General features: G+C 36.1%; 5 protein-coding genes and 1 non-coding gene across 12 annotated transcripts in view; 3 read left to right on the forward strand and 3 right to left on the reverse strand.

Annotated features, from left to right (window-relative positions):
• LOC149773612 (uncharacterized) overlaps positions 1–4,692 on the forward strand; it is a 7,498-nt gene extending 2,806 nt beyond the window's left edge. The window contains exons 3-6 of one of the 2 annotated variants that reach the window (XM_089946328.1): positions 1,158–1,272; positions 1,663–1,803; positions 3,023–3,108; positions 4,497–4,692. In XM_089946328.1, the coding sequence (XP_089802454.1) occupies positions 1,158–1,272; positions 1,663–1,803; positions 3,023–3,059 (293 nt within the window). In that variant the 3' untranslated portion in view covers positions 3,060–3,108; positions 4,497–4,692. The remainder of the gene's footprint in view (positions 1–1,157; positions 1,273–1,662; positions 1,804–3,022; positions 3,109–4,496) is intronic. The other variant, XM_089946327.1, reaches the window with a different exon arrangement.
• A 9,875-nt stretch (positions 4,693–14,567) lies between these two features.
• LOC149773613 (5S ribosomal RNA) lies at positions 14,568–14,686 on the forward strand. The gene has a single exon (XR_016417367.1). It is a non-coding gene; the product is annotated as a 5S ribosomal RNA (ribosomal RNA).
• A 14,273-nt stretch (positions 14,687–28,959) lies between these two features.
• Positions 28,960–51,242, reverse strand: LOC149773614 (uncharacterized). Of its 2 annotated transcripts, XM_089946329.1 has the most exons (10): positions 50,116–51,242; positions 44,334–44,581; positions 43,187–43,365; positions 39,771–39,871; positions 39,190–39,461; positions 37,107–37,271; positions 33,676–33,719; positions 32,228–33,346; positions 29,965–30,079; positions 28,960–29,369 (listed from the first exon to the last, which is right to left on the reverse strand). In XM_089946329.1, exons 2-10 carry the CDS (start codon positions 44,453–44,455, stop codon positions 29,195–29,197), a joined length of 2,292 nt encoding a protein of 763 aa, XP_089802455.1. In that variant the 5' UTR covers positions 44,456–44,581; positions 50,116–51,242; the 3' UTR covers positions 28,960–29,194. The 2 variants fall into 2 exon arrangements, with proteins under 2 accessions (XP_089802455.1, XP_089802456.1); XM_089946330.1 differs by lacking the exon at positions 50,116–51,242 and having other exon boundaries at positions 44,334–46,729.
• A 6,963-nt stretch (positions 51,243–58,205) lies between these two features.
• Positions 58,206–145,013, reverse strand: LOC149773615 (dual specificity protein phosphatase 14-like). Of its 5 annotated transcripts, XR_016417359.1 has the most exons (5): positions 117,783–117,981; positions 104,693–105,235; positions 68,483–68,547; positions 64,905–64,954; positions 58,206–61,349 (listed from the first exon to the last, which is right to left on the reverse strand). XR_016417359.1 is itself a non-coding variant. In XM_089946335.1 (4 exons), exons 2-4 carry the CDS (start codon positions 105,209–105,211, stop codon positions 61,334–61,336), a joined length of 585 nt encoding a protein of 194 aa, XP_089802461.1. In that variant the 5' UTR covers positions 105,212–105,235; positions 117,783–117,981; the 3' UTR covers positions 58,206–61,333. The 5 variants fall into 5 exon arrangements, 3 of the variants coding, with proteins under 3 accessions (XP_089802461.1, XP_089802459.1, XP_089802458.1); XM_089946335.1 differs by lacking the exon at positions 68,483–68,547; XR_016417358.1 differs by lacking the exons at positions 58,206–61,349; positions 64,905–64,954; positions 68,483–68,547 and adding an exon at positions 96,892–102,488 and having other exon boundaries at positions 102,540–105,235.
• LOC149773616 (dual specificity protein phosphatase 18-like) lies at positions 135,049–144,978 on the reverse strand. Its single transcript, XM_089946331.1, has 2 exons — positions 144,895–144,978; positions 135,049–136,127 (listed from the first exon to the last, which is right to left on the reverse strand). Exon 2 carries the CDS (start codon positions 135,821–135,823, stop codon positions 135,194–135,196), a length of 630 nt encoding a protein of 209 aa, XP_089802457.1. The 5' UTR covers positions 135,824–136,127; positions 144,895–144,978; the 3' UTR covers positions 135,049–135,193.
• A 54,698-nt stretch (positions 145,014–199,711) lies between the features above and the next one.
• Positions 199,712–233,261, forward strand: LOC149773617 (uncharacterized). Its single transcript, XM_089946288.1, has 8 exons — positions 199,712–199,874; positions 205,657–205,793; positions 212,848–212,957; positions 216,890–216,999; positions 219,896–220,197; positions 223,685–223,827; positions 227,722–227,843; positions 231,816–233,261. The coding sequence occupies exons 1-8, from the start codon at positions 199,742–199,744 to the stop codon at positions 232,328–232,330; spliced, it is 1,572 nt and encodes a 523-aa protein (XP_089802414.1). The 5' UTR covers positions 199,712–199,741; the 3' UTR covers positions 232,331–233,261.
• The last annotated feature ends 5,204 nt before the right edge of the window (positions 233,262–238,465 follow it).

The following is a 238,465-nucleotide window of genomic DNA, read 5'->3' on the forward strand; positions in this document are numbered from 1 at the left end:
ACTTGACTTTCCCGACTTTAAACTTTTTAAAGCATATTGCACTGCTTCAGTAATTTCACAGAGAATATTAGTTGTTATATTTAATATGGAATTTTGGATCCATATACTAAATAATACTAAACACTACTGGTACTATCTGATTTATTCTTCCAATAACCTTGGTAACTTGACACTATAAAATGACCCAAAAGCGTTTCAAACCCTTCTCTGAAAGTGCTTTCTAAACTTGCCTTTTCTCTTGTTCTTTATAGGTTGCGTTTGTGTCTGGTTATGTTTCTGTACAGATTTCTATGGTGCCTATATAAGCCAAGTTCTCTGTTATATTATTCTTTTCTAAGTTTCCAAGTGCATCACACATGTCATATTTTGTTGCTTTACAGTGTGCAACATATCAACGAAGTAGTAATAAAGCAGAATTCCTAGCTCAAATTATTAAAAGTGACCGATCATATTTTCCCACAACAAAGCTTTAACCTACATTTGACACTGAGATGTTGGGTTAATAAATTTAAGAATCTACTGTTTTCGAAAAGAATGAGAGAAAATTGGTGACGCGAATTTCATTTTCGTTATATTTAAGCAAAGATGAATGGATATTTTTCTACAGGAATAAATGGAGAGTTAAATTCAATGGACAGAATACGATTCTATAATGCTATCAGATTTAAGTTCACAGTTATTGATTGTTTAAACTCTGTGCATATTGTTCTTTTAAAATGGATGTTCAGAATCGGTACCTTTCCTGTAATTATAAATAAAAGTAGGTTTAAAAACCTCCCCTATATTGAAAGAACGTGCCCTTTATGTGCAGATTTAGAAAATGAATTGAACCTTACTGTTATGTCTCATTTGTCTTTTTTTTTTGTTGAGAGAAACGCCTAGCTACCTTCGTACGTTCACTCTAATGCAAACCACATCACGTTTAATAACTTTATGAAGAGAATCAATAATAATATTAATATCCTGCATAATTTTGCTGTTTATCCCTCAACAGTTTATGTAAATTTGAGTCACGATATCAATAACTGAATTATTATGTTTCGTGGTTGTACCGTGTGTTTTCCTACATGTGTGTAATCTGGGCAGGTGGTCTATGTTACAGGAAGAATAAAGATTGTTATTGTTATTATTATTATTATTATTATTATTATTTTCAGAACAAAAGGTCCCAAAAGACATCTATCAAAACGGATGTTATTGTCCTACAGTTTATGATCCCGTTTGCGGCTATGATGCACGAACATACAGTTCATTATGCCAGCTTAAGTGCACGTAAGCTCTGCAAAAAGACTGCTTTACTGTATCTGTTCATCAACAAAAATCGCGATTTCTTAGAACATCAACAATAAAACCGAATGACTACAACTTAGCCTAGATTAACACACACACACACACACACGTGTGTGTGTGTGTGTGTGTGTGTGTGTGTGTGTGTGTGTAAGGTGAGAAATATGTGTATTAAATTATTAAAATATGTTTCATTTCATTTGGTGTTAGTACGCGAAGTATAAACTACAGTGATTTTAGTGCTATGTTTTCTGGCATGCATGTAATTCTTATGGTAATCATTGTTTAATATATTTATGCTGTAGAGAGTCATGAAGGATATTATAATTCAAATCGTTTAAAGATATCAAATTATTTTCTTTACAATTGTTGCAGGCGCTACAAAATGCACTCTATGGGAAGTTGTCCCAGGCAAGTCGAAGAATGTAGTCTTCAGAACTGTCTATTTCTGCCGAAACAAAATGTTTGCGGTGTTGATGGAAGGACGTATGCAAACGAATGTGCGATTAAATGCTTGTAAGTGTAATATTCATATGCACATTACACGCGTTACTATTCGTACTGCTTAGTGTACCATCTGCATGTTGTCTATAAAAGGCATCGGGAAAGGTAATGCATACTTGAAATAAACTGAAAACCGATACAACTCTTTCAAAAGGTTTAGAATTTTTGTATAAGATAATGGGAATGATATGTGAATGAAGTATACAGGTTCAGTAATGGGAATGGTTATGTAAAGTATACATGTTTAGTAATGGGAATGATTATGTGAATGAAGTATACAGATTTAGTAATTAGAATGACTATGTGAATGAAGTATACAGGTTTAGTATATTTGTATAAGATAATGGGAATGATTATGTGAATGAATTATACAGGTTTAGTAATTGGAATGACTATGTGAATGAAGTATACAGGTTTAGTATAGTTGTTCAATCCCCCGAGAAATAAGAGTAGGCAAATACGGAGAATGTACCTAAATGGGGATAAACGGAAGCAAATGACCTGTCTCGACATCTTTCGAGACGAGCATTTGGATCACTTCGGATTTTTCTGCATTACCTTTATATCACAGTCGATATAACATTTGGTGGGACGACTGCTCCAGTGGACTAGTAGTTAGAGCGTCCGCCTCAAGTGCGAGAGGTAGCGGGTTCGAACCCAGGCTGAGTCATAACAAAACAGCTACCTCGCTAGGCAATCAGCATTAAGAGGTTAGTGTTGATCAGTCTGGTGTCAGGATAATGTGACTGGGTGGGACATCATACTACACGTCTGCGGCATGATGACCCAGTGCTAGACATCACTATGAACTGCCACACTGCAGTCCTCGTAGCGATATGACTGAAAAATTGTTTTAAAAAAATGTTAAAGCTACGTTAAAAATCAAAATTACACACACACAATCGGTGGCAATGTTAGTTACAATCAGAGGTGCACAGACAAAAATAAAATGTCACCTGCGATAAATAGCTGCGTTTAGACTCCTTGATGACCCAAATCTTTGTAAGAAAGACATAAGTTAAAGTAACATTATAATAGTAACGAACATTAAAATATTAAGGTCCTATTCGTCTTATTTGAAGGAAGTTTTGCTTGTAATTTTACTATTATCAGTGTTTGATATGATGATTTAGCGCATTCAAGACAATAAAGTTATGGCTATTTGTCTGAGCTGTTTGTTTTTTGCTGTTTTTTGTTTTTTTCTTCTTGTGAGGAACTTTGATTTCTTCAGACGCTTGGACCTATTCTGGCGATTAGCTGATACTTAAATTTGCAGCAAAACGCCCGAAGTATTCCACATACTCGTGACGCGATATGGTGAGATTGATGATGCCTTGTTGCATACTTTTAATTTCAAATCGACTAGGCATCTCAGACACTTCTGCTTATAAAGATTCTTAATAAAACTGTTATTTTCTAATCGATGTAATGATAGCAATGTCGTTCAGTTCTTAAGTAAATCAAATATCTGAAAAAATCTTATTAAGAATGAAGAATTATAGTATTCACAGCTCTTTATTTTATAAGAAGCATCACTGTATCAGTATACTCACTCCTGCTTTGCTGAATGTCATTAATACATCAGCATACCCACTCCTGCTTCACTGAATGTAATCATTATTGTATCAGAACACCCACTCCTACTTCGCTGAATGTAATAATTATTTTTTCAGGATACCCACTCCTGCCTCACTAAATGTCATCATTATTGTATCAGCATACCCACTCCTGCCTCACTAAATATCATCATTATTGTATCAGCGTACTCACTCCTGCTTCATTAAATGTCATCATTATTGCACCGACATACCCACTCCTGCTTCATTAAATGTCATCATTATTGTATCAGCATACCCACTCCTGCTTCATTAAATGTCATCCTTATTGTATCAGCATACTCACTCCTGCTTCATTAAATGTCATCCTTATTGTATTAGCATACTCACTCCTGCTTCATTAAATGTCATCATTATTGTATCAGCATACTCACTCCTGCTTCATTAAATGTCATCATTATTGTATCAGCATACCCACTCCTGCTTCATTAAATGTCATCATTATTGTATCGGCATACCCACTCCTGCTTCATTAAATGTCATCATTATTGTATCAGCATACCCACTCCTGCTTCATTAAATGTCATCATTATTGTATCAGCATACTCACTCCTGCTTCATTAAATGTCATCATTATTGTATCAGCATACCCACTCCTGATTCATTAAATGTCATCATTATTGTATCGGCATACCCACTCCTGCTTCATTAAATGTCATCATTATTGTATCAGCATACCCACTCCTGCTTCATTAAATGTCATCCTTATTGTATTAGCATACTCACTCCTGCTTCATTAAATGTCATCATTATTGTATCGGCATACCCACTCCTGCTTCATTAAATGTCATCATTATTGTATCAGCATACCCACTCCTGCTTCATTAAATGTCATCATTATTGTATCAACATACTCACTCCTGCTTCATTAAATGTCATCATTATTGTATCAGCATACCCACTCCAACCTCACTGAATATCATATAATTTTTAGTTGTAAAAAAATACAAAAATAAACAGTTTATATTTTGTAATGCCTGCTTCACATTGCATAACATTATGTTTTAATAAATTAAAGATCAAACATGCATTTCATTGCATTAAATAAGGAGGAAAGCTTGTTCTATAATTCGCTTATTCTTGTTTCAGCGGGATTGACATCAGCATGGCGAACAATTGTGATTAGTTTCAGATTCTACGATTCTACATTATAATCTGTCTTCATCCAATATGTTCCACAGAAACCAGTCTGTAAAATGATTAAAATTAGAAACAAGCTTAGCTGCTTTTTAATAAAATACATTGTTACCAAGAATAGAAAGTAAAATAAAGAATACAACGCATAGTTTCTCTTCTTTTGTTATATTAGTCCTGTTTGTTCTTTTTCTTCACAAAGACTCATAAATCATGTAACGCTCTATTTACACACATCTGTTATCTTATATAGACATTTGTGTACCTTTTACTACAAGGTAACGGATCTATGCATGATATTATTTTAGCATGTATTTCGTTGTTTTGAATTATGCGTTATTTTCTTGAAATATGACAGATAAATGAGTTTTGTTTATAAACGTAAAGCTGTGATTAATTTCATGTAAAAAGTTTAATAAGAAATTATTCGACTGCGAATTGAAATGCCAGCGAATAATTCTAGAATTGTGCTAAGTAAAAGAGTTTGGCGTTGAAGGCCTCTAAGATGACACGCAATTGGAGAGAACAAAATCAATTCCAAGGAGAACAGAAACAACTTTGTACATGTCCACATATATATATATATATATATATATATATATATATATATATATATATATATATATATATATATATATATATATATATATATATATATATATATATATATATATATGTATATATATATATGTATATATATATATACACACACACACACACACACATACATACATACATACATACATACATACATGCAAGAGAGAGAGAGAGACTGAAATAGCTCATACCAACGGAAACATCTCATGCAGAATTCTAACAACTCTACAAACCAAAACATGTGAATGAAGCGAAAAGTGTATTCCCTAAGAGTAAAAGAGATGACACTATTCAGCCTGGCGGAAGACAGCAACGTCGACAGTGTCTTGAACATAAAGTTGTTTTTTTTATAATGCAGCTTCTGTTCGGAGAAAAGCAATCAATAGAACTAAAAGTGAACAGTTGATGGTTCTTTTACATAAGATACAAAGGAACATTTACTAAAAGAGCTATATAGTTTCTATCGGTAGATCCTTCAGTGACGATGTTCCAGTCCCGGAAGCAGTTCAACAACAGGAAATCACATACCCTGACAGCATGAGATCAACACGTGAAAAGCCATATAACCTAAGAAGAAAATCGACATCTCGCGTAGGTTTGGGATGTTCGTTAAATACAACAGACTCTTGGAAGTGGAACGGTATTCCCAGACACTACGGGGACAATGATGGCATTCGCATGGCCCTGATTTCATTCATTTAATAAATGTCTTCTTTGATATGGCAATACTGACTTTGAAGAACAGGTCCCTGATATGAAATGTACCTTGCATGCTACTGCCATAATAGAGGTGTCGTCCTGAAGACGAGGTATATAAGCTATAGCTGACTGGCCCAGCTTTAAGACGCTTGATGAAGGAACTGACGAGCATAATTACTGCACTCTTGGATTTCCCAAAGCTACCTTATTCAGTCTGACAGAAGACAAACAAACACTATGAGATGTATCCTATCTCCAGATGTTTATTGGCTTATGTGACCAACCCTGGTTAGATCTCATAAGACAGTAAGAGAAGTACGTGTGATGGGGTAGGACGATGTAGTTCCTGATGGATAGGCTGATGATGTCCATGGAAACATCCCAACATGGTCTGCACAAAATTCATTCTTAAGTGATCAGCTACCTACCACATGAGGCGGCACATCATCACTCATTTCTACACCAGCTCATGAGTGGCAGGCAATACTGGTCGTGTTCAGTCCTAAGACATCAATGCAAAAGTAGTGGGCCCTATTCGAAAGACTGTAATCTCTCTTAACATGGGACTCGACAAGCCTGCAAAACAGCTGCAGATAGTTCACAAAATATTGATGATATGGTACTCCTCAGCGGGTGGTAGCAAGCCCGCTGAAGTGAAGGTGGCACTTGTGGATGCAACTGCAGAAGTCCAGCTATTTCCAAAGCCAATCTGCATAAAGAACTGCAGGCAACTAGATGATCACTTCACCAACCGATACAGCAACACGAATAAAGCAATATGTGACCAGTACAAAATCAGCCAGTAATATCCACCAAATAAAGATGGCACTATATAGTGTTGCGTTCTACATGGGTTAGATTTTTAAAGAAAATAATTTTCCATGTTGTCTTCACTGATTTTTACTGGCTATTTAATAAAGACCTTATATATCTTAGGTATTGTTAAGATAACGTTTTAATTCACTTTATTTTCGTGCATGATTGATGCGTGTAATTTGGGTTAAAGAGTATTCAGCTTGACCTTACTTCAGAGGTGTACTTACAAAAAGGGCTAGTTTCTCTTAGTCATTTTCGCTTCCTTGACTTCAGAGGTAAATTGTAAAACTAGGAGCCAATAATTTGTATTACTTTTTATGTATTTTATGACTCATTTGCTGCACTTTCAGAAACTGGTATTGTCTAGTCTGGCAAAACTCCTTTTCCTAATTTAATAACTGCGAAAGACAGTGTGATTTTGTTAATTCAAGCCAAATGCATCAACACAAAAGTTTTGGGGCCCGATCGCAAGACTGTCATATCTCTTAGGATGGGGTTCTAAAAGCCTGCAAAGTAGTTGCAGACAGTATGTAAGACATGGATGACGTGTTACTCCGCTTACTCCGGTAGTAGCAAGCCCGCTGACGTGAAGGTGGCACTTGTCGATGCAGTTGCAGAGGTCCAGTCATTTGCAAAGTCAGCAAGCTTAAAAGCTGCAAGCCCAATACAGCAATGTGGATGAAGTAAAATGTGACCTCATATGTGACCTCTACGATGTGCCTATGTAAGTCAGACGGTATTATCCTGTCACATAAAGGATAAAACAAATATAGCTATGGTACTCGTGAAGTGACTCATGTTATATGTAAAAACGAAGATGTCGCTCACCTGATACCTGACTAAAAGGTTGATGGAGAAGGCACACGCAGATGAAAAGCGTATGGTGGTGGCATAGAAAGTTCGGTGCAGAATTACTTACAGGGATATGAGCAACCTTCAAAGTGTTCAAGAAATAAACCAAAGCAGAGCTGTTGCTGCATGCCACTGACACAGCAACTGTTAAGCTTCCAGCACCAGCATTCACTCAACATTTAGCAACGTCCTTGCAGTGTCTATCAGATAATGTCCGAAATCATGCAAGGACACCAACTTTGTAATCAGAATAGGTCAGATATACCGTGCCATCACAATGAGACCCATCTATGAAGCCCTTGTCCAAGCAAGTCTGCCGCTTTGCCAGGACTTCATGGTGTCCATCGTTTCGACAATACATGTTTTGCCAGAAATAGCAACCTATCTTTCAGAAAGGTTTTCCAAGATGTCAGTGATGCATACCTGCACGTTCAAGCATGGATGCAATGGAAGTGACTACTGATTACACATGTCCTGGTATGGAACAGTAGATATGTAAGGTGTACCTACCTAAGACTCGGACCGCAAAGGTGGAGAAGCTGATATGGTGTCTGTTCACAAATATGCATATACAATCGGAAAAGCTATCACCTACACAAGATGCATTGCATCGACCAATTCTTCTGGCACACTTGCAATCCATCATCTGGAACAATGACACCATGGTAAACAGTGTGATCCCAACACCACAAGAGCATGGCTAGAAATTAGAAAGGGAAAGAGTGCGTTACGATCTGATCATACAAGGACCAAAGTCTGCACTACACTTGGTGAAGTGTAGACGTACCAAGACGAGATGCCAAACAGCAAGGTACACGTGTCGGAAACTAGAAGGCGTGTAACAACATGAAACATGCAAACACAGTGAATGAAGATGAAGATGAAAAGACGGCGACATGTTCTTGTGAGCTATCTGGTTTACTTGCAAATGTGGATATTGCTTGTGTGGTAGCAGTATACTCTTAAATATTCAGCCCGCAGAGTAACATGATGAAGCAGAGTTGGGGTTAGATATATCGAAGACACTGAACACATATTTGTGAATGAGGTATTTATTTATAATTTAACAATGAATAGATCGGACACTATATTCGTGCTAAAAAAAAGTCCAACATTGGATGTAACAAAATGATGCGCACAGAATTCAACAATGAATATATTAAAATTATATCGTTCCTACCACCGCTCCGGTGGCCTAAGTGGCTGAGCCTCCACCTCGGATGCGGGAGGTCGCGGGTTTGAACCTCGGCTGAGTCATACCAAAGACTTATAAAAATGGTACTAGCAGCTGCCTCGCTTGGCGCTTAGCATTAAGAGGTTAGTGTTAGGACTGATCGGTCTGGTGTGAGGATAATGTAGCTGGATGGGACATTTTGCTACGTGTCTGTGGCAAGATGCCCCAGCGCTAAACATTACTATAAACTGCCATACTGCAGAAATCGTAGCGATATCACTGATTTTTTAAAAGCTACATTAAAAATCAAATCCAAATCACACCCCCACACCCCCCATATATATATATATATATATATATATATATATATATATATATATATATATATATATATATATATATCGCTCCTAAATGAAGCTAATCATAGCATGAATGTTCAATGAGTAATCAAACGAAAATCAACGTATAAAACTCTCAAACAAATAGCTCGATCTATCACCATGAGTATTAATGTATAGAATGTAGAAACTATATGAATAATTCAAACTGTAACATAAGATATGTACATCTTGGTGTCCAGTCGATGATCATGATGTATTTCCGGTTCCACGTTTATCGTTAAATAGTCAAGGAGCAACCGCGCGTGGCACGCTCCTCCATTTTTCTCCCGAAGGAATCCTCGAGAAACATTTTCCCACGCAGGCCCGTTAGTCTCGAACATTTGGCCCCTAACTGCTGCGAGTACGTCAATAGAGTCTGAGCCTACATCACCATCGAATCCGGGTTAATCGAAACCCACATAGTTCTACCCCCAGTGAAACAGCTAAAAATACAACGACTGAGCCATAAAGTACATGAGACACTATTAACTAACTTCGTAATACATCGAATTATTTCCTTCTGACTACTGTATGAGATTCTTACTATAATAACCACGTTCTTACATTATCGGTATCCCAGAATAGAAGAATAATTTGAATGGATTATAATAATTCGAACAATACGGATTATTTATTGCATGCATCATATAATTGAATTCAGATTGTCTGTACAGTTATAAACGTGGCTAACTTTACAGCAATATGTGATATAGGTCTGACGCTCTATAACATTTAGAATAAATTATGAAACATCCAACATATAAAAATAATGTTATTACACAGAAATGATAGCAGGAAAAATACAGTCTTACATGCTTTCGTAGAGTGGACAGCTTTCTAAAAAAAGAATTTAGTGAAGAAGTACCAAGACTATGAATCGGGTTTCTCACTGCAGGCTTTTTGCTAGTGCTGCAATGGGTGAACCGAACACAATATTCTGAAACAAATATACTAAAAAATAACACCGTAGGGTAACACTGTATACGGCAAACAGACCCTTCTATATTTTCGTTCGTATATAATGCACAAGCATTTTACAACACAAGATTCTGTGACACAAGTAGTTCTACGTTTCCCTATAACACTGTGGCATTTATCAACAAAAAACGTTATGCGTAAATCTGTCTATAAATGTCAGAATTTAAAATAATAAACACGCGAAATTTATATGATGAGTCACAGCATTACTTGTAATCAGTTCTTGCCAGACTGTTTCATTTACCAGGCTCAGGTTAACATATTTGATAAGTGGTACTAACTCGATCTTTTTAAAAACAAATGAAAATGTCATAATCTCAGGCTATAAAGGCTCAGCCAATGCTTGTGGTCGCTTTGAATTCTGTCATTTTATTTTGCATACATACTGACGTATCTAAGCTATAAATGGTCCACATTATACACTTGCAAATGTGTTGACCATTTTGAGCGAAATGACTTCAGACCGATGTTTGGGATTTATTTTTCACAAAGTCACAACTGACACTGTAGCAATTTCCCAGGCTGCCAAAAGATTTATTTACATATTATTATATGCGGCCCCGTTAAGACATCTAGACTAGCGGCTTGCTTTCATCACACAGTTCCGACGGAACTTCACATGCTCAGGACTAGTTGTTTACTTGTTTAATTGATATTCTGTTACTTGATCAGTGTAAGACTTACAAAAATGGTACTAACAGCTGCCTCGCTTGGCGCTCAGCATTAAGAGGTTAGTGTTAGGACTGGTCGGCCTGTTGTCAGGTTAATGTGACTGGGTGGGACATCATGCCAAATGTCTGCCGCATGATGCCCCAGTTTCTTGACACTCGTCCTTTGTGTTCGAACCGGAAGTTACGTCCCAAGACGTGAGTGAGATCATCACACCTACAGCAACATTACGAGGAAATAGAGAATCTACTGCTTCGAGAAAACTGGAAAATTCGGGTCCGGTTTTTTCTCGACTCAGATTTCCAAAATGTTGGATGAAGTACATATTGTATTTTAGATAGGACTTTCCGGTTTCTTCTCAACTCAGATTTTCTAAATGTTGGATGAAGTACGTATTGTATTTTAGATAGGACCTTCCGGTTTTTTTAAAGTAACTTCAAGCAATGCTCATACAAGTCCATATTTTATTTAATTTATCCACTCCTAAACTTTTGAATACTTCGTTTGACATGATTCATTCTGTCATCGAATAATTTGACTCTTATTAAATAAAAGAGTTGTCAAAATGATGTCATATCTGCTGACCCTAAGCTTACGCAGAGACTTTTATTGAATGTACCCTATAATCCACCACTCTCAATTTTATAGAACTTATTCTGGTACCCTATGGCTTATTAATCTCAATTTATATACTATTGATACAATACTTGGTTTCCACTGTAACATTAAAACTACTGAATGCAAACAATTACAAGTTTTAAAACGTACCTCTGTGAAGCAGCATGTGTACCAAGCTTGGTTGAAATACCTTAGGCAGATTGAGAGTTATGCTCCGGAAATTAAAATGTTTACAAGCAGACAGACAAAAAGACATACAAGCAGCTTACACACCCTCTGTATTAAAAGCCAAGGGACTACAGAGAATACATGACAATTATTTCGCATTCTAAGCATTGGAAAGATTACCAAAATAAACTTACCAAAATAAACTTTATTGCATTTCTTTATTTTCTTCTTCTTCTTCTCCTGTTTGGAGTCAAACCATTTGTTCAAGAAGGACTTAGCAGAATATTTCATTTTGCTTTATTTAGCATAGTACTAATACCACCCAGCCTAAATTCAGATTCAGAAACTCCCACAGGTTTGATATCCAAATCATACAAATAAATTTATAAGGCTGACGAGTATTTACCTTTGTTTGCTTCCTTTAATTTTGTCATCAAGGATATCAAGCAAATCTATATAATCAAAAAGTTTCGGCAATATACTCTTAAGGCGACGAGATTAAGGTATTTTTGTTAACAAAGAAGGAACAACATATGTGCACACGTACTCTCTAACGATTAATGCATGTGGATTTTCGGTGGTAACATTGAAGTTTAATATCATCACGATGCTTCATTCTGTTCAGACTAATAACAACTGCACATGTCATCATTTAAATAGCATAATTGTATGGTCTTTGTCAATGTGTTAGGATTGTTTATAAAACGAGGACCCCATACTGTAAAATTAACAAATAACTGCCACCTGCAGAGTCCACCAACTCACCGGAGGTCGTCCAGTTGATTAAAGGTTTTACTATAATTTGAACAGTTGTCATCACAATATGATTATGGGACAGATTTAGATGGCGCTCGGAGATTCAGCTGAAACCTCAATTTCCTGTAAAGATAATCCAATTTTCAGTGTAAAAATAAGAATAGTTTGGGCATTTTATGTTAAACACACACACACACACACACACACACACCTGAGAGAGAAAGAGAGATAGAGAGAGAAAGAAAAAGAGTATGCAACGAAGCTCGCATAACTTTATCAGCTATGAACAATAATCGTACTTCTATGTAATTTTATTTTTAACGCGTTATCATATGACAATTGCAAACAAGGGAAAAAAATCTACTGATCGTACTCGATAATTATACCATACTGAATTTTACCAAGTTTATCTCGTAAAAGCGGATCACACATATCTTGGGTGGCTGAGGGTGTTTTAAGATATGTGTGTCTTTTGTGACATACATACATACATGCATGCATGCATCCATCCATCCATCCATCCATACATCCATCCATCCATCCATACATACATACATACATATATACATGTATTATTTACATATAGTCTTGGATAATTTTAATTATTTGGGTATGGTTTTTAGGTATCAACAGATGCAAAGGAAACAAACGTTTCAATACATATAATGACATTTTCTTAAATTCTTTATTATCTCATATTGACCTCCTACATGCTAGACAAGCTGACTTTTATAAAATTTGCAAATTCCTTATATATATATTTAAACTTACTTTCAGTATTCAACCAGAAAATCAGAACAAAGTTGAAAAATTGAAAATACTATTTCTGTCATATATATATATATATATATATATATATATATATATATATATATATATATATATATATATATATATATAGAGAGAGAGAGAGAGAGAGAGAGAGAGAGAGAGAGAGAGAGACAGACAGACAGACAGAGAGAGAGAGAGAGAGATGGGGGGTTCGGAATGGTTTAAAAATACTCTAAATTACACTGCTAAAATGTACATCAGTCTCATGGTTAACATGATAGATTTATATCAAGCTGGTTGCCCTATTGTACCATTGAGCAAGACTGCTCTCATTGCCTAAGAAAACCAAGCAGTCTTTTGCCAGAACACCATAATGTGAACTTTGCCCATCTAAATCAAATTCCATTGTGAAATTTGCCAATATAAGCCAACACACTTTAATGCAAACTTAGTCAATCTAAATCAAAACATCTTAATGGAAACTTAGCCAAAAGACCTTAATGTGAACTTAGCCCATCTAAACCAATAAAAGATATAATGTGATCTTGGCTCATATAAACAAAAACACCTTAATGCGAACTTAGCCAATCTAAACCAACCGACTTAATTTATTTTCCTAGAATACAAAGTGAAAATTTAAATACTTTTCAGCATTATGAATGAAATCACAAATAGTCCATAAAGGTTCTATGACAAGTCCAAAAGGGTAGTGTTCCAAATGAATGCCAGTGGTTTTCTGAATGAAGTCCAATTTTGAATGTGCTGATGTGCTAACAATCTTGACGTATGGCAATGATGTAATTAAGAATGTCCTTGAAAGAATTCATAATAGTCCTAAAATAGCCATTTTTGATATTTGGACGTTTGTATTGGGGTGTATGAACATATTTGTTTTGCTTATCAAAACGTTGGAAATCGCCGACACCATGCGGTATCGGCATAGGGTAACTGCTTACTAGCCACAGGGGGTTCGTATCATTGCTAACAATTAAACTATCAGTCGTACATATAGTGTAAAATGTATGACTGTCAGTTAAATTGTAAGCAACGATGCGAGCCCCTGTGCTTACTAGCCTGCCATGCAAACTTGACCGACCTTTCATCGAGATAAACCTGCATGAAATCGAGAGAAATATGATTTATTTTCTCAGAAATAATTGCGAGTATAACATTATTTTGTCGTTAATGAAGCCGACTGACGAAAGGAAACGATAACCTTGATGAAATTTGACACGGAACTCGCCACTGTATTGCTATACAAATGACTGCACAAATATCGCAACCTACATGTCAGTGACATCAGCGATCAAGTATTCACTTGCTTCTTTACAGATTGAACTGCAGGGATGTAATGTCTTAAGCAGAGCTCTCCCCTGTCTCTAATGTATATATATATATATATATATATATAGAGAGAGAGAGAGAGAGAGAGAGAGAGAGAGAGAGAGAGAGAGAGAGATCCATGTGTGTATCTAATATATGTATGTGTATAGTGTATGTAACGACGAAGAGACAACCTATATTAGTCTTAAATTTGTACGTACAACTGTCTACGGCCAAACCACGTTGAAAACACCGGTTCTCGTCCGATCACCGAAGTTAAGCAACGTCGGGCCCGCTTAGTACTTGGATGGGTGACCGTTTGGGAATACCAGATGCTGTGAACTCTAATTTTTTTTTTCTTTTTCTTATTTTATAACTAAAAACGGTTGAAGGTTTTCTTTCTTTCTTTTGTTGTAACTAAATTTACTTTCTTCAATATAAATAATAAATAGAGCAATTTCTCGACTTTCATTTTCTCTTTTTCCTTAACTTTCTTCAATAATTCTGATCCTAAAAAAAATCAAGTACAGGACCTGAATATCGCAAACGTTTCTTCGCACTTCTCTGCTCTTGGTTTCCATCCTTACTACTGTCCTATGCGATCATAGGTGACCAGTATTTCTTATTAACAAATTCGGTTCAATTTCTACAGTTTCCTCTACTTTTACAACCACAACAAGCTGCCTTCTTTGACGTCGAAATACTGCCTTCAAGTTTCTTATATATTCCTGGTGTAGCCTCTAGCGAAGAGTTGCAAAATATGCGATCGATGTCTTTCATTTTGGATACTTATTTGTGATATTTCTTATTCACTAATTGATTGATAAATATGGAATGTATGAAGATTATGAGAATATTTTTATATTAATTTATTGATTGATTGATTTCTTTTACAGCAGGGCCTCAGTCTGCCAGTGGGAAACTTGGCATCCCGTAGCGAATACTTCAAATATGGGCCATTGGCAAAATAAGTTGGGTTATAAAATTCTGTTTTGATTACAGTAAGTTTGGATAGATATTCCTTGCTTCCACTTTCTGTATTTCCACAACGTTAACTTATCCAAGCTGCAAGAAGATATCCTTTACAAATCTGATATTATCCTATTTTTAAAGTTAGCTTATAGGCCGGTGTCGCTAATTTTAACCAAATGATAGGAGAGAAAGAGGAATAATAATAATAATAATAACAACAACAACAATGTCCTGAATCTGGATTTTAAGTCAATTTCAACGTGGAAATCTCCCTTTAAGCAACATAGGTCTGGGTCAGAAAATGGGTGAGTGACAAATATGAGTATCTGAGGGCAGTTTCGCTTCTTTTGGATTGGAACTTTTAATCAGTATACACTTTAGTTACTAATGTCATACTGCACACAAACATATGTACATCGGAAATGTTGAAGAGATGTGTGACTAATCAGCCCAAGAGTCTTGAAAACGCATAAAGACAACAAATTATGTTTTACAGTTGAAATGTTGTTCTCACTGGAACTGAAATCATTTAATTTCTACATAAATGCCCCAAAAATTGAAAATTAAAAATACAATAAATGTTTTATACCTAGTCCCGCACAGTGACGAACAAGCTATCATACGTTCATCTGATTCCCTGTACTCACCGAGAGCATTCTGTGTCATATGGATGCATATCAAATGAAGTGAAAAGTAATGGAATACTAGTTTTTTTATTTACCCCTATGCATCGTGGTGGCCACACCTCGATGAGACGCTGTTTCAATTGACCTTTTGATATATGTTCTTTACTGTTCTTCCTTTTTCTTCTTGGTTTATCACACACACACACACACACACACTTTAGAGACGATTTTACGTCCGATCAGTCGGCGTGATTTCAGCTATCAGTATGTAACTGCAAAGTTGTCTAATGAATGCTATTGTAAGGAGAGATAACAGCATACTGAGACAACCCAGTGGTGGTGGAATCAGTACCATATTTTGCTCACGTTTCCTTAGATACTTTAAGGTGTGGTTTTACCTGTCAAAGTTAATATATTTGTAGGTATTTAACTTCTTTGATTAACTTCTACAAATACCCAAAATAAAACACAAAAGAAAAAACTATGCTGAAAACAAATATTTAAATAGCTAAACACTTGTTACCACCTGCATGAGTACAAATTAAACGGGGCCGACATTTCACCTACATATACATGGATTTGAGTCCCAGGTTCGGCCAGCGTGGTATGTGAGAAACCTTGCTAGCAGCTACTCGTGGGTCGGCGATTCTTCCCGGGATTTTTTCCGGGTTCTTACCCCATCATATATAATGGCCGCCATTGTATAAAGTATACGTAGGTTATATATAACCTATCATGTCCTGGAAAATGGCATTAAACCCAAAATAGCTTGTCACGGTAAATCACTTACACGCATCATAAATTGGTGCCGCCGTAGCCAATGATATTAATCGGTTATTAAAGTACATGTGTTTGATTTCTTTGTTAAAGGACTGTCCGTAAAGTTGCACCATCTAGTACTTTTTGACAAACATGGCGTTAACACAGTGGCTTAAGAGTGGTAAAATTTAAGTCTGATTCCTTCTGTTCGGAAAATGTCCTCATTTCACACGTGAACCATGCTCTTGGCCAGCTGCTCCTTGCCCAATGCATTTAGCAGCCAGTGTCAGCATTTGATGTGTTCAGAGTACAGCAAAATGCAACAATGCTAACTTAATTGAAAAACAATTATCACTCCTTTATTTGAGTCTTCCTCATCCACGAACCATCTTCAACCACTAGACACTGCATTAGACAAAAACAATACAGAACTATTCAAACCACAGATGTTGACCGGGCATTTTAAAGTGTTCATACTATAACACCAAATCTACAATTTTGACCACACTGTACCATCTCGAGAACAGAATTGGTATTAGTACACCACTGTGATCCCAACTGTCGATATTTGTTTAAATCTTAACATTAGTGTATACAAGGGTTTGTTAACACCACTGTGACACGGGTATCCGTCAGTAAGTCTCACAAACTCACCATCAATGTTAGCATTCGCTGTCAACCGTTCCAATGGCATCACCACATTTAGAATCCATCACTTATTTCTAATGATAAATTAAATCTTCAACACAAACACCAAGGACTTTTAAGGATCCGTATGGACAGATAAAGATTGCTTCAAACTGAATTTCATCTCTGACGACTATTGATTTTTGCAATTTTGTCATGATTATTACGTATTCCGGAACCAGGCTTGATTGTTCATTAAAAAAATTCTCACACCATTATAATAGCTGGATATGATAAAAGAAATATGATCCAGACTCGCGTTATGTTAAGACGCGAGATTTTGGCTTATCTAAAACCATTTATATTAGTAGACACAATCAACCATTTGTTAATATATTATCAGCTTTTGGCTTCCTTCGTTAGTCAGCAGTTTTGGGATGGTACAAATGAATTTACTAAGCGTGGGGGGGGGGAGGCACATCGGCGAACTTTACATTTACATATCGATTCGTTGCAGCATCATTAACATCGGTGGTCTCTTGAATCACTTGAATTTTATTTTCGTTATAATAAGGTCTCTACGCATTTAATCGCCAGACTTTTTTTTAAACTTTCGATACTTTATTTATGTCGACGTAGTCGTTGATGAACGCAACCGCAAACCAGCGTCTCTGATTTCCCCGATTTCATTGATTTTTGAAACAACGTTTCGGGGCTTATAATAACATCCTCAAAGACCAAGTTAGACCTTTTAAATTTCCACCTTGATCTTGGAAAATCACAAGCTCGCCTGGGTCGACGTTAGCAACAACTCGGCTAGTAATCTCGGTTGATAAACGCTCTAGTGCATTCAAAGCATTAAGTGCTTTAACAATATGGGGCCTTCTAGAGGAGTTTGCAACGACAACGTTGAATAAAACATCGGATATCATCCAATACCACCGCCCTGGGTTAAATAATCGACAATTTCAAATTACTTGTGTGTGCAAGTAGCAATCAAAGTACAAAAGATGGTTGGATGTCATCGTGTGCCGGTAGTAATCAAATTGCAAGAGATGTTTGGATATCATTGCGTATGTGACCCAACGAGTTCCATATTCTGTTTTCTTAATCCAGATTAAAAATGCTTGTTTCCTATGTGTGGAAAATCATCGCCAGACAGACTCTGATCATCCCGCATAAAGACACCTCTTACACTTTTTACAGAATTTGTCATCTTGGGTGAATCTAAATTTATTCAGTGGACTCAACTGCTTCCATCAACTGTGCGGCCACAACCGAATACCGTTTCCTTTCGGAAGTCTGGATAGGCGAGGACCTTTTCCTTTCTTTCCAAACGCTATGCGTGAACGAGAGGCTCCGCCTCCATCCCGGATGCAGTTCCGAGGGTCTCTATTGCAGCTGTTTTTGTATCTTCGGTTGCCGCAGCTTCCAACTGCACTGGAATGGCTGCGAGTAATGGAAATATTCAACGATCGTTTTTCCTCGCGTCAACACTAGCCGCTGAGAAGTTAGAGTTATTCCGCGATACTGGAGTTTTGCTCCTTCAAACTGTTACTCCTGCATTGGTGTTAACATCAGTGGTGATCCCGGATAATTTTTCCTGAGAAAGTTTCAAGCAAACCACGTCTTTTCTTTGAGCTGATCTTGACTGAACGTGACAAGTTTGTTTACTTAGATGTGACATTTATTTTGAAACGCTCCTGGTTCAATTTCAACAATTATAACACTCATTCGGCCATTAACTCAAGCCCTTCAGCAACAGAGCCCTGTCGGAGAGAATTAGGGCAATAACATTATAGTCAGTGTTACCGGGTTGTCCTTACACTTGCTTTGAAATACATATCCATCATAAACAGCTTAACCAGGTCCAGATGCTCGAGCGAAAAGTAATACATCGGGTACATCATAGTAAAGTATTGTTGAGAACTCTGCAAGACTGTGTTAATGCTTTAGTCTCTGTCGAGGTATTTCATCAATCGATGATACAAACGCGCAAACTGATTTGTGTTGACAGTCCAGCAAAATGTTTTGAATGAGTTATTTGTGACCGTTTAACATCAAGGAGACTTCACTCACTACCAGTGGTGAAAATAAGATAGAACTTACCGTTTGGGTGTTTATATATTCTAGGATGTGAAATCCTATAAAACAGGTACTGACGTGCGTTGACACCTTCTTGCGTACTTATTTGCCATGAGAATTCTCCTTTGCTTTGAATATGTGGTCATCTTGAAGAATGAGCTCTTAAAGGTTACGCCAGATCCTGTGATATCAAACGTCCGTCTACTTAGAGACTCAATGAATGCATCAAAAGCCTAAGTTTGGATAACTCATACTTACCGTCGGCGACACCAGCACCATGACAAATTGTATTAAACCACAAGAATTTCTATTTTTTTAAAGAGATTGTAATCATCGAGGTGCGCTCCGGGTTGCAAGAACATGCTGCAACGCAGGATTGATTGGTATTTTATACATCATGGATATTTTCAATGAGTTCGTGCATCAACACGCCAAACGTGTCCGTGTCCATGATGTTAACAATCAACCACTGAAATAGTATTACGGCTTCATTCAATCCAGTTTGCAGATGCTAAAGCATCGGTACGTTTCTTACATTGTGTAATCTTTCCTGTCGCTGGGGAAAGAAGCAGCAAAATTCACAATATCCTCTTCAATCGGTTACAAATACATTACAGTAAATCTGAAATTTCTGCATGTAATAATCGTCAATCACCTGAAAATCCAGCAAATGAAACGCTGAGTAGCAGAATTTATACATTTTTGGTGGAAACTTTGCAAACAGCTCGTCTAACCTACCTTGAGTGAACTATGCAACATCGCAAAGGAATTTCCATCAGAAAAAATAAATCATTACCGATCTGAGATCCTCTAAATTTGAATCATGGCCTCGCGTCATACAAATCGTATGAGACACTGTAGCAAAATACTTAGCAATACCCTTAGCAAAGTCACGGAGTAAAAAAAAACTTTAATGTTATATTTATAAAATGAATCATCGAATATTGCAACAGATCATACAGTGCCGGCAGCTCGTGACATTTCAGACTTTTCACATTGTTTCATTAATATTTACACCCAATAGAAATTCGTGTTAGACCTTACATTTACTATATATTTCTTACCCTTGACATACAGTGTTTGCTGTTTGACAAGGTTTTTTTCTCTCACTATTACTAACAAAAATATGAAGGTCGCCTTTTCATTTGGTAGCCCCATGGACATTTAGACATTAAATGGTTACATGGGTTGGAGTATGTCCAATTTACCCGTCGCAGATTTCTGTCAATGCCAAACTAAAATTTGGACATTAGTATTCTGGTAGTCCCAACTGAAAGAACGTACTTTAACCTCAGCATTCCTCCAAATCAAATAATGCAAATATCCGGTCACAAAATCATTAAATCTGGAATCACATGTCTCGGCAACATTTCCAATATTGATACAGTACAATTTGGCATCCAGTAATCATTCATTCACATGAATGTTCAACAACTGTAATGCTGTGGGAATGTCCATAGTGACATCACACGGGAATTTCCATTAGAGGTCCTTGTTGAAAAATGACGTTGTCGGTATGAGATGTTTTATTAAATTCGGATGACAGTTGTTCTTTAAATTATAATTTATCAATAAAAGTCTACCTTTAAATGTTGCTGGGTTTTGAATTTTGCATTATTGATTCAACTTGTGAATGGGTCTTTTATTTCAAGCGCAATAATTGAAAAGGACAACGTCTAAGCTAGAATTTTCAATCAAAATTTTTTTCCACCAAAATAAAAATGAAAACTTTGCGACAAACATGATTTAATATTAAATTTACAAAACTCGCTTAACGATTTCAGACTCATTGGAAATTATTCGACTTGTTTCATTAACTCAGCATTAAATCACTACCGTTTTAAGATCTTCTACTTACATGATGCTTAGGCCCTGTCCGATGTGAGATGCATTGTTTCTGATCTGAGGGACGCCAAGAGAACCACAAGGAAACCATTGACTTTGGAACACGAAATGAACATCGCTCGACCATTTCCGTCAGGTAGTGAAATAACATCAAAAGTAGTTATAGGAATACAGGTCATTTTGACGTGCTTGATGATTCGCTTCTGGCGAAGCTCGCCATCCATGTTACGACAGCAAAGGCAGATGATGTTCCGATTGTGACTTTGTCCCCTTCCGCCATCATATCGTTGCATGTGAACAAAAGTAATTCTCAATGACGATGAATTGCATAAAGGCTTTTTTCTCGATTTCACAGAAAAGGCAGAGAATGTTCGTATTGGTCGTAACAGTGACCACTTGTCCTTGCACAGTTCTGGCTTAGGCTTCGGGAAACAAATTATCAAGCCTCGGTCAACCACGACCTGTCGATCTTCGCCTTCACGACGATTAGGTATACAGACGATTGTAACGCTAAGAACGATGCTTACCAAAATATCTGGTAAAGTCGCTTGATTGTTTGACATGATATCAGCTGTTTTTTAAAACTTAGATCACAATAATGGACAATTTTCGAATTTTTGTTTATGTTTTAGAATCAGCAAATAAAATAAGTAAACAGTCACGTTTCTGCGCTCACATTTTGCAGATAGTTATGTTCTGACACTAACTCATCAAGTATGTGACAAAGAACGTTTCGCCCGCCTTTTGCCAACACTTCTGCCACCTCTGAAGTACATCATAAATATTCTTGCATTAATTTTTTATTCATAGATACTGCAGATTGTATTTGTGGTAATAGATGGTGTATTTGTATGACAGAGAAAAGAAGGGAAAGAAAAAGGACAGACACGGTAATATTCGGTTTTACACACATTAGTTGACATTTATCTTTCCCAGTCACGCATTGTTGAAAGAGACTAAACAAAAACAAGTGCAACACATTCTATTCAGCGACCGGTTTCGGCCATTGATTTTCTATAATGAGGGTGTAGGTGGTGAGGAAAATGCAGAATGATATAAACTTATTGACGATTATAGCGTATGCGTCTACCGTCATGCAACTATCTTTTTTAATTTAGTTTAAAACTGCATTTTCATGTAATAATAACTATATTCAATAGCTATATGCTAAATGCATACAATTCTAAAAAATGCAACGAATCTTAAATTTATAACTACGTTATCGTAAATTAAATCATGCCAGTGCGATCTATTTACCTATCCGCCTACCTACAAAAGTACCGATACAATCATCCGTACATGCATACGAACAGACAAAGGTACCGATACAATCATATGTACATGCATAAAGACAGACAAAAGTACCGATACAATCATCCATACATGCATACGAACAGACAAACGTACCGATACAATCATCCATACATGCATACAGACAGACAAACGTAAATAAATGCACACATGCACACAGAAGGATGAACGTACCACATACACAACAGCAGAGGAAGAGAAAATAAATTTAACAAAGTCATATTGAATAGGTTCAGAATTTGCTATTCACGAAAATGTAAACAAACAGGTTTTATAAAGGACAAAGACGACTACCGGTCAACATACAGAATTTGCATTTTATTTACCTTATATACAGTCTTTCAAAGCACGAATTAGGAATTTAGGTTAATTCCTTGCAGATTAAATCTTTAAGCTCATAAGCTATTTCATAAAAAAAGGATCAATGTAGGATGAAACATTCACACATACACACACACATAACCTGTATACTTTAAAATTCCAAAATGATGTATAAATTAATATTTGAAAAGATCGCATTTAGAATGTAGAATAATTCTTCTAAAGAAATTAAAGCAAAATTAAGCGAATGTATTAATTAAATCTCTATACACAAGAGCTGCATATATGATGAACTCGACATCTTCCCAAATATAATATGCACACCTGTTTTAAGTTTTACCCAAAATTAATAAACCATTTGATAAATCACTACCTTTAGGGTACCCAGGTAGACCCATACTTTCTACATGTAATTCATTTACTAATAATATAAATATATTGATCATATTAAACAACCACTGATAAACCACTACCTTCATATGTCAAAGGCACTTACGATTTCATTACCAAATTGAATCTTTACCGAAACTAACTGAAAATTCATTCCTAGTTACACTTGATGTAATTTCACTCAACACTAATATACCAAGCAATGATGGTATCGAAGCGTGTAAATATTATCTTTAAAAAAACAACAAAATGTATGTAAACTATCAAAAGAACATATTTGTGATTTGATAAAACTTGTGTTCGAAAATAGCTTTCTTCAATTTTGTAATACAAACTATCTTCAAAAGTTGGGAACAGCAATGGGAAGTCATGTGTCACCTTCTTATGCATTTTTATTTATGGGGAAAATAGAAAATGACTTTCTAAATAAACGCCTCTTAAAACCAAATGTTTGATTAAGATTTTTAGACGATATCTTTATGGTTTTTAGTTATTCATTAGAAGATTTTTATTATGCTATAGACTGTTTATACAAATTACATCCACAATAAAATGTATATTCACTGTGTCTAAAACTAAAGTATTATTTTTGGACGTAGAGGTCGTGAAAAATGAAAATAATGACAGCACTACCATGCTTCATGTTAAAAACACGAATATTCATCTATATGTTGAATATTCTTTATGTCATCCAAAATCATGTAAAAACGGAATACAATACAGTCCAGCAAAAAGATATTGAATAATTATTTCGGATGATACTGTTTTCAAATCATCTTTGACAGAGTTAGGTCAGCATTTTTTAAATAGAAATTACCTTATTGACATCATTAATACTGCTTACCAAAAAGTATCTTCTCTTATACAACTTGAATCGCTACAATATCAAATAAAATATTTTAAAAACTATAAAAAATGAAGATATAATTCCTTTTGTTATTTAATATATAATCCAAGTTTTCGTAATGTAGGTAAGATTATTAATAAATATTGGGATTTATTACAATTATCAATTAATGCAAGTATTAAATCGCTACGCGAAAGCAAACCCACACTTGCTTATAAAAGGACTAAAAATATTAAAGATTTCCTAATTAACTGTAAACTAAAAAAACATCATATAAAAAGGATTGCCAACTAAATGAAATAGACCTAGATATTCGCACTCTTCTTTTATTAATGAAAATACTTCTTTCGGTAGTAATAATACGAGAGAAACATTTAAAATGCAATGTGATACAAATTGTGAAACATCAAATATTATTTATTTGGTTATGTGCAGAATATATATATATATATATATATATATATATATATATATATATATATATATATATAGAGAGAGAGAGAGAGAGAGAGAGAGAGAGAGAGAGAGAGAGAGAGAGAGAGAGGGGGGGGGGGGCGGAAAGTGCTATCCCTGGATTCTATAGAAGATTGCTTGATAATAGCAGGCATAATTAATATTTTAATACAAATGATACTATCATTCAGGTTATGATTTAAACATGAAAGATGGTTCTAATGATGAAAGTAGAGCGCTACAAGCACATCGTTAGCCTCTTGTACACGATGATGAACATTGTGTAATACCAGCAACGTGCACGGTGTACATTTTTGTACTGGGCGATGGAAACATATTGTACTTTTACATAAAAAAAAGAGAGCAAAATAATTTAAAATGTACAACTTCTAATAAATTATTGAAACCTGAGACGCATATTTCTGATTTTAACAATAATTTAAGGCGACGTAAACTATATACACTAATAACTGATGTGCAATGTCGATCTCATTTCTCACAATAGTGTTGATTTATATAGACTTAATTTTATACCTGAACAGCTACAGTTTAGCATTGATCGTAAACTATTAGAATCACAAATACATCCATAATTGTATACAATGAAGGATATAGTAAGTGTATATTATAACGACCCTATGGTCTTAAAATAAGTAACAGAAATGAGAAGAAGAAGAAAAAAAAAACAAATTTTGTAACATTCAACAAATAATTTATTTCCCTAGAATACAAAATGAAAATGTAAAAATAACTTAGGGCATTGCCAATTAAATCCCAAATAATCCTAGAAGTTCTACCACAGGCCCTAATGAATAAAGTTCTGAATAAATTTTAGTGGTATTTCAAACGCTGAAGGTGCTGATGTGCCCGTATTGGCATGCAGTCTCTAATGTACTTATTTACCAATGGCCTTATGTTACAATTAGCATTTTCTAAAGAGGGCTATTACTTAATGGAAACTTCCATTCTAGAACATTCTGTTTCTAAAATTATAATAAAGAACATGGTAAACACATTTGCCTTGACTCAGACCAAGATAAATATGTTCACATCGATCGATAATAGTTCTACTGTTAAATTCGAACTCATATAGAAAATATGAGCTCTGTATTAATTGTTTACAGAATTTTGAAGAAAAAAATCAATAATTCTAGTCAGGGAGACAAATAACTTGATTTTGGACAAGTTCAGCTACAAAATACAATTTTACATAACACAAAATAAATAATGAATTAAAGAACCCAACTAACAACGCAGATTAAATGTACATAACAATATCCATCAACTTGTGGAGACCATCTCTTTGGTTTTCTTCGATTTACTGATATTTTAATGGGGTACTTGGTGTCTTGTTTTCGCAATTTGCCAATTTGGATTTCCGAGATGCAATTTTTATGTTTTATTGTCTTTTTTTTTTTTAACTGTATTGTGCACTACAGACGGTTATTGGCTCCTTGCTTTTGTATACAAGAGTCTATGAACTCGTAGGAGTTTACACTGTATAAAACTGACTAAATTGTGAATATACCTCTGCAAATTTAATCAGAAAAGCCATTCATCTGAGGTAGGTAATGATTATTTTTGAGTCGGGTATTAAGTTTTCTGGAAGTTGCTAGAAAGGTCGAATCATGATTGGGTGACCATTCATTTAGATACAGTATACTAATGCCACCCTAGGAATGTCTTTCAAATATTTTGAACTCATAACTCACCTAAATACATTATATTGTACAAATATACAAAATTAGTTCAGTCTAGAGGTGGTGCAAAGATACGTTAGATGCCCGTCTCTCACTTGGAAAAAAATACATCTGACCTAATAGATTTTGAATACTTCATGCCAACACACCTTCCTTTGCAGCATACGTTCTGATCAGCCAAATTCATAATATTCGGAAATTTGACATCAGTGGGACAACGTGAAACTGCCTTAAATAACGTGACACAGATGCATCACATTTGCCACCATCACGACATAAACGGTATCTGCCGAGTCCCTTCTTGTTTATTTCATTGTGTACTTTATCAGTCTCCCACCGTAAATACTGCACCTGCAGTCACACAACCAATGTACGCAAATAGATTTTAATAGGGACCATGGAACGACAGAGACACTCGTGCGGCTCCGACCTGAATTCACCAAACGTAACTATGGCATCATGGGAACTCACTAACACTTCACTTCGTGATGTTTGCTCCTAGTAATTGGCTAACTAAGGAATATTTCCACGGCACCAAGTTCCAATAATCATACAAATAATTAAAAAATCTAAGAGTTCCTTAACACGGGGCGCTATAACCAAATGCGCATACTCTAAATTTATTACAGTCTTATGTCACAAAATGAGTTATCTACCTCGCCGCATTCTCAGGATGTCCTAAGCATGACCCGCAATTGCAGAGTTTAATATTTTTTAAAGCAAATTTTTGTCGATTTGTTTCAATGGACTTTGTACATTTTGTCGGAAGTTTGTGTGATCAGCATGCATGTCTTTGAAATTTTTTTTCTTCTTGTTTTTTGTTTACATAAACTATATACGATTTATTCGGTTTTTCTTGTGCTCTTTCTAAGTTTATGTTCATTGGCGTAATTCAGTAGCCGGATATGGATAGACTCTGTACCCAGACCCTAAGTCACAAATCATTCTGATTACAAAAACTGAACTTGTGATCAATTGTCGAAGATTTCGATCTTCATTTTCTACGCTCATAGATAGGTTATATCCACCAAAATTTGGGATTTGATAATTGTGTTACTATTGTTTCTCTTACTCACTAAAATCAACAATAAAATTTGCTTCTTTTGAAAATTTGTTGAACCATTATATGACTGGACATTGAATTTTATATTGACAGTGTCAGCTGTTCTCGAATGTACAAGGAAACTATGAATATGTGGGAGCATGCAACAAAAGTTACGAAACGGATATTCATTTTTGGGTGCTGCGTCCCATAACTAAACTCAGCTATGCTAGACCTGTGCCTTCAAAGGAAATATTTGACCGCCGGTGCGATTCACACCAATTGTAAGGTGTTTTTCATGTACTATGCGGTTTTCTTACTATTATTATGCCTTACGAACTTCTCAGACGCGCTCCTGTGTATACTCCTTGTCAAGCCAAGATCTTGAGGAAGCACGCCAGAGTCTGTTTAAATAAGACTGTTACTTCATTGAACTCTAAGTACAAGTTACAAGCAGCTGTTTTAAAATGGGGATGCGGTTCTTCTATAATCCAAGTGTTATGTGCATTTAATTTGCATTGTGTGCCTGACTTTTGTCCGTGGCTGAGGGTAGATTTTATCTACACGATAATTGTCATTTTTATAAAGATATTTACTAATATCTGAGTTCGAGGCGTGTTCTTACGAGTTTAGTATGTTCTGGAAGAAAGCTAACTTGTTGACAATTTGGTTACATTTTCCATCTGAAATTCGGGAATTCCAGAACAATCTCTTGCGTCGGAAGTAAAAAGAAATATGTATATGCATATGTTTGATAAGCATCTTTTCATTCCTGTTTAATATCAATATTTAGAAAGCTATGATCAGAATTTATAGTTGTGTTCAAGAATAATTTGAGAGGAATTTTTTATTTAAAATATTCATTGGAATTACAAAGTGCTCATTGACATTTTGTACTAAACCCTACGTTGGGATTATTAAGGCTCAATCAAAGACATTCTAGATTATATAATTAATCCATACATCAAGAATTCATTCGGAACATTATATAGTTTTGGACTTGTGATATGAAACTACTTTAGGATTATTTGGGATTTAGTTCGCAATACTGTGTCTTATGAATGTTCACTTTGTATTCTACGGAAATATATTATTTGTTGAGTTTACTAAACTTGTTGGTTTTGCTTTTTTCTGTTACAATATTTAAGACCATAGAGTCGTAACATTAGTGTCGTGTAAGGAGCAGTGTGCGTGTGATATGGATTTTTAACGTAGCTTTAACAATTGTTTAGTCATATCGCTACTATGTCTGCAGTGTGGCAGTTAATAGTGATGTCTAGCACTGGGGCATAATGCCGCAGACATGTAGCATGATGTCCCACCCAGTCACATTATCCTGACACCATGCCGACCAGTCCTAACACTAACCTCTTAATGCTGAGCGAAAAGCGAAGCAGCTGTTAGTACCAATGTTGTAACTCTTTGGTATGACTCGGCCGGGGATCGAACCCACGACCTCCCGCATCCGAGGCGGACGCTCTAACTACTAGGCCACCGGAGCGGTCTGCGTGCAAAGAGCAAATGAAATACATAAGTAAAAATGAACTTACCCAAACAAACAAAAAACAAATACAGAAAATATACTGAAAATTTAATATGAAAATATAAAATTATTATCCAAATTAAAGAGTGATTAATCTGTAGACACACAGGAATATTGTACTGAATTGTTGCGATATACTATTATACGTAATACATAGGTTTCTAAAGAGAATTACTTGCGTTACATTATTGATTTTTTTATTAACTCAAATGGTATTGTGTATTATTAGCAAATAGAAACATAAAAGCATATTGAGATAACTTGATAGTCTTCTCTGACGGTGCTTTCGGAATAAATATGCCATTTTCTCTTCTTTTTTCCCCAATCTTCTTTACATCCACGCATTGAAATGCGGAGGTGATTTGTATGGCAAAGGAGTGGTCGGAATCAACGGTTGACAGATAGATGGCCGTTTTGTTGGAGGTGGAGGTCTGTAAAAGGAAGGGTTGATATTTCCATTATCTTCTCCAGTATCTCTACCACTGCGCAGGACCCGTATCTTGTTCCTATGGAACAAAGAAAATAATACATTTACCTGGGATTTTTAAAACGTAACCTGTCACCAGCAGGCAGTAATGTCATTACTATTTTATGTTCTGTTACAATTAGCCAAAACTAAAAATTAATCTTGCTAAACAAATACAATAAACTCATGCCAGGAATATTTGATAACTTAACTTACATGCACACACACACACACGCACGCACGCACGCACGCACATACATACATACATACATACATACAACATACATACATACGAACAGATATATATTGCTGACGAACATTCAAAAATTCTCTAACGGATAGTGATTGATATATAGTTGTCCAATCACGAGTTTTAGAGAGACATAAAAAGAGACATGAAAAGAAGTAGGGAGATGCATTGCAATGTGAAATAATCTTAACCACTAGAAATATTAAACTAAATTTTATAACTTATTCTTAATAGCAGATAAACGTTTGATTTATACTCTCTTTACATTGGATGCTATTATTGACTAAGGCTAGAGAACTTCTGAAGTCTTTGTGGCTGAGCAAAACAAGTTGTGCAAATATCATGAATCGAGCTGTAAAACAAACGACGAAATTACAAAACTTACTTTTCTTCCTCTTTTCGCTTATTTTTATACAAAAACAAAAAGAAGAATATACAGCAACCAGTCATGAAAATGGCAGCAACGCCGACAGCAATTGCTAGATACCACCACCGCATCTCTGTAACGAAAATGTAATCAGATTTATCGTTTTGCCAACTCAAATTAGCTGTAGATCGTGCAAAATTACCTTCACTACTGCATATAATTTCTGAAGAATCATATCGCTTCATGAGAATTTTCATTTTTAGCTCACCTAGGCAATCGAGACGTGGTTTCGGAGAATATGATTTAAGTCATGCATACGATAGCAATATTGAATATATTGGAAAGTTTAATTTTTAAATTGTTAAATACATAACATAGACAAAATTAAGTCCTCAAAGAAATCTTCTGATACTACTGTGTGTAACGTTTGAACTGACAATACACGGTTCATCATCTCACTAACGACGAGCACAGCTGCCATTTTGTATCAAACCATCTATCTTGACCTTTTTAGGAGCATATGTTCCAGTAACCTATTTGCATTTCTAATTCTCTGGGAATGTGCATACATTCACATGCTTTTTAAACGGAAAGGATGTTAAACGTAATTTGGAATTACCACCTCTTCCACATTACAGAACCTATTCATTCTATATTGGATTTTCAATCAGATCTCTTCACATTACAGAATTTATCGATTCTGTCGTAGATTTACAATTGGATTTATTCCATATTACATAGCTTATTGATTCTATCGTGGATTTACAATCATAAATCTTCACATTAAATCACTTACTGATTCTATCATTGGTTTCCAATCAGATGGATTGCATGTTTTGGAATGAGCATATCCATTATGAACATCCAAAAAAAACACAAACGGTTATTTTGAATATAGTGGTCCAGTAAAATATGGATTTCATACGATCTAATTAATTTTTCGGCATCAAATATGCTTATGTGAAGGCAGATAAAATCTGCCTTGGCCATAATTTAAAGGTCAATGTTAAATAGCTATAGTGTGTCTTCGCTCTCAAAATATTTCTTCTTGTCGAGTTATTTCATGTTAAGAACACATATGCCTATAGCACTCGATGTTTTAAAATGCACAAAAAAACTGCGACCTCGACTGCTACAGACTTGAAGGGTTAATTAAAAGGTTTAACTTAATGAGGTTCCCAAACGCAAGATCCTCAACTCACTGATTCGCATGGATATCACAAGGAACTTCCTAGGCCTTTCCTGTCTAAGGCTATAAAAAAAAAAATTAGATCATTTTAAACTGCTCTCATACCCGTGGCTGTTATTAGTTCACAATAACATTATTGACGTCATAATGACTGAAGACATATCTTCACAAGTAGCAAAAACGATGAAGTTTGATGCTATAGAAACTGTTTAAAATTCCAGGCAGTGCCGGCCTTAGACCGATCGGACCCATTTCGCACTTAGACAAGAAAAATGTACAATTTTCAATAACCGTACTAGAATTGCTGCCTTAAAGTTCAACATTTCTATATGTTTCCGCTACATTTTGCGATCCAATGAAAAGTATGAAATAAAAACAAACTTGTAGTGGAAGTCGCATTTCGAGAGAAGCAAGAGCACCATCTGGGATTCGCCTTGCTAAGGGTATGTTTTTTTGCCAGTCTACATTATTGTACTCGCACCAGAAAAATAAAAAAATCCGAGAATATATTGACAAGACTTTAAAATTTCCGTTTGTAATGTCAAACATGCGATGCTTAAATCCAAGAGCAACTAAAAGGTCTTTGAATTTCTTTTTCACTTATGTCTGTTAGTGTACGTTGAAAATAATTATTCGTTTATTTCAAATCCGTTTTACTATTATATTGAAAGGTGTACAATGATGTTTATGAGAGAAAAAGGAAGCTAATTGATTGGAGGTTTATGTTTCTTTCTTGGGGTTTGGTCACCTCTCTTTCGATTTTCTTACAAACTTGAGGGAACTTCTTCAAACCATAGATGTTGGAAATTCTGGATCATGGTACAGAGCTTTAAAATTTGTTCTTGTAGATAGGCGCTTGTACAGAAAGTACAACGAGGCCTATTATTCTGGTCGCCATGGAAGCCAAATAAAAGAAAGCACTTCCCAATAAAAACTATACTTGATTATTCCCATCAAATGACCAAAGCAGCATTTATAATCTAACATCCGATCACTACAAATTCAGATCAACTTTTCAGATTGTTTGACGTTCATCATCTGAGTGTTGGCAATCAACCACTCGCTCATTCAATCAATCAATATAGGCCTCACCTATTCCCGACGACGAGCCCTTGCTGGCTTCTGTGTTCAAGACTTGGCTGATATTATCTTGTGACGCTGTCAACATTTTTGTTGTAGTTGTTGTTGACCACGGCGGAGTTGCCGCAGCTGTAATTGTTGTTGATGAATTTATGGCTGTGCTTGTAAATATTTTCGATGAAGCCACAGTTGTTTTAAATACTGTTTTCGATGACAAAACATTTGTAGTCATAGTTGTTGCTAATGACGTCACAGTTGTCGTAGGAGCTGATAATGTTGATGACGGGTTTGTCGAAGAAGTTGTTGTTGATAATAATAAAGCTGCTGTCGTTTTTGCTGATGATAGAACAATTGCCGTGTTATATGCTGTCAAGGATACAGTTGCTGTAAGTGACGATGACTGCACATCGGCTGCATGTATTCCTGACGATGACACAACTGCGGCAAGAGTTGTTGCTGATGAGGGTACATTTGCCGTAGGAGTTCTCATTCTTGATATAGGCACAGTTATCTTATGAGTTGTTTGTAATAACCGCAGAGCAGGCGTATTATTTTCTATTGATAACCTCATAGTCTTTGAAATAGCTGTTGATGATGACGTTGCTGATGATGGAAATTCGGTTGTCGATGAAGCTCTTTGTCCTGCAGACTTCGTTGTTTTTGTTGGCATAATCACAGTTGGTTTTATCGGAGTTGCATTTGATGGCAGAATAGTTGTTGCCGTTGTGATTTTCCCTCTTAGCGATACAGCCGTTGAAATATGTTCTCTTGCTGTTGATATAGTTGTGGTCTTTGACTCTGACTTTGACGTTAACGACATATCTGTCTCTGAGACAGTTATTGTACTTGCGGGCGTTTTGGTTGTTGCATATTCTAATGTTCCAGTGATTAATTTTGTTGTCTTTTCTGTTAACGGCAAATTTATTTTGTTAGGACTTGACCTTCTTGCAGATGGTATTGTCGTAATAGTGCTTTTGATTTTGGTTACTTCCGTTGATGGCACTAGTTTGGCGGTTGTTATAGTAGATGATAGAACTGTGTTTCTTGCTAAATGATCTTGCCCAGCTGTGGTTGCCAATTTTGAGGGTAGTGTGGTTTTCATTCTTCCTGTTGTTGAAGTTATGGCCAGTCCTGTTGAAGAACATGTTACCAAGTTAAAATTGTAATATAGAAAAATATTTACTCTCAAAAGATGAAAGATCTGTTTAAATTTATTTTCCATGACACATTTTATGCAATCATTTCAAACAATGAAAATACACTGTCTAGAGTAAAGGTTTTGCACACAGTCATGCTTCTAAATGAGCCATAAAGTACATCTTTTATATATTTGGATCCAGATATATTTCAATCAAAGCTCTTTTAAAAAAGGTCAAAATCGTACCTTGTGTGGCTAAACTGATCACATCTAATTCTAATTTTCGGAGAAAATAAGTAATTGCTAAGACATCCTTGTTTACCTTGAATAACTGCAAAATGGATACATCGAATCGCACTTGTCAGTCTGAAAGAACAATGGATGAAATCAATTGTGCGTATTCTAATGAGAAAATGTGATGTGTGTATGTGTGTGTGATTATGATTTGTAAGGTAGCTTTAACAATTTTTCAGTCTAGCGAGACAGCTGTTAGTACCACTTTTGTAATTCTTTGGTATGACTCGGCCGGGGTTTGAACCCACGACCTCCCACTTCTGAGCCGAAAGCTCTAAACACTAGGCCACCGGGGCGGTCAGAAAATGTAATAATATCAAGCCATAAAACACATGTTATCATCCCTGCCTTATCGTTCTCACGCACATACTCACAATAATATAGACTGATCGATCGATTGATTTACTGGTTATATTATCCGTCTTTTGATTATTGATTTTCTTGCTTGCTTGATTAATATTAGTATACTTAAAGACTCTTACGCATGTATCAAGGCTACCTTTACACAAAACTATTGACTCGAACACATTTCAGTTTGATTGACTTTTCAAGTTCAACTTGGCATTACAATTTTCTTAGCTAGTTTTCATATGTTTTACGCCAACCATTGGCTGGAGTATCGTTAGTAACATATCAGTTTAAACATGTCAGAAGCTACAGCGTGGTTAACAAAATGGCAACAACATCATCTTTCTTCCTTACTTTATTGTTATGATGCGGAAATAAATAAAAATAATGCATTAACAGAACTTGCTAATGTGTTGTCTGCAATCAACGAAATGTACGGTTATGAGAGTATAAAGGAGCTATTTGAGAGACGACTCAATAAATTTCGGGAAGGATGCTTTGATCACAACTGACCATACAATTAGGGCTCTAAAATCTGAAAATGCCCTTAACCTTGCCCAGGAAACACAGGCGCATGGACAAATTAGCGAACTTAATTCAGTCGCTGGCAGAGAGAGAGTAAAATGCTTTGACGTGTTAAGGGTGGGCCTGCAGGATATATTGTGTACAAGGACAAGGTGGTACACGATCCTGATTTGCCAACAGTCGCGACCGATGTGTCTTCGACTCTCACAGGATAAGCATTTAGAGTACCAGTAATGTCTTATTCTCTGGGGGTGGGTGGGTGTGCAATTCAAGTATAAGTGTAAAAATAGAAATCCATAGGGTTATCAGTTGCTATAAAAGAAGGGTAGTTATGGAAACGCAGATTCAATGCTGGCACAAAAACTCACATAGTATGCCCTGAGGTGTATATTTCTCAGATTTTTCGTTGATTTAATTAATTGAGGAGTTTTATGTAGACATATTTAAGGTTGACGTGTCAGTGGTAGAAAGGTGAGATAAAAATCAATTATGCCAATCTATACATCTTGATTTCAACATTATTTCCAGATTCGGGCTCAGTGAAGGAAAAATGTGAACTTTCCCTTTCTTCCGTCAGAAGCAGAATGATGAGCTGGCAGGCAGAATAAAATGAAAATGGCAAATCAAAAGCTCCGATTACATAACTGTACAGGAGATCTGAGATATTATTTAAAGCTCCGAATTACATAACTGTTCACAAGATCTGAGATATTATTGAAAGTTTCGAATTATTCGGATTTCATGGTCTTCAGCTGAGTAAGAGAAAACAGCGAAAACCAACAAGTTTTGTAAATGTCAACAAATAATTTGATCTACAAGAATACAAAGTTAAGATTTAAACTTAATCATGCGAAGAGAATAGCACACACACACGCACACACACACACACACACACACACACACTTAGAAGAATACCTACATGGATGAATTTTATACTGACTTTTTTCTGCCTAAAACAATCCCGAATAGTTAACTATAGGTAAGTTGCAAAAATTTGATGCAAATTGGACGTAGACATAGAACTATACGGATTTAGAATTGTGAATGTTATATGGACACAAATGATTGTGTGACCCATTCAGTGGGACAGACATTTTTCAAAGTGTAATTAGACAAACATTTACAGCTGCTATTCATAGGCGTGTTTGTTATGACGATAGTTAATTGATATTTGCCGCTGTCTGTCGATACCTCAAGTTGATGACAAGGATGCAGAGATGCCAATAGCTGCTGTACTGGTACATGCAAGTGCAGATAATTGGAACAGTGGTATTTAAACTTCATGGGATAAAGGACGTCATACTAATAACATATACTAACGATGGGGTAACAATGCAGATCACTCTTGGATTCGGACTTTATTTTGTGTATGATTAGATAGAATTTACACTTAGATAAACCTCAACCATGGTCAAAATATTGATTTTTAATATACGTCCAAATCATCCATTGTTATACACATGCACATACATGTATTTATGCTTTGAATTAATTTAAATATAAATGATTACCTGTATGAGAGCGATTCTATTATTGTTATATATTTACCGGTCAAGAAACAAGTATATTTTTTAATGAAGATTGGTAGATATGTATGCTAGAATTCATAGTTATGTATGCATGTTAACATACTTAAACTTTTAGCAAATGTATTTACCATTTTATACTAAGCTGAACTCCGATACAAAGACTTCAGTATAAAATCTGTACTAACTATAGTACTCTAATCGTAAAAATTTCAGAATCTCGAGTGGATGCAGACAATGTGAAACTGAAAGATGTTCTGTGATCTTCGCGAAAAGACCGTTGTCCTATTGTTTCTGTGCAAACGTTTAACTATGCACACTTATTTTGAATGATACTCTAATGCGTACTTAATGGGAACTCTGTCCTGAGCCCGAGTCATTCGTGTGACGTCTGAGAATAGTTCCAGTTGTTCAGAATGTACGGAAATGAAAACGCTAGCAGTTGTACCAGACTGATTTAGATTTTTTGGGAAATGATTAGTTGGAGCTATGTGTCATTTATATGTATACGATAATTGTATATATCGATATATCAGTTGGAGCTATGTGTCATTTATAATTATGCGATAAATGCATATATCGGTATATCAGACTTTAATCATGTATAAACACATTCAAAATCTTGTTTGCATGCTCTCGGTAGTAGTAAGTCCCTATGCAAAGTAGATTCTGAATAAATTTTGTTTATGACTAGGTTATATATCAACTCCATTATGTATAACCATAGCTGAAAGACCGGTCTTCCAAGAAAAATTTAACTTAAGATGTAGTACCCACCTAATATCTGTACAAGTTGGTAGAGAATACTATTTTCAATGTGTATATTATATTATATTATATCAATCTTGTGTATTTGAAGTAACGTTTATACCTAAATAAGGTCGAATGTTGTTAATTATTGTATTCATTGTATGTATGAACACGTGTTACACTGACATAGACATATCGGTCCCATCGATCGATCGATAAGCATTGCTAGATCACACGAGTATTCTTAATTGTGTTTTCAACTTAGTTTTCATATTAAAGCAATATGTAATTGGCAGACAATGACGTTTACCTTTTCTCGTCAGACGCAGAGAAACAGAGAAAATGTGTCGAGTTGACGTCTGTTTTTGTCGGTGTCCATGTGACGTTTATATACCAAGCTCCTATATTGCGTGGGTCCATTAGTAACAACGATTTCTTCATGCCTTCTGGGGATGTGGTAGTTATTTCAGTGATCCTAAGAAAAAAAAAGCAAATTAATTTTTCATTATTTATTGTGCAGAAATACGGTTTAAGAAAACTGTTAATGATTGTGGCTAGTAATTAGTTATTTGTGTCAATTTTGGAAAGTCGTCCTTTCAATCCTTCCAGGGCTGGAATTCAACAAGAATTGAAATAAGTGATGTGATATGATGTGATTTTGATTTTTAACGTAGCTTTAACAATTTTTCAGTCATATCGCTACGATGTCTGCAATGTGGCAGTTTATAGTGATGTTTAGCACTGGGGCATCATGCCGCAGACATGTAGCATGATGTCCCACCCAGTCACATTATCCTGACACCAGGCCGACCAGTCCTAACACTAACCTCTTAATGCAGAACGCCAAGCGAGGCAGCTGTTAGTACCATTTTTTAAGTCTCTGGTATGACTCGGCCGGGGATCGAACCCACGACCTCCCGCATCCGAGGCGGACGCTCTAACCACTAGGCCACCGGAGCGGTAATTGAAATAAGAACCAAATATTTTTTTTTACGAACTTTATGTTATTCTTAAATATTAATATGATAAAAATTCCACACTATTTCCACGTAGGAACAAGTCATGGACTAATTTTTCATTCACGCTTAAGGCTATATTTAAATGAATTCAGAAAGCATCAATCTAGTAGAAATATTCTTGATTCTCCTCTGTGCTCTTACAAGGAAATAGAAAGTAGGGAACATTTTCAAGTATACTGTCAACATTATCATGAATTTAGGCCAAACACCTTATATACTATAAAAAGTTAGGTTTACGTAATCTTTCATCAGATAATCCATTTTAAAAAGAAAACAGACAAATCGATTACACTCAACAGAAATTCTGTGTGTTATCTTGCATACCTATATGTACTATTATAAAGCAATTTAAATGAAATGTTGCTTGCATATCTATATGTAGCAATCTTATATATATCAAGTTTCCAGGTTAATTATCCACTTGCAAGTTAAAAAAAAATTGAGTTGGAGTATGTTAGTGTTTCATATGTAATGTCACAATACATATTTCAATCTTGTAGTCAATGTCATCTGACTCGCATTAGCTGGCATAGTGACTCGCATTAGCTGGCATAGGCGTGATAATTTAAATATTTACTAGCTGAAGCTAGTTGTGACAAATTATGAATAAATATTCATAATTTAATTTGCTAGCTACATTTTAATTGTAATATTTATAAGAATCTGGGATTAGCTGACGTTCAGATACCAAATCTAGCCTCGGGCAGTTTGTTAGCTGGCCGAGTCTAAAGATTGTTTTGATGCATGTCACCGTCTTGGGATGAGTAATGCGTTATTTGTTAATAATATAACTTGTCACATTTCATTGCCATGTATGTTTGGAAATAAAAGCCATTGGTCACTAACGATTAACCATCATGATTTCAATCAAAGCATTATCGATTAACTAAAAATGTAATTCTTAGATACCTCTATTAACTAGTGATTAACGAGTAACCGATACCTAAATAATGCTCGGCAAACAACGATGTGTGTATATATATATATATATATATATATATATATATATATATATATATATATATATATATATATATATATAAAACAAATTAATCTCAAAGATCGGGTTGTCAAATATTTGTTATGCATATCGGTGATTTTTAGGCGAATAGATGATAACTGTGAAGTAGAACGATAAAGTCAGTGTTCACAAAGGGTATTTCCAACTTATTGTCTTACTACCCATTTTAGGGACAAGCTCGGTTTTCCGAAAGAAAGGTTAAAATTTCCAGTCATCTTGCCCATGGTAAACGTAAAATTTTAAACCTCTCAAAATTATCAATAAAAACATTTTGACCCAAGATCTAAAATGCTTTTAAAAACAGTAACACGAAATTAGTATGTCCTTCTCATCTCGCTTACTACATCCGTTACCTTGTGTTCTTTACACCGCTTTTAGCTACAATCTGTTCCGTAACTGTCGTATTAACTTGTACCGTAACGAAGGTCTTGTCCTGTTTAGTCGGGGGTAGGAATACCGGAACAAGGTTGCAAGGCTGACTTGAGTTATAAATATAAACTAGGAACTGGATCGGAACGCTGCTTAGTGGTGTCCTTGTACTAATGTGACGGAAGTCTTCCACTTGTATCGCGACTGCATAGTAACCAATCTGACCAATCGCTGAATACGTGATAGTACAGTCGTCCTGAAAATTAATTTGTGTCATCACTTTATGGCAAATGTTCATAAGGTACATATATGATATGCTAATATTTAAAAAAAATAATTTCAAAATTGTTCTGTAGATAAATATAACATTCTCACATTAGGCGACTAATGTTTTCAGTTACTCCAAATCTACTGGCTCTATTTACCGGTGAATTCTAGTTAAAAATGTTTTTCATTTAATAATTGTATTTGTATCATTCTGGTCCCCTTGGTAATCTATCCCGATAAGGACATATATTGCTAAAAGAGAACAACATGTATGAAAGCATAATTTGAATATAGTCACCTCATGTAATATTGATTTTGGAAACGCCCTACAAACATCGGCACATTCAGTACTCCCATTTGCCCACCGACATCGCACATGGTCTCCGTCGACATCATATACTGTGGATGAATGACATGGTGACTTTACTCTTTGTATCTTGAATGGAAGTTTGATAAACAGAGAATCTCATATGGGTAATGATTTAATACTGAATTTATTAAACGAGTTGAATAATGTCCAGTTTTTGCGAGCCTTGACCGTATGATGACACATAGTTGAGTAGTGTTAGGTTAGACGATCCGTACATTATATATCGATTTCGATGAGAATGTTTACAATATTTCCACCGGAAATGTGTCAATGCCACTACTAAGCATTCCAGTTCTTGGATATTCAGATGAAGGGATGATTACTGGGTGTAGAAATTGAAAATTAAATATATTTATGTCCGGATATTTTGCATTATTTTATTTGGAAGCGTATTGTAGCTATATTCAGAGACAACGATATTTTTTCGGAGACGGAATCCCATCACATAATAAGAAACACTAGCTCATTGGAGCTATTTAACAACGCAACAAATGATGTGGTTCGATAACTTTCTGTCAACTGCGAGACCGTCTTATGTCCACATTTTTCTCTAAACAGAAGTTAGTTTCTGTTATAGGTTCGAAACCAATCCACTGCCTTTTGACCGATACTCTTAAATTTGCAACGACCCCCTTTGTGGTAATTTTTCAGTATTGTAACCTTTTCTCCAATCGATTAAAGAAATGGCCGCCAAAACGTGCTAGTAATAGTATAAAAAACCCGAAGGCGTGGTAAGGAAATTTTCCACGGTCGAAATCAATCAGTAAAGAGAATTTATGGGCCTATTTAAACCAGTCAGATTCCCTAAATGATGGAAAACACCAGCAACTTCTAAGGCTCTCTTTGGATGATGCTCTAACTAGGAACACATTTTACTTCGTTAATTACTTGGCATAATTGTTTGCGGTCGCCTGACGTCATCGGTTTGACCAAAGTGCAAACGAGGTTTATACCCATTTAATCAGAAGCTGCTGGAAACAGGAAGTCGTCATATTTAGCCGTAGCTAGTGCGATGAAGCTAGATGACAGGAAGTCACCATCTTTGTTCGTTCTCTACATATTTCTGCACGTGAACAATATACTTTTACTGGCATATTAATTTAAGGCTGAAAAAACACGTTTTGTTAGAACGACAAAATAAATCGTTGATATTTTTTACCAGGATGAGGCTCGTTTTGATCACAAAAACAAAACCTCAAAATTATTATTATGAATAAAGCATACTCGAAGAGCCTCTGTTTTCGTCTTGTAATCCAGTTTTACAATATCGGAAACAGAGTACCTGATATACATTACTTCCAATTACTTTGATACATATGTGACTAAATTTTAAGAAAAATATTTCATTCTTCTATTATCAGTCGATAAAAAAAAGACAAAATATCATGCAAATAAAATGAAGGTCACACGTGGAGTTGAACGGAAATTATATAAAATAGCACTGGTCCGACCGTATGCATTTGATTTGGAACAAAACTCCGAATCCGGTTTGGTTTTTCCATTTTCTTTTTCACCTTTTTTGAACAGCCTAAATTCCTGAATACATTTTGTATGAAAGAAGGCTGAAGCAGCTAGGTTTGTAGATGAGGATGTGTGATCGCTTATCTCTCATCATGATTGCATAAGGTTGACTTTCAACTTTAGCGCGAAGGTGAATTACCTTATAAAATCTTACAGGATTCCTGGATAGCTCATATCTTGATGTTCTCCCTTTTCTATTTTTTTTCCCGAGAATGACATGGTTTTATTCTCAGAAACAATCAGTGGATTGCAACTTCTACTGGAAAGTCTTGGACATTACAGTATTGAATGGAGACTTAAAGTAAACACAGATGAACCAAATATTGGTGTTTTCACAAAGCAAGGCCTATTTTGATTTCCCAAAAATAGTATTATGCTGGAAAAGTAGGAAAAACTTTTGAAAGCTTTAAATAGCTTGGTCTTTAGTTTTCAAAAGTTTTGACAGACTCTGACAGGTAAAGGAATCAAGGAATATAACATCTTGAATCCACATTTGAAAAATCGTATATTGAAACCAAGAAACTGTATGAAGTTATTTGTTACATACATTTCTCCTATCCTGTCATGTGCTACCGAAGTCTGACTTTTTTATAGCGATAATGAGCTCCTACAAAATAAGTTTGTAAAATACGATTTTAATTTAATTCCACCATAAAATACTATTGATGGCGAACACTATTGTTATTGAGGCTAAAAAGACTTGTCAAATGTTTAAAATATATGACTTTTCGAATCTATGTAAAAATCCTAGTTCAGTGGATAATAAACCTTATGGTGAATGAAGAATAGCGCTTTATTCCGACAGAAACCTTGGGATACTTGTATTGTGTTATCAAATAAAGTACAGGACGAATATCGCATTTAATTGGTTAGTGGTTTAGAAAACACTTACTGAAAGATACTATTTGAAAACATCGCTCTATCTAGTCTAGTATGAAATGTTTAGAGCTGATGAATTGTTTTCGTAATAAAATGTTATGAAATTTAGTAAAATATGTACATTTAGCAAGTAAAATAAAAAACTATTTACTTGCTTATAAGTCTAGTCCAAATGCACAGACTTAGATCTGCCATCGCATAATGTGCTGGCATACACAGGTGCTTGGGTAAAAAAACACCACAAGGGCCTCTCCTAGTTCTTGTTCAAACAATTTTTTTCTTTTATAAAATTAAAAAGTGTTGTTCGGCCCAATCCCCTTTACATGCCAGGGCCCCGGGATAATTCCCCGGTCCCCCCCTCCCCCCGTCGGCCCTGTTGGCATAGCTGCGTCTCTGTAGTTTGTATGGAGTAATCATCGGAACAAAATAAAAAGTAGACCGTGATAATACCGGTGCATTATGCGACTGAATAATGTTGTATTTGTATCCTCACATATTTGAGAATCTGGTCAAGTAAATAAACTGGCCTCCTCCTTCTTCAACGAATGCTCTAAGAAATGGTTGGAGAACATGTTAGATTTTTTGGGTGTTATATTTTATATTAACAGCTCTGTTTAAATGGAAACTTCTAGCTCTAAACGACATGGGAATCCTGTAAAATTGTACAACGTGATGGAACTTAGCGGTAATAAAAGCCAATATTAAAGAATCCGTGAATGGTGTTTAGCGATAAGGCAACCGCTGCTAGCCAGGTGACAGAGTCTAATTCGTAACGGCATATGATGGAAGACAAGAAATCGCATTACATTACACGTAAATGTTTACGTTTAACTTCAATAAGTAAAGCACGTTATATCTTGAGCATACATATTACATGGTAGAAATTATTATGGAATATCGAATTCAGTTTTATTAAAAAATATTTGTTCATTTTTTTCCCTCACCTGGGATCACTATTGTATGGTTACATCCATAGGCTAGTCTTACAAGAGGAAACATGTCTGTTCTGGGAGAAGAGTTAGCCCTTCCTTTGTCCGATCTGTTTGTCAAATTGACACTTATACTAAATGACCAAAGTCGGTTCATTCCTGTCACCAGATTTATCCAGTTACCTCCTGAAAATCTATAAAATATATCAAAATGATCCAATTAATATGTTATTTTGTTGTGATAGGTTAAAAGCACAACAGAACATAAATCAATTTTAACTTCTCTTTTCGCTAATCTGCATTTAAAATTGAAATTAAACTTCAACGCAATAAATTCATTGTAAGGTAGTTTGTCGCGTGTGAGAAAATTCAACTCCTTAGAAGAAAACAGGTATATTATATTAATTGCTGTCTCCATGACTGGCTGCAGAATTAAGTTAAATTTATATTACATCACAGGCTAAATCGACCAAGTGAAAAAATATGTGTTCCTGCTGTAACTGCTAATGTGGCGCTTACCAGTTTCGTAATTGTGCATAAATTTTAAAGAAAAAGAATTTCCCCGGGTGTCCTCACTGGTTATACTGGCTATTTAAAAAAGACTTTGTATATATTAGGTATTATTCAAAGAACCTTTAATTCCATTTATATTGGTACATGACTGATGGTTGTAATATGGGTCATAGAGTATACAGCTTGTTCTTATTTCAAATGTGTACCTTTCAAAAAACTGCTAGCTCCTCTTGGTCATTTTCACTTTATGGACTTCAGATGTAAATTGTATTTTTTTAAAAAGAGCCGATAACATTTTTTTTTACATTTTATATATTTGGTAATTCATTCATTGCTGTTTTTGTCTAGTCTGGCCAAATTCATTTTCTCTGTTTTAATAACTGCTAAAGATATTGTACTTTCGACTAATTCCGGTTGATATTTTTAGCACAACGGATCAGTCATTTTAGTTAGCTTAGATCATTTACAATCACTTCAAGTACAATATCCAATGAAATTTCAGCCACATTACATGAAAGTAACATAGAGGTATGCCAACATTCTCTCAACTGTGCATGTTGCAAATGCAAACAATTTCACCTTACAACTACCACTTTATCAGAAGTTCATAATATCTGCTAAGCGCCACCTAACTGCCATTATTACTCACCCAAATTCAAAATTCATATGATTCGAGGGAAATGTGTGACGAAAACTACGTTTCCCACTTGTCCAGTCGTCTTCAGAACTGAAGTCGGTGCAATAAAAGGTGAGATTATCCATAATCCCCATGCAATTTTTATGACATTGCAAGTAACTGACACTGTGTGAATTCCGTAAGTGCGTCCTTGATGCAATAGTGGATTCGTTACAGAAAGTATCACTTCTTCGCCAGCTGATTCTAAAGTCAACTTCTATCTTTAATTAGAGAAAACACAATTAGAATTAATGTGCACATTATTTTTTTTATTTTCTCCTAATGTGCTAAAACAGGGTATAGCAGATTCAAAAAGCTCTCAATCAAAATATTATTTTCTTCATTGTTATAAAATACTAAATTGATAACAATTTCATTATTGGAGGATGAAGACCAGTCTTTGTTATATGAACAAGCTTGATTGATTTGGTGGGTGAGTGTGTCATGTTCGTTTTGGCGGCTGAGATTAGGAGTTGTGGGGTCTTTTGGTGGAATATCATTTTCCAGAGCTATTTCAATATTAGCCAATATGACATGGTAGGTGATATAAATATGTTGTTTTCTTAAGAAACTATAAGGATATTAGGAAAAGGGAGCAAGGAGGAAGGTTGACTAAGTCGAATTTTCAAAAAAAAATTCCGGTGATCTTAGATTTACATTGCTTGTAGCAAGCACGAAAGGTATTTTTCCCCAAACAACAGCTGCATTAAGTTGTATGGAAAGAAGAGCTCGGTCTTGAATTAGAGGAAAATAATACCCCTCCCCAAGTCTCTTGTCATGATGATGGAAACTAATATCTGTGTTACCGATTTCTTTTACAGTCGTTGTCTTATCACCATGAAGTGCCCTGCTGTTAGTTCCTGTCTAATTAAACGAGACAAAGTCAACATCTCGGCATTCATTTAGTATTATTTATTTTTCACCCTTCCGATCATCATAACCTGTGTTTTGGTTACCTAACTACTAAATTTGTTTTAATTGCTGCCTTTTTCAACGCCTTGTTTGCTTTAATTTCAAGTCATCTGCTTTGTGTTTTGTCCAATAGTATATACGTATGACGTTGCGGATGTATGTCAAACCATATTTAGTTTTGGTCTTTATTGTCGGTATTGTGAAACACGCCGGTCAGGGTCAAATGGCGATGACATGTTAGAAGGTCTCCTACTTCTGATCATAAGAGAAGAGACAACGAAAACAGAAACTGTCAACATCAATGTAAGTTTTTTTATGGCGGCTATCAGTTACTATAGATATTGTTCAGTTTTGTAAATAAATATATTTAAGCACAATTTAAAATAACATAGTGTAGGTATAAAGAATATTTGGAAGGAATAACTGAATAATTTGTTACGTGGAGATAGTCTAAGCCCAATATTCGAGGCCGACATAGATGAGGTTATATCCATTACATGACTTCTTCACATGGATGGTGTTTTCTCCAGAAACACCAGACATTTCGTTAATCGATGGATCTCGTTCCCAAATGGTATGCTTTACGTATAGTTCAATTTATTTTTGCAGTTCGGGTACAAAGGATATTAAAATCTGGTTTAATTTCGTAAAACTATTTCAAATTACACCAACACGTAATTTTCATATAGAAACTGGCAGCTGGAACAGACAATATCCTATCGAACACAGACTCCACTGTACTGGTAGACAATAATCCCGTCTTCGATGAATGTTAAAGCTATTCTGCTTCAGATCAAATACACAGACTGTGGATGCTGGGCTAAGCAAAGTATGAACAAATACATTGAATTATTAAACTGTCAGTATAACAGAAATCTGTAATTTTATATACAGTGCAAATTATCTTAAGGTTTGATTTAATTATTGCTAGGCAAATATAACGCTAATATGTTACAGATTTATATTATATTTTCATGGTTATATATACAGGGAGAGATACGGACAGAAACAGACAGACAGACAGAGAGGAAGAGACAGAGAGATCTGTCATAATGTAAATGTATCAGACCAAATTTAAAGACTTGCAGATTTCTGCCACCATCCAATTCTATCTGTATTATAATATTCAGTATGTATTTGCCATGACTAAATGGTTGTTGTTGTTTGTTTTTGTTTTTTGGGGGTGGGTGGGTTTGTATTTTTGTTTTTGTTTGTTAATTGCCAATTATCAGCGTATGTTAGGTTATGCACATCCACCAACATATCTGGTGGAGGAAGAAGAGGGGGAAAATCCCGGTAAGCACCTCTGACTCAATGGAAACCTTAGCACATACCCACAATGGCCGAGCTGGAGACTCGAACCAACGCGGAAAGAGGTGAGATGGCAGTGATTAGTAATGGTGAGCGCTTTAGAGCACTCGGCCACCCGGGGCCCCTATGGTTAATTGGCTTTAGGCAACAAATTTCATCATATTACTAGCCAAGAAAGACTCCAAGGAATCAAAAAGTTTGTTCTGTCCGATTTTGGATTGAATAACTATATCTTGATTTTGTAAACTTGGACATTTCTCACACTTTTAATCGACTGTGAAAGAAAATTATGATTTTCACACATGAAACTATTAAATCAGTCAGAATTTTACTACGGACTGTTTGATTAGATAATAGATAGATGTCACATCTATTAAACTTTCGTCTAATCCCATTTAGGTGTGTGTGTGTGTGTGTGTGTGTTAATGGAGCCTAAAACGTTTAGAACTCGTTGCAATTACATTTTTAAAAAATTTGAATAAGTGAAACAACACTGTAGACACTGATAGACAGTATTTCCTCTGTCCTGGAAATATATTTTTTTTTATTATTCCCAGTGGATGGTTACTGGAGAGTAAAAGACAAATAATTAAAAGCGAATTATATGACAGAGGGAATGTGGTCTATACACGGGATGCTTTTGTTGTTCCATTCATGCAGTTACCAATAATAAAATTTTCTCCTTCACGAAAAACATGGAATAATTGCATTCAAATATATTTTACTTCCTCAAACATTAGCGGGTAATTCTTAACACGTCGTTTATATATAATCTGAGAAAGAACAAAATTCCGAGTCTATTAAATGTCTTTGCCATGAATTCGTTCTCTTCCTCTTCTATACTAAAACACATCACTTTTGATAAGAAAAGACGACCAAAAAATTGGAAACATCAATGACTAACGTCAAATGTTAGAATTTTTTAAAAAAATGTTCATTCTTTCTCATTGTACATTTTACATTTTGTAAAATGTTCACAATTTTAAGAAATCATAACTTTCCAATGAAAACTCACTTAAAAATGAAGTAGCAATGATTGTACTTGCCTCCATGTGATTTCCAGTTGGTTTCCACATGAAAATTGCTCCTCGGAAATGAGTGCTTCGACAGGTAGGAAGCAATATGAGCCACAGCCGAATCAGAGCCAGTAGTTTCCACATTTTATATATCAGTGGTAATTCTCATTACTTAAACATTTTCAAATTGAACAAAATTTTCTTGACCATGAAATCTATTGAATCTTCAAAATATTATACTTTCCCTGTGATTTTTAAAATCTTACTGACAATGATAAAACCCCTTTGAAGTGAAACGTCACTTTGTCAACAAAATTCGTTTGCAACTCCGTTTTAACTGAGATTCACGTAATACAGTTTACTGTTCGATTGATCAAACTTAAATATGGGAGGAGAACTGTCAACAGTAGTAATCATTATTCAAACGGACCAATCGTCATCGTTGTTTTTAAACATTTTCTTTTGAGATAGAGATTTCACGGTGATAATCATCTGTAGACGCTTTCTATTTAGCAACGTTTGTGTCCAGAATGAGTCACTTAAATATTTGGCAGGTCAGTGAAATCAATCGTCACTTATTAATAAATAGATGTCGTACATTCCGATATGTAATCCACAGTCTCTAAGGAAAATTCGATATTGTATTTTCTAAAAGCTCTTTCACAATGGATACTTTGTGAACAATGGCACGTGAGTCTTTGTATTAAAAACAAATTTCTAAAATACACCAAGGATTGAATTGAAAATTTAAAAATCCAATAATTAAAAACATTTGTGTACCCAAAACGTATTACGATAATTATGCATTTTATGTGTTGAAAAATGTAACTGTTGTGGTTAAAAGATTCCTGAAAACTCGTGCTTGATCTTTTGAATGAATAAAACATGAACATACATACATACATACATAGATATATACATAGATACATACATACATACATACATACATACATACATACATACATACATACATACATACGAGTCAACAAGTCCAACATACTACAGATTTATTTAGAGTATAAAATACAAGATTAAATATCAGTAGTTAATGCAGACTTTGCAAACACGCATAAGGGACTGTCTACAATCTTTTTTAATAGGTACAATTTTATAAATTCGGTTTTGCTCTGGACAAGATGCAATATATTGGATTATAATCCGCCTCTGGAAGCACGAATCTCAAAATAAATAATATTATTTAAGATAACTAAATATGGCATACAGAGATTAGAATTTACGAGAGACAAGGAAAGTGGTCCCCAAGAGTGATGAATACCTGAACTGACCTAATCTCGGCAAAATATTCCTTAGTCACCCCAAATATGAAAGCTGCTATTAAGCTCTTATCGATTTGTGATACATACATACTTTGAGGGCGTAGCGTCGGGTGTGCTCGTTGGTGCGAAATTTACAACGTTGGACAATGCTTGAAGTGCAGGATGTGACTTCAGCGCGTTTCGTACATTTAAAATCGAGACGAAAATAATATCAACAATCATGTCTATAGAATAGAATAAAATAGACTTTTACATCCATCACTACTAGACACTATACGTAGACAAACAGGGAAGATATGTCTATCCGTGGCGGCATCTAATGAAATGTCAGACCAGACATTAATGAGATCTCCCAGAGAAGGTCAAGATTTTGTCCCTTTTGAATAAAGAACCAGAACTACCTTAACTAGATATTCCAAATCACGTGACTTGGCCACCTATATCCATGGACACATATATCATAGAGTATCTCACTGATGTAAAACAAAAGTAAATATAGAAAGAACAAATAGACAAATAAATATTGAGTACATTGCAGTGGTATCCATACTCGTGGATTCTTCAATTCAATATATGCTTTACGAAGACATTATTTTTGCCGTGATACATGGATTCACAAATATTGACTTGTTTATTGAACCACAACCAAACCAGCCTTTCTCATTTTAACCCATACACAGCTTTCACATTGACGTTTTTTTTTATTTATTATTTTATAAAAGCTGCTGAAATGACTAGACTTGCACTAAGTTCTTGAACAAGAACCTTAACGTCCAGGTCATTTATGACGAAATAAATAAAAATAATAGGAATAATTATAATGATAAATTCGAAGAAAAAAAGTGTTTATATTCTCTGCCTCTCTGACCTATAGTTTATTATATTGATTGTTTTAAGTGTAAATAACATGTAGGAAGAAGTAATCAAAAGTTCTAAGTGCTGCCTACTCTGGGATGGAGATCATTCTTGGTGTACCGATATAATGCACTCTGTATATTTGTATATCTGTGTGCTGATTACTGTGGGATGGGGATCATTATTGGTGTACCGATATAATGCATTCTGTATAGTTGTATATCTGTGTGCTGCTTATTGTAGGATGGGGATCATTCTTGGTGTACCGATATAATGCATTCTGTATATCTGTATAATTTTGTGTTGCTTACTCTGGGTAGGGGATCATTCTTGGTGTACCGATATAATGCCTTCTGTATATCTGTATAATTTTGTGTTGCTTACTCTGGGATGGGGAATCCTCTGTGGAGTACCTCAGTAATGTACTCAGTAAGTGTATGTTGTATGCAACAGTTTTCTCTTTCCGTACCTCTGCACAGTAGTGACTATACGGTGGCAACTAAAGGTAAATTTCGAAAACTTTAAAAACGAAGAATTTGACAAAATATACGTAGGAAGATAAGCCTTTACAAATAAACAAATACAAATACGATAAAACCATAAAACCTAAAGATGTAATATAAAATGACAGATAAGGACAACATAAAATCCTCAAAATATATGGTCAATATTTTTTATGCAAACCGAATTTCCACAAAATCTTAACGCCTCAATGCCGCCGTTTTTATAAATGTTACTATTATTAAAATCTAAGTGAAGTTTGGAAGGAAGGAAATTATTTGTTTAATAAATTTTATCTGATATTAAAACCGTTATTTGAAATAATCGATATATTAGGATTAAACGATGGTGAAAAATATTCAGTTTAGAATTATGAGGTGCCATCGCTTAACTCTAGTTCTTGAAGTTTCTCGTAATTCCTTTATTTTTCGGGAGTGCTTTCAAAGTAGTGATGTGATACAGTCAACAAATTCCGTTTGTAACTATATCAATAACAACAACATTTGCACTTGCCGGACAAAATGGTTCGAGAGGGAATGAAGAGAGACAGGCCTGCTGAGAAGAAAAAGTGTATCTTTGATAAAACAAGTCTCGAGTGAATATTGGTGATCAGCTAGGCGCTAGAATACTTTGAAAGACGAATTTCAGCTAAAATAAACCAAGCTGATGCCGATTTCCATATTACTGGTAAACATAGGACACAAACTTGCAAAACATAATGTACGTCAGTTACGTCTTTGAAGACAAAATACTCGTAAATGCTAATCCAGTTACTGCATCATATCAAATGCAAAATGATAATAGCATGTCACAGAGAGATCACCTATCATATCCGACATAGCGTGATATTGGCGTCTTATTTTTACAACGGTGACGTCATCAAATATTGTGCTCCAGCTTTCGACTGAACTCGGTTGATCCATGGATGTCGCCGATCAACATCGGATTAATTAATACGCGTATGAATGGCTCATAATATGATGAAATGTCGAGAATATCATGGTTTTTTTGGGGGGGGGGCACCCAGAGATGTTTAGGACCAATATCTTTCAATATTTAGTATCATTCATATAATTTAGCATACACGACCTTTTACACTTTACGGCGGCATTGGAGTTTTGACAACTGAATCAACTGCTACATCATCATACGGTTTCTTCATGCAGTTCACATCAAAAGACTTCCGTCTCAAGTAGTGGAATAAATCCATAGGTTCTTCTTTCTCCGCTTTTCCACAATATTCATACTATGTAGTTGCTCGCATATATCAGTCAATAATTTGCTGCAGTTCATTTAATACAGAACATTTTGTTACTCCGATATAAAATAGTATAGTAATGCAGTTAACTTTGCTCTTTACCAACACGTTTAATGCTAACGAACTTTGCTGGAATTCTGCAATTTACATTCTAAACACGTGTTTATTATGGTCAGCCAATTACTGTCAGCACAAGAAGCAGCTTAGTTCTATGGGGTTTTCTAAAGAATATATATAAAAAAAGAACTAACATAAGCAAATTTATTTTAGATTTTGAAAAATGAGATTGAATTTCAATAGATAAAAACTTTAAGTTAAAGCGTTTCACATGCAAAATGATGAAAATAAGAAAACATCAGCTAAGTGTCAAGTGCAGACACACTGCAGACATCCTAGTGATATGACTGAAAAAATGTTAAAGCTATATTAAAAATCCAAAACACACACAAACACACAAACACGCACATTTTGCTCATGCATGTTACATGTTTGAGTGTGTGTGTGTGTGATTTATGCAATTCTTTGTTTGAAAGTTTTCGAAATTTATCTTTAGTTGCCACCGTAGAGTCACTACTGTGCTGAGGTACGGAAAGAGAAAGCTGTTGCATACAACATACACATACAAAACACACACACACACACACATTTTGCTCATACATGTTAGATGTGTGAGTGTGTGATTTAGATTTTGAACTGAGCTGTTACCATTTTTCAGTCATATCGTTACGATGTCTGCTGTGTTGCAGTTTATAGTGATGTCTAGCACTGGGGCATCATGTCGCAGACATGTAGCAAACTTTTCATGAAACTGGCAAAAGTTTGCCCACGGCAAACTGTGTATTATTTATATAAAACAGTGCCGTCATAAGTAATACAACTTTTGGTAGGGCTTATGATGAGAAAAGACAAGTCATTAGGTCCAAAAAGTGGGGTATCCGAAAAGCAATGCCTGGAAACTGATTACGTTTGAGTGAAACAGAAAGTATTCTTCCAATTTTGTTATTCCTGGTAAGGGTTATAGATCTGGGTATGTGAATTTTGCAGCTGGACTCGATTTTTAAGCGAGTACATACGGTAACAAGTATATCTCGTACACTGTTGAAAGGGTACGAGATTCAACGAGAACATAATATAGTATATAGTATATAACATCTAAAAGCTCAGAGCATTACTGATGCTACAACCAGGTTACAAATTTTGACCACCTATGAACAGATACAGATACGGGAACTTAGATTTCAACAATACGTTCCAATATATGGATGTAATTTAGTTTTATGGTTTTTATTGATATGGTTCATTAAAGGTAAATTATGGAGAAGAGCTTCAAAATACAAATTCATGTCTTTTATAAAACAGTATGTAAACTTTAACAAATCCGTTTCTCCGGTCAACTTTACTCCAACCATGTTAAAATTACTGAAAAGGCTGTCCGAAATTGGCAAGAGCATTTACCTCCCTTTACTAAGGCTTCGTCTGCTGTTATGTGCGATACTATTTTAGGACTAGCTGAGTAGCCACTATGTTACAAGTATTAACTGCATAGTAATTTTAAGTGAAAACTGTCTGATTTAGTGCAGTATAGGTTCACAAATTGTTGTCAATAAAAAAGGGGTATTATTTAAATTTTAAAATAAAATTAATGTAAAAAGACGCATTAGAGAGGGTTTGATTATTCTACTGTGTCTTACGGGAATTATAACGAAGACTTAAACAGGCCATACTGCTCATTCTGTTTTTACAAGCATATTACATATGATCATATCATCACATAACCTAGTACTAATGTTAGTACCCTTACTCGTACCTCGTGGACAGGGTACTAACATGAGCATATATGTGTTAATGGAGCAAGCCGGGTGTGATTCACACCGGGCGCTCTTTTAGCCTAATAATAACACTTTAAACATAGTCCTTACATATAATCCAATAAATTGAGTAGTCCTCTTATTTAATACCGGAAGTATCGAAATCATTGTAGAAATAGTTGTAAAATCTCGTTTACTTTTTTCGGCCGATATTTTCGTTTAGATCGTCCGCCATGTTATTTCAAATAATGATTACTTCCGTTCTCAGCCTCGTTTGTTTGTGTGCCATATAAGGACATTGACGCCTTATTTGGAAATGTAAACAAATCGTAGTAAAAATTTGGCGCCGTTTGGGTCAGAAATTCTGCGCATTAAAAGTAAATACGGTTTTTCGGCAACTTTGAAATTCCACCAAGAAGCGATTATTCGCACTTGATTGATAATAATATAGCGTAGAATATCCAAACTATGGTATGGCAAGCCTTACGTAGAAAAGGGGTCACGGCGAGAGTCTCGCGTTATCTGTCATGGCGGACAGGATAAAGTTAGAGTAACCATGCCAATTTATTTTATCGTGTAAGGGCTTAATAAATTAAAAATAAGCCAAACTTCTTTCACAACATGATTATACTTATGCAGTTGATTTCTACACTGTTTGTTTTTCTGACTTTAGTGATGAATTTTTTTGCTCCATTACATGATATGGGATCAGTCCGTAGCCTCAACCACAACAAATCAAGTTGAGGCTACGACATCGTAGCTACACATAACCTTGCAAACGTTGGGAAAACATGATTTAGACATATCCTTTAGAAACGTTTAGACAAGCATTTAGACATATCATTTAGAAACGTAAAGACAAGCATTTAGATATGTCATTTAGAACATATATATAAGAATTTAGACATATCATTTAGAAACGTTTAGACAAGCATTTAGACATATCATTTAAAAACGTTTAGACAAGCATTTAGACATATCATTTAGGAACGTTTAGACAAGCATTTAGACATATTTAGAAATGCTTAGACAAGCATTTAGACATATCATTTAGAAAGGTTTAGTCAAACATCGAGGCAAAATGAGAATATATAGAACAAGTAATTAATAGGCATACAGTTCCTTATTTTGTCTCTACTTTATTCTTTTATAGGACGCGTCCGTAAAAAAATAGTTTTATTTCAATTTGTCTTCTGAATGACCACTAACGTGAATTCATTAGAGGTCCGGGCAGACAAATTTACAAAACAATAATTGAATTGAATGATGTCGATCACCTTAGATCTTCATTATCATACGCATCGTTAATCTTCGGATAGAGACTTGTTACTTTTGAAGAATCGGCTACTGCATATATGAAGAAAATTTCGCAACAATTTGCGTAGGTTTACTGTTGTTCACTGGGATCTACTAACGCGCGATGGGATCGGTGAATGTCGCCCTGAGGGACAAACCAGCTTTAGAGACTTAGTTATGTCGGGGATGATATCTTCTGTATTTTCATCCTAGGTCCCCAAAATCCCACTAATCCTCAACGATCATCTCCACCCGTGTTGCTCAGAATCATTCACCTTTGTTGGACTAGATGATCCTGCTACCTTTCAAAGATTTGGACTTGTTCCTTCAAATAGACGATTTGGACCTGGCGATGACCCCTTATGGCCTTCACAACTCTTACTATTGATTATGACAGCTGATACGACTCCATGGTCTTAAACTAAGTAACAAAGAAAAATGAAAAAAAAGAAAACAAGAAAACCAACAGTTTTCGTAAAATGCAACACATAATGTATTTCCTTTGCATACAGTGTCAACAAATAATGTATTTCCTTTACATACAATGTGAAAATTTAAAAGGAGCGTACAATATTATGATTTGAATCCCAAATAATCCTAAAAGTTCTATCGCAATCCAAAATTATAGAACGTTCCAACCTTGACTGTGCTGATGTGTCAGTTGCATTGAATGTGCTAATGTGTCAAAAGTCTTGATGTATCACAATTATATAGTCCAGAATGTCCTTAGATTAATTCACAATAATCCTAAAATAACGATTTAGTCTAAAAACAATGAGTACCTACTTCAAACGAAGAACTAAATAAATTCTCTCACATTATAACTGAACACAATTAAAAGACTGATTCCACTAGTTTTTGGTACAATACGATAACATATATCTGGTATTGACGTAGGAAAAGAAAATTTTCTTTCTATTATAAAACTTGTTTCAGAATCGAAATTTAGAAGATTTAACTCACTCTTCGGTACGAAAGCTCACCGACACCCCTTTTCTTAACTTCACCTCAATTCACCACAGCCTGTTCATATGAATATACGTGACTTAAGAAAGTGGTAGGATTAGGTTGACCTAATCTGTCTCAGTAAATTATATTTTTGCCATTTTGTAAACTATCTGACCATATCTAAACTATTTCACCCTATCTAAAAACAATGCAAGTCCATTTCAGCAATGCGTCACAGCGGTATTGCCGTTGTTGTCAAGGATGTAAGGGGAAATAACTTCAGAGATACAAGGACTGCGTCTTGTCAATTTCTTTATCAAAGCTTAATTTCCATGTCAGAAATGTTAGTCAGTTTCTATTTATTTGTTTTGCCTCACAAAGTACTCCTTTTGTTGTTACAGGTACAACTTTTGCAGGCACACACAAACAAGCGTCGCATGACAGGATGGGAAATTTTATATGTTCACACGTGAACGTATAAGGATATATTTTTCACAGGTGAAAATAAAAGGATATATTTTTCAGAGGAATCAATACAGGAATAGAAAAAATACGATTTTTTTCGCCAATCAGTCCCTATATTTCACACTCAAGTATATCATTTAAAAAAAATTATTCACATCGGCACTACATTGAATAGGCTGGCGTCGTGTCACTTTGCAACTCATCAACATGATCAATGAAACACGAAATTAGGATTTAAAAAAACCAATCCATACGTAACAAAAAGAAAGAAACATGGGTTTCATTGGTCATATGCCGCTATAAAATCATATACATGTTTAAGTTAGTTACGTGGTTCACATTTGTTAACAGCATGTACTGAGAAAAGTGCTAGGTATCATTTCCAAGTCTAAAACGTCCAACTCAAGACCAGTCCAGTATTACATTCATGCATGCTATCGATCTGTTGTATATGGCACAGCATCAGCGGGAACATGTCGAAAGTGAAATGTACAACACAGGGAGGCATTCATAATGTGTTTAAGTTATTTTACATTATTCTTAAGCCATTTCAATGATTATGTTTACAAACAGCACAGCTTTTTAAAAACTGATCACTACTCGATACGCTATATGAGAACGAGTCCAGACTGTTGGTATAGAACATGATACTAAACTATCAAGATATTTTACAGATTCTTATGAAGGTCTATTCGAACGAGACTTTTCTTGCGGCTCTGAAGATATAAGAAGCCGTCGATCTGGATTAAAAGTCGTGCAAGTAGCTACGTGACTATGTTTTGAGTAGGTTTTCTGTATTCCTGTCAATGACAGTCCACCATCTCGTCTGATTCATACAGTGGCGTCGCTAGGGGAGTGCAGACCGCACCGGGTGACACCATCTCAGAGGGGTGACACCAAAAATGAAAAATTGCAAATTTTACAGAGCACACACTGCTCGGTCTAGTCGGATTTCATAAGCGGATAACCGATCATAGTTAAATACATGACTAGCAGGCACAGCAGTGGCGTCGCTAGGGGGATGCGGGGGGTGCGGACTGCACCGGGTGACACCATCAGAGGGGGTGACACCAAAATGACATTACTAAGGATTCTGTATGGTCTGTTACGGAAGGAGGACCATGGGGGTGACACCATGAGCTACCGTACTGGGTGACACCAACCCGAGTGACGCCACTAGATTCATGCACTTTAACTTAAATGATACAAAGAACTAATGGGGATATAAAGAGACATGAATGTTCACTGAGTACCATATATACTTGCTTATAAGTTGAGTCAAGCTGCAAACTGCACAGACACAGATCTGCTGTGATATAATGCGCCGGCCGATCTGAGTTAATGCAGTGTTTTAGGGGCAATCAATAAATTAAAAAAACAAAAACAATACATACCCTCATCTGCCAGCGCATTTTGTGGCATCTGATCATGGTCTTTGCTGCTTGAATTTGGACTATACTTATAAATGAATATTGACAGTATATCACACTCGTGTATTCCTCAGTCCCAGTACGTTACAGCAGTTCTTCTCCTCGTGTATTACCCAATCCCAGTAGAAGCACAGCAGTGCACCATCTTGTGTGTTCCCCAATCCCATCGTATCACATCAGTTGCCCTGCTCGTGTTTCCCAATCCCAGTGTACCACATCAGTGGCCCTACTCGTGCGTTCTCCAATCCTTGTGATTCACATCAGTGGCCCTACTCGTGTGTTCCCCAATCCTAATGTATCGCATCAGTGGCCCTACTCGTGCATTCGCCAATCAGAGTTTATCACAGCAGTACCCAGACTTGCGTATTCCACTATCCCCAAACCTAGGATCTCTGTTCGTGTACCCCGCCCCCATGCCAGTATGTCAAAGCGGTGCCCCCCACTCGTGTATTTTCCAGTCCCAGTATATCATAGCAATATCCCTACTCGAGTATCCCCAAAAGCCATTTTAAGCAAGATAAAGAAATTCCCATTTTTGCTCAGATGTAATGAGTCACATATTGTTTTTTCAACTTCATCACAACCCAATCTTTTAGTCTAAACTAGGCACAGCTCCCATGTAATTCTTCTGCTGACCGTTTGGATTGCAGTCTCTGATGGTATACACTAAAACACTACTGTATTAGATTATTTGTCTAGTATCAGTTCCCTTAAATGTTTCAATTGCACTTATTACATTTCAATAATATAATAAGAAACGAAAGAAAATTTGTATTTCACACTAATTCCCCTCTTTGAAAAAATTTATTACAAGAACTTATATATAAAATGTGACAGAATTTCAACAGTTAAACTTATCACCTAAAGCTTTGTTTCACATGCTAAATGATTGAACTCTGTAAACTTCATACAAAAATTATAAAACAAGCTTTTTAAAATCGTACAAAATCGAACAGTATTTACATTTATAGGCAACCAGTGACATATTTTCCACTTTACAAAATTGCATTTCATACACTATACATGTTCATGTCACTTTGAGTGAATTTGACACGTGGTGATTTTAAGACGTGATTCATACTCAAAACATTTAAATGGCACATGCTGCTTAGACAGATTGATTTTCTTTCTTAAACATTGCTGCTCCTCTGGATATTTCTGATTCGAGTGGTTGAAAAGTTGAAATAAATAAACGTAACTAACATTTTTCGTACACCAATGAAAGACTTGGGGAAATATAATAAAGTAGGAAATATTTAAATATCGATTATTTCAGAGACCAACTGATGCTATAGCCAATTTTAGTCTTTTGAGAACCTATATAAATAGCCTTCGTTGAACGTATATTTTGACAATCCATTAAGCTAAGGGATCTAATATGTTGGCCCTTTATATGTGTAGCCACTATTAATATTAGTTAAACGATAATACATTGTTAAATATAATGTGTTACAGCAGGATAATAAATCAATCAATCATTTAACATTAAATCCTTGATTGGTTCATCAATACTTTATGTTCATGTTCCCTCACCATGGTTGTAGGGACCCCGAGTGGCCGAGTGGTCTAAAGTGCTCTCCGTTACGGATCACTGCCAACTCACCTCTGTCTGCGGGGTTCGAGTCTCGGGCTCAGCCAATGTGGATATGTGAGAAAGCTCGTGGGTCGGTGGTTCTTTCTGGGATTTCACCGGGTTCTTCCTCCACTATTAATACTGGCCGCCATGTATAGCCTATCTTGTGCTGAAAAATGATGTTAAACCCTATAACAACAAACAACAACAACAACAACAACCATGGCTGTAAAAAGGTATGGCTAGAGCTGTTTTCTAAATACAAATATGATGCTGAGACCAACATAATGCAGACATTCGTCAATGCTGAAAACAACCTATAAGCTTTACACCAAATAGAAAACGTCGCACTTCTACGATTTTATTTAAACTCTTCCGGTTTGCAATTACCTCTTTCGGATTTTATTTGAAATAATAATAATAATAATAATAATAATAACAATAACAACAACAACAGTGATATTAATTGTGGTTTCCAACAGATACGAGGTATGAACTACTGTATTTAACCAATTAGTTTGACCTGTATTTATCAATTATGGATCACAAAAATCGAGTTTCGATTTGCACGCAATGTCTATTTTATACTTGGAAACATCGGGTTAAAATTGGTCCCTTTCCATTCCTTTTATTGACTGACCATGACGAATGGAAAAAGATAAATGAAACTCTTTATAGCTGGATGCAGGATGGCGTGGTTCGATCCCAGGCCGAGACATACCAAAGACTTACAATAATATAACAATAATATAACAATTAACTTAAACAATCGGACACACGTACAAACATACATAAAAATTGTACCTCGTTTAAAAAAATAATCATGTTTCTTTGTTAAAATACATACCCTGACTCCCATCCACCTCATTTTAGTTTCCATTTTTTAAAAAAATTAAATGCGGATAAATCAGCTTACATGAATAGAATCTGCTCTACTATTGGATGCAGTGTAAAAATATAAAGGAGTAATCGCTGCCCAATACACGCTTATGATACTCGCCCACTTCCAACCTCTATTTATAAATTCTATTTAAATATTAAATACAGAGAAATCAATTTACACAAGTAGGTTCTTTTTAAATGTACATGCAGGGTTAAAATATACATGAGTAATGGCTGGTCAGTACATATTTATGATATCATTTTACATCCATTCGTATTACGAATATACAAAGAGCTGGACAAAACTAAGACAAATGTTAAGAAACTATGTAAACACAAGCGTTTAAAAAAATACGCACTGAAGCAAAATACCTCAGAAAATTCAACATAAATAGAGTGTAATGCAGTTATTGTCTTGCAGTTTTCTCCACGTGGCATTTTACCAACAAATGTACAGGCTTCAACCTCTCTAAGGGAGGTAAGGAACTCTAAGGTGTATGGTCACTGATCATACCGACAAAAAAAACATGAAATTAATAATGGTTACATTCTCTCTTAACTAAAATATCTGAGGCAAATGATCACATACAATTTTGATAATTGATGGATTACAACCAATTTACCCTTTATATATTTTTTTTTTATGTTCACAAAACCATCAACAGCCTTCATAATCAAGCGTACACTGGCATTTTCCTATATAGTAATTTATTGAGGACCATGGTATCAGGCTACGGTAAGTAAGGAGCCATCGGATGCATTCTGTAACAATTATTTATCCCACAATATTGACATTAACACTTAATTTGATTGCTTAATGATGGAAAAAAAGGCATAGGAAAAATAAAAGATAAATTGTATCCTAAACTTCTTATTTAATACTATCTTTTATTCATTGGTATTACAAACAACCTCAGCGCTAATTGACTAAGAAATAAATTCTCATGACAAATTAAAGCACTGAACTAAAATCTCTACAAAGTACGTGCCATGTGTAATCTAGCACAATCTGATGCAAATACATAGTGAAATGAATGGCATAATATTATCTTCAAAATCAGTTGGGATGGAGGGGGACATAAAGCCCGAATAGTACCAAATTTTGCATAACGAAAATATAGTGTCGAATAACGTATCTCAAAGACACAAAATAGCACACTCTATCTATATCTATCTATCTTACTATCTATCTACAGTGTGTGTGTGTGTGTGTGTGTGTGTGTGTGTGTGTGTGCAGAATTTGCTAACGAGGACGTGGTGTTGTCTGCTCTTCCATGATCTGTTGTGGGTAACGTTTTTAATGTGAAACTGCAGTTTCCGGTGGTCGGGAAAAAGTGTGAAACCAAAGGCAGACTTTCGTTGATTGGCTGCTGTCAGTGTCCTCATAGAGGCTTTATATCGATGCCTTGCCATTGGAAGTGCTCGTACATTTGTTTACCACTCAAGGACAATAACTTCTGAAATAAAAATTAAAAAGGAGAGATGAAAGCAAACATGCAAATACAATCAACCCTTCTTGAAACAAACCATACATATTATGGAACCATATGCGTAGGAAAAAGTCGGTGCGGTTTCTGCATTCGTTCCTCTTGATTTATTCCAGTCATATGCATAAATGAAAGGAAATTTAAAGTCTCACGCTGTGAGACAAGTAACGAATATTAAACTTGGTCCAATTCAGAGCATTCACTATAAAATTGTCAACCCCTTTCTTTATACCTATCTATGAAGCTATATGTAAAATTTTAAATTTCCACTCATTTTGGTCCAAATATGAAGTAAAACACGAGAAACGATCACACATCCCTTGCCTTTGGGAAGCCACATGGTCCCATAATATCCAGATCGTAATATCCTGGTATAGCAACACAAAAAATGTATAAATATGTACATGATGGATCCACATCAGAAATCTACAAAAGTGAGTTAAATAATGGGATAAAAATCAGCATAAAATGTGCTATCGACATGTTTATTTTGAGTTTCGATCATAATGGCAAGCGATAATCAAAACTGATCAAATGTTGGTTGATCAGCGTAAACCCGTACGAAGCGTAAACCCGTACGAAGAACCGAATACTAGTATAGAGAATTGTATTAAGACTCTCATATGTAATTATGTTTTATTTCAAAGAAATGTATGTAAAAATATTGGTGTGTGTTGTTTAGCAACTTATCACTTACACAGGTTTATTTAATAGCAATATATAGATCGTAAAATGTTTTTATTACCTTTTCGTTCATTTTGAGAAACACAAAGTCTTTTCCAAAACAACCTTATATTTTGACAGATATCAGTTGTATAACACGAGACATCTCCTTGGCCGTGTTATACGTTAACTTAAAAATATTTGACACCACCTCGAATAAGTTTATTTCAAACAAGATTGTATATTAATAACAAGTAAAAAATATGCAACAAAATGAAGCATGTGTATGCTGGTTGTGTTGCGTAAATTTAAAAAATGGGTACTCGACGGTGATATACGTGAATAAAATTATTCTCTGTAAGCGCTTATTTGCCGAGGGGGTGTGTGTATTAGAAAACATCTGTGCATGTGTGTTTAATAGAGAGCAAATTTTTAAAGCTATTTGTTCTTGTTTTTTTTTATATTTAATTAAAACAATGAACAGAATAACGTACTTTCCTTTCCAAAATTACATCTGTCCATATGAATAAACCCGTTGTTTCAGATATAAATACAGTCAACATTTCAAGAAGCATTACAGGAATGAGATACTTTTATAACTTGGCCATAATTTCATTTAGATTATGAAGGATAATCCATACTGTTTATGAAAACCGTATAATTCATAATGTCCCCAATGCAGGACTTTTTTTCCTTGCTTTCTTTAATGTATGTTTCGTCACAGATTCATACTCCTTGATCAGGCTAATGTTATCATGTTCAACCCTAGGACACCTAGCTAGTCGTTTTGGCATAAAAAAAACAAACAACATTCTATGGATATTTTACACAAAAAGAATAACACAATCATCATTATTAGACAATATGCAGATAAACATAATCTTTATTAAACGTTTATCTACTGATCTACTGGCGCTAGCTTTTAATAATTAGCCCAAAAGGCTGACTTGTTTTATGCTGCAAAGACTTCACTATATATATATATATATATATATATATATATATATATATATATATATATATATATATATATATATATATATATATATATATATATATATATATATATATATATATATATAGGTAAAATCATCGGGAAACACTGGTCCATCGTTGAATCGTCGGACGTACTAAAGTTAATCCTCCCGAACAAATCTGAAAGAAGCCTACTGGAGACCAAAAATAACTCAATGCCATCTTTGTCAGGGCGAAGCTAACGCCAATCACTAATCAAGACCACCCTAGTCAATCTTACAGGGCATTTTCTAGCACAGTGACTAGAGAAAAACTAAACATACATGGTCCAAGCAAAATGTGCAAAACAGAGAATGTCATTTATCTCATCACATGTAAGATCTATAGCCTTCAGTATGTCGGAGAAACTGAAAAGCTACACAAAAGGATCAACCTTCATAGATCTGATTGGATCAGAAAGAAGCTGTACAGAAGTCCGGTCTCAGAACACTTCACCTCCCCATGCCACACATTCAGTGATATAACACTTATTGTAATTGCTCACAACCCCAACTAGAGTTCCGAAACCAGGAAAGAAAAAGAATCTTACTGGATATACCGCCTTAGAGCATTGAAACGAAGTGGTTTAAACCAAAAAGACGAGAAAAAGACAGCCATGTACAAATAAAATTATATTTTGCACCCGACACATTTTCTTTTAAATAATTCTCTAAATTTGCTTAATAGCCTATAATCATTAATATAACAATGAAATATCCAGGATATAATTTGCGCCTACATAAATTTACATAAAACAACAATATGTCGTTATGGCTCGTCGATTTCTAGGTCAATACAAATATTTTTCATCATCCGCAACATGTTGAAATAAACTAGTTGAAACATCACACATTTAAAGGTTTAATTCCTGTAGAAACAGCCAATAAGTTTTGCAAGCACAAAGGTTTTTGTGTTTTATTTGTTTGTCTTGTCTATGTTTTGTATTTGCCTTTGAAAAAGACTCATTAAGAGTCGAAAGCGCTCAGGCTGGCTAGATACTAGTTTTGCACTGCTCGTTGTCAGTTTATTGCATTTATTTTAATCAACCCCTGACACACGTAATCACATGCTGGATCCAGTGCATTAGAAAGGACTATTATTTGCCATATGATTTGTATTATATATATATATATATATATATATATATATATATATATATATATATATATATATATATATATATATATATATATATATATATATATATATATATATATATATATATATATATATATATATGAGAGTATATTATCACAATTATCATACAAGGTAGAGACCCTTTTAATTATTCTTCTACTGCTATTCTATTGCAACACCCATCTCTTTGCAACTGCACCCGGAGGCCCTGGGTGACCATGTAGTCTAAGGCAGTCGCTTATACAGATCACTCAGGCATCTAATATTTATCCATGTGAGTGGGAGTTCGAGTCTTGGCTCGACCAACGTGGGTATGCGAGAAAGCTTGCCAGTAGCTTCCTGTTAGTCGGGTGATACTCTTTTTATCTGCAGACGCATCCACAAGGATTTAAAATGACAGTATCGTTAAATATGTAAGATTTTGGGTAAAATATACTCCATTTTGAGATTGTCAATAAAGGTTGAATGCTGTATAAGAAAGAATTTGTCCACAATGCTCAGTTTGTCCGGTAAAGTTTACTACGAGTCATATTTTCTGTAGATTTGGACTTAACGTATCACTGCATATAAATGCATGCGAGTAAGACTGTAATTCTTTACACAAGTATTCCGAGTTTAAAATACAGTACAGTGATGACTTTGTACTTACACATCATATTTACACAAGTATTCCGAGTTTAAAATACAGTACAGTGATGACTTTGTACTTACACATCGTCTTTACACACATCTTCTACATCTTCCTTGGAATCTAAATAGTCCTGCAAAATACAAAGGTACAATGCTTACTTAAATTTCAACAGACGAGTTTCACAATATATTGCTCCTACATGGTTGAAAAGGACGGGGATATCGATAGACGAACCTCTCTACCCATTTATCTGGCTGCATACATGCAAACCTTCTATGCTATGCTATGCTATACATACATACATACATACATACATACATACATACATACATACATACATACATACATACTAAGTACACGGCGGTATGTTTGCTTACGTGTCAATCGATAGGACTGATTTCCTTTTCCTACAGAACAGGTTTAACAAATGGACGATGGACCATCCAAGCCACGACGAAGTGGCAGAAATGGCAATGGCGAACCTGGAAGCATTTTGAATTTTTACAGTATATCATCATTTAAATACCGATTCAGATGCATAAGTCATAGGAAATTAAGGGAAGACGTGCCTCATAGAAATGCAATGCTCGTTTTTCGATCGGATGATAGTCTGATAGAGTTTTACATGAAATTCTATAAGGGCAGAAATTATAGTCACAACATGAACGAAGTACAGTAGCAATGTCGACCATTTCATATCATTATAAAAATGGCGGTATTTACTATAGTGCAAAAAAATATGATAACAATTATTATGGTGGTATCATCATGACCTTCTAGTCATCAAAATACAATTAAAGTACGATCAATGATAATGACAATGACAAACATGACGGCGTTGGAAAGGATACTGATGATACCGGTGACGGACATACGTTTCATTAAATTATGGAAAGGGTGGTGTATCAGTGGTACGGTCGTGCAATATAATGATCAAGACACGGCGTCAGTATGGTTTGCAATGGTCATGACTTGTATCATCCTACATATAAACACAGATTTTAGGTTCCCTGACTAAAGATAAAATAATATTCCATTTGTAAACATTTACACTTATCAGAACATATGACACTTGCCATTTAAAAGCCTATTGCTTTTAATAGATTTCTCAGCACAGATATTCCACCGGTTGTCCTACACTGTGTGCAAATGGGAAAGGGTCCCGTTTCCTTGGTATGATATAGCCAACAATGTGTTAAGCGTGCCGTTAAGACCAAAAACCGAACGAAGCAACAAAACTTCCATAGTCTTACATGCAGCACAAACGTGAATTACTTCAGAAACTCAAAGAACGCATATTTCATTTATCTTTGGTTTAAGTTGCATAACTAATTTCTCCTAAAGTTGCCTCGCTCAGTATAAACTTTGAAAATTTACTTATCAGCTTACGATCGTTTCGTGAAACGATGTTAACTTAGTTCGGCTTAAAGTCCAGAACATGTTCTTGCAAAGTACAACGTACTGCACTGTGCGATGATACCTCGATAAAACTGCGAAAGAAAATTCCCGCTATGCAGAAGATGGACCAAGAATCCAGATGGCACATATGTCATAAGGTGATGAACGCAATAGCTCATTTGCAAATTCTCTGAATCGTGACTTTGTAAGTGTGATCATGTGTCAATACATAATGAATATTCAACAAGTAGCATTAAGTCCTTTAAGAAAACAGTATATAGGGCCGTGCATTGTTCTACTTACTCAGTGATAAGAAACAAATACAAAGAAGCAGAAACTGTCACATTGTCTTCCAGGAAATGATTCTTAATTTGTTATATTTCAGATATAAAGTACCATAATTTCTTCAGCAAAGAGATTTCAGAATAAAGTTGATAATGTTAAGCCGTCAGTTATGTAAAGTGTTGAATTTTGAATTGTATTGAACCTTAAAGTTGAATGCATTGAGCATTAAAATTTTATCACATTTAAGCCAGAAAAGTCTTTGTGATGGGTCACTTCGACTTTTCTTTTTTTCTCCCCCATGTCAGTGTGAAAACTTGAAAGGCTAGCATGTATGACTCAGTGAGATTTGTCCAGGGCATTGCAACACTGCCCTGAGAAAGTAAACATTTGAGCTACCAACCATAACCGCTTGATGGCAACTCATGTCAAATTATCATTTTCTAAGGGAAATTGATATACTCCGTACTTCACAGAGTATATGCTGTCTGAAATTTCACGGAAGGCATTATTATCTTGGGATAATTTAGGAACCGCTGCCTACGATTTGGCAGAGTAAATTAAGGCACTTTAGAAGTAATGTGACTTTAAAGCGACGATCGTGGTCAAACTTGTTTAGCCTTAAATATCCAGAGAGAGGAGAAGTTTGATTTCGAGGAAGCCTAAAAAGATTAGTGCTCTCCTCGTTAAACACAAAAAGGGGACCAGGTGGCTGTCTTATGAGAAAAAAACATGGTTTAGTGCTAGGACGTACACTTTCTGAAATATAACAGATTAAGGTACGCAATTTTAATTTTCCACGTAATTTTTTATTTTGATTGTTTGTTCTATTCAAATGTGACTGATATGACTAGGATCCATACTATGTCTAATTTATTCAATTTCATGGAAATATGTTAATGCTAGAGTTGTTAAGCAATGCATCTCTTTAATTTTACAGTTACTAGTTCATTGATAGTATTGACGATTGCATGCTATCCAAGTTTTCATATGTGTAGGATTTCATAAGGTTATATGAAATAATTTTCTTGGTCTGTTAGGACGATATTAATTATCGTGAGTCAACGATAATCGCATATTTATATCTGATTTTGTAATGTTTAAATAATCGTGGAAGTTAGGGATTGCTGTTAGCTAGCATTTTGTGAAGACATACGGTAACGTTAGAATGGCATGTCGCTGTGAATCGAGGGTGATGTTCTATCGGATTAGTTCAGACTTTATGCAGTGTGGAAACTAGTATGCTTCTGAGTAACGTAAGTGAGAGGATTTTTATGTAAGTGTAGAAAATAGTATATAAAGATATTTAGGGGTAATTTTGTCCTTTCAGGAACTACTTTCTCGAGAGAGAGACAGGACAGTCGGAAGACGGAAGTCTGAAAAAGAAATGACGAGTTCAGAATAAAGGACTAGGAAGTACAGAAAGGAGTGGAGCGTAGAGAATAGGAAGGCTCGAGGAAACAGGAAGACATTGATAAACGGTCAAGGGAGGAAGGTGATGCAATCAGTCGTAGACATTGCGCTCTTTTCACCACTCGTTATTACGATGAAATAAATCCGAACTAGACACTGCTATTAAATTTTGTTGACATAACTTAAGTTGAACTGTAATTGCCGCTGTTAATTTATTTTGATTAAAAAAATTATTTTCTTGTCTAATGGGGCTCGCATTGTATTATTTCGTCCCAGTAGTCTTACTCAGTTCTCTGTTGAAATTCCATATTTCCACTCTCACCGGGCTATAATATCGAAGGAGATCATCCTCTAGATAACGCCAGCCAAACCCAATTAATAGAAATCAACCGTAAGGATATAAAATGTCACATGTCTTGATATCAACCATTTTAGACTCTTAAGAAACTCAAATTAACAGAAAACAAATGTGGAACATAAACAACTCGGCCTCGTCGTCCAGGATCGAGGAATAAGACATACAATAAACTGAATCTGTCAATATTAATGAAAATTAAATACTGACCAAAGTGCAGTTCAGGATATGATACATGTTTCCTGCATGCAGACATGGGATTTCATTGATGGTTCCTGAAATTGTAAATATGGAATCAGCATGCACCCATGCATGTTATTTAAATATGCGAGGCAAGATGCAGCCATTATGCCATTTATTCAGATAAAGGATCCCATTGCTATTTCTTGTTCACAAATAAAACATCAAATATCGATAACCCATTCGCAAATCATCCGGATATTTCAAACGTCCAGACAGACAAGAGTCATGCATTCATGCGATTCTTTTCTACATATCATTAACGAATATGTTAAAGATGAGTTATAAGGGTAAACTGTATGTCTACAAATAATTAAGGATAATGGATAGTTTACTGTATTTTGCTCTTGGTTCCATTTATCTAATATATACTGTATGCATGTGTGGGTATTTAGTACATGTTACATAGCTACCAGTCTCTGTCACTGTGTTTTCTTTTGTGTGTGGCTATAATGTATTTATCTATTCATCAAACTATCCCATCTACTCTTAAATATCTCTGTGTGTGTGTGTGTTTGTGTGGGTGTGTGTAGGTATGTAGGTATGTTTATGTGTGTGTGTGTGTGTGTGTGTGTGTGTGTGCTATGCCAGTTATTCATATGGCTTTTAGTGGGTTTGGTGCAATTTGAATAAGATTTGTTACAAAAGCTTAAATGTAGAAGTTAACTACAAAAACTATTTAGAAATTACGAAATAATAGCATCTGCTCTTCTGGTGTGTCAAAAACGTTCAAATGATAATAACGTATGCAATCTTCTGGTGTGTCAAAAACGTTCAAATGATAATAACGTATGCAATCAGTACATTGAACAGTATGCACAGCACAGTAAGCAAATCAATCTTTGGCAATAAAATCAACCATCACGATTTTATTTTACTCACCAACGTGTACAACATGTACATGGAAACTGTAAAAAAATGCAGTTGAAAAAAAACAATGCAGAAAAACAAAACAAAAAAGGAAAGAAGGAAATAAACTGAAGAAAAAGATATGTTGGATAACTTACACCGAACGATATTTAATCGTTGCAAAAAAAAAAAAAGATGGCATAAAGCCACTGTCTCAATGAGGATACACTTTGAACCCCGTACCTTCGGCACAACTCTTGAGAACAGTTTCTGTCATTTTAACGAAGAGTTTACGACATAGAAAGGAGCATTAAAATCTTAAATAGATAATGAAAAGATTTGAATTTTGTGCGAAGATTGATAAAGGTAACGCCGAGAGAAGAAAAAGAAGAAAATAACACAACGAAAACAGCGAAGTCTAAAACTAAACTTAACAGGAAATCAGCATAACGATTCTTGCATTAGGTACCATAAAAAGAAAACGCCAAATAACAATAACACCCAGCTGGAGTATCACTTACATCACAATCTTAGCTGTTTTGGACATGTTAATGCATATAACTATGCCACGGACATGAGCTTACAGGTATGTATTTAACTATGCTCCATGACACTTTGAATGCAAGTTACACAAAATTATTTATTATCAGGTTTCCATTTGAGGCAACCTTTTGCAGAAGCTACTACGTATTTATTTGCTGAACAAGAAAGCGCAAAAAAATTAGTAAGGTAAGTGTTAGCAATTTGTATGCTGATATCCACCGCATCTTCGCTAGCCAATGTTCCGATATGATAACCCTATCTACACCTTGGCGGATCGAACAGATATATTGGTGCTTTGTCCCAGCAACATCTTTTGGATTTTTTGAGTTGCCTCCCTTAGTATGTAATGCCAACTAACCAATCGCGTGATGCATTGTACATCGGCTGAAAATAGTGGGGGCAACTGACCTAAAACGGATACCTTGGAAGTTCAACATCGAAAGTATGACTTTGTACCAAAGGGAAGCCATTACATGTATATTTGGAAGGTATTTGTGCAAACAAAGACCGGAAGTGGAAAATTGCATATTTATCACCGCATCTAATGAAATTCACATACTGGAAGCACATACATATCTGCTTGATACGCCAAGGTGTAGATAAGGTTATCACATCAGAACCTTGGCTAGCGAAGATGATATCCATTGTATCTAGCTTGATTTAAGGAGTACGCATGATAGCTGACTGCATTGTAGTGGTCATAAACTAACATTTAACAAGGTATCCACCAACAGATCAAGAGAAAATAAAATGTGGATGACAACAAAAAGGTATGCTCATTTCATTCAGTAGCTTAATCCTAAGCTTTCACAGAAAAGAACTGCCGAAGTTTTCGAATGACGATCTTCGTCAGATACGATTAAACATCATTGAAGAACTCATACAGATCTTAATTGTTGCTGCCGTACAAAGGTGTACTGCCGTACAAAGGTGTACTCGTTGCCGCTTTCTTGCATGGATCTCTAAGACTCGTCTTTGTTATTCTGTTTATACTTCAGTTATTTAGCCTCCGTTTTTTCCAGTTGAAAGCGTATTAAAGGGATTTATAGTGTTATGCTCCTCGGTTTTTACGTTGATGCATTGAGCATAGAAATCTTCCGTTTGATTTATTTCACCTGTATATCTCAGAATATAGTTAAATAGACTGTGTGTCTGCGTCTTTACTGCTGTCCCGTATAAAAAAAACTAGTGCATATTGTTTAATGATTCTCTTTCTGATGGTATTGATATACGAAGCATACAAATTGCTATCCCCCAGGGGAATTCCACGTTTTTATACAGACGATTTTTACCTGCGCTCTGTGATCGATCTTTGTGTTCTTTGAATTATGAATTGTCTTTGGCGCTTTTTCGATTTTTTTCTTCTTCTTATGTTGTCACGCGACCGTTTGTGCCTAAGTCATACATGAGATCACTTTCCCTGGAATTCCTTTGATTTCCCGTGTTCAAGTGGCAATAATGACTCTAATGTAACAACCTATCTTTTTTAATTTGTCACTATTTTATCAAGCGGCAACAATGAGTCCCTATATAAGAACTGATCCTCTATGGAGTTTATCAGAATAGTTATGTAGCTTTGTGGTCACAAAGCAAATTTCTCTAATGTCTTTATTTCTCAGAAAGCACTTTTTGTGAGCACATTGTAAACACTTTTAATAGCCGTGGCGCTCACATTTACTTTGATCGCAGCCCTAGTTAATCTGCTTTTGTAGATAGTATAGACTTTTCATGACGGTTTTAATGGGCGTGGCTGTATTTCTTAACGTGATATTTAGCCACTACGGTAGTGATATCGCACAGCAATAACGTACCGTGGAAACCATACCACAAGACATTTACTGTCAGTATAACTAATTTGTACAAGTATTCATGTTAACAGTGCATCGATGTGGAACAATATTTGGAAAACCGATTACCCTAAAGTTTATAGATGTTATTATTTGGGCTTTTTCACGTATAATTTGATGTGAGAAAGCTTGTCAGTAGCTTCTCGAGGGTCGGTGGTTCTTTCCGGGGATTTCCCGGGTTCTTCCTCCACCATTAATACTGGCCGCCATGTATAGCCTATCGTGTGCTGAAAAATGGCGTTAAACCCTACAACAACAACAACGTATAATTTGGTCTGATTAGTTCCTTTTTTATTTATCCCGTGGCAGATATTTATTGGATATTTTCCCCTGAGTTATTTATATGAAAGTTTAAAAAATTCTGAAATCTTTGACTATTTTTTATCAAAAGAAACTTGTAACAAAAATTTCTTATCAAGCACTGGCATAACCTTTGCAGGTTCAGTTTCATTCACTAATTCTTACAAGTTTTGTGAAAATATCCGGTAATTTGTCATTAAAATGCAACTCGGAAAACCTAGTTTCCTTTTAGTTTAAACATCTATCATTTCATATTTGTAGCTGGAGATTAAAAGATGTACAATATGGAAGGTAAAGGATTAGAAATAAAACCAATGGTCTCCATTTAGATACAAAAATTGGATATATATATGAATATATGGCGGACGATATGAAGGTTTAATGACAAAAATCACCAAATTATCTAACAGTCAAAGTGAAGACTCTCTTGGCTGAACAATAGTATTTAGTCAAGGTATATGAAGCAGGAAGATGAACAACGAAGGAGAAGGTGCAAGAGGAGGATAAAGAAAAGAAAGAAGCTAAAAGGAGAAATTGTCAACTAAAATGTGTCAAACATTGTGTAGAATACTGAGAAAATATCAAGAAAAGACTGGTGAGGCACAAAAATAAATAAATAAAAAGGAGCAAACACAGCGAGATTAAAGGGATCAGTGATTCCTTCAAGAGCGAGTCGTTGCGGAGGCAATGGCGAATCATTTGGAAAAATAGGGAAAATTGAAGTTTTGCAGCATTTTAGGACCCATGCATGCGTGATAGTAATATGTGCACCTAAGTAAAGCTTTTTGACTTTTTGATAATGTTATGAACGGAATCGAATATACAATGTTTACTTAATAAGCAAGCGTTGTATCGCCCTCCAAGACAATAGTTAAATGGTGTGAGTGATTGAAAACAGTTCGATGCGTTGGTTCTTGGTAATAGACGTAAGAAAATCAGAAGAGTTGTGTACTTTCTACAGACCCACGTCTATAAAGAGGCAATCAGATTATATTTGTTGTAAATAAATGTTTAAGTTCACTGAAATTTCTTTTAAGTCTGCCATGAATAATCCGAAATTTCCTTCTACTCAAATAGAAGTGACCGGGAACATAAATGTCGCGAGTATTTAGTACTCCACTCTCGAATGGCTGAAGTAAAAATCGACTTGCAATAAAGACTTGTTGTAATCTGTACTAATTGTAAATTGTTTACATTACGTAAGTCACAACGAGTAATCCGGTGGTCAAAACTATGGCAAATAGAATGCGCACAAGAAAAATGAAAATTATATTATTTAAATAAGAATTGTTTCATTGAGCACGTTTAGGGCTACCAGTCAACTACCAATCAAGGTGATCCTATATTAAATCAGTCAGGACTTGCTCACGTCATGCAAAATAGATGCAGTACTAACGTGGCATTTTTTAATCATGAACATAATAAACATACTTAAAACATGAAATATCAGTGCAAATTTGAGATTAGGACGATAGAACATCGTTTTTTTCTTCTCGGAATTGTATAAATCATTTTATTTATTAAATACATGTACTCGGGCTTCGTTTATTGTGTGCATCGATACACGAGGGTGATTTATGTATATTGTACAAAGATTTCGAAATAGTTAGGTTCATCCTATGCCCCACGTGCGAAGTAACTGCTTTCAATGGGAAGAACCGAATACTTCCAGCGCACAGGCATGTATTGCGGCATCGTCTGCGTATAAATGCCTCACAGTAAGACAAAATCTTTACATTATGGAACGTCTTGTCAATGAGGGTCCTGGCCGTGGTAAAGGAGGAAACCTAGATTTCCCGCCTTTTTCTCGCCTGGAATACAGACAATAAAAGGAAGGTAACTTCTCGTCTATCTCCTTTCTGCACACAAACAAAACTAAATTCTAAAATTAATAATCTAATAACTCAGAAATTTAGTAATCTACTTTTCCCAATTGCTGTAATAGAGGTTGTGTACCAACAGTTCTTTTCAGAACTCTTTGCGCCCTTCGCGCGCTTAAGACTCAAATGGCAACAACAGCTCCTAAATTTGTCGATGGGGAAAACTTCCTCGAGGAGTATTTCCGTACTGAAGAGGAGGACATTCAAAAAGGCAGGCTCTTTAAAGCCTTTAGAGACCCAAGGGCTCAAGTAATTGACCTATCGGACATGCAGGCCTCTGACAGGCCTAATGACTTCACTGTACTAGCCGCATTAGCAGCAAGAGGAATACATTACTCTAACTTTGAAACCTTCTATAATATTGGGAGAAGGGTAATTATCCTTTATCCCATAAAAAGGATTTTTTGCTACCAACAGGAAATAACATGTTGGGGGATGTGGTGGCAAGGGTTACCTCCCCCTTTCAATAACCAGATTAATAGAGAACAGATTTATGCATCCAGGTTCCCGAGGGTAATCCCTCTGGAAGTTTTCCAGGAGGGTTTTCAAATGAGAACTGGGGTCAAACCCTCAAGTGTCCGAAGAGATGCTTTCAAAGCCTTCCATGGCGTACATAATTGAAAGAGTGTTGTTAATGTGGATATAAAGGATGCCTCCCACCAAATTCCCGAGCATTTTAAAATTTACGGGATACCCGTCCAGACATGGTACCATAATTGCCACATGTCAAGAGCATGCAGAAATTGTGGAACTGTAGGACATAAGAGCTGGGATTGTAAACAACCAAGGCAACAACGACAATAACAAAACAATCCAGAAACAAAACACACAACCCACCTTGAATACATACGCACATGCAGTCATGCAAAATATAGAAGATATAGAAGACATATTAGACATGTCAATAAAGGAAGAGTTAATACTGCTAGAACCTAACACTTCACTACAAACACCACAATAATACACAACAACAGCTATAAGGAAGACACCAACACCACAAACCACACAACCAAATGAACAAGCACAACAGAAAAACGAGATGGAAACAGAATCCATGTCAGATAGTGAATCAATACCCAATCCAAAATTAGAAAATTAGGCAGCAAAAAAGAAAAGGAAAGCTAATTCACCAAAAGGAGGCCAAGTGACCAAAAAAAGACATCAGGTAGTCTCACCAGGGACAAAAAATTAAGGCTATGCTAAATGAAATCACACAGATACCGCAAATATTACTTGCACTACACAAAACTAGACAACCTGTACACAACCTACTCAACAACCCAGTACTTCAACTACTTCAATAAAAAATTATACACACTGCAAAATATTCCTGATGAAATTATAACAAAATATACCAATAACATGACCTTTCTAAATGGAACGATCAAAACTGAATGTGATGAAACAATCTCCGAACGTTAGATAAAAAGTAATCGATGAATTCACCAAAAATAAATCTCCAGAACTTGATGGTGTGACAGAGGAATTTTATCAAAAGTTCAAAGAAGCGCTAACACCATTACTAAAATATCTATATAACAATACATTTATAAGAAAAGAAATGACAGAAAACATAGGAACTGGTATAATAACTTTAATCTACAAAGACAAAGAAGAGATAACTACTTAAAAAATTGGAGACCAATATCTTTACTAAATCTAGATTACAAAATATTAAGCAAAATACTGGCAAATAGAATCAAATCAACTTAAGGAGAAATAGTAAACATAACACAGACATGCGGAGAAGGAAGAAACATTCAAAATAATATACTATCCATAAAACCAATAATAGATTATATGGAATCGAACAACTTACCAGGTGCACTAATTCTCTTTGATCAAGAGAAGGCATTCGATAGAATAGAAATATACTTTATCGTGCATATTCTTCATAAATTCGGCTTTTGGACCCAATTTCATAGAATGGCTCAAAACTCTATACACAAATATCCAAACAATGGCACAGATAAATGGAGCAAAAACTCAACCCTTCCCAGTCAACAGATCTGTTAGGCAGGGGTGCCCTTTATCAGTGCTTTTGTATGTACTGGGAATCGAAACATTACACATTGCAATTAAAAATGATTAAAATATTCATGGAATAAAAATACCAAATATCAAAAGAGAATGTAAAACTTTTCAACATGCTGATGACTGTTCCAACTATATCAACATACATCAATCGTACCAAAATTTAATCAAACAATACAACCGTTTCGGCCTTGCTTCAGGTTCACAAATAAATCATGAAAAAACAGACATTCTACTTATAGACAACTGGACAGGAAATGATCCAGGACTCCCTCGGGAAAAAATTAAAACAAGTCAAAGTCCTAGGCATATATCTAGGCGAAACAGTAAAAGCCTAAACTTTTTGCAAATTCAAAGTAAAATACAAAAACAAATAACGTGGAAAATTGGACATTTAAACTTACTAGAAAAAGCCCAGATTGCACAAACATATCATTACAATTCAATTTAGTATGAATTTAATGTAACTAATTTTGAACTTTATTACATTAAAAAGAATTAAATCCTTAATGTTAAACATCATATGGAATGGAAAAATATGCAAACTAACCAAATTCACACTACAAAAAGATAAAAACGGAGGGACGAGCATCCCAAATCTAAAACTTAAACAAACAGCTAATTATATTGATAGATTCCAAAACCTTACACATGATCCAACATAATACGGGCAAGATATTTATTTATAGTGGTTTGGGTTTCTGATGTCTAACAGACAGGAAATCCATAAAAACAACAAACTCATTAAAACCATAAAACCCCCATTGAAGTATACAGACAAATCAATGCACTGAAAAAAAATACAGAAATGATTTTAAAAAATACGGACCACAAAAAATAAAGAAATATGTGATTTATTACCTCCAATTAAAATAGAAATTCAAAAACCCAATCTAAAATGTAGAGATATTTGAAAAATTTGGAAAAAAGTTAAAGGACTGAAAAAAAACAAGCAAAATTATTAGAATATCTAAATGATGCATGGTGGACTGGGGATAAAGCCTTCCAAAGGATGGTTATCAAAACCAACCCATCGTTTCCCTTATATAAAGAACAATTTGACAATAAAAGACATAATTTTATACTGTAAGAAACTAGGAACATATAAATTAAAGCGTACAGAAAATTCCTAACAAGTTAGGATATTTTGAAGAGTCTTCTCTCTTATACACAAATCTGATTAATGATAAAAACCTAAATAGTGATGTAACAGATTTATACTCTTAGCAATTGAAACATGGCGTCAAAATATTTGGATAACTGAAATCTAAACAATAGTATAATGAACTTTACTTCTGAAAAAGCCATCTAATGATGTGCTAGCTTCAAGAGCCACAGAAACCATGTTTTCCGTCACGTCCGTGTGACGACTATTTTCTATCCCCTTCATGGGAAAAGCCACTAGGTGAGCTATCTTAAAAAAGAACCCATGAGGTGAAGAATCTTAATGATTACTTCATAGTCACCTTTGCCACCTAGATCTCAACAAGACATGTGAACTACAGCAGATGCTTTTTTCTAATAAAAACAGAAACAGGGCTCTCTAGATAACCAAGCCATCCATAAGATGAGTACTCAATGTAGAGGTTACATGGGAGAGCTCTGTAAGTGGTCTTCAAAATTTTACACCCTTATAAAAATTTCTTGTGTTCAATTTTAATTCAAATTTCGCAATACTTCCATAACAGAAACTGACAAAACTGCGAACTATTTTTAAGATAACCCATGTTTTCCATCACGTCCGTGGGTTTAATAATTTCAAACCGTGTTTCGGCGCTAAGGTGCACAGCACAATAAATTACATACAATAAAACAATGTAATTGGACAACAAGATGCTAACGCATATCGATCATCTCCATCCTAAATAACCAAACACAAGACATGCACTCACCAAACAGAACACAAAGCATTTAGACACCTTAATATTTTTCACACTGAATATTTTTATTTGGCTTAAATATATTTATTCCTAATTTCTTTTCACACATTAGGTTTAGATAAGGAAAATAACTAGTACAGATTTGATCTTGATAGAGCTGTTCGAACAACAGAGGGCACACTATACAACAAAGAACTCACTATTGGCACAACACAAGGACAAAATGACTCTGGCAAAGTCACTCAGTTATAATCAACAATGGGAATTAAGGGAGAGAACCCCACCTTCGGGACTAAATAGTTCTAAGGGGGAATAGTACTATTCTAAGTTTTCAGTAAGGGAGTATATAAATCAGGCACACTGCCAGCCCAGGCAAAGGGAAGAGGGTATAACCACCCAAGCGTTTAGTAGGATAACTAAAAACTCTTTAATTTTAGTGAACAGAACAAAGATTAACCCTAACGAAATTACACTTATTTTATGAAATCAGTATTATTTTTTATTTAACAAAAATATAACTAACACCAAATGGGAGGACAGGGAAACCCCGCATCACATCATATTTTTGGAAAACCAGGGTGTCACGTTTAAGTCCTAACCAGCTATATGTCCTGGGATGGGTCTATGAGGTGTCAACAAGTACTTTAAGGACTCTGCATCGTCTTTTTACAGAATTAAATACTAATAAAATAACATAATAAGAAAAACACTGAATACCTCGTAGAAACGAATACAAGAATTCACATCGATAGGTACAAACTAAACAAAAACAGTCGCACAGGGATTGGCCTTACTTATATGATGGTACGACGCCTAAGCATCGTGACTCACTCGAGGTAGCACGGATTGTATCGGATCTCCCCAAAGGTAAGGTCAAATTATAGACCATTACAAAAAACAAAAACGGGTGTAAATATACAATATACAAAAACTACGAGGAATAAAATGCACAACATACACGCACTCAGCAATAAAAAAAAAATCTTTGTTCTTTCTCCTCTTGATTATTTTATTCTCAAACTTTTACTTTCCTCTTCTATTCTACACATCACTTTCACATTAGACAAGGACTCAAAGCATGGGAATGAAGGTATTGGTCTCTGTCACGGAAGCGTGTGAACAAAAGACTTGAGTCATATGCAACCGCCACACGGTAATACCGGACCTCCCTAGCTTAATTTTTTTTTCTTACATAGGAATCATCGTAACTAAAGACAACTCTAAACATAAATGTGATTATAGAGCCAGTCCATACAACAACAAAAAAGCAAACAAAAAACAAACGGAGAGCATAAAGCACATAGAGCATACGCATATAGCATACACTGGACAACATAGATCGCTGGCAAGTATCACTAAGGTAATTAAAGCTCCGAAACCAACCAGGATTAAGGAGCTATATAAACACTAAAGTAGGACGGTGTAAAAAACCCTAATCCAAATTAATAAATCTGTCAAAATTCACGTACTACATATACTATGGAGGCAACAAAACACATAAAATCATTCAAATTTCGGCACTAGGGGGTTCTCTGTATGGTGGAGTCTTGAGAGGGACCACACCAATAATATTTAAGGACTTGCACATCTTCAGCTGTAGAGATGTGTGAGTTATTAAATTCTTGTGTATAAGTTATAAATATTGTACTATCACGTTTATTTTTGTTTATTTTCTATATAGCTTCGGCTTACGTAGTATCATGCAAATATTTTCTATTCTGGTTTGTGACTTAGCAAGAGATTTATATTAGCAATATATAAAGTTGCAATATTAAGAAAAGTTTAGTACCGTAGGATTCTTATCGGGCACGGTTAGGTTCACTTCTGAACTTGCGTATTGTTTTGTTGTTGTTGTATGGTTTAACGCCATTTTTCAGCACAAGATAGGCTATACATGGCGGCCAGTATAATTGGTGGAGGAAGAACCCTGGAAAACCCCGGGAAGAACCACTGACCCACGAGAAGCTACTGGCAGGCTTTCGTATTGTTTTGTAATTGTGCCGATAATGTAATCTGTATAACTTAACCTAGATAACGTTATTACCTTTTATCAAATATGCCCGTGTCATGCGTAGTACACGGTGTTAGATGTATTTTCAGCGGACCAGAGTGATTGGAGTGATCGGAGTCCTCGTGGTACAAGCTGTACAGCTAACCATAGGAATCGACCGTAGCAGCTGTGAAGCTGAACCCATAGCAGCCGTAGAGCTGAGTAAAGCTTTGTTTGTCGAGTAGCAGGTGATCGGACATTGCTGACCGAGATTGGTGGGCGCTGATTGCTTGATTGACCAACCTGGAATACTGACTGCTTGATTGACCAGTGTGACTGGTATCCAGGTGTTTTGGTGAAGTGTGTAACTCCATACATTAACTTTTTAACCGTGGTCTAATCTTTGGGGTTTGTAATACCCAGTGTGTTTTGGGGACTGTAAATATATTTTGTACATCTGTCCCTTTGTTTTCATCATGTTCACTATTTGAGTGCATACATTTTTACTATATGAGCAAAATACGTTTATTAATCATAATTCTTTTCTCATTCATCATTAAACATTGTATTTCTACACTATCAAATGTGTTCTGTTGTAAATCCGAAATCCCACCTGGCTATCTTGTTACAATCGTGACATCAACATGGATGCTTCTACGAGATTTTAAGTGTTATAAGTCAATGAAGAAACAAGCAAACTGCTGCTCTAAAGACCCGTCCCATTGTGGAATAGTACTCGTGTCTTTACATACTAGTGTACGCAGGACTTCGCTTCAATAAGGACGAGCTCATAATATGGAATACGAGTAAACAGAAGTGGAAAAAATAAAAATGGAAAACAAAATTAACAATGAAAGGCTAACCGGGTCTAGTGAAAGGTTTGTTATTCGTACGTTGTGATTGGTGTTTGAGGATCTAAAATGTTTACCTGTGTGCATGATAGCGTTGTAGTATAAACTGTCTTTGTGAATGTAGTTTTGAGTTGTACGGGGAACTTATAAAAAGTTAATGCAAAAATACATAAAAAGGTTTATGTGACATGAAAAATACGATATTACCAAATGGGAACAAAGGGATAGCCATTAACAAAACTGCATTGCACAACTTTGTTGCTATATAATTTTGTTGCCACGTGAATTCTCTTACCTCATTTTGCTTAACGTATTAGCAATTTTACAAAATTTGTCGGGGGCCCCGAGTAGCCGAGTGGTCTAAAGCGCTCACCGTCACGGATCAATGCCATCTCACATCTGTCTGCGTGGGTTCGAGTCTCGGATTCGGCTAATGTGGTTATGTGAGAAAGCTTGCCAGTAGTTTCTCGTGGATCGGTGGTTCTTTCCGGGGTTTCCAGGGTTCTTCCTCCACCATTTATACTGACCGCCATGTATAGCCTATCTTATGCTGAAAAATGGCGTTAAACCCTACAACAACAACAAAATTTTTGTCGCAAAGACTACTAGCAAATACACACTATTTAATGCCCGTCTTTACTAATACCAACTGATATCTAGAAAATTTAAAATAAGAATATAATCGAAAAGACAATTATTGAAAGTAACGAAGATTTTATTAAAGAAACAATGTAGAAAATGTCTAATTCGTCGTTTTCTTTTAATGAAAAATATACACGTATTGTTGCATATCAGAGATATAGTGTACATACTATACGTACATTCCGTGGTGATGTATCAAAGTGGTAAAATAAAGCATATCACCTGGGGGATGTTCTGCTTACTATGGCATTTTGGTCTCTTTTTACTTTAACATCTACTTTGCCAACCTTAAGTATTCCTCTGTAAGTCTTAAAGTCTCTTGTAAATGTAAATGAATTTTCTTCGTTTCATTTAGATTAAATTGGATTATTGCAACATTTTGAATGTAGACTTTACATAGACTTTGCGAACGAAGTGTTATGACTAAACTATCGTTGGTTTTTTACTACGTTCTGGGCTAAAACGGAATCTGGAAGTGTTTTTAGTGTCTCCTTTTTCATTCAGTCTTCGCCGATTTAGGCATAAATATAATCAGTCCTCATAATAAATACAATGGCGGACGTAGTGCAGGTGATAAATATGGAGAAACGTTTCGCTTTAAAATGTCTATAGACAACGAGGTCGTTTTCATTTGTGTAACTTCTGACAAAAATCGAAGCGCAGACCTTTACAGTTTTAATACCGTTCGATACAGTTAGACCAAGCGGCCACATTTACTATGTACTGGCATGCAAATATCACGATAGTTGGATATAGTTGAGCTAGTGCTTGTACCTTATGTAAGCATGCTCGCACGATCATTCGCTTAAATTAATCGAGTTTAATCTACATACTTTTTAAGATTTCTCCTGCATCACGATAGCACGTCTTCGCCAGTAAATATCGATTTTTCTAAGACAATATCACCCGAGTTCTACTGCGCCAGTAAATATCCAGTTTTGTAACATAACATTCGAGTTAACTGTATGTTATCACTATATGACGTCTGCAGCAGACAGCTGATGAAACTTTGTCTGACCTTAAAATACAGAAACAAATTCCAGTGTAGACAATATGTGCATTTATGAAATATATAGTTATTTACGGGTCCAATCGAATTGGTGGAATTCGCTGAAAACTGCGTCACACATCCAGTGTTTGTGAGACCATAGATAAGATGAGACCACAGACCATAACTTCCTCCATTTTAGTGAAGCACGGAATACCCGTACTTTTTTTCGTATGATGCACATCGCCCATTAATACGGTCCATTCTACATAAGATGCTTGGCATGTACAATCCTATACGAGCAGCTAGTACGAAGACATACACTGTACTCGTTTATCATCCTAGCAGAGTGGCATTCCAACTGCATCAGACTGGTAATCAAGTACAACAGTCGATTGATGTATAGCTTTCATGACTTAGTGCATAATTTTGATTGACATAAATATTGATTTGTGAACCGCAAAACTATCATATTTCAACTGTTATTTCTGGAACGTGATGAAACACGAAACATATGCGTATCGTCCATTTATCATGCTGCGTTTTCACAACAGGATTCGGATCTATAAGCCTATTGAAAATTACACACAATCATTTTCATCTAAAATAAAATAATCTTTTATGCGTTGATGTACCATTAAAACACAATCCATTAATCAATCAGTCCAATAATCAATGAATCAGTCAAAGAATAAGTCTGTCAATCAGTCCTTAGGGAAATGGTTATTCGATCTTTAAATTTAGACTTTCTCATCAAATCAGAGATTTATTAGTTTTGCATGTAATGTATTTACCGAAACACCTAGGCACCCGAAAGATATAAGAAATGTTAAATAAACGTCTTGTTCTTGAATATTCAGTTGTGTACGTTACGACATATTTAATAAAAATATTGATCATGACGCATATAGATCCGCGTTGGGAGTAAAGTCTACTTATCTGAAGACATGAGTAGGTTACAAGTAAACACAAAATGTTCTGCACGAATGTAAATATTTAAGTAAACAAAGTGGCAAATGGTCCAGAAACAGAGTAGCCAATTCAAACAATATGCTAATAGTGCACCTTCAGCCATTCTAAGTTGCGCGTGTTTAAATTGATTAAGTAGGTACATGCTGTACGAACAGCCCGTAATGCAACTATTTTGCTCGTATCTGAATAAGAATGTCTGTTCACATGTTGTTTCGAACCCGATTCTCCGTTGGCGAATACTGGGACTCATTCATATTATTAGACAATGCACCACCAGATATGTGTAAGACTGTACCACCATTTTGGAATCAAACATGATCCACCATAAAGGAACTCTGAACTCGCCGAAGATCTCACACCACAATATTTTCCCCAAAAATATTCTTAAAGATAAGACAAAACGTAAACTTAAAAAATAAAGTGAAGCAATTACAATCTGGGTGTTGAGCCAATGAAAACAGACACAAGACATTTTAAAAGTGATTCACTCTGAAAACACTATTTACATTTCGTTTCTGACCAGCTATTACACCTAAACATTTTACATATATCCATTATGCTAGGTAATCGAAATAAAAAGGCTCAAAATGGAAAGTTTTTCAACCTGTTAAATTTAAAATTGCTCGAAATAAGTAGAAAAGTTGTAGCTGAATAGTTTTAATTATTATTTCTTTAAAATCAATGAAAATAACTAGCCGCAAGTACCAGATCGCAACTGCCGAAATATCGATGCATCCGACCTTATCTCTAAAGTCATCACCTTCAGTGTAACTAGCGACCTATAAAGCCAAAGTAACTCAGATATAGAAAGGATGGAATGTCAGATGCTTGAAGCTGGTTTAAAAAGCCAATAAATAAATATTAAAATTAAAAACAAAGTGTCATATTTATTTGCATTGTATTTGACAATTTTTTTTAAAAATATCTTCCTTTTTAGAATCAATGCTTTTCAAAAAATATGTAGAATCAACAACAAAAAAGAGATTCCAAATGAACTCGATGTTGAAGTATATATACATATATATACAAGCACTTTGTGGAATAGAGCTGCTGATAATGTTTCATGAAGTGACTTCTATATTAAATTATGTTTCTATACTAGAAGCGCGGCAGTCCCAGGTGAACTGACATGGAGTGTTACTGGGCAAGGCACATTACTCTCTTTAGCTCTGCATAGGACTTTCATGTGTTGATGTGTTGTAAAAACACCAAAATCCAAACTAAACCGTATCGATTTGTAACTAAATTATTTACTTGTTTTATTACCTTTTCCTCCTTTCCTGACTTTATTGTTTTTTAAGCGGATAAAGTAGCTAGGTTAGTCGGTAATTAAGTTGTGAAACAGCGTGGTAGGTGTAAATCTCTAAAAACAATTTTTTAAAAAGACTTTAGAGAGATGTTTGGAAAACATGATGAAAGTTTGGCAGTGGTATATTTCACAGGGATACACGTTCACTACTGTAGTAGAAAAAAGAAAACATTGAAATGTGTTCATGGAACACGATTGTCCCTAGACGGCGACCTAGAGGCAAAACTAACCGGACGCAAAAAACGGAAGGATACAGATAATACTGACAGTATGTAGCTTTTATTGCAGTTTTTAACGTTAATCTGTTTTTCTGCTTTCCTCGATTACAAAAAGTCAGTTATAATCCATTTGACCGCTTGCAACAAGGAAAGGGCCAATAAAACTTCTGACGAAGATGATGGTGGGGACAACAAATATGATAACAATAACAACAACATCCACGTAAAGGACGAAAAGAAGGGTTCTGGAGGGGAGGAGGACAACGTCCATGAAAGTGAGGAGGAGGAAGACAATGTCAGCAATAACAATGACGAAACTTTCAATAATGTCGTAAAGGCGATGTCATCGAAGAAGCTGATAATAAAAACGATGATGTTGATGCTGCCGGTGTTGATGATTTTACTGCCAGTATCAGTGCCAATCTTTGTGATACTAACAAGAGATTGAAGAGGATTTCTTATTAAGTGGAACAGTATTATGGAGTCTGGAACAAAATTATCGCCTTCAAAAGCATTTCATACATAAAGTCTTGCCAACAACTGAATCTTTTTAAATGTTTTTCACTCTATATTATAGCACTATATCACAGTTAGTACTAATTTCCTAGCACATTATACGGTATAAAAAAACTTCTTTATCTTGTCTAACTCCACTGTACTATTTACCATGGGGAGACAGACCTCGAAAATCAATTGACTTCAGAACGAACTAAATTATATCTACGATTAAAATTCAGTTGGTGAATTGTGGATTGCAAGCCAAGCCAATCAATAATGTCTGGAGTTTGCTATATTTTCAGGCACTGATCGCAGCATGAGACGTTTTGTAATCGGTATGCTTTTTAAAACTGAAATCCCAAAGTTTTACATGCAATATCTCACAGATTAACATCGATTAGATCGCATAAAAATTGAGCTAATCTCACAGTCTCATTCCTGGGGAATGCATAAGGAGAGAACAATGTTCTAGTACTTCAATTTTTCCTGACACATTTGGGATTACAGTAGTGAATTGACTGACGGATGTGTGATTCAGATCATGTTAAAACAAATGACAAGGATTTGCAATTTTCAGCTTGAAATATAGCTTGCGTAATAAATGAATAAGAAATTCATAGCTAAGCGACATTAGGACTGTTTTTGTTATTTTTGTCACGAAACTAAAATTACAGTTTTCGTGCATTAATGATTGAAAGTACACGGGAAAACTAAAACAGAATCTGACAAAACAATAATCACAAAACATTTTGCTGGACCTAAAAGAGTAGTGTGTAAAAACAAAATTACAACATGTACAAGCTACTTCAATGAGAAATTAAATTAAAATTTAACCAAAATAGTATATGTAATGCAGATTCTCTCACCAAAGGAAATGGCAACATTCCTGATTGTCATCAACTTAGTATGGTCTCGATGAAGAGAGAAAAACATTATTTCACAAGGGGGGGGGGGGCTGACGAAGGGAAGATATGTAGTTGATGGGTACGAACTGATTGCCAGTAGCTTCTCGTGGGTCGGTGGTTCTTCCCGGGGTTTTCCCGGGTTCTTCCTCCACCATTAATACTGGCCGCCATGCATAGCCTATCGTGTGCTGAAAAATGGCGTTAAACCCCACAACAACAACAACAAATTCTCCAAATCTCTTAAAGAGAGATAAATTCAAATAAAAACATGCAGAATTAAGCATTCCAGGGTCAGCAATATTTACCATAACTGACATCTCGGATCTGAGAAGAGTACCCGCATGCAAATTAATATAACCATTTTTTTTTTTTTAACATTTAGCCATTTTCTTCTTGATAACAAGAGCATCGTTAACGGCATACTATACGCACCACCCATCCCCCGTTTAAAAATCTTCTATCTACCCAGCTGATTATTTTCTTTGCAGAAACCATATTTCTTCTTTCAAAGTTGCATTGACCTTTGACCCCGGAATCATCATGGTTTTATTCTCACCCCTCGTGCAAGCAATTCACTACGTTTTGATAATTGTAAATGGTTGATAACTGCAGAAACCATTTTGCTTCTTCCAGTCACAAAAATGTTAACCTTTGACCGTTTGACTCCGAAATAGACAGGGTTCTTTCTTAACCCAGGTGCGAGTAATCAACACAGTTTGGTAACTATAGGATGTGGAGTAAATGAGTAGATGTGGATAAACCATTTTTATTTATTTCAGTAACAGTGAATTTCACCGTCGAGTTTCGTAATCCATATGCAAACCATCCGCAAAGTCGGGCAACTACACAGCTCGAGTTATTGTTTAAACGAACTTGTTAACAGGTAGATGGACGATTAACATAACGTTATATGCTCCTCTTGACGGCGGGCGTATAGAAAAATGATGGCGGTCAATTGGAATTTTTTTATGGGCTAGTTGAAGGACAGTCACCTCGCTATTCCTAGATATCAATCACACGAGTTCCCCATTGATCCTGTTCAGTTATGTTGTTGGACGATGGTCTGCAATAAATTGCTTCTATATTGGATTTAAGACGTATCCTTCAGATCCCGCGTCCGTAAATTTGTGCCAATTTAAAGAAAAATTATAAAACAGCGAGATACAATTTAAAAGCTTTGCGTTGCTGGCTGTAGTGTACATGTTTACTAAAAAGCCTTAATACTGAGAAATGAACGGAAGAACACGGACAAGCGGGTAGACGGATATAAAAACAGATTGAAAGACAAATGGCAGAATGTGTGTCAGAAAAATAATGGTTCTGTTTCAGAAACTTTGGCATTAGAACTATATCTAAGGACTACAAACGAACGAGGCATCTGCATATGATGTAACACTTGCCCATTGTCCGTTTATGATGATTAGATTCGAGAACACAAAACATTGAATTAATCTATGGAGAGATATATTCGTTCTTTTTTTCACACTTTCTTTTCGACGGCGAGGTATAACAATTCCCTCTATGGTCAACTTATAACTCAAATCTAAATGTTGCCAAATTCAAGAACGTTAAGCAAACCGTGATTTGACTCTAAAGAATACCGAACGTTCGATATGGGTGCATTCTAGACTCGCATTAAATCAGACAAGTGTAAAATCGTTATCTAGGAATCAAGAACTCTCATACATAATAAGCACCGACTGTTGCATCCTGTGGTATAAAAAAAAGGTATCAGATAATCTAACCCCAAAACATGTTCACATGAATTCAGTATTTCGGAGACAAAACTAGAGTGTTTCAGATATAATAACACATGACTTTCGCCTAAAATTGGTTTACGTTGCATTATTGATTATTTTATGTTTTTTGTAATACAGATATATTCATGTGTATGTCATATATCATATAAGTCCTAAGGATGTTCAACCTAACTTTACAGATATAGTCAACACAGATAGTCTTACAAACTGGATCCTTTTATAATAAAATACAGCAAACGAAACAGTTACAAGTTAAGCAAGGCATGACATGGATATTGTCAATGGCTTGCACACGAGTAAATATCGGCTGTCAGCGTGCTGAGTTTCGATTGGTGCGATTATACGGCATCGTTTCGGTTATTGCAAGCCGTGTACATATTTAGAAATGTTTGCACACGTTGCAGCTTAAGATGCCCTAAAGAAACTCTCGTCGTCTTGACATTCTTGAACCTCTAATACGAACTACAGGTGAAAAGCATGTCACTTATATTTGGTCCCTTGCATAAACATTATTTACTATGTTTTTTTTGTATATATGATAAGATGTGACCAGGATACATGATTATAAAATCCAAAATCAATCACGAGCACCAAAATTGCATAAACAGTCTGTAAGACTCTTCACTAGTTGAAACAAACTAGAAATACAGAGAAAGAAAAAGGTAACATACTTTAAAAATAACACTGGTCAACAGTGAAATCATTACTGACTTGAAAAGGCCCTAATCTGTAGTATTTTGGTGTGCCGAACACGAATATAACCGTGAAAAATTTGTATTGGCTCTCGTTTTGAAGATATTCATATACCTCATTTTCTATGTTTCACTGTGTAAATTTCTCCAGTAGGACTGCAGCAACATCCGGAATAATGATGTAACATTGCATAATACCATCATGCTCACATCATCCACAGTTGATTGCATCATTTTCTGATGCAATGCAATACTAATGCCATGCGGCTGCTGAAGTAAGTTGACGTCAGCAGTGTACTATACATGTGTAGGCCTATTATACTAATGCCAGGCGGCTGCTGAAGCTGACGTAAGCAGTGTACTATATAAAGCCCAATCAGATAGGTTCAGCATTTAAAATATTTTAGACGTTGTGCGAGACAGTTCAAGCTACTGTTACATAAAACTTATTATTTTATCCATTTACGTACAATAAAGAACAGTAATGCCTCGAAAGTGTGTTAATACCGCGGACAATTTTTGCTATATTTGTGGGGAATTGACATTTGCCAACCAGAAGAAAAGTATCAATTCTCAAGTGAAGAAGGCATATCATCTTTACTTCGGATGCAAGGTTGGTGACCAAGACAAGCCTTGGGCTCCGCATATATGCTGTGCTACATGTACAACACAGCTTTCACAGTGGTTGAATTGCAAAAGGTCATCAATGCCGTTTGCAGTCCCAATGGTGTGGAGAGAGCCAAGCAACCACCTAAATGACTGTTACTTCTGCTTGGTTCCTCCTCTTTCCGGCGGAATAACGAAGCGAAAGAAGTCGAGAATAGTCTACCCAAACATTCCGTCTGCATTGAGACCAGTTCCACATGGTGAGGGACTTCCTATTCCAGAACCTCCAGCAGAATATTCTCTTGATTCATCTGACGAAGACAAAGGTGAGTCGACCTGTTCTTCTCCTGGTCCATCAGCATGCAGTGATCCAGATTTTCACTGTGGTGCATCATCAACCCCACACAGAATAACACAGGAAGAACTAAATGACCTGATTCGTGATTTGGACTTATCAAAGAACAAGGCAGAATTGCTAGGATCAAGACTCCAACAATGGAATCTTCTAGAAGAAGATGTCACAATTACTGCATATCGAAAGCGCCACCAGCAATTGGAGCCTTTCTTCAGAAAGGAAAGTAATCTGATATTCTGTTCCGATATTGAGGGCCTCATGAATGCTTTAAAAATCACTCATGACCCACAAGAATGGAGACTATTTGTGGACTCTTCGAAACTGAGTCTCAAGGCTGTGCTTTTGCACAATGGAAACATTCTTCCATCTATTCCAGTAGCGTATGCTGTCCACATGAAAGAGACATACGATAACTTAAGGCAGCTACTGAATTCCATTGAGTATAACAAGTACAGCTGGCACCTCTGTGGTGATTTGAAGGTAGTTGCCCTTTTAATGGGACTGCAGCAAGGATATACAAAATACATGTGTTTCTTATGCGAGTGGGATAGCCGAGCAAGGGAAATGCACTACATGAGGAAGGAATAGACTCACAGGCAGAATGTAGCCATTGGAGAGAAGAATATCCAACACCCAGCTCTGGTTGAGGCTCAGAAAATCTTGCTACCACCCCTTCACATCAAACTAGGTTTGATGAAGAACTTCGTGAAAGCCATTGACCGGACTTTGCCAGCATTCCGATACCTGCATGAAAAATTCCCTCGACTCAGCGAAGCAAAGATTAAAGAGGGAGTTTTTGTGGGTCCTCAGATTCGAGAGCTTTTCAAAGATGACCGGTTCAACAACTTGCTGGAAGGTGACGCGAAACAAGCATGGAATGCTTTTCGCCTAGTTTCTACAAACTTCCTCGGAAATGTTAGGGCAGAAAACTATAAGGAACTAGTAGAAGACATGTTGATGAAGTATAAGAAACTTGGCTGCAATATGTCTCTAAAGATTCACTTCCTTCATTCCCATTTGGATTTCTTTCCTAGCAACTGTGGTATTGTTAGTGATGAACACGGCGAACGTTTTCATCAAGATATTGCAACAATGGAACAAAGATACCAGGGAAAATGGTCCACTACAATGCTGGCTGACTACTGCTGGACACTCCTCAGAGATGCTCCCGAACAGCTGTACAAGAGACAGGCGAAGAAATCTAAGATGTAGTCAATGACTTGATTTTTTATAGGTAGGCTATTACAGTTGACCTTTTACTATTGGAATGCATTTCGTTATGTAAACATTAATTTCTTGCAGATTACAAAAAAACTAGAGCCAATTTTGCAATTTGACTGTCATATTCGTGTTCAGCACATAAAAATTGATAAGAATTGACTAATTTTATTTCAGTAACATGACTTTTGTAAAAATTTGTTGTCCAGTGTAAGCATTCCTCGAAAGGACTGACGCTCTACTGCCAGAAAAGAATTTCCGTGAATACAAGATAAGACCATTTCTAACGTTTAACTCCCGAGTGTTGACGATCTCGGATTTTTCTTATCAATAACAAATTAGCTGTTATCGATGTCATACTGGTATGATTTTAATTTAGGGCCAACAAGACACAATGAAAAGCTTTTCAAAATGGATGCCACGGTGGTTATATTGGATAACAAATGGGCACCATTTCCCTTTAGGACCAACTTGACATCATAAGAAGTCTTTCGGTGCAAGCAAAATATCGATATCATCAGTCTTCTAGGAAAAGTTGTGATGACAAGATTTTCAAAATGGCCATTGTAGAGGCCACGTTACAAGTCTGATTGGTAACAATCAATGACCAACAGCATACTGCATATATATATATATATATATATATATATATATATATATATATATATATATATATATATATACATACATATATAGCGTTTAACATTTTGCTACATGATTCTCAACTCTGTCATTTTGTAAGCAATATATTACGTAGCTAATATTTGTCTATCATTGTAGATTACATTTCAAGATAATTATCTCTTGTAAGTAAACATGCGTATATGGTCATGATTAGATTTGTTTTCCCCTTGCTAATTCCTCGTCTACCTGATGTTTTTGTTGTGATCTTTACTTACTTTGAAGTAAAAGACCTGACCATGCTCATAACTTAGAAATAGTTTTTAAAAAATGAACTTTTGACCATTTTACTTCAAACTCATCAAGAAACTGTCAAGTGAATTACGACACAACAAGATGTCTTGGACCTAGGCCAGTTACAATGGAATTTTCATTCAAGCTATAAACTAAATTTGTTGCTAGAACATTCTAAAGTCAGAATCAAGGTTGTATCTAGAACTCAAACGTAGTAAACATGTTTATCATACATGACAATTGGCATTTAGTCAAAACTAAGGTAGAAATGATTATCCAATAAGTAGGAGTAGCTATAACAGCACTTTCAAGATAAATGTCATGGCTGACATACTGGGTGACATATTAGAACCATTTTAATTTAGGAACCAGATATCCTGTTAATTATCTTAGTGAAAACTGCCAATCATTATATCCATTCTTTCAGGATGTATTAGTGTAAGATTTTGATTTAAAATCAACAAGACTTTTATTGAAAACCCCATGTCAATATGACCATCCGTCTAGGAGTAGAGATAATAATTTCAAGACTGATGTCATGGTGGTCATTATTGGATGTCTGGACGATGCCATTTGCATGAAGACTCAATTAAAGATTACAAGATGTCCTAAATTGCAAACCTCATGTCGATATGACCATCTGTTCAGCAGGTGAAGCGATAGCACAACTTAAAAGATGGCCGTATTGGCAGTCCTATTTTATGTCTAAGGAGCAATATGTTTTATTTAGGACCAACAATAAATCAAAGGAAGCCTCAAAGAGAAAACCCCATGTCAATACAACCATATACTAAGAAGCAGCAATAACTAGATTTTCAAGGCAACTACAATGAATATCATACTGAGCTGCTGATTGGCATCATCTTCACGAATCACCAGACTTAATAGTCTTTAGTGAAAACCTCATGTTCATACGACTATTTAGAAGTAGCAGTGATTTAAATAATTTCAAGATAACGAGCATAGCTACCATAATGAATGTCAGATCACCACCATTTTCATTAAAAACTAACAAGACATCATAGATCTTTTAGTGAAAACTCCATTATGATACATACATCAGTTCAAGAGTAGTGATGACAGTAAGATTTTTAATCTGGACACTTTGGAGGCGATACTGAATGTCGGATGGGCTTCTTTTTCATATATGACCAACTAGACATGATTAAGAAGTGTTTCTGTGAAAACCCATTGTTGATATGACCAGGAGTAGCGATAAAAAAAATTCAATATGGCAAGCGATTCTGGCTGTCAGAATAGCATTTCCTTTCACAAATAACTAGATATCGTAAGTCTTTAAGCGTCAACTGCATGCATCAAGACAATCCATTTATATTAGTAACCATAACAAGATTTTCAAGATGTCTGTCACTGATGGGTACCATTTTCATTGAGGACTAACTAGACCTTGGAATGAATGTGTTTGTCAAGTTTCGTGACAATCCTCCCCGCAATCTGATTAAAATCAGATCTTCACTGCCATGCATGAAGAACTAACAGTGACCACCTAGGGCATTGTTCTGGTGACCCTTGAATTAGTAAGTGGAAATGCAGCTTTCGAAAATCTGAAAATGAATCAAAACGTTCTGCACATACTGATGCTCTTCAACCACACACTCAGTCGCCCAAAAGCGAAGATATAAGACTTCATCGGTCTGGCTGATAAAATGAGCAATTATGGTAATTATGTTCACTAAAACATGACTCTAAAGAAGTCGCTTTCACGCAGGACAGCAGAAATCTGATTTTAATCGGATTGTTATGACAGTAGTTTAGGATGAGTAGTGACAATAAACTTGTGATAATGTTTATCTAAGAAGGGTTGGGCGCGGGCTAGCAACCCGACCCTGTAAAACCCAACTTGCTACAAAAACGACAGCAGCTGAAAAAACCAGAAACTGAAAGCCGGAGGGAGGAAGGGTCTTCTGGAAGACTTATGACGATGTGGTGAAAGCCGCGAGCCCGCGCAAGCCAAAAAACAGACCACCCTTCTATCAAACAGGAACATTAACATCGCAGCATGGAAGGTGATGACAATGTATGAGGCAGTAAAAACAGCACAGTTAGCCGCTGAGATGAGGAACTACAACCTATCCCTACTGGGCATTTGCGAGGCGAGATGATTCAATCTGGACAAAGAAGACTAATGAAGGGAGAGATGCTACTGTATTCAGGACACGAGGAAGATAACGCGTTGGGTTGGAAACCACACGAGCCCAGAATCCCCACGGCAACGTTTAGGACCAGGAAGGAGAAAAAAATGATGAACGTCATACAGTGCTACGCTCCAGAAAATGACGGCGAAGAAAATAATAAGGACTAGTTTTACAACAGAATACAGAACATAGACAAAGACATCAACATCCTCATGGGTGACTTCAATGCCAACGTTGGGCCAGACAACACAGGATATGAACAAGCCATGGGGATCCACGGCCTTGGCAAGATGAACGAAAATGGAGAGAGATTCGCAGACATTTGTGCACTGAACAATCTGGTTATCGGGGGTACCATCTTTCCCCATAAAAGAATCCACAGGAACACATGGATATCACCAGAAAATGTGACAGAAAATCAGATTTACCACATCTGTATAGCCTGGAAGTTCAGAAGATCCTGCAAGATGTAAGGATGAAGAGGGGAGCAGATGTGGCATCTGACCACCAATTAGCTGTCGCAAGGCTGAAACTTAAGCTTAAGAAGAACTGGATGGGCACAAAAGATAAGAAAACAAAGTATAAAATCAGCCTGTTGAAAGATGCAAAAACTAAAGAAGAATGCAGACTGAGACTTAACAAGTACAAGTGCTACAAGAATTTCTTGAAGATGAGGAAGGCAATGTAGACAACAGATGGCAGAAAGTTAAGGCTGCAGTAAAATCAACATGCCAAGAAGTACTAGGCCCCGTGAGGAAGGGAACAGCTGAAAGAATGGATTCCAGCCAAAACATTCCGTAAAATCCTGGAGCGTAAACAGAAGAAATCAGCAGTAAATAGCAGTAGGACAAGAAATAAAAGGTAAAGACACAAAAAGAGTACACAGACGCCCAAAGAGAAGTGAAAAGTAGCATTAAGACAGACAAGAGAAACTACGTTGATGGATTAGCAGCAGAGGCAGAAGAAGAGGCCGGAAGTGGAAACACGAAGAAGCTGTACGAAATCACCAAGAAGCTGTTCGGCAAGTACAGCAAAACAGAGACTCGTAAAGACAAGTAGGGAAGACCATATCAAGTATAGAACAACAAATGAATAGATGGACAGAACAATTTGAAGAACTGTTGATCAGGCTAGCACCACTAAATCCCCCAGAAATCCACTCAGAAAACGCAGATCCCCCAATAAGCTGTGACAATCCCGCCAGAGACGAGATCAGGAAAGCCATCACCCAGCTGAATAACGGCAAGGCAGCTGAACCTGATGACATCCCAGAAGAAGCCCTCAGTACAGACCTAGAGGCTTCAGTGGAAATGCTATACCCCCTCTTTGGGAAGCTCTAGGAGGAAGAAGAAATACCGACCGACCAGAAGGAGGGACACCTCATCAAGATCCCAAAGAAAGGATACCTCAGCAACTGCTCCAATTATAGAGGAATCACACTCTTGTCAACACCAGGGAAAGTCTTCAACCCGGCCCTCTTGGAGAAGATGAGGGAGGCCGTCGACCCACAGTTACGAGATGAGCAAGCGGGCTTCCGGTAGAACAGACCATGTATGGACACAATAGCTACTCTTCACATCATAATCGAGCAATCGTTGGAGTGTTCTCCGCTCTACATCAACTTTTTTGATTATGAGAAGACATTTGACAGTGTGGACCAAGAGACATTCTGGAAACTTCATCGCCACTAGGGAATCCCAACCTAACTGGTGAAACTGATAAAGAACACTTACAACGGAATGACCTGCAGAGTCATTCATGCAGGACAGCACACAGACAGCTTCCAAGTGCAGACTGGTGCGAGGCAAGGCTGCTTGCTGTCGCCGTTTCTTTTTTCTCGCCATCGACTGAATTATGAAGACGTCAACCAATGGGCGGAGAAATGGGATCCAGTGAACATTGTGGAAATGACTTGAGGACCTGGACTTTGCCGTTGACCTAGCGTTCTTGTCCCACAGTCAGCAGCAAATGCAGGACAAGACCGACATACTGGCAGCCACATCAGCACAGGCTGGCCTCAACATCCACAAGGATAAGACCAAGATCCTCAAGATCAATTATGTCAGTAACAACCCAGTCACACTGCAGGGAAGTCCCCGGGAAGAGTTGGAGTCCTTCACGTACCTGGGCAGCATTATCAACCAGCAGGGTAGTACAGATGCAGACGTCAAGGCTAGGATCGGAAAGGTAAGAGCAGCTTTCATACAGCTCAAAAACATATGGATCTCCAAAGAAACTTCCTTGACTACCAAGAACTCCGATGTGAAGTCAGTCCTACTGTATGGAGCAGAGACCTGGAGACCACCAAGTCGACCGCAAAGAGTTCAGACCTTCATCAACAGCTGCCTAAGAAGAATTCTCCAGATCCGCTGGCCAGACACCATCAGCAACACCAACCTGTGGCAGAGAACCTTCCAGCTTCCAGCAGAGGATGAGATCAAGAAGAGAAGGTGGGGTTGGATAGGACACACCCTACATAAGCCGCCAACCAGCATTACCAGACAGGCATTAAGGTGGAACCCTCAAGGCAAGTGGAGAAGGGGACAACCAAGAAACACCTGGCGTTGTGACCTTGAGACAGTCATCTTTAAGATGGGTCACACCTGGAGTCAGCTCGAGAGGATGGCATAGGGCAGAAGCCTCTGGCAGGGGTGATGGGCAAAACTGAATGTTTATCTAAAGACAGATGTACCATGTTGGACAAAAGGCTCAAGAGAGCCAAAAACACCACTGTTTAGTAGTTTCTGATGCTCAATAGTGATATATATATATATATATATATATATATATATATATATATATATATATATATATATATATATATATATATATCCGCTCTTGTTTGACAAATTTACAATGATAGTGTATTTGCATGTTATAGATTACTGCTATTTTAAAGAAAATACTTCATGTACATCAACTCATGTGACAACTGCATATTCTTAGGTAAAAGAAGGAAAAAAGCCATCAGTTAAAAAACAGCTAAATTTTAATTAAATAATCACATAAAAATGTTCAAACAATACTTGCTAATAATTTAGGAGAATAAATAACACAAAAAGACAAGCTTTATGATGTTCCAAAGAAGAACCATACAAAGTTGAATACCAACTTTTGGCATGCAAAATATAGTGCGGTTCACTTAAATAAAAGTAATCAAGTCCAATGATTTTGCATTTGAGTCTTAAAACAAGTGATTCTTGGAAAGACTATTGGTCTGGCATATACATACATGCACTGATATTTATATAGGATGACTTAACTGTACTTTAAATAATCAGGGTATCAGCCTCCTGCCAGTGGTAGATTTTGATTTATCATGTCCAGTCATGATGCCTCAAACAACTACAGCCTGAACCAACCATAATTTTGAACAGAAAGGGCAAAATAACATTGTTTCATATGTTTCTGAATTACAAAGAAACAAACCCCGATTTGTTAAATGGCACAATGTAACTTCCGGTTTTTACTCAAATTAATACACTGACAAAAAAACATGATTTAACTGTTATTTGTTGATTTTATCATATAAATAAGGAAGGTGACTTCACATAATGAGAGTTTGTTATAGGTATATTTACAAATAAACCATAATGTTCACTAGCCATAGGAGAGTCATTCAGCCATCTGCCATTGTAACAGGAGTATGACTGTGTGTCAGGCATTTTTTGCTCAAGCCTAAAAAATGACCTACTATATATTGCTACACTGGCTACTTATTGTTCTTTCATATGTAGTATTATGTTTAAAAACGGGTATCACAATATTAAAGAGCTTTCCTTTTGACTGTATGCAAACCAATCACATGAAATGGGGACTGATACCTGTCAACCTTCCATCTATCATATACTATACAGATCTTTACTATTTGAGATTCAGAAGAATATAAAATTTGTCTCAAGACATACGCAAAAAAAACGTTAATGACTAGAGTCTCCTATGTTTCATCCTAAAATACTTTTTTAAAAATATGAATGGTGTTGTCAATTACTTAAAATATAATACATGTTCAGCATTTGAGAAGCTGGCATTTCAAGTTTTTCTATTCCAGTAACATCTATATCTGATGACAGATAGGCGTCAATTTTTACAAATTTAATGGCATTTAAGGATGAACAATGTAAGTTAGGTAAATTCTATTCAGCAGGTTCTGAAACTTTTGTTTTTAGGTTTCTCAGCTTTTAGTAATGGTGGCCATATTTCACACCATATCAGCATAATTTGTATCAACTTTAAAGACCTTTATTCCAGGATGCAATGTCAAAAATGGTCAAAATTTGTTCAGTGACTTTTGAGAATATGTTTTCACTATATTTAGTAACAGCAAGCATATCTAAAAACAAATTATTATGATCTGAATAAAATTGAAATTTGTCTCTGCCAGGATGCTTTGTCAGATTCCATTCAGCAGATTTTCCAAAGTTGTTTAAAGTTTTATATAATATTTTTTGCAAAGGATGCCATATCTGAAGGTGGTCCAAAATTATTTACACAAACTTGAAAGGCCTCCATACTAGAATGCATTCTGTCAGAGTTGGTTAAAATTCCTTTTAGTTATTTTGACAAGTTATTTTTAGGTTTATTTTTAGTAATGTTACGTATCAATATTCAGCAGTGGATCAGCACCCTTAAAACAAAGACATTAATACAAGGATGTTTCCTGAAAACAATTTGAACAAGTTCTGTTCAGTGATTTCTGAGGCCATTTCAAGTTTTTTTTTCTTCTATATTTACTAATGTCAGACATATTTAATACCAGATTAGCATCATTTGCACAAACCTAAAAGGCATTTTATGTATAGGTACTGTCAAATTCATTAAAATTATGTTTAGTGGTTTTCAAAAAGCAGTCATATCTGATGGTGTATTATCCACATTTGTGTAAATTTGAAATACATTCAAGCTAGACTGCTCTTGACCATGTCTCAATAAAATTGGTGCAGCAATTTTTGACAAGTTGAAAATATAAAATGATGACAGATGGTCAACAGATGATAGATATCTGCTTGCAGACAGGTGAGCTAAAAAACTTAATAACAATGAGTGTCATAGACAGTTTTTTTTGTGGGTGCTTAAAAGCCAACAAGGTGATTTTCATGCACATCTTTTACAATCCAAGAGTTGACAATATCAAAGGAAACGTTTGAACAGCAAATTAAATTTATACTTATCTGCTAAATGAAGTTATACATCTAAGATTACTATTAGCAATAGTATGTACAATTTAAAGAATTTTAATCTTAAACATTATTTTCTCTTCAAGAAAATGCCTACCTTGTTACAGTCTCTTAAGTATGATAACGTAATTAGTACTCTCCTAACACCTACTCAGGCCACATAAAAATACCAAGTTTTTAACAATCATCACCATCCATGTATCTTAGAAAAAAACTCTTTTAAGTCAATAAAACAAAATTTGCTAAGTTTTCCTCAAGAAAGGTAGAGGGTGGTCTCAATAAAAAGGGGGTTTGAGGTGAGGGTGAATGATATAATTCATTATTCCTAAAGCGAAATAACACTGTATCACAATGGTTTTAGAAAATACATAACCTTTAGAACCTTACCTTTATTCAGCACCATATTGCCAGTATTGTGCTGATGTGCTGTTAAACCCTGAGACATATTATGTACCACATGCTGATATTTTTCATGACAAGATGCTTGATAAGACGTATCACAGATTTCAAATAGACATGTTGGTTAGCTTATTTTTCTATGGTTTGATAGGAAAGGCATCAATACTCATACAAACTAGATTGTATGTAACCTTGAAAGGCTTCAATAAAAATTCTTCCTCTTTATTTTTAGATACCTGTATTAATTTCTGGTAAAATAAACCCAAACCAATTTTAAAAGGTGTGAGTTATGTATGTAGCTCATGACTCCTTCCAAGTTTAATTTTGATATATTTGATATAAGATTAAACAGTATTGCCCCAATGGAGAAAAGAACTTTAAATATTCTCTAGTCAAAAGACTGAGAAACAAATTTGTGTATATTTCTTTTCTTTGCTAGATACAGCAGAATTTGGCATTATCAAAATCTTTTAAGGCGTGATACATAACTCCTCATGTATATGTATGATGAAAAACATTTGAAAGACTAAGGTAAGTGCATGACAGCCCATCTTTGGAAAAAGTCAACACTTTTTCAAGATAAACTGGTACTATTTAATACTATTATTACTAAATACTATTTACACAAGTTAAATATTATTATAAAAACATCTTTTTAAGAATAAAATCTCTTTATATAATTTACAGCACAATAAAATATTAGTCACATCTAACTAAATGTTTTTCATGCTGAAGCCATGAATCCTGACAAGGTCAGTCACGAGACAGTACCATTCATGATAATGTAGGTGCATTACAACCAGTGCATTATCAGTATCAACCAAAGACATTTATTCCTAAATTGTAAAATCTTACAGTAACTAAAGCAATATGTAAATTCACTTTACAACTAACTTACTCCTGATTAATGAAGTCTGAATAATCAGTGTTGACGAACTAGTGTATTCCACATTTTAGGATAATGTTTTTCTCATGCCACATTGATATACATCACAAAACTTCTGCAACTCATTTAATTGTAAAAGTAATTATTGAAAAGTCAACCTAGAAAAGCATTATGTCCTTCATAAAAATGGCTTTTGTTAGAGACAATTTTACGAGAGACATTGAAATTGATGTATTGCAGACCATGAGGAAAACTGAAACAAAATTAATTTTTTGCAAATGCTGGATAAACATGATACTTAATGATTATGGAACAATATCCTTCTAGAATCAGCATGAGAATCATTTCAATAATAATAATAATAATAATAACAATAACAACAACAACATTAATACATTTAATAAGAGAATTATTATACAACTTATCATATGAACTACAATATTTCAGAAAAGCATAAAGCACATGATATTTCAGGTTTTAAACAATACAAAAAGTTTCAAATTGCAATAGGAGGGTCATTAGGAAGCAAAAGACCTATAACCATCAGAGATGTTATGGTTCACCAAAAAGGTCATGAAAATTCCAATTGTGGTGCAAATGAAATCACATACATGTTTCCCTGCATTGCACACTATTGGTTGTCTGTGTCCATAACAGGAAAATAAGTGAGTTCTGAATCTTACTGAAACAGCTACATGGGAACTAGTCTCAAACTGTAACTGGTCTCATTTAGTCAGAAGTTACATTCATTAAAGTTACAATCAGTTGCCTACAGGACTATGATGGTAGTATGGGAAAGCATCATTTACAAGATGTTGAACAGGATTAGGGATATATTTTTCTACAAACAAACAAAATAAACATATGAAATGTAATTCTGATTGCATCAGAAATGCAACTGGGCAAGAAGAAATAAATGTTTACCTATGTTTAATTTCTGCAATTTGTGCAATAAACACTACAGCATAAACAATGGTGGACATGATGTTGTGTTCACTTCAGTCAACAAAGTTCAATTTGGATGGAGGGTGCTACTCAGCAGACATCACATCTGAACATTTACAAGCTGCTAAGAACGCTACAAGGCGTTATGTTTAGGAACAACATATCTCAGCAAAAGACATCTGCAAACTGGAAACTATAGTGAAACTTAAAAAAAAAATTTTTTTGCTTCAAAAAGAATGTTATTTCTCTCATTTATTTTATAATTATGACCAATAACTGTTCAATAAAATTATTTGTACTAATAGGGTAGAACAAAAAAAAAAATCAGCAAGGTATAAAGATGCTATACAGTTGCACATTTCTTGACACAGCTAATTTGCCATGGCCCTGTTGTCATGCTTTGAAGTTCGTGAACATCATTAATAGCTTTATCTGGTACGTAACATTTCTGACAATCATATACAACTCTAGAAACACTCTGTAAAACCACCACTGCAAACCCCAAAGCTTTTTATGACACAATCAGGTATATCTTCCATGTAAATACATACAAGATATAAAGATGACCTCAACAGGTGGTTCTGAGAAATTAAGCATCTTCTATGTGGACATTTGACTGGTACTCTGGCCCAGTGTAAAATCATTACATATGACACTATATATATATATATATATATATATATATATATATATATATATATATATATATATATATATATATATATGTATATATGTATGTATGTATATATATATAGCGTAGCCTGTCTTGAAAGACAACTGTTATGAGAGACCTCCTATCTTGAAAGACCACATTCTCAATGCATGGATATATTAATTATGTAGTGTTATGACCTGTTCTGAGAGACCACTTGTTCTGAGAGACCATTATTGTTTGACAGAAGAGGTGGTCTTTCAAGACAGGTTCTACTGTATGTGTTTATATATACATCCACCCACGGTCATAGTGCAAATTAAGCTTTATCAATGGCTTCATACACAATGCATGTGTGCTAAAAAACACCAATTTCTTGGGTAAAATTTCACACAAAGTTTGCATTTTGGCAAGAAAATGGCATGTCATCCCAAATGCACACAAAGAATTGCTGTGCAATAACAATGATAATAACAGTATTAACCTAGTCAGATATCCATGCTTTGTACCTCTTGGAACCACTATGGAGTTCTACACTGCCAGATATCCATGCTTTGTACCTCTCGGAACCACTATGGAGTTCTACACTGCCAGCCCTTGCAGCTTTTTTCTACATACAACTAATATATTTCATGAATATACCCATCTGCCAGGTTCTGCTTACATAAAACATAATAATATTGAGTATATATTAATGCCAAATTCAAATGCCACAGAGAATTCATCAAGAAAATGTGTCTAATGCATGAATCATGACTCATGATAATAACCATCTTCAGTTTTTGTCAACTTAAACCAAATTTAAACTGGTGCAATCATGCCAGAGTGATAACAAATGGTGCAATGGAAATTCTTTTTGATATTTTCCTTTTGTGCTTCAGTGCTTTGTCACTTAGAAGGAGTGCAAATTTTCTTCCAAAAATGATCTTTAAGCATCAGTGTGAATAAATATTGGTCACAGTGGAAAGACAAAACATATTATTTCTGATGCATGATGAATTTTATTGGGCTTGAGAGTGTAAGTTACAATACTGCCCAAGATCTATGAAACTGAAGAAAACACAAGTGACTCCACACATCTCAGGTTTTCATGCATTTCAGGTTTTTCAGTATCATTATGTAGGCTTTACTGATGATTCAATTTGCAACAAATTACTTCCACAGTTACAAAGCTTTATCCCTTGAAACATTTTCATTCATAGATTTCAATGAATGCATGCAAATTACAACCACATAAGTTGGTCCTTTTTATATTAGACTAGCTTTCAGGATACTTGAAATTTCATTATCACGGTAAGGAGACACAGTATCACATATGGAACAAAATCAAAACTGAGGAAACAGTTTTGCTGATGTCTTTAAAGGAGAATACTCCATTGTCTAAAATGTGTAATTTTAAATAGAGATTACTGGCAAAATAAAAGTTTAGATGAAATTTAGGGTTAGCAAGATTATGGCATAACTGCATAGTAAAATCACTGATGGTAGACTGGTCCCTGTTGATTATAGACCTCTACAAAATGTGTCTCATTGTATCCTGGGTATTATGACACCCAAGGGACACAAATATTAATAACAATATAACAAATTATTATAATGATATATCTTATATATAATTATTATGATTGATAGTTAACATTGCATATATAGTGTGAACATATTAAAATACACAGCAACCATGCACAATTTGAAGCAAAATTAAAAGATTGCCCATCAAAATTTCATTTTGCATGCAAGACCCATGACAAAATCAATTTTCTGCGAGTGTGAAACATCAGTGCCAAGCACATAATAATCATCATAAAGCCTGTATAATTGCTCAAAACTGAAGACCAACAATAAAATAAATGAAAGCTTCAAACCATCAAAAAGTGGTTAACATCTTGATAAGTGTGCATTTCAAAAGTGTAGTAATCATTTTAGATAAGATGGGTGATGAATTTCATAAAAATTTAGATTTTTCAATTTATCAATCCAAGTACCCTTTCAAATTTAATTTTTGAATTCATTATATTTCTGACTTACTCTCCCCCCATGAGTTCAGATATATAATATCCTTAATAAGGCACGTATATTGCTTTTAGTGTTGAGATCCCCCACCCTCTTAGAACTGAAGCATGTCTGAGCTGTGGGGGCCTAAAATTCTTATATGACACTGTGGGGGCCGAAAATTCTTATCTGACGCTGTGGGGGCCAAAAATTATCATCTCACATGCGAAAATGCGTCTTTTTATTGGAACAGAATTAAGTTTTGCGGGGGGGGGGGGCTTGAATTTCTTGTTGCGTCACTGATCTTATTAACTAACTTGGTTTACCTTTGAAGTCTGTCCACCTTTCTCAACACGCCACTATTGACTTGCTTTGTTTTTATTATCAAACACTGTAAGAAAAATATCTCTAAATTTCTATTTATACTCAAAATGTCTAATATTCTCACAGGGTGGTAAGATCTAAATTGTCCGAATAGTATGATAATATTAACCGAACTTACCCTTTTTCAGTATTTATAACGACAACTTTTCTGTGTCTGTAGGCAAAACTTGTATGAATTTTAAATGTGTAAAATATTGAAAACAAAAACAAATAAAACGGAGGGAAAGAGCAAGCTTTCATGCTAGTAGCCGTAGCGAGGACGATAAACTGATGTCAGTGACGGCGACGCAGACGACAATGACGATGAAGCGGATGAGCTAAACTGATTAGGAAACCAGACCATGTTCCTTGTCTCTTCTTTGTATACATCAGGTATAGGCCCAATACTAGAAGAGATCATCTTAACGGTGGTCCTGCCGAAAAGCCTTCTTTCGAATTCTATTAGCTGCCTCCAGAATCCAGTGTTTGGTCGTATGACTGGTCTTCTCTTTTTGACGTGGTCATAAGCCTGTTTAAGAGTCAGTCTCTGATATTTCATCATGTACGCTATACATAAACTAGCCGATCGGCTGACGCCCGCCATGCAGTGAACCAATGTCCTTCCACCTTTCTGACTCACTTGATGAATTTTGTCTGCACATCTGTCAAAATAAATTCCCAGTCGAGCATGTGGTGCATCCTCTACGTGAATCTGAATACATTCTACTCCCGGAAGCTGTAGATTGGGGATCTCTAATGTACAATTTATTACATTGGTTATGCCCAAGTTCCTAATCCTATCTGATTTCACAGCCCCTGCGCTGCTCAAAAAAAGATGCTCGGTAATATGCGCTATTTGTGAAAACATGTTTAAGTCCATCTCTGAATCTCAAAATAGGCGATCCTGAAAAAGAAAAGAAAAACATATCTTTAACGTCAACAATCTATACATAGACGGATAAGAGAGAGTATTTATGATAATCTACAGTTTGCTGTGTAAATATGGATTCCGGAGCATAAGGAAATACTTTTAGCTGAATGGTTCAGTCTGTTACGAGTGCTTTGGGAAACGCATGCACACTGCAAACTGTGTATTATCATTATTCTTCCATCTTCCATATTACCAAATTTCCACAGAAAGATCTGAAACATGATAGAAAACGTCTACCCAAGCAACACGTGAAAATCCGATGTTTTAGCAAAGTTAACGGCGCAAAAGCGCAATTGATGCAATGCCAGCCTATATTATTCGCATACCCTCCCATTTGTTTGTATCTCTCTAACTATTTTAAAAACGAAAAGTATCAAGGATATAAAAACATGCACACAAAAAACATTGTCACCTAATTCATCAGTTTGCAATTTCTAACTTGATTGCTTGATGCCAGTGGGTCTCTAACATTTCAGCTTCGTGGCATTTCAAACCAAGCGGAAGCCCTCGATGAAAATTTCTAGTTTTCAAAAGAGTTTATTTTAGTAAAAATTGTGTCGTCTACGTCCAATATTGGCATTTTCTAGTTCTAAAAAGCACTGAAAAAAATTTAAAGGAGGAACTCTTGTATGCATATGTTTAAAAAAATGTAACTCAAAATGTATGGAAGTTATTGAGATAATAACAGATGGTGAACTTAATCACATCTGTTGGTTGAAAGTATAGAACCGCCCATACAAATATGGCGACCATGTTACTAAACAAACACCCGTCTGATCTGAAACTCAAGACGTCAAGTTGACCGTGTTTGGGACTCTTAGCGACAATCAGGTCAGAAATTATAAATTGATCAATGAAATGACTAAGTTTTGTTCATTTTTTAATCATTTATGCCTTTCGTTTTCAAGTTGAGGAAAGGGTACGAATACTATAATCATGTAATGAATAGATGGTTGTCAAATAAACGTTAATACGAAAACGTTTTACATTGACGAAAATGCCCTTGGAAACTTAAGTCAGTATCACACGTGTGGAAAAAAAGAGTGCTGCAACTGGTACATTATACCCCTCACCATCACCACCGGTAACGTTTCCCTACTAATGACATTTACCTCTGAACTGCGGATTTGACTTATGTGATAAAGTGTGGATCTATGCGAAGTTACCTAAAATATATGTATGGGTCAAAAATTGACAGTCTAAATAATAAAACGTGTCACTAACTTGCCTTATATATTGTTTATTGTTGTGACCTTAACTTTGCCTCCGAATCCTCGAGAAACTGTGATGTCAATATATATATATATATATATATATATATTCCAGTTTCATAAAATATTTTCACGAGTCTAAAAGATAAAGCCGTACATGGACAAATGTCACTGATTTATATTTACCCTAGTTTCATTAAAATATCTTCTGTATTTCGAATGTTATGTTCCGGAAAGGGATACGAATTACAAAACTGATTGACGCATAATGAAAGTCGTCTCTGCCAACCAATCACGTGGTCCTATTTATTCAAACTTCGTCATGTTAGTAGACAAACGTTGTGATACTATTTGGACGAGCCGCTGTTCCCAACGATTTGGTTGTGAATTTTATATTACACGAAACAACCTTTAGACAGATTTTTTTTCTTCTTCCTTTCAGTTATCACCCTTTGAATCGATCGTGTCCGTTCGGAGCACCATTGCTGCATATTTTTTTTTTTTTTTTTTTTTTTTTTTTTTGCCATTACATTAGGTCTCACTGGATAGTGAGACGGTTATGGGGTGATGAAAAGTATGATAATTTGTTGTAGTACTAGTGAACTTTATTTAAGCATAAGGAACATACTGATTCTTTTAGCTGCCTTTTCACAGAAAAAAATATTCAAAATAGAGCTCTTTGCTGTCAAACATGAATGTAAAAAAAAAGAGGGGTTGGTGGCAGTGTTGGTTCAGTATAAAAGCCACCAGTTGCATTAGGAATTAACCTGATTTCCGCAGTCAAAATCTCACATGTATGATTTCAAAAAATAATAAATTTGTTTTGATTTGTATCTTCAGTGTAAAATTATTCTCATTTTTTGCACTATATCATTGTCCGACGAAGATTCACCAGATAAACTGTCCAATGAGACCTTACTGCAGTGCACCGAAACAAACTGAAACTTGCACTGAAAAGTTAAATATATATCTGAAGCAAGATGTTTAATGTATGATGTATTTTGTAATATAGATGAATGGACTGAAGACATGAGACAATGGCCAAATGTCATGTACGGCAACATTTACAACCATTTAATTCCATCGAAAGCAGTTAAGAACTTTAAAAGCTTACAAAGTTATAACTACTTACTGCGGGGAAATGTCGATAGAATTTTGCACAATGCATCGAACTTAAGAATAAAATTATCACGAAAGGACAAATATTCTCATCACAATCAGTAAATAAAGTAAACGAAGCTTACGTTATTTGTACCATGGGAGAGGTGATTAAGAATGGGCGGGAAAAAGACACTCGTGCAGATATGACTATCGGTGCTTTGTTGTGGAAAATTGAACATGCTATGAAAGAAAATCGTACTGGGGTCAACTGTACTGATAAGACAGCTAAATGAAACAGAGGTACAAAAAGAAATGATGAACCGAAGCCCCTTGCAAATATTAATTAAAAAAAAAAATAATTGGCGACAGCCCAGTTAAAAATGACAGTAGTGCATGTTGCCCGAAACGCACCATTTCATTTCACAACGGCTGAGTTTCAAACCGCTTTTTGACTATTCACCACTCAAAGATTTATTTTAAATTAAAGGAACAACTATCAACAAACGTTTCACAAATGAACCTTCGAACTGTACAGGTGATATATCACTCCATGATCATAGCCGTCATAAAAGCTTATCTTCTTGTAGAAAATGTTGAACTTTTTTTCATTAGTATGTACGCCTGGATGCAGATCATATCAATAAACTGCAATATGAAACTGTCAGTCATAGCAAAAGTCCTTTGTGGAGAGACTCTCGAAAATTGAGAATTACAGCTAGCAATGCACAAAAAGGACCCATTAAAGAGCCAAGTGACTGTACCAATTTCATAATGGATTATTTACATTCACAAGTTATAAGTAACAAATTTACAAAACATGGGCACGAGAGTGAGGTTAAAGCAAAACAATTTTAAATTCAAATGTATTTACTGTAAATGACTGGACTGTACGTGTCAGTGGAGAAGAAATGGTTATGGGCAAGGCCTTATGTGATTTTTAAATGAAGATACTTTGCTATAAATGAAAAGTCCATTTCCTAATTCTAAAGGACAGTGTTATAGCAACTCTTTGTTAGTGGCAAATACGACGTAAAGAGTGAAATTAACATTTTGTATTAAAAGTTAAAGGAGGCAGAGGATTTGATTTACAAGTTCAATTATCTTTGTTTTGCACAGGGTTGAGAAAGTGTAAACATTTTATCTGGCATAATGAAGATGACCACGAGTTAGTAAATGTTCAATTTGGCGATCACTTTGTGAAAAATCAGATACTGCGCCTTCGCGAATTTTATTACATGATGACGAATTAAAACATGACCATCTGATGCTATGTAAATAATTGAAGCATTAATGAATTAGGATGAGTAACGTCTGCTATGGCACTTCATATTTAATGAGTACTCAGTAATACAAACACTCCACAAATGATTAATTCTGATGAGGCGTTCAACATGTTCATGATGCTTAAATGAGTTGGCTGTTACATGGAATATACATGCTACACATTATTATGTCAGAATATATGCATTATTATGTATATATTTTTTCTTCAAATATGCAGAAACCCTATATAAATTGGTCAGCTCTGCAATATATACTTTAATTAACAATGTACACTTGTCATGATGACCCCAAATGTTTACTTTCTAAAAATCAGTTGGACCACGAGACTGTGAGTGCCGATATGTCATCCTACCACATCAAAACTGTTGATATGTTTGTGATTAATAATTGGCACACAAAGGGTAATTCACAAGCTACAGTATAAATATGACTGGGATATGTCATGGAATGCGTCGTACAACAAACGATTTGGAATTTTACATCTTGACATCAGTTGATAAACGATAGCAGTTTGTGCCTTTGTTTACAAGTGTGTAAGAAGGCTGTAACGTGGAAAAAGTCAGGTTAACTATCACCAGGCCTCAAACCAATGGCAAATACGTATAGCTCAAAAATCTTACATTAACAAGTGCAGCACACACAATTAAAATGTCACCAAAAAGTGTAAGAGATGAAACCGGGACTGAAGAACTCGAATATTTAAACACTTTTAGTCTTCTAATAGCTCTTTCTACATGGATTCGTACATGTGCAATTCGCCGTGTCAAAGTAACATCATCTGCACTTAAATGGAGCATGATTTAGTCAAAGCAGGGATAGGCAGCTTAACACTGAGGGGAAAGATCAGGTCCTTTATTTTATCGCCAAGGTCTGCCGTGATTTCATCGCTTGGCAAGAGATAATTCAGGGAACCACATTTTAACAATAAATTTGTCACCAGCTCGACCACCAAATGCTTTTGATGTGAACATTATTTGACCATGCTGAGAAATTCCAACTAAGTATTTGGCAGTGCTAAGAGACTTATACTGATGTACATTTCTCCACGGGTCTTTATGTTTATTGGCCTTTCAGCACAATCTATTACGCGTATTGTACTTTGGGTAGTTCCCTCAGATATTTAGGACAACATTCGCGTATAGTTTCACGTGGGAACCAAACACTTCGATTTATCTGCCAATATTGGAATCCAATACTCATTTCCTTATAAGTAAGATTCAATTCTACTTTCATCAAAACCATCATTATTTTATATTCTAATTCTAACTGAAAGTTAAAAGTGTTGAAGTGAACTATAAGGCATCTTAGATATTAAAGTTTCAGAAGCTGAGACAGTTTGCCATTTGTTTTTGCCTGCACTCTTTTCTCGTTTGTCAAGGTAATCTTTAGATAAATTGTTTTTGAAACTATGTCCACTCCTTTGCATATGAATGTTCACTTTATTCTCAAAGTCCGACTCAAGGCACTGAGTACCAATACAGTGACTGGACTGTTCGTTAACATGAATCCCAGTTACATGGGGAAGCTCTTTGATTTAAGTATATCATATTTCTAGGTCAGAAGGACCTTGTATTCCGTGTTCAGACTCAACATCAGTGTCCATCAATTTTCGTTTTCTCACTTCCGTATCTTCTTTGAAAATCTTGCGTCTGCCAAGTTCCTTTATTTTCATGTCCCAATTTAAGATCTGGAAATGGATTTCTTTCGGTTGGCCTTCCATCGAAAAAAAAATGTTCTGAACAAACAAAAACCTTTTTCGGAAGTATTTTTCTCTTTTCAAGCTTCCATCACCCGAGTTTCAGAGGTCCATTTGACGGCATAATGTGAAATTTGTAAGGAACGAAACACGCGCATTCACAATAGATTTGTTTGTGTGTTTCACATAAGGATTATTTAATTATATTTATTCTTCTCGAGTAGTTTGTACACCCACTGACTGCATATGGAGTTCCAATACCTGTTTTATACTTTGATTTTATTTCCGTCATAAATCATCAATACATGTACAATCAAAAAACACTAAATGTAAACATAAAGCGGCTGATACAGCGACAGGCAAATTCACTGGTCTAATGGCTGATGTACCGCGTTGTGAGAATGGCTCAGTGCCAGATTAACCTGTTGTTGTTGTTGTTGTTGTGGGGTTTAACGCCATTTTTCAGCACACGATAGGCCATACATGGCGGCCAGTATTAATGGTGGAGGAAGAACCCGGGAAAACCTCGGAAAGAACCACCGACCCACAAGAAGCTACTGGCAAGCTTTCTCAGATTAACCTGTGAATACTACTCTCTGTCTCTGTCTCGCTCTCTCTTTCTCTCTCTCTCTCTCTCACACACACATACACACGCGCGAGCGAGCACACCTCCGGTGGCCTAGTGGCTAGAGCGTCCGTCTCAGAAGTGGGAGGTCGCGGGTTCGAACCCAGGCCGAGTCATGCGAAATACATAATTTAAAAAAATGGTACAAACAGCTGCCTGGATAGGCGCTCAGCATTAAGAGGTCAGTTTTAGGACTGGTCGACTTGGTGTCAATATAATGTGACCGGGTGGGACATCAATCTATGTCTGCGGCACAATGCCTCAGTGCTAGATATCACTATAAACGGCCACACTGCAGACATCGTAGCGATGTCACTGAATAATAATTGTTAAAGGACTCGTGTTACTAACTCAGTTCCTATAGAAAACCTATGATATTACAGTAATATTAGGATTTCATTACCTTTAAATTTATGAGTGCTCATGATCAAACCTATTTATCTGAACAGATGAAAGCTGAATGTCAGCTTCTGTGTAGAGAACAGGATATGAACCGCGGCATTTTCTGGACCAACATGGGTTTGAAACATGTGCTTTCAATTCCGTAACAAAGAGTCAGGTTCTAATTTTAATAATGAGTGTTACAAACTCAAGACTGTTAAAGGACTGAAAATCCATCAATAAAACAATGACTCTATTTTTTTCATATACAACTAGGATAAGCTCTCAAAATATTCTTTTTCCCCAAAAAATAGCCTATATTATTAACCAATCTAGGCTAGCCTAACCCATATATACTCTATTTTATGTTTTCCCATTTCACACACACACACACACACACACACACACACACACACACACGAGAGCGCAAAAGTTGAATGCGAACACGAGGATTACCGATAACAATATTTTTAACATGGCGGCCAGACTCGATATCAGATTAAGTAAAAGATCCATTCAGAAGGAGTAGCGATTACAAGATCTTCAGGATGAGTTCAGAGGCTGAAGTGCAAGCAGCATAATATATCACTGAAATAATATCAGCAACTTACAAAATAAACCAAGAAAAGCTACAATGAAACCAACATGCTTGTAAAATAATAATATTAATGCTCAAACAATAAGACTAAGATTCAAATAAAACAAGGGATATACAAACGAAACATACAATTTTAACTTAAACAAAGAAAATATGAATGAAACATGCAAACTTCAAATTAAATAACTGTGTGAAAACAATAAGATCAATATTCAAATAAAACAATGGATGCACAAACTAAACAGACAAATTTCAGCTGAAAAAAAAGAAAATATGAATGAAATATGCAAACTTCAAATGAATTAAACTGTATTTAAACAATATGATCAATATTTAAATAAAACGAGGCACAAACAAAACAGACTAATATCTACAGAAACAATCACTATACCTATACAAACGAAATAAATGGTACTTACATGAAAGAAACAAACAAAGCAGGTTAAGCTAACGTAAAATGGTACAAAGTGATAACATAAATGTCAATTTAAAAAATCCCCATACATATGCAATACCCACCGTTGTCGAAAGAATGGAAGACTTTAAAACTTCACCGACTCTAAGGGTTGTATGTTCATCCACTATTGTGAGATTGGAATTTTTTGTAAAAATATTCGTTACAGGTAGTAGGTTAAGCAAAAACCAGAATTGAGGGATAATCCATAAACTGACTCGTCGTTTTACGAATGGGATATGTTTTATAACTTTTGGCGGCAAGGTCGTTCCATAGAATGCTTGGTTGATCATTGCGAACCAGTTTGTATTTGTTTATTTCACATAAATACCATTTACTTCGTTTCACCTTTCCTTGCTTCCTTAGCATGTTGTTTGTTTCTATTTGTTTTGATTATGTCTCGTTTGTTTATTTTTAGTACTGATCTTATTTATTTGTTTCACTGGTGTTGTTTCATTGGTGTTGTTCATTTCAGCTGACAGATGTCTGTTTCGTTTGTGCCTCGTTTGTTTTATTCGAGCTTTATTCAAGTTGTCTGATATTTATTATTATTTTTTTTACAAGCAAGTTTGTTTTATTGTGGGTTTTCTTGGTTTATTTTAAATTTACTTATATTATTTCAATGATATATTTTGGCGACGTTGGCTTTCCATATATTTTCATCAACTATTCAATGGGATGAATGACTATAAAATTTCATGGCAATCCTCCATGTAGTTCAAGAGAATTAGTGATAAAAAACGTGTTAACGGACGGATGGAGACGGACAAAAGATAATGCCATAAATAAACACACACACACACACGAGCACGCACATACACTCAACAATTTCTCAGCACACAATAGCTATATATGGCGGCCAATGAAATAGAAACGCGGGAAAGCCCGGTATGAACCAACCATCGACCCAAAGGAAGCTACTGGTTAGCTTTCTCACATACCCATATTGGTCAAGCCCGAGCCTCAATACACACGTAGACAGAGGTGAGATGGCAGTCGTCGGTAAAGGTGAGCGCCTGAAACCACTTGGCCTTCTGGAGCTCCCAGTGGACATGACACCAGGGGATGAGCATATTTCCATGGCGCATGAGGTATTCTGTACAACCTTTATGTATTAATCATTTTATATAGTTTAGGAATTCAAGAAATAACTATCTGATGAGTCAATGGTGAGAAAGCAAATCGGTTCATAGGCACTTATCTATAGAGCATGTTTGGCCTAATTTTTCGAAATACCTGTAGTTGGCATTATATAGTTACTATTTTGCTGATGTGCCGTAAACGCTGTCTACCCTCCTATTATTTTACGAAATTTGCCGACTCGAAGATTTCACGCGGAATTGTTTTGTGCAGCAGATCTGTATTTTCGAGCGCTGTTTAATGCAAGTAATACATTTGTTTGCCGATGGGAATGCGTATACATTGCACACGTTCTATATTGGTCTCTTTCACTTACATCAGACGTAATAATGACTGGCGGGAATAGTGACTCCTCTTTTAGTGGTCATTATACCTGTCGTAAATTGTTTTCCTCACTGAACATTTCAACAAAATACCCACACACAAAAATATATAACGATGGCAGCTTAGGTACCTCATTAAAGCTGATTAAAGTTTCACCATCCATAAATAGGTTAGATTTCAATACCTTTTGTCGCTTTCTGATATTACCAGCGATACTCAATGTAGCTTGTAAAAACACATAACATGTTACCATAAAATGCAATACCTGTATAGCCAACCGATTGTATCATAGGCCGACATTTATAAAACTAATGACATAACAGTGAATCTGGAGAAGGAAACGGGAGAATCTTAAGTGGTCTGACAGATACGATTAAGACAAAATTACAATGACTGTACTACTGAGACATAAAATGACAATGACAGTACTACTGAGACATAACATGACAATTACTGTACTACTGAGACATAAAATGATGACTGTACCACTGAGACATAAAATGACAATTACTGTACCACTGAGACATAAAATGACAGTTACTGTGCTGAGACATAAAATGACAATGACTGTACTACTGAGACATAAAATAACAATGAATGTACTACTAAGAGATAAAATGATGACTGTACTGAGACATAAAATGACTGACTGTACTACTAAGACAAAATGATGACTGAACTAATAAGACATAAAATGACAATGACTGTAATACTAAGACATAAAATGACAATGACTGTACTACTGAGACATAAAATGACAATGACTGCAGCTTTCTCATCAAATGTCAGTACATAGCTACCTTCCCCCTTCCCCCCCCCCCCAAAAAAAAAATGTTTTAAAATTGTTAACTTCTTGCAATCTATTTTACAGCAATATAAGATTATTATTTATTTGTTATACTGTTGGACTGACTTGGCCTCGAGCTGGTTTGGGAAGGTTTCAAACCTGAAAACTATTGATAATGTGTTGGGTACGCTAGTTACTGAGCCCTACACGAAGGTAATACTAAGTGTATTACAACTTTAATTCACTCCAGTCATTTCAAGACGTGGTGTGATTGACGAAAATCACATTCTGAACATGGAGAAACTTTAGAACAAGTCCATCAGCCCAAGGAAGTCTTTTTTATTACACGAAATTCTTAAAGCGTTAAAGAACACTCGATGGTCCATAATTGATATATGCAGTAGGGTAATTGAACTTTCCACTATTATACAAGTCAATTATCGAGTACACTTCAAGCAGGCACGACGTTGTCATCACTTAGTAGTTGAAAGTCCACAGTACTTTTTCGTCATTACTATCTAAGAAATCTGAATGAAATAATGAAAAGATATCAAGGTATACTTTGTTCGATCTAAACTACAATGGTCACACACCAAAAAATACAAAAATGACAGTCACAGGTGTCCAAATATTTGCATCTACTTAATTCTTCTCAACTAGTGTGCCCTTTCATACAAATAATATAGGTCTGAGATTATCCATTACCTACTAATATAATCTACAAATATACAACTAGCAGACAAAGCTCTATCTCTCACTTTGTGTGTGTGTGTATATATATATATATATATATATATATATATATATATATATATACACACACACACACACACGAGATCTGTTGAAGATATATCGCTTCATCTGGTGGTAGGTAAAGAAGATAAACAGAAGTCATAAGTCTATACGTATCTTTCGACTTGCATAATGTTTCGTATATCTGAAACTACTCCATTTCTAGGAATAAAATGTCAGGCCCAATGATATGTTCCCTCCGACAGCAAGTAGTACATGATAAATTTTTCATAGTGAACATTCGGTGTTATCTTGGTAAGATAAATAACCAAGCAGTAAGGACTCTCTCTCTCTCTCTCTCTCTCCATGTAGATGCATAGATACATGGGTGGAGATTGAGCGTGAGCGACTGCGCTGGTGAGTTTGTGAACCAGTTTTGTTTCCTACTGAGATAATGATGTAATTTTAAAAGAAATTAAGAAATTTTAGAATAACTGTCTTAATTTGCTATCAAAATAGTGACACTTTTTTTAATTAAAAAAAGCATGAAATCGGTCAAGCGCAATGTCAGGTAATAGCTAAATACAATTTCAGGAGAAAATTTCTCAAATAAATACTGTACAGTATCTAGGCAGATGGTATCTGCAATAACTAGTGATATAAAAATTCAAGCCTCTTACACACAACGTATGAACTAATCTGACAACCTACCACCATGGCACGGTTCAAGCCATCTATCACTAGGTTAATCACTAATCTGATCGTCTGTCTCAAGGGTATTGACCAATTTGACCGCCTATCGGCAGGGTATGGACTAATCTGAATGACTATCACCAGGGTATGGACTAATCTGAATGACTATCACCAGGGTATGGACTAATCTAAATGACTATCACCATGGGTATGGACTAATTTGAATGCCTATCACCAAGGTATGGACTAATCTGAATGACTATCACTAGGGTATTGACCAATCTGACCGCATATCACCAGGGTATGGACTAATCTGAATCACTATCACCAGGGTATGGACTAATCTAAATGACTATCACCATGGGTATGGACTAATTTGAATGCCTATCACCAAGGTATGGACTAATCTGAATGACTATCACTAGGGTATTGACCAATCTGACCGCATCTCACCAGGGTATGGACTAATCTGAATGACAATCACCAGGGTATGGACCAATCAGAACGCGTATCATCAGGGTATGGATTAATCTGAATGATTGTTACCAGGATATGGACCAATCTGACCACCTATCACCAGGGTATGGACTAATCTGAATGACTATCACCTGGATATGGACCAATCCGACTGCCTATCACCAGAGTATGGACTAATCTAAATAACTATCACCAGGGTATGGACTAATCTGAATGCCTATTACCAAGGTATACACTAATCTGAATGACTATCACTAGAGTATTTACCAATCTGACCGCATATCACCAGGGTATGGACTAATCTGAATGACTATCACCAAGGTATGGACCAATCTGACCGCATATCACCAGGGTATGGACTAATCTGAATGACTATCACCAGGGTATGGGCCAATCTGACGACTATCACCTGGGTATGGACTAATCTGAATGACTATCACCTGGATATGGACCAATCCAACTGCCTATCACCAGAGTATGGACTAATCTGAATGAATATCACCTGGGTATGGACTAATATGAATGACTACCACCAGTGTATGGACCAATCTGAATGAATATCACCTGGGTATTGACTAATATGAATGACTATCACCAGAGTGTGGACCAATCTGAATGCATATCACCAGGATATGGACCCATCTGAATGCCTATCACCAGGGTATGGACCAATCTGAATGCCTATCACCAGAAAATTAGCTGAGTATCATATTATTGTGCATCTAATATAACAGAAGCAATTATTATATTCCTGGCGAAGAACATAACGCACAATTTACTGTCTCAATGTAAATTAATTTGGAATGTTGGTCCCAACAAGTTTGAAAGACTAGCGAATGTTAAGGATATATCCCAAGCTATAAATTACCCCCTGCCCCTAATTGACAAGGATACGAACACCCAACAACATAGCGAGTAAACGGTATGAACTAACAGTCAAAGAGAATGCGCAGAGATAATTTCCATAGACAAACTTCCTGTATCAATTAACTAAGCTGTATTTTCGCTTATCCCTACCTTACGGATCCAACTCCAATAAATCCAGGAAATAACTGAATCCTTGACGGCAAATCGAAGAAGGTTGCTTGGTACAAGTTACCATTTACATCTATATACAGCAAATACAGTTCTTAATAATATCCTTAACTGCCGTGGTAAATAAAATTTCACCACTTTCCTCCAACTGACTGCTGCAAATGTTTGTTGCGATGGAGTGACTAGCTTCAAGCAGCAATGACTGATATTAATAGCTGGCCACTACGTCACACGGTAAGCATATTCCGTATGTACTTGATGAGAGGAATGATCGACCTCACAGAGTACAAATCCGAATGTTTTTATCCGCAGAAATCGTTTGTTTTTGTTGTTTTCACTATTGTTCTGTTTGACTGATTAGACAGAAAAGAAGCATAATCGACAAGAGGAATGATCAAGGTGCCCTTTAGGCGACATTTTTGTGTATGTTTAGTTTTTGTTTTACTGGTAATTAGATCTGAATTAGCCAAAGGAAGAAACAGCCCAATAAAGTAGCGAAAAAGTTAATTAAAAATAATGTAATGAAAGTACTAATTCGTTAATTTTTTTACAACTAGTCTACACAGAGCATAAGTAACAATAGCGTTTTGCTTGCCTGACTTTTTTTTGCAAACGACCATGTCAGGCCATACCCTAGGCTTCATATTATCTACAACAGCTCAACTGCCGCAAATTACTGTCATATCTGCTCTAGTCTCAAAGGTTCAGCCAACTTATTTTTTATTAAGACCTTTTGGGGCTTTTCATGTTGAAGAATATTTTTCTACGGTCTAAACTTCCAATAGAGGTAACATTACACATAATTTGAACTTGTCGCAGCGAAATTTAACAAATGCTGATCTACAACAAAACCAAAATCAATTTCTGAACAATCAAAACAAAAGCAACAATTGATAATAAAAGAAAACACAGTGAGAACAACAGCAAATAATAAATAATTATTCCAACAAATAGGGAAATACGAACAGAGTATCCTGTGTCAGGAAATACATTTTGATTGAAAATACTTAAGAAGCCTTTTTCTTAAAAAAATAAAAATAAATACATAAAAGATAAATTTCAGCACTTAATAAGCTAATGCCTCTTTTAAAAAAAACCCACCTAATTCTAAAATGACTGAGTTTACACGTGATTATGTCACTCTCCTTAATGGCTACTAAATATTTCATTCACCAGCATGTACTAGATGGTATTAACAGGATACGCCCCGTGAAAATATTCCATTATCATTACATGGTAATAAAATGATGGAAGCAACCAGAAAGGTTCTGAAGCAGACGATAAGTGTATGTACTTGTCATGGGGATGATGTAAAACCGTTTATTTTCAAGTTAAAATGGTACCTGAAATATTTTTTTTTCAAGGCAGGTGGTCTCTCATAAGAGGTAATTACACTATACATCACAGTTGTTCCGTCAATGAAAAATCTTTTATTTCACGACAGCTGGTCTTAAATTATTTTCTATTTAGGCGTTACTTTTATATATATATATATATATATATATATATATTCTGTACGAAAAAAGTCCTAACTGAACATGGCAGTTATAGGAATAATTTAAGCAATATGGAACTGTGCTTTTCTTATGTGGCATTAGTAAATCTTTATGTAATTATTCGTTAAGATGTCTTCTTTATGTCATAGTTTCTTTTGTTTGTTTTTTGTTTTCTGTTTTTTTTATGGAGCCAATAAAACGGAGGAAAAATGTAATAGCATGCCATGCTTTACCTGGTACCATCATGACAGCAAAGAACAGAAAACCTGCATCTTTTAGAGTTATATTTAAAACCACGCAATTGTTCAAAACCACATAAATTGGTATATCTTTATCTAGCCTTGTGTTTGTAGAACTTTCCAGACCATTATATATATATATATATATATATATATATATATATATATATATATATATATATATATATATATATATATATATATAACTTAGAGAACATTCGAGCTATGCCCCCTTTGCTTCTATTCACTATTCCTACAAGTTTCAGTGGTTTGCTTAGGTAGAACTGCAACTTCTTACGACTAACTTTAGAGCAAAAATCCACAATCGTTTGTCCCAAGAAGTAGTGTGTGTGTGTGTATTACAAGCATAAACATCGATCTGTGTTAGAAGAATGAGTATTTTGTTATCATCTAAGCGAGGACATACGAATTTTTTACACGATGCATAGAATAGGATTGAAGTCAGACACCCTCAGGGTGAAGATAAAGTAAGTTGCAACCAACATAACCCGGCTTCGAAAAAAACATTCCAATAGAGCAACGTACGCATTATGACTTGAAATGATCTCCATCAAAAACATTAAAAGTTGGTATCATCTTCTGAGCAAATATACTGTATTTATTTTGCGCCTATTTATTTTCACGATGAACGTTTGTACGTGAATATCAGTGAGAAGAAAAATTAATTTAACTGCAGGATTCCACACAATATGTGGCAACGCGCAAATTCATGATTTCCTGACAAGCTTCAAAGGGATTGTATGCGCGATAAGAATGTAGCGAAACATGTTACAGCATAAATTTTGATTCAAATAGTCCACATAGTGAAAACTTCGAAACCAGAACCTGTCAGACGTAAGGATAAATTAGGAAATTAAATAATAACATGTCGATATCCAATCTACAATAAAAACAAGCGCGTTTAAGTGAGCCGAATCGCGCGCGCGCGCGCGCGCACACACACACACACACACACACACACACACACATATATATATATATATATATATATATATATATATATATATATATATATATATATATATATATATATATATATATATATATGTATGTATGTATGTATGTATGTATGTACACACAATTCACTTAAAAATATTTACATACAACTCTCTGTTTTCAGCAGTATTGTTTACACTGCTGTCAAGTATCTATATTTACTGTTTGTTGCTATATATCGTACTGCAATACAATTATGTATGTCAGGAGTATACTAGGTGTGGCAAGTCTGCTAACAAGGCTGTCAGACTAACATGTCTACAATATTAATTTGTTTACTCAATTCCTTGTGTGGCAAGACTACTAACAAGGCTGGTAGACGAACATGTATATAATATTAAATTTGTTTACTTAATTCCTTGTGTGGCAAGACTGCAAACAAGGCTGGTAGACTAACATATCCACAAAATTATATTTGTTTACACAATGCGCTGAGTGGCATGGGAGTCGTACTGTCCTGGCTGGACATGTGCTAAAGTGGCAACAAGGTTCATCCACTGGCGTACAACCACCCATGAGACACTTCAGCTACCTGGGAAGGGAGGCCAGTGGAGGCCCCAAAATTGTCATCAAATAACATTTTTATTGTGAGGGTGCCCCTAATTCATTATCTTGTGTCGGTGGGGAACAGATTATCTTGCTAGTTTATCCTTCTAAAAACTGCTATAAACTTCTTTCGCAGTTCAAGTTGCTGGATAAGCTGCGGAAATCAAGGTGCCAGATTCGACTGAATCATTTATGAAAATTCAACTTGACGGATTTAACAAATGTCCCGTACAGTTGTCCAGGATGTACGTGTAGCCGTGTAGCGATGACGAAATTTCTTTTAATACTTTTGTTATAACGAGGCGATCTATTTCGCAATACATTCGTCTTGCATGTAAGGTTTGATTTCAAAATCTATTTTGAATCATCATTAATAATATGTACCATTAAATAACACAAAAACACTTAAGTCTTTCCGAAATGCAGAGTACAAGTGATAGTTAAAATCACCGGGTACCGTTCTTTAATGCAAGGATTAATCATGTCAAATACGGTACTATAAAAATAACTTCTAATCTGCAAAATGTGGAAATTTCATTTACTGGGTGCGGCCATCGGTTGTTTTCCATTCCTAACAGTTTCTACGGTGTAAAAGATAAAAAAACACGTTAAAACACAGGACCCAGTGCCAAATCATACTGTACATCGGCCAAATGAGTCAGAATCACACATAAGAATCTAATATACTAACGTTAGCATGGCATTTCTATTAAAAATGAAGTACACAATAAAACGATCTCAAATATCTGACGTCATTACGCACTGGGTCAAATTTTTGAGTGGTGATGAATTATGGATGAATCGTCTTAAAGTATAAAAGGTATTTCTGTACAACAAACATCCCTCTTTCCACGTCTGGATTCGTAGGTAAGTTTTCAGTGAAGGAATGCAGTGTTCCCGACTCGGCAGATCAGACGGTAATAAACTTACATTGTGTTGCTTAACAGGTTGTTTTTTTTTTTTAACGACCAGCAATAGTATATTGGGTTCTAGAAATAGTACATTTATACTGTTGAAAGCAATCAATGACTTGTACACTTTGATATAAAAAAAAAAACTCAGTGAGAAAGCTACAAGTTGCCAGTCATTCATTTTTAACTTCTTCTTGTGAAAGAGGTAAGCTACAACGACAAGACAGCTATTTACGCCACTTCACCAAATAAAATCATTTTTTCAAAAACAAATCTCAATATATTTGTTAATCCTCAATACAGAAATTACCGATATAACTTCAACTTAACGAAATTATAAAAAAATTAAATTCTACAATCTAATAATCTTTGGTTTTTGAACTCTAGAGCAATATTTGCTCTGGAGACCATCTCCGTAAAACTTTATTCTGTAACAGTCAAACGTAGTCTTATCATTTTAACCATAACTCAACCGAGATTTATACGAAAAATATACCTTTTTAGACATACTTAATTTGGAAATTTTTGTACCTTATAGTGCTAAATGGACGTCATCAACTTCAACATGGTGAACCTCGTAGCTTAGTCGGTTGCGTGATCTACAAGTCTGGCTGAGTTACTTAGAGAGCACGAGCATGCATAAAATATGAGATCAATGTACGTATATCAAGATACGATGTTAATGATATTGGAAATGTGTCTGAATTATTTTCTTGAGCATGAACGTAACCCGTATTGCACTTTCGACCTCAGCCACAATACCTTCACTCGTCCTGTTAGATTAGAATCAAAACGTACCATACAGACGTAGTGATGAAATATTAATCTATTCAACACAACGCTAGGGCAAAAGAGTGAAAAGGTTACATCGATGGTATGTACAAACATGTATGTAAGCACACGTACAGAGAAAACGTGTAGTAGCAGCTTTCCCGACTGAAAACTACTGTTGTATTTAGCACAACTTGTATTACATTTTATATTCACGTTTGTAGGGATGCAGCTAAACAGTGATGTAGTAGTTATCATATCTCTTAAGAACTTTCACCACACTTCTGCTGTTGTTGTTGTAGGGTTTAACGCCATTTTTCAGGACAAGATAGGCTATACATGGCGGCCAGTATAACTGGTGGAGGAAGAACCCTGGAAAACCCAGGGAAGAACCACCGACCCACGAGAAGCTACTGGCAGGTTTTCCCACGTACCCACGCTAGCCGAGCCTTGGACTCGAACCCACGCAGACAGAGGTGAGATGGCAGTGATCAGGAACGGTGAGCGCTTTAGACCACTCGGCCACTCGGCCCCCCCCCCCACTTCTGCATTTTTCCTGCAAATTTGAGGATTTCAGAGGTTCATGCGGATGACACTCTTGCACAATTTTCACGACACGTGAGCACAGTGGAAAAAAACTTATCGTAGGTTACAAGTGTTCTTTTTAGGTGCAATAAATTCCGTTGTAACATATACCTTCACTGTTGATTTTAATGTTAAACAAGCAATTATTCGTGCTCAATTGTGCATAAGAGCTTCTATACAGATCTATCTTAACAACTTAAAAACTGCATATATATATATATATATATATATATATATATATATATATATATATATATATATATATATTAAACTTTCGATCCAGTAAATGATGATACTACCAAATCTTGTTTGTCCATCCCGTCTTTTCATCGGGCAAGGCACAAATTTTCGAATGTGGACAAGACTGACCAAAACAATGAACTAAATAAACTGTGTGTATGTTCCTGCAGAAAAATCATCACTTAATTTTCAAACTAACCCTGTCGCGTGCGATTTTAATGTCTTTTGCAACTACACTCCCTCCACACACAGCCAAACTCCAACTTTACACACCTTTAAGTCATGTGATCGGACCTAAATCCAAAATGTTCCATTTGTTAAAGAGTCTAATAGTTAAAGTGATTAATTAATGTTGACTTAACTTACTTTTCTTCAGTATGATAAATAATCCAGAAATACAATTTCTAACACAAGTACCTAATAAATCAGAAACATAATTTCTAACACAAACTTCCTAGTCAACCCCAAAAATGGCCACAACTGAAATTCACGTTAGGATCATTGAAATTTACCAATCCGATTACAATTACGGCGCAAAAAGGCAGAACAGAGGTAAGCTGAGCAACCACTGTCTCTCATGTCAAGCGAGAGAAACCCCTCAGCTGTATAAAGCGGATTGTTTCCCTCTTCTCATAAAGGGGGAGTGGGGGCACAAACAGCACACGATTCTTGGGCAACAAAATAGTACACAACCTACGATCTGTTCCTTGAACACACATGGCTATATAACAGGGAAAGTAAGCATATTAAAGCAAATAAAATATATTGCTAACTAAAAGTAGTTTTAAAATCAAGTTTTTAATCAGATCAATATTTTAACATTCATATTGATAATTTCGACATGCGCGCTACAACTGGCTTGAAACCTGGTTCCGTTTTGGGAAACTGTGTGGTTATCTCAGGTGTTATCTTTTATTTTGCCTTAAGATTGTCTAATTATGTCATCATTCAGTTTCTCAAAATGAATGTTGGAAAACATTGGAATAAATTTCAACATGCTCCTGGTTATAAATTTTCAGTTTTTAAATAAAATAATGAGGATATACGTATTTTCTTCGCTATCAAAGACCAAGGTCAAAAGGATAAAATGTGAGGTTAATCACCTACTCGAATGAGTCAGATAGCGGTGTTTGATTGGCTGAATGCCAGGTATGATGTCAGATCACATTTTTCAATACACAGTATCGTAGTACTGTCACGTTATCCATCATGTGATATATTCGTTTTCCAAAATGTTTGCCTCTGCGACAAAAAAATTCATATGTTTTGGTGGTTTTTTTTATCAAAAGCAAACACTTTTACTGTTGCGAATTGCATGCAAGATATAGTTATGCCTCAAACTGAAGAGCTTGACAACAAGCAAACCTACGCACCTTCGAAACTGAAGATTTGACAACTCAAGTGCTCCACTATGCATGATCGATTTTACGCTTGCGAAAACATGTCAACAATAACACACCTTTTACGAGGCCAGTCACAAAGGCACAAAAGCACACGTGATAACCAAATATTGATCCAGGTACATGTTGTTGCAATTATATCAAGAAAAACGAAACTTCTGGGTGCAAATGAGATTATATAAGGAAACCAAAATCTCTTGGAGCGAAAATTAAATAATGTGAAAAATATGTGATGTCAGTATAACAATGTAGCCACCGTAACAAAATGAATGCAAGGCGTGATCTTTCTGATAAGCTAAAATCAATAAGAGAGAGAGTAAAGTCAGTAACATCTGGAACTTTTGCTAGTGTAAACTGTGCCCTGGAGGTGGACAAGAGTTCCTAATTGACTGATAATTACTTCTGAATTTGTAACAATTCGGTGGTAAACTATGTCTCGCACAGGAGCGCGGTATGATGCGTGCTATAAATAACTTTAAAATACTAAACACAAGCTATAACTTCTTCCAAGCAGCTACCGTTGTCGCCAGAAAACTCTCTCTCTCTCTCTCTCTCTCTCTCTCTCTCTTACAATTCAATGTGTGTTGACTGGATACAGGTCACAAATGTAACTAGGATATATAGGGGAAGGTCGCTGCCTCGCCGTAGGCATTTCTTATTGCAGCTCACATAAGAAAATAATTAAATTTATCATCTCGTCTGCAACAATGTCGCTGCAGACCTTGTAGCACGTGACGTAACCCATGTGACCTTGGCATTTTACCTTTAACCATGCCATTTCTATGTTAATGTGTTACCCATCTGTTAAGAGTTATGTTTAGAAATAGAAGAATGAGCCACGTGATTGAGTCCGTAACAATTTTCCACGAACAACACAATTAACCCCGTGACCTTTAACATCTGATACCTAGTTTCATCCTCCTCCAAGGATATGATCTATACACTGCTAAATATAATTACAAGTCTAATGTCTATCTACAGTTATATATATATGTTTTCCCTAAAAGATATTTTAAAAACAGCACTGTGACGCTTGACAACAGTAGCAATATTTGTATCCGATGCTAATCATTTACGTCAATTCATCCACGGTAATACTAGTATTGCCAGAACAAAAAACATCAACCACCTAAACTAACATTTAAACAACCGCTCCATGTAACCTTGACTTTTGATCTCCTTGGCCCTCAATTTCAACGAATGTTCCTTCCCCCTAGTACATTTGTGGGAAAAGTCCAATAATGATTCCCTGATGGAAACAGGCGATATTGTCCTTTTGGAACTGATATCGCTCATCTGGCATACATAACTTAACGACCAGTTCACACAGCACGTTTATGTAACATTGTAAAAAACACAACCTTATGTAAGCTGTCAAGCAAACTTTACATCTTGCTCATTTTACCTGTTTCACTCAAGTATAATAACAGATTATTTCTAACATAAAGGCATAATTAATATACGTAGTCTCTTGCTCATAATCAAACTCATTCATATTTATATTAAGTTAAAACCTACATATCACGTTTTATTGAAGCTGGATATATATAAAAAATATTGGATGTAGATCTAGTGAGGTAACAATTTCAGCCAACCAGATAAAAATCAGATAAAAATGTTAATATGCGCAGATTTCAATCATTAGCGACATGTGTAAGAAAAATATGATATATTAATTATTTACCAAGTTGGATCAAAATCTGATGCGAATTCGGTCTCCAGTGTGGTAACAAGCTCATCCAATCTTATCCAATATTGTGATGATATAAGACTATTTAACAAGTTTGATCAAAATCTTATCAGAATATAGACGCTCGAGTACGGACAATCTCTGCCAATTAGATGCAAGATCCCCTCATCCATATGCATAGATTTCGCTGATAGTATAATTCAATGGCTGTTCTTGAAGACGGAATCAAGTTTGATCTACAAAAAATAGGCAAGTGTTGACAAATAAATCATCACTAATATGCGTGGATATCACTCAAACCAGACGCCATCATAGCTTGATGATTTATCTGTATTTATCAACTTTTATCAGACGTACCATAAGCACAGTCTCTAGAGTAATAATTTAAAAAAAGTTCAGCCAATCAGACGCAATATTGAAACAATCTTCACTAATCAACTTATATTCTTATAAAATGCATTTGCATATATCATTAATGTTAGAGATAATTTATAATCTTTTATTGTTAACATTCCCTACATGTTGAAAAGTTGTACGGCTGATTCCAATGCAAATAATGGTAACTGTAGTAACAGTTTTTGATATATGACCATTGGACGAAGAGTGTGTGTGTGTGTGTGTGTGTGTGTGTGATCTGGATTTTTAACATAACTTTTAAAAAAATTCAGTCATATCGCTACGATGTCTGCAGTGTGGCAGTTTATAGTGATGTCTAGCACTGGGGCATCATGCCCCAGTCACATTCTCCTGACACCAGGCTGACCAGTCCTAACACTAACCTATTAATGCTGAGCGCCAAGCGAGGCAGCTGTTAGTACCATTTTTGCAAGTCTTTGGTATGACTCGGCCGGGGATCGAACCCATGACCTCCCGCATCAGAGGCGGACGGTCTAACCACTAGCCCACCGAAGCGGTCCCATTGCACAAAGGAAAAGTAATTTGATACCATATGTAAATCATATAAAAATGATTTGTTTAAATATTCATCATATGGGTACAGATTTTTTAAGCCCAGTGTGTACATGATAGGATTGTAAACTGCTATCACTATCCTTCTATTTTAGAGAGAGAAATAAGCCGTATCCATTTTTCTCCAGGATTAAGGTAATACCTTCGCAAGTTCAAAAATTTTCGTCACCAGTGTGATGAAACTGTTCATCATCAACCTTGAATCTTTGTATAACTTATCGTGAAATAATTGCCATTTTTGTCGTTTGAAATCGGGCGCCATTTTCACTACAGCGTGTATTGGGCACTCGGCTTTCCACTAGAAGGCGCTCAGGTTAATCTTTCCGAATTCTTCCATATTTAGTCATATTCGTGAAAACTTTGCCAGGAAATTCCCGAGTTCGTTCCCAAAATCTAAAAATAGGGGTGAGATCTGCCGTTTTGACAGATGTGGTTCTGCTGTCTCCAGTAAAGGTCTCGAGACCAAGCAAACAGAACAAAGGTCTCTAGTCATCTCACGACACACATTGTCGACACACTATTAACATCGGGCTCCAGACTGTGTCGCTCTAAACGACAAACTGTGTCTCGGCCAACAAACGCGACACACTATTAACATCCGGTTCTGGACTGTGCCTATGCCATATTCACCGTGGAATTTTAAAACACAAACCCGAGTATGGTTCCGAACCTTAACTGGATGCACAAAATCATCACCACTTCATACATCATATTACCAAACTTGTATGGGATTATGGTTATAAAGATAGCACTAAACCGTTTCGTATTACATATTCTGAAGTGAAAGGCAAACTTTATCCCAGGCACTGTTCAACCCTCGTCATTTACAGTCCGAAGAACCATTTCACGTTGTATGTACCAGAAGTCGATTCTAGTACAGAGACAGATGTGTGATGGCCAGTTTCTAGATTAATTTTTGTCCAATAATTTATATGAGCGGTCGTCCATTTTCTGTCAGCTGTTTTTATGCGTTTGCCAGAATTTTCGTAGTGACTGATTTTGTGGACAATTAACCCGTGGTCCAATTTTCCTCGTCATTAAAGTACTATTTGGGGCGCAAGTGTAACCCCTTATATATGAAATATCTGCTATTTACTTCAGCATATGCTCCTTATGGGGTTCAAAATCGCATGTTTTAGGGATTTTAACCATGCCGGAAAGGGTTGGTGCGACTCTAAAGAGGGTAATCACAGATGGACCATATTTGTCGTGTCAACCTTTTTAATGATTCGTTTTGTTTGTTTTCCGAGTTGAAACTGACACACTTCAATTGTTATAGATCGTCATTTTAATAGTGAATGGCTTCAAACGTGATAGGGTACATCCTTGAACGAGACCATGTCTTAAAACTTTAATCCCAACACAAGCCCATGTCCTAATTTGATAAAAATCCGATCTGAAATATGACCCCCATAACGCTAACAACCAATATTTGATGGACGACTCAGACTCATGACGGAGGCTGAGCTATTCCAAATGTTCACTTAACCTTATAGCCAGGAGGGTTATAAGGAAAGTTCAACCAAAAGTTGAAGTTTGGTAAGCCGGATATTGTGACTTTTGTAGATCGCCAACTGCGAGATATGTCGCAAGCTAGACAAAAAAGAACCAAAAAATGAGATTACTGGCGTGAGTATCACTCAAACTCAAACTGTGCTTCAAAATGTTTGAAACTTTTATGAAGCAAACAATATCCAATTAACACCATTCACATTCTAATTTTTTTTACCATTTAGAGCTTTAACATACAAGTTCATTTTATCATTAATAAACATTCTAAATTGAGTTAGAGTGCACACATAATTTGAAGACTTTTGTGAATAAGAGACCTGGTTATAATTTGTGAAGATTTACAACAATTAATTTATAAGTTTTTTTTAATCAGAACAAAGTATTTTTCTTAAACAATCTGATTGCTATGAATTGTAGAGTTAGGTTTAAAACTAGATTTAAGTTTAAGTATAGATTTAATGGTATGTTGGTGAAATCCATACCCAAGTCCACATGTTCCTGCATTCATGTGTTCCTTTTGCATGTACGTGTGCCATGAAACTACGGCCAGAGTAATAAATTTTAGCTGCTGTGTAAAATGCTTGAGACAGAAATACAATTGAAGTAACGTCTGTGGTGTTTTTATATATATATATATATATATATATATATATATATATATATATATATATATATATATATATATATTTAGCACAGTAGTATATATTCTAACGCATGCACTCCTTCCAAACCAACTGCAATGATAGCCAAACATAATCACTTTCGCCCCCATCCATCACTTTGCTCAAAAAAAATATTGCATATCTTAAATACACACATCCGGCACGTGATAACATCCTTGCTCTCAACGAACCCATGCTATCCACCTTTGAGTTTACATGAATTGAGAATATATATGTGCACATATCTAAGCAAATGTCTCCACAATTTCTGATAAATATTTAATTTACACGCCACGAACTACATGGTTTTAACTGGATACCCCTCCCCCAAATAATCCATAATAATTAAACAGTAATAAATGATGATAGATGTACGGATGGAAACGACTAGCCGTTGAGTGCAAACTACTGAGGCGCGGTTTGGAAGCAATTGTGTCAACGTTGCAGCTATTATCGATTTTTCTCTGGGATTCATTACCATAGTTATAATTTCGTTCAACAAAGGTACTGCAGCATCATCAATCTGAAGGTTCGCTAAAAGCTTATAACAGCTGCTGTATACGACAAATATGGGTCTAAGCGATACATGTCGAACATAGTGAAGACAAATGAAGCTATGTAAAACGGACATTTTCAAACAAAAACATGATTTACACAATCAAAGTGTGTTGGCGCCATTATCAAAGTGTTTGGTTCAACCGAAAATTCGTCAAACGAAAACTTGGTCTTGTTCGCGGGCGAAAACGGTAGAAACAAAGACGACGCTTTTCATGTCCGCCATCTTGCTTTACGATATAATCTACGACTAAACATGTCGCCATTCTGCCTCCCCCCCCCATACTAACCATAGTGTCCACATTCTTGCTTCTGACAGATTATAAACATCGGCTGCACGACTTGTGACAGACACTTCATGACCAAATAAAGGTGGTCGTCAAGGGCTCAAAGAAAAACGTGCCCTAGGTCAAAGCGCCGCCAAAACCCAACCGATGTAGTCGCTACCTTACAATAGATGTCGTGATACCCGCCAGGCACAGTCCAATTTGTTATTTCACTACTAACGTGAAAAGTCCCCAAGCATAAAGGGAAAACAGATTTATACCCAGTAAAAGGAAAACAAAGGTATATAGAATGATAATGCATTTCATGTGGTAGATATCAAAACCTTGATCTTTTAACCCTCAAAAGCAATAAGTTCCTTCTTACCGCATGGACAAACCAGTCACAATATTTGTTTTCTCTCGTCTTTCTTCTTTTGATAAACATGTTGTACAGAATACAAACTACCGTAGCAAAAACATTGTCTTCCTTTTGCCGTATGATGTTGTAGAACTATGAATCCTTGCAACGCGTATAGCTTATTTTCATGCAGAAACAACAAAGCTATTCACTACGCTTTTGGAAAGTAATTGGTTTGCAATTCAAGATATTTTGCAGAAACTTAATCCCTTGCTTGCTGCAAGATGACCTTGATAACTGACCTTTTAGCGAAAGACAGCTACAAAGATTGGTTAGGTATTTTAAACCTTAAGACATCACGAGACCATTTTTCTCGGAGGCACCGTGGCTCTGAACTTTGGTGACATGATCTCAAAATTAACAGTTTTCGATTCCAACACGATCTGCCTTGATACGTCTTCTACAATTCAAACTAATGTGCAAAAATCTTCTTCTTTGTGCCACTGTTATTTTAACGTTTGACAGTTTGATCCCTAATATAAAAGCTTTTCTCTGAAACGATCAAACAAGCCATCTGTAAAGTATGGTTAAGCTATATATATATAAAAAAAAAACACATATCTAAAATAACTGTGCAATAACTTGTTTTTAGTCACTATGAGCTTTCGACCCCCAAATCCAAATGTTTCTTCCGTACACTGTGTGTATTCTCCACAGAGTTTCCTAGAGTTGTGTGGTCTGAATTTAACCAGATAACAAGCGCCAAAAATATGATGACAGTCGTCTGAAACGGGTGTATACCAAAATAATGACATCTTGAAAGGGTCAATACTTAATCCAATCTAAATTAGGACGAACCAATTAACTTTAAATAAATAATAACGTAGCAATGACATTGTAAAAATAAAAACAACCCCCGGTAGCTGAAGACATTTCTCTACTCTATTAGTCACACACAATTACTAGGTGTAGTACAACATGTCAATAACATATATATATTGTTTTCCGAGTTGAAACTGACACACTTCAATTGTTATGGATCGTCATTTTAATAGTGAATGGCTTCAAACGTGATAGGGTACATTCTTGAACGAGACCATGTCTTAAAACTTTAATCCCAACACAAACCCATGTCCTAATATATAAAATGTGTGTGTGTGTGCGTGTGTTAATGCTTTTTACTGCAGCTGCGGTGGCTCACTGGTAGAGTGCAGAACTTGCGATCAGGGGGTTCGAGTTCAAATCCCACCACAGGGTCAGTCTGGGTCCGCTACCGTTGCCTCTCTACTAAAAAACTGGTATGCGTTGCTGTGCTGTAAAAGCTTGATACTGGCCCTGTGATAAGGTTAATACATTTTAAAAAATGTATCCATGTTAATTGTTTCCTGTCTGCTGTTTGTATAACTGTATGAACAAATTTGCAACCCGGAATATGACAGTACTCTGAAACATAATAACCACTTTGAAAAAAGTCATAACGGATTGTCAAGCAATACAAATTGCTTGGGCAAGGTTTCTCCGAACTTTGATGGCTAGTTTCGTTCTAGGTACATGCCCAAAAAGGTTTTACTTTTTCTGACCAAGTTTGCGGATATTTCTGAAGATTTGTCAACAAAGAGGTATTTTGGGGATTTTATTTCGTCATCGCTTTTCTTCCAACACTGCTCGAAAAGTGCACATAAACTTTGTAGACTGGATATATGGTTGGTACAATAAGGTTTTACTTTTTCTCTGGTTCATATTTTTAGCACTTTTAAATATATTCAAAAGTGAGGAATTCAGAGTTCGTCATCCTGTTTAGTACCAAACCTCTTGGAGAGTTTAACTGATACTATGTAGGCTTGATATGTAGTTGGTGTAGATGCACAAAAAATTCTTCTGGCACCCTTGGAGGGAGATGTCTTGAAATATCGTCATAAAAGGGGATATTTCTGAGATTCAGTTTAGATGATCGCTTTCCCTCGCACAGAACTTCAAGATTTTATTTAAAATTTGCAGGGTAGATATATAGTTTGGTGCAGACACGCAATAACGTTTCACTTCTTTATTTAGCCAATTGTGGGGAAAATTTCTTGGAACATTGTCAGAGAATAAGGTATTCTGCTTGCAGAATTTAAAAAAAAAAATAGACTTCAGATTGCCATATATACTTCTCTCCACAATGCACTGAGGATTTCAACGAAAACTCTGAAGGCAAGAATAATACTTTCTGTCAACGAAAAAAATGTTTTACCTTCTATCTCAGACTCATTTTTAGATGCATTTCTCGAAAAATTCGTGAAAAGTGGTATTTTGAGAAATCATTATATCTCCTTCCGCATTTATCATAAGATTTTACTGACACACTGGAGGCGAGATATTTGGTTAATATAGCTGCGCAGTAAGATTTACCTTTTTCCTCTCGTCCATTATTGGGGAAATTATCTTGAAAACAATTTTCAAATGGATAATTTTGAGATTTTAAGCTTGTCTACTTGGTATATATGCAACCCTATACAATATTACTTCAGGACATTCCCATCAATGCAGGAAACACTATTTTATTGCTCTAAAGGTGTCAAGACATGGAGGAATGTACGTTGTTTACTATACAAGAAAAACATACTTAAAACATGCCTGAAGTGCAGGGATATACGAGTCTGCGATTGCATGTATATTCCTTCGGCGAAAAACTTGCTATTTATAATGTGATAAGCAAACGCAGATATTGTTCAATACGAATATCGGCTATCTCTCAAAAAGATCATATCATACTAGAACACCGCAAGTAGTCTTCTTATGAAACCCAATGCCAATATACCTTTCCGTTTAGGAGTAGAGGTAACATTTTCAAGATGGCTGCCATGGTGGCCATACTGAACGTCAGATTCGTACCATTTTCATTTAAGACCAAGCAGGCGTCATAAAAAGCCATTTACTGATAAACCATCCATTCACGAGAAGTAGCAATAACACGATTTTCAAGATGGCCGCTGTAGCGACCATACTGGATGCCCAAGTGCAATCGTTTAGCATTTAGGACCAATTAAACGTCCAAAAAAGTCCGCTTGTCCATATGAATTTCCTGTTCAGGAGGAGAAGCGATATCCAAATTTTCAATATGGCCGCTGTGACGGTACTAACCATACAAATATAAGTATTTTCATTTAGGACGAGCTATGTATCACAAGAAGTCTTCTGGTGAAAACCATGATATTGGATTTCCATTAAGAAGAGGCATCGATAACAAGATTTTCAAGATGGCCAATAAAGCAGCCATACTGCATGTCAGATCAGCACCATTTTCATGAAAAATGCAAGGTTTCTGAGCAGTTTTTCATGGTTCTTGTCATTCTCATTTGTTCTTGGGTGGAAGTGGTAGTTAAATACTTAACAAGGATGGTATAATTTAAAATCTATGGTTTGCTATGTATCATTTTACTTCTAAACGTTTTGTGGTTTATTTTTTTAAAAATTCCTGACGGACTAGACTCACCTGACAAAATTAAGTTGCATAGCCAGATTTTCTTCACATTATTACATGGTTCCATTTTCTCTTCTCTTCCATGAGACAAAGAGCACTTTATTCTAGCAAATATGATCGGCATTCAGAAAGGTCAAACAACGGAGAGTTTTTCTATGCGAATTTCATTTTGCCTGAAAAATATTTAAGACCTTCAAGACAAATGGCTCGTTATATATTCATTTGTTTCTGGTTGTTTGTATTTGGTTCTGTATCAAAGGTGTGCTACACACATTTTGGTCACATGATATTTAATGACGGATATGGTGTTCGTTACTGCCGTTGATATTTCCATATCACACACCCAGACTGAAATTAGTTAAGTGTTTTCAAATATGTCTGCACGTCAAAATTTGTATATGCACATAATCTAACTTTTTAAAATTCCAATTCATTTCTGGAATTTCATTCACTATGTAAATCGGAAATTATAATGGGTAATAAATTAAAAACCGCATTCGCTAATGTATATTTTGTAATTTTCTATAACAAGTACAGATAATCAAATGATCAATACACTGTACAAAAATGACACGTTAAAATCATGATGGCCTTGTCGAGACCAAATGCAGAACAGAAAAACATGAAACATGTCAGTAATAGGTGAACATGATTTCTTAAAAATTATGTGTACCGATTTCTGTTGAGAGAGAAATATAGCCAGCTCCCAAGTTCTACATTTCTCCTTTGCTAAAGATTATAAATAATATTTGCAAGAAAAGTATCAAGCATTGCACAGTCCACAAAAGAAACAAGTCTGGCATCCAAGCCAGTTTAATCTTGTACTCTACTTCTTCAATAAAAATACTGGGTGCAAGTCCTGAGATAAAAGGCATAAGCTCTACAGAGTTAGCTCCCCTCAACTTCTCCTCATAAGACACCAGGTCTCGCCAAAAACCAAAGTTTGGAAAAATCACAGGTCGCCTCTCAAGAACATGTTCGTAAGATTGTCGTAGAGACATATTATGATATTTCATCATGTAAGCAATACAAACACTAGCTGACCTACTGACCCCAGCAAGGCAATGAACAAGAATTTTCTTCCTCTTGGAGCACACCTTGTGAATATGATCAACACACTTGTCCAGGTTTGATAAAAGATCCTGTTTTTCTTCATCTCTCATAAGAACATGCATTACATCAAGACTAAGCTCATCAGGATAACAATATTCATCCAACTCAAATGCAGTATTCAGTATGTTTGTTATCCCCTCTGCTTTCAAGTTTTCCCCTGTAACTGCCCCAATTCCACTCAAGTAAACATTCTCTGTTATCACTGATAACTCCTTCTTCTGTATCACCATTTCTTTAATTCCAGTGGATCAGAAAGACCATTGTTCTTTCTGTTAAAATTCTCACCACAATCTTCCTCAAAGAACTACTATATATCTTTAATGAATGTAACATTCACAGTATCCAAAAGTTTGCTACATAATTCATGTTCCAGTTTGAAAGAAAAAAACCCCACAAACATGGTCATTGATCTTCTAAGATTAAATAAATTGATTTACAGTATCCACTCATCCCACATTATAATTACTGCATTACTGCATGGACTCTTCAGTCTAAACCTCTTAAGATCCATTAAAATCATTATGCCTCACAGACCTGCAAAATTTAAATGTCAGAAATTAGCAAAACCTTCTCATGCTATCAACTAAAATTTTGAGAGAAAATTCTTCAATATTTAATAACATGGTACAACCGGAAAAACATTTCACCCTGTAAAATGTAAAACAGTGCAGAGATCATGAAAATGTAACAGATCTAAAGGATAGATTCAGAGTTTCCAAGTACAAACATGAAATTAATAGATCAAATAAGAATGGGTCCATGCTGTACTCATAATTTTCCATGATAAAGCGAATTCTCTCCCCAGCATGAACATGATGTGGTGGTTGGAAAAAGGGAGATCTGTGAGTAGAGGGGTCAAAATTTAGAATGTGTATAACAGTAAATTAGCAAATTTTTTACAAAACATTTAAGTCACATAATATAAAACAACAAAAAATACAATGTATTGGAAAGATTTTTTTCTGTCAGATTCAATAAAATTATTGTATCATTTTGTTATTGCAAAAGACAGTAACTTTGACATTAGGACACTTTTGACAATGGGTAACATATTAAGGGATAAGTGTTTTATTCCATCTTTACAAAATCAGATATGAAAAAAACCTTGTACCTTATACTATCAACCTAAAAGTGCAACAGAATAATGATTTGATTGTTTATGGAATACAACTACATGGAATTTCACCAACTTCTTTAAACTTCATGTGTGGTATTTCAGTGTGTGGGAGTCTCTTATGACTGAAACTTAAAATGCAGACATGGTAAATAATTCAGTTGACACAAAGGTTCACCACCCCACCACCCCAACTATTTTTAAACTGACGTACCATGCTCATTCATCTTAAAAAAGACACAATATACTCATAATATGAAAGCATTCAACAGCCTCAAAAATGTGTTTATTAGTACATCAATTTGAAAGAAGATATGTGAACTTCATTTTCTCTGTATTTGGAGCTTGTGGAGTGTCTTTGGAAAAGGAATTTAGTGCCCATTTCCATGACATGATGTTGCCAACAAAGTGTTAGAAAGTGCCATTAAAAACCCAACTAACCAACTCAGTGTATTTTGGTAAAATAACTGACACAGCAACTATTTTGCCCAAATTTCCCTGAGCATAGATCATGATAAAGTAATGCCAAACAAGGTCCACCATCTGGTGTACAATAATTACAAAAAGAGCTTTTAAATAAAAGATTAAAAGAAGGCCAGTTAACAGATAACAGTCCTGTGATTCTTTTATTTCTTTATCATAACCCTCCAAACATTTTAAGCAATCATATATATACTTGTGTAATGTAAATGCAAACTCCACTGAGTCAAATCTGCCATCGCATAATATGCCAGCACATCTGGGTCTATGCAGTTTGTTGGGATTATTCAGCAGAAAAAGTAACACAGACCCTGATCTGCCAATGCATGATGCAAAAGCAGATCAGCCTAATTGCTTACAGTTGGACATGACTTATAAGCAAGAAAATTTGGTATGATAATAGATAAAGAATAAAGCAACTTGTACCAGCAAATATATTCTTCATAACCTAAATCAGTCTATATGGCATGGTACGGTCCTTAATAACCTAAATCAGTCTACATGGCATGGTACGGTCCTTAATAACCTAAATCAGTCTACATGGCATGGTACGGTCCTTAATAACCTAAATCAGTCTATATGGCATGGTACAGTCCTTAATAACCTAAATCAGTCTACATGGCATGCTAAGGTCCTTAATAACCTAAATCAGTCTACATGGCATGGTACGGTACTTAATAACCTAAATCAGTCTATATGGCATGGTACAGTCCTTAATAACCTAAATCAGTCTACATGGCATGGTACAGTCCTTAATAACCTAAATCAGTCTACATGGCATGGTACAGTCCTTAATAACCTAAATCAGTCTACATGGCATGGTATGGTCCTTAATAACCTAAATCAGTCTACATGACATGATATGGTCCTTAATAACCTACATCAGTTTACATGGCATGGTACAGTCCTTAATAACCTAAATCAGTCTACATGACATGGTATGGTCCTTAATAACCTAAATCAGTCTACATGACATGGTATGGTCCTTAATAACCTAAATCAGTTTACATGGCATAAGACTATGGCACGGTCCTTGCTTGTAATCTGCATACTACATACTACAGTCAAATAAGAATGATGAAACATTTATAACTTGTAACAAAATCACAGTGAACACATTATATACATACCCCATGTTTAATTGTCTTTTATCTTTTATAGGTATGAGTAGGGCATTGTTGTTCTGGAGATTATTGACCAATCTCGATGACAGAATTATAACTAAGCAGCACATAGATATACATATTTTACACAAAGAAACCAACAAAAAAATGCATAAAGAAAGCTTTAAAATGTGTTAAAATTACATAAAGCAACAGGATTTAAAGGTTTTCTTCCAGTGTTGTTTGCATAAGCACAGTCCATACTTAATGATCATGCATTTCATCAGTGTAAACTGGGACAAGTTTAGGATACGCATGTTGAAACTAACAGTCCTTGATAATTATGAGAAATTCACTCAAAGCTTGAGTCATATAGGTGGCGCTCTACAGTTTCGTATTTTGCATAGGGTTAGTATTTTAAAGAAAAAGAATTTCCCTGGCTCTCCTCGCTGGTTATACTGGCTATTTAAAAAAGACCTTGTATATCTTAGGTATAATTCAAAGAACCTTTAATTCCCTTTATTTTGGTACATGATTGATGGGTGTAATATGGGTTATAGAGTATACAGCTTGGCCTTACTCCAGATGTGCACCTTTCAAAAAAGTGCTAGCTCCACTTGGTCATTTTCACTTCCTGAACTTCAGAGGTAAATTGTATAAAAAAGAGCCAAAACTTTTTTTTACATTTTATATCTTTGGTAATTCATTCAATGCACTTTCAGAAGCTGGTATTGTCTAGTCTGGCAAAGTTCATTTTCCCTATTTTAATAGCTGCAATGGATAGTGTACTTTAGACTAATTCAGGCTGATTTTTTAACACAAGGTGAACAGTCATTTTAGTTAGCAGTGTGTTTAAATCATGTACAATTTCCAAAAGTACAATATCCAAAGAAATATCATCCACATTACATTAATGTAGCATAGAGGTATGCCAACATTCTCTCCATTGTGCATGTTTTAAATACAAACAACTTCACCTCACATATGTCACTCTCTCAAAAGTACATAACAACTGGTGAGCGCCCCATAAAGAGAATATAGGTATTATTATTGTATGATTTAATTATGATTTTATGGCTGAAACATTTAAGTCGCAAGCATCAAAAGAATCCTTTTGAATAATTCTCCTGCATTTCCCCCAACAGAACAGTATTTATGAGTGTCAGAGTCTCTAACAAATCCAGTCCCCCCATGATAAAAAGTGAGCTATTTTAAGAATGCACATTTTGTAAACATAGCAACCAATGTTATGCTGAGTGACAGGAACATGAAACTAGCCAGAATTATTTCTGAGATATCAACAATGAAGTTTAGTGTTTGAAAAGGGAGGGAACACATCAGGTTCATAAAGGTCAAAGGTCAAAGTGTAAACTATCTGCCTACTGTTTAATATGGAAGAAGCGAATTCACTTTCTCGTCATTTATTTATTTCATTGCAAATAAATGAAAAGAAATATTTTCACTATATATTTCTTTTACTTTTTGCAACAGTTTTAAATTTAAGTTGACTACTCCTATATTCTAAGACTTCTAATTTCCCCATAATTAAGGTCACTACTCACACAAACATGCCTCATGGCAAATTATGTAAGCAAGAGCAAAATGAGCATAATTAGCTTATTTTCATGCTTAACATCAATATGAATGTACCATTTTATTCAGAACATCATAAATAATTATATGAAAATAAAAAATTAAAAAATTGCATAGATTTTTATATTTGCTTTAAGGTGGCGCTCTACAGTTTCATAGTTTGCATAGGGTTAGTATTTTAAAGAAAAAGAATTTCACCGGCTTTCCTCACTGGCTATACTGGCCATTTAAAAAAGACCTTGTATATCTTAGGTATAATTCAAAGAACCTTTAATTCCCTTTATTTTGGTACATGATTGATGGGTGTAATATGGGTTATAGAGTATACAGCTTGGCCTTACTCCAGATGTGCACCTTTCAAAAAAGTGCTAGCTCCACTTGGTCATTTTCACTTCCTGAACTCCAGAGGTAAATTGTATAAAAAAGAGCAGATAACTTTTTTTACATTTTATATCTTTGGTAATTCATTCATTGCACTTTCAGAAGCTGGTATTATCTAGTCTGGAAAATTCATTTTCCCTATTTTAATAGCTGTTATGGATAGTGTACTTTAGACTAATTCAGGCTGATTTTTTAGCACAAGGGAGCAGTCATTTTAGTTAGCAGTGTGTTTAAATCATGTACAATTTCCAAAAGTACAATATCCAAAGTATCATCCACATTACAATAATGTAGCATAGAGGTATGCCAACATTCTCTCCATTGTGCATGTTTTTAATGCAAACAACTTCACCTTACGTACGTCACTCTGTCAAAAGTACATAACAACTAGTGAGCGCCCCCATAATCAAATGTACTCTGAATTAGTCTTGGTCAAAAAGCCTTTTAATGCCTTCTGAAAGGGGTTATTTATATACCCTGAATTAGTCTTGGTCACTAAACCTTTTAATGCATTCTTAAAGGGAATATTAATGTACCCTGAATTAGGTGTGGTCAGAAAGTCTTTAATGTTCTCTGAAAGGCATTATTAATGTACTCTGAAAGGCATGACTGATGTACTCTGAATTAGTCTTGGACAAAAAATTGGCACCACTTTCAAAATATAAATATTACCATACTTGCCCAATCAGCATGTCCACTTGCCCAAGCGCTGCTTGTGACAAAAAGTAATGTATTTGTGCACAGTGTGATTAAATCCAACAAAAATACACAACACTGAATCATTTCAATGAAACAGCCACTTGCCATATTAGTGAAAAAACCACATGAGAGCAAAATTTACATATGATCTTGAATCATCATCCCCTACATTCAAGCATTGGATTTTTCTGCTGGGACTAGAAGATTGATTACATAATGGGGTGTTCTGTAGGTATTATGTACTTCGGAGAAAGTGACAGGTGTAAGGTAAGTTAATGTATTTGCAAAAGCACAATTGGGAAAATGTTGGCATACCTCTATGATACTTTCATGTACAGTGGCTGATATTTCTTTGGATACTTATTTGTGGAAACTGTACGTAATCTAAGCACACAGCTAATCAAAATGGCTGCTCCAATATGCTTGAAAAATCAGCCTGAATTAGTCTCAAGTATACTATTTTTAACAGTTATTAAAATAGGGTAATGAAATTTTTCAGACTATACAATACCAGCCTCTATAAGTGCAATGAATGAATTACAAATTATATAAAAAGGATCAAAGTTATCAGCTCATTTTTTAAATATCATTTATCATTTTAGTCTAGAAAGTTAAAATGACCAAGTAGAGCAGAGTTTTTTTTTCTTAAGGAAAAAAAAATGATCGTCCAACATTTTTTGGCTCGGGGTCAAAACAAAATGTTTAAGGTTGCAGACTGCATGAGCTAAGATAGTTCCTTATCACTGATAATGCATATTTTCAAATGAACTCCCTACATGACAGTGGGCCACACAATGTCAAGTACTGAGCCATGTGCCACACAGGTCACAGGTTGGACATGCCAGTTCTAAGTAATATTGGGCACGAAAACCATAAATTACCACTTCCTCCTTTTAGCATGCCCTGATAACCTTTAAACCAATTTATAATGTGGAAGCTTGGGAGGATCCAGTTTTTTATCTTAGAAAATGGCAGAAGTAGTCTCCTGTTTGATTAACATTCAGAAATTATGAACAAAATTGGTAAATGAATGCTTAAGGTATTACTTGTCAATCAGTGTGTGTTATATTAGAATCAGCAACATGGAATTTTACACAGAACATAATAAATGCATAATCTTATTGCCCACACAGAACATAACAAAAATGCATAAATGCATATTTTTAATACCCACACAGAACATAATAAAAATGCATAAATGCATATTCTTAATGCCCACACCGAACATAACAAAAATGCATAAATGCATATTTTTAATACCCACACATAATATAACAAAAATGCATAAATGCATAATCTTATTGCCCACACAGAACATAACAAATATGCATAAATGCATATTTTTAATACCCACACAGAACATAACAAAAATGCATAAATGCATATTCTTAATGCCCACACAGAACATAACAAAAATGCATAAATGCATATTTTTAATACCCACACAGAACATAACAGAAATGCGTAAATGCATATTCTTATTGCCCACACAGAACATAACAAAAATGCATAAATGCATATTCTTAATACCCACACAGAACATAACAAAAATGCATAAATGCATATTCTTAATGCCCACACAGAACATAACAGAAATGCATAAATGCATATTCTTAATGCCCACACAGAACATAACAAAAATGCATAAATGCATATTCTTAATGCCCACACAGAACATAACAAAAATGTATAAATGCATATTCTTAGTGCCCAAACAGAACATAACAAAAATGCATAAATGCGTATTCTTAATGCCCGCACAGAACATAACAAGAAGGCATAAATGCATATTCTTAGTGCCCACACAGAACATAACAAAAATGCATAAATGCGTATTCTTAATGCCCGCACAGAACATAACAAAAATGCATAAATGCATATTCTTAATGCCCACACAGAACATAACAAAAATGCATAAATGCATATTCTTCAAAATCAAAAAGCATACATTTTATAAATCTGTTTTTAACAAAAATATTTTCACAATAACACAATACATGACAAAATATTAATCAACAGAAATAATGGAAAATGCTTGCTGGTGGCAACATTGTAAGAAAAACCAATATAAGAAATCTTGTCAAGCAAACTTTATGCTTTGATTTTATTTTTTTTATTTGGTTGCACTCTCTAATTGTTATAATTGTGACATGCCTTCCTCTATTCAAATAAGAAAAGAGTCAGCAGTCATGGCAATACCAGCAAGCAGTTTTGTGAGAAACTACCTAAGTGCTTACCCAGCAGCTATGCTGGATTTATTTTGACAACTATTGAAAATTTAATTATCCTTTGGTATAATAACACAAATTAATTAAATTAACAGATTAACTAAATCACCCAATTACTAGACAGAAAAGGATCCAGCATTACAACAACATCCATGTGTAGGTTCAGCTCAGTTTGTTACTGAAATCACACACTAGAGACAACTCCTTAAAATCATACACTGGAGACAATTCCTTAAAATAACACACTGGGGACAACTCCTTAAAATCATACACTGGAAAACTCCCAAGCAGTTGCTTTTATCTTATATATGCATTATTCTTTAAAATCTTCAGTGATGTATTCGAATATAAACTTGAACATTTAAATAAAATGCACAATTTTTGGGTCTCTTTTTTTCTAGTTTAGTTTTTGCTGTGATCCTCATGTAACATTCTAGGACTGAAACTGCAGTATGCTGACTGTATGTTGTTGTAATACAAACAATATAGGGTTTTATTACATACCCATTTAAATCTAATATACTTGATCTGGCATTTGATACAACTGTTCAATCCATATTTTTGTATCATACACCCGTATTTGAACTACCTAACTTCTTTGATGTCCTCTTATAGCCATTTTTTTTTTAAAATGGAAACTTTTGTAAGTAAGAAATTCATTTGGAATTTCATTTATAGAGTTAAAAAATATTTAGAATGCATAACAAAATGGGATATGTAACAAATGGGGTGAAATAACTTATAACTATCACCTGTTCAGATGCCATTCTCATTCTTAATAATATTTTTTTACACAAATATTTACAGACTACCTGTTAGGTAGCAGTGATTTATTTTATTGAACCTTAAATAAGTTCATTCCACGTTGCTGGGCCCTGGTAATAACAAAGATGGTTGAAATTTAAATGCTTACATGAAGAAAACAAGTAGAAAAGTCACGCATTCGGTCTCGAGCGGTTGACAGGCATCACATGAGATGTATTATTATATTCTTACGCACAAAATGAGACGTGCCTTCGTAATTAACGTTATGCGGGAAGAACAATGTTATTAGGTGCCAGAGCTAGGGACTCAAAATGGCGGATATGGAAGTACATACGTTTTGTGACGTCACATGAAAACAACGGATACTAATACATTTTTTTGTTTACAAACACATGAAATATTTGTTGACAAAGAACATTTTATCCACAGTACTATTATATGAATAGTTAACTGGCCTAGCGATAAGCCAAGTACAAAATTTGCTGATGTCTGATTTCGTTATTGGCAGTGAACGTTAGTGTACCGGTTCTAAACACAGGGGTTCGTTACCCCCATCTCTTGATTCATGGACGGATACTCCAAATTTTCTTTGTAGCGGACCCCTGTGGTTGTGTATGGGCCGACCAGTCCCTGAATCTTCTGGCCAGATTTCAAACCCTCAAGGTTATATCAAGCCTGAATCAAAATTAATCTTACCTGTTATTATTTGTTTCTCTTTTCTTCTCCTCCTTTTAAGACAGATTTATAGGTCACTTCTTTATTTGTTATTCGCTCCACGACATCTAACCCAGGTATTCAAGTATTACTAAAACCCCAACTTAAGTGTTAGGTTATATTACCGGCGACAATCGGAGCCAATCTATATCCGAATATACTGTAATTGTTTAAGTCTTATAGGCTTCAAAAAAGAAAACTTTCTATTCTTATATGTTGCTTACCTCCATTTTACCACCAACTGGTTTATCCAGAAATAACTCTCCAAGAAGAAGCAATAAGCTACTGTTTGAAGTGACAGATTTCACCAACTTGCTTAATATCATCGAATCTCGTAGAAAATTCGCACGGTATGTCCTACATTTAAGTTCAATATTTGGAGGTGGGAAATGGTTAGAAATAAAACGTAATAACTCAAAATTAACTGTAACTAGTGCAATATATTATAAAACTTTCATTTCTTGTAAGAATTCAATGTTTTTGTTATATATTTACAACACAAAATAGAGAAAAAATATAATACATATTGTTTATTACGATTCGACTTAAGTGACACCTGCCGGAAGCTTTTAGGTCGTCATGAGACAAGAACAGTAACACTTCCACGAAGGGTTACAGGACGGTCCATAGCGAATTCGGTCCATGACAAACTCTAACTAGCTAGTAGTAATGGGGGATACTATAGGGTCTGTGGGACTTGGTTGTTGTTGTTGTTGTTGTAGGGCTTAACGCCATTTTTCAGCACACGATAGGCTATACATGGCGGCCAGTATTAATGGTGGAGGAAGAACCCGAGAAAACCCCGGAAAGAACCACCGACCCTCGAGAAGCTACTGGCAAGCTTTCTCACATACCCACATTGGCCGAATCCGAGACTCGAACCTACGCAGACACAGGTGAGATGGCAGTGATCCGTAACGGAGAGCGCTTTAGACCACTCAGCCACTCGGGGCCCCCTGTGGGACTTGGTAAAACGGGGATTGTACTGTAGGGTCTATGGAAATTTAACATGGGGAAATTTAACATGGAGTGAATGGGGAACTGAACATAGCGACAAGGGATTGTGATGTTATAGGGTATATGGGACTTCTTTATCAAAAGTGGATGTTTGTACTATAGAGTCTATGGGAATTTAACATGGGTGGGATACTCTAGGGTCAGTGGGAATTTAACATAGGGACTGTATAGCGTCAAGGGAAATTTAACATGGGAAATATTGGGGCTGTATAGCGTCAAAGGAAAGTGTAGTTGTTGTATAGGGATATATAGAATATATGTTGGGGTTTTGGACCGAGACAAGGAAATCTCAGTCAAGGGTTTATATTATTCGTCACCCCACGAGGCTTGCCCGTGTGGGGAGACATATGATTTAAATTCGCGACTGGGATTTCCTTGTCTCGGTCCAAACCCCAACGTAGATTATTTTTCTCACCGAATATTTTCCTTTAAAGTAAAAAGAATTCTGCACTAGTGATCGCGTACAATGTTTACATGCGGCACATGAATATAACTATGTTAATGAGGGCTGTGGTGTGACCGTTGCGTCCAAAGTACACAGTTTATACGCGTGAGCAAAGAAAAATAACAACATAAAACGTCGCATAATAATGAGGTATTATCACATTTAATATATGGATGTTATATGAAATTGACAATAAATAATTAATATTTATAACAAGAAACTGTTTTATCTTTTATCAGTTCCAATTTTGAAAAGTTATATTGTAAATAATAAAACGATATCGGCTACTCAGCTTTACTGTAGTTATACTTAGTACAAGCTGTAACGAAGAGTAATATCTTTCTTTAGATTATTCATGGGTAATTAGAGATCTGTGTTACTATCGTATATAATTATTCTTTTCTTTGGAGGAGGTGACACTGTGTGTGACATACTTGTGTTGTCCTTAATATTGATTGTAAAATTACCACCTTATATAATAGACCCTCCAAAAACGGACTGAAGCGGATAACCATGTGCTAAACTTTCAAGTTCACGGATTCTTTGAACATTTATTTTCTGTCTGGAAATATGGCAAGTGCTACAGTGAAATTTACTTATGGATTAATGTGCTGACGGATAAATGATTCCTTCTGGCTGGTAAGTGTATTATTTGACATTGAATATTGTAGGTATATTTTTTATTAAACCGGGGCACAATTGAGATGATTAACAAAATTAGAAAAAAGCATGTTTTATATAACACAGTTTTGGCTGTTACTAAGTTTTCCGTAGTTGTTAAGAGAGTTGGGAGGCTATGAAGTGTATAGGTGTATAGTCTATATGCATGGATCAGTGTTTTCTGTTATATTGGCCATTTCGCACAGCATCGAGAACTTTATCCTATCTGTAGCACAGTCATTTTCAGGTCAGCGTCTTTAAATGTAGCTAACAGTATATAATTTGTTTCACACGAAGTATTTAAAACTAGTTAGGTAGCTTTAGTTACATTTAATGACGCTCATTTAAAAATGTACTGAGCTTGCATGCATATAGGATAAAATTGAACCATGCTGTGTGGAACGAACAAGCATAATACAAAAAAGCTCGACATCATTTGCGTTTGTCTTTGTCTCTCTCGAAATGTTTTTGTATGGTGTGTTCTCAAAGATGGATTTAACTTAAGTTACAATGTTTTTGTTATATATTTGTAGCTGTTGTTGTTGTTGTTGTTTGATTTTAGTACAACTACGTCAGGCACAGCAGAAGACAACAAGGGTTTCTTTTTTTAAAAGTAGTTCTGAGTGCGTGGACAGCTTGACTGAGGCGACTGGTCTGAGATGATCAGACTGAGACAAAAAAAGTAAGGTTAGCAAAACAGCTAGATTTTTCTGTTGCATGGGTGAGAAAATAGGAATGGAACAGGTGAGGTGACGTCACGGTACTGAACATTGGTAAAAATGTTGCAATGAACTGACCTCAATCGGACCAAACAGCGGAGGAAAAACCTAGAGCGCTTGACGGTGTGGGACTGGTGGGACACGTACATATATAACATACAACAAACATACATTGATGAATATCAATCAATCACACCTCAACTATGAATTCGACTAAAAATTTGTTAGGCAAGAAAGCAAATCTTTTTGAGGCATATGAGTGGGCCTGAAAAGGGCCTATGGGTTTCTTCTTCTTCTTGTTAGTCTTCTAATCTCTTCTTTTTCTCCACCAACTTCTTATTTTCTCTCCTACATTTTTTCTCATCCTTCCTGTTTCTCCTCATCATCAACTTTTTTCCTCTTTTTTTCGTTCTCTTCGTCTTTTTCTTTTTTCTCATTTCGCTCTCTCATCCTTATTTTGTCTTCTTTGTCCTCCTTTACTTTTTTCAGCAGCTCTTTCAATCTTTCCTTCGTCATCTTTACATTGTTTGTCTCCATCTTGGCTCTGTGAATAGTATAGACACCATATTCCAATTTCATGATGAACTCCTTCACCATCCCAATATCGCATATAGCCTCTTGCAATATCTTCATGACGTAAATCTGATTTGAAGTCATCATCTTTGATTATTCAGTGTTGAATGACGCTAATAACAAACGCTCGACTTTATATATGTAATGCAAGGATGTGAAGGAAAACCTCTCTTACACTCACTTCACATATTATCTAGTATCAACACAAACGTACGCGAACGCATACAAACCCCAAAATATACTATGCACACAACGTACGCGAACTCGTAAAAACACACACTCTACTATCCACACAGAGGGAAGATGAAAAAGAAACCCAAATCTACCATCCACACAAGCGTACGCGAACACATATAAACCCCCAAAATCTATTATCCACACAACGAACTCGCACACATACAATCACAAAATCTACTATCCACACAAACATACGCGAACGCATACACCCCCCAAATGTACTATCCACACAAACATACACAAACGCATACAAACACACAAACACACACACACATCAGTAAAGGAGTGTTTATAATCACACTACCCCACAATCACGCAAATTGGCAACTTGAATAGTCTCTTTTCTAGAGATTTGGTTATCCCTGAGAAGGGCTGTTTTGTTAAACTCCAAATACACCTGACTAATGGTTACATCTATCAGGCCTGGCACCACAGGCACATCTCTGGCTTTAGTCCTGCTCCCAATTTAAGGTTGTGGCTGGTAACGCAGAGGTGGTTGACTGGATTCACTATCCCAGTCTTCACTTTCAGGGATAGTGAAGACCTCCCTCTGTCTTCTTCTATGCCGCACGCGAGGATGCTATGGCTTTCTTATTTCCTGTTCCCAGTTTTCAATCTGGCGAACCACTGGTCTTTGTACTGGTAGCAGATGCTGTGGCCATGGCGCTGATATTGCCTGTGGAGATGTCTTTCTTTTTCTCCTCTTCCTACTCCTCTATCCTGGCTTCTTCGGCTATGGCTTCCATAGCCTGCTCGTCTCAAAGCCACATGACATACTCAAGGTGCATTTTGGAGTTCCAATAGTTTAGCTATTCTGTTGCTCATGATTCTTGTGGTTGACTAGTCAACTATGGGTAGCCAGACTGACTGGCTGACTGACTTTCAGTGGCATTCGCAAGTTGTGCATGTGCCATTGTTTTATACTTGTAAAACAAGCTGATTAATTATTCCTGGGGAAGGGATTTGAGCCACATCCTCCGGGCATTTATGTGCTCACAGAGCACTGTAAAATTTGACTATCAGGTCGTGGGACTAATTAAAGTTCCTAGCGACCTGACTGTGGGGATTTCATGAGTGGGAATGAACCCAACACGCACTCATGTTAAAGATAAATTAATTTCAGTCTGCTATCAACTGGCCCAGGTTTCTACCAAAGCAGTATGTGACGCCCGTTGCGATTGGTCTCTACTATGACGTCACATAGTGACATCTGGATTTGACGGGTTGAAATGGTTCCATATCTCCACATGGTACAGGAGGTCCGGGAGAGGCGGGAGGGGCAAGAAAGGAAAGGTACCCGGCAGCAGGCGCAAACGCACAGAGCCCTGAAACGTCAGCCCGTACTTAACCAAATCTACTCTAGTTTTTTTAAAGGACAATAAAAGTACCAATCATGTGTAAGCCACCTGTGCAATTAATCAAATCAAATAAGTCAAAAAATGATTCCTTATTAAAGCTGAAATTTTGTGTACAAAGTCTCTAAAATATACCAATCAATAAGATTTTTTTTTGGTGGTGATAACGGAATAATTAAATTAGGTTCAAATTTAGGGATTTTATCTAAAACAGTTTCCAGCCAAAATGGAAACTGCATGATTTTTTAAGGCAGTTTTGGTAGGTTGCTCGACTTTTTCAATATCCAGTATGCCCGAGGTCTTCAGAAATATGGCAACACTTGGTTCACTGTGTGCTATCATCCAGTACCATATTCGTCGGCTGGTCCCAGTCTTGAAAGGCCTCTCCTGAGTGTCCAAATCGACGACCGGACTTCTAACTTCCCGGCAGGTGAGTATTTACTTGAGTACTGCAGAAGAAGGTTCCTTTTACTACAGCAGTATACTCCACTATTATTCAATAGTAGAGACCCGTTGTCATATAAGTATTTACGGACAACTGTCTTGTTCTTTCCACAAATCTGCGGGTCCCCGTGTCCGTCATGCAACATCGTCAAAGTATCAGCTGAGGTTCTGAAAAATAACCCTCAATGGCGCCGTAGAAAACCATATTTCGTCATTCACCAAATGCAGCTTTCCAGTGAAGTAATTCTGCGGTGACCTCGCTTTTCACTGCGTAAATATAGCCCATGTAGGGCTGGTACCATTCTTTCCATATCGTATGGTAAGTCGCTGCCCGCACGTTGCAGCTCGTCCCCATTCTTTGATGTTCACTCATCAACGTCCAATGGTAGCCAGACTCAATCAATCAATCAAAATATAATTATAATCTCTTACGCAACTAGGCGCTTTTGCGACATGTTTATTCCTGATGGTCAGGATATTTAATTGGTCGGAGTTATAGGAATTGTGCCACCACAACCCCACACTGATGTGTGAATGTCACACTTCTTAATTAGGTTGTCCTGAAGTGGCAAGGAAGGAAGGCACCTGGCAGAAGGTGCAAACGTAACAGCCCCAAAACGCCAGCTCGTAGTTTTATAATCAAATCAAGTCCAGTTAGACTAATGGATAGTAAATGTACTCAATAATGTGTAAGCCACCTGTGCAATTATCCAAAGTTATAAAGTCAAACAATTTATTTTAAAAAATTCATTCGTTAAGGTCGGATTTTGTGTACAAAGTGTACTTTAGTTATCCAGAATAATACCAGTCATGTGTGAGTCTAAGGGACTCATACATTTTAGATCACGCAATTTTAACTCAGAGTATCGTAATTTTGATGGCAGTATGTAAAGGATTAAATCGGAATGAAAAAGATAAATTATCAAAAGAGGTTTCCGAAATCAAAAGTGAAAACCTCATATATTCAGGCAATGATAGCAATCGTAATTATTGTTTTTCTTCGTTGTGATTGCTTTTTGTAGTACAGACACCTTTCAAGAGATTGCCTAGCTGCTCCGGTATCTCACGGCTTCCATATCTTGTTTATCTGGTGGCAGCACTGGTCTTACGACCCACCCCTTTTTTAGGTGGCCGCCTATTGACTGCTGCCTTCCATTTAAACTCCTATGGTGTTATATCATTCTTCTGTTCAGCTAGAATTCTTTTCCACTGGATAACAGATTTCTGGTTCTGGTAGAGCATCGTATTCACTTGCTACTTTATATTTTTGTAGGCTGCCTAGTGTTAACAGCTTTCTTCCGTCTTTCTGAGCCTGTCCGTTGAATTTTTCTTATTGAAGGGTCGTTCAGCTCTAGCGGCATATTCTTTGTTCTGTTTGTCCTGTGCTTGACGGCAACATTCTTTGTTCTGTGATCTTATGTGCACGTTGATTCTGCTTTTCCCGCCTACGCCATTTCACTGCGCTGCCGGTACTGGTCCTGCCTGCTTCGTGTCCACCGCCTGAAAGATCATGTGAATGACTGAACTGAAAAGAATTAAGGTCAGTATGAATATGGTGCTTTCGCGACGGGTTAAGTCCTAAAGGTCAGGATTATCAGTTGGTCGGGGCTATAGGTATGGTGCCACTACTGCCCGGTTTTTATGTGTGAATGTCGCACTTTCTAATTCTGAATAATGTCCGGGAGAGTAAGGAGGAAAAGAATCATCGGAACGCAAAACGCCACAGGAAAGTAGTAGGCCCGAAAACGGCAGAGCGCGTAGGATCAAATCTAGTCCAGTTATCCTTTAAGTTGTATAATTTCATTACTAATTTTGTGTACATGGTTTACTTTTAGTTGTCAAAAATATTTTTAATCGGCTGGTGTCAGTCACCCTATGCCTGTTTGAGTCACGCTGTATTTACTTTAGGTTTGACTTTTTATGGCAGTATACGAAGGATCAGGTCAGGGTTGTGGCGATAAAGATGTTAACAAAAGAGGACTTCAATAGCCAAGGGAAGAACATCGTGTAACTAGGTAATTACGAAGTCGATGTCGTCCGTTCTTCTTTTTCCCCTCTTTCTTTCTTCTCTAATCTGTTTGTCCCTTTCTCTTTTTTCTCCATTCTTTTGTGGTATTTTTGCAGTTTTGCTGCAGTTAAGTGTTCTGTTGTTTTTTTTTATTACTCGACTGCAATTGCTGTATGTCTTGTTGTTTCCGTCTGGTCTTTTAATGCCATATTTTCTTTATTTAATGGCCATGGGTAGGTTTAACAAGTACCTCGTGCACCTTTGTTGTATTTGAAGGTTGGTTAGAGTGTTTGGTCTGAGAGACTATGTTGGAATTACGTGTAGTCTGTTGATAATTTGGGAACTGTTTGCTGTTTATATATTTCCGCCTTGTACGGGGGGTGGGGGGGGGTGGCATGATGATTGGGCTTAGGTAACTTTATAGTCTTAAGATTGTTGGGGTGCTGAGAATTGTGGTGATTGTTTATGTCCTACCATTCTTTGTCGCCTTGTGTAACGGGCCTGAGAGCGGGGGCGTGGTTGGCCACCTTATATGCAATATTTTTCATTTTTGGAATGAATCGTAAGGTTATATGTGTTGTTTTGTAATTTTACTCATACCTGTATGTTTAATATTGTGTTAGTAACATGCGGAGAAACGAACGAAAAAAGAGGGATATGGGCTTGCCCTTTGGCTAGCAGTCTTACATAGCTGCTTTAGCCCTTGTATTTGTTGTTTTTAGAGTTATATTCTTTAGATATGTTTATATTTTGCCATATTCATTGATTTGTTTTAGGTACCATATTATACTCTTGTATGTCTTGTCAATGTTTTTGTTATGTGTCTTGTCCAAGAGTTCAGGGTACGTTGTAGGGGCTCCTATTTTCTTTTAGTATTCTTATAATCTAATTCGTTGAGTGTAGTATCTGGCGCAGTTGTTAAAAACGTGGTCCAATGTTTCTGGTACATGGCAGTGAGGACAGTTAGTAGTTTGATTCGGCTCCTTCTTGAGAGTTTTCCGAAGCTGTTTCTAAGTAAAACTTTGCCTGTTTTGATCCCATTAATAATTCGGAGGTCGATGTTTTCCTGGTCTTTAGTAGTTATGATTGTTCTTGTAACCTATTGTTGTAGTTGTAATAAATGTCTGCCCTTCCTGGTGTTTTCGCCGAGTTGCTGCATTTCTTGTTTTCTTCTGCCTTTTATCTGACTATATATCTCGTGAACACTGTATTTTAGAGGCTCTATTGCATTGTTCATGAGATTGTATTTTACCTTTTGGCCAGCTTTGTCGTTGCCGGTCAGATTGATGTAAGAAGGTACCCATATGAATTCGACGGTTTGTTGTTTGTCTTCGATCTTCCTAATGAATAACATAGTTTCTTCTAGCATATTTCCTCTGCTTTTTGATGTGCAAGTCTATATTGATGTGAGTACGCTTAGAGAGTCTGTTATAATGACGTACTGGCTGTAATTTGGGGTTTTAATCCAACTTAGTGCTTCATTTATTACCCAGAAATCAGCTGTCTAGATGGAGCATCCGTCGGGGAGTCTGGCGCCGAATTCGACTCGGTGTTCCGCTATTACTATTGCGGCTGCTGTCTTTTTTAGTTCTTTTGATTTGGATCCGTCTGTGTAGATTTTAAGAAATCCAGAGTAGGTTCCATCGATGACATTTTGGATTTCTGTTAAGGCTTTTAGTGGATTTTGCACTTTGGATCCGAGCTTCTGGGCAGTCAGGTTTATTTTGGTAGTGTTATTTTTGCAAGGAGTAGAATCACTAATTTTGTGTTGTTCTGCATGAATCCCTGGTAGTTAAGTTTCTTCACAGAATGTAAGTATTCTTTTACTTGCTGGGTGGGTGTGCGTATGAACTAGTTTTTGACTGAAGGGGGTGTTGCACTATTTGATCGTTATTTTAGTTGGGTTGGTGTCTTTATGCATTGAGTTTTGGGTGGCATATCTTAATATTTGTTCTTCTCATCTCAGGTGCAGTGGTAAATATGTTAGTATTTGTAGTTCCTCAAGCGAGGTGTTGGGTAGAGTCCCCGTGCATAGTCTAATTGCTTTATGTTGTATGTTGTTTAATTTTTCGAGCAAAGCACTGCTTGCAAAGGCATACACTTGGCAGCCGTAGTCCAGTTTAGCCCTGATTATAGATTTGTAGAGCATGAGCATTGTTTGTTGAACCGCGCCCCACGTTGTCCCCTTAATGTTTTTTAGAAGGCTGATGTCTTGTTGTCATTTTTTTATTAGGGTAGTTATGTGTGGCTTCCAGTTGAGAGTTGCGTTCAAGAGCATTCCCAAGAAGTATGTTTCTTTTAGAAATTGGATTTGTGTGTTTTGTAGGTAAAGTTTGGGGTATACGGTAGGTCTTTTATTGGGGGGGGGGGGAGAAAAGCATACTACGGTTTTGGTAACTGATATTTTAAATCCCCAGTTGTCTGCCCATTTGCCGATGGCGTTCAGGCTTTGTTGTAATTGGTTGATGTTGTTTTGGCTGTGAGGGTCGCCTGCTTTCCTAATTCAACTATCATCTGTAAATTGGGATAGATCTACTAGTTTGTTGGTAATATTATTACCGGGGTTGTTGATCATGAGATTGAATAACGTGGGACTTATCACGCTGCCCTGGGGAGTTCCGTTGTCCAGAGTATAGGTCTCGGAGAGTGCATCACTTACTCTGATTTTGATTTGTCTCCCCGTCAGGAAATTTGATATCCATAGATGCATGCATCTTGTTATGCCGTATTGGTTGAGTTTTGAGATTAGGCCTTTAGTCCAGACCATATCAAATGCTTTTTCGAGGTCTAGAAATATCGGAATGAGGTGTCTATCTCTTTTCCGTTTGGCATTGGAGCTGAGTTTAATGCTGGTTTCAAGACTACTTAACTGGTCAATGGTGGATCGTTTGATTCTAAATCCACTTTGATTTTCGGGGATTAGGTGGTTTTGTTCCAGGTGGTGTTTTAGTCGGTTGTTGATCATTATTTCCATGACTTTGCAGATGGTATATGTCAAGGAGATGGGTCGGTATGATGTTAAGTTTTGGGGGTCTTTTCCTGGTTTGCGTATGGCCATGACTACTGCTTGTTTCCACAATGTTGGTATATTTCCAGTTTTCCATATTAGGTTGATCATGTCAAGTATGATTACTTGCATATTTGTTGGAAGATGTTTATAGATGTCACAGCCTAGGTTGTCTTCTCCTGGAGATTTTATTTGTGTGGTTAATTAGTGCTTTTCTCCATCCGTTGATGCTAAAACAATCATTAAGTGGTGAATCATTGTTGGTTTGGTCCGTGAATAGGTGGGGGAATTCTTTTTCCATTGCCCGTCTTTGCTCCATAAATTTTGGCGAGTGATTGTTATTACTGATTGAATTAACAAAATGTTTTGCTACTTGTTCCGCTTTTTTCTTGGTTGATGTCTATTCCTGGGGTTTTTTTTGGTGTTGTTTTCGGGACCTTCTCTCTCATGGCTTTGACTTTTACCCAGACCTTCTTAAAGTTGGTAAGATGATTGAGTGTGGAGCAGTATGTGCGTCATGAGTTAGTTTTCGCTTCTTTTATTACGATTCTTGTGTTAACTTCCTTTTGCTTATATATTAGGAAGTCCGAATCTCGTTTTATATGCTTAAAACGGTTGAGGGCTTTCTTTTCTTCTTTGATTGCTATTCGGCAGTCCACCATAGTATACTATTGTTGCTGGATTTTCTGCTTGTTTTTTGGTATACTGCTTTGTGCTGCTCCATTTATTGTTGTAGTATTGCTTTGTGTCATTACTATATAGATCGTCTAGTGGGTCGTGCTCAAATTTTGTTGGAACAGGTCCCAGTTGGCTTTTTCTGTTTTCCATCTTTGTGTATTTCTTTGTTGCGTTTTTGGATTTTGTAAGTATATTGTGATACATATCGGAAAGTGGTCACTGCCTAGTGTGCTTTGTTGTAGCACTTCCCAGTCCGTGATCAGTGCAAGGTTTGGTGTTTCAGGTGTTGAATCTTTTGGTGTAAGTTTTCCATTGATGGGGTCTATTCTGGTGGGTGTACAGGTATTTAATATTATTAGTTGATTCTCTCTGGCGTATTTTTCGATGATTTTCACTCTTGTGTCTATATGGTCACCGCCCCATTCTGTGTTATGTGCATTGAAGTCCTCACATATTATGCTATTTGTTGGTGGCAGTGTTAATATCTGATGTTAGTTCACCATGATTTGGAATTAATCCGTTGCAGTTTCATTGTCATATGATGAATTCATTTGCATAGGTTTTATCTTTATAAGTATCAATTGTTTAATGTTGTTATTTGTGTGATTGATATGTGTGTACAAGTTACAGGGAAATTTGTAAGTTTTAATTGTCCTTGGGGAAAACTCTTTTCTAGTAGTCAGAAAAGCAACAGGAAGAAGGTGATACGTTAGGTCATATGCTATGTCCGATGTTGTTTTCCATTGGAATGTGCCGATTAGTTTTAGTATAGCTTTGAATCCAAAGCTTGGTGTGTTTTTCGCTTCTCCTTCACGATTTGTCCCTGTTTTGTTTGAATCTCTTTCTGGTGCCTCTCCTTCGCAATTGATGGTTGGTGTTTTTGTGTTTCTTGATGAGTGGTTGTTGGAGGGACATTAGCACTGGTTAGCTTTGTTACTTTATGTCGTTTTACAGTGACAGGTATACCCCGCTATGTCTGCTCTTTCAATGTATTTAGCGAGCTGACGTGCAGAATTACACCAGATGATGATGTAGTTGGCCTCTGGTCTAATGATCCGAAATATACCACTGTGGCGTTGTGTGTGTGTGTGTGTGTGTGTGTGTGTGTGTGTGTGTGTGTGTGTGTGATTTGGATTTTTAACGTAGCTTTAATAATTTTTCAGTCATATCGCTACGATGTCTGCAGTGTGACAGTTTATAGTGATGTCTAGCACTGGGGCATCATGCCGCAGACATGCAGCTTGATGTCCCACCCAGTCACATTATCCTGACACCAGGCCGACCAGTCCTAACACTAACCTGTTAATACAAGCGCCAAGCAAGGCAGCTGTTAGTACCAATTTTGTATTAAAAAAATATGACTCGACCGGAGATCGAACCCACGGACGCTCTAACCACTAGGCCAACGGAGTTGTGTTAGTGTAGCTGCTAAGCTTTTGCTGCTGATTCGTAGAAATCTTTGGTTGGTGCTGCTGATATATAGTGTTAGTTCTGGTGGGTGATACTGGTATTTCACGAATTTAGATCTTTCCTTATATTGGCATTCTATATTTGTTATGGTTTTATTTGCCTTTTAGTTTGTTAGATTGTTGTCAGTATTATTCTTGTTTTTTGCATCCATGTTGGTTTTATTGTTGTCCTGTTGTCCTTTACTGGTTGCTTTCCTTTATCTGCTTGTTGTTTGCTGTTGGTTGTTATTGGGTTTTTTTATGTTTTCTTTTCCTTTAATGGGTTGCTTTCCATTTTCCTGTTAGAGCGTCTTCGTATTCTTACTTATTATAGTAGCCATTATTTGTTGTTTCATGTACTTCCTGTATTGTTTCCTGGAGAACTTTTTCTATTTCCGCCATTCCCCTTGCTGAGTATTATGTATGGTGTATTTAGTAGTAGATGAGTCTGATACCAAGCATAGAAAGCTTCTCGTTGATCGGTACGCATGTTGTCGGGGTCGTAGTAGTGATCCTCATGCAAATGGAATAGATTGGCTTGTTGATTGGCTTCGGTATTGAAAAAGTGCGGCAAATAGCATTTAGTCATTTCTGTCATTCCAAATGTTTTAGGCATTCGACTCAATGGCATGGCCAAGTAACTCTGCGAATCTTTAAACTGTACTTGGCCTACTTGTATGGAAATGATTTTAGTTCCGTTCAAAGTCACTTTAGGACGTTCAGTACTTTGTTTCGCATAGTATCTCAAAATAAACTGTCCATCGTATTCCAAACATTTGTGGCATGTGGATGACAATCTCTGTAACGTTCGATGTCCGTTTGGCTCCACGTTTGTCGATGAGGTCTAAGATCCATTGGGCGAAATCGGCTAGCATGTTCGGTCCCCGAAAGTCTTTTCACGTCCTCCAGGAATCTTGCTGCAGTGAGGGCCATGACTAAAGATATGCCTTTGAATGCACTTCTCGCACGCTCGATGAGCCAAACAGAAATTAGGGATGTGAATGCCGGTCTCTTTCATGCATTCGAAATCGAAAAGGATGAAATTCCCTTTCTTCTGGTCATCTTATTCCTTTTGTTTGGAATGGTATTTTTGAATGTAGCATTCGTGTTCCAAGTCTACGATTTTACGACAAATGTGACATCGTTTCTTTCCTGAACATACTTGTGCCTTGGCTTTATTGGTAGTTATGGCACAATCTTAGCAGTTGACAAGCACTTTTCTGTTGTGAACCTTGCGTCTTGAGATGTTGGTAACAGGTTGGACTGACAAAGGTGCGGTGACAAGCAGGGCACTGAACTCGTGATTGTCCTTCGTCCAGACAGGGTTGAGAGGCCAAACATCCCTTATATTTTGAACCACAATGTTTGTGTTGCTCTGGATTGTTATAGCCATAGTCACATTTATCATAGTACTAGTAGTATCCCAGGAATGCAATGATACTGGTAAATATTCATCCTGATAATAGTCGTGAATGCATTTTCCGTCTTTTAAATATTTGCCTCGAAACAATAGAGGTCTGCACACTTCTTGAGGGTGCAATTTCAAGATGTAGCGTGGAGCCAAGACGTCTTGCAATTTTTGCTTTTCAGGAATGCCATAGGGTTTGTCTTTGGATAGCCCCGGTTGCTGTAAGAGGAGTTCTGCTTCACTTCGTTGTTTGGCTTGGTCCGATTGTCGAATGTTCTCCCAGGCTCTTTTCCATTCTGCCGTGCCGTTCTTGTCAGCATACGTTCGTCCCACCACGATGGCACGGGCTAAAGACGTCTGGTCTTGCGTGTATCTAATTCGGACGAGGCTACGCTTGATGCTACGAATTTCGTCACCAATAACACCTTTTCTCGTCCTGTCCCTTGGGAAGAGACACGTGTCACTTTTCCGTCGGTGATCTGAAACTTGTCCTTGGGTTGTTGCATGTGTTGAATCTTGTCGATGACTTGGGAAGGTGTCAATTCTTCTGGGCTGACAAACTCGATCCGAACGGGGGACTTCAAACTGTTGTGATGAATGGAAAGTCTCAAGCGACCGTCTTCTCTGGCTTCACATTTTCGTTTCAGTGTGGTTAACAAAGAATCACACACCTCTGTGATGAACCCCACTGCTTTCTCCAACGGTACGTTAGACTTCAAATCTTTACACTTAACCGTGTACGTGGAGGCCGTGGTTCTAAATTCTCTAGAGAAGCGCTTTTCCGTCTCTCGAATGTGGTAGTACTTTTCACGGTTTACTGTTGGTAGTGGTTGACTTTGGTTGAGTGTAGATTCTCTGGGTCTGGATTCTGGCTCACTCATGCCATCTTCAAAATCGCTGCCATGAATCTGAGCTAAGACTTCAGCTACTGTGCGAGGCGATAAATCACGTTTCTGCCTCTTACTTTCTTCTTCGTTCTCCACAAAATGATGCGATCATTTCATCTTGACTGCAAACAGTCCAATGACTACATTTTAAACGCTCTAGGTCCCTATATCAATGTCAGACTAATGTCTTCCCTATATTAAGGGCCAGTGTATTCCTCCCAGTATTCATTTCACTCTCAAACTAAGCAGAACGATGGAAGAACCAACACAGATCGAACTTCTGATCAGAGCTTTGCGAGGTGTCATGCGAAAGTTTTCCTCATACAAGCCGACGGACTGCTCCCCCTCCTTTAGAGATAAAAGTCAAGATACTTGCTATATCTGTCAGAAGAAAGTGCATTAGGCTACAGGATAGCCAGACCGTCAAAAAAAGCAAGACAGCTGTCAGAAGAGACAAAAGTCAAGATACCTGTTACCATTGTCAAGAGAAAGGTCACTGTGTCTCCAGAATGCGCTAAGAAACAACAGGAGCATGAGGAAGAGAGGGGTTTCAGACAGGAAGAAGAAGAAGAGGTACCCTCTGAAAAGGAAGAATCCACACACATCTAGAAAGAGAAATAAAAAACAGAAGAAAAAAAGAAGAGGAGAAAGTGAGGAAGAAGAGGAAAACACTGCGAAGGTCGTTTTCTCTTGGGTTGTATTAAAGAAGTCTGATACATTTGTTGAAGACTCCTTAACTCTGTTAAAATGTCTAAGAGTAATGTCACCGTTTGACTTTCACTGTTCTCACTCTCTCCTAGACCTTGATTTTCTCTGCTTCTTCTTCTTCCTGTCGTTTCCTTGTTCTTGCCTCTTCTTCTCGCTCTTGCTGTTGAAGGAGAAAAGCTTCATCTGCTTCTTTCTGCTGCTGTAAAAATTTCTCCAAATCTTCTTTCTTTCTGTTTAAAATCCTCTACGTGTGGTACGAAAGAAGGTAGCAAAGGTGATGCAACCAGAAACAATTCTTGCGAAGAAGAGAGAAAATCAACTAAATACCAATTAAAATCGGTCTCTTCTGGAAGAAGGACTGCGTTGACTTTGGTAGTCGCTTTTATGCCATGGTTTCTCGTCTTCACGGCCGGTGCACCCCAATTCACCGTCTTCTTGGTTTCCGTCATGTTTGACAGCGGCGTTGCATTGATACACTCCGCACAGCCGCTAGCTCGTCTATATGGAGAATATGACGTCACATGCAGCTCTCTTCGGATTGGAAGACAGACTCCGCACTGTGACTGAATTTTGTAACCCTTGTTGGGATTATTGGAAAACAATACTCAATCTGTTTCGATCCGCTCTTCCACTATAAATAACTTCAGTTCACTTCATTCCCTTCACATGTTCTCGTCACAAGATGTGGACTAAGGTTGTATCATCTGCCCTCGTATCGTCGATTTTGTTCCGCACGGACTTACCCATGTATGTAAAATCGTCATGGACAATCATCCGGATCACCGATACGAGCGTTTGGAAAAGAAGGATCTATGTGGAAATACAAGGTTGTCTGAATCGAGTTCTCATCTGTGGTCCAGAAGTCAGAAGAAGTTTGAGGAAGAGAAGAAGACCCATGCGATGCTCTCTATGTTAACGCAACGATGTTAACATAAAAACCACTCATATGATTCGAAAAGAATTGCTTTTTTGCCTAACAAATGTTTAGTCTATTTTATAGGTTAGGCTCTGATTGATTGATATTCATCAATCTATGTATGTATGTTGTATTTGTTATATATATCTGTGTCCCATCAGTCCCGCCCCGCCAAGCGTTCTATGTTTTCTCCCGCTGTTTGGTCCGATTTAAGTCAGCTTCTTGCAACATTGTTACCAATGTTCAGTACCGTGAAGTCACCTTGCCTGTTCCATTCCTGTTATCCCTATACAACAACCCCACTTTCCCTTGACGCTATACAGCTCCAATATTCCCCATGTTAAATTTCCCTTGACGCAATACAGTCCCTATGTTAAATTCCTACTGACCCCAAAGTATCCCAGCCATGTTAAATTACCGTTGACCCTATAGTACAAGCACCCACTTTTAACATAGAAATCCCATTGACCCTATAGCATCACAATCCCTTGTCGCTATGTTCAGTTCCCCCATTCACTACATGTTAAATTTCCCAATGGTAAATTCCCATCGACCCTACGGTAGTAGTTAAGTGGGATACCGTAGCCTCAATGGGAATTAACATTACAGACACCCCTGGGAACGTATAGCCTCAATGGAAATTTAACATGGAGAAAAATCGTGGGAACATATAGCCTCAAGTCCCTATGTTAAATTCCTACTGACCCAAAAGTATCCCAGCCATGTTAAATTACCGTTGACCCTATAGTACAAGCACCCACTTTTAACATAGAAATCCCATTGACCCTATAGCATCACAATCCCTTGTCGCTATGTTCAGTTCCCCCATTCACTACATGTTAAATTTCCCAATGGTAAATTCCCATCGACCCTACGGTAGTAGTTAAGTGGGATACCGTAGCCTCAATGGGAATTAACATTACAGACACCCCTGGGAACGTATAGCCTCAATGGAAATTTAACATGGAGAAAAATCGTGGGAACATATAGCCTCAAGGGAAATTAACATGGAGAAAAATCGTGGGACGATATATCCTCAAGGCAAATTAACATGGAGAAAAATCGTGGGACGATATAGCCTCAAGGGAAATTAACTTGGAGAAAAATCGTGGGACGATATAGCCTCAAGGGAAATTAACATGGAGAAAAATCGTGGGACGATATAGCCTCAAGAGGAATTGAACATGGGAATAGGACACTGTATAGCGTCAAAAGGAATTTAAACAGGGTGGGACTGTATAGCGTCAAGGGAAATTGAACATGGGATTTTTTTTTTTTTAAATTTTTTTAAAAAAGGGGTAGGCAATCGAAAGTCATTCTCTTTTCAAGAAATGTGGGTGGCCCTGAAAAGGGCCTTTGGTTTTCTTCTGCTTCTAATTTCTTCTTTTTCTCCACCAACTTCTTATTTTCTCTCCTACACTCTTTCTCTTCTTTTCTTTCTTTTTTTCTCCTCCTCTTCTTTCTTCTTCTCCTCCTCTTCTTTCTTCCTCTTCTCATTTTCTTCTTCTTTTTCAATTTTTTCATTCCATTTTCTTATCCTTATCCTTTCCTCTTCATCCTCCTTCTCCTCTTTTATTTCTTTCATCACACCACTTATCATGTCCTTTGCTTTTCTTAAGTTATTAATCTCCATCTTTACTCGATGGGGACTATAGGAATAGTGATCTTCATTTAGTCTCAATAGCATTTGTTCCATCATGCCCAAATTGTCTAGGACGTCTTGCAATGTTTGCATTTTATCCAGGTGGTTTGAAGCCATCTTCTCTGTAGAATGGTTTGAACGACGAATACTGTGGGTTCTTATACGAAAAGCGCGGACGTGATGGAAAACATCCCCAAGACATAAAATTGATCTTACCTAGATCATGACCAAACAACGCGCGGACGTGAAGGAAAACATCCCCTACTTTTCTCATTTCATATGATCTACTATCCACATACGTGAATCATCAACAAAGAAACCCCAAATCTACTATTTACACACGCAAATCATTATAACTAAATCCATAATCTACTATCCACACAATCGTACGTGAGCGTTTAAACCCGAACTATACTCTCCACATACGCTAAGAAATAATAAACAAACCCATAATCTACTATTCACACAAACGTACGTGAGCGCTTACAAACACAAACACACAAACACATACCCTCACACAAAAAAGAGTCAGTGTTTATATTCACACTACTCTACCTACACACATTGGCAAATTGATGGTTATTTCTTTTCTAGAGTATTGGGTAGCCCTTAAAAGGGCTGTTTGTTTTTGAACTCCAGATGCACCTATCTAATGTTGGCACCTTCCTGGCCTGGCACCACACACGCATCTTCTACTCCAATCTTTCCAGTTGACTCGTTTGACTCGGAGCGCAGAGGGAGGATGATTAGCTACATCACCCCAATCCTCTGTCTCTGGTATCTTGTAAGCCATCCTCTCTCCTATTTTCTTTTCCTCCTCTTCCCTCTGTCTTCTCTCCTCCTCTTCCTTCTTTATTCTTTCCTCTTCTACTATAGCCTCCGCGGCCAGTTCATTTAACAGGCGCCTGACATATTCCAGATGTATCTGGAGTTCAGGAAGTTTGCTTATTCTGGTATTCATTCTGGTGTTGATCAATCAACAAGGGTAGCTGGACTGCCCAGCGAGTTTTAATTTATAGTGAAAGCGCGGACGTGAAGGAAAACATCCCCTAAAACATAAAATTGATCTTACCTAGATCATGACCAACCAACGCGCGGACCTAAAAGAAACACTCACTCACTTTTTTATACTACCCATTCCTATTCTAAAAGATTTTTCATTAATCACTTCAATATACTATTCACATACGCAAAGCAATCCAATCTAACCCAATCTTAATCTACTATCCACACCAACGTACGTGAGCACTTACAAACACACAATCCTATACACAAACACATACCTTCACACTATAAAAAAAGAGTCAGTGTTTATATTCACACTACTCTACCTTCACACATTGGCAAATCGATGGTTATTTCTTTTCTAGAGTATTGGGGTAGCCCTGAAAAGGGCTGTTTTTTGTTTGCTATGGCAATCTTTTAATTTCTAAGAATGCGTCGTCCTCTGAGGATATTCTTTCTGACGATAGGTCTGCTTCTTCGGAAAGAGAAGAAGAACTCTTTGGTGTCGATACGACAATCGACAAAGCCTCTGTCAGGTTCAGGTTCCTGCTGCTGCTGTTGTTGTTGCTGTTGCTGCTGTCTCTGAAGTCTGTACTTCTCTGTCCATTCTTCTTTCTCCCCGTTCACTTCTTCTCTGAAGAGCTCTTCTATCAGGTCTTCAGTGACTTTTAACATTCTCACATTCTCTATCTCTTCAGCTTTCGGTATCAGACTGTGTCTGACCCTATGCAAATTCACGTAGGCTTCGTTTAGCTTAGCTAGTTTGGAGCACATCTTCGTAGGAGGATGAGTCGACAATGGATGGTTAGACTGGAAACTGCCCCGGTTCTTAAAGTCAAAGCGCGGACGTGAAGGAAAACATCCCTCCACGGTTTTCGAGCCGGAACGTTCAATGAGTGACATGAGAGGGATAGTAAGAAGTCAAAGAGCATGAATCCAACATTCTTATAGCCAAACAAACGACAAAGGCATTTTTTTCAAAACACAACATTTTTTATTCAAAAATCACTTAACACTAACCAACAACTCTAACATTTTTTTAACAATAATCCAACATTATAACATCAAACATTTTTTTCTAATCACTAACATTTTTTTCAATTCACACTCTACTTTAAACAGGGCTGACAACGTTGTGAATGAAATTGTGATTTCCACTGTTGGAAGTCATTAGGCCGTTGATGAACACTACGTTTCCTAGCTTGAGACAAAAGATAAGCATAATGGTCACAAAACCATCGATCTACTTTCACATCGTTTCTTGAAGAAGAACGAGGATCGAAATGAGTCACTACATATTCTAAGGAATAGCCCAGGCTGCGATGATGCAGAAAATACACACAATATTGTCCACACACCAAGAAATCTGTGCCTTGTAATTTCACATTATTAAATCGGGTGGTCTGAGCATTTCTTCTCATAAAGTCGATGATATCGTCTTCCAAAGGAGGGAATCCATACGAATCGAAATATTCCACACATCCTTCTTGAGGAAAGTAAACGGCTACCCAGTGGGTTCCTGGGAGATGACTGTCGTCCGTGTTGATCACGTAAGCTAGATGGTCTTGAGGTTTGCGATGAGGGAGTTCATCTTTAGCACAGACGACAGGATTCCAAGAAGCCGTATACGAACTGTGGTTAAAAAGGTAATAAAGTTCCCAGGTATCCATGTTTTGTGTGGTTTTTTTTCTTCTTCACAGGTAATAATAAGTCATCAATTCGATCCTGACTTTCTGCTTGAAAATGTCTGACAAATAACCGTTTCTTCGTTTCGTCTCCTCACTTTGATTCAGGAGAGCTTCGATACGATCGATCTCTTGAGTGGTTAATGGTGGACAAGAATGTTCACGCAAGTCTTTATACCACTGGTGCAACACGTCTTCGTCCGAGATGAGACTCCAAGCATCGTCCAGATACTCGTCCAATTTTTCTTCTTGACTTAGCATCAGGCATTTATCGTGTTGAATTTGACTGGGATGATCGTTTTGACATCCATAGCACTCTTTTTTGATCAATTCCGTCATTTTATCGACCAAGTGTTTGGCAAAACAGGAAACTAAATGGGCTTCTTGTTCTGGCCATCTTGACTTCATCATGATAACTTCTTCTTTTTCCATGGTCTCCTCACATTCCATCTCCAAAGTTTTTCCACTATTTAAAGAGGGATAACAGTCTTCCATAGCTTCTAATAGTCTGGAATGTCTTCTCTCAAACTGTTGATTTCTATCGTATTATCGAATTCTGCATACAGGATGACGTTCACTGTCTTGTCCAGTGGTTCTGTAAACTGAAGTTCCACACGAATCTGGCCTGATTTTATAGGGTGAAAATGTCCCTCGTCGCTGCCTTGGTCTGGAGTGAAATCGAAAGCCCACAAAGCATAGCCTCCTGCGTAATCTTTGTACGTAATGCCGTGACTGGTGTTGGTTCCTAACTGGCCGGTGGCTTCGTACAAGGACAAGTACGATCTCAAGTAATTCATCTTAGTGTCACTAAAGTCAGGTTCGAAAGGTCGGGTACACAAGGTCTTGCCATCGCGACTGACTTCGATTTTCTTCACCTTAAAGTGTTGAAAGTTGAAAGGATTTTGATGGAAGGCTCCGTTGAAGGCTGAATTCAGGACCATACCAAGGATTAAACGTTTGGGTAACTGTCCTTGAAACAGATGATCTTCGATCATGGAATGATGGCTAGCGGGAATGGTGAACGTTTTCACTTCCACGCTTCGTATGGGATACTTGGCGGTCGTTCTGCTCAACGTTTGACTGATGTCATTTCCCACTTTGAGTAACACTTCCACGCGTCGTACGTAGAGTTTTGACGTCCTCGATTTTGCTTTTAGGATTGCCAGCAGCAGTATCAGCCAACAAATGGAAAGCGGCACTGCTACGATTCAGTCTCAAGCGGACATTTACACCGTTCAGCAAATATTTCTCTTGCAACCACATGTCCAAATGCAAACGATCCATCAGTTCTAAACTCTTCTTATTTAAGATTTTGCTTCGTCTTTCCTCAAAGCCGTCATTGTCTTTATCTATTTCGTCAAACTTGGTCGCTTCGTCAGGTTCCCATAGCACACAAGCATTGAGATGAGTATTCTTGGCATCTATTCCGTACGTCAAGAGATTTTCCAGGTAGGCACGATAAGGGTAAGTATCCATGCTGCTGATGACCAGTTTGTTATTCAAGTACAAGTCCACTGAGCTGAACAAGGAATGCATGAAATTGTTGACGGGAGCTATATTCTCAGTGTCTTCTACTGCACCATCATCCTTATCTAGAACTTTGATTTTCAAGTACAAGTAACTGCTATTCAGATCGATGTAATCTTCGGGCTGTCCCTTGATTTCAAACTCGATGGGAGCGGAATCTGTGAATGAGGAGACGGGATGAAATTCCACCCATTGGGATTCTTGCATGGTCATCATGGTGGGTGGCATGGCAAACAGATCCAGTTCCGACTTGGAACAGGCACAAGACTCTCGGTGCATCATTTTTTTTGTTGCTGTGTCTCAATAATCGAAAACGTCTAAGTCTCGAACGGTTCTTCTTTTCTTGGCCTTTCTAGCTTTAGACGTGTGAAGTCTGGTGAAAGGATGTTTTCTTCGTCGTCTCTTTCTGCTTTGTCCTTGCTGAATGCCTGACTCGCTAGCGTGCAGGGCATTTATAGGTGTGTCTCGTCGGCCCAAAAGGTCTTTACCCGTTTGCAGCAAGACATTTTTGCCTGCCCTCATGAAGGCTTCTTTGGGGTTTTGTTTGTCGATGATGACATTTTGGAGAAATTCTTTGCCTTGCGTCAGTGCCGCATCTTTCAAGGCGTGCAATCCGCGTGTCACCATCGGTTTCAACACCGGAGCCACCGAACGAAAGGCGGATTTTAACATATCTCCTAAACCGTGTCCTCGCTGTCATGCAACCCCTCGGTACACTGGATACATGACTTACGAGTCGTGAGAGAACCGTTTTCGAAAATGGAGTTTCACCGTGACTTTTCCTTTGGTGAATGGAATATTTTGTCCCAGATCTCCTTTTATAGCAATGTTGACCGTGTCCAAATACGACTTGTTGACAGGCAAATAATGAGGATGTACAAATTCGCGGTGGACGTGATAAGTGTTTCCACCTTCCTCGTCACTGGCCGTGGCAGAATTTACTTTGAAAGGAATGACACGCAGTAACGGCACGGAGGTGTGTCCCACCACGTTGTACTCCACCACATCGGAGTACACAAAGATCAAATTCAGTCCCTGGTTCAGTTCTACCGGGAAACGAAAGTACCTCGCAAAATACCCGTTGTTGTCAATGTCTGCTATGTGAATCTTTTTGGTCTGCTTATCCGTGACCATACTGAGGTCTCCACCCAAAATGTCATACAATCCAGGGCAAAATTTAATACGTATACTTCTATCCTCACTTTCAAATCTGATGAGTAGACGGTGAGACAGTTTGTGGTACTCAATGATGACACGTTTTTTTAGTCCGGTCAGAACTTTGTCAAATGCTGCATAGAATTTGTCAGCGATGGCCTCCACCAGATGTTGACCACTAAAATAATGGCCTGAGTTAATTTTAAAGTGATAAACGTAAAGAGGAGGAGAAATGTCACTGCTGAGTATTGGGGCCTTGGGAAGTGATTTATGTTGAGAAGTGGTCGTCATGGTTTGCTGCACTGTTGGGTCTAGAATTTCGACGTCAAAAGTGTTTTGAGTTTCAGTGATGTTTTTGATTTGTGTTGGGTGAATCATTTCTACCAAAGCTACTTCCCAATGGGCTTCGTGATCTAATGGGATGGCCTGAGGTAATTTGGCCGTGTAACAGCACAATGTGTTGTGGGGAAACACCTCCATGGAACTGTCACTGGGTAAGGTTAAGTAAAATTGGTTTTGGTGACTCATAATTCCAGAGTTCTATGGCTGTCCGAGGGGTTACTGGACGTCAGAGGCGTGTCTCCGCCCAAAATGGGGTTCTGGTTGTGGTTGTTGTTGAAGTGGTGACTGGCACTGGCACTGGACACAAGGTTCCCGTGGTTCCCGTTGGAAGAGAATTTCAGGGAGGGATTGGGAAGCAGGTAACCGATGCAACTGCTCAATAAAATGGTCCACAATTGTTTGTCTCCTTGTTGCAAACTCAAATTGGCAATGGCTGCCCCGATGACACAATACACCACGAAGATTTGGCAGAAAAAGACGATTTGCGTTTTAGGCACACGTTCTCCGCACCACACCCACAAAGGTTGTTTTTGTAAATCTTGCACAGAAGAACTAGGTGAAGGAGTGGTCGACGTAGCTGCGTCTGTGTGAAAAGGCATGATGGTCACTTCTTTTTATAGTCGATGACTTGCGAAGCGTCGATCCAAGAATCAAAACTGGGTGGATATCCTTTCCAACGTACTTTCACTTCTTTCACACGTCGTTTGCCCACTTTACGGGTTCTGCGTTCGAGAATGCTTTCGATGTCGTACACGTCGTCTTCTTTTTTGGTGACACGTTGTAACTCGGGCAAATAAAACGTTCCTTTGAGCACTTCTCCGTTCATGTCTTCCAATTTATAGACGGCAGGATGACGGCCATGCACTCGTCCAGTGACACGAAACAATTCGGTCGTCCAGTTAGGTAAGTAACCTTTGTCGAAAGTGCGTTTGGTTTTACCAATGCCCACCCAATCTCCTACGGTCAACTCTCCACTTTTCTTGGGGACAGCCCTCGTCGGGGACGTACCAAACAGGCGCTCAAACACCAGAACTTCGTTGTCGGGAGTCACTTCTTGCGGGGCACGTCCGATGCTTCGATGGTAAGATTGGTTGTACGCTTGCACCAGGTGCGGTAAGATGTCGATGTACTTCAGAGTGTGGTGATGCGTAAAATATTTCCACATTCGTTCTTTCAAAGTACGTTGAAAACGTTCCACGATGCTGGCTTTGGTTTCAGGATTCTCGGTGGTAAAAAATGAATGTCACGTTTCTTTAATTCTTTTTGGAAAGCTTGGTTTAGAAATTCGGTGCCTTTGTCCGTTTGCCATCGAAGAGGGTGACGACCGCTTTGTTTCCACACCCGTTGCAGGGCTCGCACTAACTCGCTGCTCGATTTGGAAGTCAAGGGCACGACCCAGGCAAATTTAGAAAAGACGTCGATGACACAAAACAAATATTTGTAGCCACGATTGTAGCTGGCCAAATGAGAGACATCGGCTAAATCGGCTTGCCATTGATGATCGATGCCTTCCACTCGGGTGCGACTTCTGGCAAACTTGCGTCGAATGGGTTTGTGTAAAGTGTAGGTAGCTTGTTCTTGTAACCATCGTTGCACTTGAGGTAAACGGAGACTTTTCAGTCGCGTTTTGGCAGCACGATACAATTTTTGAACTCCTGCGTAACCTGCAGGATGGGAGGGATCGTAGTAAATGCTGGCTAAGACTTTTTCCATTTTTTTGTGTTGGTTGGTGTGTTAATAAGGCACCCACTCTTGGAGGATGCTACTCTTTTTCTCTTGGGGTATTTTCTTGGATTGCAATGCTTTGCGTGTGCGACCGGCAGTAGGTGTCGAGGAGGATGTCTGAGCGGGGGATATCTGTTCTTGTTTCACTTCTGTCTTCACTTCTGTCTTCACTTCTGTCTTCACTTTCTTTTTCTCTTGTGATGAAGAAGGGGTGGCCATCATCTTTTTAATCCATCCTTCTTCTGCTCCTTTTTCTGTCTTGGTCACTGGTAGTGGTGGTACTGGTACTGGTGATGGTGCTAGACTTTTCATCAAGGTCTTAAAATCTTTCAGAGTGGGTAGAGCTGCTTCGTCTAAAGCTTTCTGGTGAAAGAGTTGCAGTCGTTGCAAGAGTTGACCGTACTTTTGCGATTTTTCTGTTTCGGACAAATCTTGGCGATCCATCAAGGACTGCAATTCGTGTTGTAACTGAGACATCTCGCTCAAATGGGGATTGGGAGGTAAATGCGGGGTGCGTTGTTCTTGCCAACGATGGTATTCCATCCATCGTTTGTAAGGCACAAAAGCTAGTTTTTCGTCCTTCCATGGGGTTGTCAGCGGTCAATTCTGAGATCTTGGGACTTCCGAGGACCTTTTTATCTTGCTCCCACTAGTCCTCCCAACATGGTTCCCAAGACTCCTTTCAGTAAGGGACCTAACAAGAGGGGTAAAATGCCTCCACGTTGGACCAACATCTTCTTCTTTTGACGAATGGGAATTTTCTTTTGAACCATTTGGCGAAGAACGTGACGATGTTTGCCTAAGCGTTGTTTCTGGTGTTTGGACAAAGGGATCGTGCCTTTCAAGACGTTCAAACAACATTCGCACACGGTATCGATGACCTCTTTGGAGGCCGATTGAATGAGTTTTTTTCGTAGGGGTGGAGAAGCTTTGGACAGGACAGATAACATGTCCCCATGTTTAACTAAACGTGGTGGTAGTCCTTTCCTTTTCTGTCCTTGGGGTTTTCTGGAGGGTGACATCTTTGAGTCTTCAGGAGCACCAAAAACACTGATACCCCCGACTTGGTCACAGGCCTTTTTTATATTGGAACGCGTCGCCACTGGTTGTCTTTACGTCGTATCAGTTTGAGGACAGGCATGACACGTCGTGCAGGGGTACGCAACGGACTAAATCGAGCCAGTTCTTGCTTGGACAAATCCAGTAAACTTTGTAACATGCCTGATCTTTCTTGGACTTTGATTTTGGGAGAAGGCACTTTGTAAGCACCAGCAACTGCCACTAAATTGGAGGGTCCTGCCACTGGGGAAGTTCTTTTTGGGGTCATCAACGGAGAAGTTCTTGGTGTGATCAATGTCTCCAAGTACTCTTTAGTTCTTGGTGTCATCAACGGAGAAGTGGATGAACTTGAGGCTGCCGGAGACGCGGTCACCGCCGTGGCAGGTCGTGGTTTGCGAGTGTAAAGTTGCGTCCTGGCCCAAGTGCCTCTCTTGCGACTAGTTTTTTCTGTGGACTTTTCTTTTTCTGAGGACTTTTTCTCTGTTTCTTTTTCTGGGGGCTTCTTTCTTTTTCCGGGGTGGTGGTGTCTGGTAAGAGGAGGGTCCCGCCACTGGAGAAGTTCTTCATGGGGACCTGGTCTTTTTCTTCTTCTTGGGGCTTCGTTGGACTTTTTTCTTGGGGAGAAGTTTGGGGGTATTAGGATCCCATCTTAAGAGAGAACGAATGATGACCCTTCCTAGAGTACCGCTCCCTACAGGTTTCAAAATGATTTGTTTTTTGGTTTGAGTGTCGATGCGGGTATCGGCCATTGGACCAAAGCGACTTTGTTTCGATCAAAAAAGCGTTTGGTTTGATGAGGAATCTGAATGATTCCTTGGAGTAATTGACGTGCCGTCACCGTGAACCATCGTAAGACTTCTTTGAGACTAGCCTCTAAGACACGAGTTCGTATTTGTGGATTTTTTTCTCGACTGATGACATACAAGGCACGAATCAATTTGACGGGAAGATGCGACTGAAGGGACGTCATGTTGACGTTGTGTGAGACAGACGAAAAGGGTCTGAGGTTTTTATAGATTTTTTTATGTGGAGTGAAATTAAGTCGAGGACGGAGACGTGTACAGGACAGGCCCTCCGTCTTGGCACCAGTGGTGAAACAAGTGGGTATGAAATCGCAAATCCTCGGGGGTTGTAGGTTTCAAATCGACGAGTAAATAGGCGTGTGGAGTTTGAGTGGCATCGTCGTACGCCTGAGTCAGCCAAGGCGTTCCTAACTGTTTGGCTAAGACTTGCACTTGCGATTTATCTCGAGGGCTTTTAAACAAGACCACGTAATGCGCATTGAGACTGATGGTGCGATGGGCTCTACTTTGTTGAAACAAATTTTGGGTGATGTAAACGACACTGGCATTACGGTGATGCCCTTTGCGCGTGAACCACAGTTTAATTTCTTCTTCGTCTTCTCCTAACATGTCGTCGAAAATGACCAAATGGGTTTGACGGGAGTCAGAGACGATGCCATCGTCTTCTTTAGGAATGCCTTCCACAAACACGATGGAATCGCCTTGACTTTCTCGCAAGAGGCTTTACGCCGATTGCCACTCTTTGTAACACCACACGATCCGTTGAGGTGGCCGATCGATCAAATGATGTTTATGTTCGATCAAACGTTTGACGAATTCGGTTTTGCCTGATCCGCTAGGTCCAGCAATGAACATGTTAAAGGGATGGCGAAGATACAAAGCCTCCCAACTGGCACGATCTAAGTGTTCGTCGATGACTTTGACAGTAGAGGAAGAGGGAGCAGAGACAGCAGAGGTAGCCATAGTGTGAGAAATGTCACTTGTGACACGAAAACAAACAAGACAAGAGTTTATATACTTTTTTCAGAACACGTTTATTGAATGTTTCAAACATGAATACGAAAGACAAAAATACATAAAAGCCAAAGGCTTAAGTACAAGGATACAAGGCACATGATAACCATTAACGTGGAATAAAAACAAGTGTCTGTACAACATGTTTTGGGTAATGTTCTAACCAGTTCTATAGTAGGGGGTAAGGTCACACAAGTGTCCTCCCGAAAGGGTCTTTCAGGCCTGTCCACGACAGTCCCGTCCTGGGTGACGGGTTCTTCTGGCACCGTCACTAACACGGGTTGAAAAGTAACTTTTTTCCTTGAACAACTCTCGTGCATACTGGGCCACTTCTTGGGTCCAAGCCTCAAAATCCCATTCTTTCCAGGCACGGACATCTGTCCAATGGGGATGTAAGTCACAAGCTACACACACATCGTCATACACGTCTTGGGTAGCTAAAAGTTGACGAATCTTTTTTTCCTGTTGAGGTCTGAAGTATCCAGATGAAAACGCAAGGCTTTGAGCAAAAGGAGTTTTTCGTGACCATTTAAGGCCATGGGGGATGTGGTAAGTACTGATCGTAAAGAGTCCACAAAGAATCGGCTGGTAAACGAAATCCCAGAAAACAAGTCACTAAGACACACACCACTTGTCGACCCAAACTGAATGGATATAGTTCTTGTAATAATCGATGGTAATGATCCACGGTTTGAATATGGTCATTGAGTTCCTTCCACGGAATCTGTTCAATAATATGTGACATAATCCGTGGCATGGCAGCCTGATTTTATAGTCTCTTTGTTTCGGAAGCAATAAAGGTAATTTCTAACTAGACATGTTCGTTCTCCAGTAGGGAATTTAAATGTTACATACTGTAACCGAAACGTCAGAGTTTATCTAGATGTTTCGTCTTCCGCTAAGCAGATTCCACGTAACAAATGTTGGTAATCCTTTAACTCGTCTTCCTCAATACGTTGCAGTAGGTGAATCTCGAAGTAACCAAAATTACGAACGTCTAGTTCATCATTCACAAACTGAAAGTGTTCAACAAGGTCTGACCACTGAAAGAATTTCTGACGAATCAGTCCTCTTATACCATTCAGGTACCAGTGGTTAAAGATCTGGTGACGTAACGGATGCAATTGTTCTTTACGTTTGACTTGTATTTTCACCAGCTCTCGGTAAATCCTTTCTCTCAGCTCCTCAGGCAAGCCCAAAATGTTCTCTTGTAAAGTATCCATAAGTATATACACTGTTTTTGGAATCGCTGGGTGGTGGCCAATAGCCTCGTTTACCTTTGTGCCTGATGTAATATCCACTCATAATCAGTCTTCTTATACTTTGGAACAGAGCATAATTTAAAAACGGTTCAATAACTTTGCGTTTGCGTTTCACTTGTATTTTGATCAGTTCTCGGTAAATGCGTTCTCTCAACTCCACAGGCAAAGCACGGATGTTCTCTAGCAAAGTATCCATCAATAGGTCATACTAAATCCTCTTTTGTCTGACACAAGAAATGTACCGTTTGCACAGACATGGTTTTACTTCAGTGTCGAATTTAAATCGTTTAGTTTCTAATTTACACATTACAATTCGTTCAGAAGTTTCCTCTTTCACTAAGTTGACATTGTGAACAAGATGTCGGTAATTCGTTAACTCTTCCTCTGGAATTCGATGCAGTACGTTTACATTGTAGTAGATAGAATCATCCAGAGCAAACCAATCCTTTTTAAAACCAGGGGGTTGTTGATCAATGTCTGTCCAATGGAACACTTTCAACTGAATCAGTTTTTTTATAGCATTCAAGTACCAGTGGTTCAAACACCAGTGACGTAACGGATGCAATTGTTCTTTACGTTTGACTTGTATTTTGACCAGCTCTCGGTAAATGAGTTCTCTCAACTCCACAGGCAAAGCACGAATGTTCTCGTGTAAAGTATCCATGAACAGATTATGGTAAGTTACTTCAATGTCTCGGTCCCACTAAGGGTAAGTAATGACAATTCGGTGACCATCGAGCATGTTCTACGTAGGTCGAATCTTGCGGTTCCCAGTGGTGAAGTGACACACCGCAAATGAAGCACTTGACTTTATCTCCTTCGCCCAAGTAGAAAAATCCGGCTCTGGCTAATTCTTCGGGGGTCGGTCCTTCCAGATACTTAGGCCATTTTCCTTTGAACGATTGAAGACGATTTTCAAAGTCGCAGTATTCCGACAAACGCACAGGAAACGAATATTCGTCTTTCACAGGTTCGTTTCGATGAGGGTTGGGTGACATGAACAGGAGTTTGCTCAGGGCTGGATGACATCCGTAGGGGGGTAGACGTGAAGGTGAACATTCCCCTTTAAAACGAAACCCAGTAAAATGCCCAAGAGGACGAGCGGCATCGCCTTCGCATCCCTCAGGTTTGACACGCACAGCATCACTTTCCATGATAGGGGTATCTATATAAGGGAGTAATGTAGCATTACTCCAAGCACTGGCCTAAGGAGAATTACTCTAAAGACTATATACTTATAAATATATATATTTTATTACGAGGATGTATATTAAGATCCCTATGGTTGACGAATGTAAGGACATTAATTACCACTAATAGTACTAGGACTATTCCAACCTTACCGCTAAACAAGCATATCAATAATTCGCTCCATATTGGGTTTCTGCTTGGTATCGAACCTAGGACCTCTGAATGCGAGATAAGACAACTATCGCCTGCCTGCACGTTCCAGCACGCATACTACCACGGCCACCTCCACATCACCAAAAAATGATGTTTCGGTTGCCGTTCATATACGGTACTAGAACGTGCAGACACTCTCGAAACTTTAGATATATATATATCGTATGTCCTAAGATACCTTGGCACTGGCAAAGTTAGGTTATATCTATATAAGGGAGTAATGTAGCATTACTCCAAGCACTGGCCTAAGGAGAATTACTCTAAAGACTATATACTTATAAATATATATATTTTATTACGAGGATGTATATTAAGATCCCTATGGTTGACGAATGTAAGGACATTAATTACCACTAATAGTACTAGGACTATTCCAACCTTACCGCTAAACAAGCATATCAATAATTCGCTCCATATTGGGTTTCTGCTTGGTATCGAACCTAGGACCTCTGAATGCGAGATAAGACAACTATCGCCTGCCTGCACGTTCCAGCACGCATACTACCACGGCCACCTCCACATCACCAAAAAATGATGTTTCGGTTGCCGTTCATATACGGTACTAGAACGTGCAGACACTCTCGAAACTTTAGATATATATATATCGTATGTCCTAAGATACCTTGGCACTGGCAAAGTTAGGTTATATCTATATAAGGGAGTAATGTAGCATTACTCCAAGCACTGGCCTAAGGAGAATTACTCTAAAGACTATATACTTATAAATATATATATTTTATTACGAGGATGTATATTAAGATCCCTATGGTTGACGAATGTAAGGACATTAATTACCACTAATAGTACTAGGACTATTCCAACCTTACCGCTAAACAAGCATATCAATAATTCGCTCAATAAGCAGCCATTAAAATCGTACACGATCTTGGGGTTTTCTAAGTCCCAGCCATCGACCGATTACGTTCCGATGGTCTTTTCACCCCCTCCTTTGCGGGCATGCTGAATCCACTTGTCTTCCTTGTCGCACAAGTAATGTAACCAACGTAGGGCTTTGACCGAGTATTGACGTTTGACAAAGTGGGTCGTTTGAGGACTGATGACAGCCACGGTGTTTTCAGGCATGAATCGTTGTCGATACACTAAGGAACACGCTTTGGCAATGGTGCAAGCTTCTTTCAAAGGATCCACCCCTCCGTGTTCCATGAACAGTTCTCGAAATTTTCCACAGCAACGCCGTAAAATGTCCACGTCGGAACGACAATACTTTAACATTTCTTCCTGAAAGTCGAAAGGGTCCGAGGCGTGAGCCTGGTACCAAGCGTAGAAAGCTTCTCGTTGTTCGGTACGCATGTTGTCGGGGTCGTAATAGTGAGCCTCAGGTAAATGGGGTAGAACGGCGTGTTGATTGGCTTCCGTATTGAAAGAGTGTGGAAAGTACCCTTTAGCCTTTTCTGTCATTCCAAACGTTTTAGGCATTCGACTCAAAGGCATGGCCAAATAGCTCATCGAATCTTTAAACTGTACTTGTCCCACTTGCATGAAAATGATTTTGGCTCCGTTCAAAGTGACTTTAGGACGCTCGGTGCCTTGTTCCGTATAGTATCTCAAAAGAAACTGTCCATCGTATCCGGAGAAATTGTGAGCCATCACCGTGGCATGACGATGACAATCTCCGTAACGTTCGATGTCCTCTTGGCTCCACGTCTTGTCGATGGGGTCTAAAACCCATTGGGCAAAATCGGCTAACGTGTTCGGTCCCCGAAAGATTTTTTCACGCCCTCCGGGAATCTTGCTGCAGTGAGGGCAATGACTGAAGATAGGTTCCTGAATGCACTTCTCGCACGCTCGATGAGCCACGCAGAAATTAGGAATGTGAATGCCGGTCTCTTGCATGCATTCGAAATCGAAAAAGATGAAATTGCCTTTCTTCTTGTGACCGTCCTCTTTCTCTGGTGGGGGTTGGTATTTTTGCACGTAGCATTGGTGTTCCAAGTCCACGATGTGGTGACAAATGTGACATTTTTTCTTTCCTCGACATACGTGTGCCTTGACATTATTGGTAAATATGCCTTGTCCACACGTAGGGCACAATCTCAGCAGTTGACAAGCACATTTCTGCTGTGAACCTTGCGTCTTCAGATGTTGTTGGTAACAGGCAGGGCTGACAAACGTGCGCAGACAAGTTGAACAAGGCACTGGTCCTTCGCTCAGACAGGGTGGAGAGGCCAAACATCCTGAGCATTTCAATCCACAATGCTTGTGTTGCTCTCGATTATTATAACCATAGTCACATTTCTCACAGTAATAACCGTATCCCAGGAATGCAGTGATACTGGTAATGGTATCGAAATGGTCATCGTGATAATAGACATGAATGTATTTTCCGTCCTTAAAATCTTGGCCTCGAAACAACAGAGGCCCACGCATTTCTTGAGGGTACACTTTCAAGGTGTATCGTGGAGCTAGGACATCTTGCAATTTTTGCATCTCAGGAATGCCACAGGGTTTGTCTTTGGGCAAGTCGGCTTGTTGCAACAGGAGTTCTGCTTCGTTTCGTTGTTTGGCTCGGTCCGATTGTTGAATAGTTTTCCAGGCTCTTTTCCATTCTGTCGTGTCGTTCTTGTTGGCATAGGTTCGTCCCACCACGATGGCTCGGGCTAAACACATCTGGTCATGAGAATTGTGAATTTGGACGAGGCTACCCTTATTGCTGCGAAGCTCGTTCACCAATAACATCTTTTTGCGTCCAGTCCCTTGAGGAGGAGAGACGTGGGTCATGTCCAGTGTGGCTTTTCCATCGGTGATGTCAAACTGGTCATTAGATTGTTGCACGTGTTGAATCTTGTCCATGACTTTGGAAGCGGTCAATTCTGCAGGGGTGCTAAACTCGATCCAAACAAGGGATTTCAAACCGTCGTGTTGTATGGAAAGTCTCAAGCGATCGTCTTCTTTGGGTTGACATTGTTGCTTGAGTGTGGTGAGCAAAGAATCCCACACCCCAGTGATGAACACTTCTGCTTTCTCTAACGGTACTTCAGCCTTGAAATCTTTAAACTTCACTGTGTATTTGTAAGCCGTGGTTCTAAATTTTCTAGAGGAGCGCTTTTCCGTCTCTCGAATGGAATAGTATTTTTCAGGGTTGACTAAGGGTGGCGAACTTGGTTTAGAGGGTTGGGATTCTGATTCACTCATGTCCTATTCAAAATCACTGGCATGAATTTGTGCCAAGACTTCAGCTCTGGTACGAGGCGATAGATCACGTTTCTGTCTCTTACTTTCTTCTCCTTTCTTCTCGAATGAATAGGATCGTTTCATCTTGAGTGCAAAACGTCAAATGACTCAAGTTTAAACACCATAGACTAATTTATAGTCATGGCAGACCAGCGTATATAAAAGGGTGTGTGTCTTGTCCTTTCACTATTCATTTCACTCTCTAACCGAGCACAACGATGGAAGAGACTAGCCAAATCGAACGTTTCATCAGAGCTTTGCGAGGGGTCATTAGAAAATTCTCTTCAGACCACCCCACGGACTACTCTCCTTCCTTTCGAGATAAAAGTGAAGATACCTGCTATATCTGTCAGAAGAAAGGGCATTTGTCTTCAGAGTGTCCAGACCGTCAAAAAAGAAAAAAAAAACAGGGACTAAAAAAGACAAAAGTCAAGATACCTGTTATTATTGTCAAGAAAAAGGACAGTGGTCTCCAGATTGCCCAAAAAAGAAACAAGAGGAGTCAGAAGAAAAGAGGGATTCTTCAGAAGAAAAGAGGGATTCTTCGGAAGAAGAGAGGGATTCTTCAGAGGAAGAAAGCAGACAGGTGAAGAAAAAGAAACAGGAGAAGAAAAGAAGAAGGGAAGAAAGTGAGGAGGAAGAAGAGGAAAAGCCTGTGACGGTGAAGAAATTCAAAAAACAGAGAGACTAAACAAGGAGACAGAAGAAGTCTATGGACTTTTTAAAGTGCTCTGTTGTGAATTGTGAATTGGATTGTAACTATGGATAAAAGAATAAATTAATTATATAAGGTAAGTGTCTTTGAGTTATGATTTTAAGATAACGTACACTCACGCACTCATATACACGTTCTATAGGGGTAAAATGGGGGTTTTCTTGAGTTATTGGCAATTGAAATTGTATTTCTTTTCGAGAGACGTGGGTGGCCCTGAAAAGGGCCTTTTTTGGTGTAGGGGTGAGTTTAAGCAATCAACTTTAACTGCCTTAAGCCTTTGCCACGGCCAAGGCCTACTTCTGGACTGCGTACTGTTGATGATGATGATGATTTGGTTGAAATCACTAAGGGTGGTACGGTAGGCTTAGTCACAGGGTTAACGTGTTTAGCTCGGGAAGGTGGTATTCTCTTCGGTCGTAATAAAGAAGTCTGATACATTTGTTTCAGACTTCTTAACTCCGCTAAAATGTCCAACAGTACCGTGACCGTTTTATTTTCACCCTCTTGTTTCTTTGCCGCTACTTCTTCTTGTGTTTTTTTTTTCTTACCTCTTCTTCTTGCTGCTGTTGCTGTAGGAGAAAAGCTTGTTCCGCTTCCTTTTGTCGTTGTATAAATTTCTCCAATTCTTCTTTCTGTCTCTGTCTAAAATTCTCCACTTGCGGTAATGAAGAAGGTAACGAAGGTTCCGGAACAAATTCTTGCGAGGTAAGAAAATCCACAAAATCCCAATGTACCTCTTCTGAAAGTAAGTCCGGGTTCCCTTGGGCGGTCTCCACTGCTGGTGCACCCCAGTGAATCGTTTTCTGAGTTTCCGTCATGTTGAATCACTGTCGCATAGATTGACTGCACACAGGCGCTAGCGAATCTATATAGACCACGTGACGTCACAAACTGCTCTCTTCGGATTGGATGCGGGCTGACTGAATTTTGTAACGCGTGTTCGGATTGGTGAATGAACTCAATCCGTTTCAATCCTTCATCTACCTATAAATAAGCGCAGTTCACTGCATTGATTCACCTGTTCTCGTCGCTTCAAGATGTGGACCACAGTCGAATCATCCACCTTTGTGTCTTCAATGATGTTTAGGACGGACATGCTCAGACACCAGTCTGTGGATACGAAGAGTGCACGTAGAAAGACAAGGTTGCCTCAAGAGGACACTGATTTATGGCCCTCGAGTAAGACGCAGCTTGAGGACAAGAAGATGCCGCAGATGCCCTTTATGTTAAGGGCATATTAACATAAACCCAAAGGCCCTTTTCAGGGCCACCCACATTTCTCGAAAAGAGAATGACTTTCGATTGCCTACCCCTTTTTTAAAAAAATTTTTAAAAAAATCCCATGTTCAATTTCCCTTGACGCTATACAGTCCCACCCTGTTTAAATTCCTTTTGACGCTATACAGTCCCCTATTCCCATGTTCAATTCCTCTTGAGGCTATATCGTCCCACGATTTTTCTCCATGTTAATTTCCCTTGAGGTTATATCGTCCCACGATTTTTCTCCATGTTAATTTCCCTTGAGGCTATATCGTCCCACGATTTTTCTCCATGTTAATTTCCCTTGAGGCTATATGTTCCCACGATTTTTCTCCATGTTAATTTTCCATTGAGGCTATACGTTCCCAGGGGTGTCTGTAATGTTAATTCCCATTGAGGCTACGGTATCCCACTTAACTACTTACGGTACAACCACCTGTTTTAACATACATGTCCCATAGACCCTATGTTATCCCCCATTACTACTCCAACCAAATCGGCCCATAACGTCTCCGTCCACATAACGATCTCGGCCCATTACGTTCTCGGCCCATTACATGTTCGGTCAGCCATTTGGTCCACGATTTATGTAATAGTAATTTGGACTGAATGTTTGTTTGTTTGTTGTTGTGTTTTTTTTTTTTAACGACCATTTCATATGTTATATTCTTTGTGCGTTTCTTTCAAATGTCATTTATTATATAAAAGAAATATTGCGGGAAAAATCGTAATCCGAGATTAATTAAATTATATACTATACAATCAACATTTTGAAATTGTCCTTGTCCTGCCACTGTTAATTGATAATTGAGTTTTACGATAGTACGTATTTGGTCTACTGTTTGTTATAGTAACCATGTGTTGACAGCCGTGAATCTGATTACAGTCTTACTTCTCGTCCTTATACCGTAAATTTTGTATGAACAGTAAATATTTTCCATTATTCTAAGTTTAAAATGTCTTTGTCCTTGTAAGGCCGTAATTTTAATTAACTTAAATAGATATTATTTTTTAATTAGAGATAAGCTTACAGACAAAGCAAACATTTCAAATTCTTATGCGTTTATTTTTCTAGTATAAAATGTCGTATTTGTGCCCATCTTTGCCCTGTCGTATTCCGTCACTTGATACGAACAGTAATTAAACGATTTATTTATATTTATGTATTATCAGTACATATTCGATGTCCTCTTTTCTTGACCTGAAAAAAGTTCAAAGGATCAACAATTTTCGTCTTCAGTGCTTTTATAACATAAAAGGTGCATGCTGCTTTGCATTTACTACTCTTGAACACTCCACGCAAAGGTACCTACCCATGGGTGCATTGATATGATTATTTAATTTTAGGGATATATATATATATATATATATATATATATATATATATATATATATATATATATATATATATATATATATATATAAGTTGACAATTTACCAAAAGAAATGTGACTGTTCTCCTCGTGGTTAATGAAACCCACAAAGTTTACTCATTACTCATAACTAATTAGTTATCAAATAACATGTTTGGATTAAATATTTCTTGTTAAACAAACAGATGGTGTGAGAAACCCGTAAAACGGTCACCAAAACTACTAACTTTGGTCCGAAACGGACATTATTAGCTACTGTTCAATAATAACAAATCCTACTGAGTCATGCAAGATCAAGGATACGGCAGACGACGATATTTTGTTTAAACGTATCTTGTTCAATAACAACAAGTGCTACCAAGACATAAAGATCAAGGGTAAGGCCGACTCTGGGCCGAGCTCTCCTGTTAAACCATACCAAGATCGTCTGGGATAATGTAACATAATTTTAAAGAATACTGAATGCATTGATTTGGTTCCAACGTATATAACCGATACTGTATAAAAGTATTACTTATGGGAAAATAAACATGACCTTCTACGTGTTTCTCTTTCCTGTAATAATATAAAAATTCTTGAAAATTTTGAAAATGAAAGTAAGATTTGAAACTCATAACCTGTTAGGAACGCACATAAAAAAAAATTAAAAAAAAGAAAAAAGAGAAAGGAAAAAGATAAAAGAAACGGGTGGGTGGGGTAAAAACTTACGTAATTCATAAACATGGAGAAACTGGAAAATTTAATTAAAAAACAGATTGAAGGATTATATGAATGGGGGGGGGGGAATACATATGTTTATATTAAAATCCAAGGTTAGATGGCAGAAATTGGACAAGAAAGTACTTTCTAATCTTGAAGAAAAAACTACATCTTGAAAACAATAAAAGAATTCATTTTAAGTAATGAACTATATATATATATATATATATATATATATATATATATATATATATATATATATATATATATATATATATATATATCTGTGTGTGTGTGTGTGTGTGTGTGTGTGTGTGTGTGTGTCGGAAAACAGTTTAAAATGGAACTATATAAAGCAGAATTGTTCAAGTTGATCTTGATAACGCTCAGAAAGCCTCAACTCTATATTTTATCTCAGTATTAAACTTAGGTGGAAAAAGTATCGTGCTACCTATATTAAATGAATGATACAAGTCTTTCAACTAAACGGAAACTGGAAAAAGTCATTGGTCAGATGGATTCACTGCTGAATTCTCTACATTTGTTTTTTAAGTGTTTCTAAGCGAAACAATGAATTATCATCACATCTTTATCAGAGGAAGTAAAATACAGAAGATTATTCAATACTGGAGAACTGACTCTTTTAACTGTTGTCTATAAGATTGCTTCGGCAGATATTCTAGGTAGGATTTTTTAAAAAAACTAAATCTTCCATACAAAATGAGGGATACACATGATGGGTATATTCATTTGAGAAAATACCAGACTAGTACGATATACGATATCAAATATTAGCTACAAGATAAAAATAGACACCCATGTATTTTTACCATTAGATGATAAAAAGCTTTCAAGTAATGCCTTGTGAAAGAATCTGTACAATCTTTTAACATTGGTGATTCCGTTGTAGGTGGTTCATCTTAGTTCGTAATAATTCTGAAAGATGTTTTATAAACAACGGATACATATTATTATTTTGAAGAAGTTCCCTTGTGCCTTCTTAGTTCATCAATGGTTTTGAGAGTTTAATGATAAATTAAAAAAAAAAATGTGCATGTATAAGGATTGATCTTTGATATCATTTATAATAAATTGAGTCAGTATGATGATGATATTTTATTAACCTTGATTATTCTCAATGCTCTCACAAAGCTATTATAAATACCCTGACATATTTAGTTCTACTATCTGAACTAAGATTCAACATAGCAAAAGCAACAGCCCCTTTGGACTGGAAACATAACTAATCGAATGAAAGAATATGTCCTTATATGAAGCTAAATCCTTTCTTTAATTTTACATTGTTTTGACTCAATGGTCTTAAATTAAATAACTAAAAAGCGAGAAAAACGACAAGATTTTAAACATTCGACAAATAATTTATTGCCCCAGAATACAAAGTGAAAATTTAAAAAGAACTTAAGTACTGTAAATTAATCACAAATAGTTCTAAACATTGTATCACAACTCCAAATATGTAAAGTTCCAACTGAAGTTCAGTGGTATTCCAAATAAGTTCCAATATTGAATGTGTTGATGTGCCTGTAGTCTCATATGTGGTAATGAGCCAACGGCCTAATGTGTGATGCTATCCTGATAGTGTTTTGATATATCACAATAATGCAATACAAAAATGTTCTTGTTTGAATTCATTATACTTCCAAATTAATGTTCCAGTCCACGAATATTATTGATGAACACCTTGCATTTTCAGTGAATAATAATTTGAATAAACAATTCCATCCAAATGAAAAATAGAACACAACAACAAGACTGGTTCTACTTCAAGATGTTAAGACAAGAATGAGTACTTTTTGAATAAACAAAATTATATATCCCTCTACTTGGCCTACGTCGCAATTATCATTTTCTGAAAATATTGTCACTTTATGGAAGCTTCTATTCTCAAAGTTTATATGTGTAGAATCAAGACTATAAACATGTTTACATTAATAATGGTTTGAATATTTAGTCCATATGCATGGAAAACATTTTAGCCATGTATTCTGTTGTTTACAAAACAAATATCCCTGGTCAGGTATATAGTGACACTGGCTTTGAACAAGGTCAAGTATAAAATACAAACTATATAACATATGATCATTAAGAAAAGACAATAAATAATACAAATTAATTGTACATACCAACATTCCTTGGCATGAATTTTTCTTTAGGGTTATAACACATGATGGAAATTAAATATAATAGGATGAATTTAACGACTGCTCAAAGAATACTGGCAACCTGGAGTCAAAGACATCTTTAAGTAGATGAAAAGGTTATTGTTATAAAAACTCTTGTCCTGACCATATTCATGCATCTTTTTTTCAGCACTTCCAATAAAATGCAAAAGGAGAAACAGAACTTAATCATCCTTTATTTTGATTTTGTAAAGACAGAATAATTAAACGTGACATTCTAGACGTTCCTGAGACTCAAGGATGACTAAATATGAATAGCTTTTTTCAAGTCATCAAGTGCATTAAGATATGATGAGTTAAAATATTGCTGGAAAATTAAATGAACTGTGGCAAAATTTAATCAATAAATTTAAGGAAAATGAATTAAAATAAATCTGAATGTTCATCAGTGTGTGTGGGCGCGCGCGTGCGTGTGTGTGTGTGTGTGTGTGTGTGTGTGTGTGTGTACAATTGCAATTTTGCTTGGTACCATTCTTTAGACCATTTTACACCTTGTTACCCAAATATTGTATATATTTTTTCCAAAAGAGAAATATTTTAAGAAGTGAATAATGATATACTTGGTACAATTTCTTGATTAGTTTAGATAAATATTATATTTACAGATTTAATATTCAAAATCCCTCTAAACACTGAAAAATATGCCACTGGATAAAATAAAAAGTGGATCAATTTCACAGGTAATCCATATTCAAACTTGCAAACTGCAACTTCAATGTACACAAAAAAAACTGTCACAATTATTAAGGCAAATTGGTTACCAGGGGAAGATATGGGTGGGGAAGAGCTATTTCACTCCCCACCCACACATAAGAACTCTAAACAACCAGAACATGTTTAGATTTACTTTTCTTACTAGATAGATGGTTAAAATTATGCACAGGAAATGGCTAATATGCAATAGCTTCCTGGGATTTCGCCCCCGGGGTTCCATCGCAATCACCCCTACCTAGTTGTCTATCCCCACCCCCATCCCCCAAATGACATTCCTAGATCCGCCCATTTACTTTATTATACGGTTACAGCAATTTCTGGGGTTTTACTGTAATTCTCACACGCTTTACATGTGTCAAAAATCATAAACACATTATAAGCATTTTGTTGTTGGTCACAAATTGTTCATCTTAAGAGCTTAAGCATAGGCAAAGTCAAAGAAACATTTAGAATGCATAGGTGTGCCAAAATGACAAAGAATACAACGATCTTCAAAAAGGCTGGTAAAATGAGCAATAATTATTGCAAACGGAACACGAGAGACAATGAGTCGGGGTGGGACCAGAGAAACCTGTTATTTTGCTTTGTGGAACGAAAATGACGTATACAAGAACTGTTTACAGAATCAGTGCAACGAAAAGATGGAGAGATGGAGCCCACTTTTCCTTAAAACTTGTCGAAAGACAATGTGATTATTGGACTCGTTACATTAAGAAGGACAGATTATCTGATGGGGGAATAACTTTTCCCACGATACTATATCTTTGAATCTCTTATAGTTTTTTTTCTTCTTTCATTATTCAAGCTTGATGGGTGGTGTTCAGTATTTAGTAAATGTTTTGGATAAGAGGCAATACATTTTTTCATGGAAAGATTACACATTTTTTTTTAGTGGATCTCAATGTATTTATGAGACAATACTCCGGGCAACTGTAATCATAACTGACAGCAGCCAAAATTAACATTTCCAGTTCTAATCAAGTCACTTTGTATTTTCATCTATGAAGGGAAATATCGAAATTAAGAAGAAAACATGGAAAGCTATAATTGCCCGGACATTTCTTATTTGTCACTAGGAAATACAGTTGACATCACATGGTTGGTGATGGAATTGGAAAGAACATTGACAATGTTGATAGGGTTCTTGATTAGTCCTACAATGCAAAACGTATCACGTTATTTATGTTTTGTTTGCACCAGAATAAATATATATTGTGATACGTATTACGTTGTATGACTAGGTTGCTGATATTTTTGGCCATGATTAAAGAACATCACTACGATCTGAGTCAAGTCTAGTCCAACAACGTAAGACGCATCACCCGGTATTTTTGTTTTTGCAGTACTCAAACAAACATGTGATCCGCCTTACATTGTACGACTAGAGTCTTGTCTAGACCAACAAGTTGATCTTCGTCTCTTTTAATGAAATTAAAAGTGGCGCCACCAGTAAAGTCAACGAACGGAAGATGAACAAAAGGGTGGAGGAGAACTTTTTGGTCAACAATCTGAAGGATTGACCACGAAGATGCGAACTTGCAAATGTATCTGCATGGATTATTTTGACTCGCAAATATAGCTGAAAAGGGGGGGGGGGGGGGGGCGCCAAATTGGAGACATAGTTACAGTCGTAATATTTGTCATTTTTTTTTTTTTTTTTTTTTTTTGTCATAACAGGTGAATAACTAAAACCCATTAAATTGTTGTTTACTCGTACAACAATATCAGAGGTTATTTATTAACTAGACGGATAAACCACGCGTTATGCGAAACAACGTTCTTTTGCATATCAGGGCCCATCAACATGGAACGAATTGCCCACTGAACTTAGACACAAAGACACAGTGATCCCATTCAAGAGTGCTCTTAAAACTCACTTATTTCGACTACAAGAACAAACTTAAAGACCTAATAATGTTTCCTACCTTAAATATTTTCAGCATCTTTTTTTTGTTTTCTAATTTCATTTGTGTTTGTTTGTGGTAATCATATCATTATATATGTTTTTATGTTATAGATGTTGTCTAATGTTGTAAAGGGCTTAGAGCTTCTAAAGATTAGGCGCTATACAAAGTCCTCATTATTATTATTATTATTATCCCGATTGTCAGACTAAATGGTCTTAAGGGAGACAACTTCAATTCTTGTGACCGGAAGTTTATATAACAAAGCTTGGTTGGCTGATAACCTATTGTTGTGTCATTTACTATACAGGTAAATCTCGAAGCTCTCATTATATCTCTCTTTGTTCTACATTTTATTTCATGTTAAGTAGTCAAATCACCTTTGTAAAGACTCATAGTATGTGTCTACATAATTAGATTAACAGTTAGTTTTTAATAAAGCTGTGTACCGATTGCCAATTATTGCTGTACAGAGGTAGACACTACACAATTGATCGTACTTCAAAATTGATCCGTGCCATTTCATCAAGTAGAAAATTCGAAGAAAAAAATGGATTATATACATTTCATACTGTTTAATTGTAAAGCAGCGTATTATTATCTTATAAGAAAGGACAGGATAAAGGCGTCGACCTGTAATGGGTTTCATTGTTCTCAGACATTCAGTCATTGTAAGCAAAATATTAGTTGCAATTTTTGTAGTTTATGAAAGGGGCATATAGTGCAGCCGCACGATTCACCCAAATCCACCCAAAACCTGCCAAAAACTACCCAAAACCTGCCCAAATCCACTACAAACATGATGTAAATTAAACGAAGCATACTCAAAACCACAAGAAAACATTGGAAACAGTGTTATTATGTATAAACAGATGACAAAATATACTGCATTTATTTTTTAGATTGGACGTAAACATTGAAACAAGGGAGACAAATGGTATTATATTCATCACCAGTGCTGGTTATCAAGTCAAAACGGTCCCAATTAATGCATTACAAGTAAAAACGGCCACATTTTTAAAGTAAATAATGGACCGCCAGTGGCATACACACCAATGAGGTGTTACAAGTCTTTGCTCTAAAACAAGTAACAGTAAAGAGTGAAAACAACAAGCTTTATAAAATTAAACAAATAATTTATTTCCCTAAAATACTAAGTGAAAAATAAGAAAAGGAACTTATTGTATTGCAAATTAGGTCCAATAATAATCCAGTAATAAAAAAATGTCTTGAACTGGACACAGCATAAAACAACTTGACATCTCAAGTGTTAAGGCACAGCTGCTGATAAAATTCGTATCATAGCATCAGTTATAAAACTAACTACAATGCAAAACAGATTTCTGGATGGGGGTCAAGAGTTCAACCTTCCAGAAGAAATAGAAGCTTATTACATGATAAATATCACGTCAACCAGCTATGAATTTGACTCGGTGATTCTTACTCTGAGAAAGAATTACAATTTTTTTTTAAAGTTATTGACCAAAAACTGTCACTGGATGTGAAACAAGGACAGCAAAAAGATATAATGTATCATTTATTAGCCATGATATAAGCAGCGATGGAATCAACACTTTGGAAGTCTGTATGTTCCTTCACAGGAATAGATAGCCAGGGCTTAAAAAAGCAGTTCTCTATCAACAACAGTGGTAAATTTTTCTAGGTCTTTTGATCTCGCAGCCTATAAATGAATCAGCCATGATGCAAATCAGCCAGCATTCATCATTTACAAATGATTTACATTAACATTAATAAACTTTGTAGTTACAGAGAGATATTTTTCTTAACATAAGAAAGTTTTCCATAAATGCTGGACACATCATTAGAGTTGTAATAATACATGATTAAACTGCTTTGTCACAATCTGTGCTCAGATAGTTTGGTTTCTACTAAAAAAGTTTGTTTTGAAGACAATTTTTTGCCTTACATGTATTTATAGATCTTCCCATCTGACTCACATAAATAAATCCCATGTGCAGAAGATTGCTTTATCATTAGCATTCAGTTTTAAGCAACAAGAAAATAATGGATTTGCACTTATTTTCGTTTCAATTTAGAAATAAAGAATCAGTAACTTTACATGATTTCAATTTTAAAAAAAAAATTAAAATGTCAAGAAGAAATATAATATATTGCTATAGCCCTTAGCAACAACAAATTGTTAATAAAAATAATAACAAATAGATGTAAACATATTTATTATATCATGCATATGTTATTAGTGTTATCCTCATTGATATGAATGGTGCACTGATGGTCCATTATTTAATTCACAATGAGACCGTTTATACGTGGAATGTACTGACTGGGTCCGCCTTTAACTTGATAACCAGCATTGGGGATAAATCCAGTAACATGTCTCCCTTTTGTCATTTCCATCCAATGTAATTACTAAATGTGGCCTTATTTGTCATCTGTTTAAAAAAAGTACTCTAATGTTTTCTTGTGGTTTTTGGTAAGCTTGATTTACATAATGTTTGTAATGGATTTTGGCAGTTTGGGGTGGTTTATGGCAGGTTTTGGGTGTTACCAGACATTTAAATTGATGCCATATTTTCCCAAATCAGCACAAATTCCATTAAACTGAACTCTCATTATCTCTGCAATGAATATACAAGTCATAGAAATACAAAAGAAAAGTGGAATGAGTTCATATATATTTATAATTTTGTCAGAGAAGAAAAGTGGGTAAAATAAAGTCATATATTTAAAATGACATTATTTTTGGTGAAAAGCATGTCTAAATAATGCATATTGCAGATAGATTGTATAATCTTGTAGATTTGTTGTTGATTTGGGTGGATTTGGTATCGATTTGAGTGTTTTACCATGTCTCTCCTTTAGTCCATCCTTTACAAAAAAGCTCTGTTTCTTTGGTAATAATGTTTACGAAAGAATCCTGGAGCTTTGTACACAAAATTGTAATCTGAAATTCCTCAGCCTCTCCCACTATATGTTTGATATTTTGGACTTAGATTAAATGTCCAAATATCAAACATAGTGTGGGAAGGGTCAGAGGAAACTTGGATTAATGAAAATGCACATTGGTGAGTACAGCACCACTTAGACAAAAGTAGTCTACTCGATTTAAATTTGACACATATGGTTTAGTTTCACAGGCACTGTTTTCCACAGAGGCATACAATGTTGTTAGTCTTACAATCAGCGTTAGACATTTTTGTGTGAAAATCCATGGATGTCCATAGTCAACCAGTTTTGAACATTTTGTTGCCCAGCATATTTAACAGCAGTCATCCCCCAAGATTGCTGTAATTACAATTATTCTTCAAGGTTTACCATATATTTGGTTAGCCCTAATTGCGTGTAATTCTCCATCATTCTTGTTACTGGAAAGTCTATAGACTTATTTAATATGTTTAAAATCAGCCCTCCAAAAAATGATGTATTGAATAATTTCTGTTTGTTAGTCAGTGTATATGCCCAAGGCCCTTTTACCATAATGTCCTGCTATGCTATCATTTCAGTCCTTGGTGCTTTAGAATCCACTGCTATGCTATCATTTCGGTCCTTGGTTCTTAGAATCCACTGCTATGCTATCATTTCGGTTCTTGGTTCTTTATAATCCACTGCTATGCTATCATTTCGGTCCTTGGTGCTTTAGAATCCACTGCTATGCTATCATTTTGGTCCTTGGTGCTTTAGCGTCCACTGCTATGCTATCATTTTGGTCCTTGGTGCTTTAGAGTCCACTGCTATGCTATCATTTCGGTCCTTGGTACTTTAGAGTCCACTGCTATGCTATCATGTCAGTCCTTGGTGCTTTAGAGTCCACTGCTATGCTATCATGTCGGTCCTTGGTGCTTTAGAGTCCACTGCTATGCTATCATGTCGGTCCTTGGTTCTTTAGAATCCACTGCTAATATGTGCTTTTGTGAAGCTACGCTTTTATGCTGTTATCCTTATAAAATTATTCTGTTAACCGTAAGTTGGTTCTGTCTTTTTAATTTATCATTTTTCTGTCAATCCAAATAAGAAAAAGGAGCAATTTTTATCATTCAGTTTTTACCTGAATTCTATCTATCAGTTTTTACCTGTTTTGAAAACATTCAGATAAATTATGATTTCATTAATATTTAAAATATTTCTTCATCAATAAACAGCTGTTGGAATGCATTACATAATGAATTAAGAGGTAGTATTTCTAATCATTATATAGCTGCATTAATGTGCATTATATTTTTATTTGTCAAAATTGCAAGTTAAATGTAACTTAAGTTACCAAACTGTTTTTTACAGAATTGATTGCCACATATGAATTTAGAACCATATTATATCTTGGATATTTGGAATAAATCATTACAGTTTTTTCGCTTTACTGGTTATAGAACAGACAAGCAATAGGCTGGTCTGTTGTGTATCATCCATCATATGCATGAGTTACTCTTGCTAGACTACATGGAGGATTGCTTTGAAACTTTACATACACATTTGTCACATAGTTGAGTTGGTCCTAAATAAAAATGGTACTGCTGAGTTATCCAATATGGACACCACTGGGTATCTTGAACATTGTGTTAGTACATCTTGTCAGTACTCCTTTTACATGGTAAAGTTGTAACTATGTCACTTTTTGCTGATTATGCCAATACTGTATATAGTCGATTTATAAAATTGCCGATACCGATTATGAGACTGATTATTTCGTTATTATTTGTTTTATAACAATTTCTGGCTCAGAAACATAAACCTATTAGTGTAATGCAAGCAGGTATTTTGATGTGTGAGTTATAACAAGGTTGTTTATGTGGCAAGTGAATTTGAACTTCTATACAAAAACAAACAGAAACCGGATAAGAAGTACATTGCTATTTATAGAAAACAACCATCACACAAACATAAAACTTGAAAAACTTTAAAACTAACACTGATAAAACTTATGGTTTGCCAATTCAAGATAAAAATGAATGAAAATGTATTAAACTAGTCTTTTAATTTACATTCAGTGATGCAGGTCGCCATTGCTAGATTTCAATAAATGACAAAAGAATGTTATTAATGATAGCCCAATAATAATTAAATTAATAATACGCATGCTTTAAGACTAAAGTTAGACATCACTGTACGCTGGCTGCAACTAATACTGAAAGCCTAGTTGAGGTAGGTTGTATTTAAGCAATAGTAACATTTGTCCCTTCTCGGCAAGTAACGATTCACAACGATCCAAAAAAATCTAGCATGTGACACTAAACAGCTGCTCGCTCGGAATGCTTGAAGCTGGTGCAGACAAATAGCATCAAGCCAATTTGGCCAAGATGGGTAACTGAAACCTGTGAGTGTTCCACCAGCCATATATGTCTTCTGATGGCAGAAGAGGGCTGGCTAGGTACAATTCAAGCATCACGTCAACGGCATCATCCACGTGGGTTGTTTCGTTGACGGTACGGACAGGTTCGTCAAAGGCCACAGAAAACAAATCCCAGAGACGCGACGTTGATGGTCCATTGGTGTTTGTTTACGTTTCAATTTTACTTATTTTGGTTGGGGACTCCTCTTGCTTATCAGCTGACACAACTATAAGGCATTCTGCTCCAAGCCATTTTTTGGATCTGGGCACAAGTAATTCTTTGCTGAATAGGCAATGTTTGAATCATGGATCCAAGATGGTGGCTAAGACAAGCTTCTTGTTGCTGGCAATGTCAGCAAAGAGTGTGTTCACTGATGTCAACATATCATGGCGCATTGTATGAATACCTTGACTCGCTTCATGCTCTCGAGCCAGCAACATTCAGAGCATTTTCAGCATAGGAAGAATGATGGATGCTGATGTTTGGCTATCACTTACTTCCTTGGTAATGGCCATGAATGGGCCTAACGTGTCCACAATATTGTTAATCAAGACCCACTGTTGGTCTGTTAGGCCAGGCAGGTCATAGAGAGTAGCGTAAGCCCCAAGACTTGTTTTTATTCATAGAAAGAAACCAACATATTATGTGTAGAATTCCAGCGTGTCTGGACATCCTGGGTGAGTTGCTTATGGGCAACGCCAAATTTTTCCTGCTGCTTCTTCGAGCTGATGTTGTGCCAGGATGGAATGCCGAAACTTGCTGACTATGGATTGCGAGATCACCAAAACATCTTTGACAGCTCATTCTGACAGATTGCCATCACTGACAACGAGCTACAGGGTGTGTGCAAAACAGCTGATGCTGTCAATTTCAGCCAGATGCATTGCTTTAACCATGTTTGTACCTCCATCACGCAGAAGGAGATGTATATGAGAATTGGGAATGTTGTATTCCTCGCATAATTTGTCCAGTTTGCTTGCCAAATAATTTCCGGTGTGTGATTCATCGAGAGGTGTTGCTGCTAAAATCACCTGTTCCTGCTGAAAGTCTTCCGTCAACCAGTGTGCCATAAGATTCAGCAAGTTTGTGCCAATGGATTGGTCTGACCACGCAATCGAGGTCAAACTAAGGTCAGATTTGGGCAGAAACTAAATCACGCACCTTACTTTGTATTGCCTTATGCATGTCGGGTATCAAAGATGTGGAAAAGCACTTCCGACTTGGAATTTTATAGCATGGTACTGCCTTGGCCATCAGACATCAAAATCCAATGTTTTCAACAATGGAAAATGGTTGCACATCCACTGCCATGAACTCTGCATTAGCTTTGTGCCAACTAATAGCTCTTGGGTTGTCAAATGCAAATGGCTTCTTCTGGTCCAGCATGGCGTCAAAGAGGAGTTGCTGAAGCTGCTGAGGTTAACTGCGCAGCATCCTTTTCTTTTTTAGCTGCCAGAAACAGGCCATGTTTCGATGATGTGCTTGCAGTGCAAGTGCTGGACAAGATTTGATGTTGTGTAGTTTTTAGAATCCTTTCCACCTTTGGAAATGCATGCTTTGCAAAGTGTGCAATTTGCTTAGGACTCATTGACTGTATTTACTTTGAAGTAATTCTAGACTAAACTTGAGTGTTTAGAATTTGACATTATGCATAGGCTTTGTAGTATATTTAATAGTGTACAGTCATTAGTCAATATTAATAATCCAATCGATTCGCACTCTTGAAACAATGTTTTAAATCAAGTTACTACTAAGATGTCCATGTGGCTGGATGGATGCACTCACCACACTGCGAGTTGTGAGCTGAGGCAGCTCAGCAGCTGGGGTATCCAGGGGTAACGTCACTTGTGCTGGCATGCCAATATCAATGCTGCATAATATTTGTATGTCAGTGTTCAGCTGCTTCGGCATGCAACTGCTACTCGTTGATTAGCATCATTGCAGGACTGGCTAAAGAACAGATTAACTATAGCAAGTATTTAGAAATTTTGCTAGCTTTCTAATCTGCCTAGCTATCTACTAATGTGTATACTGGAAGTTCAACAGCCACACGAGGCCTTATTGGCTGGTTGGCTGCTGTGATTGGGATGAGTGCATGAATGGTATTGATAATTTGTTGTGTGCAGACAATCAGCGGTAGTTTACAGCAAGTGTGTTAAAAAGTATTTACTTTTAAGAATATATTGTCTTTCAATTAACCTCAAAATCAGATGTTTATTCTTTAATTTCCACTATTTAATTATGATTTAGAAGTCAAGCCATGTCAAGATGAATGTTATGATTGAATTTATATTTTGGAAATTAATTTACATCGGCACCGATTATTTCTGCTGATACCGATTGTTCTAATAATCAGCCCGATTATGAGTATGGCTGATTAATTGGTACAGTACAGCCTTATTACATGGATTGTCTTATCAACATGAGGTTTTCACCAACAAAAGTTTTGCCAATCTGACCTCCAATATAACCACCACTGGCCATCTTGAAAATCTTGTTTCCACGGCCCCTTTTACACTAATGGTCATGAAGTTTAAGTTACCTCATGCTCTTTGAAGAAAATTTGTGGACTATGTTATTTTGCCCATCCATGTGTGTTTGCAAATGTTCATGTATGCATGTATTTATGAAGTTATACAACTCCTCACACATAGTTTGAGAAGAAAACTGAATATAAGCAGTAGGATTGAAGATGTGCATAATTGTTTTGGAATTTGGATCTATGTGCTGGTTTTAGAGCCTGTGGGTAGGTGAGGAAACTTACTACATGTATATACATTACGTGTAAAGTGATAACTGAAAAAAGCTTTTGGGTAATGCTGCTTTGTTCTTTACTGTGGACTTCTAACTTTTTATAGCCAGTCATAAAGCAGAGTGTATCAGGATGTGTTGGTCAACAGTAAGTTTATGTTACAAAGTTTTTACTGCAGAATAACTTGAGTTTTCCAACATATAAAGTTACCAGACTTTGTGGGTGGCTTGCTCTTGGTGCAGAAAATGAGCCATTGAATTCAGGGTCAAAAGGTTAAAAGTTGAAGTTGCAGTGACAGAAAGAAAATAAATAGTTTTTGCACAGTAACATTATTTCTACAAAACATAGTTTGACCAAACTTTGTGGATGGTTTGCATTTGAAGTAAAGCAAGTGTCAATTTATTTGAAAGAAGAAAATAGGATTTTTTTGCATAATAGTGTTTTACACAATATACCTTAACCAAAGTCTGTGGAGGACATGGATTTAAAGTAAGGAAAGTGTTTATAGCTTTAGTAGCCAATAGGTTAAAGACATGAGTTATTGTGGCTTATAGTAAAATGGGTTTTGAGGAATAACATTTGCTCTAGAGGGCTTGAACTTTTTGGGCAATAATAAACCTAGAGTTATTGAGATATAAAGGTCAGATGTGACAGGCATGGTTAGACCAATAAGATTTTGAACAATAAGTTTAGTTCAAGACCATATCCCTTGACCAAAAATCAATGTCATGGAAACCAGTTGGTCAGGAATGTCTAGTCTACTATGGCCTACATATATGACAATTAAACATGGATGTTGATGGGGGGTATTGTGTGCCTTTCATGGAGACACTTATTTAATCTTCTTGCATTTCCTTCTTCACTCCTACCCAACAACAATGAGGGTGGGAGTGGGAGATAACGTGCCTTTGATGGGTACGCTTGTTTAATCTTCATGCATTTCTTCCTTTACTCCTACCCAGCCAAATTGGGGTGGGGGTGGAGATAATGTACTTTTCATGGATACACTTGTTTAATCGTGCATTTCCTCCTCTACTCCAACTCAATAACACAAAGATAACAATTTGGTATGATTTGCAACTTTCCCAATGAAAAATAATTTGTAAAATAAACACAGCATTTCCACCCAATTGGGCAGTTCTTTTTTTTGTCAGTGTCTTTGATTGTAAGTGATCAAAATCTATCATGTAGAGTCTTTATTTTCAGTACAATGGAAGGATGTGGAATTTTCCTATGAGTTGTCTTGTGTGAAACGGTCTCATATGATATTACTGACATGTCATTATTTTAATGATAATGTGTTAAAAGTATATACCTTAAGCAATTGCTTAATTTTATAATGAATTGTTTATTTATATAATTTGTAACTTATCTCTGATGTTGGCCACATTTTTCCTAATCAATTCTACTTGATAGATCACATTTTGAGAAGTTAATAGCAAAGTAAATTTTTATTTTAAAATCTTTATAATTATTTTGATCTCACAAGTCATGACAAATTCACTTTCAAAATAAAGAAGTGCTTACTCTAAGAAGTGCCCTTCCCCGACTCCACACTCTGAGAACTTTTGGTTTGAACACAGATGTTTACAGGTACATATAGAGTTTACGTGATGCCCTTTGATTCCTTTACATAAATGCATGTAGTAATACTTAGAAATATAAATGCACAGCAAATTTATGTTCACAAATTCATAAAATGATAGAATGCTGACCACATTGAGAAAAAGGGTTGGTGAGTGAAGTCAGAGGTCCATTTATTTCAAGCAGACAAGAAAGTGTGTACATACATTGCATAGATGTATCATTATGTAAACAAACTATTGAAAGGTCAGTCTGGAATATGCAACTGAACACACATATTAATAGATGAAGGGGTGGCAAACTAAAATGTAAAGCACTTGCTTACATTGCCCTAGTGATGCTATCAGACAGTATGTGCCTAATCTAAAAACCAGTCTGGAATATGCATCTGAACACACCCATTATTAGATGAAGGCTTGGCAAAACAAAATGTAAAGCACTTCCTTTCATTGCCCTAGTGATGATATCAGACAGTATGTGCCTAATCTAAAACCAGTCTAGAATATGCATATGAACACACCCATTATTAGACAAAGGCTTAGCAAAACAAAATGTAAAGCACAGTCTTACATTGCCCTAGTGATGTTGTCAGATGATTTGTGCCAAATCTAAAGCCTGACCTAAAAATCCATACTTCTGAGCTTGAGTTTGAGATTGAGACTTTGTGTCAATCATTCATAAACAGCTTTATTTCTGCAATGCTGATTGTATTGGGTGCAAAAGTAATGCACGAATTTTGTGCATTTGGTTGATTCTTCAGTGGATTTTTTAAAAAAAATTCAAGCTGCATTAACCTTGTGATCTTAGATTAGTCTCTGCACTGTCATTATTTTTGTCTTATTGTTGACTCTATCTTGGCAGATTTCCATATAGCAATCACATTGCACTGCTGAAATTAAGATTTTTCCTTCTGATCCACAAGATCACCATAATAACAGTTTTACTGATCTAAAGATCACTGATATTCGCACTTTGAATTCATAACTCTCAGAATACTGCATTAAAGTTCATATCATTACACCCAATATTAGCTGTATTTCAACCATCTTATTCATTTTCCTAGTATGTCTGATACTTTCTCACTTTATTTTTTTAATCACACCATTTTTGTCATCATCAGATATCTGCCATTTTGACAGAATCTTTCCATAATGATACATTGAATGTCTATCAACAAATATATGATTACAAAACATGTTATTCTGTATTTTTCTGCATTATTCATTGAGTATCAACTTTTCCGATTGGTAAAACATGTGCCAGATTCCTTATACCATTTTATATCATTGATATTGAAATTACTACACCGGTCCTTGGCATCAGTCTACTTTGGTACGTGTGCTATTTTGACGGCTAGTACTCTATTTAATTGATGTGTGGTGGAACATTGGCCATTTTTGCTCTGGGCATTCATTGTACCACATAAAGTTCATGAGATGAACTAAGTTGACAGGTACTCATTTAATAGAATAAATATTGGTTACCCATAAGTGAAAATGCCACAACATATTGTATTAAATACATCTGACACAAGTCCAATTGTTTACTGACAGTAGAAATTTTTATTTTTCCAACAGAAGTGCAAGGCCTGTGGTTTTCTAGATCAATTAGCGAATTTAGTGATCTCTGATTAGCATTATTTTCTGAGCCTGCTTTGGTATTTATGTGCATGTCCATCCTTTAGTACACACCCTAGACTGACTTCAGTGTTAAGGTTTATTACTTGATAAATACAAGACAGGCTCAGGAGAAAGGGAAAGTGGGGTGCAGGTAAGATAGGCACAACTTTTATGATCAATTTGTGTTGTTGCTGCAAACTAGATACATTTTAATTTTAGATGAGGGGGACTGGGTGGCAGAGTGGTCTAAAGTGCTCATCTTTATGGATCACTGCCGTCTCACCTCTTTCTGCGTGGGTTCTAATCTTGGGCTCTGCCAGTGTGGTTGCGTGAGAAAGCTTGCAAGAGGCTTCGCATGGGCCAGTGGTTCATTCTGGGGTTTTCCAGGGTTCTTCCTCCACCATTTATACTGGTTGCCATGTATAGCCTATCTTGTGCGGAAAATGGCATTAAACCTTACAACAACAACAACAACAACAATAATTTTTAATATATAATAATGGTTCATATTTATTGATTAAATTCAAGTGAGATGTTTGTTTTATAAAAATGTTCAGCAGAAATCACTAAATATTTTGATTATCTTTTCAGAACATAGGTCTAGAAAATCAACAAAAAAATGGCTGTAGGTGTGTTCCATGTTGAGTTTGGCTTTAATGACACACCTCTCACCAGAGCACTAGAGACAGGCAACTTTGTCGCTGCTGAAAGGCTGATCAGGGAAAATTCTAATCCATCATATCTTGATGAAGGTTTGGGTTTTGTCTCTTTAATCTCTGTCTCTCACTTTCTGTTAGAAGGTTAGATAGATATATTTGGTACTTTACATAATAAATTCTCAAGTTCTGATTGGCAGACTACACAGATCTGTTTTATGACTGTGCTGCATTGCCCCTGACCCTGTGATGCTTTATTTGACAATGGGAATTTTACCTGTTCCAGCAGGCACCATTGGCAAAATGCAAGTTTTATATGTTGTTACATGATATCATGCAGGGCATTATAAAGTCTGAGCTTATCCAGGGCAAACTGACAGGAAGTTTGAAGTTTAAATGTTGAGGGATTTGAGCTTTGTCTCAATTTATAACCAGACATTATCATACCTAAAGTAAAAAGATAAGGTAAAATAAAATATGGGATTTTTTGAGGAAAATGCATTATTTATTTTTTTAAAAATGAAGAAATTTATATTTTTTTACTTTTATCTTTGCTTGCACATCAAAATCATATAATTAAAGTAATACAAATGATATCTGTAGATAGTACATGTAGATATATAGGCCATAAAAGGTGTAGAATGCAGATATAGTTTGAAGAGTAAATACAGACATGCAGCATACATATATATAGATAAATAAATGGATTGGTTGATGATTGTTTTGGGAAAGACTAGGATTTTTAGATACAAATGTTTTGATAAAAGACTTTCAACTGAAAAATTAAACAATTATGTATGCAACTGTGTTAACTAAATTCAAATGTTTTAATACATCATAACATTTTTCTTTATCCACTTTTCCACTTAAGGTCTCTTGCAGATTTAAGTATCCATCCAGTAAGAAAACAATACAAAACTGAGTCCATAACAGATAGATTCCAGTATTCTTGAATCCACTATTTGCTTTTTTTGGAAGGTGTTGTGTGAACTCACAGCTGCTTCCACTTGCAAAAGTCCCCTTTTGAAATCAGTGACATCCATCAAAACAATCTTTAAGAAGCCAACTCTTGAGAATGAATTAGAACATTTATTTTGATCCATTTAGTTATTTGCCAAGAAGTAAGTGTGTATTAGTCTCCTGTAATTATCACATATGCAGTAATGGTAGACATTACTTGTAGGTGCTGAATAGATGGAAGATCATTTACATTTTTAACAAAATCCAGGTGGATAATCATTAGAGACGAATGCCTTTTATTTCCAAATGCACATGTCAAGAAAATCTCACAACTTATTTTATTAACATTGTGACCTAGTCACCGTGAAGTTAGTAGCATGCTTTCAAACAGTCTTAGGCAAGCCTGTTCTTTTGAGTTGGCAAGCTTGGCTGATTTCGGAGCTCAATAACTGCCAGTGGCCACATTAGGACTTGATACATGTTGTTGGCTGATCATGTACAGTACAAATATTACCTTTAAAATGTAAATATTCTGTATTTGTTAAAACATACTTAAATTAGTAAATACTCATCACTCATGTTTGCATGAGAAAATGTGAGATCTTGATTCCAAACTACAGGATGGAAATGATAGACTTAGATAGTATGTCTTGAGAAATGAATGATTGATAGATGAAACTTGGGGTAGTAATGAAATTGTATAATGTAGTACATATAAATACTTAAAGAAGGTAGTTATATATATATATATATATATATATATATATATATATATATATATATATATATATATATATATATATATGATCGTGATCCCCTCTCCCTCATGTCCTCAGTCTCAGTCTATGTCAGTATTTTTGGACTTTTCTGTACTTTCTAAACTTGAGATTGCCTGATCTGCATTAATCTTTTCCCAGGCATCAGGCAGCTGGATTGCCTTATCCAATGGGAACTGTACTGTGCTCCAAATAACAACATTATCGTAGACTTTTTTCAGGAAAAAGCAGTTCAACAGAATTGTATTAGGTAAATAAAATTCATTACAGACTCAAAAATCCTAAATTAAATCTTGTACCTTGAATTTTTCAGTACTGTTAAAACTTTATATTTATCGATAGTAACAATAAAATTGCCTGGAATTTTGTGTGATTCTGACATTACATCAAGCTATTAAAGATGATCTGTTTTGAATTTTGACTCACCTTGCTGTAAGATGTGAGTTTGAAAATAGGTGGAGTCCATGCATATTAATCCGGTGATGTTTAGTGATTGGGTGAGCTTCTTGCCACTATAGAGACCATTTTAATGATATCAATTTGAATCAGTCCTGGTAAAATGACTTAAGTCACTAAGATCCTGGATTAGTAGAGTTATTAGTAAAGATACATGCATATTCATTAAGGGATATTGCATCTGATTGGTTGAACCTATCAATATTTTAATAACCTATTTCACATGGTAAATGGGCCTATATCATCAGGCCTTGTAAATAGGCCTCTATCATCAAGCTTGATAAATACACCTATATCATCAGGCATGGTAAATATGCCTATATCATCAAGCTTGGTAAATAGGCCTATAACATCAGGCATGGTAAATAGGTCTATATCATCAAGCTTGGTAAATAGGCCTATATCATCAAGCTTGGTAAATAGGCCTTTATCATCAAGCTTGGTAAATAGGCCTATATCATCAAGCTTGGTAAATAGGCCTTTATCATCAAGCTTGGTAAATAGGCCTATATCATCAAGCTTGGTAAATAGGCCTTTATCATCAAGCTTGGTAAATAGGCCTTTATCATCAAGCTTGGTAAATAGGCCTATATCATCAAGCTTGGTAAATAGGCCTTTATCATCAAGCTTGGTAAATAGGACTATATCATCAAGCTTGGTAAATAGGTCTATATCATCAAGCTTGGTAAATAGGTCTATATCATCAAGCTTGGTTGTTGTTGTTGTTGTTGTTGTTCTAGGGTTTAACGCCATTTTTCAGCACAAGATAGGCTATACACATCAAGCTTGGTAAATAGGCCTATATCATCAAGCTTGGTAAATAGGCCTATATCATCAAGCTTGGTAAATAGGCCTATATCATCAAGCTTGGTAAATAGGCCTTTATCATCAAGCTTGGTAAATAGGCCTGTATCATCAAGCTTGGTAAATAGGACTATATCATCAAGCTTGGTAAATAGGTCTATATCATCAAGCTTGGTAAATATGCCTGTATTATCAAGCTTGGTAAATAGGCCTGCATCATCAAGCTTGGTAAATAGGCCTGTACTATCAAGCTTGGTAAATACGCCTACATCATCAAGCTTGGTAAATAGGACTATATCATCAGGATGGTAAATAGGCCTGTATCATCAAGCTTGGTAAATAGGATTTTATTATCACGATCATGCTCGAATCTCATTATGAGTGAAATTTATTCATATTAATGATGTGACCTTGCATCAACATGGCTAAGCTTGTTAACAATCTGTGAACTATTCTGTGATCAGAATTTGTTGAAACTTGTGACATAGTCATACATCATCAAGGACAAGACGGTATTACATGTATGTAGAGAGGTCTAGACTGTGATGCATGTTGGTCGAGAGGTCAATAATAACCCAGAAGTAGAAGATACTGCAAGTACATGTATGTGGACATTTGATAATATGTGTGGCTTATCTTTTGACAAAAGATTTTCTTACCAGTTTTATTTCATGAGGTTGACATTTTAATTGAAACATTGTCGACTTTTTTGGCATTAAGCTGTATGTTTGTCTTTATCTTATTTATGGAAGACAAGCAAAAAATGGAAATAATATACTGCTTCCTCAAGAAACACAAACACATATCCTACTGCACAGGCTATGTAAATTAAATACATGTTATTGGGTAACAGAATTCCTGTTATCAACATTGTTCCAGCTCAGAATTTCCTACAGAGTCCATAGATAAAGAGGCACATTTAGCAAAAATTTTTTTTGGGGGGGTGAATAAAAGGTTACATTTTGTGAAATCGGGTAGTTTTAGTGATAAAAAGAATTAATGCCTATAAAGAAATTAAGAAGTCAATCTTTTTGTAAATAGAAAACACATAAGTTTGTCCTACATTAAATACCAGGGTAAACAGAAAAGTTTTAAGAGTAAATAGAAAACTGCACAGATTTAAGGTGTTTTAATAATCTAAACATCAGCAGAGGGGAGGGCTTTTGGAGGTTTGAAGGCAAATGGGAACACACTGATGATGAGTGTTGGGGGTTGGGATACAGAAGGAATTCCCCAATGTTTTATTTTTATTCATCTGATAGAATATTCCAACATAGTCTTTCCTCTTTATAAGACTGTTTTCAAGAGTCTTAAAAGTGACATCAGTGTTGTGATTGAGGATACATAATAGTGAGGCACATTAAAAAAAATGCTGTGTCTTAATATGGAACAAAAACTCAGAAATAGGTGTTAAATTACATGAAACCATATTGTAACTGGTTCTGATTAGCCTAAAAGTAAAAGGAAGTGAAATAAATTGATACGTAGTGATAAAACAAAAAATGTAAATAATTTAATGAAATGCACCACTGCGATTACATTATACAAAGACAGCAATATATTTAGGAACTTGTAATGTTGGACCACTGTCACTACTTTTATCACCAGTAAGAAATTCATATAAATTATTCAGTCCCTCTTTATTGATTTCATGGGTTAATGCCTCTTGTACAGTCAATGCCCTTGACTATTTTTTTGTCAAGCTAGAAGAAAGATTAATCAGTGGTCATTTTTTTAAGTGCTCTCAAGCCAATGATTGCTTTTAGGTGATAATAATTTTATTGATATCACAAGGACATGATGGCATGTTTTTAATCAAAGCCATTTTATGACATGTTATCACTAATAGCCACTTGAGTAATAGTTTGGGACTATTAAAACAATGATTTTCTCATTTTTTGCATTCAAATATATCAGGAATGACATAACAAAAATTTAAAGATTTGGATCTGTTTCTTTTATGGTTGCAATATCATTAGATGTTATTTTCAATGTCTGTTCTTTTATCTGGATCTGTTCTTTCCACATCTAACTGGATATTTTTGTGCCAAAGATGTACTGATGTCAGGAAGTATCACTTAAGTTGAATCGTCTCTAAGTTTTCAAATCTTATTGGAAAGAGACAAGGATGTTCCAAATTATGCTATGGATCCACATGAGAATGCTTGCATAGAGACAGCTACCTGTCAAACCTTTACTCATATTTTGAGTAATAAATGTGACTCCAGTCTTGGAAATCTTACTCCAAATGTACAGATAATATTTTTAAGTAATATTTGGAATTGAGTATAGTTTTATGTCAGCGAGACCAGTTAGTGTAACTTTTTTGAAGTTTTGTCTGAATTGAAAATTAATTTTAACGCATCTGTTAGTACAGAATTCTTCAAGTTACCACATAACATTCCTACTCACTATTACTATGTCATGTGATAAACATCATAACATTCCTACTCACTAGTACTATAATGTCATGTGATAAACATCATAACATTCCTACTCACTAGTTCTATAATGTCATGTGATAAACATCATAACATTCCTACTCACTAGTACTATAATGTCACCTGATAAACACCACATAACATTCCTTCTTATGATATCTATAATGTTACATGATAAACACCACTGGACATTGTGATGCATCACCTATTCATATCACATGGCAATGCCACTGAGGTTTGCTGGCTTTAATGTCTTATAAATTCAGTCATCAGCTTGTGTTTTTTATAATTTTTATAATGAAGTTTTAACTATGAATAAAACTGAATAATACAACATACCAATTGTTAATGGCATCTTGTGGCATATATAGTTTTAGTAGTTTCGTGAGCTTCATATTTAAAGAATAGTTATTTAAGACTATTTCTGCATTTATTTTTCAGGTTGCTACCAGAGGACCCCGTTGTATATCTGTTTGTGTGGAATAGATGCTGAAGAACAGAGAGTTAGACCAAGGAATCTGTACCTGGCCAAGTTACTGATTGAAGGAGGGGCCAGCATCAATTACAGGGTTCCCACAGTAAGCCTAAGTTATTTTTGGCATCATTGTTATCAAGATTTGTCTTGGGTGATTTGGAATTTTATCCGTGTTCATTCATTGTGGAAACAATTTGACCAGTTATGAACAAAAGTTGTATAATAAAATCACCTAAATGGACTTGTGATCAAGTGTTGGCTTGTCATTAAGCATGGACTTAATCATTTATCATGGACTTAATGTTAAGTATGGGCTTGTTATTAAGCATGGACTTAATCGTCAAGAATGGACTTGTCATTAAGCATGGGCTTGTCATTAGGTATGGACTTATCATTAAGCATGGGATTATCATCAAGGGTGGATTTATCATCAAGAATGGACTTATCATCAAGGGTGGACTAATCATTAAGCATGGAATTATCATCTAGGGTTGACTTATCATCTAGCATGGGCTTATCATCAGTGTAGACTTAACCATTAGGCAGGGACTTATCATGAAGCATGGGCTTATCATCAGGTATGGACCTGTCATTAGGCATTGACATATCAAGAATGTTTTTATCATAAATCATGGATTTACTCATTAGGCATGAACTTATCATTGAGCATGAACTTATCATCAATCATAGTCTTAATTATTAGACATGGACTTATCATCAAGCATCGGCTTATCATCAGTCATAGTATTAATTATTAGACATGGGCTTATCATCAATCATAGACTTAATTATTAGGCATAGACTTATCATCAATCATAGTCTTAATTATTAGACATGGACTTATCATCAAGCATGGGCTTATCATCAATCATAGACTTAATTATTAGGCATGGGCTTATCATCAAGCATAGACTTAATTATTAGGCATGGGCTTTTCATCAGTCATAGTCTTAATTATTAGGCATGGGCTTATCATCAAGCATGGGCTTATCATCAATCATAGACTTAATTATTAGGCATGGGCTTATTATCAAACATAGACTTAATTATTAGGCAAGGGCTTATCATCAATCATAGTCTTAATTATTAGGCATGGGCTTATCATCAAGTATGGGCTTATAATCAATCGTAGACTTAATTATTAGGCATGGGCTTAACATCAATCATGGGCTCATTTATTAATCAAGAACATATCATCAGCTATGGGATTATCATCAAGCATGGACTTATCATTGGATAAATACAGGGTACTGTTTTTTTAGCCAGCTCTCATAAATAAATTACATATTTCAATGTTATGAATTTTTTTGTGTGTGCATAAAACTCCTAGTTACAACTTGAAGAATATGAATTGATTTATAACAAAATTTTGTTATAAATGTAGTTCAGCCACTAAGGAAAGGTATGCAGTTATTATTTTTATGACAACATGCCTTGTTTAATGAATAAATGATTTTAAAAGAGGTTAGGCCTCTTGTAGGAGGAGAAATATTGGTTAAGATCTACTACTTTGGTGCAGGAAGATGTGGCCATGTATCAGAGATCGATCTTCCTTTAGAATGCCCTCATTAGAAGGAGGAACTATATTCCGCTTTATCCACACTCTCGTATCTAGATTTTTAAGTATTTCTGACTAAAATAAATTTGCGTTTTGACTGATCTCAAATGCCTTTTGATTGTAGGACTGTATGCTTTCTTGCCTATCTGAGGGTAAAACACTGCCTCAGTGTTAAGTCTCTTCATTATAACACCATCCTTTTTATAAGACAGTTAAGGCTAGGGATTCCATTTCAGTATGTAGTAGTGAAGTTAATTTTATAACATACTCCATTATAAGGCAATTGTACTGGAAGGTGGTATATTACTTCATTATAAGGTGATATGCTTCATTACCCCTCCTGACATTGTTATAATGAGGGAATTGGGATTACTGTATTGTGTCCTTCTTTATAAGGTAGTCTCGGTATAATGTGCCATGCTCTGTGACTCCCATGTACAATGTTGTAATGAGGGAGTACTGTGTCATGTACTTTGTGATAATATAATCTGACTATAAGGGTTTGTTTCACATGATTCCTTCATACAGTATTATAATAATGGAATACTGTATAATGTACTTCATTTAAGGCAGTATGCTAAGGTTGTATACAGTGTTATAATAATGGAATACTGTATAATGTACTTCATTTAAGGCAGTATGCTAAGGTTGTATACAGTGTTATAATAATGGAATACTGTACGTGCATGTATTGTTGCATCTATGTGTAGAATGATTTGATGCTTATTCAGTTTTTGTAAGGTAGTCAAAATTCATTCCTTGACCATTGGTCAACTTCTTACTGGGAAAGAAAGAGATCTAATATGTCATGTAAAGACTAAATTGAGCAACTCGTTCATTACATTAATACATAACACAGGGACTTTTTTAGTTTTGGACATGTACTAGAATCAAATAGAGACTTCTTACTTTTGGAAATGTACTAGAATCAGAAAGATACTTCTTTCGGGCATGTATTAGAAACAGAGACTTCTTACTTTTGGACATGTACTAGAATCAGAAACTTCTTGCTTTTGGACATGTACTAGAATCAGATAGATGTTTCTTACTTTTGGACATGTACTAGAATCAGAGACTTCTTACTTTTGGACATGTATTAGAATCAGAGACTTCTTACTTTTGGACATGTACTAGAATCAGAGACTTCCTACTTTTGGACTTGTACTAGAATCAGAAACTTTTTGCTTTTGGACATGTACTAGAATCAGATAGATACTTCTTACTTTTGGACATGTACTTGAATCAGAAACTTTTACTTTTGGACATGTACTAGAATCAGAGATTTCTTACTTTTGGACATGTATTAGAATCAGAGACTTCTTACTTTTGGACATGTACTAGAATCAAATAGAGACTTCTTTCTTTTTGGCATGTACTAAAATAAGACAGAGAATTCTTACTTTTGGACATGTACTATAATCAGAGACTTCTTACGTTTGGACATGTACTACAATAAGATACTTTTGTACTTTTTGATTTTTTCTACAATCAGATAGAGATTTCTTACTTTTTGGACATGTACTAGAATCAGATAGTGATTTCTAACTTTTCGACATGTACTAGAATCAGAGACTTCTTACTTTTGGACATGTACTACAATAAGATACTTTTGTACTTTTGGATATGTTCTACAATTAGATAGAGATTTCTTACTTTTGGACATGTACTAGAATTAGATAGAGATTTCTTACTTTTGGACATGTACTAGAATCAGATAGTGATTCTAACTTTTGGACATGTACTAGAATCAGAGACCTCTTACTTTTGGTCATGTACTAGAATCAAAGACTTCTTACTTCTGGACATGTACTAGAATCAGAGACTTCTTACTTTTGGACATGTACTAGAATCAGAGACTTTTTACTTTTGGACATGTATTAAAATCAGAGACTTCTTACTTTTGGACATGTTCTAGTAGAATCAGATAGAGATTTCTTACTTTTGGGCATGTACTAGAATCAGAGACTTCTTATGTTTGGACATGTCTTGAATCTGATAGATACTTCTTACTTTTGGACATGTACTAGAATCAGAGACTTCTTACTTTTGGGCATGTACTAGAATCAGAGACTTCTTACTTTTGGGCATGTATTAGAATCTGATAGATACTTCTTGCTTTTGGACATGTACTGGAATCAGAGACTTCCTACTTTTGGACATGTGCTAGAATCAGATAGTGATTTCTAACTTTTGGACGTGTACTAGAATCAGAGACTTCTTACTTTTGGACATGTACTGCAATAAGATACTTTTGTACTTTTGGATATGTTCTACGATCAGATAGAGATTTCTTACTATTGGACATGTACTAGAATCAGATAGTGATTTCTAACTTTTGGAAATGTACTCGAATCAGAGACCTCTTACTTTTGGGCATGTACTAGAATAAGATATTTTGTACTTTTGGACATGTACTAGAATCAGATAGAGACTTCTTACTTTTGGACATGTACTAAAATAAGACAGGAACTTTTTACTTTTGGACATGTACTAGAATCAGAGACATGTTCTAATAGAATCGGATAGAGATTTCTTACTCTTGGACATGTACTAGAATCAGATAGTGATTTCTGACTTTTGGACATGTACTAGAATCAGTGACCTCTTACTTTTGGACTTGTACTAGAATCAGAGACTTCCTACTTTTGGACATGTACTAAAATAAGACAGAGACTTCTTACTTTTGGACACATACTTGAATCAGAGACTTCTTACTTTTGGACATGTAACTACAATAAGATACTTTTGTACTTTTAGATATGTTCTACAATCAGATAGAGATTTACTTTTGGACATGTACTACAATCACATAGTGATTTCTGACTTTTAGACATGTGCTAGATTCAGAGACCTCTTACTTTTGGGCATGTACTAGAATAAGATATTTTGTACTTTTGGACATGTACTAGAATCAGATAAGACTTATTACTTTTTGGCATGTACTGAAATAAGACAGACTTCTTACTTTTGGACACGTACTTGAATCAGAGACTTCTTACTTTTGGACATGTACTACAATAAGATACTTTTGTACTTTTGGATATGTTCTACAATCAGATAGATACTTCTTACTTTTGGACATGTACTAGAATCAGATATTTTGTACTTTTGGACATGTACTAGAATCAGATAGAGACTTCTTACTTTTTGGCATGTACTAAAATAAGACAGAGACTTCTTACTTTTGGACATGTACTTGAATCAGAGACTTCTTACTTTTGGACATGTACTAGAATCAGATAGTGATTTCTAACTTTTGGACATGTACTAGAATCAGAGACTTCTTACTTTTGGACATGTACTACAATAAGATACTTTTGTACTTTTGGATATGTTCTACAATCAGATAGAGATTTCTTACTTTTGGACATGTACTAGAATCAGATAGTGATTTCTTACTTTTTGGACATGTACTAGAATCAGTGACCTCTTACTTTTGGACATGTAGTACAGTAAGATACTTTTGTACTTTTGGATATGTTCTACAATCAGATAGAGATTTCTTACTTTTGGACATGTACTAGAATCAGAGACTTCTTACTATTGGACATGTAACTACAATAAGATACTTTTGTTCTTTTGGATATGTTCTACAATCAGATAGAGATTTCTTACTTTTGGACATGTACTAGAATCAGATAGTGATTTCTAACTTTTAGACATGTACTAGAATCAGAGACCTCTTACTTTTGGGCATGTACTAGAATAAGATACTTTTGTACCTTTGGACATGTACTAAAATCAGATAGAGACTTCTTACTTTTGGACATGTACTAGAATCAGATAGAGACTTCTTACTTTTTGGCATGTACTGGAATCAGAAAGTGATTTCTAACTTTTGGACATGTACTAGAATCAAAGACTTCTTACTTTTGGACATGTACTACAATAAGATACTTTTGTACTTTTGGATATGTTCTACAATCAGATAGAGATTTCTTACTTTTGGACATGTACTACAATCACATAGTGATTTCTGACTTTTAGACATGTGCTAGATTCAGAGACCTCTTACTTTTGGGCATGTACTAGAATAAGATATTTTGTACTTTTGGACATGTACTAGAATCAGATAAGACTTCTTACTTTTTGGCATGTACTGAAATAAGACAGAGACTTCTTACTTTTGGACACGTACTTGAATCAGAGACTTCTTACTTTTGGACATGTACTACAATAAGATACTTTTGTACTTTTGGATATGTTCTACAATCAGATAGATACTTCTTACTTTTGGACATGTACTAGAATCAGATAGAGACTTCTTACTTTTTGGCATGTACTAAAATAAGACAGAGACTTCTTACTTTTGGACATGTACTTGAATCCGAGACTTTTTACTTTTGGACATGTAACTATAATAAGATACTTTTGTACTTTTAGATATGTTCTACAATCAGATAGAGATTTACTTTTGGACATGTGCTACAATCACATAGTGATTTCTGACTTTTAGACATGTGCTAGATTCAGAGACCTCTTACTTCTGGGCATGTACTAGAATAAGATATTTTGTACTTTTGGACATGTACTAGAATCAGATAAGACTTCTTACTTTTTGGCATGTACTGAAATAAGACAGAGACTTCTTACTTTTGGACACGTACTTGAATCAGAGACTTATTACTTTTGGACATGTACTACAATAAGATACTTTTGGATATGTTCTACAATCAGATAGATACTTCTTACTTTTGGACATGTACTAGAATCAGATAGAGACTTCTTACTTTTTGGCATGTACTAAAATAAGACAGAGACTTCTTACTTTTGGACATGTACTTGAATCAGAGACTTCTTACTTTTGGCCATGTACTAGAATCAGATAGTGATTTCTAACTTTAGGACATGTACTAGAATCAGAGACTTCTTACTTTTGGACATGTACTACAGTAAGATACTTTTGTACTTTTGGATATGTTCTACAATCAGATAGAGATTTCTTACTTTTGGACATGTACTAGAATCAGAGACCTCTTACTTTTGGACTTGTACTAGAATCAGAAACTTCCTACTTTTGGACATGTAGTACAATAAGATACTTTTGTACTTTTGGATATGTTCCACAATCAGATAGAGATTTCTTACTTTTGGACATGTACTTGAATCAGATAGTGATTCTAACTTTTGGACATGTACTAAAATCAGAGACCTCTTACTTTTGGGCATGTACTAGAATCAGATATTTTGTACTTTTGGACATGTACTAGAATCAGATAGAGACTTCTTACTTTTTGGCATGTACTAAAATAAGACAGATACTTCTGACTTTTGGACATGTACTTGAATCAGAGACTTCTTACTTTTGGACATGTACTAGAATAAAAAAAAAGATTTTTACTCTTAGACATGTACTAGAATCAGATAGAGAATTTTGGATATGTACGAAAATAAGACTCCCTTTTTATTTTTGGAAATATACTAGAAAAAGAGAGAGGCTTCTTACTTTTGGACATGTTCTATAAGGATAGTGGGATTGAATTTGCAATTTATAACTTTGATCCATCTCCAGGTGTTGGAGCTTGGACTAGGGGAGATAAGTAAATGCAGGATAGGTGATATTCTGTTTTGTGAATCTTGTACTGTTTTAATATTACAGACTTATTTTGGATCTGAGTACATGGGCCCAGGAAAGACAGCATTAGAATTACTGGTAGACTTATATAATGACCTCACCAGAGTGGGAACTGAATATAATAATCAAGCTTGGTAAGTAAAACCATGTACAGTCTTTTGAAATCGAAACAGTGTCTAAAGTTATAATTTATTACATTGCAAACTACAATCAACTCATGTTATTGAGCCATATTCATTATGGTCAGAAATTGTAATTATGGCAAGTTTAGCAGGTTATGAAGTATGATGTGGATAAACATTGAGAAAGAGAGGGATAAATTAATTTATTTGATTGATAAATTGATGATTAAATTAGCTAAGTTTTTTATTCAAGTAAAAGATCTGTATATACTAAGATGGTTCATATCTTTTGGAAATAAAGATATAGATCTTTTTAATAATGCTTAAACATTCTCAGCGATACAGCCTTTCTGAAAATGTAAATGTAACCTTGCTGTTTGTGTGCTTTTGGAGAAAAGGCAAGGATTATGTGATCATGTGTTTGTATGCGCATTGAGTTGTAATATGACTCCTCCCATACAATTCAAGATGGAGATTTCAGACCTTGCAGTATGACAGGGGATGGTCACTAGATGTGCACACTGGCTTATAAATTATGGTGTACCTATATATATATATATATATATATATATATATATATATATATATATATATATACACACTTACATACATAGTGGAACCCTTCAGAACCAAAAACTCATTGGACCAAAGAGAATTTTTTGGTTTTGAGTTTTCTTATTGCTTATGTAATGATACAGACAGTGTGTAATTATGATAGCATCATCTGTATATGTTTGTGTAAGAGTACATAAAATTAAGAAAGCTGTTTTTTAATATAATATGCTAGTAGTCAGTTCAGCAATAGTATCGCTTGTCTTTGTTAGCTTTCTGCCATGCAAGAGACTAGTAAAATTGTTTAATGAATGCTGTAACTGATAGAAGGCATTCTGGTCAAACTTTTTAAAACTACAAAGACTTTTATTGTTGTTTCCAAACTTATCGAGGCATACTGTCTGTGATCATTCAAGCCAAAACTTTAGTCTAAGCCTATGCTGTATACTGAGGTTTTTGCAGATGTGAGAAGTCTTTCTCTAAGCATGATGTCAGAGAGATGGGGGGAAAGTAGTTATGAGAGCTGCATTGGTTTTTGTAAGAGTGCACAAAATTAAGAAAGATGATATTTTATTTGTTCCTCAGATACGTATATTTAATGAAGAATTAGTTGAACAAAAACCAGTCACATAATATTTACAGTTGTTCCACATAGAAATACAGTCCATATCACAAGAAACAACTGGGCAGTGAGATACTGTTATAACTCTACTATAAATCCAATAGAATTATGAATGATACTCCACAGTATTTAAGTGTTTAAGTACTCCATATAATTGTATGTGTTTCCAGTTTAAGAGCCTGGCTTGAGGAAGGCATGGAGTATTTGATTTTGCTACATCTTTCATTAACTAACATTGCTTGTGTCAATGACTCCATTGTTTTGGTGCCATAGTCAAATAAACTCATCCTTAGCAATTACAAAGTTTTTAATCTTTGTGTAAGATCTAAAACTTAAGGGTATGTCATTAAATGAATCTTCCTTTAAGAATACTGCTGTATCGGTTTCCATTGGCAAAGGATCAACATTAAGGTTACATGCCTGGTTAATAAGGCCCTGATATTTAATTAAATAAAAACAAGTAAATAATATTCTATTGATAATGCATGCAAATTAATAGCATTAATTACAATTAGATAATAAGCAGATAAAAATAATCTGTCTGAAATGGTTTACCTACATCTATTTAGTTATTAAATATTTTCATTAAAAGTTGACTCTATGTATGGTGCTAAGTATTGTTTTAACCTTGTGTGCCCTTGGAACAATTTCTGGGTCTTTGTCTCACAGACCAACCTACTACGGTAGTTGCTAACTGAAATTGATCTGTTCCTGCATACTTCAGGAATTTACCATGTAAAATATATTTCCAAGTTTTTAATTGAGTTTTTGTTTTATGGTGTTTTATAAAGGTTAGATTGATATACACCTCTCTCTCGATAACTTGCGCACAACGGGGTCCACAAACATAGACTACACTATAAGCAAGGTGCGAGTTACCGAGGGACCTCCAAAAATTGAAAAAAAAATCGCTTTGACATCGAGAAACCCGTCCGTGGGGGGTGGGGTGCGGCGTTAGGGAACTGGGCTGTTTAATGACTGAGTCCTCATTTTAATAATTTTTAATAATGTGCTTTTTCTAATGAAGTTGTTTACGTTATTCTGTTTAAATAATAAAAAAAAAATCAAAATATCCAACATATGAAAGATCATTTCAACTGGTTTGAACAACCATCACATGTACACGAAAAATCTGTGTATTACATCACTGCTTTTTGTTTTCTTGATGAGTCTGGTTTCTGTAATGGAGTTTAATAGTATCTTGCCAAATCAGTAGTCCATAATTTGGGAACTAGACTAACACCAAACAAGATTCATCCCTGAGGATATCTCTAAATGCCATTTCAAGAATTCTCTGAAACTCGCTTTTTTACAAATGGTCCGTATCTGTGAAATCAAGCTCTATATTTTACAAAGTATTCATTTCGCTTAGCTGCCTTGTTATCTTTGATCACAGTTATGAAAGAGTCGGTTAATTTAAGGTAGTTTCTGTTAATACACAATAACATTTATTACAGTGTTCGATTGATCAAATGAAGTGAGTTCACCCGACATACGACCGAGGCTGCTAAATTTTAAGTTAGTCCGATTTTTGTGCCCTTTAACTTTTCGACGATAAAATAAGCAATGCATCAAAGTTTCCGTTACCAATATTGATCACGATTTTCTTCAAGTTCAACAAATAGGGATAAATTTTTGTGGTATTTTCAGTTTTAAAACATGTGATCCACACCTTACACCGCATTATAAGTGGGTTTTGCGAGTTATCAGGGCACAAGTTATCAAGGGAGTGGTGTATATGTATATATACTCTGCAAAAATAGACTTATTCAGATATGCAGCTAACATTCCTAACATTCACCACTATGCCAGTTCTTACCATGAGGATTCTTTGCATGGCTGGAACAAAATAGGAAGTATGGAGGTCTGCTTATTCAGTTAATTTACATAGGAATACACCATCCTGTACTCCAGTTAAGCACAAATAGAAGGATGTTCTCCCCTCTTGCCTTAGCACCCTTCAAGGATCTCCTGTCTGCCCTTTTGTCTCTCCATAGCTCTATAACACCAGCTTCAAAATGTTTTATTTTCTATTGTTTTCGCTTGTATTTCTGTTTATTTAATGTAGGATAAATAAATGATTGTACTTTTATCTTTTACTGTTAAAAAAAGATACAAATCAAAATTTACAGATGTGTCATGTCCATTTATTACAGGATGTCCCTCATTCCACCTATTGCCAATTCCTAATTCCTTCAACAAAACTGCTCCTATTGCAAAAAGTGCTGATCTCTACAAGAAATTCCTAACCATGTAATATGAAAGTTAAATTTTTTCAAATTCAGAATAAATAAGTTCTGAATAAACATTTAATTAAACTTTTATATATATATATTCTAGTACAAAGAATGAAAATTGGTACTGATGTAGTTGTCTTTTTAAATTTGTGAAATGTGAAAATTATGACTTAAGTTACAGGTGATGCTTGCTATAAGCCGTTTTGATTTACTTGCTTTCATTTGAAAGCCATGAATAATAAAGATTAACATTCAAGTTTTACCTTGGTGCTCATTTTTATGCCATTGTTGGCTTCATGTGCTGTGCATCAGTGATTATTACATGTATTAATTTGTTTGAAAATTATGCATAAATAATCATTACTTGAAAACTTTGAGGTATAATTTGCCCAAGAACTTTAAGTATCTTAGGGGAAAAATTACTGTCCATTTCCTCCATAACCTGTAGAACAAATTTGTGGCATAAGTCGAGTGTCACCTATATTTATGATCTGCACCTAGCACAAATTTTGAAGTAAATTTCATTTTTACAGGTGCACCTGGGATCCAAATGCTGATATAATAATTGGCCTCAACAAACAACATTTGACATCACTAGAGGAGGTCATAGAACATGTAGAGGACATAGTCTTTATTATATTAGGTATCATCATTAAGTTTTTACCTTATGCATCATCATTACATTTTTACATTAGGTACTATCATTACATTTTTACATTAGGTATCATCATTACATTTTTACATTAGGTATCATCATTACATGTTTACATTAGGTATCATCATTACATGTTTACATTAGGTATCATCATTACATTTTCACATTAGGTATCATCATTAAGTTTTTACATTAGGTATCATCATTACAGTTTTCATTATGTATCATCATTACATTTTTACATTAGGTATCATCATTACAGTTTTACATTAGGTATCATCGTACATTTTTACATTATGTATCATTACATTTTTACATTAAATATCATCATTAAGTTTTTACAGTATGTATCTTCATTACATTTTTGCATTAGGTATCATCATTAAGTTTTTACATTAGGTATCATCAATAAGCTTTTACATTAGGTATCATTATTACATTTTTACATTAGGTATCATTATTACATTTTTACATTAGGTATCAGCATTAAGTTTTTACATTAGGTATCATCATTACATGTTTACATTAGGTATCAGCATTAAGTTTTTACATTAGGTATCATCATTACATGTTTACATTTGGTTGCATCATTACATTTTTACATTAGGTATCAGCATTACATTTTTACATTAGGTAACATCATTAAGTTTTTCCATTAGGTATCATCAATAAGTTTTTACATTATGTATCATCATTACATTTTTACATTAGGTTGCATCATTAGTTTTATATTAGGTATCATCATTAAGTTCATTAGGTATCAACATTTAGCTCATTTTCTCTGACACTGTTACATGTACTGACAAAACTTTATGGGTTATTAATCTTAAAGGGTACTACACACCATGGGCAAATATAGATCATAGTAACTTTTCACTTTCACATGATTATTTTGAATTTTGCATTTAACTCAACAATATTGTATGTGATTATGTGTGTGTGTGTGTGTGTGTGTGTGTGTGTGTGTCTGGAGATATAGGTATCACTATCTTTCGTGATATCAGTTGTAGCAACAGTAATGAGTGGCAAAGCAGTGACATAATTGATATTGTTATTCTATTCTGACGTTTTTCTTATGCAATGCATTTATGTAATAGCATTTCTGAAGGAAAAACAACTCTTGCATAAACATATATCTCAGCATGCATTGCCAACCTTGGCATGTCAGTTTGTGTTTACTGTATATACAATATTAAGATATCAGTGCTAAAATATTGCTCTTTATTGTATGGAAGAGGCCTTTTGATTAGGGGGCAGGTCAGAGGTCAAGGTCACTGTACCTCAAAGAAAAATGTGATTTTGTACAGTAATGTTTGTTCAAGAGTAAATTCCTTGGCTAAACTTTGTGGATGGCTGGCATGTAGGGTAATGTAGAAACCTGGTTTTGGGATGTATAGCTTGACCAATGGTCCAACAACACCCTACAGCTGCCTGCATAATGGACAATTAAACACATGGCAGACATATAATGTGCTTTTCTTGCTAAACTTATCACAGTTTCAGTTTATATATTGCATTTAATGTTGACTTTATGCAGACGACAAGTTTTGATTTGGTTCATATGAAGGGACTGCATTTAAATTTCACATGTTAAATGGCATGTATTTCACATTGCTAGTCATCTGTGTGTTAAATGGCATGTATTTCACATTGCTAGTCATCTGTGTGTTAAATGGCATGTATTTCACATTGCTAGTCATCTGTGTGTTAAATGGCATGTATTTAATATTGCTAGTTGTCTGTGTGTTAATTGGCATGTATTTCACATTGCTAGTCACTTTCTATACAATTCTACCCATTTTCTTTCAGTACTTTTATTATGGCATGTTAGTTTGGTATATGTAGACAGCAGGTTGAAGTTCGTATTTAACTTTGTTATATGTAGAAGGCAGGTTAAAGCTTACATTTAAGTTTGTTATATGTAGAAAGCAGGTTAAAGCTTAAATTTAAGTTTGTTATTTGAAGACAGCAGGTTAAAGCTTGCATTTTAAGTTTGGTGTGTGTGTGTATATATATATATATATATACATATATATATATATATATATATATATATATATATATATATATATATATATATATATATATACACACATATATATAGGCAGAGCAGGACTATATGACTTCATATTCTTATGGAGTAACACAATCACATCCACATTTTTTGGTCTAAGCTGAGACAGCTTTTTATTTATAAGGATTGCCTTGGGTAGGTCACAGTTCCGATCGTTTCTTCTTTCCCGGAAAACCAGAAAGTTTACTTTCACTTTTCTTTTCCATTTTAAAAGCAGGTCACTTATATAATGGCTAAATTATATTTCAAAACTAGATATAAAAAATGACTCAAACAAAATATTCTTTTTATTGTCAGAAATTTAGCCTAGTCCATACTATAATTTCTATAATTGTATTATTTGAACCCTGCCATAGTCATACCAAAGACTTACAAAAATGGTATGAACAGCTGCCTCACTTGGCACTCAGCATTAAGAGGTTAGTGTTAGGACTGGTCGGCCTGGTGTCAGGATAATGTGACTGGGTGGGACATCATGCTACATGTCTGCGGCAAGATGCCCCAGTGCTAGACATCACTATAAGCTTTCACACTGCAGACATCGTAGCGATATGACTGAAATTTTTTTAATGCTACGTTAAAAATCTAAATCACACACACACTCACATCATAGTACTGTAAGGAAACTCGATCATGAGAAGTCATGCTTGATTAATAAATAAAACTGGTTGAATGAATGATGCTCAGTTAACTCGATAAATTGAAACAGCACTGCCAAGATTACCCCCATATCCTTGGCAAAAAGTCCTATATGTGCTGATGTGTTGGTCAGTCAATCTCTTATTGGTTTTAATATTTGTTTGCCTTTAGGAAATGGCGGTGATGCCAATATACCAGATGAGAATAGGATGACACCTCTCCATAGAACAGCAATTTACAGCCATGATGTTCGAATGTTCAAACTTCTTTGTGAAAATGGAGCCAACATAAATGCCACTGACAATCGAGGGAACACACCTCTAATATCACTATGTGATTTGGCTGCATCTGAGATGTATGACTACCTGGAAGATCTGTCACCATCGAGTACAGACACACTGGAGGATACCAGTGCCACAATTTGTGTCAAGAGGGATTTCCTTAATTATATCCTTAAACTGAAAGATCTTCAGGTATTTGGGTCACACTAATACATGAGAGCTCAAAATAAGTAGCATATCATGGGGACTTTATGCACAGCTAATTTTTACTTGCTGTTTCTTACTTCTCAAGTAGTGCTGTAAATAAATTCTTGATATCAGTGTTTATTTGCTCGCTGTACCTGTAAACTACATACATGAAGACTATTAAATATTCATTTTTACTGCAGTAGTGTATTTAAAAAATATGGCAAAAAATAAATCTTTACCAGATGTGTAAGCTATTATGATTTGATAGTAGATCTGATATTTTCAATGCCTTATGGAGAAGGTCTTGGCTAGTGCTAGCAGGTCTGCATTACGCATTGCAAATCCACTTAATCACTTTAAGCTAATAATTATTCTGCCTATATTTGATAGATAAGCTCAAACTAAAATGATGCAATGGATACAGTTGTCAAATTGCCTGACTTAGAAGTTAACTGTGTATTTATTTTCAAAGATACACAGTTTTTCCCAGCTTTCTTAAAACACTTTAAGTTCTTACGTTGGGAGTGCATATCATTGGAAAATTATTGGATGACCCATCATTGGTCAAATACATGCCTTCAGTCAGTATCTTGAAGGCAGTGATATAACTATTCATGGTAACAGAAATTTATTTAAAAACTATTGTATGCACGTTGGCACTGATGTACTTTCACTGATTCTAATGCTTACGTAACTTTGAATTTAGAAATGAGACCTTTTGCTTTTTACTATACCAAGACTGTCAAGAACCTTTAGCTTACCTGTTTGTAAGGATTATGGATCTTCATCTGTTATGCTGCATCCAGTCTCCATCTTGCACCCATCAAGAATTGCTATTTTCAATTTCTTCTCAAAAAAACTACCAGACCAGTGTCATCCATACTTGGCACAGAACATGGGATTGAGATGCCAGTCTGAACAAATAATGTTGATCCACCTTCAGTTATGGCCACCCAACTTTTTAACCATTTAACAGAATTTGATTAAATTTGACATAAATCATTCTGACATAAAGACCCTTAAAGTTTATGCAAATGATGCCATTCATCCATCAGATATGGTTGCCATTACACAAAATTTCTAACCTGTTCATTGTCTTTGAGCAATTATGTTTTCAACAACCATTTGACCAATTTCAACCAAACATGGCACAGAGCATCCTGGCTAAAAGGACTTTAAGGCTTGTGCAGATCATGCCATCAACTATAGCCATTCTTACAAAGAAACAAAATAACATTCATTATCATATTGACACAGATTTCTTAGCCAGCAATTCTTGCATTTGGTTATTGGGCAGATGTCGGCTAGATGAGTGATCATGGTCCTACTTGTGGCCTCTTCATTGCTCAAAGAAATTTTTTTTAGACACAGGCCCTGGGCTGGTGACTTAAATAAACTCACAAGCCTGGACTCAAATTTCCACATCCCCAAAATTTCCACTTTTTAATATTGTCACACAACATTGCCTCTGTTCACATATGTGTCAAAAATATAATAATTATGGCTTAAACATTCTAATTCAAGGCAATAATATGTAATAACTTTTATTCTTTTACATGCATCTAACATCTCTTTGGCTTAGCTATAAAGGGTTGTTCCACTTCCTGATCCTGCCTATGCAAATTAGCATGCAGCCTTCAAACACATCTCACTAGCTATTATCAGCCAATTGAGCGAGATGTAAAAAAGTGGTTTATACTTGACTTCTTTGCCTTTAATTGCTGCCATTGAAACTGCCCAAAGGATAGTTTTATGTCAGCTCCAATCATGATTGTTTACTGTTTAAGCATGCTACATGTAGTGGGCATATACTGAAAGTGGTGGGGGTAGGGGTTTGTTTGTGAAAATTACTGGAAATCATTTTCTTCAAACATGACCTTGTCAGGGGGTTTGGGAGTACAAAATCATATTTTTAGCATGACATGCCATACTTCAATCTGATTAAAAATCAGATCTCAGTTTCACATATGACAGTAGTGATCTGAATTTAGATTGTACCGTGTTATAGCAGGTACATCAACATCGTGAAAATATACACACATTTCATCAGTGCAATCAATGTTTCCTCAGGCAAATTAATATTTTTTTCGATAAGCCCAATGGGCACCTCACTTAGAATACAGGATGTGCCCAATCTAAAATTAGAGGGGCTCTGGGCATCAGGCTATCAGATTTTTTTAGCACTGCTTACGTTCAAATGTTTAGCTCATGAAATATAAGCTCAATTTAATGTCCTCAGGATATGAGCAGGCTGTAAATGTGAGAAAATGTATTCACATCATTAGTCAAATAAGTAACGTTAATCAGAACATTTTAAAAACTGTATTTTATGTGTATGCTGCAGATCAGCATGAATTGTTGTATTAATTAGACTATATTTTATGTGTGTGCTGCAGATCAGCTTGAATTGATGTAGTAAACAGACTGTATTTTATGTGTGTGCTGAAGATCAGCATGTATTGATGTAGTAAATAGTCTGTGTTTTATGTGTGTGCTGCAGATCAGCATGAATTGATATAGTAAATAGACTGTATTTTATGTGTGTGCTGCAGGTCAGCATGAATTGATGTAGTAAATAGACAACTGCTATGTGAGACCACCTATATTGAGAGACAAAGATTTTTAGGGCTGGAGGAGTGATGTTTCAAGACCGGTTACTCCATATAACAAAAATTACTTGTTATAAATAATGAATTAGGAGAAATATGTATTTGAGTCTAAAACAGCAGGCATGCAGTCTTAAAATGGAGTACTTTTATCCCCATTCCAGCTCATTTTAGAAGCTTTCTTAGATAAATAATCATTGAAATAAATCTTTTTGATTCACTCACCTTAAGGGTCATGATATTGCAGTAGGGTCATGATATTTCCTTTTTGATTCACTCACCTTAAGGGTCATGATATTGCAGTAGGGTCATGATATTTCCTTTTTGATTCACTCACCTTAAGGGTCATGATATTGCAGTAGGGTCATGATATTTCCTTTTTGATTCACTCACCTTAAGGGTCATGATATTGCAGTAGGGTCATGATATTTCCTTTTTGATTCACTCACCTTAAGGGTCATGATATTGCAGTAGGGTCATACTTTCCAACAGTTTTATCATTGATTATAATGTGTGAAATTTTCGCTTTAAGGTGATTTTAAAAAAAAGTATGTTAGTTTCACATATGTATTACAACTTCTGGATCCACAGTTTTAGCTTACCTGGCTGTAAATCCTTTCAGATTAGTGCACATGATCTTAATCCATCGTCCAGTATAGTCACTGCTACTAAAAACAAAGCCTTAAAATCAGTTTTTTTTATATAAAACAAACACCTCAACAAAATTTGTTTGAAATTTATGACAGAAAGTGTTCTGTTAACCATTATTTGTCTTGCTTTTAGATATTTGGTGGATGCTTCCCAAGTGACTAATCATGGGTCCACTTGTCTCTTGTTCACATAAATAACGAAAAGCTAATTTTGAAATTTTATTTTTTCATTAGATAAATATACAGAACAACATAGGTCAGACTGCCTTTTTTCACTGCATAGTCAGAGGTGATTTGGAGGCATCCTGTAAATTGTTAAAAACCGGGGCCAATCCAGCACTCCGAGGAACTGTGTGGGAAACCAGAAGAAAGAAAAGGTAGAAAATTGTATCAACAGAACCCTCAAGGATTTTCATTGTTTTAGACACACTGATAGAGAAGCTATTAATTTTGAGCTGATATCTTTCAATATATCAGAAAATATTTTGCAAATAATGTTTTTATATATTTGATTTAACAATAATAAACTGTAGTGATTCCTGTAATTAATTGTCAGAAACATCTAAGCCCCCATTTGGTACACCATAATAGGCATAAAAAGGAGAGGGACATATATTAAGGGATTCTGACCTGACCTTCATTAAAAGCAAGGATAGATGGAATTAGTTTTGGTTTGGTTGGTGTTTTATGGCATAGCAACAAAATGAATCCCACATACTAACCATTAATCTACTGCAGTTTCTGCCTCAGTTAGTCACCACATATTACTCTTTCTTGGTAACATTGTCCAGTTAGGCTTTCACCCAGTGAACTGTCTGTCCAAGAAGAAACTTAAAACGATGAAAATTTTATGCTGCATACCTATTTTTTGAGAATCCCCTCGTAGGTGCCTACTTTAAGAATCCTGTCCTCTGAAATTGCCCTATTTACATTTAGTCCCGTGAGATGGACCTGTTTACGTCCAGTCATATGACATCATGCTTTTTACACCCAGTAGTACTTTTGTGGCAATAACAGTGGTTTAAGGTTCAAACCTGCTGCTGTGTGCAGTTTACCCAATGTAAATGCTTCTTCTGACAATATTCCAGCAGTTATTTTCAGTCAGTCAGAAACCTTTATTTTAAAATATGGTATTTAATATACACATAGACTGGCTGCATAGCTCATAAAATAATTAGTTGTCTGTGACCAAAAAAAAATCCCCCGATATTATCTGCATAATAATTATTCATAATCAGCAACAGTTTTCCTTGAAATCTTCTCCTTAAGCATAGTTGTCTTGCTGTTACTGTTTTGAAGATATTGAGGAATTTATTTTAATTTGGGAATTTCTGCTGAAACTAATTGATATATGCAAAAATAAGTATTCCGGTTGCCCTGTGTAATGTAATGTATATCTAAGCTTAATCAGTTTGTGATCTGTATTGGAGAAGGATTCTAACAAAAGGAGTTTATCTGGAATCATTACATTGGCTTCTGGTCAGCATAAAATATTCTGAGTTTGTCCTTTCCCAAATAATTACTCAATGACATCGAATGTAATTTCATAAAATCAGTACACTGCATTAGCCTTTCTTTCTTTAGAGAGATATGTATGTACTGTGACTGCCATGGAAGAGTAACGCAAATCATGGAACTTCTTCTCGGATTTTAAATTTCACTTCCTATGAGAGACAAATTAATCCCTTTTGACATTAATGAATCTTTAGTTAAATATTTTGTCATCAATTACCAAATGAAGATGTTTCCTCAGCCATGAGCATCATTTTATCAAGGTGGAGATCCACCCATAATGTAAGTCCAGCATTTGTGAAAATGGATGAAGATTATGAAAAAATAAAACAATAAGCAGGTTATTTGCAAGGTCACAAAAGCAGCAGATAGTGATCATGTAACTTCATTTATTAGTCCAGTTTCATTCTGGTCGATGTATCCAGTTTGACAAAAGAAATTTCTTAAAATATATTTAGACAAATTTTAGGGTAACAACTTTTTATTTTTCTTACCTTACTTCTGAAAGTAAAGAATTGTCAATGATGTGCTTGTATTTATGTTTGATAGATTGTGGAGTGGACACATGTTATTAATAGCCAGGTTGAGAAAATGCATTACACAGTATTTTATTCAGCTATCTGCTCTTTAAAATTGAGAGTGACTAATAATTGGTACTTAACTGTAAGTGTAAGTATAAACATCTAAAATTTAAACAATATCAACTTGTTCCTAAAATTATAAACAAATTCATGCTGACTGATGGATACAGTGGGTGGGAAAGGGTTTGTACATATTTTATCCAGGTCCTTTTCCACTGGGTATGTCATTCCTAGAGATGTTGAAAGCTTGGGCAAGAGACCAGTTGTCGTCAGTCATTTCTAGAGTTGATGTGTAACTGTGGCACTGTGAGAGTTGGATCAGACAGTACTGCCCCAATGGCCCAGCACAGTTTAACAAGCCATTCGAACATGTGCAGTGATAAGTTCCATCTCGTAGAAAAATCTATAATCTCATCTGTGTCTCCATTTTTGTATGCTGCTTGCTTATTATATAAAGCCTTTGTTGAACCATATTTGAAGTGAGCAGCCAGTCAACTGGTGGCACCAAGCATATTTTCAGTGACCTAACTTTAAGATCAACACCAACCATCATTTGCCATGTGTATCCGAAGCAATGTTAATCTGACCCATCATCCAAAAGATTCATGGTCAAGTTGATGTTGGAGCCATTATCATGTACCATTGCAGCAATTTATCAATGGTATCTGCTATTCATTAGCAACATGCTCCAAGCAGAGACTGATTATTCACCTGTGTGTTGCACTGGAGTTTCCCTTGTCAGTACAACAGCTGTTTCCAGCTGCCAGTTGGGTTTATCCAATTAGTTGTCATGCACATACTGGTATATTCAGTATTCTGTAATGTTTGTCCGAATATCACTTGTGAATGCAACATACTATGTGTTCCCCAACTGACATTTTAATTTCATAACCCCATGTGCAAAATGTTTTTCAATCAACGTTGTAGTTGTTAGTCTGCATTTAAGTTCATAATCAGGCTCAGAAACTTTTATCATACTGCGAAATCCCATGCTTTTCACTATGCTGATTGGCCTGCCTTCCTGTGCTATAGATGCAGCGATTCTCTGGTCAATTTCCGTTCCGCTTGATTTAGATAAATTGGCTTTGGTGGGTAAAAAAAGATGCAATGCATGGTTTGCTTCTGCCCTTACTACAAGTGTTATCCATGTGTCTATGATGAGTTCCGAGGCGATGAGGTCAGACAGAACTCATGCTACAGCCTTTAGCAGACAATTTTATTTCACAAAGATTGCATTGAACAATATTATCATGCAGTCATTTCGATGTTTTACTAATTTTTAATTTAAAAAAGGAATTAATTTTAAATTGTTTCACTATCCTTTCCGGCCTAGCATATCAGATTGAGCAAAGATTTCTTGATATACAGCTGTAAGAATGAGTGATGTTTTATAACTGAGACTGGTGATTTCTCTTGATAAGTAAGGGAACCAGTCTAATCACTAATTTCAAGAAATTGGATAAGAACACACAATGAATACATAGTGCCATAATCTTTAATACTTTTATTGGAGAAAGATAAAGCTTTTCAGTTTCCTTACTTTTCGCAGCTTTAATTATCTCCATTTTGTTACATCACCTTCTACGACAACTACACAGATATGATGTCACACTCAAGATGCAATATGTATTGCGATATTCTGGCAATAGCTATTGATGCAGTGTATTGTTGCAGAAAATTAAGATATACTGATGAATTTTTTCACCTGTACTTCCCTAGTAACAGTCTGGCTTCTGTAGCAACCAAGTGGAAAATCTTCAACTGACACTGAAATTCCATCAAGTGCAACTAATGTTATTAATATCCTTATTAAAAACTCATAAAAGCCTTTATAAAACTGTTGGAAGGTATCAGACCAAATTGGTAAGCAGAGTCTGCATAACACCTTTCACATTCATATAAAATATATAAGTGTGACAGCTAGTTCAACAGAAATTACATAATGCAGAAAGACAATTAAACAATGTGTCAAATACTTCCCATTTCACTCAAATAGCTGAAAAATTATCCTTACTTGAGTGTCTTTAAACTCACCTCGCCTGCTTTATTACAACTACATTTTTAGACCAATATGTGGCAGGTAAGCAATATCATACCTTATTGGACCTCTTGTTTTTGTTGTCTAAAAACACCTGTTAATTTACTTAATATAGGTCTTATTTTGTATGTCTTTTTCAGGAAGTTATCTCCGCTGTTTGTGACTTTCCTTTCTATCCCAGTGCAAAGGACCCTCAACTGGCAAAACCTTCACAGTATGCTAGTCTCAGCTCCAAAACAGTATTCTCACCTGGTGGATGCAGGTAGTTACCTCTCTTTGCAAAATGTTCTTGACACAATAGGAATCAATTAACTTGGATCTCATTCACAAGTACCATTTTACATATGTGTGCAAATTTAAATTTACAGTATTACTGGTGTACCACTAAAGCAAATGTGCACAGGTGTAAATTTGCAGTGTGCAGATTTCTTGTGAATGCATTATAGAATTATATGTACATTTGTATTTTTGTGTCATATTTTCAAAGAGGAATGTGAGTCTAATTGGTCATAATGTCATCTGGCTTCAGTGACATTGAATCAGTGTTAAAGTTTCAGTGCAAGGCCATAACCAGGTAAATGTGAGGCACCCTGTTTTGCAGAAGCTTTGTTTAATTATTCGCTTTACAAAATTATCCTTAAAAGTTTATTTGTGTCAGTTCTGTTACTTCTTTATGGCATTACTGTTATTATGTAGCCACTCTTTGATTGTGGCAACATTATGTGTATGAAAGCATGCATTGTTATGTCTGTATATCCCATGACTAGTTGTTGTAAGGTATGTGTGATATGGTATAGATAGATGGTGAGAGAGTGTGTATGCATGCATGCATGTATATCCATATGTGTGTATTTCTTCTTTAAATACATTACCTATTCATAATACCTTAGGAGAACTACTACTACCTCACAAATCTAGCCCTCCCAGATATTACTTTTAGATAAAGGGAGCTAAAAGTCGTCTGCTGAAGTATGTGGCGGTTAGGCAGAGTGATCTCTCTTTGGTTATAAGAATTGGTGTCAGTTACTGCTTATGCTTATGCCAAGATTCACGCTTTTGTCTAGAGAGGCTTCACAAAAGCCAGAATCTACATGGAGGATGTGCCATTACAAGTTGGAGGAGTATTTTCACTTCTAAGAAAAGTATACTCCATCTGTATTTCCAACTTTTTCTCTTACTATCCCAACAAAGTTCTGCTTTTACAATTTGCTAGCAATTTTTGTCTTCACACATTTAGGTACTTTGCACAAGGAGCCTAAGTGACTTAACATTCAGTTTGAGCCATAATTAATTTGTATGTGCAAGTCTCTAACACTTATAAAAACTCCTAATATATGTGTAATTCCATAACAAACGGGTACTTATCGGTGAGTTTCTATTCCCAGGCATATCATCCCTGCACCAACTTAAACGATTTTACTTGTACTGGTGGTCTGTGCATGACATGATAACCCTTGTTACAATGCTTACCAGCCTGGGCTTCTCGTCAACAAGGAAAAATCCAACCTAGTACCATTTCAAGAATTTGTTTACCTAGATATGAAGTTCAATACACAGGCATCATTGTTCATCTCCCTCAGGATTGAAAATCTGAAACATTTTGGCTCCTTTTCTTTCAAGGAAAATTCTATCTGCACAGGAGTTCCTTCACCTACTAGGCTTGCTCAGTGCAGCAGTGGACTTCGTTGTCCTAGGTCACCTTTCTATGTGCCCATTGCAAAAGATTCTTCTGTCCCAATGTAGGCCAAAAGTTTACCTAATGGACCAACCTCTCCCCATCTGCACACAGTTGAGGCACCATCTACAGAATTGGGGCATCCAACTTGGCTCATGGCTGTTATAACTATGTAAGTACAACTGCCCAAGATTACAGTCTGCACCAAGGCAAGTATGGAGGGCTGGGGAGCCACCTATTACCATCTTTTTGGAAATCAGTGGTGCATGGTCTCCCCAGGAACACCATCTGCATATCAGTCTTCTGGAGATGAAGGCCATTGTGAAAGCCTTTCGTTGGTTGGAGGAATATTTTTAAGAAAAAGAGTTCTTATTCTGTCCGACAACTATACAGTAGTGATGTATCTCAAATGACAAGGAGGAACCCAAGTCCCCATAACTTTGTGTGATGGTGTGGGACTATCTAAGGTGGTATTGTCAACAACATACATGTTTGCCATATCCTCGGACACCTAAATACATTGGCCAGTTCTTTGTCTCAGAAAAAATCAACTACTACAGATGGAATGGTCTCTCATCCCTCGGTTTTTACTCAGATATGTACATGATGGGACCAAACATTGGTGGACCTGTTTACAACAAGTTGGAATGCCAAACTGCCAACCATTTTTTCTCCAGTCCCAGATCCAAATGTTTGGGCTGTCAGTGCTCTATCGCTAGATTTTAATGACCTGGACACATATGCCTGTCCTCTAACACATCATATTCCAAAGTGATACAGAAAGCAAGAGAATCAGCCTGTCACCCCTCATCCTCATTGCGCCACTTGGATGAGAGAAGTCATGGATCATTGACCTCATCAATCTTTCATCAGAAACTCATCTGAAAATCTGGATTTTCCCCTCATCTACTCAAACAACCATGATGGCAGTTGTTTCATCCCTGCCCAGAGCTACTGAACCTGCATGTTTAGAATCTATCAAACAGGCCCTCAGACTTAAACAATTCTCGCAACCAGTCATGGAGAGAATCACTCAGGCACAAAGGCCATCCACTCTGAAAGTAGATGAAGGCAAATGGCACATTTTCCCTCAGTGCACAAATGAACATATCCTGCCTCCTCATGCTTTCTTCCACGGGTAACCAGACTTTCACCGTGAAACCTCTGTCTCATCTGGACCCATCAGCTGAAGGCCACCAACAAGATACAGCTCAGTCTTTGAAGTGGTACCTTAATGAAACAGAACCATTGCATCAAGGGAAATCATACCTCTTTCTATCTCTCAAGACCAAACAGGAGAATATATCAAAACAGAATCTGCCTATTTCTACCTCTCAAGACCGGACAGGAGGATATATCAACACAGACTATGCCTCTTTCTACCTCTCAAGACCAGACAGGAGGATATATCAACACAGACTATCTCATCCTGGATTAAGTGGGCTATTCGCTCAGCATATAGAGAAATAACCCCAGCTCACATGAATTTCTTATGCATTTTGGCTTTTGAGTTTAGAGCAGTTGCCACCAGCCTAGCATTTGTCCAGAACTGTTTGCTAACTGACATCATTCATGCTGTGGGATGGAGATCAGAGTCCAGTAGTAGGATCTGGGAGGGCTGGATTTGTAAGGTAGTAGTAGTTCTCTTAAGATATTATGATCGGGTAAGTATTCTCAGAGAAACATATTTTACTAGGAAAAATTTGCGTTCACATTATTCGTAGCTAAAAAGAAAATGGTGGCCACTCATTTTCCCAGATGGTTACTAAACTAAAGAAATAATTTAGCTGAGCTTCACTGGGTTTCTTGTTTGTCTATTGTAACAAATGGAAATATGTTGTTATTACCATCAAATCATACTCTTGGTGTAATTTTGGTTCATACTAAAGTGCTTTACATAATAAAATATTTATTTCTCAGTCACTATTCATTATCCATCTATCCAACAAATAATTGATATGTCTGTTTATATATGCAACAGTTTATATTTGCAAGTAATTTTTTTGGGTACTTATCATACCTTATCATATATGATCCTATGCCCATCATTCCTGTATCTTTTCATCCCATCCCATATTTTATCTCCACAAAAGAATGTTTGAAAAACTTAATGGATTTCAGTCAGATTTGGTATTGTCTTTCAAAAACAAACATTTAGAAAATTAGGTTGTTTCATTTTAATTGCTTTCTGGCAGTTTTATGGTGGTACAGATTTTTCTCTTTTTTTTGTCAAACCATTAATCTGGTTTTAACTTTAGAGTTAAATTGGACTTGTATGTTGTGAAACTGGTGTAGACATTCAAGCTGTAAGTCTCAGATTTCTGGGAGAAATTGCTTTTTCAGTGATTACCCATATGTTGATTTTTATTATGGTTTTTATTATGATAAATTTCCATGTTGTTCGTTTTGACTGGATAACAAAAGTGGCTTTTGAGGAGAGGTAGAAATGTAGTTGAAATGAAGAACATGGAAAATCAATCTTTGGCTGAAAATAAGAGGTTGTTGCTTAAGTGAAGTAACCATTATGGAAGGTTCATTGTATTATTGTCCTTATTTCAGGCTTCTTTTCAAGAAAGGAGATTGCAGAAGAACTAATGGAGTACATTGACACAGACTTTCCAGAGTTCTCACATTTACGGACTATCAGTAGCCAGCTAATTCACATGATGTTTGGTCAGACATCATCCCTATGCCAAATTACAGCTAGGACTTTGTTTAATCATTGTTTTATTAAGCAAAGAAAATGCATTCAGAAATTGCTTCCTATCGAAGCATTACAGGAGAAGTTGAATAATGATGAGTATAAACTACAAGATAGCTACGAGGAATACATCAACCTCATTCTGAATAAGACCGTGCTCCAAGCATTGATCTCACAATTATCACTACCTCAAGACTCACTTCTTAATTTTGAGGTGGAACTCCTCCTACATCGAATGGCCAATTTATTTTCCAAATTCAAAGTTATGCCCCCAGAGAACATGTTTAGTGGAGAAGACTACAGCATAGATTCCGATGAAAGTGATTCAGCAATCAGTCCAGAAGAAGGTGACTCGGATCTTGAATATTGGTAACCAGTAGCAACCAAAAGAGAGTGATTGTGATCTTGAGTATTGTAACCAATGGCAACCTACATGGTTTGCTGCCCAAATCAATGACTTTTTTCTGTACTTTTTGTTTTGTACTAAGTACAGAAGAAAATGTCTTTTTACATCAAATACGGTAAATAATAGCTACTTCTATATACAACTCTGAATGCGCCTTTTTACTACAGATAGCCAGGTGAGTTTATTAAAACTAATAGAGCAATGGTCCCTCTCAGTAATGAACAGTCATATAATTTATGATCGAATACTAGATATTCAATATACCAAGAAGTCCATTATTACAAGATATTGTGTGAATAATCATATGACTCCTAGAATGTGTATTGATTACATCCTGAAATATGTAATGACTCTGTTTTATGTAAGGAATACTGTACTGATTTATGGAATTGAATTATCCGATGACTTCTGATATTATAAGCTACATGTTTCTTGAATGAGGTGAAATGGAAGCAGTATGGGTTCAGGTAAATCAGTGATGGATTAACTATATATGTATATATATGTGGACTTTAACTGAGCTGTTATAAACACGCAGATACATAAAATTTGTTTGAAATAGAAACTTTTGCCATTACCCATTTAGTAGATAAACCAACTTGAGAAACTAATCACTCTAAACTAGAATAGATCACATTTATATGAATATGCAAGACATTGTCTCAGGCATACTCATTCTTCATTCCTCTGGTAAAGTTTGTGTGATTACTTTCCTGTTTTTCTTAGAACAAAATCTGGCTTGAAAGCTGAGAAATCAAATTTTCACACAATCATAAATATTGATCATTTCAGCATCTTGAGGATATAAAACTCCAGAAGGATCTAGTTGACTTTTTTGTTGCTACAAATTTTTTCATAATTTCTGCAGAATCTTTTATAAAGATAGTCTTCTTTTCAATGTGTCGATTTTACAGGCAAAGTATTAATTTTTTTAATGGTTTATTTAAGACTAGCTGTCAGTGTTACAAGCTACAGAGAGATGGCTAAGAGTTATGGTTTGGACTTTGAGAAAGCTACTGATAGACATCTGTCATACAGGTCTTATCTATGTAATCTTCTTTTCTTCTTTGGAATGATAAACAGATGTTTCATGATTGCTTCTGATACAATGACTTATCTTTTCAAGCATGTCATAGATATACATGGTGTACTAAAAGCACAAAGTTAAAGAGTACATCCAACATGACTTGATAACTGCAGATCTTCTTAATTCTAAGAATAAATGGGAATACTTTAAATCTAAATCTCAAGTTTCCCATCGAAAGCAAGGAATACTTTAAATCTAAATCTAAATCTCAAGTTTGCCATAGAAAGCAAATTTGAATTCCATTTAAGTTTTAAAATCATTTTAAGATATTGATACATACAAATCAGCAGGTCTGAATTGGAATGTTCTGCTACTGCATTACTATCTGACTGCGTATATAATTTATCATATCCTCTTCAGTTTTTCCACAAACATGGAGAATAGCAAAAAATGTTCATTCATAAATCAAAAATGGCAAGAAGGAGGTAAATAACTACTGATCTAAATCAGTCTTACTTTGCAAAAAAATTTGAAGTAATGTTCAATATAATTTGTTGATGTACTTACCAAACCACAACACACTTTACCGAAAGCAACCTATGTGTCACTGATTTTGTCTCCATGATAGACTTACAGATTACAGCCCGTAAACAAGGGAAATTAGTGTCTTTGACATTAGAAAGGTTTTTAATCACAATATTCTTATTAGTACAGTAATGTACCTCGGGGGAAAAAATTGTCACACCCTTTTCTTTATATATTTTATGAGAGAAGTCCATGATCATCAATCTGTGCACATTTGATAAGTTTTTAAATACTTATTCAGCTGTGATATGGACAGTTAGTAACAGTGCACTTTTTTACTATTCTTGTGTGTAATGACTCATACTTGTGGATAGATATTGAGCTAATAGGAGCACAAGAAAATACAAACCAGTTTGTTAATTTCTTAAACCAGTCTGTTAATTTCTTAAACCAGTCTGTTAATTTCTTAGTGATTTTGGATTGTTTGGACCATTAGTTATGTAATAATTTTCAAGTTTTCATCCTTAAACTAAAGAGATATCAGAAAATTAAAAATTTACATATAATAAAATTATTTATATGTCTGTGCTTTTCATGTTTTGCAGTTGGGCATTCCTTATTGTTAAACACAATAAACAGCATATGCCAGTCTTTGAGAAACAAGTGCAGCTATATATCTTGATCATATTACATTAACATTGTAAAATATTTACAGGGTCTTTCAACATTATTATATTGTATTATTTTGCCAAGTTTATCTTTTTCATATACCGAGTGCTTTCATGCTTTGACTGATTTCATGCCGTAACATCTGAATTCCAACAGAGATCAAATTTCAAGAGTCAAATACATTTATGTCAAGAATGGATATTGTACAAGTTTTTTTAATTTGAAAATTGATGCAGGATGATTCTCTGCACAGATTAAATAGCATATCTTTCATTACTACTCATTAGCTATGACTCGGGGATGGATGGGTACCAAGCCAAGTATTGGACTATGTGGAAATGCCCAGTTCAACTATGATTTATAATTTTAAAAATTTATCTTGCTGGGTTATTCCCCCCTCCCCACAAGCAATAATAAAATCTAAACAAAACCTGCCAGAACTGTTCAATGGCTGTTGAAAATGGGGTTAAAAAAGGGGATGGGTAAACCAGACAAAATGAGAATGGAGAGACCCAACCCAGTAAAATCCGACCTGGCCTAATTGTTCTCTCCCAGGTACTCGAACATGGTACCCAGAAAAATATCCCTACCTGTCCATCCCTAGCTGTGACATTTATGAATTGAGCTGAGCATTAGTTCATACCCCTTACAGCTGACATAGAGAATCTTGGTGGCTCAGGGCCCAGGTTGACTGAGTGGTCTAAAATGTTCACCATTATCGATCACTTCCATCTCACCTCTGTCTTTATAAGTTCTCGTCTTGTGCATAGCTAGTGTGTGTATGTGAGAAGGCTTGTCAGTAGCTTCCCATGGATGGGTGGTTCTTTCTCCACATGTTATACTAGCAGCCCTGAATAGCCAATCTTGTGCTGAAAATGGCATTAAAAACCCCAAAACAGCCAGCCAACTAACCTTGGTGGCTAAAATGTTCATATGTTTGACTTGATACCAAAGTGTGCAGTTTTTTAAATCCTGGATCAGTTGCTGTTTTACTTTGCTTGCCTTGGCATGATATGACCTTCATGTCTTGTGCCTTGGCATGATATGACCTTCATGTCTTGTGCCTTGGCATGATATGATCTTCATGTCTTGTGCCTTGGCATGATATGACCTTCATGTCTTGTGCCTTGGCATGATACGACCTTCATGTCTTGATGTGCTGTAAAGAAAACCAAAGACTTTTAGCAGGTGTGTACTGTGAATTGATTTATTTTCATGGGCATCATTTCCCATAGGTTAGATATGTCTTGGTATTTGTAGATGTGCCCAGAATTGGCATTTATGTAAAGACATTTATTTTTGGGCTATTGCATTTTGATTTGTCACAATATTAATGTCCACTGAATATAATGTCATTTATGGTAAAGACATTTGACATTGGGCTATTACACTTTTGATTTGTCACAATAACAAGTCCACTGGCTATAATGACATTTATGGTAAAGACATTTGACAGTGGGCTGTTACACTTTTGATTTGTAACAACAGCAAAGTCACTAACATTAGCTTTCCACAAATAAATCAAAATTTGCTGTATGTTACTACCATATATGCTCACTTATCAGTCCCATCTTCTGCTTTCACATAATAAACTGGCAGATCAGGGTCTATATTTTTTGTTTGACTGCTTACTCCTAAAAAAATGCATATATAGATCTGCCATTATGTTATGCTATGGCAGATCAGGGTCTGTGCAGTTTGCAGTTGGTCTGGACTTACAAGTCGGTATGTATAGTGTTTCATAGGTGTCATGTCTGATGATCATGTAAGTTTTTTTAATTACCTGACAGCAAAGACTTGTTACTGGTTAACACTACTACATAATATTGTGTGGTAATATTCCACAGTGTGACTTACAGACTGTATACATGCCATGACTTAAAGATGTTAAAAAAATAGAACATTATGTGATATTACTCACTCTTAGTTACTTGGAAATACTTCCATGTTGGTTTTTTTGAGTATCTTGGCAAAAGTACTGAGCACCAAAATAGAGATCTTATTTTGGAAGAATTTTATTGTCCATTAATATTTTTTCTGTGATATGCTTTCTCTGTCACATCAGTCTTTTTACATAGATATCATTTACTAATATATCTAAATGTGTCTATACACACTGGCCATTTTCATTTGTCATTTTGTGATTGAATATTACAGCATGCTTGATTAATTGTTTAGAGTTTGATTACTTATTTACAATATGATTATTTTGTGTTTTAATATCTTGTGCTCAAGATCAAAATTACAAAATATTTTAATATATTTGGTGTACATACTTGTATATATCATGGAGTAATAATTTTATAATAAGTATTTACATGTTGCATCATGAAACAGGGTTGTGCCATGCTTTAGTGTCTTTGACCAAATGCAAAAAGATGTCTTGAGGATGGGTGGTGCTATTGGATTTTCTTTTAAACCATGATGTTTTTTTCATTTTCATTTTCATGTAATACTATGGACATATGTTCTTTTTCTGCAAGTCTGAGCAAGAATAATTTTTTAAGCTATTTGGGGGCTGGACATTTTTCTTCACAAAAATTTCAATTCCCCCTCCCCTTCCAGAAAATTAAATGGTTGGTCTCTTAGCTGCTAATTACTTTTTAGTTTAACAGAGTAGATTTTATCTCATCAGCACTCAGAAAAAGAGAAGTTTGTTTCTGTTTTATGATTCATGACACATTTTTGATATGTTGTACAAGATCTTTATTTACATGTTGGTGAGGGGCCCCGAGTGGCCGAGTGGTCTAACGCGCTCTCCGTTACAGATCACTGCCATCTCACCCCTGTCTGTGTGGGTTCGAGTCTCTGATTCAGCCAATGTAAAGCTTGTCAGTAGCTTCTCGTGGGTCAGTGGTTCTTTCTGGGGTTTATATAGTGTAATTGTTTAGTAATTGGTAGCAGTTCATGTGACAAAATAACCCTAAAGTCAAAACCCTGTCTCACTTCTCAGTTTTGCAGCCGTTTGAACCATGTGTAACTCATGCATCATCAAATATCTTAGCAACTTTATAAAAAAAATATCATCTGGAATTTTTTTATGTAACTTGTATGTTATCAATAGGGAAATAAGAGCAAGTTATTTCATTTTATGGATCTAGGTTATTTCAGTGCTTTATATGTAGAATAGTGAAAAGCTAAGGACCATGTATGATATGTACTTGCTTGTTAGTCCAGCTGCAAACAATATAGACCCTTATCTGCTATCACATAATGTAATGGCAGATCATAGTCCATGTTGATTGTACTACTGATTATTACTATAAAAAACTGCGTGGACCCAGATCTGCTGCAACAGTATGTGATAGCACATCTATGTCTCTGCAGTTTGGAAATGGTCTTCACTTACAAGCAAGTATAGATAGTATGTATGCATGTGTTAACATTGAACAGCATGAATAGATAGTATGTATGCATATGTTAACATTGAACAGCATGTATAGATAGTATGTATGCATGTGTTAACATTGAACAGCATGAATAGATAGTATGTATGCATGTGTTAACATTGAACAGCATGTATAGATAGTATGTATGCATGTGTTAACATTGAACAGCATGAATAGATTGTATGTATGTGTTAACATTGAACAGCCTGTATAGATAGTATAATATGCATGCGTTAACATTGAACAGCATGAATGGATAGTATGTATGCATGTGTTAACATTGAACAGCAAGTATAGATAGTATGTATGCATTTGTTAACATTGAACAGCATGTATAGATAGTATGTATGCATGTGTTAACATTGAACAGCATGTATAAATAGTATGTATGCATGTATTAACATTGAACAGCATGTATAGATAGTATATATGCATGTGTTAACATTGAACAGCATGTATAAATAGTATGTATGCATGTGTTAACATTGAACA

The sequence above is a fragment of the Sinohyriopsis cumingii genome, unplaced genomic scaffold, assembly GCF_028554795.1.
Source record: "Sinohyriopsis cumingii isolate HCF-2022 unplaced genomic scaffold, ASM2855479v2 utg000624l, whole genome shotgun sequence".
In the NCBI taxonomy this organism is placed as follows: Eukaryota; Metazoa; Mollusca; class Bivalvia; order Unionida; family Unionidae; genus Sinohyriopsis; species Sinohyriopsis cumingii.

Bases quoted from the DNA above. Each gene is read 5' to 3' on its own strand.
- LOC149773615 (XM_089946333.1), bottom strand. From the start codon at position 105,211: ATGGACTTAAACATGTTTTCACAAATAGCGCATATTACCGAGCATCTT.
- LOC149773617 (XM_089946288.1), top strand. From the start codon at position 199,742: ATGGCTGTAGGTGTGTTCCATGTTGAGTTTGGCTTTAATGACACACCT. The intron at 212,958-216,889 runs GTAAGTAAAACC...TCATTTTTACAG, and splicing joins GAATATAATAATCAAGCTTG to GTGCACCTGGGATCCAAATG. The intron at 220,198-223,684 runs GTATTTGGGTCA...TTTTTTCATTAG, and splicing joins TTAAACTGAAAGATCTTCAG to ATAAATATACAGAACAACAT.
- LOC149773614 (XM_089946329.1), bottom strand. From the start codon at position 44,455: ATGGGGATTATGGATAATCTCACCTTTTATTGCACCGACTTCAGTTCT. The intron at 33,347-33,675 runs GTAAACAAGGAT...GTTCTTCAACAG, and splicing joins CCATTTTGCAGTTATTCAAG to GACTGGCCATAACTTCAACA. The intron at 30,080-32,227 runs GTGAGGCCTATA...TTTTCGTTACAG, and splicing joins GGGCTCGTCGTCGGGAATAG to AGATGCGGTGGTGGTATCTA.
- LOC149773616 (XM_089946331.1), bottom strand. From the start codon at position 135,823: ATGGTGATACAGAAGAAGGAGTTATCAGTGATAACAGAGAATGTTTAC.